At 38.4% G+C, this 247,535-nt stretch overlaps 12 protein-coding genes and 3 long non-coding RNA genes across 39 annotated transcripts; 12 read left to right on the top strand and 3 right to left on the bottom strand.

The window, feature by feature from the left end:
* The first annotated feature begins 7,908 nt into the window (after nt 1-7,908).
* On the top strand, nt 7,909-33,266 carry LOC101158626 (cohesin subunit SA-2). 3 transcript variants are annotated; one of them, XM_023962576.1, is made up of 34 exons: nt 7,909-8,114; nt 14,288-14,413; nt 14,547-14,625; nt 14,720-14,878; nt 14,988-15,084; nt 16,472-16,548; nt 16,664-16,868; nt 16,967-17,118; nt 17,908-17,981; nt 18,201-18,324; nt 18,577-18,675; nt 19,551-19,630; nt 19,945-20,052; nt 20,338-20,446; nt 20,556-20,673; nt 21,775-21,878; nt 21,973-22,065; nt 22,150-22,239; nt 22,310-22,513; nt 23,506-23,576; nt 23,727-23,814; nt 25,409-25,489; nt 25,638-25,730; nt 25,818-25,992; nt 26,076-26,215; nt 26,297-26,398; nt 26,496-26,644; nt 26,755-26,883; nt 26,982-27,190; nt 28,018-28,234; nt 28,310-28,420; nt 28,500-28,629; nt 28,822-28,899; nt 31,211-33,266. In XM_023962576.1, exons 2-34 carry the CDS (start codon nt 14,370-14,372, stop codon nt 31,232-31,234), a joined length of 3,813 nt encoding a protein of 1,270 aa, XP_023818344.1. In that variant the 5' UTR covers nt 7,909-8,114; nt 14,288-14,369; the 3' UTR covers nt 31,235-33,266. The 3 variants fall into 3 exon arrangements, with proteins under 3 accessions (XP_023818344.1, XP_023818345.1, XP_023818343.1); XM_023962577.1 differs by having other exon boundaries at nt 14,717-14,878; nt 28,515-28,629; XM_023962575.1 differs by having other exon boundaries at nt 14,717-14,878.
* A 495-nt stretch (nt 33,267-33,761) lies between these two features.
* Nucleotides 33,762-58,414, top strand: thoc2 (THO complex 2). 3 transcript variants are annotated; one of them, XM_020708953.2, is made up of 39 exons: nt 33,766-33,932; nt 36,455-36,510; nt 38,865-38,956; nt 39,109-39,160; nt 39,255-39,325; nt 41,267-41,388; nt 41,476-41,609; nt 42,170-42,330; nt 42,452-42,544; nt 42,711-42,866; nt 43,141-43,313; nt 43,459-43,654; nt 43,727-43,765; nt 43,860-43,990; nt 44,275-44,376; nt 45,207-45,291; nt 46,136-46,229; nt 46,349-46,429; nt 46,511-46,607; nt 47,578-47,695; nt 47,787-47,966; nt 48,110-48,274; nt 48,593-48,868; nt 49,027-49,168; nt 49,319-49,476; nt 49,610-49,738; nt 49,835-49,966; nt 50,360-50,544; nt 51,384-51,559; nt 51,758-51,860; nt 51,953-52,338; nt 52,450-52,508; nt 53,930-53,965; nt 56,331-56,462; nt 56,566-56,626; nt 56,703-56,848; nt 56,973-57,049; nt 57,498-57,544; nt 57,644-58,414. In XM_020708953.2, exons 1-38 carry the CDS (start codon nt 33,868-33,870, stop codon nt 57,523-57,525), a joined length of 4,689 nt encoding a protein of 1,562 aa, XP_020564612.1. In that variant the 5' UTR covers nt 33,766-33,867; the 3' UTR covers nt 57,526-57,544; nt 57,644-58,414. The 3 variants fall into 3 exon arrangements, 2 of the variants coding, with proteins under 2 accessions (XP_020564612.1, XP_004076580.1); XM_004076532.4 differs by having other exon boundaries at nt 57,498-58,414; XR_002874590.1 differs by lacking the exons at nt 56,566-56,626; nt 56,703-56,848; nt 56,973-57,049; nt 57,498-57,544; nt 57,644-58,414 and having other exon boundaries at nt 33,762-33,932; nt 52,450-53,458; nt 53,768-53,965; nt 56,331-56,423.
* A 112-nt stretch (nt 58,415-58,526) lies between these two features.
* LOC101158221 (glutamate receptor 3) lies at nt 58,527-136,094 on the bottom strand. 6 transcript variants are annotated; one of them, XM_020708955.2, is made up of 17 exons: nt 135,661-136,081; nt 135,442-135,566; nt 134,917-135,075; nt 116,138-116,377; nt 100,900-101,087; nt 88,941-88,994; nt 88,602-88,763; nt 87,754-87,921; nt 87,080-87,184; nt 84,978-85,085; nt 83,147-83,353; nt 80,507-80,880; nt 77,470-77,668; nt 69,566-69,813; nt 68,746-68,860; nt 61,563-61,811; nt 58,527-59,718 (listed from the first exon to the last, which is right to left on the bottom strand). In XM_020708955.2, the coding sequence occupies exons 2-16, from the start codon at nt 135,527-135,529 to the stop codon at nt 61,566-61,568; spliced, it is 2,661 nt and encodes an 886-aa protein (XP_020564614.1). In that variant the 5' UTR covers nt 135,530-135,566; nt 135,661-136,081; the 3' UTR covers nt 58,527-59,718; nt 61,563-61,565. The 6 variants fall into 6 exon arrangements, 4 of the variants coding, with proteins under 4 accessions (XP_020564614.1, XP_004076534.1, XP_011481920.1 ...); XM_004076486.4 differs by lacking the exon at nt 68,746-68,860 and adding an exon at nt 63,613-63,727 and having other exon boundaries at nt 135,442-136,079; XR_002291684.2 differs by lacking the exon at nt 58,527-59,718 and adding an exon at nt 63,613-63,727 and having other exon boundaries at nt 61,573-61,811; nt 135,442-136,093.
* LOC110016391 lies at nt 93,964-97,329 on the top strand. The gene is made up of 2 exons (XR_002291686.1): nt 93,964-94,051; nt 97,007-97,329. It is a non-coding gene; the product is annotated as an uncharacterized LOC110016391 (long non-coding RNA).
* LOC110016392 lies at nt 101,024-102,304 on the top strand. The gene is made up of 2 exons (XR_002291687.1): nt 101,024-101,110; nt 101,652-102,304. It is a non-coding gene; the product is annotated as an uncharacterized LOC110016392 (long non-coding RNA).
* LOC110016393 lies at nt 132,811-134,663 on the top strand. Its single transcript, XR_002291688.2, has 2 exons — nt 132,811-133,995; nt 134,223-134,663. It is a non-coding gene; the product is annotated as an uncharacterized LOC110016393 (long non-coding RNA).
* A 9,893-nt stretch (nt 136,095-145,987) lies between the features above and the next one.
* LOC101168977 (coiled-coil alpha-helical rod protein 1) lies at nt 145,988-154,815 on the bottom strand. The gene is made up of 20 exons (XM_011483612.3): nt 154,680-154,815; nt 154,504-154,582; nt 154,021-154,285; nt 153,771-153,938; nt 153,525-153,642; nt 153,113-153,307; nt 152,724-152,887; nt 152,507-152,621; nt 152,234-152,344; nt 151,110-151,256; nt 150,916-151,026; nt 150,721-150,827; nt 150,531-150,643; nt 150,369-150,441; nt 149,680-149,798; nt 149,422-149,610; nt 148,080-148,181; nt 147,768-147,913; nt 147,588-147,690; nt 145,988-147,504 (listed from the first exon to the last, which is right to left on the bottom strand). Exons 2-20 carry the CDS (start codon nt 154,571-154,573, stop codon nt 147,359-147,361), a joined length of 2,562 nt encoding a protein of 853 aa, XP_011481914.1. The 5' UTR covers nt 154,574-154,582; nt 154,680-154,815; the 3' UTR covers nt 145,988-147,358.
* A 6,319-nt stretch (nt 154,816-161,134) lies between these two features.
* On the top strand, nt 161,135-177,530 carry nlgn3b (neuroligin 3b). 3 transcript variants are annotated; one of them, XM_011483575.3, is made up of 7 exons: nt 161,139-161,414; nt 164,713-165,379; nt 166,975-167,034; nt 167,959-168,108; nt 169,365-169,550; nt 172,479-173,268; nt 175,533-177,530. In XM_011483575.3, exons 2-7 carry the CDS (start codon nt 164,899-164,901, stop codon nt 176,323-176,325), a joined length of 2,460 nt encoding a protein of 819 aa, XP_011481877.1. In that variant the 5' UTR covers nt 161,139-161,414; nt 164,713-164,898; the 3' UTR covers nt 176,326-177,530. The 3 variants fall into 3 exon arrangements, with proteins under 3 accessions (XP_011481878.1, XP_011481877.1, NP_001188437.1); XM_011483576.3 differs by lacking the exon at nt 166,975-167,034 and having other exon boundaries at nt 161,135-161,414; nt 175,533-176,325; NM_001201508.1 differs by lacking the exon at nt 161,139-161,414 and having other exon boundaries at nt 164,899-165,379; nt 175,533-176,325.
* Nucleotides 177,531-180,770: 3,240 nt separating this feature from the next.
* LOC101157800 (myelin proteolipid protein) lies at nt 180,771-186,116 on the top strand. Of its 3 annotated transcripts, none has more exons than XM_004076483.3 (7): nt 180,771-180,900; nt 183,140-183,326; nt 183,406-183,562; nt 184,013-184,190; nt 184,445-184,518; nt 184,683-184,748; nt 185,349-186,116. In XM_004076483.3, exons 1-7 carry the CDS (start codon nt 180,897-180,899, stop codon nt 185,418-185,420), a joined length of 738 nt encoding a protein of 245 aa, XP_004076531.1. In that variant the 5' UTR covers nt 180,771-180,896; the 3' UTR covers nt 185,421-186,116. The 3 variants fall into 3 exon arrangements, with proteins under 3 accessions (XP_004076531.1, XP_004076532.1, XP_011481913.1); XM_004076484.4 differs by lacking the exon at nt 180,771-180,900 and adding an exon at nt 182,566-182,765; XM_011483611.3 differs by lacking the exon at nt 180,771-180,900 and adding an exon at nt 182,568-182,734.
* LOC105355628 (nascent polypeptide-associated complex subunit alpha, muscle-specific form-like) lies at nt 185,938-203,638 on the bottom strand. 3 transcript variants are annotated; one of them, XM_020708952.2, is made up of 7 exons: nt 203,465-203,638; nt 202,684-202,718; nt 202,513-202,591; nt 202,299-202,382; nt 186,776-191,995; nt 186,547-186,649; nt 185,938-186,466 (listed from the first exon to the last, which is right to left on the bottom strand). In XM_020708952.2, the coding sequence occupies exons 2-7, from the start codon at nt 202,688-202,690 to the stop codon at nt 186,371-186,373; spliced, it is 5,589 nt and encodes a 1,862-aa protein (XP_020564611.2). In that variant the 5' UTR covers nt 202,691-202,718; nt 203,465-203,638; the 3' UTR covers nt 185,938-186,370. The 3 variants fall into 3 exon arrangements, with proteins under 3 accessions (XP_020564611.2, XP_020564609.2, XP_020564608.2); XM_020708950.2 differs by lacking the exon at nt 203,465-203,638 and having other exon boundaries at nt 186,547-186,646; nt 202,684-202,824; XM_020708949.2 differs by lacking the exon at nt 203,465-203,638 and having other exon boundaries at nt 202,684-202,813.
* On the top strand, nt 196,338-200,061 carry LOC101168728. Of its 2 annotated transcripts, XM_023962359.1 has the most exons (3): nt 196,338-196,635; nt 198,547-198,845; nt 199,214-200,061. In XM_023962359.1, the coding sequence occupies exons 2-3, from the start codon at nt 198,778-198,780 to the stop codon at nt 199,797-199,799; spliced, it is 654 nt and encodes a 217-aa protein (XP_023818127.1). In that variant the 5' UTR covers nt 196,338-196,635; nt 198,547-198,777; the 3' UTR covers nt 199,800-200,061. The 2 variants fall into 2 exon arrangements, with proteins under 2 accessions (XP_023818127.1, XP_023818126.1); XM_023962358.1 differs by having other exon boundaries at nt 198,545-200,061.
* Nucleotides 203,639-207,152: 3,514 nt separating the features above from the next.
* cwc15 (CWC15 spliceosome associated protein homolog) lies at nt 207,153-210,652 on the top strand. Of its 2 annotated transcripts, none has more exons than XM_004076482.4 (7): nt 207,153-207,252; nt 207,612-207,749; nt 208,553-208,665; nt 208,774-208,874; nt 209,736-209,846; nt 210,047-210,198; nt 210,298-210,652. In XM_004076482.4, exons 2-7 carry the CDS (start codon nt 207,619-207,621, stop codon nt 210,425-210,427), a joined length of 738 nt encoding a protein of 245 aa, XP_004076530.1. In that variant the 5' UTR covers nt 207,153-207,252; nt 207,612-207,618; the 3' UTR covers nt 210,428-210,652. The 2 variants fall into 2 exon arrangements, with proteins under 2 accessions (XP_004076530.1, XP_011481911.1); XM_011483609.3 differs by having other exon boundaries at nt 207,215-207,252; nt 207,609-207,749.
* Nucleotides 210,653-211,444: 792 nt separating this feature from the next.
* mtmr2 (myotubularin related protein 2) lies at nt 211,445-219,205 on the top strand. The gene is made up of 16 exons (XM_004076481.4): nt 211,445-211,677; nt 213,956-214,049; nt 214,154-214,177; nt 214,265-214,331; nt 214,445-214,539; nt 214,610-214,705; nt 214,898-214,999; nt 215,087-215,170; nt 215,250-215,399; nt 215,480-215,668; nt 216,471-216,656; nt 216,737-216,943; nt 217,028-217,120; nt 217,216-217,329; nt 217,471-217,647; nt 217,734-219,205. Exons 1-16 carry the CDS (start codon nt 211,598-211,600, stop codon nt 217,896-217,898), a joined length of 1,923 nt encoding a protein of 640 aa, XP_004076529.1. The 5' UTR covers nt 211,445-211,597; the 3' UTR covers nt 217,899-219,205.
* Nucleotides 219,206-222,455: 3,250 nt separating this feature from the next.
* fam76b (family with sequence similarity 76 member B) lies at nt 222,456-227,837 on the top strand. 2 transcript variants are annotated; one of them, XM_004076480.4, is made up of 11 exons: nt 222,458-222,767; nt 222,868-222,978; nt 223,722-223,786; nt 223,923-223,977; nt 224,150-224,305; nt 224,393-224,589; nt 225,522-225,572; nt 225,665-225,742; nt 225,896-226,031; nt 226,131-226,232; nt 226,686-227,837. In XM_004076480.4, the coding sequence occupies exons 2-11, from the start codon at nt 222,886-222,888 to the stop codon at nt 226,773-226,775; spliced, it is 1,023 nt and encodes a 340-aa protein (XP_004076528.1). In that variant the 5' UTR covers nt 222,458-222,767; nt 222,868-222,885; the 3' UTR covers nt 226,776-227,837. The 2 variants fall into 2 exon arrangements, with proteins under 2 accessions (XP_011481910.1, XP_004076528.1); XM_011483608.3 differs by having other exon boundaries at nt 222,456-222,978; nt 225,899-226,031.
* A 2,480-nt stretch (nt 227,838-230,317) lies between these two features.
* LOC101156841 (transcription initiation factor TFIID subunit 1) lies at nt 230,318-247,307 on the top strand. Of its 7 annotated transcripts, XM_020708943.2 has the most exons (42): nt 230,318-230,408; nt 230,551-230,607; nt 231,345-231,459; nt 231,672-231,792; nt 231,896-232,012; nt 232,326-232,463; nt 232,598-232,839; nt 232,911-233,126; nt 233,222-233,464; nt 233,543-233,783; nt 233,908-234,015; nt 234,104-234,271; nt 234,361-234,539; nt 234,699-234,806; nt 234,917-235,090; nt 235,206-235,379; nt 235,551-235,655; nt 235,736-235,936; nt 236,032-236,173; nt 236,895-237,025; nt 237,102-237,182; nt 237,284-237,433; nt 237,534-237,653; nt 237,747-237,922; nt 239,206-239,432; nt 239,527-239,734; nt 240,593-240,764; nt 240,925-241,136; nt 241,218-241,326; nt 241,403-241,501; nt 241,575-241,752; nt 241,833-241,900; nt 241,983-242,105; nt 242,234-242,326; nt 242,447-242,531; nt 242,627-242,694; nt 242,919-243,032; nt 244,211-244,318; nt 244,495-244,590; nt 244,753-244,969; nt 245,065-245,236; nt 246,439-247,307. In XM_020708943.2, the coding sequence occupies exons 3-42, from the start codon at nt 231,346-231,348 to the stop codon at nt 246,656-246,658; spliced, it is 6,018 nt and encodes a 2,005-aa protein (XP_020564602.1). In that variant the 5' UTR covers nt 230,318-230,408; nt 230,551-230,607; nt 231,345; the 3' UTR covers nt 246,659-247,307. The 7 variants fall into 7 exon arrangements, with proteins under 7 accessions (XP_020564602.1, XP_020564604.1, XP_020564605.1 ...); XM_020708945.2 differs by having other exon boundaries at nt 230,333-230,607; nt 232,326-232,445; XM_020708946.2 differs by having other exon boundaries at nt 230,333-230,607; nt 234,361-234,488.
* Nucleotides 247,308-247,535: the final 228 nt, after the last annotated feature.

The following is a 247,535-nucleotide window of genomic DNA, read 5'->3' as shown; positions in this document are numbered from 1 at the left end:
GTCACAGTTTCATCATACGCTGTTGATGCAACACACGCTTGACTAAGTCAACGTGTTTTTCACAGACTGAGAGGATGGCAGAGTTCTTCAGCTTTTTCATGCTGGCCCATCTGTTAGTGTCAATGATAACATAAACTACAGATCATAAACTGATCATAAATGCTGGTAGCATCAGAGAAATACTCACCAAGATGATTATTATTTTACTGTAAGTTTGATTAGGTTTTTCTGTTATGAAATCCATCTATCTGTCTTCAATACAGCTATAAACTGACACGATCTCTTTGTATTCTATAAATATTCAAACTTCTTATAAAATTTTAAAAATGTAAAAAGGGCTTACCTTGAGGTAGCTGTGAATACCACTCTAACTCTTGTGAAGCTCTCATTCACCAGCTGTATATATATATCATTCTCTTGCTTTCGGTTTCTGACAAATCTGGACTTTTTCTTTTCTTCCCCCTTACTCCTTCTGTGTTTCAGCATTGTGCGGTCAGCAACATGATTCAAAAGTTGTAAACCGTGAGGAACCCGATCTTTTTTTCTTTCTTGCCCATAAATCATCTGATTTCCACTTTTTGACATTTTTAAATCATTTGAGCTTCCAGTTAACGTTTACTTAGCTATGTTGGGTACAGTGGGACAGATGATATATCAGAACAGTTAAAAAAGATGAGATTACAACAACTGATCAGTTTTTTTTGCATTGGCAGAATTAGCACCACAGCTTTTGTTTTTAATTTCTGTACACTTTCCTGTGAGTTTTTTATCATAAGAGCAAAAGTGAAAAGTTAATGATACTGCAACATTGTGAAACTTTACTTTTTTTTTGTAAATGTTGGGTTTGTCCTTTTCATTCTCCAGAGGGTGTGAAGTTCAGACTTAAATGAACATCTTCGGGGAATATTTTAGGAGTCTCATGAACTGAAAAAAAATCTTCCAGAGTTTTAGTGAAGTGCAAGGAAGATGGGCCCCGTCATCGTGTTTGTTTTCACATCCAGAATAATTAGAAACTTTGTACAATTTAGAAGATTTTGGTGAACTTCCGGAAACCCAAAATAACTCCAAAACATGTTTTTTTTTTATCATTTGGAATTTAAATAAAAGTTTCTTTGAAAAGTTTGATCTATTTATGTTTTAAAACAGTAACAATGCAAATTAACCAGAAAACACAATTTTCACTGTATTGTCAAATACACTGTCAAAATCCTTCTTTTGCTTTCTGCTACAAAAGAGTGGCCAGAGCAGCGATACAGCAATTCTTCAAAGACCCACTCTAGTAAAAATTGTGTTTTTGGTTTTTTGAACATGTTCTTGTGGCATCTGATGATGGGGGACATTTATAAAGAAAATGAAGCTTTACATGACATTTCTGAGTATTGCTGAGTAGTAAATTGTAGTGAATCAGGAGCAGATGAAAGAAGGTAGTTTGAAAATTTCACGTAGAAAATACACTGGTCAGGCCACAAGCTCCCTGCTGCACTCCATTCTGATGAATCCACTTGTATATGACTAGATCAATGTACAGTGTTATGCCGCTTATTCGCATTTCAATATTTGCGGTTTCACTTTTTTTAATCACGTGACTCCTCCAGTTTTATAACGCATCAGAAAAGTTTCAGAAGGGTCTTTGATGAGTGACGGACATTATGGACATAATGGGTGCAAATTCGCTGGTATCTCTGGTCCCTAACTGCACGTCTTTGTTTGCCACTTCTAAGCTGGTATGTGGCTCAAACCTGTGCGGCTGGGTAGCTCCAATATTGCTCAGCTTTTTTGTTGCCCCATTAATATTAGGTTGGGGTTGTGAGGGGTAAGGGAGAATGCGTTAACAGAGAACAGGGAGGAGAAGGGGGGCGCGGTTGCTCCATGCAAATGATCCCGCCCACTACTCAGGTACCTTTTCAATGAACTCCTGCCGCTCTGCATAAACTATGTCCTGGAAAACAAAACCGTTTTTTGATTTTGACTAAAAACAGCATAATAATAATTAAAAGACCAATGGGAAAACTTTTATAATCGATCAAAAGGTGATTGGAGCGGGACTTTAAGTAAAATATTACATAAAATATTTTCTAAGAAAATTTTTGTGTGTGTATGACTTTGGAGCTCTGTCAGGATGTACCACACCTTCACCTGGTGGCTAGGATACGCTCCAGCAACCCTGTGACCCCAAAAGGGAAGCAGATTTTAAAAATTGATGGATGGAATTTATAGTACTTTTTGTGTTAAAATTAAAGAGAATGTCACCACTACAGCAAATAGAATTTATCACTAATTTTCTGTACATCATCCTGCGAGAGAACAGAAACTTGTTCTTTTTTGTTCAGAGAGGATCCTTTCCAGAACACGATGATGATAATGACACAGTCCGTCAGTTCTGTTTTGTTTTTTCTTATTCTTGTGTTTCTCTGTGCCGGTTGGCTGTGACTCTCCTGGAAGGCTCCGACCTCGCTCTGGTGGCTCTCCGTGGATTGCCACACAGCTGCCTGCACTTTAGGTTCATTTGTTTGAACTGTATTTAAATGGTTCTATATCTGCACTCTGTGTCAGAGTGTAGATAATGTTTAGTTCCTTGCTGTAGCACAACTTGCTATATATGGTATTGAGTTATGTTAAATTGTGTATTTTTCCCACCTCGAGTGGCGCTTTTTTGTTTCTCACTCTCGCTTGTCGTCTGCATCTGGGTCATCCTGATTCCCCCATGACAGATAAGGGGGATGAAAATGATTGCGAGGTGAATTCCCATAAAATAGGAAGTTGCAAAACCACCAAATATCAATTAAGGCCAAGTCTCGTTAAACTAACAAGTGATGAGTCATACTTAGTATCGTTCAGGGCTGGGAAAGATTATTAAAAGTTTTTTTATGGTAAATGCAAGAAGTCAGGCTTTTGAATCGATGAGCTCATTTAAACAGACGGGGCGGAGCACTGTGACAGCAATTTAAATCAGTTCTAGATCAATGTATAAAATTGATGTTGCTGTATTTATATAAGACACAAGGATCTGTTTCAGGTGTCATCACATTTTTTCTGATACCAACCACAAATGTTGCAATACACAGGCTACTGCAAATCAACCATATGTAAATATATGATCAGCTTAACACAGAAAGCGGACTCTCTCCATACTCGAACTTGGATTTGGTGTTCATGGTACAAGTGGTGCAAACTCTCAGACGTCTTTGTAAAACGGAGATAAACACGTCTTGCGCTCTGACTTTACAACAGCGATTCCAGGCAGTCCCTGTTAAATAAAGGTTATTGTGCAATACACTGGTGTTCTGAAAAAATTCCAAACAAAAGTCTTTATGAGTAGCAATAAAAATTAATTCAACCAGGAGGCAAACATGTTTATTTTTTTTATTTTATTTAAACAAATGCATTAAAATAAAAAACAACTCAGATTATAAAAAAGTGTAATTTAGTAATATGTTAAAAAAGAGCTCTGATCAGAAAGTGAACAAGGCAGAAAGTATGAAACTGGCGTGATGATTCTCAGAAATATCATGACTCTATGAACTATGTCATAATTTACATCTATTGTTGATAAAGTTCCTCAGAAAACAGCTCATTAACAGGCGGCTCTGTGATTTTCTGACTGAAACAAAGAAGCAAAATAGCAACTAATGAAAACTTTAACACAAGTTGAGTATTGTTATCTTATGTGTATAAATATCACACACATCATTTCTGTTTCAACAGTCATAGAGGTCTCCAAGGTCATTGTTCAAATAAAGAAATTATACATTTCTGATATGAACTTCACAGACTGCTCAAAAACTTAGATATACAACAGTGTCTGTACTCAAATACAAAGTTTAAAGCTTGAAAGATTGCATTGTCAATAAATTATTCAACTTGCAAAAGAAAAGAGTCTCTAATGACGTTTTGAACAATGATAAATGAGTTCAACTCGTCAGTAATTGAGCTAAAGGGCATTCATCCAAACAGTCACAATGAAGCCAAATAAAGTCCAAAATGACATTATTGAAAGATTAATCAAAATAAATTATTATTTTTATTTGACCTCTTCATGGCTTGGTTTGTTTCTTTTCAAAGTGGGGTTGCTCCTTTTGCACAAGACATTTTCAGTTCTTTAATTAGTCAAAAAAAAGTACTTTTAATTTGTTTCATTTTAATGTCTGAGAACCCCTCATTACTGGAATGGGAGGTGTTTCACCAAATATCTATGTGGGACTGTTTCACTCTGACAGCACTTCACAGCTGTCAAAAGACAAAGTCCAGGCAGTTTTTTTACACCAACTATCTTATCTTATGTCACGAGGTGCATGGTTGTTCACAGCTTAGTCTGGCAACAATTGAACTTTTTGTATAAAATGTGTCATTTCACAGGGTTTTTAAAATCATTGTATGCCTCATCATAAAAGCCACAACAAGATTAAAATAAAGACTATCCCAGCTTAGAAAAGACAAATCTTACTGAAATGACTGACAGTACACCAAAAAGGATTCAAAATTGTAAACATGACCACAAAAAAGAACAAAAAATGAAAGAAAAAACATGATCTAGAAAATTTCACAAAATCTTGCCAAAAAAAACTCTTGCACTCCAATCATTTCTAGACGCTGTCATATTTAGCAGAAAGATGTTGAAATTGTTCTAATTTCAACTTGGGCAACGCTTTCACAATCTGTATGGTGCAAACTTGCACACTTTCCGTGATCAACACATCACATGTGCAGCTTTCAGAACAGGGACTCCAGACTGGATTTTCCTGTTGAAAATTAGAAACTGCTGGTTTTACTGGTCACTGAAGTTCGAAGAAAAGTCCCACACTAAGCTGCATTGAGAAACTTCAAAATGTTGGACATAATTAGTGCACTCAGAGGAAGCTGCAATGTGGACAAAACACAACAATCTGCATGAATTATGATAAATTTATATACCCTCATTTTAAACACCAAACTAAGCAATAAAATGAACGGATAGAATACATATAATAACTCAAAAACATGACTGCTTTAAAGGCAACAAAAGCTCTCATACCTGGAAGATAACCTCATAAATGTCTGATAGATTGAGAGTATATGTTTTTTTTTTAATTAATTTACATTGTTTTAATGCAAAAATGCTGTAAAATAGGTAGTATCAGTTGATGTGGAACAGAAATGGAGAAAAATTTCATGTTGCAGCAAGACTCTTAACTGATTAGGGAAGTGATCCATCTCCGTACTCTCAGGAGGTCTCGTTTGAGGGCTGCAATGCGGTTAGACGGAAAAAAAAAATCATTTGAAAAAACAAGGGAAATAAAGAGGGCTTCCCTCATTTTTATTGCACAACTACCACAACCCCCCTCCTCCTCCTCCTGCAAGTGACGAATTTCCCAACAGTCACGTAGTATTTACTCTCTGTCCAAATTCTGTATTGCTACTTTGCAGTTTCAAGCATTTGTTTTACTTTTGTTATTCATTTCCTTCTTCCTACTTCCAGAACCGTGAAGATGTTTTGAAGACTACCAAACCTGTCAAAAAATGAATGCTTTATTCATTTACCGGTATTTATCAATAAAAAGGCCATGGGTCAGTGACCTTGTTCATTAAAGCTTTAGCTATAGGAAGAAAGTGTAAACAACTACTAAGAATGTGATCATCCTTATAGATTAGTGTCACTCACTATCAACTTTACTTATAGAGCTTCCAATACAAGATTGCCTTTATGTTCAGAGCAACAAGAAACTTGCAAGAGCCCATTTATATTATTCATGACCTGTTTGTAATAGAAGGAAAACATAATATTAAAAAGGAAATTTAAAAATCTGCTTGAAAGACTGTGATATGTGGAATGTGAATGAATTGTCTTTGGATTTTATTTTACACTTCTCTCTTGAGTCTGCTCAAACAAATAGTTGTTTTTTTCTTTTCAAAACTAAATACTTTGTAGAGATAATTTCCAATTGTTTTCTTTGTTAAGTTAAGAATTGTATTGAAATAAAAAAAAGGCTAAGAAAAATGAAATATGTTGATAATGGTAGCAAAGTATGTTGCTACTTTTATCATTATTATTATTATTATCATTATTCAAAGTCTCAAAGCAGATGTTCCTCTAAAAAGAATTGGGTAAATGAAGAATGGCTCAGTTGGCTGTGCTCAGCACTGAAACACGGGAGACCAGGGTTTGTTTCCCAGGGGGGATGTGATAGGCTGAATTTAGTGTTGGTCCCTGGGCAAGACCCTTCATGGTCATTTTTAGCTATTCAACCACAAGGGGGCCCAAGTCTGGGTCTCCCTGTGTGCCGGTCCCCAGCCCGGATAAAAGACAGGGTTATGTCTCTCTGCCAAACTAAACGTGCGTCTCAGGGAAAGCTGATTTGCCGTGTTGACCCCTGACGGGGTGTGCCCAAGGTGGAACAACAATGATTCTGTGTTAAAGAGTCTGGAACAGTTTATGTTCATGTTGCAATAAGCAGCAAAGTAGTTTTTGATCAAATGTATTTCTATCTAAAAGGCAATATATTATAGGGAATACAGTTCACCATCAGCCTCATAAACTGAAGAACCTTCTAACATTTGGCCCAGTTTGATTTGTGTTTGGGGCAAGTCTGGGCTGGTTCTGTCTGGCTCCTGTGCTTCTCTCAAAGCCCAGTGCAGACTACCAGCTGTCAGCAGCAGGTTCCCCTCCACAGGAATGAAGTGACTTTGTTCTCAGGTTTACTGTTAACTTTTGCTCATACATTAAAAAAAAACAGAAGGTTTGGTTTGTTTATGAAAATTAAACTCAGTTGGGCTTCTGTGGACATTTTCTCAACTCCTCAAATCTTTGATATCTTGATCCTGAGTGGTCTCCAACCCTGCTCCTCATGAGTTACTGCCAGATCCAGCTAATCAGTAATTACTGACGTGGGGTTAGCTGCAAAACAAGCAGGGCAGCAGCTCACGAGGAACAGGGTTGGAGTCACCTGCAAGACTCAATCATTACTTTTACCTGTAGTGTCCTTGCTCCAGGAGAACTCGAGTGTGCTAACAACCCTGCTGAAAAAATAGATATTTGTTTTTGTTGCATAAACTTGGTTATCTTTGTGTACAAATTTGAACTGGGACATTGGGCAAAAACAACTACTGTAAGCACAGCTGCATTATCAGAAAACAGACTGCAGGCATGTTAAGACGTGTTGAAGTCTAAGAGAAGAGATCTTTGCCCCGGGTTTTCTACACAAGAACAAATTTCTATATTCGCCTGCAGGTATGCAGGAAAGTTGATAGAATTTGTCACCAAACACATTGCTTAAAAAATGTTTTCAACATCTTAAAAACAAATTTAAAAAAATAATACTTCAGATAATAACATTTTCAGAGGGACTTTTGTCCGCTCTACAAAACAGACTAGCATTACAAAGAAAGCAGAGTGTCAAATTGAGGAGAATTATTAACGATGCGATTGGCAGCATTATCTTGGAATATCATGCTAAGTCAAGATATTAATTTGCAACCTTTTTCATCTTCACCAATGCTAAAAACATTCACTATTGCAAATTTTCAATCTTTTCCTGATTAAAAATAAAATGTCATCTGAAATCATTAGCTGCAATGGTTTGCAAGTCGCAATAAAACTTAAAGTTTACACTGCCAGTATAAGTCTAAAAGGATTTTTTTAAACCCAACGAAATTATGTTTTTTTTCCTCCCCAAATTGTGTGTAATTTACTTGTAGTTATTTCTTGCAATTGTTGGGTATTTTTCTAAATAAAGTAAAGTTAACTTAATATAGTTGTTAAACTGCTTTGGATAAAATGTAATCGTTGGTTCACACAGAACTTTAACACAAAGTCGGCTCACAGAAAAAATCTGTAAATTCAAGGTAGCAGTGTGTGGTAATTCTCAGTCATGTGGTGGCAACAAGGGAAAAGGCAGAATCTGGTGTTTCTGCTGTGCGCAACTTCACCGACAGGTGGCGCTTGATAACTAAAAATAAAGGACGGGTGAAATACACTGTGTACCTTGCTAAATTAGCCACAAAAGCGGCTATTCGTCGTCGTTTAAAATTTCAATACTTTACAGAGGGGGGAATAACACAGTGTGTAAGGAACTGACGAAAAAGCCTGTTGCGCAAAATCTGCAACGTTTGTTTTTACTCCGTCTTTCAATTAAAACGAGGTAAGTTGTAAAATGGCGGATAGCTAACATCCTGGGAGTTTTGTCATACATGCGACTGTATTTGGAGACCGGCGGGGCGCCTAAAAGCAGTGTCATCATCTGTAATTACTATGTCGATAGCCTCTTAAATTGACAGCTAGAAAATAAAAAAGTGTCACGCTGTTTTAGCTTGTTTTGTGTTCGCTAACTAACTGTCTTATTAGCGCCCACGAGCTAACGGTAATGCTAGCCGAGCTAGCAAATGAAATGCTTAAATATATCTAACATCTTTGAGAAAATCACCACAACATCAGGACACTGTCTTCACTGTCTTTAGCTTTAAAACATTCAAATTATATCAAATAAGGATTATCTTAACTTATCACTTGAATATCTACAACGTATATTAGGAATAAGGGTTAGCTAAAAAGCGACTCGGTTGTCAAAGCAGAAATGCCAAGAGAAGCTGCAGGGATCAGCAACAACACCACATGTGTTGAACTTCCGAAGTTTACCACTGCGCCTGTCACCAGCAATCAAGCTAGTTTGAACTGCAAAAAAAGCAACGTCCGTATTAAATAACATTTACGAACAAATAGGTGCCATACATTTTTCTTGTATACAGAAGTAGAGTTTTTATCTAGTTTGTTTTTCATGCATGGTGATGTTAACAGAGCTAGGCCTCTAAAATGCACAAACATAATCTGTTTATTTTTTTATTTATTTTTCAAATCCCCAGGATTTAACCCTAGTAATGCTTGTTGAAATCGACCTCTCTTGTTTGCAGTAATTGTTGTGGCAAAATGTGTCTTGACAACACTTTTAAAGGTAGCCTCTTATAAAGAATTTTTCTTTGTCCTTTTTTTTTTTTTGGTACCCTTTGATTCATCCCAATCCCCCAATAAAATTCTCTCCCTGTTCAATAAGACTTTTGTTAAACACGAAGACTATTTAAACCTTAAATGTAATGCTTATAGTTCAACTGAAAATTATTACCACGCCTGCTACATTTTGGACATGTCACTTTGTGTTTGAACATCATTAAAAGCCGAATATTTATTTATTTCAATGATTCATTTCCTTGCTCCGGGGTTGGAATAATTTTAGGTATGACCATGTTGCAGAAAATTGATGTATTGCCCCAGTGCAGCATTAAACTGCCATATATTTTAAACGTTTACCTGTTAAAGGGACCAGTCATTGCACGGCATATAGGAAATAGTTCCAATGAAATTAAATCTATGTATTCTGTACCTCTGTCACAGTTCACACAGAGTTGCTGCTTTGTCAACATGATTTAATAGTCAAAATAAAGAAAGGCGTCACATTTAAGAATGCACTCATGGACTTATGACAGCGGGGCCTCTTTTTGCTTCAGTTCCTTAGAAGTGGGCGTAAGCATGTGTAGTTGGTTGTTTATTTATGTGACCCCACAGATTTAGAGTGACCCCACTCTGTCTGTCTTTTCCTGAAGGTCACCATGATAGGCTATAGTAAACCCTGTGTGTGGGGGTGTGGGGGTGTGTGTGTCTGCTTCTGTTTGGACTGGTGAACATTAGATAATCACTTCTATTTAAGGCTAAGACTAGATTTCAACAAACTGTTGCCAATAGTCAGTTATTTTTGTTCCCTCTACACACTATTAATAAAGATGGCAACCAAAAACAATTATACATCTATTTCATTTATTATACACAGTAAACTAAGGTTACACTGTTTGCATTTCTTTAGGAAGGATGGTTGCCATCGGTTAAGCACCAAGATGCCCTAAAATATATTTTAATAATTACGGTATTGATTTAAATTTCTAAATTTTCACCTTTTTCACCAAAAAACTAATTCAGGAGTTTTTTATTCATTGTTTTATATTTACAGTGAGTTGTTACTATATTTCCTCTGATCTTGCTGGCAATGATCCAGCAGAAGTGCTAATGCTACTGGGATTCTGTAATGGCTTTAATATTGAAAGAAGGCAGCACTTTCCCACTGTCACCATGGTTTGGGATCAAGTTGGCATAACTTTGTTACTGCTAAATAGATTCTATCCTGAGTTTTAGGCTTCTGCTGTTTGAATACCATGAATAAAAACAAAATATTTCCAAACATCACGTTACTCCGAATTTGGGCAAATCTGTCTTCCACTTCCAATCTTTTATTGAATGCGTGTCTGCTTGGTTCATGTCAACAGTGTCTGAACCCAATGCTATGCAGAACACTTGTACACCACTTGGCTTTCCTCAACCGTCGTATTAATGCTTTTGCAGCCTGTGCACTCTTTACTATTAAGAATTATGATGTAGGTCCGTTCAGTTAGCGTTTGGGTTTTGTTAAGTCCACTCCATTGACTGTGTATGAGAACTGGACTGAAAGACTCCTCCCCCTTCGTGTTCCCGTGTTCCAAATAGGAAGTACCTGCTGGCTCCAAGAAGCCAACAGCCCATAAACTTCTTTTGAGAAATAAACACCTGTTACTCAACCATTATTTTGGTCAGTTTAAACATTCTTGCTCTGCTACCTTTCTTTTTTACATGTTTTTGCTAATCCTATTTTTTTTCTATTATATTTTTCTGTAATGCAAGTTCTTCTAGTTATAAAATAGCCAATAAGAAGCCTCAATGAAAGTATTTCATCCCTGCTGGCCCCACGTTGAACATTTCAAACATTTGATTGACAGATTCTCCTGAGCCCGCTTTCAAATGTAAAGGGGTTTGGACTTTTTACTAGCTCATGCCTGATTGGCAAGAGTGTTTTCCATAGGAATGTTCACTCAGACAGACCTGAACCAATCCCTGCTGCCATCGTCTGGCTCCAACATGGCAGCGTCCGCATCATGGAAAGAGATCGACTGAATTGGCTTCAAGTTGTTGGAGCCAGAATTAAGGCATTTTCTATGGATGACATTACGCTCACTTGGTCAATTGCTTATATACATTGTATGGTCCCCATGGGTTTACCCACCTGCCCATAAAAAAGAAAAAAAAAGACCATTCATGCACAAATTTGAGCTCCATCCCCATCACCGTTGATAATGATACAAAAACAAAGCAATAAATGTTGAATAACATTTGAATACCTGACTGTTTCCACATTTTTTTCTTTTGGGTTTAATCTGACATTTTAAATGAAGTATCAATGGGAAATTGTTCCTTTTTGCAACTTGCCTTTAATGATCACTTGAGGAACTTCAAATGTTGGCAATTCCTGGTTACCTTTGAATTCAGGAACGGTGTGTGGAGACTTGGTACTGACTGAGTATAATCATGACAAAACAGAGGTCTGAGGTTGCAGTTATCTGTAAATTTTGTATCCTCAATACTTGGTAGGAATACCTGTACAGCTGTTGCAGTGATATGCTGGAACTCTGAAGTAAATTTCAGGCATATTCATTGTCAGCCGTTTTCCAGAGACTGGACAGTTTTGTAAACAGTCTTCTTGTCTCTTTAAAAAGCTGTTCAAATGAAACAAAAATGTGTGTAAAAGGGATGAGCCGTGCAAACCGTGAACTTGTGCATCTTGGATTTCCGACTCAACAAAAGCAGAAAAGCATCCAGATTCTGCTGCTCTACAGATTTGTGTTCAGTATGCTGCTTCACAGCTGTCCTGATAGCTTTTAAATTGACAAATGGAGGCAATCATGGAGAAAAATATGAATGTGCTCAAAGCTCGCTGCTGTCTACACTTTACTTCAGAATGGGCAGTTGAGCTGCAGTCGAATGTTCTACCTCAAAGCATTGTAAAAGTAAAGAGTTTTTGGCAAAACTATTGTCAAATAAAAACCTTTATCCCAAATTCAGAAAGCATGTTAAGCCATTAAGTCTGAATTTGATAGTAAATGATTCCAATGCATCAATTATTGTTCTAGTCCTTGCCCTCAACTTGCAGTTTAGACGAGCCCCTGATATTTCCAGGATTTCTTTGGTGAGCTTATTAGGATTTTTGTGAGGTCTACAAAAGCAACTTCTTAGTTTTTGCTCCTTGGTATTGTGAAATGCACTGAATGACATTTTTACCAACAATATGGCATCCGTTTTTTTTTAGCTATGAGGCCTTTTACAATAGCTTGTATTGGTCAAAGGTGTACATGCAAGCAAAACACAGATTTATTTCATTTGTTTTTCAAGTGTTGGGCTAAAAAGCTTTGCTTGCTTCTAGTGCTAACACACAAAAAAGTGAGTTTTTGTATTGGGATCACTGAAGGACCCAAGGGTCATAAACTCTATGCTGTAGAGCATAAAATTGTTGGTCTAGTATGTGTAGATACTACTATCAAAGTTAAGTCTTGCTCAGTTTAAACCTTTTGTAGTGGAGGGAAGTACGTTTGTCTGAGGCTTATTTTGTATTTTTTTTGTCTCTGCTGCTTGTTGCTGGGCAGTTTACGAGTTTTTTAGAGCGGTTAGTGAAAGCCAATACTGATGGTGATGTAATAGGGTGCTTTCTGTTTATTTCCATCATGATATAAGATAATTCAATGCTAAAAGGGAGATTTTCCATAAAAAGCCTGAGTTAATTTTCGTAAGAATGGGGATTTTTGGGGAGAATAACACATTTTCTTCATGCTACAGTAAACTGAAGAGGCTTTTTACAGACTGCAGCTTTGCAGCTATTCTCAAGCATTTTATGTGAAGGTGTCTCCTGGCTCTTCTGGTTCAGTGGCCTGACAAATAATCAAAGTGCAGTCTGGGCTACATTTACATTTAACTGAAATAACTGAACGACAAAAGTGAAATATGCCTTGAAAAACGTTTTGCACCTTTATTTTTATATGATCAATGATTTAGGCTTTGTAGGATTCTTTCACCTCCATAAAGTCTGCACTGGACTACAGATCACAAACTAACAAAGCAGTGCAAAAAACCCCTAGAATTAGGAAGAGCTGTTGCACTTCATTATGTGTCCACTGTTTCCAACAATTTCACACAACAAAAAGGAATCTAATGCTAATTAGTTGATATATAATACCTTGTAATTTTTAGAGCAAACAATTACATACTCAACATGTTTGACCTTATCAGTTATTTATTTTTCTTTTAAGGGGTTTACTGTAGTTGACACAAATAGGCAACATTATGTTCACTCCATACATGTTTTTTCTTTTAACAGTGAGGGCATGTGAATTGGTGTTTTGCCACTGCAACTGTGTCTCCTCCCAGTATGTGTCCCACAGTTTTTTTACTGTTTCAATTAAGACAGCTTTTAAAGAATAATTAATTCCGTAACACACATGTTATTTCAAGAAGAAGAGAAAGGAATAAACTGGAATGGCCAAAGGCCACACTTCCTATCAAAAAGAGACAGCTGTGAGGCCAGATGTATTTACTGAAGACAACAACGCTCATTCTTCCTCATCTGCTAATCGCCCTTTTCTTAAGGGACATCAATGCGGCAAATCGTGCCAAGCTTTTATGTTTGACCAAGTTCAGTTCAGAGGAATCTTTGTGTTATTGTTCAGTTTTTCCTGTCTTGATCTGTGTAGCTGGTTTTTATTTTTTACATTTAAGAAACGCTTTTTTTAAGCTGATAAAACTTGTTACTGTAAAGTGATGCAGTATGTTTGTTTTTAAAGTCTTAGAAATATTCCTCCAGCTTATCTAATGGAAGCAATGTGACACAATTTAGATAAAGCAGATCATTTTTGCAATTTAATAATGTCTTTTGTAAATAATATTTAACACAAATATTAATTTTTCCCTGTTGTATCTGAATTGAATTTTGTATTATAGGTTTTTTAAGTGTTCCTATAGGTACTTTTGAGATAATCTGTTATAAACAATGAATGGTGAACTTGCTTGATGCTATAGAAACATTTAAAGTTTCATGGAAAAAAATCGTTTTTTTTCATATTGGATTGAATTTAGCAAGTAGAATTTTTATTTTATAAAGTAATATAAAACCCAAAAATGTTTGAACACATAAATGAACACTAGAACTCCACTAGTCGTAAAAGTCAGCCTCCTCTTTATCTCCACTGTTTTGCACACTTTCTATTAAAACCAATTTTTAGTCCTGATTTTTTTAAAATCTTTTTTGTATTTGAAACTTAGATAAGAGGTGATGGATTCAGATGAGTGGCTTCTGACTTCTTTCCCATTATCTTTAACGTGAAGTTTCTCATATGAACCTTGTATAAAATGTAATTGCTTTTGGTTCTAATGACAATAATTAACACATTTGTCTTGATGTGCTGTCATTTCCAGGCTTGCTGGCCACGTTCATTGTTGCTTGAGGCCCAGAGCAGATCAGGCACCTCCTCCATTAGTTCTGGAAAATGTTGAAGAAATGATTGCAGCAGAGGATTTGCACACGGAGTTTCAGTTTCCCCAGTAAGCTTCCGAACTGATTTGAGTCGTAAATAAAACATGCTTGCTATTTTGTGGGTGTTCTTTGACCAATCTTACAGCTTCATGTTGTGTATGAGTCCCTCTCAATTGTAATGATTGTTATTCTCAAATACAGGGAGGCAGATTCTCAGTTGTCCTCAGATGCTGACCTTGAGGATTTTGATGGCAGAAATGCAAAGACGGAAAAGGCCATGGTGTGTGTTTTTTTGTTTTGTTTGTTTTTTGAACTTTTCAAAAACCTACGCTTACTGCTGAAATGTAACAATGAAAACCTCTTGTTTCCAGCAGGCAGGCAGGAGAGGGAAGAAGATGGGGGGAGACAAATCTAAAGGTGGGGGAGCAGGGAGGGTCCCAGGTGTTGGTTGGGTGAATGGTCATCATAAGGAGAACGGGACAGAGACGATGACCCTCTTTGAGATGGTCAAAATGGGAAAGAGTGCCACACAGGTGGGCGACGGCCTTGTACTTCAAAATCTTTTTGATTCCGTTTAAAGTAACTTTGATTCAAATTGAGTTTGGCTTTGATGCATAAATGTGTGACGTTTTCCTCCTCTAGGCTGTTGTGGATGATTGGATTGAGGCCTATAAACAGGACAAAGACAGCGCCCTCTTGGGCTTAATCAACTTCTTCATCCAGTGCTCTGGCTGTAAAGGTATCTGTGGGCCATACAGACCCTTTCCAAAAAATAGAATATCACGAAAAAGTGTATCCTTTTCCATAATCCCATTAAAAAAATAAACTTTCATGGAATATCGATTCAGGGCCCACTGTTTAATTGATTTCAAATATATATATTTTTTTAATAAATTGAATTTCCAGCTCATCAAAACCATGAAAACAGAAAATTACAATATCATGGAGAAATCACAGTTTATGTCTCAGTTTTGGCAAAAAAAGACAAAGACAGAGATTATGATCACACCAATCATCAAAATAAAGTATTTTTTAAATGATATGTCCATCTTCAGTACTCCCGAAGTATGATGCAGAGAAAAAATTATGAAGTCCTCCAAAGCTCTGGTAGACTGTGGCAGTGATTTTTGATCGAAGAAAGCGGAGTTTACCCACACCAGCGCTGGACATCGTTGCCCAAATCCTGACTGTGGAGGTTTCACACTAGACCTCAAGCAGCTTGGGTTCAGCTCCTCACCAGGCTTCCTCAGAACCCTTTAACCGGGATTCCCAAATTAAAGGCGCACGATACTTTCAGCAGAAAACAAGATCTTGGTCCACTGGCCAACAGACCAGTCCTTCTTTTCTTTGACCCAGTTGAAACTTTTCCTTCGTTGGGGCAGCCTCAGATGTGGCTTAACCCGAGGAGCCTGACAGTTGTAGCTCATATCCCGAATGCGTCTGAATGTGACGATTCTTGAAGCTGTTCTCCACCTCCTTCCACTCTTTCTGAACGGTCTGCAGGGTCTTGAATCTTGTCTTTCTGATAATCTGCTGAAGCCCACGCCCGTCTCCTTTGCTGGTGCATCTTCTCCTGCCACATTTTGCCCTTCCATTAGACTTTCCGTTGATCTGCTGGACACAGCGCTCTGTGAACAGCTATCCTCTTTAGCTATGAACTTTAGTGGCTTACCCATAACTGTGGAGGGGGTCAATGATGGTCTTCTGGCTGGTTGTCTAGTCTAAATTCTTCCTCATATTGAACCAAACTGAGACAATTGAACTGAACTGAACCAGTGTAATGACATGTGGAGAACCTGTGCTTTGAGTTTAGTAGATGATTGTTTGTGTTGTTGTGTTTGTGTATTTTTTCACAGTATTCTAATTTTCTGAAATGCATTTTTTGTGGTTTTCATGAGCTGGAATCCCAATTTATGTAAAATAAATAAATATTTGAAATAAAGTAAACAGTAGGCCCTGAATCTATATTCTAGTTTAATTCTTTTTTAATTTAATAATTGAAATGAAGGCACTTTTCAATGAAATTCTAATTTTTTATAAACTGTCTGTATGTGTCCAGCAGTTTGAGTGTTTGAAAGGATGGAGCAGGATGTCTCTTGTTGCTGATTTTTTGATTCTATATTCAGGTGCTGTAAGCGGAGAGATGTTCAGACACATGCAGAACTCTGAGATTATCCGAAAAATGACCGAGGAATTTGATGAGGTGCTGTGTTCAGATAGAAACCTATCTGTCTTGTGTGAAAGCTGTGGACAAATTTAGCTTCTCTTGTCTGATAGACCCAGAAAAGCTCTTAACCTGGATCCTATCGTCTCCACAGGACAGTGGAGACTATCCATTAACGCTCTCAGGACCACAGTGGAAGAAATTCAGGATAAACTTTTGTGACTTCATCGCAGTACTTGTGCGACAATGTCAGTACAGCATCATTTATGACGAGTATATGATGGACACGGTCATTTCACTACTCACTGGCCTTTCTGACTCACAGGTCAGAGCATTCAGACATACAAGCACACTGGCTGGTCAGTATTAAATAATACCCATGTGCATTTCTCCTCCATGCTCTAGTCTTGGAAGAGGGTATTTCTTCTAACATCTCCTTTGAATTCATCTTTGACAGCCATGAAACTGATGACAGCTTTGGTAAACGTTGCTTTGAACTTGAGAATCAACATGGACAACACACAGAGACAGTATGAAGCTGAAAGGAACAAAGTTATTGCAAAAAGGGCCAACGACAGGTTGGAGCTGCTGTTACAAAAGCGAAAAGAGGTGAGGATAAGGTCACGTGCCAAGGCAGCTATATTGGAAGAGAAGACTGTTCCTCCTCATCTCTCTTCTTCTCAGAGCCATCCTTATCTGCCTCCTCTGCCTCACTGATGGCTCTCCTCAGTGTGTTTACTCACTCACCACAGGGCTGCCTTAGTTTAAAGCCCATCTTGCCGGTTGTTAGCTGTTATGATTAATCATTTAGAAAGTCTCACAAAATGTGATGTTTACTCTCCAAATGAAAAGATATCTAAAACTGCCTTTACTGTCTTTAAAGAGCTCCATATATGATTAATAAGCTCAGTAAAAGGTCAAGGTTATTAGAACTTAAAATGTAAGACTACATTTCAACACAGCCTCAGGCTATAAATCATTGCGAGTAAAGTCTGGCACAGATGTTCTCCTCTGAGGCAATAATCTCTCAACTCACAAGTCATTACATTACATGTCACGTTTAATGTCGGCACTGGTACACACAGAGCACATTGATGTAGATTATTGCTGTAGTGTTTGGACTTTATGGTTTCAAATGGAGTCTTTGTTCATTCACTTTTGATGCTTTGTCTGTTTCCTGCTCAGTGGCTCATTATTTGTGACTCGTCTAAATTGCAGTGATATATATTTATTTATGGTTGACATTTATATTGATGGTTATTTTACATTAGGCTTATGAATATTGAATGATAAAAGAATCACTTGCTTTTTTTAAAAATTAATTACAGTATTCCTAACTTGTAATGAATGAATTCCTAATTAAATAACACAAACACGTGTTTGATGTTTGTCTTTCAGCTTCAAGAGAATCAAGATGAAATTGAAAACATGATGAACGCAATTTTCAAGGCGGTGTTTGTTCACAGATATCGGTATGAACATTCTGACAGGGACTTGGAGTGGAGCCCCTGGAGGAAACAGCAGAGATGTTTTCTCTGTCTGTGTTTTAGAAAGGGGGTTTGGGGCCCTCTAGTGGGCAATTGTTGCCAGCACTAATCTAAGGCTACATGATTTAAATGTCAAGAAAAAAACATGTACAAACGTGTTTGTGTAGTAATGAAAATAAATGAAACATTATTTGTGATTTTTAGGGATGCTATTGCTGAAATCCGAGCGATATGTATTGAGGAGATTGGAGTGTGGATGAAGTTGTACAGTGATGCCTTCCTCAACGACAGTTACTTAAAGTATGTTGGCTGGACAATGCACGACAAAGTGAGTAAACAGACAAACGAAATTAAACTGACTACCTTAGTAAAAAAAAAAATAGGGAAAAAAGTGATTTACAAATTAGCAGGGATTCTTTTAACAGCAAAATGCAAGAAGAAGAACATCACAGCCAAAAGACATTTTTATTTATTTATTTACTCTCCTGCACAAATTTGTAAAATGTACACAAGGATTTTAGCTTTCTGTGGGGAAAAAATCAAAATATGAAAAGTTTTAAATGTTTTCACTGTATTTCAGCAAGGAGAGGTGCGGCTGAAGTGCCTGACTGCCCTGCAAGGCTTGTTCTACAGCAGAGAACTTGGCTCTCGACTGGAGCTCTTCACAAGTCGGTTCAAAGTGAGTCCGATGTTCTTCACTACCTCGTTCGAAGATACTTATTATTCATCGCAATTATTCACATATTTCTTGTTTCTATCGGGGCTGGCAAATTATTTTAGTCATCTTTTTTTTTAAGTAAAAAAAACACAAACAAATTTGATTTAAGATTTGAAACTTCTACTGAGCTCTGATTAAAAAATAATAATTAAAAGATATTTGAACTAATGCCCTTTTCTCTACAAACCAAGTAGAGTCTGACACAGTTCAAATAAATTCCTTTATGGTTTTGTAAAGCAGATATATTCACCTGTACAAATATGCAAACTAGTCTGTAGAGCATGCTAGAAGACGTCAGTTGCTTTGGAACAATTGATGGGCAATGTGGTCCAGTACCGAAAATAATTCCAAAGTTTGATTTATTCCTAAAATGGAAATGTAAAAAGGTAAAAAATAGAACAACAATCAAATCAGAAATATTGTTTTAGATAGAAGTTTAAAAAAATAGGAACTATACAAGTTAACTCAAATGATAAAAAAACAGAGTTACAGTGGGTTGAATAATTGAATAACAATATAAAAAGATATTACAAGTCAAATTAAGTATTTATAGTACAAACTGAGAAAAATAACAAAACTGAAACCAATCAATCAACTTCTGTAAAAATCCGATCATTTATGTATTTTTTTCCCAATGAAGTCAAAGCTGCAAACTATCAGAGCTGACAGCAAAAAGTTGCAGATGCAAATACAGACACACACAAAAAGATTTGTATTTAAATATTTTTCTTTTTTTTTTTTTACGAGTTGTCATATGCAGGATAAAAAGCCAGCATAGTGAATGTTCTAACTGCACTGTATCCCTAAAGATGTTTTTCTTTTTCTTTTTTTGATAGGATCGCATTGTGTCCATGACTCTGGACAAGGAATATGATGTTGCAGTGCAGGCTATTAAACTGTTGACTTTTGTTTTACAGTGAGTAATGTCTCAAATTGCATTAAAGCAATATGGATCCGTAGAGTAGGAGCTGTGCTGCAGCACACACTCAAACAAACAGACTGTGTGGAACTTAAACATAGGTTTCAAATCATAGTTATTTTAATGCTTTAAAAGTCATGATGGTTAATATTGTGTCTTAAATAGAAGAAACCACTGGCATACATGTCAGACTGCTATGTAGGTTGTAGTGTTTGATACTATTGCCTTAGTATTGCTTTTTCTATTATCTATTTATTCTGAAAATAAATAGGAATGGGCCTGTACCGAGCATTTGATGCTTTTTCTGACAGGAGCAGTGATGAGGTTCTGACTGCAGAGGACTGCGAGAGTGTCTATCATCTGGTTTACTCAGCACACAGACCCATCGCTGTTTCAGCTGGAGAGTTCCTCTTTAAGAAGTAAGTAATGTGTCGTCAAATGTGATTGTTGGGGAAAATCATCAAGATTCTTTGGGAGAAAAGTTTTTCTATTACAAGGGATCCATAAAGTGAGAGCGCGTTTCATGGAACCTCGTTTGAATTGCTCTAAAATGTAATCCTTGTTATCTTGTTTTTTGGTGACAACCTTTTTTGTTCATTGTGAACAGTAATCTTAACAGTCCTGCTTGGAAATCAGAAAATGTTCATAAATGTTTTCCACATTTGTGGCTTTTTTGATGGCACTTTTCTGTTGTTAATTTAAAGGCTTTTTAGCCATCGAGGTCCCAGCGAGGAAGGATTACCACGGAGGGGCAGACAGAGCCTTAATGGCAGCCTCATAAAGACAACCATCTTCTTCTTTTTGGAGAGTGAGGTGATTAAATGTTTGTATTTATCATCAATTTATCTTTAAAAGTGTCAGTTATTACCTAAATTGCATTGTTTGTGGAATAATTCGATTGTGAAATGTTGTTTTTTTACAGCTACATGAACATGGAGCATACTTGGTTGATAGTTTATGGGATTGTGCCTCCGAGCTGCTGAAAGACTGGGAGACCATGATTAGTTTTCTGCTGGACGAACCTATGCTAGGGGAGGAGGGTGAGGAGCCACTGCTTTGAGCATTTGGAAAAATGTCTTTGCAAAACTGTCGTCTGCTGTGTTTGCTTTACTGCATCACTCACTTACTGCATTACACACTTGGGCCTTCAGTAGTGCTACGTTTGAATCACTCAACCCCTCATTAACAATTTTTTATGCCTCTAAATAAACAAAACAATAAACAAATCTCATTATTCAACTACAGCCAGCACAAAACATTGAAAACAACCACAGAAATCTGGAAGATTATTTATTATGATATTTATCATTTCACTCAGAAATTCTGATTGTTTGAAGACAAAATCCATCCTCCTCTCTTTCCTCAAAAACAGTTCGATCACCCTGTCGTGTAGATTATCGCGCTTCAGCTCCGTCAAGAAGTCCTTTTTTATTCCATCAAGGCCAGTGCTGAGAGCCGAATCTGTCCAGTTGTGTTTCTGTGTAGGTTTTAATTCGCTTTAGAGCCGACATTGTCCGCTCGACAGAGGCAGTGGAAACGGGGAGGGATGGTCAGCGCCAAACACTCAAATCTGTACGGCTGCTTCACGATATAACACAGATTTTTCTGATGAAGGAAGTCAAGGAGATCAGTGGGAGATTTTCCTGCTAAATCATTCATGGGCTACATTGCAGTCAGCTCTGTTTTTAATTGAGACAGATCAAAAAGTGCTCTGTGTCAAACTGGGCAAGGCTGCATGTGACTTCCTGAAACTCCTGTCCAATCAGAAGGTCTGAATACTATGACGTTGTCGTAGCCTGCTAGAAGGCCCTGCAGACACCATTTCAAAAGCTGATTGGTTGAAAGAAATAAATGGCCGACATTGATTTTGCGTTAGGAGGCTTTCACAACTCATGGTGAAGGCCCTTACCCTGCCTGGCAACAAAGGACAGCTGGGTTGCGTTTGGTTAAATCCTCCAATGTGAAAATACGTCTGTCTGGAATCAGCATAACCATCATAAACACATTAAAAGAGATCGAACAGACCATTTGGAATGATTTATTGAGTATGCATGGACAAAATGTAATTAACAAATGATTCTGATATTTTTTAGGCCTTCAAAGAAGGCTTTAACAGTAATTGATTTATCTTTTCTTTAAAGCCCTGAATGATAGGCAAGAGACTGCCCTAGTGGAAATCATGCTATGCGCCATACGTCAAGCTTGTGAAGGTCACCCTCCTGTTGGCAGAGGCACAGGGAAAAGGGTGAGAGTCATAGTGTCAGGCTTGAATTTAAAAATAAGGTTTTCATTTCTTTCATATGCACATTCATAAAGTTGGGGTTTTGTTTGTATACTAGGTCCTGACTGCAAAAGAAAGGAAAATGCAGTTGGATGATAGGACAAGGATTACAGAGATCTTTGCCGTTGCATTGCCTCTGTTATTAGCAAAGGTGATTACTTTTGTTCTTTTGACTTGTATTATAACAGATTTGCATCCAAACCACCAAACTTAACTGTTTTTTGTCTTGTCATAGTACTGCGTTGATATTGATAAAGTAACCAATTTGTTGCAAATACCGAAATTCTTTGATCTGGACATCTACACAACTGGACGGTTAGAAAAGGTTTGTGAGCATTTTTTATCTCATGTCCAGTTTCTCATTCTATGCCGTAAAGCTCTGTTCTTACTTGTAGCACTTGGATGCCTTGCTGCGACAAATCTGGGAGGTTGTGTATAAGCACACAGAGAATGAAGTCTTGAAGGCCTGTTCTACCACATACCACTATCTCTGTAATGAGGAGTTCACCATCTTCAACCGGGTGGACATTGCCCGCTCGCAACTCCTCGACGAGCTGCTGGATAAGTTTAAAAGACTCCTGGAGGACTTTCTTCAAGAGGTAACTGTTGCTGAGTCACATACTTCTGAATTGCTCTTAAGTACATTTTCGTAGCAAAATGGATAAGCTGGGTTTACCTGTCTAGGAAGGTCAGCTACAGACAGTAGTTGTCCAGTCAGAGCATCAAAAACCATCTCACTCAAAGGACGTTGAAAGGTCAAAATCAAGCCTGAAGTAGTGCAGTCATTTTGACCTGTCTGTAAAATTGGCCATTTAGACAGGACAGAGTAAAGTTCGAACTCTGTTTAGCTCATCCATCAGAAATGATAAAAATCGCTTTGATCAAAAAAGGAACCATCCACCCACTCACAGTTATCACTAATGCAAACTAAAGCACTAATCACTGAAATCATTTTTGTAACTAGACTGCAGAAGTTTATTTTGGGGGTAATGGACGTTTAAACATTATTCAATGGGAAAATGCTCACTTCTGTAACCAGCTTCCAGTGGTCCTTTTAGGAACTGCAACAATCTGATTGTTTCAAATTGAAGATAAGAATGTGGAGTTTTGGTTAAAAACAAGCAGCTCTGAGATGCCCTCAATCACCCCAACTGAAAACTGAACTTGACTTGTTAGTTGTTACAATAGTCCTGCATGAAAACTGCCTAATTATGTCAACCAGCCTTTGCTTTCTGCTGGAATCATGAACCTATTGGCAATTATACAAACATTTCTGGTACCGCAGAATAATTTCTATGGTAGAAAATCAATCAGCCTAAATTTTTAATAATCCTGAAGTCTACTTGACAAGCTGGTCAGCATATGGTTTTACCTTCAACAAGTTAAAATAAAAAAAAATGATGCCTCATTTGCACACAACCCACGATGCTATCAATAATGTACTTTAAACACAAAGTGTTTCTGTATTTTTCCAAACCATTGTACATATTCTTTAAACGATTCAAACCCCAGTTTGACTGAATATGCTCAGTTTCACAGCCTCTTGGTTGTGATTGTTCAGCCCATCAGGAGTTTCAATCTTTCTTTACAGGGAGAAGAACTAGATGAAGATGACGCCTACCAGGTTCTTTCCACACTTAAGAAGATCAGTGCCTTTCACAAGTAATGCTGCTTAGGTTTTTATTTTTTTCCAATATTGACATAATAAACTTGATATTAAAATATTCAGTTGGAATCCTGCTGAAAGAGACATTTGCATCTGTTAATCTGATCAAATGTTTGTATATATATATTTTTTTCTTTTATTTCTAGTGCACATGATTTGTCAAAGTGGGATCTCTTCACCAGCATTTACAGGCTCCTCAACACTGGTCTGCAGAATGGAGACATGCCTGAACAGGTTTCCACCATTAATGCTACATTTATGCATTTTTGTTACTTGGACTTCTCTCCAAAAGTGTGTGAAGATGAAATCAGTTGCTTTTATTTTCCCAAATATTCTTCTTGTATGCATTCAATTGCTATTTAGTAAGCAAAATGGTAGTTTAGTTCTTCTCAAGCCTCAGATCAAATGCAATCATGCTAATCTAAGTGTTAGCATTCATGATAATGTCAGTGTTTGCATCTCCATAGCTACCATGTCAGTGCAAGACTGAGCCATAAATCCAGGGTTTCCAAAGCCCAGGGTTTGTTGTCATCAATTTCTGCTCTAATAGCTCATTTTAATTCAAAGTATGAACATTGACAAGTATGCAGAGTAAATATAAATGTTGGCACTTTGTCCCTCTCTGATGAAAATCAACTGTCACAAAGATGCTCGGTTTGTTTGAATTGTTGAGCGTTTGTAATGTAACAACGGCCCAGGAACACATGCGCATTGCACAAGCTCCCTGATCTGTTTTGTTGTTGTCCGCACATATTTATAATTAAACTTTGGACCTTTTTGAAATGGACCTTTTTTATGATTGCCTCGATGAAAATAAGAAAAATATCATAAAGTTCTGAAGGCCCGAGAAGGCTGACTCCCCATCCCACACCAGGTCTCTTTCTGGCCCCCAGCTCACCTCTCGGGGGCCGTCATAGTGATCGGGATTGGTCCAGCGACAGACTTGGTTCAGATGGTAAAGACGGGTACCAAATTGCGCCGCGCTGCAGAAATCGTGCTGCTGCCAGACCTTTATGATTACACCCGTTCCTCAAATCACGCCTGAGATCACCTTTACGGCACGAATCACGTTTGGTGTGAACGCAGTTTAACCGTAACCCGTAATCCTAAACTTAACCCTTCCTCTGGGTCCGTGCGGTCAGGCACCAATGGCCACGCCCATGTAGAGCAGACTTTGGAAACAGAGGCTCCAGATAAACATGAAATCTGGCTTTTTAAGGAAATTTTTTAGGAAATGGGATTTCGATTAAAAGCTTCATATTCACAATTAAAGCACCCCCGGGAACGCCTTTATTAAAAAAATTGTGATGGGGGACTTTAATATCATGATGTTAAGGATGAAGGATCAGCCAAGACCTTAGTAAAGATTTATTGGACATAATTCTGGTGATATTGTTTTTATTTAGGACTATTTAGTGGTCATTATTAGGTGCAACTGGAGCTCTGTCAGTGTTGTGTTGACACAGCTCATGCAACGCGACACTGACAGAAAATGTGGTTGTCCAGTATCAATAAAAAAAGTGCTGTTCTTTAAAGGACAAATTTGACCTCAAAATCTCATGGTTTGTCTTTACTTTAACATTGTACTTTTTGTCCTGTTTTTGTAAAACTATGTAATGTGCTTTTTTATATTTTTAATCATAGCAACATTAAAACGATGAGTTTGACCTTAAATATCTGCTGAAAATATGTGTGCAGGTTTGAAACAAATTCAATTTTTGCCACAGTTCATGAGAACTTGGGTGATTGTTGACCTTAGTACAAGTTTGTCCTTATGAAGTGAATTACTACTGGGTCTAATCTATCCCTCCTCCTTTTTTTTCTACAGATTGTGATTCATGCCATGCAGTGCACACACTATATCATCTTGTGGCATCTTGCCAAGGTCTCTGATGGTAGTTCAGTAAAGGTATTGGTCTCAAAGTGTTTCCGTCTTCTCTATCTTGAGGAAAACTATCCGATGTTGCGATCCTTTTTCAATTTCCAAAATGTGGCTCCTGCACTGAGGGGCTCTCTTTGGTTTCAACTGTGAATCCCTAATCATTTCCGCGTTTTAGGGAGATACGGTGACACTAAGAAAACAAATGAGTGCTTTCTGCTTGATGTGTCAGCACTTCATTAGTAGCATCAACACTGCAGTCAAAGAGCAGGTGGGTTCATGGGCAGTGATATTTCTCTTCTGTATTAGAGTTATTTGTGTTGTCTGTAATGAACAAGGGATGTGTTGTTTATTAAAGGCCTTCACCATTCTGTGTGATTTGCTGCTGATCTTCAGTCATCAGATCGTATCATCAGGGCGAGAGCAACTAGAGTGTCTGATTTATTCGCCAGACTCCTCTCTGCAGGCGGAGCTTCTCAACTTCATTCTAGATCATGTGTTCATTGATCAGGACGACGACGACAACAGCACAGGTTTGGGTATTCATCCCAGCATTATGTAAACCCACCTTATCTTTTCAGATGTTTTTTTTTAACCATTTTTTCACATTTTCTAGATGGACAGCAAGAGGATGAGGCCAGCAAAATTGAGGCGTTGCACAAAAGAAGGAACCTTCTTGCTGCTTATTGCAAATTAATCGTTTACAATGTTGTTGAAATAAACACTGGAGCAGATATATTTAAACAGTACACAAAAGTAAGTGAGTGCAAACTTTCAAACTGGATAATTACTGTTATGTTTCTCTCTTTTTCACTGTTGTCTTTTCTGCCTTTACAGTATTACAATGATTATGGTGATATTATCAAGGAAACTTTGAGTAAAACGCGACAAATTGACAAAATACAATATGCAAAGACGCTCATATTGAGCCTGCAAAAGGTAACCATGTTTGTCCAGGTTTCACAGATTACAATGTAAGATAATTATATATACATATCATTTCATACAATGATTGACTTGGGGATCCTTATTGCAGTTATTCAATGAAATGTTATCAGAATTTGGATTCACTTTGGACCGATCATCATCAGCTTTCTGTGGGATTAAAGAGCTCGCTCGTCGCTTCTCACTGACTTTTGGTTTGGACCAGTTGAAGACAAGAGAGGCTGTCGCCATGCTACACAAGTGAGTGATAGTCAGAATCAAACTTTGTATGGATAAGATCCTTAAGTTTCAACAACTTCCAAAAAGGCATAAATGAGACAATCAAATGATTGTTGTTTGTATTTATGTAGAGATGGAATTGAGTTTGCATTTAAAGTTCGTAGTCCTCAAGGAGACGGCAGTCCACCCCTTAACTTACCATTTTTAGACATCTTGTGTGAGTTTTCAAGCAAACTAATTCAACAGGACAAGAAGACAGTGTGAGTTTGAAGCATTGTTTTTTCAATAAAGCCCGATAGATCTAATGATGTACTTTAACAACACTCTGATGTAATGACTGTCATTCTGACTCCTACAGCCACATGTACTTGGAGAGATTCATGACATTTCAGATGGCTCTTCAGAGAGAGGACTGCTGGCTGCCCCTCATCTCATACAGGAACTCCCTCCAGGGAGGAGGGGACGATGACACAATGTCGGTCATCAGTGGGATCAGTAGTCGAGGGTCCTCTGCGTGGAGTAAGAAATCCAAGCCAACCTCTGCTAGCAAAAGAAGATTGCCTGAGGGTGAGTGTGAGCTCTTATCCACCAGACCACGTTTGGCTGGGAGAGGATTATCAGAAGCCTGAGAAGTTTTCTGACTCTTGGAACTGATTCAGACCACATGGATGCTGGGATTTGTTTGAACTTTGGAACTGCTGTTTGGGTGAACTATGTCTCCGCAGTAAGTGAAAGCAATGCTTCACAGGCAAGTTCAATCAAAATGAACTGTGATAAAATCAGGTTTGGAGACATTTCAATTAAAAAAATAAGTCAGAGGAAGCTGAGAAGATGATGGTACAATACTTACAGGACAAAAGAACATTTTGGTAGTATGGAGAATAGAGCTGCGAGCAACTCAGTGTAAAAAAGAAAATCAGGAGTCCCAGAACTCCTGTCACCTTATTACCCTAATGATAATTTTTTACTTGAAAAATCTAGAACTGGTGCAGTACTGCACTCATTCACAGTTTTCAAGAACATTGTTGTATTTCTCTTAAGATTTTTAATTGGAAAATTAGGATTTATTATCAACCAATCAGTTAATTTGGAGCGCCCCTTTCAACAACATGAATAAAGCACAAGCTGCCCGACATTAAATATATATCCATAAACATAGGTTAAAACATTAAAAAGATATGAAACACAAAAAGCTTTCCATAAAATGGAAGGAAATACTGTGGCTGATAGTTTGAGACTCTTTAGATTAAAAGATAGAAAGGTTAAAAATGTACAAATGCTAAACCATTGAAGCCATAAAATAGTGTCCTGCTAAAAACAGACTTTCACAAACTGCGCTCAAGTCTTCTGAATTCCTTTGTTCAGTTAATTTCAAGAAGCCTCTCTTCCTGCAGAGGAGAACAGCTGCAACAGCAGTGATGCCGTTTGGATGAACCGCGAGCAGAGCGTCTCGACGCCGCTGATGATGCACTCGCCCCACCTCACTTCCACAGTACTGAGAGATCCAAAGAAGATGAGGCAAGAGCAAAGCTGCACAACTGCCTTCATCATGCCAACAGAGCAACACCAGCAGCAGCCGCTCCATCTGCAGCAAGCTGCCATTGATTACAAGTACAAAAAAACCTCCTTTGTCCTGCTTTTGCTGCGTTATCTAAATGCTCATGTTTACTCAGTTTATTTCTACAGCACACAGGTTACGTGGATGCTGGCCCAAAGGCAACATGCTGAAGCTCGTCAGCACCAAGAACGGGTCAACTTGCACTACGCAAAGATCAGAAATCACATGCAGCAAGCCATGTAAGTCTGCACCTCAAAGATTGAGCGCTTTCATCACTGACTACATGTAAGAAGAGCTCAGTCTGCTGACAGCTCGCAGTTCTGAACCCCACAGCCGTCGAGGTCCTGGATTAACGGAGGAAGACGAGGAACCCATCGTGGAAGATGTGATGATGTCATCAGAAGCCGTCCATGAGGGCATTGATTTTGACACCATGGATATTGATTTGGTAATTGCTGAAACATTTATGTAAATTGACTGATTATAGTTTCTTTACTCTAAATTGAAACAGTTTATTTGATCAAAATCCCATAATGTAAATAAAGACTTGAGCCACATAGGATTACTTTGACTAAGTTTTACAGACCATCATGTCATCTATTTCTTCATATTGTTTTCTAACCAGTCTTTTACTTTACAGCCGGCGTCGAAGAATCGCAGAGAAAGGACTGAGCTAAAGCCGGACTATTTTGATCCTTCTTCAAACATGGATGATTCAGTAAGGATATTCAACTTCTCAAAGAGGCTGAAATTACAATAATCCCTTGTTTATCGCAGGGGTTAAATTCTAATTATAACTTGTGATAGAGGAAATTCGCAAAGTATGATTGCAGATGTTTTAAGGCTGTAAAACTCACTACAAACTTCATACGCTTTTCTCTGACAGGCATTAAGATTTTGACTCTTTTAGCTCTAGTTTATCCTCCCAAAGTTCAACCCTTTGTAGATTTACAGTTTAATAGAATGAAAACAAAGATCTGATTGCAATCAAAGATTTATACAGATCTGAAGAGCAGAATGCATTCTGCACAGGAGACACAACTGTCAAGCTCTCCAGCCAACCAGGACCCAGAACACAGAGCGCTGTTTAAAAAAAGGGAGAAAAAAGCATGCAAAATTGCACTGAAAGAAATTCCCCAAACAGCAAGGCTGCAAAGGATGAACTACGAAATAGCAAAGGAACACTGTAATTCAGGGGTGTCAAACTCAAATTCACAGTGGGCCAAAATTACGCAGTGAAGTACAGTGATGAAAGTCTTCCGGGAATTCCCGGAAATCCGGGTTTTTGAGCAAACCGAACGTACTTTCCGGGAAATAAAGACCTGATCTCTACGGACAAATCGCTTTCCGGATTAAAAAATGGTCTGAAATCAGCTAATTTTAGCTTTATTTTCTATATTTCTCCGCAGATCGCTTCCTCTATGGTCGTGGCCATCTCTCGTCTTCCCGGCCTAATTGACCAATGACGGGACGTTTTAGTTGCTTTCGGATGCGTCGACGGGTCTGATTGGCTCTGTCTGCACCACGTGGTCAGCGTGACTCGCTTCCCTAGAGACCAAAACTAGCGGACCCACGCTAAATTTTCACAAACAAATCTGAAGAGTTTGTGATCAAATTTGTGTTAAAATAATGGCAGGCATCGTCATTATTGAGCGTGGTCACGACCTCAGTTGTGAGAAGACGATAAAAAACAAATTGAAGTGGTCTTGGCTGGAAAAAAAAGATTTTTAAGGTAGTGTAGGTCAAATACTTTTTTGTGTAAAATAATCTCAAAACCACATTTTGAAATAATTTCAATTTTAGTTTTGAGTTTCAGTTTTTATTTTGAATACATTTCTTTATCTAATTTATTTGTATTTCCTAATTACCATGATTTAGTTCAGTATAGTTGACATTAATTATAAGTATTTGATGGTTTGGACCCGCACTCCCTTAAAAAATAATGTTTACAATGTTTAGTTTAGTTTGTATGTTTGTTTTGATATTTCCCAGATTACTTAGTATTGGTGTTAAAGAATTGATGTATTATGTTATAGAATTATAGTTTAAAGCAGATCCCATATTTTGATGTAATTATATTTTGAGAAAACAGTGCAAGTGGATGTTGTACATCAGTCATTTCTAAAGCAGAAATAATGTATAAATAACTGAGGTATTTTCATAGAATATCATAGTTACTGGTGTTCTTTTTGCCATTTGGGGCTTTGATGTTACTATATTTTAGCAATTGTATGTTTTGCAGCTTTAAGGAAAAGCGTAGATTGTAGGATTGTGTTACTTTGAGCAATTTTCCAAATTCTTTTTTAGTACCAGCAAGTCCTTAATGGAGAGTCAAACTAGGGGTTTGAATGACAAATCATGATGCTCCAATTAGTCTTAGTTTCTTGATAAAGAAGTGAATAACTAGTTGCCAGAATGCACCAGAATGCATCTAAGACCACGTATTTTTCCAAAATTTCGCTCTGTGCCCGCCATATCGCTCAAAGAAAAGTTCAGGGATTTTTTCCTTGCCTGACTTTCATCACTGGAAGTAAAGTCACCGGCCAAACTCGATATTTATTGAACAATTAACTGCAACAGATGCGTAATGTTTAACCTGTTCATATAGTGTCTTCTTATGATATATTATTTTGTTCCTGCCACATTAGCTCCACACACAAGACAAAGAGGTTTGTCCTTTGAATTCATGAACAGATAATCTGCCTCTTACCGGTCTTCAAAGCTCTTGTTGTCCATCTTTCTTTTGGCCGTTTTTGTGGAGGGTGAAATTAATTTGTCCGATGTGACTGGAGCATGGCTGTCAATGACTGTCAACAGAAAAAAGGAGCGCTTGCCGGTTTTGACTGCGCGCCAACATTCTAGCAAAGCATTGTGGGGTTTGTAGTATTAGCAGTACAGTATATACCGCAGGCCAGCTCTAATGAACATTTGATATGATCTCGCGGGCCAATTATAATGACATACTTATCAGCAATTATTGACTTTCCTCTTTTTGATCTTTCTTAGAACCTTTTTCCGTTTTTTTCCAGGTTCTCAATGTCTCAATGTTCTAATGTGAACTGGATGATGGACCCTACATCACTGAAATTCCTGAGAGACCATTCTCTGTGAAAGTCCGAATGGAGTCAAATGGACTGCCTCAAATGGCTTGTCAGACACCGTTTGCCTCTTTTTGTCAAAAGTGGATGTAAAGCTTATGCTTGATTTTTTTTTTTTTTATTGTATTTTTCTTCTTACAAGAAACTCTTATCAGGGTGCAGTCGGTCAGAATATGTTTCTGTTTATGTGCTCTAAGTGCAAAGCTTTGTGGGGGCGGGGCCTGTCTGTCAGCAAAATCTGTTAGCATTCATTGTGCTTTAGGCTCAAAGAGTACCGTTAGCAACAGACTAAAACAATATTTTATTGTAAAACCTTAAAATCATTTATTTTAATTATAACAAATTATCGTTATGTTCAAATCGAAAAACTAAATATGTGATGTAATTATCCAGGAACCATTTTAATGGAGGATAAACACAAAAAATAAAGATCTTGCTGTAGAGATCTAAAAATTCTGGAAAATAATTCTGCTTTTATGAACTTTTTAATATGTTGAGTTGTTGTTTAAGACTTAGTTATACTGCACTTGGTACAAGAGTGAAATGACTCAGTTTGGATCTTACAGCCATACATCTAGAAATAATGAGTCTGGAATGCCTTTAATCCAGTCTAAACAGGAAACTAAACATTTCAAAGAATGATCAAACTACAATCAAATGTAAAGGAGTCAGTGATGTTGCTGTCACTTGCTGTAGTTGTGAATTGCAGATTTCTGGGTCTGGCATGTGGCTGTGAATGGACTTGGTCTAGTAAAATGTGAGCTGGCAAATGAAACTATTCTAAGGCTATGTCAAAACTAGGATAATATGGCATTCTCAGATTTTAATTTGTGATACTTTTTTAGAAAAAGGCTTTTTCCTTTTGTACCCTATAATCATTTTTATTTATAGAGATTTTGTAATGACAATCATGTGTAAAATTGAATGTTTCTAGTCCTTTAATTTTACAGATATTGAGATAATCCTTTTTAATGTAAAGGGAAAGCTGTTACTATAATTAAGACCAGGTCTTTCTATTTTCCTCTTATCTCTATAAAGCAAATAACTGCTAATGTAATGCATTGTTCAGATGTATTTAAACAACAATTTTATGCATCCAGAAATATTTTGAATAGTTAATTGTCATAATGCCATGTATAAAATCTTGACTTCGAAACATGCATGTCCTTTATCACAATTACTTTTGTTTTTTTTATCGCTCGTCGATGTATTATCAAGTTGAAAATATCTCAGATGCATTTTTTAATTTTGAAAAAAATTACTTTTTGGAGCTCGGCAGAGGATTTTTTTGCTTAAAAGTTTTTAGTTTCTGTCGCTGCATACATATTACATATAAAAATATCTATAAATATTTATTGTAGACCCCAAAGTCTCCCATGTCTTTAGACTACTATATAGTGAAAACTGCAAAAGATAGGACTTCAAACCTGTAAAATATTGTAATCCGTGCGTTTTTGTTTTTTCTTTTAATTTGGAGGTTTTACTCTTTGTGTAAGTATTGTTTAAAAAAATGTTTTCATTGAAGATTGATTTACTCATTTACAAGTATGAATGTATTGACTTTTTTCTTTTTGATATATGAGAATTACTTTTATTTGTGTGTTGAATTGGTTAGCAGAAATCAACATAATGGGATGGTATTCTCATTTCTGTTATCAATTAAAGGCTAATTTCATTAAAAAGATCATTAAACTGGAGAGAAGATGTAGTCTTAAAAATTAGCACAATCGAGACAAGGATACTTAGGCAAATAACAATGATCCATGTAGAAATGCATGTCAACATGTCATTTTGGATTTGTTTGGTTTGGTTTGCTTTGTTTAAACTGCTAAATCTGTGCTTATTTGCCGTTTGTCCACTTATTCCATTTATATTTTGTATGTATATTGTAACACATGCCAAATAAACCCTCTATAAAAGTGTTATCATTTTGGCATGAGAGTCCAGCTATTTTTAAATAAAGCATAGCCATTTTTTCCATTGTAAATCAGTTTGATTTTTCCAGATTCATTTAGAAATGTCTGTCATAGTGTTTGTAATATTGTTGGTCTATTATTTATTTATTTTTTAAAGGAAGTTACTTTATTTAGTCTGGTTTATGCCATATTTCAGACACAATTTAGCCCACTTTTGGCATTTCATCAGGTTTAGTTTCTATAGAAAAGTTACTTAGGCCAAATATGACCATTGAGTTGAGGTTAACTTTAATTGTGAATCATTTTAGGGATCGGATGAGGACCAGATGAAATATATCAATGAAAAATCGTGTAATAAATTCTAGGTAATCCTTTAGAGAAATTAATATATGTTGATCCCGACAGTTAGGCTAGTCTTGGGTGGGTCTGCTATTTTCTCACACTATCCTAATTACCGGTAATCTTAAAATGCATTTGCGTTGGATTCTTTTTCCAACACAAAATACGTTGAAAATGTTTAACTGCGTTCCCAAGTATAACGCCTGTCCTCCGATACCCGCACCAAACCCTCAGAATCCCGCCATGCAACACTAACAACGGCGGCTCATCCCCACATTTGACCCTGTGTGTGCCATGATTATGAACTAGACATCCGGGCGGTGTGTATGGAAGATGGCGACACTTATTATCTCTGGTGAATGGATCAAAAACTGGGAGAAGTCTGGAAAACACGAGTTGTGAGTACATGTTTTAATTAAATGCGGTCCTCGGCATTGCGCCGTTTCTTTGTGTTTACAAAACAAAATTGAAGTAGCTAGCATTTCAACAAGCGAAGGACAGTCCTTCAGCCGTGTTAGCCATAGCTGTGTTAGCAACAACGTTAAAATGCTTGTGCGGCTAACTTTAAACTCTTGTAAATACACATCTGCAACGCTTGACGCTAAGCTGTAAAAGGTTAAAGAAAACACTACAAGCTCAAGTCTGTTAGTTTACGTTTCCTGTGAGAAAACCATGATGATGTTCAAACTGTTTTTGCGAACATTACGGCTATCAAAGCTAAGCTAGTTGGAATACATTCAGCTAACACGTCTCATCGTGTTAGCCAGCCAAATAATCAGTGACGGGGGAAAGAGCTTTATAACTGCTCATCTTTATAACAGACGTATATAAATCAATTTTCAGCATTACGTTTGGGGACTTGCTTGTTAGATATACTTGATCAAGTGGAGGGAAACGAGGGATTTTACAACAACGTTGCATCAAGTTTAGCTAGCTCCAGTGTTGGTTGTGTTATCGTATATCGGCCACCTTTTTTTGGTTTCTTATATATTTTATTCAGAAATCCATGACATTGGGAAGGGAAAGTGTGTTATTATGTTTTCTCTTTAAATACACGTGACAATTGTAAATGTATATGTTGATTATTAATCCTGAATAGATGCAGTCTCTGAATTTAGATGCTGCGGCTAACTTTACAACTTTGATGTTAGCTAATCTGAAATTAAGCTAGGTTTTGCGCTAGTTAACACAGCGGGCTATTATTTTCTTGTTAAATAAAAGCTTAAAAGTTAGGATCCGTTTTAAGGAATAGTACCAGCAGATTACATGCTTATAAGAGTCATCCATTTTACATATCACCGTTACCGTGGCCATCGTGTTTACCACAGCAACAACAAAGGCCCCTACACGTTAAGAATTGGACAATAGATAGGGTAATAAATCAAATGAAATCTTTAGCAAAACGGGAATGATGTGTTTATTTAATTAGTCCGCGCACACGAGACACAGACTTGCACTCTAGGCTCACACCCATAGTGTTAGCTGTTCTTCAGTCTGCATAGGCCCACAGGCTGGAAAAAGCCTGCACTTTACACTTAGGCACTAGCTTCTCTGCTTGGAGCTGATAAAGGGTATTAGAAGAAAGTTTCTGGGTTGTCACAAGATGCCGTTTAAAGTTTCACTAAATGTCATTTAGTGTTTTCACCAAATTCAACTTGCTTTAAACTAACTAATGTCCACTCTGTAGCAAATTATCTGACATCTGGTTTAAGCAAGTAAGATATTTGTTTCAAAGTATGTTTACTTTTTTATATATTAAAATTAAAAGCTTGCACTTTTTTTGAATCTAGAAAATTTCAGCCCCCTTTTCTTCTTTTTAATGCTTTTGGGCTCTGGAAATGGTAAAATATAATCTGAAGTAAAAGTAAACAGAATACGGCACAGTTTTGTAGAAAGTCGTTTAAAACATGCAGAATCAGTGATTGTGGTTTCAATCTACTCAACACAATGCGGTTTACAATTGGATTCAAATTGCATCTGTGGCCCAGAGGTAGAACAGTGGACCTCTGATCAAAAGGTTGCAGGTTTGATTCCCCCCATGCCTGCCCATGTGTCAAAATGTCCTTGGATAATACACCTTACCCCATATTGTTCCTGGTGGTCTGTTTGGCGGTTGGCAAGACGTCTCCACCGTCAGTGTGTGTGAATCGGACTATAAAGCACATTGGGGCCTTTACCATGCAAAATATTTTTTTTTTGTGTATTTTAATGTTCATTCCTCACGGAAAGAAACCCCAAAGCTGTATTTGTGATCCGTTAACACATATGAGTATTCCTTTAAAAACCTGCACTCTGAGCACCAGCCCCTGCCCACCCATGAAAATGAGTGGGTTCTCACATTGTGACGTAGAAAAGTGAAGAATAGCCCCTTCCAGGAAGAATCTGCGCTCCCAGCCCCAGACTAACGCACATACACACTTCTCCGTGGAGCTAAGGGTGATTGGCAAATCTTCATTTTATATGCATAATATGCACATCCATCTTTGCAAAAGTTTGGATGTTGGTTAATTTTGTGAGCTAGACGCAGACGTGCTGCGAGGCCGTCTCTAGGTTGACATCATGAAACGCCCACATGTGCCTCAGAGATCGAGTAGTCTTACTTCCCAGTTGTTAACGACCTCAGGAAAATAACTAATATTTCATTAAAAAATTGTTCTTTTTTATGACAAAGGTAAAATATTATCACATACATGGACGTTGTTTGCTATAAAAGGCTTAAGAATAGGTGGTATAGGCCCTTTAATAAACTGTATTCGCCTTTTACTATTATGTATCAAAACTCATTTCAAAGCTGGTTTTCAACTACGTTTCTGTCTATTCATCCCATCACTCAGAGTGAAGTTCTTTCGCTTTTTCCAGGATTTCTTTTCCATGTTCTAGATTACTAAAGATTTGTTGTTGTTTTTTTTTTTCTTGATAGCATACAACTCTGCAAAGACCTTACAGAGAAAAGTGATCATGGAAGTGAAATTAGAGGTAAGTTCAGCCTGGCTTGTTTCTTGTCTGCATGTCTGAATTTGGCCATTTGTATGCTGTCTCAAGTGAGCAACAACAACAAAAAAAGGTTAAGACGGTTGGAAAAGATAATGGCTGTTTGGTGTTGTTGCTTTACCATTTACCCAGAAAACTATGTAGAGGTAGACTATCTCTTATTAATAAATCTCCAGAAGAATCAGAGTGAGTAAAGGCCTGTTCACACCGGGACGAATTTCGCCGGCGATTTTCGCCGACGTTTAACGCCTCGTGACTAAACAAAGGGCCCCAATGAGAGTGTGCACACCGACGCGAAAAAACGCCAGGCGTTAAAGCGTCAAAAAAAAAAAACGCCTCGGGTTCGTTTTTTTTTTTCGACGCGTCGCGTCGAAATCTACTCGACCAATGAGAACGGCGCTTTTGCTCACGTGTCTGGAGCTTCTGAAGTTACAGTAAAACACAACTTGGGGGCGCTCAAACAAAACTGCCTTGCTGAGCACACATACCAGCGAAGAAGATAGACGCCAAGTAGCGTCTACACAGCCGCGAAGCAATAATGACGGACATTCTAAAACATCCCCGAACCAAGCACCAGTTGGAGCTACTGGTGCTTGAAATATTCATGTTTTCTTTGTTTGATTCTGACAAGCGTGTAAATACTTGCTCTCTTCTTCTGAGTGAAAAGCGACTTTAAGAAGCGTAAAGTTGCGCAGCGCCACCTTGTGTACAGGAGTATTTCGGTTTTACATTAAGCGCCATCTAATGTCAGGGAATGAAATTGCATGTTCACTCCACTCATCGTCAGCGAAAATCGCCTGGGTGTGAACACAAAAAACGTGGCGAAAAACGCTGGCGAATAACGCCTGGCGAATATTCGTCCCGGTGTGTACGGGCCTTTAGAGTGACCTTCTGCCTTGACTAACTGGAGTCAAACAGGACAGGCACAATAAAAAAGAAGTATCTGTGACCAATAAAAAAAAACACCACTTTTTTTCCCCAATTAAACTGGAGAGCAAAAAGGGAGACGCTAAATATGTGATTTGCTTTGAATGTACTATATTTTAGGATTTTTGAGTGACACTATTGGGATACATAATCTTTAAAGATGTCATGTATGTGTAAAGAACACTTCAGATGCTTCACTTCTTGCAGCTAAGTAAAGCAGAGTTTATTAGATATGTGGATTTAAAGAATTAGGCCTTCTTTGTTGCTCAGCACAGTATCTTTTCAAGAGAAAACTGGAAATAAACCAAGGAGAAAGTGTATTTGGTCTTATTATCTTACATGGACAACAATAGCAAGTGTTGAACACAATTAGGCTGTAATGCTATTCATGACAGTGTCTGACTTTTAAAGACTGATTGAAGTAATGGCAGATTATCACAACTGTTTATTTTTATATACGTATTTCCATAGTTGTAAAAAAAACAAGTTTAGTGGGCTTTTAGTCTGATACTGAAGTCATAGGTATTACTCGCTTTTTAAATTACTGGAGAGATCAAGGGTATGCTGAATAGAGTGAGTATGTTATAAACAGATATAGAAAAATTTGTTAGTAATAGTACAATCCAAAGTGGTGGCTAATGCTATGGTCGTATATACAACTGCCATTGCGCCATTGGGAGGCATTGGCAGAATCTTCAAGAATAGCTCCTGCTGTCCGATTTTTAAATTTCGTTTTTTGAAAATCGTTGGCATGGTCAAGAACGCAGACGGCGGCAGTCGAGCGGTGATGATGCCTTAGCGAAATTGAGCGACAGCCGGCAAAAGCTCTAAAGAATGAGGCATACAAAGTTGCTTCATTCTTGCCTGTGTTGATGTGTCTTGCTTAAAAGCTCAAGTTTTGTCTTATCCATCCAAAAGAACATTCTCTGGAAGATTTGCTCTTTGCCAGTTTTCTTTAGGATTTACAATGGCATCCTTGTTATCTTTAAAGTCCTCTTTTGCTCAAACAGGAGACTGGCTTCAGCTCTGTGGACATGAAAGCTCTGAACAACACATGCAGCTGTGGTCAGAAGGCACATCAAGTTGCTAGGGATCTTAAAGCTTTTGCTTTGAACGTGGCTGTGTTTTAATTTACCCCCCTCCCCCCAATCTATTAAGATAAACTGCTCAGGGACTTTTCATCCAACCAGCACACTGCCTGGTTACAGGTTTAAAGACACCTGTGATGCAAACCAGAAAAACACCCAAAAAGCACTTACAATTGTTTTTGACTGTACATTGATAATACTCTGTACTGACGGTTTAGTCCATGTGTGTTTACAAATCTAGATGTTAATATGTTTGTGTGTACATATGTGTTCTTGTCTGCATTTCGTTTTGCTCAGACTGTGTTGTCTTCTTTGTTTCTGCAGACTTACAGGCTGCCCTGTATGAGCTCTGCTGGAATGTCATACAGGGAAACTTAAAATTGGATCTTGTCACCAGCGTCCTCGGGGACATGATGGTAGATATACATCGTGACAAATAATTTTAGAGGAAAAAACAACAGTCCTGTAAAACCAGATTTACTTTTTTGTTACATTTTGAGGCAAAAAAGCATTGCAGTTGTGATAAACTCCATCTTGATGAGGTGTTTTGTTTTTGGGTTGTTTTTAGGACCTCAGAGAAGACATGCCATCCATTTTAGCAGATGTATTCAGTATATTAGGTAAGTGACTGATGTTCCCAAAAATCTGTTATGAAATCTGATCCTGTTACGATGAAACTGGACCTTTTATCTTTTATTTCCTCTCTTTGAACAGATTTAGAGACGGGTGCTCTAGAAGAAAAAAACAGGCGAGACCATTACACTCAGTTGGTGGGATCATGTTTGGTAAGAGAATCTTTTGATATATTTGTATGCATTATTATTATTTTGTTATTTATTTATTTAGCACATGAATAGCATCAGGACATAAGACAAGATAGACTAGAACATTTTCATGGTAGAACAGTAAAGCGTGCAGCAGAGGACTGTAATCATTAGTCTAACGGCTTGATTTTTGTAGGTTTAATGCTGAAGGTTAATTGTCCTCTGACTTTCGGGATGGCAGAATATCATCCTTTTGTTTTACAATTTCTTGATCATTTGTTTATTATCAAATAAGTTTTTCTTGTTAGGAAAAATCACTAGAGCATTGTTAGGTGGTACCCGAAGTTCTCTTGATACTCAAAAAGGTTCAATAAAACTCTGAGTCAAAAACGTAACTTTTAAAGTTTTACTTGCAGCAATGAGTGACAAACAGAGGAATGGTTACATTCCAATCATCCCACTGAGGGTGCATTTGTAAATCACTAGCAGCTAAACAATTCTGATCTCACACACATATAAAGGTTCAGCATCTTCCCACAGACTGCATGTTGGCGTCCTTGAGTTTCCAGGAGCTGGTGTGAGAGTTGGGTTTATTTAGAACAGGGGTGCTCATTACGTCAATCGAAGGATGTGACCGTGGATTGCAGGCCATCAAAGATTAACAAACAAAAAAATTCTTATTATGATTTTTTTTAAATCTGTCAGCGTTTCATTTTGGTGTGTAATACATAAGTTGATTGACAGGCGGATCAGCCAATCGAACGTCCTCTGAAACACACGTCACTGTGTTTAACTACGCCGAGCGCACTTTTTTGTTTCGTTCTTTCCTCTCCGGGTGCTCAGCGGGGCTGAAAGAAAGTAAAAGCAGGGAGGAAAAAAATTTGAAAATTGAATTTTTAATGACAAAATCTGAGATTTAAATTTTTGAGCATTTCACCCAGCTCTAGGCAGAAACAGAAAATCTCATGTCTAACTCTAGACTATGATTTGGTAAGGCGCTGCATAGTGGAACAGTGGTTAGCCCTCTTGCCTCACAGCAAGAAGGGTTGAAATCCTGGCGGGGACCTTTCTGGGTGGAGTTTGCATGTTCTCCCCGTGCATGTGTGGGTCTTCTCTGGACACGCCGGCTTCCTCCCACCGTCCATGCGTCATTGGTTAAAAGGTATCCCTAAATTGTCCCCATGTGAGCGTGTGGCACTACAACAGACTGGCGACATGCTTGGGGCGTACCCCACCTTCGCCCAACAGTTTCTGGGCTGGCTCCAGCATCTTGTGACCTGCATTTGTATGGAAAACTAAACAGTTGATTCTTGATGCGTTAAAAGATATATAAAGCAAATAAAATTAATATAGCAACATTGTTACAAAAATGATTTATTTGCAAAAGATGCTGAAATTGTTCTCAGCTGCAAAATTAAATAATAAATGTCCCTTTCTTCTTTCAAATGTAGGCCTAACTGTCACTGATAATGATGAACCCTCTTGATGCAGACAAACTTGAATTTGTTCCGTGTAAATCCTGCTTAAGTTGTAATTCAGTTAGTGGGGTTTTTGACAAAAACAACTGCTACTCGAGCTCAAGATGTTTGTTCCAATAATGAGGTAAAGTAGAAAGACAGGAAGCATGGATACCAAATCAAATTGCCATCCATTTATTTTCTGCTTGATTCTTTTTGGTTTCACTGGGTTGCTGGAGCCTATCCCAGCCACTGTTGCGTAGTACCCCCTGGATGGTTTGCCTGTCTATCACAGTGCTTTACAGAAACATACAACCACTCACATTCACACTCAAGCACAATTTAAAGTCCCCAATTTTTTAATGAATTTGAGTTTATTGGCAACTATTGATGAAAGGTCAGGGTTATTCAGGATTCTAATGATATTATGTTTGATTATATTTTTGGGGTTATTGACCTCTTTCTGTGAGTAATTCCCATAAATCTGCCGCTTTTACTTCATCAGAGTCTGATACCTGAGGCCATCTTGAAGGAGAGGCTGGATCCCGAGACACTGGAATCTCTGGGATTGATTAAACAAGCTCACCAGTTTAACCAGAAGATTGTAAAAATCAAGACTAAACTTTTGTAAGTGCAAACATGCTTCAACATAGTACTCTTGCTGTCTAATGCCTGTCTGACTTTTCTATAACTTTCTTTTTTTTTTTTTTTTAGTTACAAGCAACAGAAGTTCAACTTGCTACGAGAGGAGAACGAAGGTTACGCTAAATTAATAACCGAGCTTGGCCAAGACCTGTCAGGCAACATCACCAGCCACCTCGTCTTGGAGAACATAAAGTCTCTCATAGGTATATAAAGAGTCATTTTTCTGCATCACTACCTCAAACTTTCTTATCTCAAATATGATTATTGTGTTTATTGAAAATGTGTAATAGTGAATTTTCTTAGTATTAGGGATTTCTGTGCCACAATTTCTTAGTTTGGCTTTTTCACAGCAAGTTATTGGTGTCTTGTGTTTTAGTTATAAAAAGACATTTTAGAAGCAAATTATTATATATCGTTACATAATACTATTTATACATAAAAATACAATTCTAATTATTTATTAAAAGATATTGCTTCACATTAATAGCTCAGAAAAGTTCAGTTATTTCCTATTCGACTGTTTTCAAACTGAAATGGGGTCCATGTCAGTTCCAGATTAAGTCATTTTTGGTGCTAGAAATCATTGTGGCTGGATCCCAAACTTTACTGATTACAAACAAATTTACAGCTGTAAACACGCTGTAGAACAGCAGAGTATGAAATGGATCCAATAGAATTTCAATGAAAAACATGTCATAGGATGCTTTGTGTAAAAACTACAACCGTGACCTCAGGGATAATCTTTTTTTTCCCTCCCCTGTAGGCTGCTTCAACCTGGACCCTAACCGGGTTTTGGACATCATCCTTGAGATTTATGAAAGTCGCTCCGATCAAGACGAGTTTTTCTTGTCGCTCATTAAGTCCTACATGTGTGAGCCACTCACTCTCTGCCACATTTTGGGCTTCAAGTTTAAATTCTACCAGGTGAGAACACCCAAAGTTCATATTTAAATACAGGCATGTATTTGAGTGTTTTTTCTAATAATCATACTATCTTCATTGTTTTAGTCTAAGTTCTCATTGATTGACTTTTGTATTTGTTCAGGAGCCCAATGAGGAAACCCCCAAGTCACTTTACCACATTGCTGCTGCACTGCTCCACCACAATTTAATAGAGCTGGAAGACCTTTATGTACATGTAAGTGCAGATTTTCATATCATTTAATTCATTCCAAATTTCTGCTTTCCATATGTCCATCCCTTCAATGAAACCATTTTTAAATTGTTTTTTTTTTTTTGTGCGTAAATTTGCACCGAGAAAAAAATAAACCCTCCCTGACCTCAAGTTACTTCTGCAATTTCAGCTGATGCCACTAGATGTCACTATTATTGAAGAACACAAACGGGAAATCTCAGAGGCCAAGCAGATCGCACGCAAACTGGTGATGGTGGTGCTTCCCTCGGACAAAAGTGAAGACAGAGAGAAGGAGAAGGAGAAAGAGGAGGAGAAGTTTGAAAAGGTATTTGAGCTTTTTCTCTCATTTAGAATGAAGTCAAACAGAATTATACGTTTTGTTCTAATCTCAACCCAACTTTACATGTTGTTACTAACATTTTCACAAGATGAAAAATGAAAATATCATTTTCGAAACTTAAATAACAGACATTTCAATAAGAACTAATTGAGAAAGGCATCGCTGTCTACATCGGTGCATCTGTGTTTGGTTTTGCATCTGTTTTGTTTTAATCCCTCTTTTTACTTGATGTCTTTTGCTTTTGTATGTTGTCCCACAGCCACCTGATAATCAAAAGCTTGGTCTCTTGGAAGCACTACTTAAAATTGGAGACTGGCAACACGCCCAGAGTATTATGGACCAGATGCCCTCCTTTTATTCTGCTTCTCACAAAACCATCGCTTTGGCACTCTGCCAACTGGTCCACCTAACTGTGGAGCCTCTTTACCGAAGGTGCTGATTTTCATCTTCCACTTGTTGCCCATAACATGCATTATGTTCATCAATAAGACACACACTGTTTATGGAAAGACTAGAATCCAAGAGTGGATTCAGAGCTGCAAACCAAAGCTCTAAGACTAGCCTCTCCTCTTCACAGGGTTGGCGTTCCCAAAGGGGCGCGGGGGAGTGCCATGCTTGCACTGAGGAACGGCCGGGCTCCACGGCCTGCAGAGACTTTTGAAGATCTGCGCAAGGACACGTTCAGCATGCTGTCCTACTTGGGCCCCCATCTCTCCCATGACCCCATCCTGTTTGCTAAGATTGTGCGACTGGGAAAGGCTTTCATGAAGGAGGTTTGTAACTTGAAACCATTTAGCATCATCTGCGCTCCAGCATCAGAGGTTGACTCTGTTCTTGCTCCTCAGTACCAAAGTGACAGCAGACCTGAGGTCAAAGACAAGATGGTGAGAGCAGCAGTTGCATTCCTTTCATGGTCTTTCCAAGCGTCTACACCTGTTCGACTTGTTGTGACCTTAATGTTACGTATAATAATTGCAGGAAATACTGTTGAGTTGTTTCCTGAGCATTGCAGACCAGGTGCTGCTACCCTCCCTCTCTTTGATGGAGTGTAATGCTTGTATGTCAGAGGAACTCTGGGGTCTCTTCAAACTCTTTCCCTATCATCACAGGTGAACAAACACTCACACAGGACATTAACACACAGATGTTGCTCTCTGCATGATGTGACACGTAATTAAGTTATCATACTTGAGCTGATAATGATTATTTGATGGCTAGGTCACTTCTTGCAGACTAAACTGACATGTTGATTAAAACCTGCTTTATCAGTCTGTGACTGTTTTAAGGTGGAATCACTATTATTCTATAACTGCTGTTGGTTGTCCCTGTTACCAGCTTGTTATTTTAAAAAGCTCTGGAGCTGAAACCTCTGCTCTTTTCTGGTCTTCCAAAGGTACCGGTTGTACGGGCAGTGGAAGAATGAGACGTATTCAAGCCATCCGCTGCTGGTAAAGGTCAAAGCTCAGACTGTGGAAAGAGCAAAGTATATCATGAAGTAAGTCACTTGTTCCTAGATCCCTGAAGTGTTTCTGGAAATCTACACATTTGTTTTTTTTTAGTTATTTACATAAAATCACATTCCATATACTATTTCAGTCTAGTACTCAACTATTTCAACATGCTGTGTAAATGCATCGTGGAGCTTCGTTAATCATGGGAGTCATGTTCTAAAAATAACCTGCAGGCAAAAAAGCTGTGAAGTAGTCATCTTTATTTTTACTTTTATTTTAGATATTTTGAGGCTGTAAAGCCCCATATAACAAACTTTATACATGTTTTTCAACCAGACTTTTATATTTACACACTTTTGTTTAAAATTGTCAAGTTCAAACCTTTATAGAAAAATACACCCAGCACACCAAAGTCCCATTGCAGGCGATCAAAGATGAATGTAAGTTTGGCTAACCGAAACAGGAATAACCGGTACTTTGGTTGTTTTTACAAAAATTATTAGAGCTCAAAACACAGCTGAAAAAAGTTATGAAATATACCTTGAAAAACTCTTGAAATTGTCAAATCATTACAAGGGTGTCCAGTTTAACTGAAGTAAACTTGTTATTATGACTTTTTTCTTCCTTTTTTGGTTGAACTGTTTCATATTGAACCTTTTAACCTTTTTTCTTTTGTACTTGGTCTGTATGAACTTTGCAGACACACGATTGTTTTAGAAAAGTATTCTGATGCTTTTTGTTCTAATATGATAATGTGATCATCTCCCATCTGCTGTGAAGCCGGCAGAAGTGACAACTTTGCTGCCAGCGCCGCTCCTTTAGCTCTTAGTTTAGTTCTTAGTCTTAAAATCTGTTCTTTCTTTCTCCTCTGAAGGCGTTTGACCAAAGAGAATGTGAAACAGTCTGGAAGGCAGATTGGCAAACTGAGCCACAGCAATCCCACCATCCTCTTTGATTATGTAAGTCCCCATTATTTTATGTTAAAAGGTGAGACGGACTATCTGGGATTCTTTCTGGCAGTACAGCAACCTTGATTGGTTCAGATGTGTCTTGCATTAGTGATATACTGTCAAACATCAGTGAAGTAAACAGATAAATTGGTTGAGATGATTTGACCCATTTGTTGTAGATATGACAACTGTAAAGCTTTTACCATAAATAATCTCAAAACAGTCAGGAAAAATAAATGCTTATCGCATTTACTCCAGTTTACACAGCTGATAAAAATCAACTCTTATTTTGTGAATGCTGTAATATCAGTTGTTGCCTTAATACATTTAACTGCAAATGCAGTTTATTTTGCTGCAGCGTCTCAAATATTAGACTCAGCCGCCCTTGAGGTTAGCTTTCATCATATGAATTTTAGGTTGGCATAGTTTTGATAATTTTTGTCTTAAAAAGAAAGATGTTTAGAAAGTAATTTAGACGGTGATTGAGAACTTTCTCCCTCCTGGACTTCCCAAAGGTTTTCAGGAGAATGAAAGTGTTTTTTGTCTTTGCTGGTCTTTATGGGAGAAGGAAGCCGTTCCCTAAACCGCCTTCCTTTGGTCAGGTAGTTGTCTGTCCTGGTGTTTTTTGAGTCTAAAATCATGCTTAACCAGAACAGTCTGACCAAAAAGACTTGGCTGTAGATCTTAGTTCTAATGTTGCTTTAAAATTTGTTTTACTTGGAGTTTCAACACCAAAAGTATCACTTTTTGGTGAAGAAACCCTTCACACTTTTTCGGTTGTTGTTTTGCTAATAGACATGTCAGAAAGCCCTAACCTGAAGAAGTTTTGAGTTTTTCTCCTCTGTTTTGCCAGATGTTGTCTCAAATCCAGTGGTACGACAACCTCATTGTTCCTGTGGTGGATTCCTTGAAATTTCTCACGTCCCTCAACTATGATGTCCTGGCCTGTATCCTACATCACATGTTTTGAACTCAGAAGCTCTCAAAGGATGTGTTGCATTAGGCAGAGCTCTAAATATGGAGAGGTTCCACCTGTCTGTGTTGCTCCACTTAACGTTGTCTTCAGATTGCATCATTGAGGCTTTGGCCAATCCAGAGAAGGAGAAGATGAAGCATGACGACACTACCATCTCCTCGTGGCTCCAGAGTAAGCGGCGGTTACATCATCCATTTACACGCTGAAAGAGGTGAACTGCTTTAATGAAGGTGTGACCCTTTGTGAACCCAGGTCTGGCGAGTCTGTGTGGAGCCGTGTTCAGAAAATACCCCATTGAGTTGGCGGGCCTCCTGCAGTATGTCACCAACCAGCTGAAAGCAGGGAAAAGGTGAGGAGCTGAGATTAGTGAAACCAACATCTGCTGGCTGCTTTAGACATTTCAGCAATAAGTTAAACCCAAAGAATTCATCAGCATTGGTACATGCATAATGTAACTACACTGCAGCACATGTGAAGAAGGAGATTTACTTCATAAATAAGAAAAAGAAATGCGTAGAGAGCAGAAGATGAAGGTTTAATGCAGTTTAATGTGAAAAATAAATGAACTGAGATAAGAGGATATTAATTTTAATATCAAACATCAAGTTTTATAGCAGGCTGTGATTTTTTTATCATAAAGTTTGATAAAAAAGTTGCAGCCATCAGTTGGGTTTCTTGTGGGTAAAGGTAGCTTCCTGTGCTTTTATGTTAATCTGCCTCGGCTTTTAACCATCAAAGTGAGCTTTCCCAATGGAACGCCAGGAATGATGTCCTGCCTAATGTGGGACTTTAACCTCCGATTTAGCTTTTCTGTCCTTTTGACAGGAAGTTTTAGCATTACAGGAGTTACAAGCTGCTTTTTACTGGTTTATACAGGAGCTGCTTGACATTTTTCAAGTGAACAAAAGTCGTCATAGAGATTTTATGGTAAAATGAAAGACATTTGGGATTTGATTATGCTTCACAGAGGAATCAGAAGTGACATTTTAATGCAATGGCTGTCAAAGCAACACAAAGATGAGATTAATTCTCAGGGACAAGCTGTTGAACTGCAGGTCATGTCCCACATTAAATAATCTAAAGTGTCGAGATACTGGAAGTGGGGAGTAGAAGGAGTAAAATTAGAAAAGATTTCACTTGTAATTTAGAGAAGTCGTGCTGTCAGTCAGAGCAGCTAGTTTTCCTTTCAAATACTGCATCTGTCCCTTTAAAAATACATCAAACTACATTTCAAAATGAAGGAAAGCAAAAAATGAAACACAACCTCTCCTCTGAGTTTTAGTTCAATGTGTCTCTACATTTGTGCTCATTTTCTGCAGCTTTGACCTCCTGATTCTGAAGGAAGTTGTGCAGAAGATGGCTGGTATTGAGATCACAGATGAGATGACCTCAGAGCAGTTAGAGGCCATGACGGGAGGAGAGCAACTCAAAGCAGAGGTTAACATTTTGAAAACTTCAATAATGTGTCACTCAGTTTGTCTGAGTTTAGTTTGCGTGACTCATTTGATTGTTTATGTGTTTTTGGCAGGGGGGCTACTTTGGTCAGATCAGAAACACCAAAAAGTCTTCACAGCGTCTGAAGGACGCACTGCTGGACCATGAACTGGCTCTTCCACTTTGTTTGCTCATGGCTCAGCAACGAAATGGTGTTGTGTTCTTAGAGGGGGGAGAGAAACACCTTAAACTTGTAGGACATCTCTATGACCAGGTATGCACAACTACTACTTGATTAGATGAAAAGAGAATCTTACTGATTTTCTTGAAATCTTCCCACAACTTTTAATTGAAGCAAAATATATCACAGGCTCAAAAACTCAGTCTGTCTTTTCTTTTGTTTGCGTTTTCTTGTAGTGCCACGACACACTGGTGCAGTTTGGGGGATTTCTGGCGTCGAACCTCAGCACAGAGGATTACATCAAACGAGTTCCCTCCATTGATGTTCTCTGTAACCAGTTTCACACTCCTCATGACGCCGCCTTCTTTCTGTCTCGGCCAATGTACGCCCATCAGATTTTGGTGAGGGAATCCTTTTTACTGCCTAGAAATGTGCCAGTTCTTTTTTTTGTTGTTTTTACTTTTTGACTAATAAAGGATCATTATTGTTAAAGTCCCACTCTAATCATATTTTGATCTATTGTAAAAGTGTTGCATTTCTCCTCCTGTGATTTTCATCTTCTAAAGTAAAAATAAATAACTTCTGTAAGCTCTCTGGCACCTCAAGCATGCCTAATGAGGTTTGCTGTTCTGCTAAATCTTCAAATTTCAGAAGTGTTTCATGTTTGAAGATTTAAAAGCATCTGAAATAACTATTAATGGTAATTACTCTTCTTGCAGTCCAAGTATGACGAGTTAAAGAAAGCAGAAAAAGGCAACCGGCAGCAGCAGAAGGTGCACAAATACATGTCAGCTTGTGAGCAGGTCATGACGCCGGTGCATGAGGCGGTGGTTTCTCTCCACCCGGCCCGGGTCTGGGATGATCTCCGCCCTCAGTTCTACGCCACATTTTGGTCTCTCACCATGTACGACTTGGCCGTGCCGCATTCTGCCTACGACCGCGAGGTCAACAAGCTCAAAGCTCAGATTAAAGCCATCGAGGATAACCCTGAGATTGTGAGTAAAGCCTTAACATGTCATATCTAAGATATTAGGAATCCAGGAATGTCTGTTTGGATTATTAATAACTGATAACAAAAATATCAACAAACTATATGTGAAATAATAATTATGCCTATTTAACAGTGACCCTCCCTTGTTTTTTCTTAATCAAGCCCCTAAATAAGAAAAAGAAGGAGAAGGAGCGCTGCACTGCTCTGCAGGAAAAGCTACAGGAAGAAGAGAAGAAGCAGATGGATCACGTCCAAAGAGTTCTGCACCGCCTCAAACTGGAGAAGGACAACTGGTTGTTGGCAAGTAAGTTCACCCCGACTAGTTACTGCTGCTGTTTTCCAACTGAAAGGCAGTACGAGAAACTAAATTGATGTTTAGTTTCTCCGTTTAGAAGCCTAATGTTTATGTTGATGTTATTGTATTTCTCATTCCTCTCTAAAATCTTGCCGACAGAATCCACAAAGAACGAGACCATCACAAAGTTCCTGCAGCTTTGCCTGTTTCCTCGCTGCATCTTCTCTTCCATCGATGCCGTGTACTGCGCCCGTTTTGTGGAGCTGGTCCACCAGCAGAAGACGCCCAACTTTTGTACCCTTCTCTGTTACGACAGGGTAAGGAACACAAATTTCAACCAGCGCCCTCATGGCTATTGTTTTTTTCTGTTGTTTTCTTTAACAAACAACAATTCAAAGGCATTTACACGAAGGTGTTAGTTTGGATAGACTCATTTTTTCCTTTTGGCAGGTTTTCTCAGCCATCATTTACACTGTGGCCAGCTGTACAGAGAACGAGTCGCACCGTTACGGACGCTTCCTCTGCTGCATGTTGGAGACCGTGACACGGTGGCACAGCAATCGCACCACATATGAGAAGGTATCCAGTTCAGTCCGGTTCTTTAGTTTTTTTAAACGCAACTTAGACTAATGCCTTATAAGCAGGTTTTGCAGTAGCTTTCACTTTGTGTTGTAGGAGTGCGTCAACTACCCTGGCTTCCTGACCATCTTCAGAGCCACAGGCTTTGACGGAGGAAATAAAGCCGACCAGCTAGATTACGAGAACTTCAGGCATGTGGTGCACAAGTGGCACTACATGCTGACTAAGGTAAGCCTTTTTACATTTTTAGATCTCTTGTAGAGCTGTGACGGTGTGGGATTTTTGATCACCGCGGTGATGAACCAGCAGGGGGCACGGTGTCAAGGGAGTGAGAGGCGTGGCGCAGGGAGAACACTAATAAAAGGTTTCCCCCAGAAACCCTTGAAGTCTGAACACAGGACTAGCAGAAAAAGTAAATTATCAGCAAAGATGAACATGTTTAATGTGTTTATTATAGTTCCAGTGACGCAGCAAATGCAGAGCTTTCAAAGAAATAAACTTTTAAAAAAAAAGTGCAGTGATGAGGTCATCACCGCGGTGATGCGGTTATCATCACACCCCTAATCTCTAGTCAAAATCCCAAGGTGTACAATTTTCAATCCTCTGTTTTTGTCCCTACAGGCTTCCGTTCACTGCCTGGAGACCGGAGATTACACCCACATCCGGAACATTCTGATAGTTCTCACCAAGATCCTGCCCTGCTACCCAAAGGTTCTGAACCTCGGCCAAGCACTGGAGTGCCGTGTCCACAAGATCTGCCTCGAGGAGAAGGATAAGAGACCAGACCTCTATGCCTTAGCAATGGGGTAACACAGCATTGTCTGCTGCTCTCTGTGGAGCATTGCAGTAAACGTCTCAATATGCGCTAGAAAACCGTTTGTGCTTCAGAGGCACAAATAAGTGTTTTTTTTACCCTGAAAGAATTTTAAACTTTAAGAAAAATGATTATTTCTTATGTTTTAAATTCTGCACACCTGTACAATTTCAAGTTATAGTGAGGGTCCACTGTAAATGAATACAATTCTTAGACAAATAACTGTTTACTATCAAGTTTTAAATCCACACAAGCATTTCCTTTATATGTTCTTAGATTTTTGCATTGAAAAATTTGACCAAAATGATGAGGTGTGTCAAAATGTAGATGAAGGGAAAGCTAGAAAAAAAATTCTTACCATTTTATTTTAAGAAAAAAAAAGCAGGCCATACCATATGTCATATCGTCAGCTTTGTATGTTTTCTATAAATGTACATTTAGACAAAAAAAAGTGAACATTGAATTCTATTACTACCTCCTTTTTTTTCTTTTGGCAAAATTAAATTTCGATTTAAAATTGGAATCAGTTGTAGTGCCGGCAAAATCAAAAACCAGATAAATATAAGGTTTCCAGGAATCTGCCCTTTCCTCTTTAGTTACAATTGAAATAGCTGGAATAACAGAATGGATTTCTGTCATTATCTTCCCAGTAATTCTGATCTCCACTCAGTTTTATTTAAACATGCAGACGACTCATTTAAGAGGAATACAAATCCAAAAAATATATACATTTTTTTCTGTTCTGAGAAATTCTCTTTATTGTGTGGTTTGCAGAAGTCTTGTTTGGAGGTTTTGCCCTTTACTTTTTACAAACCCTTTATGCATCTTCAGTTATTCAGGTCGGTTGAAAAGCCAGAAGGTACACATGGTTCCTGAAAATGAGTTTCACCACAAGGATCAGCAAGCCCGCAGTGCCACGCCTGCAAGCCAGCAGAATGGTCCTGGCAGCGCCGGGAAACCTGCCGCCAGTTCGGTCAAGACCGAGGAGGGGCAGCTGGATGACGGCGGTGAGTCTACAAACATAAGGACTCTTATAATATGCAGAATTCAACTTTTTCACCACTTTCTACGAATAGAAAGAGTGAAAACGACCACAAAAACAGTTGTATTACTATGTATTATAAAACTGCTTTGTGTTTTTTTTTTCAATAAAAACAAATCTGTAAAGTGATGGTCCACTTAAACACTGCTGTGTTTTCATGCAGATCGGGGAAAAGATAAATCTCAGGGGACTGTAAAGCCAGTGAACAAAGCCAACAGTGCAGCAGCTAAAGTGGCCACCAGCAACGGGAACGGTGCTGTCATCAGGTAGGAGTCAAAACATGCACACAATGAAACCACGCAACACTTGTAGTTTTTTTTTAAAGTGTACTAAAGGGTTCAACATTTGCTCTTTGCAGCACCAAAGCCGTCAAAGAGCGGGACGAGAAAGAGAAGAGTGGGAAGGAGAAGAAAGAAAAGAAGGAAAAGGCATTAGGTAGCACTCCAGAAACCAAGGCAGAGAACCGCAGAGAGAAGCAGAGAGACGAAAGGTTAGGGAAGGAGGAGCGAGTGGCTCGCGAGGGTAAGGAGAAGACCCCCAAGACAGACCGGGAGAAAGTGAAGCCAGAAGAGAAGATCAACAAAGAAGACAAGGTCAAAGCTGGAAACGGGGATGCCACGGAGCTGTCCAGGGAGCGAGACGTCATCAAGGAGTCCAAGAGCAAGGAGAAAGGAGACAGGAGCGCTGCAGCTGCAACCCTCAAGTCACCAACTCCCAGATCTGACTCTGTTGAATCTGAGCGGGGTGAGAGGAACAGCCATCTCTTAGGAAAAGCTTCTGGAGACTCAACATGTCTCAATGTCTTAAAATAGGAATATTTCCATTTTTCCTAACACCTTTGCCTCTTCGTTTCAGATCATAAAAGGCGAAAGATCGACAGCCACTCTTCCCCATCCCACTCTTCATCTGTTAAGGTTAGTATGGCTTGAGGAAGACGGTGCCCGTTTCTTCTCTGTCAGCCGGAGCATTCCCTGCCGTTGCACATTCAGCAGCCCTGAAGATCATCTGCGGAGAGCGTTCCACACGCGCAGGCTTGACATCTGGAGATCCCAAACGTAACACGGGAGTTGGAAGTCATCCCATGGACATCTGCATAATGTTTTCCACAAATGAAAGGATTTCCCCCCCGAGGACTTAGTCAAGAATATATTGCGTATAGAAATATTTTCATATCGAAAGTTTGCCTATTTTTATACATTAAAAGCAGTCGTGCCTTGGGAAGAAATTTTTTAAGCATTTCTATATTCGTGTGGATTTTTATTCTTTTTTTTTTTTTTTTGGGTGAAAAAATGTTCACCTGAAGTTCAGTTTTTGGCAAAAAGGAGCCTTTGAAAGCATTTTTCCTTCTTCGGTGGCCAGAGATTTGCTACTTTTTATTTTTTATTTTTTTGCTTTTTTAATTTTTTGTTCTTGCCTGCATCTTGGAGCTGTGAAGACCTCCCACGTTTTCCTCACTCCAACCCCACCCCCCCTCACCGTCCCACAATGCAGCTGAAAACCAACAACAGTGCCTCCCGACAAGCCCCTTCGCCACCGCTGTACCCGCTTCAGGAAACGGCCTGCATGCAGATGCCCGTCCCATCAGTCCTCCAAGACCCCCGCTGCACCATTTCTACAGTCGCCGGCGTCTGTCCGCCTCCCGTCGGGTGTCGGGAAGGTGGGGAAATGCACCAGCAACAGAGAGGAAGAAAGCTGGAGTTTCTAACCAGCCAAAAATACAGAAGAGAAAAAGCCTGCCTCCACACATAGAAGGAGGGAGAAGAGTCACCTGGAGTGATTCCCAAACCTGGAAGCTTGTGATAGGTCTTTGTTTTACCCTTCCACCAGAGAAATATGCTCCGTGTGTCTTACCCAGTCCTGAACTGTAAGTGACAGCAACAGTTACCTTTGTAGGGATGCAGTCAAGCACATTTAACTGAGTGATTTGTCTCACACACATGCAGACACCCTCCTCTTCACTTTACCTGCACTTTAAAGGCATTAAACACCAGCTGTGCTGTAGGCTTTTACATGACTCTGCAGACATGTTTGCAGTCCTACATTTTGTAGTTATGGAAGAAATACTCAGGGTTTTTTTTTTTTCTATTGTAGTTTTTCACATTTACTTAACACTGACATTCCAGATGTTGAGCGTTTGAACTCTCCTCTATGTCGTAACCTTGTCGAAGCCTAGCTCTCGAAGGTCAGAGGTCAAGAGAGGAGTATGCTGTTGGTCCGGCCAGCCTCGACCCCCCCACACCCACCCCTTCTTCCAAATCTCTACTGCTGTCTGACAATCTCCTCCCAAATCCCCACCCCCTCCCAGCTCATCTGTCATCTCCATATATCCTTACAGGACAATAGCAACGAACCCAAGGAGTCCGCACCCAAGGTTTGAACTCAATCTACTACTTTCTGTGAGATTCACCTCTGTGCCTCAGAAAATCCGTTCACATCAGGAAACTACAGAGCTTTAGTCTTAATATTGTGTTCTGCAGGTTTTAAGAAGCTATTTCAAGTAAAGTAAGACGAACAAGATGAGCTGGAGCTGCCTAGCATTAACAGGCTCAGTACTTGTAGTATTCAGCTATAAAAGTGAATAACTTCAAGTTCTTTGTCCTGTTTCTCTCTGAAATGATTCATTCATTGAGCTGTTGATCACATTTTTAGATTTCCTTCATCATTTATATAAAGCAGACAAAAAAATCTGTTCGTCTTTGTTGACTTGATGAGAGAAAAAACAACCCAGCTAAAGGTTTTAGACTTTTACGATCTTTTAAATATTTAGTTTAAAATCCCACTCCGATTACCTTTGATGTATTTTAAAAGCGTGCCCAGTGGTCTTTTGATAGTAATTTTGTTGCTTTTTTACCAGGCAAAATCCAAAATCCAAAAGGTTTCCGCAGAGCTGCAGGAGTTCATTAGAAATTTGGAGTTGTGGACAGGACTGTTGGCACAGATCAGGGAGCTTGTGGCCCGCCAAGTGTGATTTCTGCGTCACAAATCGACATTTTTTTTGTCTGCTCCTCATTTACAACAGTTTGAATAAAGAAATACTCAGAAATTTTATTTTACGCTTAATTATCTTTAGATATGTCCTTCATCGTCACAAGAATATATTCAAAAACAAAAAACACAATTTCCACATGAGTGGGTCTTGTTAATAATGCTGACTTCTTTTACATTCTAAAAGTTTTTAACATAAAGCGATTCATTTAGTTGTTATTTTTTTAAACAAACTCATAACCAGAGAAATTATGCATACTAGAAATTGTAAACTCTTTGCTGGTTTTCTATCCTGATGTCTTGTCAAAATAGTTTTCCTGCTGTTGTCTTAAAGTGCTTTGAGGGGGACGTCCTGTTATTCTGATGCAGTTTGGCTGCAGCATCCATACCTGAACCACTTTCTTTCACAAATGATGGGATGAAACCTCCAGATAGCTAAAGGGCAGCTTTTTACGGCGAGCACTGATCCGTTTATCAAACCAAACAAAGTTTGGCTGGTGTCTTTTAAAGGAAAATGATCATCAAATGTTTGCAGAATGCATTTATTTTGATGTGAAACGCTGGTTGAGAGAGCGAACCCAAACTCTAAAGACCTCCTCGTTCTTCTGTTTCCTCAACAAATTGCTGCCGTCTCCAGATCTATTTTTGAACTGCATTTTTCATCGTCCTCAAGAAACTAGCAGATTGTTTTTCCTACTGATATTTTTGAGTTACTATGGTGACTTGTCTTTTGTTTCCTTCCTCTAAATGCCATAAAGGCTGTAACCGGGTCTTCCTGTAGTAGAGGTTTGGTCATCTGGCTGACTTAAGTTATCTCAGTTCATCATACAGATGTTTAAACAAGCCAACATTAAGCACAAATGTGCCGTTTCCTCTTTTTTGTTCACATGCACTGAAGTGAACAGACAGTGAACAGGTGACAGCTGGATCCAACTCATCCTTCACAACTTTCATCTCTTAGTATCATATTCATATTCTGTTCAGAAAAGAATTTATAGAGCAAATCTGAAATAAATGTTGAAAAGTGAGAGCTTTGTTTTCTTTTTTTCATTTAGGGGCAGACAGACTAAAATAAATGTCAGAATAAAAACACTTGCTTAAAGCAGAACAAAATAAGACACTTTGTGCTTTTCGTCCTTTGTTCATTACAAAATAAGCAAATTAAACCGAGCCGCTTCTTTTACGTTTCATTTGCTTAATCATCCAGTTATTATTTTAGGTTTGAACTCCTTAAATTGCCACAGAATCAACTTGAACTCAAAATGATTTTGAAAATGTTCCTATGAAAGGACATCACTAATCCAGCAGCTAAACCTGAGGTTACAACATGCTGTTTTTTAAGTAAACGTTTTGCTTGTGTTTAGACCTCAACAGGTTCTATTGCAGTTTCTGTTTTATGCAGACACTGTAAGAATCTCCTCTGTGAGAAACCAGCAGTTGAGGCTGCTTATTTCATTGAGTTTGTTTTTTCTTTTTTTCGTCATTCTGCACCATTTACTAGTGATCAGGAATTATGTCTGACGAATTAGCCACTTTTCCCCATCACCTTTAAGACAAGCTTCTTCTTTTTTTTCATTCAGGACATATATATCTTTCTACTTCTTGAACTGAAATATTTGGAAGTCTGGAGACAGAAGTTCATCTTGATGTCTGGAGAAAATATAAAAAGGATGCAGAAGCACGAAGACTAAATCTGTAGTTCTTGGCTTCTTGGTTTCTTAACGCTTCTGTCCTTCTGTTCATCCTTTCAGCACCACCCCAACTTTAATTCAGTTGCCCGGTCCAAGAGCAGAGAGAGGGAAATGGAGAAGAAAGATACAGAGAACGCTCAGGGCCGATCCAAAGAGAAGAAAGAAGAAAAAGAGCGGAAGGACAGGAAAAGAGTGGGTGTTTCCGCTTTCTAGATCTCTCCAACAAATTGGTACATTTCCATGGTTAAAGCTTTCATTTGATTGTGTTTTGGTGTGTGAATGAATGCTTTTTCAGGACCACATCATCAACGATCATGAGATGATTCTGGAATCCAAACGCAGGAAGGATGAGAATGGTACCACCAAATTCTAGTAACCTATTTTGAAAAAATAGACGTTTCAACTCAACAAAATGCACTATTTTTGCACCAGATTTCTCCAAAAACGGCAAGAGCACTAGTCCTACCTGCGACTCGCCGCTGTCAGCCGAAAAAGAGAAGAGCAAACGATCCAAATCATCCAGCAAAGAAAAAGCAGAGTCCATGAAACCCGAGCGAACGTCCTCTGGAGGCAAAAAGGTCGGCTGAGCTCACTACCTTCTACCATTTCAGCTTCCTGCAATTCATTTCGGGTGAAATCAAAGCCGTTTTTAGAGTGACAGGTCATTCTAACCGCCCCCCCCCGTCTCCATATTTGCCGCAGGAGTCCAGACACGACAAAGACAAGTCTGAAAAGAAAGAGAAGAGGGACAGCAGTGGAGGAAAGGAAGAGAAAAAGCAATATCCTTAAATGTTTTTTTTTTAAACTTCATTTGACATAACAGGAAGCCAAAACAGCGGCCATGATGTCCTGCTTTACACTTTTTTGACTTAAATATTAATAACATTTGTGTCGCGAAACGTCTCCAGTTCAGCTGCTCACAGCACCAAGCTTCTTTCAATACTTTGAGTGAACAGGAAGCACACTATTCGCCACCTTTCAGCTGCTTGCATTTAGGTAGTTTTAAAATAGTTTTTTGTCCAAAGTTACAGTATTCGTTTTTTAAACTTTTCCACTTGTCCTGGTCAAATTGTGTATTTTTGTTTTCTTGCATCCTCTCCTGCCTTTAGATGCTCAGTGGCATTTCTGTGCTGTGACAGTAGTTTTTGACAATCAACACTTCACCTCTCAGCAATTGGATCTTATTTTTTTTTTTTTCTAATTCAGCATTTCCCTTAACGACCACACTCATAAATCCTGTGACAAGCACAGATAATGTGCACTAGTCAGTTGAGGTAAGAACCATCGAGCTTCTCTCTGGGCTCTAAAATCGGCCCCACGAGTCGTACTTGATCTATTTTTCTGTCCTCTGGGATCCACGTGTGCTTCAGCAGAACTGGAGAAGCTGCGCTTTTATCCACAAAGACATCTGCGACTCCCTTCTTTTGCTTTTATTGTTTTGGCTGTTTTTGTAAGCTCCTCGCTGTAGCCCCTTTATTTTGACCATTTCAAACAGGAAGCCAACTGCAATACTGATCTATATTCTGTTCCTATTCCAAACGGGCGCATTGTGCTGCTGTGATCACAGTATTTTGCTTCTCTCTGTCATTGTGGTTACTGGATGAAATGGTTTTTGTAGGACCTGGTCATGGAATCAAAAATATTGTTTTTGTACCATTTATTTTTTGTTGCTTGTTTTATTGGATTTAACATGCTTTCCATACTCACTTACCTCATGTCCTTCTGAGACACGTTTTATTTATTTAGCTCCCTTTTAATCACACGGGAAGTGTAAGTGAGAGAAACAAAACAAAGGACCAGTTTGTATATTATGTACAATAATAAAGAGTAACATGAAATGAACGTCATGTTATTTCTTTTTTCATTTTTTTCTTTCAATGTCTCATACTGTCCTGTGATATTTTCCTTTTCTGTTAATCAGGTTTTTACATAATTTATCTGTCAGTTCAACCTTGATTCAAATGTAGAATTGTAAAGTAATACTGCTCAAAAGATTCTGATGCTCTGTATTCCAAATACACCTGTTTCAAAAATAAGACTTTGGAGATTTTATCTGCTGTACTCGAGTGTATGCTTTTCTTTTAAAAAAAAACAAAAAAAAAGTCAACTTAATAAATGATAGTTTTCATAGTGTGGAACTTTGACACCGTCTCCTCTTTTTATTTCTTTGAAACTCCAAAAACATCAAATATATCTACCGGTACACTGCAAACTTCATTAAAATGTGTTTTTTTACAGGAAAAAACAAAGCCTCAATAATATAAACTTGCTTTTTATTAAGGAAATGTAATAAAACTTTGTACATGACCTCTCCAGAGGTTTCTTGATTCCACACATGCAACCTGGTTAAGGAGTCGTTACAAAGACAAACCGGACCCAAAACTCGTCATTGTAAGTCAATTAAACCAGGATCCATTTGGAGTTGCAGCTCGTTTAATGGTCACCAAATTCACATGCACTTTATGCTGATGGCAGGAAGGATGGAACAGATGTAGGCTCGCGTGGTCGGCGGCGTTTAGCTTCGTCCTGTGTGTCATGGAAACAAAAGTTCGCTTTTTGTTGCGTTTGCTGCCGTCTTCCTCGCTGTACAGCTCCTCTTCGGTAGAATGCATAGGCAAAGAAAGCTTATCACAACCCAAGAAGCTATGAAGTGTCACCAAGAAAAGAATTGCAGCTGCAGAACAGCACTCAAATCAGAACACAGGAGAAACCATGAGCTCGGCTTAACATTGGAATAGTCTATTCTATGAAAAGGGGCCTTTTTTTCTGTCACTGAGATTTTACAAACATGGGACTAAATGATACAAAGTGGGCCTTTTTTCCCCCTAAACATTTGAAATGATGGCAGTTGGAATAAACTGGTATTAAAAAGCAGTGGATAATCAGAAGTTGTATTTTGGGAGTTTTTCTCAACAGTTTAACCTTACAGGCTGAGTGAGGCTTGTCCTAAATATCCAGAAGAAAAACCTTAGAATAAAACAAGAAAATTACTTGACTTAATATAACATTTATCCAGCTCCAAGTCTCACCACAAAAATATGTATTTAAACGACTCGCATGACTTTGTCAAGGTTTTGCTTGAAAACCATGGCTTTTTTTGTCTTCCTTTAGAAATATAAAACAACCGTTCCATCAGTTCATCTCAATTCTCTCAGTCTTTGATTTTTTTTTCTGTTGTTTTCAAGTTAATTTAGTCTTAATTGCATTGCCATGAAATGCTCCATAAGGCACTACAAGAGGCAAATCCTTTCAGGCGCACAAGTCCTGCTGTGTCTTTGCTCTCTGTTAGTGTGACAGGTCTGAAAAACCCACAATGAGCACTTGTTGACTTGTAGGCTTTTGTCCAAGCTGAGGACAGGGCGCCCTCGTCCCCGAGGGCGTCCACAGAGGGATTTTGGGATCACACTGAGTGCTGTTTCCATCCACCAGGGGGATTCATGTACCACCTCTGCAAAGGCAAAAACATGAAAAAACAAAACAAATATTTGTGTGTTTTCGTATTTTGCCTGAGTGGTAGCAGCTGGGAAACTCAAAACAAAGTCTCGAAAAGACATTTAATGAGCTTAAAGAAAGTATTTCCTGTTACTTCTCTTTGGAAGTGAACGCCCACCCCTCAGCCCAGCCTGAGGTCTCTTGGCTCTCTGATTACTCACAAGTGTGGGAGAAACATTTGGACATTGGAGGTTCCGACTGGATGCAGTTTTTTTTCACTTGATGCGCACAGAAGCCTCCAGAACCAATCTACTGAGGAGGGGTTGGAGCAGGGGTCTGCAGTCTTCAGCACTTAAAGAGGCATTCGGGTTGATTTCTCACTGACCACAACCCAGCAGGAGGCACAAAGTCTTATTTCACCCTTTCAAAAGTTCACATGACTTCCTTTCAAAATAAAAGACAACCTGTGTCACAGAGGATCATCTCAATGCAGCAAACGTAGCTGTAGACAGTATAATATAAGCAGTGATTTAAAAAAAACGTTATTTTACTGTTTGTGGTGCATTTCAGTGAGAAATGTATCAATCTAACCAACTAAAATGAAATCAGAGATGATTACATGAGCCTTACCATATTTTTCAAGCCATGCGGCACACTTAAAATCCTTAAATTTGTTCAAAAATAGAAAAGCTTATAACCCTTATGCACCTAAATTCTGGTTGTGCTTACTGACCTCCACTCAATTCTCTGCAGTTCATCTTGTAATACATACTGTCCTTTCAAATGTTTGTGAATTCATTAAATAAAGTTTGAATTTGGCAATTCTTTTGCTTTACTAATTACATACTTATTTTTCTTTAACCAAAGAGCCACATTTGGCTTCAGAGCTGCTGGTTGCAGACCCCTGGTTTAGAGGATTCCTATCTGGACCTGGCTTCATTGAAAAGGCAGTTCCTACTATAACCAAACCCGGGCTATAAGGACTTCTGAGTTCCTTGTCACAGATAGACGTTTCCATGAGCACAAGTAAACAGGTTTATGTGCTCTTTGTTTGATTATCACAACCATCACATGTACTTCATTATTCAGCTGCTCCTGTCTGATAATGACTGCTGAGCAAGGAAAAGCCTTTGACCTCCAGTTTGAAAATGTGACCACTACTTCCAGGTTACACGACCATGACAGTACTCATTACTTCAAAATAAAATGATCCAACAAAAAGAATAATTACAACACTGATTAGAGAACCATTGTTTTCTTACCACTTTAAGCCATGACAACTTAACTATTTATTTCAGATTTGTATTCATTGTTGTATATTTGAACATAAAATGATGTAGAAATAGCTGGAATTTTCTTTTTAATGACAGGTAATTGTCAATACCTTAACTTTAAGATGGCCTTGCTCGCAATATCAGCAACCAACTAAGCCCCGCCTCTTTGCCCAGTTTCAGAAAGTCAAATACTTTATTAGACGGCCATGTAAACTGGTTACAAAGTTTTTCTGTTCAGATATGCAGATATGGAGGTGGACTTTCTGGCCATCCTGCTCTCCAGTCTCTTTACAAGGTCACATTAACAGGAAGTGCAGGTCTACAAAAGAAATCCTGCATTCTGGAGCACATAGCTGTATTCCAATTTACATTGATGGTTATCCTATCATCAGGTCACTGATAGTTTTTCTACTTAAAAGTCAGAGGTGCATTTGTGCTCCTCATCAAATTGTCACATCAGGACAGAGGGGGGGGGGGGGGGGGTTGTCTACACAACATTTGAATCTATCTAACTTTGACTTACAATAAGTTCTGAGCATTAAACAAACACAAAGCACAACATAAATAGAAAGAATCTCAGGTGTACCTTTTAGATCTTAACACTCTCTGTCCCGTACACATTGTAGCCTTCACGGTACGTGGCAAAGTTCTGGGCGTTTGCAGGAGGGGCTGGCTTAAAGTTTTGGGCATTCTTTGCCAGCTTGAGTCTTTTAGTTTCTTGCCGTGACTTATAGCAGAATTCTATCAAAGCCACGGTCATAGCCAAGCCAAGGCCTCCAACTAGAATATAGAAGACTCCTGCCACGTTGCTCAGGCTTAGTGCACTTGTCTTGTCCTGGGGGAGGGGTAAAGACCATTGTTAAGAGTTTGGAATGACACCATAAGGCAAACACCACATTACAAAACACAAGCGCATAACCTACATTCACATCTTGCTTAGCTATCAGGAAACTGGAGGTAGCTGACTGTTTCTAGAACCTACAGCTGCTAAATTTAGGCTTTAAGTGAGAAAACAGATTTACACAGAATGAGAAGTGTCTGATTTCTCCTCACCAGTCCTTTGTAATCTAAGATCTGAGAAGGTGAATGTAGAGAGACTTACTGTCTATCCTGCTCTCTGGGCTCTTTACGAGGCCACACAAAGAGGAAGGTGGTCGTGGTCGTACAGGTCTACAGATTAAATCTCATTTGTCTAGCATAGCTGCTCAACTTCTCCCTCAACACATTTCCTCTAAACAATCAAAGCTGTGGACGGTGAACTGAACCATTTTGCTGCCATTCAAAGCCAAACAGTCGTATTGAAATTCATTTATGTGAGTTTTACCATTTGCACTTACTTCTTTTTTTTTTTTTACTTTCAATGTCATTTATATGTTCTTTGCAATAAATGTCTATTTTTACCAGAAAAAAAAAGCAATTTTGTCTGTTGAAGATGAAGAGATTTTTAGATTTTTTTTACAAATCCAAAGCACATTTTCCTTAAGAAAACAGCACATAAGAGCAAAGTTTGAGTCAGGCGACTTTTTTTTGTCACTCACAAATGTGAAATAATAGGACAAAAATACATAGTTTCTTCGCTAGCAACAATTCAAAGACAAATCTGCTTTCCTAGACAAAAAACTCATTTTTCACCTTTCGGCTTATTCCACCAGTAAATTAGCTTCTACTGAGTCGCACATTTGGTTTAGCAGAGATTTTAACGGCAGAAGCCCTTCCTGACACAACCCTGTATTTTCTTCGGACTGGGGACTGGCACAGGAGGACCCAGACTTACATATTTGATAATAGTTTATTAAATTTAAACTTATTGGTGAGGATTCTCATTCAGACTCAATAACAGACAAACTTTTTAATCACACTTCAGGGAAGTTTTAGTACTGCGTGTTATCATTAGGTTAAAGAAATTACATATTGCAATTCCACAGCTCCTCAAAAAGTAAATAAAAAATAGTTCACACGTCTGCAAGATTTTAATAAAGTCATGCTTTTGATGATGAATTCCAGCATGACTCCATCAAGATCTCAGCCATCAGTCAAGATCTGTTTGCAGTTTTATCAGTGCCTTTATTTATAATTGGCAAATAAAGATATGGAAATCTTCTCATTGAATCAAGACTAACATTTTCTAATGAAGGTTTACTGCTGGGATTTGATATTTATCATATTTCTTTATCCAGTTTTTTTTTTTCGACACATGCAGTGTTCACCGCTGGAAATATGGTTTGAACTTTTTAACTTCTTTTAACAGTAGTGTTTTGCTTTTTTTGGCACAACAGGCGCAAACACAAATGAATAAGACAGACGATAAACTAAATTTCAATAAAGGTTTGGATGAAAGATAGCAGTATAATGGTTTCAATTCAGTTCAAAACTGTATGGCATGAATGTAAAGTATGTGTCGTCATGCTGCAGTTGTCTGCATACAGTGGTGATGATTTTATGCAATGAGTCATGTTTGAAATAGTAAACTGTGTGGATGAACTACTGCAGTTGTCTATGTGTTGATCTGAAGACAAAAAAAAAGGATATCATGCTTATTATTTCTGAGAGAAATGTATGCTTAAGATGTTTGCATATGAACAGTTAAGTCAAAATGCAGTTTAGCCATCAGTATGAAAAGACCTGCAGCGACTGACCTTACTTCCAGAGTCCTTGGTTCCACATTCACCCTTATCGTACCACCATTTGTTTTTCAGCTTGTCTAAGATGCCTTGTTCACTGAGTTTCAATACTGCAAGGTTTACAGGAGTTCTTCACGTGGGAAATAACATAAATAACATTGTATTATGTTATTTTATGTTATTCAACTTTAAACTACTTTATACAGTACAAAGCGATAGAGTAGGGTCCAGGCCAACATTTCACAGAAAGCAGGCAGTAAAAACTTTCAACATCCAGAGCTGTCCTAACATGCCGGACCCCACCTTTATCGCTTTGAGTAATCGGCACACACTGATCACAAAAAGAATTTTTCAAAGGGCAAAATAAAGCAGCTTCTGTTAGCTGTCAAAGAATAATCATACTATTTTTTTTTTTTGGTACATTTTGTTGTTTGGATCTAATAGGAACCCTTTCCTGACTAACAGACAAACACAGCAGCGTCATACTTTCATCACAGGTTCCCCCCTCAAATACAGAGCAGACAAGAGCTGCTTGAAAAAAGCTCTGGCTATCATCGAGATCAGCAGTTTGGCTTTGGCTGCGATGAAGCAGCCAGAAAAGATGGAGGAAATTTAGCTCGTAGCTGCTGCATTTGAGGGGGGCTGTTCAGCAACACATTACGCTCACTTTAATTGACTGCTAGATTTCCAGGCTTGTTTCCTCTTAGAAATGATTAGTGGATGTAATCTAACATCGTCAAATATATTGTATTCACCACTGAGTTGTGTGTCCAAAAAGTTAAGTTTTAGATTAAATAAATGTAGATGATGAGGTGAACTTAGGGCACCTTGAAAGGTAAAGATTTGTTTCCATTTTAGCAAAAAGAGAACAGAAATAAAAGTTTTGCTTTTTGCAAAAAAAAGTGATACGCCTCCCTTTAGAGGCTTTTAATTCAGTTTTTACAGCTTGGAAAACTAAATGTACACTGCAACAATTTATTAAAAATTTTATTGCTGAGTTTCTCAAACTCTTGCTCATTGGCATCAGCCTTAACCCACTGAGAGCACTGGAAAGTGAGAATATGCAATTCTCAACAGAAATAGCAAAAAGATCTGTCAAAAGTTTTGTCTCTCTGAAATATGAAACAAAAATGAACAAAACATAAATTCTAATGCATACTGAAAACCCCCCAAAAAGGAATCACCAAGAAAGGCTAAAAAAAACAAAAGGTAGGCTCGGAAGATAAGTGTTAATGACACATACTGTAGCAATTTAGCATTTTTGAGCTATTTGTATAGAAACGTTTGAAGCTAAAAAAGGGTAAATGGTGTTTTTCTTATTGGCAATGTCCAATAGAATACAGTTTGCTTAGTGATTTTTCATCTTTGATTCCATCCTTTTTTCAAATTTATACATTTCTGGTTTAAATTTTCATTTGAACATAAGATAACTGTGTTACTATCCTACACTAAATTATATTTTAATTGTTTTTCCTAATATGACCCTATTTTGGACCGGAGTTATGTAAAATACTCAAATGTTACCAAATGTTCTCAGCTTTTCAAAAATGTGTATTGCCAAACGGTGGAAAAACACTTACAATCCAAGCATAACCCAATGGTTCCAACAAATGCTGTCAGGGTCCCTTTAAAAAGAATTACATATATTTGAAAAGACAAAGTAGAAGAATTTGAAAAAATATGGCAACCTTTCATACATTTTGAAAAGAATATGGATCCTTTAGAATAGAATGTTGATTGTTATTTTTAGATGGTACAACAGACCTCTGTTTTTACTTTTTACTTCCTTAATTTTAATTTTAAGTTTATATTCTTCATTTTGGCAATGTCTAAGAAGAAGCACTCTTGTTCTTTGGGGTGGGGGGTGTTAAAATAAGACTGTAAATAAGAGAAATCATTATCTAAATACTGTTGATAAAAGTTGCAATTTTTGTAATGGCTGAATCGAGTGAAATGTCAAATTGTAAAATTGTGTTTCTGATTTTTTATACTTTTTTGCAAATATAATAAAAAGAATGTGGCAAACAAATGTGTCCAAATTTCTTTACTACTTATTTCTTCTTGCACAATAGAGGACATTCGCCCTTTTGTAGTGCTGTCCGAATCTACAATTCCAAAATCCAGTGACCTAGAAATTTTCCACAAGTTTCTGCGAGTTCATTGATGGTCACTAGATTGGAGAATATGGACCACAATGCATTGCGTTTACATGAATTTGCATGTAAAATAAATGTGTTTCAATTAATTTTTTTTACTAGTCATCCAAGTTTTCATCTTCAAAACACAGTGGATTCATAAATAGTCTTCATAAATCTAAATTATCAAAATATATACAAACTTTATCAACAGGTATTGCCATAGCAACCCGAAGCGTGTAATTATGGTGGAGCTTTCTTGAAGCATTTTGTCTTTTACAATTAAATGTCAGTATTAAGAAGTATTAGCTAATACAATTTCCTTACTTAAATATTTCTTGGTATTATTATTGTGATGCTCATTTTAAGGAAATTGTCTCTGCTGAGATATTTTACCCCTTTTGACATCATCATGTTTTTAGAGATTTCGCAAAACCTTTTTTGTTCAACAAAATAAGCGGTGTTTGGGTGCGCAACATCCAAACACCACTGTTTCTGCAGAAGAGCCCTTCTTTCAAAAATCGGTGAAGTGATTTATCATCATCTATTCTGACCTACAGAGAAGTCAGAGGAGAAATGGCTGTCAGGTCAAGTGGAGATAACAGAAGGAAAAATGGCCAGAAAAGGGTTCCTCCTGAACTTGGCAAAGCCATTTTGATTCGTTATAAGTTTTCCAGAATACCTCCACCTGCACACAACTGTCAAAAAGAAAAACACTACAATCTGCTCCAAAGTCTGAAGGAGAAGCAATTTTACAGCAGCAAGTAACCTCTGAGAAATTGGATGATTTATCTGACCCGAGTTCACTTCTATTTCTATCGATCCAAAAACAAATCTGCCACAAACCCTGGAATTAAAGCCACGGTGCAAAGGTGGAAGGGGTCTGAGATTCTGTGAGGTGTTAAAAAAGACTTGTCAGAGAGAAAAAGCTCAGCTCTGAAACTGAACATCATGCTGCAACAAGAATACTACATAGGATTTCTGTAAATAGTTCTTTTTACCCCTTTTCTTATTTTAAAGAAATTATTAGTAGATCTTTAAACAATTTCATTTATTTTGGTTTATATGTTTTTCTCTCTAAGTCATATCTTCACGAGTTGATAAAAACCTGTTTAACTTTTAGTTAGAATGTTTTACAGCAAGTTAATAAGTTGCAAGTGTTCCGCACTGTCTGCACTATTTTAGCATTAAAATGACTTATATTGTTCAATTTAAGGTCATTTTTGTCCATGTTCAAGTTAATTCTTCTAACTTTTATTGAATACCTATAAGGACTGCTCCCGCAAACTGCATTGTGCATATAGAATCAGACAAAAAATCCACTATTTGGTAAGTTATCTTCCTCTTTTGAGAAATTAAGAAGTAAAACTACGATTGCAACTGTAGAATAAAGGATTTCTTAAACCTATTTTTCTTTTCAACCATAACTTTACCTTTCAGGATGCCTGCAAAGTTGTGTTAAAAAAACAGCATGAAATAAGAAATAAAAAATACACTTCAAGATTAAAAATGAGAATATTGCAAACCATGCAGCTTTGTTTAAAAAACAAATGTGAGGCTGCTTTTCTTAAATATTCCAGAGGAACATGAAAACCACTAAATTTGTGTTGTTTATGCGTCTGTATGTTTTTCTCTGAAAGCCAGATTTCCCCAGTGGTCGTTACATACAACATATTTGCATCTCATTGTTGGATTACCCGCACGCGTCTTTCTGACAGAGAAATAAGGACAGAGAAATGTGGCAGTCAGACATGAAGATGTTGCTTCAATGCGCTTGTTTCTCTCTAACCAGGCCTAAATGGATGAAAGCAAACCAGCAGCAAGAAGAAGAAGAAGAAGAATTTTTGTGCTACCCCTTTGGTAGCATCCGTGCCATGTTCACTAAAAAAATGACAGGCCAGAATCAGTAACAGCAGATCTGACCTCGGGTCTCCAACCTAAAAGAACACTATAATTCTTTGAACATGATGAGAGCTGGGGAGAAGAGTCTGACATGGATCCACAGTTGCTACACCCCGCTGTCTGGGGCTGGAGATCGGTAGTGACAAAAAGATGTCTTGATCAGACACGTGTCCCTGCTGCTTTGCAGGGTTGAGATTGTGCTGCAGCATAAATGCTGTTCATCAAGGACAGTTTTACTTTGAGCTTCTCCTGTAACCTAAAAAACAAAAGTGAATAATTTGTATTCAAAGCTGCTTACCTGGATAAGCTTTAACAGTTCTGCAGGTTTAAACACATTTGTGTTAATATAAAACACATTGGAATGTGCCCTTTTCCAGCAGCTGCTTCTGATCAAATTCAAAAGATACATCGTTTCTAAAAATGTTATCTTGTGGCCGAAAAGTCAAGATCCAAATCAGACCCTTTTGTGGAAATGGAGCCCCTGGTCGTTTCTTAGTCCCTGTGGGGTTTACCAGGTCAGGGTGGGAGAATCTTTGACTGGCTTCAAATCGAGACCAAGCAAAGGTTTTTAATCAGTTGCACGTTGGATTTCAGTGAGAGAAGGATTTTTTCAGACAAAAAAAATAAACAAATCAAAGGTTAAAAAATTGGCCCATAAAAAGGTCACTCTGTCATTAGAGTTCTCACGTTTGCCTGCGATGCTTAGTCCCCTCAAGACAACGCTGTTCCCTGTGCCTGCCCTGTCTGACACTAGAGAGTGCACACACTTTTTTGGGATTATTCGACTAAAATAATTCACTTTTGGTCTGTGGATACAAAAAACAACGTGGAAAAGTTCCTGTGTTTCATAGCCACAAGCCAAACATTTATTCCCACACAAATGCTGCATTTCCTACATCTAGATCAAAGACTTTGAGTTTGTCTAAATGATTTAATCTCCTCTATTAGCCTAGTAAAGGGTTCCCAGTTGATCACAGTGTTAATGTAATGGCTAAACATACGGGTGCATCAGTAGCTTGATGGGGGCCGTCAGCCTCAGGCTCCAAAGTGACAACAGCCTTGCCGATTACTCTGATCTAAGATACCCGACTTTGGTGACATCGAGGCTGACCTTAGAGTCACCTCCCCCGCTGCCGCACTCTCCCTTGTCGTACCACCATTTGTTTTTCAATTTGTCCAAGAGGCCTTGCTCATTCAGTTTTAACACTGCCAGGTTAACAGCATTTCTTGAAACGATAAAACATAACTTGTAAGAAAATGAACAGGTCCGTGAGAAATCTAATATGGAATATTAGTAAGAAATAGGTCATAAATATCAATGGTTCATTAGGGGAGCACGGGAGGGACAAATTGGTACAAAATTTCACTGGAGTGGAAAGGCAAGAAGTAAATTTACAGCAAAAGGAAAAAAAGATTAAGTATTTGAAAGGTGGCATGGAGGGTTGCTCATAACTGAAGTGTGCGGGATGGGGACATTCTGTCATCTTTAAATGGGAAATAAGTACAAACTGGCATGCAGCTTGACATTTATCACAACTGACAGAGCAGCATCTGAACTAGCAAATTAATTCAAGAATAAATGAAATAAGCAGTAATGCAGAGAGGCACAACAGAGACCAGGAGGAGAGGAGGGTGAAGGGGGGAGGACAAACGAAACAAACAAGGCTGGAGAGGGTGACAGTCCACATCCACATTCAAACGAACATCCTGAGTGTGAGAAAAATACCAGTGACCTTCAGAGAGAACAGCACAAACAGATCAGCACTCACAACACAAACAAAAATGTCTCAATTCAATTCAAACAGAACATTTCTCCCACTTGGAAAAACATGAATTAAGGAAAAGAAAAAAAAAAAGAGAATGACAAAAGGAAACATCAGGGAGGGTGGAATACTATAACAACATGGAGATTGTTATATTATCCCACCCACCCTAATGCAGAGCCTTTGGGCGTGGCCACGCCGTAGCCTTTTGAATCCAGGTTGCCGCCCACTTTCATGGTGTCGCACGGCTTCCGCTGCTCTATATACTCGTTCATGGTGGATTCCAGGAGAAAGGCAAACTTGCCCTTGGACTTTCGCACCCGGGAAACCCCGTCTGGTGTTGTCTTGACAAACACTGAGGGTTCGGCGGATTTCATGTATGACCACATTTTCTCATAAACAGCTATTTTGGAGCGCTGTGGAAAAGAGAGAGAAGACAGAAACACCTTAGTGATGACCAATTTAATAAACAACTTTTTCTCAAACATTTATTTTAAAGACCCACTCCGATGAAAACGTGGTTTTTGGTGTTTTTAACATGTTTTTGTGGCTTTTTTATGAATATTTTGATACATCCACTTGCAAACAAATGGATCCATGTACGTCTTTGTTTTCTTCGTCTGAGCTGGCATCTGGCTTAAAACTGTATGGCTGGATAGCTCCAATGTTGCTCACTGTTTTTGTTGCAGCAGTCATATTTGGCTGAGGGGCTGTAAGCTAGCAGGAGAGCACGTAAACAGATGGGTGAAGGGAAGGAGGAATGGCTCTCCACCAATAGTTCTGCCCACAACTCAGAGGCAAATTTCATATCAACTACTGTAGAAAAGGACAGGTTTTTAAAAAGTTTGGCTAAAAACAGAATAATCATAACTAAAATAGCTCAAAAGTGAATCAGAGTGGGTCTTTGAAGCTTCATCAATTTTTGATGGCAGCTCAAGGTTTAACTTGGAGGGCTTCTGTCAGAGCTCTGGTTATTCAAATTCTGGGGGTCTTTAGGAAAAAATCAGTCTTAAGAAAGGATGCATATTTTTTACTATAGTTGAAAGTTTTTATGTTGATAAAAAAGCTGCTAACAGAACTAAAGCTGCCACAGATTTAATGAACAGGATCAGAAGACAGGCCAGCTGGGACACAACAAAAACGTGAAGTTTGGTGATCACAGCTTCGTAAATTATTTTTAATCTGGTTCTGTGACAAACGACATCTAAAAAGTAAAAGAAAAGTCGGAAAAAACTAAGAAAAACCTGACCCTCCTCAGGTTTCACAGCACTTAAGACAGAACAAGCTCTTTGATTCTGCTGTTTCTTGCATAAACAAACTCAAAACTACCAGCTTTGATTATTCACAGAGCAGAGTTGTGGGCCCTCACGCATTTTGTTTTCCTCAAACCCTGAATTTCTGTTGCTGCTTGTCACTGACCCACTGCTGTCAGGGGAGGAGCATTGCAGAAGGTGTTTTGGATCATTAAACACCTCACCTCAAACATTCCTGTACAATTTAACAACACACTGACAGCTTTCCACCTCCTGTGATTCGCCACGGATCCCCCCTTTCATACACAAACAGCTCAGCTGAGGTAGAGTGGGCTTTTTGCCAGTCGCCTGAAGTCAGACAATCTGGCAGCTCAGCAGAAGTAAAGCGAGTATCAATATTGCTGGCCAGACATGACCTTTTCTTTCTCTGTGCTCCTACCAGCAGGTCACACCTGGTTCCAGTCATTATATGCTATAATAGTTCTGTTGAGTCCTTTGCCTCCCGCATGCTAATAAATATCTACATTTGTCACACAGCATGTTTGCTTTTATGTACTTTACCCATGAATCAATCACTTTGCTCAGAGAATAAGAGCGGAATCATTTTGCGCCACTAAATATAAAAATGTAAAAATTTTCTTAGTGTGAATTAAGTGCATTTAAGGCCTGTTGTACATTAGCGGATGTGAAACAATAATACATCTATTTGTTATACTCAAGGTCATATTTAGCCTCATATTTCATAATGTTTCCCTTTTTAATTTCTCAGGTTTCTGGTCCAATTCCCATGCAATGTGGTAAATGGTCAATAGTGTATACTTGTATAGTGCTGTTCTACCTTCCTTGTAGGCCCAAAGCGCTTTTACAGTAGTCCTATTTACACATTCACACACACGCATTCACACAGTGAAGGCAGCTCCTCTGCCGAACAATGGCGCAAACCCATAACCACTAGAGGCAATGTTCAGTGGGGTTCAGTGTCTTGCCCAAGGACACTTTAACACATGGGTGGGCAAGGCGGAAATAGTACCTGCAATTTCCGATCAGAAGTCCACCGCCCCACAGCTGCATCACAGTTCTCATGCAACACGATATATTAAAGCTTTAAATAAAAATGCGAATAAAAATCATATAGTTGTTTTATTTTTTTAAACATTGATTAAAATTGACAATAGTCCTCCACTTTTTGTGCTTGAGTCTAGAAAATCTGTGCAAAGCTTAACGTATAGGTAGAAATATCTGCCTGGAAATGTTCTGTGTAAGAGCATTCTGGGTTGGTCCTGTTGAACTCAAGTGTCTGATTCCTATATTTCTAAATATTCATGGAGTACAGCGGGATGCAGAGTAGAGAAAGCTCTGGAATGCACAAAAAGACAAAAAATTGGAGCAAAAAAGTATCTGATGGTTCTAAAGCGTTTAGAGTCAAAATCCTTGAAAGCAGAAACAGATTTTGAAGAAACTTCAAAAGCAAATGCAGGAATACCAGGACAGCTTTACCTGCTCAGGAAGAGTTACACTTTTTAGGGACTTCATTTGTCTAATTTGCCATGAATCGTAAAAGTTTTTCTGGGCTGAAACCATATTGTCCTGTCACGAAAAAGCCACAGTCAGTTTAAACACGGGATGTTGTCGCTTAAAATGCAGCTATTGTTGTGTGAGAGGGTACAGAAGGGCTTTCCGAGGCCACTGTCTTTAACATGTTTGACCTCCTTACTGACGGCTTTACCTCTGTGGCCGAGTCAGCTGCCAGATGGAGCACAGCCCCGCTCTGACACTGCTAAAAATGGCCAGCAGAGGCTCACTGCCGGTCACAGGGGAACACAAGTACACAGCTGTCTACAATAGAGGAGAAAATGACGAAGGCTGCATGAAACTGGGCTAATGTAACCTTCTGTTCTTGGATCTGAGCAAGAAAAAGGACTAGCAAAACAAAACAAAAAAAATCACCTTCTTCTGTGGCAGCAAAATGCACACAAATTTCTTCATTCTGAAATGTGCAATGAAATGTGCAAATATCACATTACAACAAGACCCTGAAATGGTTGTTTCAAAATGCAGGACTACAATGAGTTCTGCATAAATCACCGTAGAACCAGAGACTCCAAAATAGCTGCTCGGGACAATTTATGTGCCCCAACGAGGACATAATCCAAAATATGCACAGTGATAAATTGAGCTCAGCATTCGGATGTGGACGTCTTCCTGTTTCTTTTCTTTATGCTGTCCAGCATATCACGCTGTCAGCAAAAACAAATGAAAACAAACGAGCTGCAAGACCACGCAAGGCCCCGCAACATATACAGCAGCATAAATAATTCATCAGGGATGTAATGGATTGTGAGCTCAGGCTTGTAAGTGAATCATTCTTGACATATGCACGATTTCAGTTCAGTGGAGTGTTCATGTAAACACACCTCACATGACAATAATGGCTGATGACAGGGCCTGGTCATGGTGTGAAAAGAAGGCTTTCTTTTCTGGGTTACATAGAGACGCAGGCTTGTCAGAAGCAGGCTGGTCATTTCTGCTCCAATCTGTGAGACTCCTGATGCCAGACCAACACCACCACCCATCAGCCGTCACGACAAAAAGGTTTATCAAAAGAAAACCAGCTCAGACTGGTGGGTTTGTTTTGAAGACCAACCACTCTGAAAATAAATGTGTGCAGCCGTCATTTTTATCAGTCAGCTGCTTAAAGAAGTGAGACTGATTCCTATCTTAGTGGATGTCTGTCAGGCTGCTCCTCTGAGGCGCAGACTGCAAACCAAACAAGGCCTGCTTCTTCCCTTTGAAGTTTAATATTTATCTGCAAGCACTGTTGAGCAACATACATCGTTGATTAGAAATTATAGCTCTCTTACTGAATGTTGATGCAAACAAACTAAGAAATTAAGACTCAAAGTAGAGACCTAATTAAAACCCTTCCCATCTGTCTCCAGTTATGCCCTAAACTTTACTTTTGCCTTGAAACCAAGTTATGTAACAGACTCCTGTGTTACTGTATCGCTACCAATTAAAACCATGTCTTTGCTAACAGTTTATGTTATCTGTAGAGACAGTTTGGGAAAGAAAGCACTTAAAAGTCTTGTTCAAATTAGCAGCAAGTGTAACTAAATATTTTCAGAACATTACTCTCATGGCGCGAATTTTGTTCCACCGCCACTGATAGAATTATAGATTCCCGCATAGAAACAAGATATACTTTTTTCTTTTTTACATTGTTTTCAAAAAGAAGTTGAATTCTGGTTCAATTCCTAAAAAGCAGTGTTCCATCAAAACTTGTATTTCATGGGCATTACATTAAAAAAAAATAGTTTATGGCCACAAATTATTATTTTGCCCACAAAGTACTAATTTGTGGGTACAAATGAGCATTTTGTGCTCACGAATTATCAAATTGTGTACACAAAATAGAATTTTGTTTTCACAAAGTAGCATGTTTTGTACACAAATTAGCATATTTTGTACACAAATCAGAATTTTGTGCTTATGTAATAGCCTTTCGTGCGCATAAATTAGTCGTTTGTGGCAACAAATTAGCAGTAGGAATTGATGATACAAAAATACAATCTTTTGCGCGCTAAATACTTATCCGTGTGCACAAAATAAAAATTTGTGCTCACAAAATGCTATGTGCTCACAAAATGCAAATATAATGCCAATTTATTCCCACAAACTACTACCGGTAATCTGTACACAGAATAGTAATTAGTGCACACAAAATACTAACAAAATGCTAATTTGTGGCCACAAATTATCAAGGTTGTCACTTAAAGGTCATCTCCACAGCTCTGTTTTTTTTCGTATTTTGGTGTGTTGTTTTTTTGTTTATAACAACTTATTTTTCTAGTCCTTTTTGTGTATTAGTAAGAAAATCCTTTTTTCTAAATAAACATAGAGGGGCGGCACCAGGGGGTAGCTATGGGTTGCTATAGCAACTGCAAGATTTGGGAAAGCAACCCCATAGCAGCCCCAAATATATAAAAGCTTTAATTAAAAAAAATGTTCACTGTACAAAAAAATATTGCATGTCTACCTTCTCCATTTAAAATTTAATGTATTTCATGTTTGTGTCGTTTATTTTGTGTTAAAATGTGACATAAAACCGCACTGAAAAGACAGTGTGTGAGGTACGCAGTAGCACCGTCTCAACAAAGAGGGCGCTCGTGAGCTCGTTAGTTGGAAACTACATTTTTGTATTTTGTTTGTGGATAATTTGAAATATGATGGGTGGTACATAAAATGTTCTCCAATTCTAAAATGACCTGTATAGGGGTCTCATTTGTATGTCAATCTGGCTCTGAAAGAGTCAGTGCCTCACCAGCCACAACCTTCACAGCTCTAAACATCCTCCGTGTCTTCCATACATTGTAATGAGATACACACAGACACCGCTCTATGTAGCGATCAGGTTGAAAACTTTTGGTGGTAGCTCCTCCCACATGCGGCTTTGGTATCAGGCTTAAAAACACAGCTTTGGAAAGGCGTCGAATTATAGCAAGCGGCGTTTTGGTCATCAAAAATGCCGGTTTTTATGCACAAGCAGCAGATTTGCCGCGGTTGATGCCAGTAACATCATAGACTCTCAACAGCTCCTCTTAAATAAATTAGTGTTTGTTTTCCTACCACACTTCAACACGTCCTTCTCTTTAATCAGACTTTAACAGTTAACACATTTTTAAGTACAATCTATCAACAAGACAATAAATGTAAATCTGTATTAATTAGCATCGTATGAATATGTGTTCTTGTTACTTTCCTTTTTGGAAATGTAATTTTACTTAAAAATGAATCAGCAACTCCTCACGGTCACTTAGCAACCCATAAACTACTTATAGACATATAAGGAGCCCTAGATTAAATATTACCTAAATATCTAGGTAATATTTCAATAAAAGCCTATATAGCTTTAAAGTAACTTGTCACTGAGAGTTGTTCCCTTTAATGTTTTCTCACGAGTGAGTGAGGTTATTTGATTCAACACATTCTTTGAAAAAAAGCTCTTATTATTCCAACAAGAGTGTTGAGTCATTTTACTGACTTAAGGAAAAAAAACTGTAATTTACGGGAATAGAAAAAAAGGGTTTTTAAAACAATTTGTGAATTGCAACTCCAAAGGCATATGTATAAAATCTACAAAAAGCACAAAACCCCCCAAATAAACCCAAAAAGGAGATGTGATTTGACTTGTTTGAAAAATCTCCCATTACCAGAATTGAGGTTTGCATCATTTTATGTCACATTTTAGCTTTTAATTAGTAGATTTGCTGATACTTTTTTGTGTGACTAACAGTGTTTAGGTCTTTTCAATCCAGAAAAAGTTACACTGGCTATGGCACTCAAATGACAATTAAAATATTTCCAAAAAGATTTATGATGTTTGTTTGAAAATGACTTAACTTTCCAATGAAAACCAGTTGATCAAACAGTGCAAGCATTAGTTAGTCCAATGTATTTACTTGTTGCCCTTTAATACTGTGTGATTTAAACGTATTTGGGTTTTTCTCAGTTATGAAAACACAAAACCTATGTGTGACTTAATAACATTCGGTCTGGTTTTCTTGCATACTGTATTTCAAAAATGTTTAATGAAAATGTGAACATTATATTCCTATTTCATCTTAGTGTCAATAAATGTGGCTCAATATGCCAGGTCAGAAATTATCTGCTCTAACACAGCAGCTCGTTCTGCTTAAATACGTTGTTATAATATTAAAATCACAAAACACTCGGTCACATCTCTGCCTGTCATTTCTGTTGTAAGCATGTTAAACAAGATTAGGGGCATTTCTTTATGAAATGTGGTCGCCCTCGTCTCCTTCATGCATGCATGCTTTGATTTTGATATGCTTGAGCTGGCTGCGTCTTAACACGAAAGCCCTCTCCTGCCGGCAGCGCATCATAAAACCAAATGAGACCTGCACCACGTTTGCTGTTCCTAAAATTAAGATGAGATTGTACGATTTTCCTTCCACAGCTGCTGGTGGACAAATGCTGAGCCAGAAGAGAGATGGAAGGAGAGTAGGGTTTTGTATTTATCTGGTGTTTTCAGGTTCAGACCGAGCATTCACACCAAGAGAATGACTTGGTCTAAAAATAGGAGCAGCTCAAAGCAGGACACTGGATGTGAATTTCATTTCTATTTCATTTATGAGGCTGCAGATTTGAGAAAAGAGGACAGAAAATACTTCTAAAGTCATCAAACCTCAAATTCAGTCAAATCTTAATGAATTTCATCTCATTTCAGATTAAAAAGCAAAACATTTGATGAGCATAATTTGATAGTGTTAAAAAACTAGATGACTTTCATAATTGTCTTTATAAATATCCAGTGTGCTGATGTTCTAATCACTAAAAAGGCTTAATGTCTCACTTTAGTTCATTTTGCTTGATGATGGTTGCATAGTTTAGTTGCAAAAGTAGCTCGATTTCAGTAGCTCTAAGCGTTTCCTAAAAATTCATCCTATAATGGCATCTTCAAACCCTTGATCAAGACAAATACATGCAACATCTTCCAGGTGTTTAGCTTTTTAATTTTGACTTAATTCCATTGTCCCAAACAAAGTGCATCCTTAATTAGAAGGAAGTAAATTAAGCTATTAAAATCAGCTGCTCAACTATTTTGGTTTAGAAGTGCTGTATCAGAAAAAAAAAAGATCAAGAACCAGGCTTTGCTTATTGATCGCTCTGTCAGTTTGCAGTTAATACATTTAAAACGCAAGGAAAGCTCCAGAGATTTGCTGATGTCTGAGCTATTGGCTGACAGAGTCCGGACAGAACTCATTATGCAATGAGCCGACGGCTGGCTGAGACACTTACCCTAAAGAACTCCTTGGTGGAGCCTGAGTCTAACGTGCCATAAGCGATCTCTGTCTGCTTGGCCAGATCCTCAGCACCCTCTATGGGTGAGACCATCCTCTCCACGGTGAGGAAGGCAGCCAGGTTTGCCGTATAGGAGGAGATGATGATGAGGGTGAAGAACCACCACACGCCCCCAACAATACGACCAGACAGAGACCTAGGATGGATGAAGAAGAGCAGACAGCGACATGAGAGGATCCTGTCAGCTGAGACCTGGCTGTTTAGTTTGATTCTTTGGGAAATGTGTTCCACTCAGCAGATAAACCAATGAACAGGAAAACGATCAATGTTCCTGTTGATCCGTTCTATCATTAGAATTTAAAATAAGTTTCATTAGCCTCATTTATCTGTCTGTAAAGATGATCAGTTCGTTAAAATGAATACTTAAAGCCTCATTAACTTAATCTAGCTATTTAGAGTCTGAAGAAACTGAGCAGAACAGTAGGCCAAAACTCAACATATCTTTCCAAGTTTGTTTTGTTTAAGATGAGACATTTTTGCAAATTTTTATTGGATTTATCTAATCAGATTTTAAATCACACAATGCATTAATTGTTTTTTAAATGCAATTTATTGATTTTAGTCTGTGGAAAAAGACGCTTTATTGTTTTTGTTTTATTTTGTAAAGCAAGTTTAACAAAAAAAAAACATGAAAAAGAGGTTTTGGAATAAGAATTAAAATATGTTTAGAATTAAAATGAACTGTTGAATAAATGGAACCCAACAGTACATGGTTACAATCGCACAATTTTCTGGATCAAGACCAAACTTTGAAGTAACAGTAAAACTCTAACCTCCCCTATTCTAATGTGGTGCAAAAATAACAATATAAAGTTTGTATGTTTATAGATGACTTCATGAAACTTCCTGTTCTTCTCTGACATCACCTCTGGTCCGACTTACAGTGACCCTGAAGTACAACTCACACCAACAAATTACTCAATGCAAAAGAACTATGTAGATCACAACAACAATTAAAAAGCAGAAAAATATATAATAAAGCAACATTACATTTTAGAAATCAAAATAAAAACAAAATTCAAGAGACCAAATCCAATCAAAACACAGTTCCAAAAAATCAAACAAAATAAAAAGAAAAGGTTTTGGAAAATAAGGTCATTTTCTGAATTTAAAATGTCTGCTCACTTTTAAAATGTAATATTTTTCTATTTTTTGCTATCTTTTTTAATTGCTGTTGTGATCTTTAATATATTTTTAGGTTACGTGATTTGTTGATTTGCACTTCCGAGCCACCGTACTTACCTGAAGAAATGACATCTGCTTTGTGCTGAGTTGTTTAGCATTTTTAGTTTTTCTGCAATACAATTTATGAACAACATTCAATCTAAATGGCACAAAGCCAAGAGACTTGTGACTGAAGTCTATACCTCCAGACCCGCCGGAAAGTTTGGGTTAACCTCTTAACCCTTGTGCTATCTTAGGCACTTTAACATTGGGAGTTGGGTCATCTAGACCCCACAAGACAGTGCACTAAACTTTTTTCTTGAATGATTTGTGATCTTCACTGGTGTCCATGGATTACATGAAATCCTCTTCAACATTATCCACCTGTGTCATGGTAGGGAGAACACGTCAATGGTCATCTTGACCCCATAGGATAGCACAAGGGTTAAGACCTGGAATCCACGTCACATTTTTAGTTAAACTCCCGCAGTGAGACATTTTCCTTAACTGGGGACCTTTGACTATGTGTTTAGAGGGTTAGCTCAAATATCAGCACTGGTCTTAAGAGGTTAAGGTTTACAATTTGCAAACCCAGACATGTTCAAATGTTCAGAAATTTTTTGTTTTATACATAAAATTCTATCAGATAACATTATATGTGTTTCCATTTTGTGATATTTTGCACAGACAATACTACCATGTATACTGAACAGAATCAATCAACATCTATTGTCTAAAATTATGCCTCATTCTGAGATGACCTACAGTATATCTTTCAATGAAGAACGTGTCAAAAAAATAACGTTTAATTTAATACCAGCACTTTCCAAAATGTAGATTTTTTTTTCTTCACTATTTGAAGACAGGTGTGTGTTTTAGTCACCTTTCTGCTTTATTTGACCACTTGAATTGTGTTTTACCTATGATGACATCTGGAACAATATAGGGTTAAAGGTATCACATAGGGATACATGCAGACTGGCAGGAACATGGAATTGAACCACAGACCAACTTACTGGAGAACATTTAAAAACTGTTTTAAATGAATGAAGAAACAGTGAAAAATCTCAGCATACTGCATATTTTCAGTTAAACAAATGCTTTCATAAGGCTCATTTTGCTATGATGATTTGACATTAAATCCAGACAATTCCAAACATTCATCTCCATCTTTTAAATATACCTCGTCACTAAATGTGTTTCTCTTAAAAGACAGAACTATGAAAGTTTTGCATTGATTATATCATCTCAGGCAGTAAACAATATATTGCCAGACGGACTAAAGAATTGTGAGAGCTCAAGAAAACTTCCCTGCAGATCTAAGCAAAAAGAAGACATAACAAAGTAAGCAAGTAAAGCAAAAAAGATGAGTAGATGAATTGATAAATGAATGAAAGGTGGCATGATTCTGGTTTTTCAAATGTGCATAATGGTGTCACGTGATGTTAGTTTTCCACACAAAACGCATTCAGTGTGCCAGCAGATGACCATAAAATGGGACATGCAGCAAAAACACGGTAGCCCTCCAAGAGTCATGAGGAATTTAAGATGCTAGGAAATGTGCTGACCCCAGTGCATTTTACAGCTCTCAGCATGGTGGATATACGTTATTTTGTTTCAAAACAAACGAGGGAACAGAGAAAGGGAAGGACGTGCAGCACAGTGGAGCATGAAGCTGGGTGGGCAGGAGAAAAGCTCAAAATAACCTATATTCACCATTGCATGATGGAAATGTGTTTATGGGACTATAAAATGCAGAGAGATGACAAGGACGTCTGACAGGTGGTGGAGAATGAACACAACAACCAACCTTGGTGAAATATCGCATCCTTGCTGCATGAAGGCACCCAGGGAGAACCACAGGCTATTAAAAATCCCAAAGTCGTTTGGAGGGTCAGGGGGGCTCTGAGGGTCTTTGGCCTCATCGTTCTCGTCCAGATGCCACTCATAAGGGCTGAAACGGCTCACCAGGAAGAGTACCACGCTCACACCGATATAGGCGAAAACTATACACATCCAAATCTCATAGGCCAGTGGGTCCAGGAAAGAAAACACCCCTGGTTTGGACTTCTGAGGTTTCTTTATCATAATGGAGATGCCCAAGCTCATGAAGGGTTTTGAGAAGTCTATCACCTCTTCTCGTACCAGTGTTATGGTAAGTGGAGCCACAGCTATGTCAGCTCTCTGTGAAAATGGGAACAGGCACACGGGGGAGTTAGTTTTGAAAAAGAAACCAAGCAAAGTTTGAAAAAATAAATCCAATGATGGTGAATCCAAAATCAAACCAGGTCAGTTTTACAAACAGAAAAATAATCGGCAAAAACTACTATACCTTATTTATTTTTTTAAACACAATACAAATTAGATATTTAAAGACCCACTCCGCTTAAAATCCTTTTTTTGGTGATTTTAACATGTTTTTGTGACATTTTTCTGAGGATAAAGCACAAATATTTAAAAAATAAGCTTAAAATTGTATTTCTGAGTATATCTTTATTCAAATAGTTGTGTATCAGGAGCAGATGAAAAAAATGTCAGGAAAAGAGCTCATTTGTGGCATAGAAAATACGCAGGGTGGATCACAAGTTCCCTCCTCTGAGCTCTCAGCAACAGAGAGGGAAAGGGGGGCAGGTTCAATGGTCCTGTCTTTAACTCAGATGTGAATTTCTCATTTCTTTCAGCTGCTCTCCAGAAACTATGTCCTAGAAAATGACATATTTTGGCTAGAAACAGAATAATTAGAATAAAAAGAGTACTGGTGCTTTAAGAAAAGATCAAAAGATAATCGGAGTGGTACTTTAAACACATTAGAGCAGTCTTAGACAAAACAAAACATAGAAAACCTTCTTTGGTCAAAGTTAATAGCTTGGAGGCTACTGTCAGTCATCTCTGGGGATGACATTTGGCCACTCCTCTCAACAACATTGCTTTAGTTCATTGATGTTTCAGTCTTTTATTAATGCATAGCCGCACTGAGGTTCCATCAAAGCTTTTCAATTAGTTTGACAGCTCTGGACTTTGATGAAATCAATTCTGAATAAATACTGTTTGATTTTCTCTCAACTCTGTTGTTGATTTGCTGCTGAGGTTCAAATCCTTGTCCTGAAGCTATATACCCAGTTTTATTTAAGCCATGTCTGTTAACATCCAACTTCACATTTAAGTGAAGATACCTCTACACAGCGGAATTCATAGACAATGCATGCCTGCAAAGCGATCAGGTCTGGTGGTTATGAAACAAAACCCAATCATCACACTTCCACCACACTAGGGGTTCAGGAAAAAATATTATCATTCAGTTAAGTGTTGAGTGTCAGAATACAGCTGCCCAACTTTGGGCCTGGAGGAGCACGAATATGCAACCCTAAACTAGAACTTCTTTGAGAGGTTTATGTTACTTTTAATTTATATTTGCTCTAATCAACTTAAACATTTAAAACCCCCCTTTTTTTTACTTTAAGATAACTTTAAAAAAAACATAGTCTGGAAATAAAAACTAACAATTGTTTAAAGTACTTTACCTTTTCTTGATGATGATTCTCACTTTTTAACCTCAAACCCCTAATAAATAAACAATCTTGCTATTTACAGGAGCAACGTTTAAGGAACAGCATTTGCTCCTTTTGGGATTTTGCAGGTATCTTCTCACAGTGAGATAGCCTTAGCATGCCCTCACACTGTCGCTCTTTATTCCTTTTTCTTGAATAATAAGCTTAGCACCAATCAGCTATTCTTTTTGATGTTTTTACATTGAAACCTAAGTATTTAAATCTTTGTCTCCCTAATGAATCGAGCAGTGTTGCAAGATAAAAAGGGAGGGGATTATGCAAGCTGTTCATGAAATTTGAATCAGCCTTTTGAAATACACCTCAACCAGATCTTCTGCAGTGTCCAACAAAGAAGCCCTTGGCGTCACACTGCACTGACATGCGTCTGCAAATACTTGGGCTTCATTTTATTCATTTTCATTTACTCTTTAACTGAGCTTTAAAGCACAGAAGAAATGAGGAGGATCCTATCTGTGATCTGTTACAGTGGGTAACTACAGGTCTCTGATTCAAAATTCTGCAGTGATGCGCAGTTTGCATGCTGATTTATTTTCCTGCTACGAGTTTTTTTTTCCATTACTCATTCAGCAGCTGAGATCTCATAAAAAATGCATAACCTCTTGTTAGAGCCAGCCTTAGTTTCAGTTATCAAAATCAAGCATGATAAAACCTTCAAAGTGGATTAATCTGTTTTAAAAGGGTTTTAAATCAGATTAAGTTTAGACTTCAACAAACATTTCATGAAGAACTCCACAGTAATTGACATATAACAAAAATAATAATAATGATCAAGCATTGCAAGTGTTGGATTTGATTTTGAACAAACATGAATAAAGAGGTTTTATGTAGCCTCTCTTAATGCCTGAAACATCAATCGTTTAAAAGCTCCTGCTGGTACTTACCCCGTAAACCAGTTCACCCACCATCCCGTTCCAGGTTTTGGTTTCCGGATCTCTGGCTCCGTATTTCCCATCCGGCACTACGGACAGCTTATATCTTATCCCGACATGCTTTGCAATTTCAGAAGCTAAATCGACACAGTAGCCTTCATATCTGTCATTCCCCTCCAGCTGCATAAAGTTTTTCTTGTACATCACATATGGAGCTTCCTGTTAATTAGACAGAATTTTGAGTTTATAGCAAAAAAGAAAGAGCATATCCACAGAGGCCAGATATCACAGGTCACACCATGGATAATGTGGCATGCACACATGCAGGGATGCTCCCACCCAGCAAATCCGAAAGCAAAAAAACTAAAAAGCTAGATGTGGGACACATGAGAAGACAAACTAAAGCCATATTATTGGGGAATTTGACAGACAAAAGGGAAACTGAAGAAGCTGTAAAGCCTCTGACACGTAAAGTAGGCAAAGCAGGCTGTCGAGCTCCCTCATGCTATCTGCGAACACAATCTAAATCTTTTAAAACGGGAAGCAGGGGGGGGGGTTAAATGTACTTTGCATCGTTGTGGCGCAAGGGAGGGGGAAGGAAAAGTTAAATGGAGCACTTTTCCAGTTCATACAGTCAAATAAAGTTCATCAAGTAAACATCAGTGACAGGAGAGAGATTGAAGTCATTCAAAAGAGTTTTTTTTCCTTTTTTTTTGCAAAAATAACAAAATAATCTGCTTTTTCCTTTTGATTATGTGGGTAGATCAATACTCATCACCAGCCTGACTTCTGAGAAAACATCATCTCCATCCACAATGTAAAACATGTGTCATTAAACATGAATCAATGTCACCTTGAGATTTTGAAAAATGGGGTTTCACTTTGTCGTAGGGCGTACATGTTTTCCAGGTCTTGTTTTGCTTAAGTCTCAATGGTTTTCACATCTTCAGAGGAGAGTTGTATTCGCTTGTTGTGCGACACCAGTCGCATCCATCACCTTTAATGTCTCCTCCGCTCAGCAGTCATGTACAGTTGTTACTCAAGACAAAATGAAAGGGTTGTCTCTCAATCAATGAGACCCCTTTTAATGGTATAAATAAGTAAAAATGAAGTCAATGAAATGACCGAGGTGGCTAAAATAATTATTGTCTTCAGTGAAAAACTAAAAGTATGTCTGGTGAATAAAAAACAACAAAAAAGATGCTTTTACTTTTATTTTCTCCCTATTCTCTCCAGCCTGGTGGTGATGGCAGTGAGTTTCCAGACACTGAAATGAGAATGTATGATTTTTTTCATTCTGAATTTGCCTAAGATGAAGCCATAATAGGCAAAGCCAGAAGGAACACAGAGCCATGGTTTTAAATGTAAGATAAGGCGCACCTTATTTTACATTTAAGGGTGGCCGATGACCTCTATTCTCCAGCCTCATCTAGCTGTGTTGGCAAACTGGTGCTGGCTGAACCTTGACCTGGTGTTTGCAGATCATTTCATTTGAATGTCACTGACAGATTACTTCATGAAAGGGAAAGATTTTTACTTACGTACGCACTCAATGTGAAAACCATGTTTATGTCTACAGTTAACGTTACCAAAGCCGTTATTGTGATGTCACTACTACAACAGCCCTCTGGAATATAAAAAAACCAAAATGCTTTGACACCCACACGGATACAGTTGAAACACTCTTTGTGAATCGACTGTTTCAACATGTAGTGAGTGGATGGAAAGCAACTGAAAAATAAAATAATTCTACCCTCCCAGGACAGATTGCAACAATGGACACCTTGACCTTGAGTGGCAGAAATCTTAAGGTGAAACACTTAAAACTTGCTTGAGAGTGTACCATAATAGTAGTGACCACAATTGTTCGGTTTTCCACAGAAGAGGACTCGTTGGTGACCTGCTGATCCATTATATATACAAATTTTTCGTACTCATTCCAGTAGCCGATCTGAAAACAACACAAAGACTCAGAGTTATCACAAAAGCATTTGACAGAAGACTCTCCAGGTGTGTGTGAGTTGGCTTTATCGGTGCAACTGGAGGCACTTTAACTTTGCCTGATATACGATTTAATAAAAAAGTGTGTAGCGGTGCCTCTCGCTTCACCTGGACCATGCTGCCGCAGAGTAGGAGTAATCTATTCCTGGCTCAACAAATCCCCTGTTACATAACAACAGGTAGTACCCACGGAAGACTACTAAAATGAATAACAAGACGAAAAAAACTCTACATGTGCTTTATCTAGCCATGTTTTACTGATTCATTAATAAGGAGAAGAAAATAAACCCAAAACTGGCCTGTAACAGCTTACCCCGAGAGGATTCCAGTTGCTGCATTATGTTTATTCCTGGCTCTAATTTTTTCCGCCAAGAAGAAGTCTCCTATTTCTGGTTGCTCTAACTCATCCTTCTGTTGCCACCGCATATTGTCTTACACTGAGGTTGGGCATGTGGGCTGCTGATGTATGATGCCTCGTGAGATGAGCTGCACGGACGTTATGGGGCCGCCTGGGTGTCAGTTTTTGTGAGAACTTTAGGGTGGTGCAGTTTCTGCAGCCCAGCCGGGGTCACGTTTGAAGCATGCACATGTTTTAGACTTGAGTTTGCCTTTGGCACCCACCATTATAAAAATCTCACTGACAGCAGTGGAATTTTGAAACTGGAGATTCATCCACTTATCATGGTCCAATTAAAACTGAAAAGTGACTGTTAGCAGGCTGTGCCCTAAGTTTAGTTTACTAGCTAAACAAGCCATACTTATAAGTCAGAGTTTTTAAAAATAAAAGCAGCACCTTCTTTTATTTTTATGAAAGCAAGTGTGTCCATATAATATATTGAATGAATATCATAACTTCTGCTGGGTGTGTGGCTGTAACTAATTTATAGTGAATACCAAATGAGATTATGTTACATTCTGTCCATTTACCACGCGTTTTAACCACTCCTAAGAACTGTGGGCAGGATGGGGTAAAGTGTTCTACCAAAGTGGAGTGAGTTTTCCTCGTAAAACGCTCTTCGGGGCAACAAAAGCTCTATTAACTCTGTATGAGTTGCCCCATTAAAAAAAAAAACTGTGTTGTTTTTTTTTAGGTTAACCAGAAACGGGTAACCCACAAAAACCCGTCACAGGACCCGAATGAGCTGAACTACTTTAAATCCTTCCCAAAAGACAGAACTGTGGGGTTTCTGTGCTCAGTGTGTTAAAAACTATTATAAAGTTTAACTTGGGACCCAAGACAGTCTGATGCAGACATGGAATAGCCCTGCCTCATTCAAGTGGCCAAACCCTCATTTCCATACGGAAAATCTCATCAATCTATTTGTTTGCATGTGCTTGTGCCTGAAGGCAAAAGCCAGATGAATATGAATGTTAGCAACTCTTCTCTTTTTGTGTCCAAGCCTACACTACATGTGTATGCTTACATTAGTATGCTTGTATACTTTTACACAAAGAATAATAGATATTTTTCTAAAACGTGCAGTTCTCACCTTTAGGCTGACACGTTAAATTACCGTGTTATGCACTTTAGTTGCTCCTGTTTCTGCTGCAATCATAAAAACTAAAGTACAAATGTGATTGTAGTTCTTAAAATGCTAATTTCTGGGGGGAAAAAGCTCAGAAAATGATCTATTTTCTAGACAGATGAGCCATTCACAAGTATAAAATGCTATTTTTAACCTGTGATATGTAAACAGTAAATTTAGATTTAACTAATAGAGATAGAACACTTACAATGACAAAGGAAATGAGATCATTCTGGTAAATTTTGTAATATTCATATATGTGCACCCTCTAATTTGCTGAAATTTAAAGAAAAAAAGAAAACCTTTATGTCTTTTCTTAATTGAGCTAAAAAATATAAAGATATTATTATAACATGCAGGACCTGCTAAGGACAATAATTAAATTATGACAGATGTTCTCAAGGCTGAGCGCTCTTACCCTCCTGGGACCTGCAGGTTTCATTTCATACACATCAATGCTGTAATTAGCACGTCTCCCAAATGTGTCAAACTGGATGTTTCCTGTCATACCTTGTACTTGGACCTGCCGTGTGCAAAGAGAAGAATAGTGTGTGTCAGGCATCAGCACCTGAGCAAAATCTTTGCATGGCAATAAATGCTATTGGTTTATTCTAAACTAAATCTATACATTACAGGACTGAGTTTCTGAACATAATGCACACAGTGATCCAAAATTTATTTTAAAACTTTGGTTTTTGCTGTTAAACTGCAGTGTTCTCTCGCTGTGTTGTAAATCAGCTTTCGCAGTTTAGCTGTTTCTCATATGTTTTTCAGTGCCGTTTCGCTTTTTTTTTCTTGCGCTATGTTCTGCGCCCTCATTGGCTGTTGGCCTTGTTAGTCAATCTCCTCTGTGCCATGCATCCTGTACAGAATGTGTACATAGAATTTACATAAATCTTCAATCATGCTCAGATCTTTGTTTTCATAATTTAATTCAGGACTTATTTTTCAAAGAACTTTGAGAGTTTAAACAAGACACAGCCCTAAAACATCTGTGATTGTACTTTTTTTAAGTTATTTTTACAATGTAACTCCCACGATAAATGAGGGACTACTATAGTCCAAATTCCAAGGTAAGAGAGTTATTCCTACCATTTTGAGGGCTCTTTCTATATCAATGCCTTGGCTCCAGGGCACAGCTGGGTTCGCGAGACAGTCACCAGCGCTCCCCCTGCGAGAAACATCTACTCTCTGTCGTCGAAGATACCGGAAGGCCTCAGCAATCACGAGAATGGCATCGTGAGTCAAGGCTGATGTGTACTGAAACAAAAAGCCACAACAAATCCACAAAACACCTTAGCGCACATGTGTCAAACTCAAGGCCCGCGGGCCAAATGTGGCCCTCCATGTCATTTTATGTGGCCCGCAAGAGCATAAAAGTTTTTAATTTATCAAAATAAAAATAAAAATTGGTGTGTATTTATTCATATCTAGGGGGAATTGGACTTGAAATATCAGATTGGACAACTTTACATTAGGACTTAAACACTGTCCATATAACCTAACCTGACAGAATAAAATGTAAAAGGATTTATGCTAGAGTAACAAACAAAAGTATTTTTTCTATGCAACTGTAATTGTCACTTTAAAAAGTTATAATAAATAACTAAATAAATAATTTAACATTAAGGAGTAGTTACATTTATTTTTCATTACATTTAGTTACATGTATAAGTCATGTCTGGCCCCTTATGGTGATGTGGCCCTCGGTGAAAATGAGCTTGACACCCCTGCCTTAGCGGCTCCACACAACAATGTCATAGCAGCACATCCTTTTTTCTTTTACAGCTGTGATAGTGATGATAAAGACACTCTTCATAAACATGGAAGACTTAGATATTTTCTCTTGAAAGTTGGAGAGTTCCAACTTTAAAAGTTCAACAGTGCTGAGATAGTCTTTGCATCATCAAGTGCATCATCAGCAGCTATGCTTCACTGACCTTCAGCGGAGTGTTTTTGGCTTCTGGAAATTCTCTTTCATCCAAGCGTTCCCAGCGCTGGAGGAACTGCTGGACGACAGTGCTGTCTGGGTTGATGATCTGGAATCCTGTGATGTTGGCCCCACCAGAAAAAACCCTGTCCAGGCTCACGTTTGAAAAACCCTAAGAGCAAAGAGAACAGCAAACTGACAGTAAAAAAAAAAAAGATCTTTAACAACTCAAAAGGGCTTCAATTTGTCCACTGAGATCTTATTTGTTTGACTTGTGTGCTTTGAATGTTGCACCAAATTGCATCACTTGTTTTTTTTACTGTTGTGTTGAGTTGTTGCTTGCTCTCACCAGGTTGGCGAGGATGTAGTGGTATCCTCTGCTGTTCTTTCCTGAGGTCACCACCTACAAGTTAGAGCAGAAGACACGATGAGTCACATTCACAACAGTCAGAGTGCAAAGACGACTAAGCGTCAACAAAAAGCTGCAGAGTCAAAATATTTAGGGAAGGCACAGCATTTGCACAGACCACAAGGAGCATGTGAGCACATTAGTGTGTTTGTATGAGAGACACACACATCTAGTTGGGAAAAACTGCAATGACAGGCCTTGTTCCTTTTCATTAACTTCAAAATATAAAACAAGGTCATGGCTCTGGAAGACCTCCCTCTTCTTCCAAAGCAGCGGTGATCTGCAAGTTTCAGCACGCGAGTCATCGTTAAACCCAGAAATGTTGGACTTCACCTGTCGGAAGCAGCAGAAACTGACAGAGCTCCATTTGCTGTTTTCTTTCAACTTCTGTGCTGGTAAAAACTCATTTTCTCTCCATCACCGACCACGCAGCTTCAAAAAGAAACTGTGGGGGTGGAAAGTTTTTTTTATTTTTTTATTCTCTCCGCACTTTATTTTTTTACACTCCTCCACAGTCTTGATAAGAGCACTCGGCCACAGAAATCGTCCACTGAGATAGTGATATCTCTCACAATGCATTTTATTAAAACAAAAAAAACATCCATGTAGTCTTTATTTTCCTTCTCATTAAGTCTGACTTGAAAACAGTGGTTTCAGTCAAACAGGCACAAACCTCCCTGTGCACGGTTTTCACTCGTGGTCATTCAGTTTAAAGCCTTCTGCTTACTTCTGCCTTACGGGCTCATAACAACCTCCAAAGGGAGAAGGTTCTCAAAGCCTCAAGGCTGAGTCGGTGACAGGTTTAAACATCTGAGCAATAAATCCAGTCACATTCTCAAACTGATTCATTTCTGTTCAGATTTTCAGGGCTGCAATTTAATATTACATTCTCACATAAAGACTTTTACTTGAAAGTAAAACATTACTTCATACTTTTTAAAGTTGTTGCTTTCTTTTTTAACCCTGGGGAGAAGGTAGCAACACAGCACATGGATGCACAGTGGGTGTGGAACGATTCATTTCACTGATTTGATTGGAATCATTATTTGTGGTTGTTAATACAGTTCAATGTCTATTGGTTCATTTTGAACGATCTGATACACGGTTCCTAAAACTGAGCCAGGACATCTTCAGTCAAAACTTCCATCAGTGTGACTCAGAGAGAAATACCTGGGCACTTAACAGTGCAGGTGAAGTTTTTCAGATTCCTTGTATTTCATGCAAAATAATCAAGTGTAATATTAAATATGTTTTCAAACAAACAAGTAAAAAAGAATTTATGTAAAATCCTTTCATTCATTCATTTCCTATTCCGTTTAGTCCCTTTCGGAGTCACGGGGCTGCCGGAGCCTATCCCGGCCACTTGTGGGCGAAGGCAGGGAACGCCCTGGACAGGTCGATTTATGTAAAATCCAGTCAAATTTAAGTGTCAGAAGACAGAGCTCTGTCTCCTTGTCTGGTCACCAGCGGGAACCGTCTCCATAGTTCTGAGTGCACTACATCTCCCAACAACCCCTGCGCACAGGTCCTGTATGCCACACACCTGCCTTTTATTTGCAATCACTCACAGTATACTTAAGCACTATACTGACTCACTTAGTGTAAAGTATTGTTGTTGCCACTCTGCCTGCATTATAGAGTGTTATATCCTATTTCTTCTCTGATGCTCCCATGCTCGTTTTTGACTCCTGCCTGCCCGACCCCGATTCAGCTTTGTGGACTTTTAGCTGTGCTAATAAAACCTGCTGCAATTGGATTCATCTGTCTGCCCGTTCTTGTGACAGTTAGTTTCATAAAGTTCATCCCACACATAAAATTAATACAAACAAAACCTTTTGATAACAATCATATGGTCACATAAATTATTTGTAAAATTCAAAGTGTTTCTATACATTGGACTGGAATGATGGCTTGATAATTTTTTTCTGGCATCACGTGTGTTTGGTCCACTATGATGGCACTGGTCATTTTTACGTTAGAGCAAAATAAACCTATGGGGCCTCAATCTAACTTGTATTTTCCTATATTGATTATGTTCTATTTATTCAATTTTGAAACAATTTCCTAATGGTATAGGTTGTTACAATTAATAACTTTTCTCAGACAGATCAATCTGGTTTGATCATATGAATATAAATCAATTTGTTGATTTCTTGATCAATCGTTAAAGTTCTAAGGCACAGACAACAGCCTCAGGTGAATTAATGGAGATGTGCAGCTTGCTGGAGTCAGTCCAACAATGACTACAGTTATTAGATCACCTGTAAACCTTGGAAAATCTCAGCAGCCTTCTAAACTCACCACAAAAGGTAGCCAAGACGACGTTCTTTTCAGAATGCTGTTGTCATAACATCTTTCCAGGACAAGTAGTTGAACACTAATGAAGGCATATGCCTGGCAGCGGGACTCAGTGGTTTGGTTCACCCTAAGGCTCTTTATGAACTTGTGAATCTGAATTTATCACACACATGAGCAAAAAAGCAGCTCACACTTCTGTTTCAACATCTATTCTGTGAGATGGGAGAAAAAGTATGAATAAATAAAATCTGATGATTTATTCAGTGTGTACATCCAACAAAGACAATAATGCTCACTACAGATTAGAGCATCACTAAACCAAACCAAAGCAGTACATAACTGCAGCTCTGTGTTGATCCAAAAGGCTTCAATTGCTTTTTTTTTTGCACTTAATCCAAGTATTTATTTTCAAGTTGATTGATATTTGACTTCTATAAAAGACAGAATCTCTTGGCAGCTGAATCATAAATGCGTGAGTGGGCATTAAGCGTGGCAAGGGACAGCTGTTCTAAAATAAAAAGACCCATTTGAAAACTCAGTTTTCCCAAAGCAAGAAAAAAAATAGATGATAAAAGTCAGGGATTTGTCTTGAGTTAATCTGCAGGCTCTGACACAACTGAATTTAAAACAATGAGAGCCCAAACTTTATGCAATCAGCAAAAAGACAGACTTTAACTTTAGATTAAAAAGGTGAAAAGGTGTCCAGGTACCAAAATATGTGTGTTTTTTTTTAAATGAATGATTGCCATTATTCAGTATCAGCAATAACTGCCACTGATGGATTGTCTTCTGTTACTCTGGATAAGAATAACAAGACACTGATAAAAATCAAATAAGAATTTATTTTTAAATTTTTTGTCTTTTTTGCTCATTATTTTATAATTTTAACATCCATGTTACCCAAATTGAAAGAGGAAGTAAAATAATTAGGCGAGGATTCAAAATTCCAGTTTTAAAGAGGCAATAGACCTGTAAACTGGCATTTAGAGCAGATTTTGAAGTTAGGATACATTTTTTGGCTGGTTTTGCTCTTCAGTCTGCTTTTAAAAGTGACTTTGATAGCATAAAAAATGTCTTTGAAAAGTCTTTAGTTTGGTAATCTCATGCCCTCATACTATTGTTTAATCTACTCCCATCCTCATTTCCATGTGAAATTTGCAACACTCAATTTGCCGGTGGATGTACTGCTTCCTCTGTCGGCAGCTCTGATATGAAGAAGAAAAAAAGCATGTGGCATAACAAATATTTTTAGGATCTCGGTGCTCCAGTTTCAGCTTCTCCTGGGATAACAGCTTTCTGTTGCTGCTCACATTCTCAGGGAACCTGGGATAGGTCAGGCACTAGTGTAGATAAAAGTATAAAACTTATTAGGACAAGATTTTCCACAGAATCTGTGTCTCACATGTTGCTTATTCAGTAATTGAAGGAAAAGTCAAACTTAATACTTGAGAGTAAAGCAGCGAGACAGGCAAACTGACTGTTTTAATAATTAATGCTTATTGAATGGAAACTTAAGTCAAGGTGCAATAAAGTCTTTTCTTCAGCTACTGTCAGAGGAAGACAGAAACGCAAAGGCATTCGGAGTTTCCACAAAGCAAAACTAGAAAAAAAACAACCTTAAAATCAACATCTATGAGGAAGATCCTCCCAAACAGACAATTGAACAATCTACATGCAGTCAAGCTGTGGGCTGATGGAAACCTACCAGGAGAGTGGGAGTCAATCTGGCAATGATAAAGTGTGGCAGTAGGGTTTCCATCAGTCCCAGATGTTTCTGATGGTTGTTTGTGAAGCCACCAGGTGAAAATTGAGACAGGTATTTGCTGTAATCCTCAACAGCATGTGTCTGTGTTATGAGAACGGAGGCTTAGGATTTAAGAAAAAAAAACAAAAGGAAAGCATATCTGGAAATTTACTTTTAGCAAAGTGAAACTAAGAAAATTGCTCTTTTTTAAATAAAAAAAGCACAATTTTACATTTTATATGGCTTAAATCAGCTCTAATGAAAAGGGTCATTTTTAAGTGTAAAAAACTGCTGTTAATTACATTAAGTACTTCCTCTTTCGGCTTCTCCCATCAGGGGTCGCCACAGCGAACAAGTCGCATGGTAAATTTGGCAATGTTTTACGGCGGATGCCCTTCCTGACGCAACCTTCTCAAACCGGGCTTGGAACCGGCACAGGGGTAGAGAAGGGAACAGGGAGCAGCCCGGAGTCGAACCCTGGTTTCATGGACGGAAGGCGCTGCAAACCAGCACGAGCTAAATCCAAAATTACTTTTGTGTTGAGCTCTAGCAACAAAGCTTTATAGACCCACTCTAATCATCTTTTGATCTTTTTTAAAGCATTCCCAGTGGTCTTTTAATTGTGATTTTAAAAAAAACTGTCATTTTCTAAGACATATCTTCTGCAGAGAAGCAGCAGTTATTTAGAAATTCGTCCCTAAGTTGTGGGCGGGACTGTTGGCATGGAGCAACCCCGCCTCCCTTCCCCTCCCCATAGCCGAGACCTCTGAGCAGGGAGCTAGTAGCCCGCCCAGCGCGTTTTCTACATCACAAATCATTTTTTAAACAGCATTTTTTCATCTGCTCCTGATTCATGACTATTTGAACAAAAACATCCCTAGAAATGCACTTTTGAGCTTAATTAATTAAAAACAAAAACAAAAAACATTTTCTTTATGTGGGTTTTTAACTTCTTGACTGAAGCACATTTGAGATAGAAAAGTATTTGGAGCCAGCTTCACTTCAGCAGGTATCCATTTATGAGTTGTTGAGCAAACAAGTCAGTCTTTGTTTGTAATATTTAATATCATATTGTCTAACTGGAGGCTGGTTTGAACATGTCTTTTGTATAATCAGAAAAACTGTTATGGGGTTATCATTTAGTGTTTGGACTGACAGGCAGCTGCCAAATGTTTAGCTCTTCAACGGGCGTGTTGAGTGGGTTCCAATAACTGTGGGGTTTCTTTATCTCATCTATTTCCTATTTTCAGAAAGGTCATGGTTTTATGATCTCATATTCAGATGAAGCCACAGAAAGAGCCAAAAAAAAACTTCATATATTTAAAAGAAACATTTAGATATGTGGATTAATCCTTTTCAGCTTCTATTTTCATTTCTGGTTCTTTGAATGTAAGTTTTAAACACCAAAAACCGAAACATAAAACAGTGGTCATGTCTTTGCTGCGGGCAGAATCAGAGCTGAAGGTGTCTTTGGAGAAAAAGAGCCAACTGTGAACGGGTATTTGTCTGTCCTCCTGCCACTGTGGAGGAGGAGGAGCAGGTTTGCTGGCCGGCCTGAGCCAAGCTGAGCAGCATGAGCATCAGCCTAAAAATTCCCAGGGGAACAGTTTCTAATTAAGCAGGCTGAAGCCACAATCCTGTGCAGAGCTGGATGTCTGCCCAAGTGCCTTCAAGAGGATTTGACTCACTCCTCACTGATGAAGGCTTCTTTTCCTCACAGTGACTGGTCACGTGCCTTCCTCAGATGTAGGACACAAAATCCTGAAGCTCATAACTGTCCTCTTATACAGCTAATTATTACTTTAGTACTCAAAACTGGACAAAGTATAGAGGAAAAGAATCTGGTTAATGATGAGGAAGAATAAGGCGGAATATCAGAGAAATGTTCCAGCAAAACTTTGCCTCAAAAATCAATAATCCAACAAAGAGCATTTGTCTGAATGCACAACTACTAGCCAAATACTGTTGGAATTCAGTCCTTTTATTTTATTGACTGGCAGCTTTAGTTAGTAAAACAGGTTGATAAAATTGCAATATTCTGGGTTGCAGTTATATGTGTGTCTTCCTTTAACTTGTTTTCTTAAGTGTTTCCTTAGGACAAACAAGCTGACATAAAGAAAACCGTACTATTTATGAGACCAAAGATTTTCCTTTTCCAATGCAGATTTCTAGTTAAATAGCTAAAGTGAAAACACAAAAATGAAATAAATTTAATTAGCGGTATAGAATGCTCTTTGTTGGATGTGACATAGCTCAAGGTGCAGCATCATAATCCCACTTTTCAAGCCACTCTTTCATATATAATTGATCAAATACAGTATAGAGTAGATATTGAGTGGTAAATGAAGCGGATGAAAGAATCATGCTTTCAGTGTCAACATACATAAATGTAGATATTAATGTTCCAACAGGGATCAGTAGTTTTCGTAAATCGTAATTTGAAATAAACTGAACAAATCTGACACTTATTCTGAAAATGACATCTCACACTTTTAATGATGGTTAAATTAAGTCTAAAAAATAAAAAACAATTATTTATGACTTTTTTGTGCTAAATAATAACCAAGGTATGTGCTAACACTTGGTTAAACCCAGAGGAAGAAACGTTTTTTCTTTTCTTTTTGACATGTTTGCTGATGGACGGCATGAAAGTGCAGAAGATCGCTAAACATGTCAACAGTCTTCATCAGTCCGCTGGCTCTTTCTTTCTTTGGAGAGCTGTCTTCATGTGACAATAAACACGATGACGTCATTTTGTGGAGCTCTCTGCCTCTAGGCAGGTGGAAAACTATCTAAGCTTCTGCTGAACCTAAAGCACTGAATTGCGTTTTGATGATGGTTAATGCTACGTATGCTTTTAAGTGACAGAAAGCCATGATAGTAGGGGAGCACGTTAAGGTAGTTTCAACCTGACTTCGAGTCCTGTCATCTGCACAAAGACACGGTGGATGTCGTCACCTTCAATGTCAACAAGATATAAGAAGGACTGCAGATTGTAAGGATGTGATGAACAAGAGAAAACAAATAGCTGGATGTTGAAATGAAACATTCTGGGTTGGAAATTAAATTTACAGAAAGGAAACTTTGTGAAAAATGCGTAAAAATAAATTTTGAATAAGAATATTTGTTTAAAAAAAACGTTTTTTTTAATCAAAATGAGCAGGCAAATGTTCATTAAAAGTGATTTGAATTCCAATCTTTCATGTGACAAAGTCAAATTCATCCGAGACTCGTCAACTGCTCCTCTAATTATGTTTGAGATTGTCCAAACAATAAAGAGTTTTTCCACTTTATGATGGGTGACATGATTTTAAAGCAAAACGACAACTAAGATCTCTCCTCCACACTGTCCTGAGTCTACACAACTCACACTCCAAAGGTTTCTTAAATATTATGCCTTGGAAAGGAAAACTGCAAACAGAACACACACATGCACACATAAGGTTTTTTTTTAAAAAGAGAATCGGGATTATTTGGTGTTTTCAGTCCTCCAAATCAAAGGACTTTGTAGTTTCAGGTTGTAAAGCTGCTCAAATTGACCGTTTATCCAAGAGGAGACTCATCGGCTTCTCTGCTCTCATGAGGGCTGTCAGGAAGGGAAGTAGGTTTGAAGTTGTCTCAGCAAATCTGAATCTCTTATCTGAGATGATGGCATTGATTTAGGCAGCGCAGTGGTGTGGTGCTTAGCACTGTCAGTAAAGCAGCAAATGCGTGTTAGGTTGGCTGTGGTCCTCTGGTTGTGTATTTTTGCTTAAATGTTTCTGTAAAGGGTTGAGAAAAAGCTCTACCAGCAGCATTTTCCAAAGCTGTAAAGGCCTCAGACATGAACAAATGCCAGAAAATCTTTGACTCCAAGGATCATCATGTGATCTCACATGAAGTTTCAGATGTTACTTTCATGCTTACTGAATGTGGAATCAGTGTGCCACTGGGGTTTCAGCAGAGCTCTCATTTCTTTCTGCAGAACCAGACTCTGAGGACCCCACAAGCTATCACAGCTCTGCCTTTCCACCGTGCAGCAGGAGGCTGGAGGTGACGGATCCTCTTAGGGGGCAACAACAAATCTACCGAGATTCAATTATTGATGAGAAGCCTCAAAGGTGCTGTCGCTCCATCTTTACTTTACTTGATGCAGCTGAAGAAATGCTCACAACATAGTCATCAACAAGCAAAAGCAGATGAGTAATCATCCAAACCTGAATGATGACTGTCTCCATATCAAGTGAGATGGAGAGATAATCTCGTGCACTTGAAAGCAACATCAAGTGAATACGTGTTACCTTCTGATGCCTGAGTGATGTCGGTTATGTTTGCTCACTTCCGCCTTCATGAGAGATCTTCCCTCTGGCTAGGAGGGTAGGCTATTTATAGTAGACTCATTGTTGTTGCTGTTATGGGACAGTGTGTCCTACTTACATTGGAGCTGATATTACACTAAAGCAAGTGTTGATGCCCCAGCTTGAATGAGAGAATAACTCTCAAGAGACGTGAGGTGTGGCTTTTCACTCTGGAGCATCTGGAGAGACTCTTGGCAGGCAGATGCTGTCTGTGATGCCACGTTCATTTGTGGCAGATAAAGGGATTATGATTTAAACAACCCGACGTGTCACAGACTGACCATCCATCCATTTTCTATACCCACTGTTTCCCTTTTGGGGGTCACGGGGTTTGCCGGAGCCTGTCCTGGCTACTATTGGACAAAGGCAGGGTTCACCCTGGACAGGTCGCTAGTCTGTCGCAGGGTCCTTTAAGAAGATTTTAAGCAAAAAACTGTGTTAAAGTAATACTAAATACCAGATAAGGCAAACATTTAGACCTCAAAAATATTCTGGGTAGAAGGAGACAGAGCAACACCTCTGTAGAGTAAAGCTCAAAGCCTTCATACTTCTTTCCAAAGAGCCACAGTTAGGATCTACTTATACCTAAGGGTTTCAAGTACAAATGAATCATGCAAATATTTTTCTATGGAAATCCTTTTCTCTTTAGTTGTGTACATCACAAAACCCCACCTCATGCATTTTTATTTGGTCACTTTTATATAGCATATTGCACGTATCCTTTGAGATCTCTCAACAGCATAGATCTAATGAATCAAATTTCCTTTTTGTACTTTATGTCATGATTTTTCCCTTTAACAGGAGTTCATCTGTGGAAAAACTATGCTTAACTGGATGCAAGTTTTAAGAAAGATTTTCATATGAATTATAATAGTTGAATCTTAGTAAAAAATATGTACCATCACAGGTTATGGGAAGACAAGATCATGTCAAGACCTAAGGTCCCACTCTGATAGCATTTTGATCTATTTTAAAAGCTTCCCAGTGGTCTTTTAATTATGATTTTGCTGATTGTATCCCATATAAAACCTGTGTCGTTTTCTTGGACATCGTTTCTGCAGAGTGGCAAGCGTTTATTAAGAATTTGCCTCCAAGTTGTGGGCAGAACTCTTGACACAGAGCAACCTTGCTCCGCCTTCATCTCCCATTTGCTGAGAGCTCTCCGTTTACACGCTCTCTCTAGTGTACTGCCCCTTACACCTCCAACCTAACATTACTGGTGCAACAAAAATGGCAAGCAATATCAAAGCTATCCAGCCGTACAGTTTTTTTTTTTTTTTTTTTTTAAACTTGTTCTGTCCAACAGCTGAGCAAACAGATTAGAGCCGTACAGTTTTGAGTCAGGTGCAAGCTCAGATGAGGAAAATAAAGACGTACATGGATCTATTGTACATGGATCTATTTGTCTGCAAGTGGATGCATCAGAATGGAGCAGAGCAGGGCGCTTATGGCCCAACAATTGTCGTTTTAAAGTAACATTTACATTTATTTTTAAACTGTATTTTTGTCTGCTCCTGATTCACAACAATTTGAATAAATACATTTTTTTTGTCATATTGGGTCTTAAAATTTGACAAGAATGTAAAAATTTCTATACTATTTGATGGAATAAAGAAAAGACAGTCATTAATGTACTGAAAGTTGCACAACCTTAAACACGGAGTGTAGAGGTTGTCCCTTATTAATGGAATGCAGAATGAAAACAAACAAAGGTTTTCCTTTAAACAGATGACTTTTATACTTGTAGTGAACTAGATCAAGGAGTGGTTTTAGGAAATAGTCTAGAAGAACAAGCCTTAGGGCAGCACTTTACCAATCAGACTCTTTTTACAGTAAGTAAACTGCACTCAGCACTAAAATATGCTTGACAGCAGCTGGGCATTTGCCAGTATTCACCTAAACAGTCTGAGCTGTTCAGCAACTGTTCTCAGGAGGCAGTGTCCTATGAAATTAGGCATCACTTATACTGATGCCTCTCCTACACTTTCAAATAGGACTGACAGAATTCTTCTGCTGGGATTTGTTTTTATTTTTATTTTTTTGGAAGAGTGTGGGACAAAATAATCAGAAAAAAATAGATGCATTTTAAATATGTGGGTAGGTTTACATGGCAGTAGGTTTTCAGGCAAAAATTAAGTTTTGTTTAAATCGGAAAGAGCCTGATGATTTATTTATTTGCGTCGTTTTCTGTACTGGAGTGAAAAACATCTAAAAAGACTAGTTAATAAAATAGTTAAAGGTTTTCTGAAAACAACAAATTTAGAGATTTAAATTTTTTTCCATCAAAGCCTAAAAAAACATTTTTGAAATACCTGTACATGTCTACTGGGAAATCACAACATTTCTTTTGCCTCTTATTTATGGCAGAAACAGTTCCTTTTTGTTAAAAATTGTTATTTGAAAAAAAAGCAAAGGCAAAGAAAAATAATAGGTGTGAAATTATCATCACCCTGACTTGATTATTTGAAGCTATGAACTTTTTCACACTGTGATAAATTGCTTCAAGAGTTTGCACGTTTTTTTAACAAAACAGTTTTTCCACATAAGAATCTTTGCAAAGACAAACAATGACATCAGTTCACAAATAATTAATTTAAACTTTGGAGCCTAAACCGGGATTTCTGAACTCCAGTTCTTAGGGCCCACCAACCTGCATGTTTTCTATGTTACCCCGCTAAAACACACCTGGGATAACTTAATGACTGTCATTAGAGGAAGGTGCGTTTAAGCAAAGAAACTAAACAAAAAGTCCTCAGGGTCCAGAATGGGTTTAGAACCATGAGTTTAGAACCATGGTCTAAACCTGGTCTAAAGCTAGTCTGAGCCAGTTCAAATCTGTTGTAATAATGTTAAAATAAAAGTGAAAAAAATATTCAATGTATTTCTCAAAGTACTCCTGCAGGGTCAAATCAATCTTCCTTTTTGAGGTTAATTCAAAAGCTTAAAACTACAGATAATGATTTAATTTTTAAATGAGAGCATTTTTGTTAATCTTTTCTGCAAACCTTTGTCAAATTTTATAAAATAATAAAAACCTAAATAGTCTTTTGCTCTCTGCAGCTTCAGAGCTGCACACTTAACAATCAACAAACAGAACTGATAATTATCCAACAAACTAAATGAGCAGGCTGTCTAATTTCAGCATGTGAATCAGCCTCATGTGACTTCACACAACATGCAGGAACACAAAAAACAGCAGACATCACAAGTCTTTGTCTATTGAAGCCTTCCTGATTGTTTCACCATGAATTAAAAATGAGAATGTTGATAACACCTTGGGAAAATGTGATCATCTCTCAGAGAGTTTTGGGTGGTAATGGAGGGAAATGAAAAGCATGGATCAGAAAAATCCAGCAGTCTGACTTTAGAGAATGTGAAAATGAATATGCTGCTTCAAAATAACACGAGAAAAGAACAGGCTTTTTTTTTTTTTTTTTAAGGATCTGCTAAAGTTTGTTCCCAAACTGTAACTTCTTTCAATCCAGACAGGCTAAACAATCATACTGAGCCGGCTCAGTACCTCCTGGAGGATCAAGTTGATCCTCTCCACCTCACAGTCGATGAGAAAGCGCTTCTCCTGCCGGCGGTCCATCTCCTCGATGATGCGCCTGTACTCTGTGGGGTCCACAATACTTCCCACAGAGCGAGCCGTCACCTGCCAGTTATTGGCCACAGCTGACTCCATTATGGCTTGGAGGATGGCGAAACCTGAGGGATTAGAGGAGGAACACGTAAGTCACACCACTATTGATCTGAATCTTAAAGAAAACCAACAAAAAATGGTCAAAAGCTGCAACCAAACAGAAATTCAAAAAGTAAACAGCAGTTTCCTGATTCTGTGTTTGGGCATTTTTAAATGATCAAGCTGACAAAAACTAAGGAAAAATGTCCAATAGAATAAAAATATGTATGTGAATACACTTTAATTTAACTGCACTGGAGCAGCACTTTCTGTCTCATTTCAGATGTTAAACAACCTATTTTGCAGATCTTTTTTGCTCATGGTAAAACTGTTTTAAACTGGAATATCTATCAATTCTATGATAAAAAAACATATTTATCTTCTTTTTTTTCGGTAAATTTTGACCCAACAGATTTTTTTATGTGTTATTTTATGTGTCATTACTTTTGGTGCTTTGTCAGTCAGTCACAACTGTCAGCGGCCTGACAGATGAATTTAAACGTGCAAATTTACCGCTAGCATATCTCATAACAGCATGACATGCACTACAGTAAATCCAGACTCCTGAGGGTTGTTGTGTGTATTTGCAGAGCTCACTGCCCAATGTGATGAATCAGTGCATGAGACATATGAAAGGAAGAAGCTGAGCAGACGGTAACCTGGCTGAGCGGTGACACTGAAAGAAAGCACCGCTGAGGGACTTCCAAAAGTCCTGTTTACTCATGAGGTTCAGGATTTACTGTCAGCTACTGACAGACAGCATCCAAATCAGCTTTGAACAGGCACCTATGTCTGTATATTAGGCAAGAATGGGCTTCTAATATGACTATAGGGCACAAATCTATTATTCTCACTGCTCTATCATGATATGCTTCTGTTAAAATGTCTTTTCTCAGCAAGAGTTCCATGTTTTGAGCAGCTCCTCTGCTGTAGTCACAGGAACATGTATGGGTTTCAGCGAGTTCTTTTAAAAAGCAGTTAGTGCTATTGAACAGTGTTCATTAATAAAACTGTTAAAACAAGCACATCGCTTTAACATAAAAAAACAGTTCAAAATGAAAAGATGATTTACAGCTTGCAAGCTTTAAATTCAGGAATAATCCTAAATTCTGTCAATTCCACTGCTAATAATAAGACCAGTATACTGCAATATTTGAATAAAAAAAGTATCCTTTTGTGATCTCATTCCTTTTAAATACCAGTTTACTTCTATTAAAAATATATGAAAAATGGCTTTTCTCAGCGTTTAAGATAAATTTCATATGTAGAATGCATTTTGTCACATCGTTAAATTCATATATCGTAACACAAATAAGTTTGCTTCATACTTTTATTTATTTATTTTTATCTGAGTATAAATTAGAAAGAGCTGTTCACAGGAAAACTCTGAGTACAGAAGACGGGTGACCACAGAATGATATCAATCAGATGTTTGCACAGCTTCATTATCTAAAAAACAGTGAGCTAAATATTTCAGGCTGTGGAAAACGGATTGTGACAGAAACACATCATGGACTGTATTGAATTGTATCTTGGCAGAATAAATATTGTTTAGAGCAGAGCCAGCACTCTTAACTCTGACAGCACTAACTTTAAGGTATCACATGCTGCATCACTCTTGGTGATATATGAGGAAGTGTAAAACCCATGTACACTGTTTTTTTGTCAGTAACAGATCCTTGCTCTTGGAGGAGAGCGTACAGCAAGAACAGCATCTTTTTTGATATGTTATTATATTTTGGTTTATACTAGAATGGTTTTTGTATTATATAGTTGAGGGAAAATCCTTTACTTGGGCTGCACGGTGGCGCAGTGGTTAGCGCTCTTGCCTCACAGCAAGAAGGCCCCCGGTTCAAGTCCCGGCTGGGGGACATGAAAAACACAACATCAATGGGGGACCTTTCTGTGTGGAGTTTGCATGTTCTCCACGTGCATGCGTGGGTTTTCTCCGGGATCTCCGGCTTCCTCCCACTGTCCAAAAATATGCTTCATAGGTTGATTGGCAACTCTAAATTGTCCAAAGGTGTGAGTGTGAGAGTGAATGGATGTGTGATTGAGGATATTCCACCCTGCGACAGACTGGCGACCAGTCCAGGGTATCCCTTGCCTACGCCCAAGTGGCCGGGATAGGCTCCGGCAACCCCGTGACCCCGAAAGGGAATAAACGGTTAAGAAAATGAATGAATGAAAAATCCTTTACTTTTATTAGTTAAGACAACAACCAAGCAGTTTCTGACAGGATTAGCAGTTGTTGCTGCTGCACTCAAAATCGGAAACTTTAGAGAAGTTTGTTGTGGACAATTTGCTGATTCACTTTATGTCATTATTCTTTAACATTCAAATAGAAACATGTGTATTTATCAGAATCTTTAGCAACAAAAACCCATCTGTCCAATCGGCATCTTCAACGTGTGGGAAACTGTTGTTTTACATAATTAAAAAGGAAACAACAAATTTTGCCCTGTTGTTGCTCACCCTCTGCTTTACTTGTTTTTTTCTTTTTCATGAATTCTTTTCTATAGTGCAGGTTATTCAAGTTATAAACTGACCAATCAGATGCCCCTAATAAAAGTGTGTGTTCTTACATCAAATGTTTGAAAACGTTTGATTGACAGATTCTTTTAAGCCCACTTTTAAGTGGTAGGGGTGTGACCTTGCAGCTCCTGATTGGCTGGAGTAGTTGCCATTGAAATCTTCACCTGGACCGACGTGGACCAATCTGATGACGCCTGGTTCTAACATGATAAATAGCGTTTAATGATATAGCTTTTTGACCTTCTCTGAAGGCCCAAAGTGTCTTACGCTCACAGTATCAATTGCACATACAAACTCATTCACACAATGATGGTGGTGTCAATATTGTGAAAAAATGGCGACTGCATTGACTTCATTTTACTGGAGCCGGAAGAAAACCAATTTTTATGGGTAACCTCAAACTAACTTGGTTCATCATACAATAAATGGTAGTTTTGCAATATAATTCTGTATGATCTCTATAATTCTCTGAGATATTATGGTCTTGTTGCCATGGAACAGTTTAAAAGTGCAGATTTTCAACGACTGCACTGGTAATTTGACTGACTTTAGAACACAGCTACACCTCAAGTCCAGCTTCACTTTGCCAAACCTCTTCAATACTTGTTTGAACAGCTCCCAGCACCTTTTTACTTTGCTGTTTTCTTCAATGAAACTGAGCATTGCATGAAACTGATGCAATCAAACAGCACTCCATTGGCTTTAGAAGTATGTCTGCTCTTTTTATCGCTGTGCAGAAACAAAACAAAAAAAAACATGTGCAGAGGGCCTGTCTGCAGAGATCTTATTGACTCGGCATAGAATCTATAAACTTCTGAGAACAAACTCCAGAAGAACCACAGCTGATTTTAAATTCATTGAAGAAAGACGACTGTGGAAATCATGCAACCTTTTGAAATTGTAATCATAAACTCTTTAAAACTGCAGTGGAAAAGCACGGACTGTTCAGGACTTATTGCACACACTTCCACGCTGCTTTTCTTCACAAGTCTGATGTGACTCAACAGAGGGTTTCATTCTCATCATCCTTTATTAGCACATAATCTGTTCGACAAAATCCACCTTCATTTAAGGAAGCTTTCAAAAGCTACAAGAAAACTTTTATCACTGTGGGTCATTTATCATGATTATATTTAAAAAAAAAAAAAGCTATGCATTAAAGCGACATTTTCTGCCCAAAATCTTATCATTTGTTTTAGTTATACTGGAAAAATAATTTCCAAAGGAGAACTCAGCTGCTCATGAGCTTTTATATCTTTAACACTCATGGTTGAGGATAATCTTATGGCACTGCAGTGAGAATGTGCAGCTGCACGTGTATTTTTTTATACGACCAATGAATCATTTAACCAGCCATACTTTTCAAAAAGTGCTCCGACAGCAGAAAGACCTGGTCGCTGTCAAATGGCTCAGCCACTTGCTGATAAGTGTTACAGACATGGGAGCTGACATGTCCCCAGCAGAGCTACTAAGTATTCAGAGCACAGTGACTTAGCCGACACCCCCCGTCCTCCTCCTCCTCCTCCTCCTCCTCCTTCCTGCTGGTGACCTTCACAGTGAAGTGCTCAGCAGAGAGCATTCAGATCAGGTATGGCCTTTAAAGACAAGTGGTCCTCACTGTGCGCCACCACTTTACTCGCTCAGGGATCCACAGAGAGCGGAGCACGTCTGTGACTTGCACTCGGAGGGTTTGAGTATTTCAAAAGGGCTGGCGTGGAACGGAGTCAGACGGTTGATAAGAAGACGGTAAGATGACCGATGTCTGGGTGCATCAGTGTCCAGACTTTAAATAAACACTTCTTTATCAGCTCAAAAAGATAAATCCAGAGAAGAGGACCTCATTTCTCGAGGGGAAGAAAGAGAAACTGAGAATCTGCTCTAACAGGTGACACTGAACATCATAAGCTGGAGTGTGCATGATATTTGGAAATGTATTAGTAGCTGCTCAAAGAAAAGGATTAAAGGGGATGTTAGATAATGCCTTAAGAGGGTTATTTTCCAGTCTTTTTGTCATTCTAAGCTAAGCTGGATATTCGGGGTTTAAACATTTTTAACGCTTGTTAATGCTAAGCTCTTAAGTTAACTTACAGTTAAAGCTAGACAGGTTCAAAAGCCCCAAACTGAGATAATCATGTGAAAGTGACATTCACTGTACTCTCATTTGAAATACTGGGGTCAAAGTGCACCTCAGTCTCTTATCAGTAGGTGCACAAACAACTGACAGTCAGTCTTGGTTGACTTTGTAAACAGATGGTACCTTTAGCTCCAACCAGAAGGCAGGAACACCATCAAGGGCATTTTACCATCAATTATTCAAATTTTGACCGAAAGAATGATGCATATTCAAACAAGAAGAATACTGGTGCAGAAATATAAAGCCAGAAAAATCAAACATCACACACATGACAATGTAATACTTCACTAAGAAACCACAGTGCTGGCCTGGGACGTACCTGAGTTTTCAGCAATGTCAGCGATGAGGCAAAAATATTTGGCACCTTTAGTTTAGCCTTTAGTTCCTGTTAGTGGTTTCATTTTACAGCCTGGACATTTGTGGTGCAATGCACATTTCTAAACACACAACAGCTTTTTATAAACATGATCCTGAAGTACACAATAAAAGCCGCACTGCCACACTCCATGCATTGGCTTTTAGTCATTTTAAATGACTTTACAGCAGAAACAGATCCCCTGGGTCGAAGTGAAAAATTCTTACCCCATTGGTAGATTTGCTTTAAATAAGAAAAACAATTTCCTGAAACAAGGTCTTTTTACTTTCTGAAGGTTGGGTTTTTCTTCAGTGTTTAAATGTTGTTTCAGGTAGAAGCCCTTTTATGAAGTTAAGGGAATAGGTATCATATCTAAAGCGTACTATTTCTTAAATACCAATGTGTTTTTTATGTGACATGGAACATGTGGTTCAGTGTTGAACACATTGTTCAGCAAATAGCTAAGCCCTTTTGTTTTTTTGCACATTTACACATGTGGATTTATGTTAAATAAACTATGGTATGCTATGCTAACAAAGACTGAACTTCTGCTCTTAATGTTCTGAAATAAAACTAAAAGCATGCTGCTAGTTTTTTGCCTCATACTTTTTTTCACAATTTTCTGCCTGAGCTTTTCAACAAAATATTCAATATATGGTTAATGTAAAATGTCAATAAAATTACATTAACATGATTTGAGTGGGCAGTATTATTTATCATATTTTATTTTAAAACCCTTTCCATATTGGGTCAGTATTTGTAGATTTTAACTAAAGGAGACCTCTACAAACTCACCAGTAAAAAAGTACTTTTGACCAGGTTTTGTGCATTTTTGGCATTTAGAGATTCCGATATGAATCATACAAATACATGCATTTCATCTGCTCTCTAGGTGTTATATTTATGCAAAGAAATATAAACAAAAATTATGGGGACTTAGCATTTTCTTTATCAACTATAGTCCACCTTAACTCAAATCCTAAATTAGTTGGCTGAAAAAAACATTTCTGGACATATGTTCAGATATTAATGCTGATTTTTTTTTGTTTACACCATATGTGCTGTAATCAAGTGAGGCTGTGAGAGTCTATCTTTTACTATCTATCTTTTTGCCTATCTTTTACTGAGCCTTCCATGTTGTGAAAAATACAAAGTAACCTAAATAAAAGATGGATTGTTTTAAAGTAATGAAAATAACATATGTGACTCAAACAAAATAACTGCCTCATCACCCAAAACATTCTGTAGAAACAGAAAAAAAACTTGAAGCCAGCGATGCATAAATCAAAAGTACAGCATCAGCTTGCAAAAAAAAAATAAACTTTAATGTTAGCTGTGTGTGTTCAGAAGAACTTTCTGCAGTATCAGGTAAATCAGCAATTTACCTTTTAATCAAGTAACAAATGCAATTACTTTTCAAAGGCTCCTACTTGCGGTGAAAGAAAAATGGACTCTGAAAAGATGGCTGTTGACATGAATTGGGCCAATTCCTCAGCAACATTGCCAGAAATATTTCATTGTCACATAAATGAGGGTATTCTTGCTGGGTAAGAATGCGCCATGGCCAGACTGAGCAGCATATAACAGTTCCCTGTGTTGCAGGAGGTGGCCTCAACCCTCAAGGAGCCTTTTAAACAAATGACTCAACACTACTTTGCTTTTAGATCTTTAAGGCTCTCAAGGGCAGACCACATCTCGTTATTTCTTTGCATTATGTCTGTAAGCCTGCAAACATAGACTAAACATATCTGTACATTTTCCCACCTATAGAAAAGTTTACAGATTGCTTGTGAGCAGAAGTGACCTGGATGTGGGATTCCTTTAAATATACAAACTCAGTAACCCACACAGACAATCAATAGGCTGTTGCTTGTTACTGAGAGGGTTTGAATTCTGACACGAGTGGGAAGTAGAACTTTGTCTTTGTGGCAAGACAATGCATTATATCTTTCTGATTTATATCTGATATTATATCTTAAATTACTTAACACGAGTCCTAGATTTTTAAATCTGGAAGGAAAACTATTTGATCAAATTTAGAAATACCAGGAGAGTTACATCCTCTGTGACTGACTGGGAGAAAGAGAGGCAGTCTGCCGGCAGCTGGGCTTGTGTTTCTTCTCCAAAGTCTTAGGCTGGGGCTCACATGACGGCTTAGCTTGGTGTGCAGTCTCAACTGTGACTCAGTCACCCCCCCCCCTCCCTTGAGAAGGTGACCTCTTTAAATTTCTCTCACAGGCATCTGAACTGCGACGTTGTCACGATGTGCTCAAAGCTGGGCAAGATTCAAGAAAAAAAAATAGTAAAAGTCACTAAATCCGCTTCAGAGAAATTTCAAATTCTGAATGTGACTTTCCAAAGACGACTGCTTGCTGAGGTGCAAAAGACAAAGAGGCTCGTAGGTGAATATATAGGATTTAATTTGCAAAATTATTGTAAAGAAATTCTTTTGCAGACAATCCTTTTTTAAGAGACCCTTTCTGAATGCAGTTCAATGTAGCTGAGAGCTCTCTGATCCATGAACTGTGAGGAGCCCTGCGGCTCCACACCATCCACTGCTGCCAAAGGTTTTATAAGTCCTAATCAAACTGATTATTTCTCATCCACTGACAACTAAGTAGCTAACAGAATTCTGGGAAATTTCTCCTGCTTTTTTTTCTTAAATTCCTTTAGCCGGTTCTAAAAAGTATTAGACAAAACTTTAATTGCTCCTAAAGATAAATGCAAACATTTTTTAAGACTCACTGGAAATAAAAAGAAGGTTTGTCAGTGAGAGCTGCACTAACTGCCGGACCTTCATCTCTTCAGCAAATACAAGCGGATTCGTGAATTATCATTTCCTATGTTTGGAGGTAGAAAGGACACATCACAACCCTGAAAGCAAGTGTTCCAAAACAGATTATTAGAATTTGAGCAGAAACAGGTGCAGAGGCACAGAGTAAATAATCAAAATAATCAAGCAGACACACTTTCTATTAGTGGCCTGCTCTTATGTCATGGTAACGGAAAGAGGGAGCATTGGAAATGACGATAAAGACTGGCAGAAAAAAAAAATGCTGCTGAATTTAAAAGTTTCTGTGCATCTTGCAGTTATTTGACGAAAGGCCCATCTTCAGTTTCCCTCCATTCTTTAGTCTGTGAACAGCTTAGGCTACCCTTTAGGTTTGCAGAGGAAAAGAACAATTCTTAAGCCGCACAGAAAAGCCAGTCAATCATACCTGGGTTTAAATGCATTCATTTCTTTTCTTGTCTTCGGTGGAATAACAATCATTTAGGGGAATTAATTTAAAAAAAGATTTATTTATGGATGGAAACTAACAGGGCAATGTCCTATTTGTGTAAATGCTTAGTCCAGAACGCCCAGAAAATTAAAAAATAATTTTGTCTTTCCTTGGTGCTTTCAGGTTACCTACAATTTGATCATATTTTTAGGTTTGTTATAAAAAACATGTCACTTAGAAGAATCAGCAATGCTGATCAGGTATGTTAAGGGCACAAACAGAATCAATTTAAAGATATCTTTTTTATATTTGAGCTCTCATTTTTTTTCCTTTGTTTCAGACTTGTTTATTTTTTATGTTTCTAAAATAGATTTTTGTGGTTAATTTCAATATTTTTCAGAAGTTTTTTGAGATTTGGATCAAAAATTAATTGACATAATGTCCTTTCTTATAAACAAAATACATTAATGAGTTTATACAAAATTTACGTGTACCTCAGTTATGCTGTTTATACACTGATTGACACCCACAAGTTTGTAAAAATGCAATGTGTACAAGGTCTTGATGTACCATCAAAAGCAACTATTCCAGTACAGTTATTCCAGTTCACAGTAAATCTAAGTCCAAAACGTGCAACCAAAGCTCAAACCATATAAACATATATATTTTTTCTTCAAATGTACCATGTTAGCCAATGAGAGAAAATGTATGCAAAAGAAAAACACAAGGAGAACAAACTCAGGAAGCAAATAAAAGAGGCAAGTACAGCACAGTACTGTCCATGGTGCTGAAATAGAGAGTAGTTTTTGTGCTATCACTCACAATAGCCTTGTTAAGCCTGAAAAAACTTTGATTTTTCACACAGATTACATTTGCTAATACATTTGAAATAATTCAAAGCATTTTTATTATTCATTTATAATACACTCCTTTAACCAAGACTGTATTGTATTTTTGAAAAATACTTCATGCTTAAGTAAACCTGTCATTCTTTTTGGCAGAAATGTGCCTTTATTTGAAATTTAGAATACCCAAAACCCAGGCTGCAGTACAGCTTGTTTGTGCTGAAAAGCAAAAGCATCAGTTTAAATTAATCTTCTTTAGAAACAGGTGAAAAATGTGTTCTCTACACACAAACACGATTTGGGAGCTGAAAAGAGCTCAGTGCTGCAGTAAAGAGCAGAGGATCTGCGGCTTACATGTTTCATTGCTTTTAGGCTGGCACTGCCTCTGCATGCGTGGATGTTCATGGATCAATTGGTGCCATTTTGGGCGTCTGGCAGAGTGGATGGAGTGAATTGAAACAGAGGAGGTTTGGTTTGTGCAGGAACGCTTGGAGACAGCCAACACCTCAGCTGCACGCTCTCTGTGAATGCACAACACCAATAAGGTCACCATACACACACCCACAGACTCACATGCCCACAAACTTTTGCAGCATTCAAACTGCTTTTACAAACACACTTCACTTGCAGTGACTTTTAAAAATAGTCTGATGCAAACATGATTTTTTTTTGTCAGAAAGCACACTAATAATGGATTAGATTTATCTGTGTTTTCCAGATGCTCAAAGCGCTTACAATGTGTCCATTATTCATTCACTCCTCATGTATGATTGGTGATGGTAGAGGCGTGGCTGCCAGTTCGCGCCTACGGTCCCTCTGACCGTCACCGGGACATTCATACGCATTCACACACCAGTGGAGCCACACTGGAAGCAGAGAGGGTGAAGCGTTTTGCCTAAGGACACAACGACAGTTGACTGGGGGGAGCGGGGATCGAACCGCCTACCCTTTGATCTTTGGACGACCTGCTCAACCTCCTGAGCCACTTCCGCCCAATTAATGTATTAACATATATATATTTGCAGTATGCTGTGTTCCTTGACTAACACAAGTCGTTGACCTATTTGAAACCGTTTGTGTATTTTTTAGCCTTTCCCTTTTCTTCCCGAATCTTTCTGACTGCTAGATTGGAAGAAAAGCAATTCTCACTTCTAGACTTATCAGCTAAGCGTACATCGCAGCTCTCAATTTCTCTTTGTATGTTCACTGCTGGGCCTAAAAGAGTCCTTGAACATGGCAGGATAACAGCTCTCAGGAAATAGAGGAGCTTGACAGATGAATCACTCCCTCAGTCCCTATATCATGGCCTGGGAGGAAAATGTTGTGCACACAAAAGAGTGGGAGTAGGGGAGAGTTCAAGACCTGCTAATAGTTGTCTATCTTGAAGTGAAGTTGCAGGAAGGTGTTCACAGAGCATTGCAGCTGCTTAGTGCCATTCTCCTTTCTTTGTTAACGAGCCAGCGCACACGACTGCTGAGTGCAGCTCTTTAGCCGTGCGCAATTAATCTGATGTTTCCTTGCAGAGACAAAACCAAAGAGACATTGAGCAGCAGGGCAGCATGATTACACATCAAATGCAAATCCTCCACCAACCCCACTGTCTCCATTCGTCACGACTGCAGGAGGCTGCAGGGAAGGCTGCCATTAATGCTGGTAAATGGCTCTCCTTCATTTTGAGAGCAGTAAAGGATCTATTTTTCATTATGTGGAGTTGCTGTAACAAAAACGGCTGAAGTGCTTGAACATTAGGTTACACAAGAAGATCTCTCACAGGGTGCAGTTACTCAAGCACTGTTTTTAGATTTAGTTTCAAGATACTTGTTCTTTTACTGCAAGTATCAATCTTGAACTGCTCTTCTGAATTTTACATAAAACTGTTGGACTCATTCTTAACCACATTTACTTTTAAAGACCCACTCCAATGAAAATAGTGTTTTTTTGTGTTTTAACATGTTATCGTGGCATTTTTCTCATAATGGAGGATGTATTTAAAGAAAATTAAGCTTAGAATTGCATTTCTGAGTATTTCTTTATTTCAAATTGTTTTGAATCAGGGGCACAATAAAAAATGGCGTTTAAAAAAGGGTGTAGCTGTGACGTGAACAGCGGGCCACAAGCTCCCTGCTCCACTCCATTCTGATGCTGCATCCACTTGCAGACGACTAGATCCATGTACATCTTTGTTTACGTCAGCCGAACTAGTATCTGAACTGTACGGCTGGATAGCTTCAATATTGCTCGCCATTTTTTTGCACCACAAACGTTGCTACATGCACATCCATATACAGCAAAATAAATCATACACAATTTCAATTAAGAAATATAGTCTGCATATTGACCTTTCATAACCCTTTTTATACTTCTAAAGTATATCCTTCTAAAGGTTAGGGATTTTTTAAAAGAAAACTTCCCGAACCAACATATAAATTCTATCAGTGGAATTGCTTCCCCATTAAGACAGCAGGAACTGAATAATTATAACAGTTTTAAATAAACTGCCAAACATCTTTATAGAAAGAAACCTTTTAGATTCAATTCAATGCGACGACTGCGGTTCATGTAGAATGTTGAAACTCCATGCATTTTGCAATCGATTAAATGGATGTGAAAAAATGCAGTAAGCGACCTCTCCCTACAGTCAGCTGCTTCTACCCAGATGTTCTTCAGTTCAAGGGGTCTTTTTATGCCAGCAGTCATTAATCTAATTAACAAGGTCATTAAAAACCAAAGCGTTTAGGAAAACTGAGTGAAGTTGCTTTGCAGCGGGATGTCAATTTAATCAATTAATGTCCCACACTGTAAAGGACATTTTTTTTTCATCAAGGTTTTAGCTTTACCTCTCGCTATGTGGTTTCTTGGGCAATCAACGGTCTGACAGATGTAGGAATACACCTCTGCCCATGTTTCACAAATTGCTGTGAATATGTTTGTTGTGAAGTGTTTAGCTCATTAGAAAACTGCTGTCAAAGGACACTATTTCCACCTTCAGAGAGAAGCTGCAACAGTTTGATGTCTATGTTGTTTAAAATTATGACCATTCAAAAAGAAGTTCATGCATGCATTTCTGTGGGCTTTTCATTTTCCATTACTTGTGGCAGGCACAGAGATGGCCGTCGTTCACTTCCTCAACCACTAGAGGTGCCATTTTTGAGATTGACCATTTTTTCAGTTCTCTTCAATTTCGGCAGGATTTCATGATCCCTCTGCTTTCCCTGAGTAGAACCTCTTTGTCTTGTTTAGAGGCAGAATTCACTTATTGTAAAAGGCCTCTGCAGCACATTACTGTCATTTTGTTTGGCCAAAGAACAGCAGTCACATAAGCATTTCTTGAGGACTCCCTGCCAGTCCCCTTCAGTCCCTAAATAGAGCCATCTTTCCATAATGAAAATTAAAGTGACATATGGATGAGTGGTGGCCACACCACTCATTACCCTCAACTGGGGAAGCAAGTTGGGCCAAAATAACAAACAAGTCTCCAACAAGCACAAGCTGTGCGACGTGGAAGAGTTCATCCTGAACCAGCGTTTCCACTGTGCCACACAACACAGAAGGGTAAAACTTTACAGATGGTGGCCTGATGGAAATCTATCAACCCAATAAGACTGAACTTTAGGACAGCCTCCCTATAGATTAGATAAGGGGAAGCTTATTTTGTCTCAAACTGGCTTAATCTTAGCAAAGATGCTCACATTGTCGTATTTGGTCGCTGTACTTTATTTTGTTTTTATTGGATTAATTTCTTCTTGCTGTTTATTGCTGCTACACAAAATAAACAAACAAAATAAAAGTGTCAAATTAACTCTAGCATTCAACTAAAATCATTGGAGAAAAGGGTTATTTGTTGATAGAAATTAGAAGCCTTTAAATGCTTTTTTTTGCCCAAAACAGTTTGTCTGTGTTTGATGCTACCATTCTACCAGAGCATCAGATATATTAGCATAGATTTGCATTTTCATCACTGAGATGCAGAAGATCCCTTATAGCTCAGAGAAGTAAATGATGCAAATCCTTATTCAGCAGGATAACAGTTATTCTGAGGAATAATATAACTAAAATCACACGTGTCTTCCTGCTTTTACCAAAAAAAAAACTGGATTTGAACAGGAAACAAGAGTTTGTTGTGAAAATCTCTCCCTCAGTGTGACATAAACAGTAAGTACTCACTTCTGTCTGGTTGAAAACTCAAAAGAAAGATGATAACACCCGAAAATAATTACAAGAGGCTAAATCAAATACTAATACACACCCTGTCAAAAACAACCAAAAAAGTCTGTACTCATACAGGACGCTGCTCATAAGCCTGCAAAAGTTCAACTTACAAGAACTGTGAAGCTGGTTGTCATAAATGAAACAAGGAGGTGTAAAAACTGAAACACAGGACTTCAAGTAATTTGGCTTTTGTTTGTACAACATCCTCAAATAGCTTATGTGTGCAAATGCATAGCAACATCATATTAAACAAAACAGAAGTATCTGGTTTTCAGACACATTGCCTGCAGCAAATGACCGAAAGCCCCTTTTTTATATGTTCACTCCTCAGAACTCCAACAAAAAGCAGTATCTTAGTCTCTTAGCAGCTGCAGATGATCTGTGACCATATAGATCGTTAAGTTGTTTTTAAACCTACATATTCTGACCTTGGGATCCTCCAGTTACATTAACAGTTTTACGGCATAAAATAAGGCCTGGGCTATAAAAACATGGAGGAGTTAGAGAAATTGCATTCACTGTATTTATATAATCCAATTAGAGCTAAATAATAATCAAAGTGATTGGGATTAAAGACAAGAAGCAGCTGTAGTCACAGCATGAAAGCAGAAGAGCAGCACCTGTGAATGACTCACTTCTAAGCAGAGGAAGTACTGAGTGCTTCTGTGAGCAAGGTTCACCCACATAGAGAAGCTATTAAGGATCATTACTGACAAAGATTAATATGTATCAGGCTACTTAGAATAAAGATTAAAGATTTACATATGAAAGAGCATCTTTGAGTATACTTCTGCACCTCTACTTTTCTCAACTTTAAGTGTAGATCAGTGTTTTTCAACCAGTGTGCCGCGGCACACTAGTGTGCCGTGGGAGATGGTAAAGTGTGCCGTGGGAAATTGCCCTCATTAATCATTAACTGATCTAAAAACATTTCCCATCTCCAGGAAATCAGCTCTTTGTTCATCCAAACTGGCCCTGATAAAACACTGAGGAGTTAGGAATATAAAAGATCTTAAAATTACTTTTTTCTTTGTGTTTATTTAATTCTATTAAAGACATTTTGATAAGAATGATGTTACCGCGATTTACCTGCAGCTATGACAGTTTGCGGAAAAGTCCCGCCCCTTTAACTGTCTCCACCAATCATTCTTGAAGTCTTAATCACATGTCATCAGTCTGACCAATCAGAAGTGGTTAAAGTCTTCACTTCCTTGTTCTTAATTCTGCTGATAAAGTCACTCAGTTCTAACAAAAATACCAGCTAAAGCTCTTCTTTAGCGGTGTAGCTTTCCACCGAATCCGTTGTCAGACCGTGGAACAAGTGAACAATACAATGAAGCTCAGAGACGCGAGTCTTTCTGCAAGTTTTCGGCAGTTTTCACACTACATCTCCCATGATGCATTGGCTTAAAGGGCCAGTGTCCCAGCGCACAATGAGTTGTCCTTGAGAAACGCCTTGAAACCACAACAAACAAACAGTTTCTAAATTTTCTAATTTAATTTTCATTTCATCTCTTAGAAAAAACAGCCGCAACTTCTTGCTTTTCCGGCCACAATTATCACAAAAATGCACGTGAGATTGCGGGCGGGGGGGGGGCTGTCGATCAATACAGACCATGAATTTCTGGTTGTTTTTTTTTGGATGCTGGTGTGCCGCGGGATTTTTGTCAAGGTTAAAGTGTGCCGTGGCTCAAAAAAGGTTGAAAAACACTGGTGTAGATGATGCTACTTTGTTTTAGTGAACTCAGCGTACACCCGGAGGGGGAGGGACTCTCACCTCTATCAGTGTCATACAGATAGACAAACTTTTCCCACTTGTAATGGTCCAGCAGGCTGAGAACTGCTCCTCTCAAACTGGGTCTCATCTGGATGACAAACTGCACGTCTGTGTCGATGGGGAAGCTGGGCGTGATGAAGGAGGTGTGCAGAGCCCCGCAGAAGGAGGTCAACGTGTTCATGGACTTCCGGTCATAGAATCCGAAGATGGCGTAAACTCCTCGGGAGAACTGGGAGCAGACTGGTGACACAAAGAAATGGTAGACTCAGGTCAACTTAGGATGCTCTTTTATGGAACATTTTAACTCTTAAGAAATAAAATAATTAGTTTGACTTTTATGTTAGTTTGGAACCCAAAGGAATAAATCATGTGAGAAATGCATTGATAATCGGAATAAATGTGGGTTATGTAGGATGTGCGTTCCCCATTGACATGCCCTGCTGCCCACTGCCCTTCACTTATCCTTGCTGTAAATGCAACTGCTAGGGTAATCAACTAGAAGTAATTGGGAAGTCAGTGCACTGGCCACATCAGTTAAAACAAATAACCCGGAACAGAAATGTTCCAGCACTGTCCTGTGCTGCACAATGAAAGATTTATAATAAGAACTGTCTGCAGGCACCTGTGGGACTCTGAAAATGAGTTTAGCTCATAAACCCAAACAAGACATTTTCAATTTCCCTTTTTTGTGGGGGTGATTTATACGTCTCATGATATAAAATGACAAAGAAAGCAAATGCACTTCTAAAGGGAGGCCTGATTGTGACACTGCATCTGTAAATGCGAGCCTCCCGGTGCTCCAATTTAACATGAACTGATAAATACAGAGCTTAAGAGGCAGTGACATCGCCGCTAAAAACCATTTAAAATTCATTGCAATTAACAATAACAGCAACATCTTTAACTAAAAGTTAGATCCAACACATTCCAGACTTCTAAAAATTTGGACGGAAACTCTATCTGCAGCCACACAGCTGGTGGCCTGTTCTGTTGAAAATAATTCACAATACCGCATTTATTGATGCATGAAATCCTCACAACTCATGCATTACTTATAGGCAACATGTGGGGCTTTTGACCTCTGAGAGTGCTGTGGAGCAGCTATTTATGAACGGCCTCTTGTGGACGCACATACAAGACACGTGCATGACATTATTGCATTTCTGTTTTCAGACTAAAATACTTGATTAGTTTGTATTTTAATTATAAGTATTTTCTTCTAGTTTTAGTACAAGTGTCAGCAACTGTCTGATGTGTCTTTTTAAAGGCCAGGACTGTTTTCAATGTAAAACATGCAGTCATAGATAAGACACAAATGCATCTGTTTGACATCATGCTAGAATGAAGGGCAGAAACCTCGATGGGTTGCAGCACAACCATTTCTCAGCTGAAGGGCACCTTTCAAGGTGGATTTTAACCACAAGTGAGTACCTGCCAGCTCCTCCAGCATCACCTGATTCTTTTCACAGAAACATTTTCTTCTATCTGTCAAGGCTCAAATGTGCAGCTTGTTCTCCTGGAGGAGCAGTGAAATCAGATATATCCTGAAGTCACCATGGTCAGGAATGAAAGGATCATTTACTCAGATAGGCAGTGGTGGCTTTTTTTCTGCTCATATTTTTGACAAGTGTGAACTCTTCCCCTTGGCATCAGTGTGGATGTCTGACTTTCACCTGACTCCTCATCTTCCATCTGGCTCCCGCCTTCAACTTCATGCAAAAAAATGGTAATAAGTGAAGGACGACTGACTTCAATGAAAGCATCAGCTTGCAGAGACAGAATGCTAAATTGGCAACAATTTGAGTGCAGGTGGGTCAGTTGAGAACATGTGTGCACTTGGTGGAACCAAAAACTGGAATCTTCCATGTGAAACATCTCAGGTAAAGACTGGTTTAGCAGAAGTATGCCTCCAAACATCTGTAACGTTTTTCTTAAGACGTCTGTGCCAGAGTACTTTTCCTCAACATTGTTTAACACTTTCATGCCTTCCAAGTTAGTGACCAAACCAGGAGTCCTGGGCATTAACACATTACTGTAACATACAACTGTCTCCTGGATTCTTTGACAAACAGGCCTTAGAATGTTTTGATTAATCACTGGTGCTCTTCCGGCATCATCTTTAGCACTGGAATGCCACAAGGCTGTGTGCAGAGTCGCTTCCTCTTCTCTCCCTTTCCCTGTCACTGCAAACCAGTTCAGAGTTCCAACACAATTAACACAGTTGAAGATGATAACACTGTGACTAAACTCATCAATAACAACAATGAATTAGCTTTTAGAGAAGAGGGGGACCATTGAGGTGAGTGGTGTGCTGGTAGCAGCTTGCTGCTCAACACTACAAAGACACTCTTGGTGGACTTCAGAGACAGTGGATCATGATGGAGATGCCAGGTAATAGAAGCTCATAATAATACAACTGCAGTCTAGATAAGGAGGCTCACCATCTATCTTCTGTCTGAGGGCTTTGAAAAAGAATCATGTCTGCTCTGACCTTATGGTGAACCTTTACCTATACACCATAGAGAGCATCCTGATTGGCTGGATCACTGTCTGCTATGGGAACTAGACTTTGTCTGTGCAGAAAGCCCTGCAAAGGGTGGTGAAAACTGCCCAACACTTCACAGGAGTTCAAGTTCCAAAAATGGAGGACATTACATGAAGCATCATCTTAGCAGATCACAAACTCAAAGTTATAAAGGACCCTCTCACCCTGCCCATAGGCTCTTTACTCTCCTGCCATCTGGGAGGTGCTACAGGAGCCTCCAGCTCTGGACAAACAGGTTTAGGAACAGCTTTTTCCCCACAGCTGTTTCTTTGCTGAGCTCAGTCTTCTCCCAGTCACGCACACTTTGACTTAACACTTTATCACACACACATTGGCTGTACACATTATTGTCAGGTAAAACTTTAGCTGTAAATTATTCTTTCTAGTGAAAACTTTACGTTTGTATCAACATGTACAGGGACAATAAAGTTGAATCTAATCTAATCTAATCTAATCTAATCTAATCTAATCTAATCTAATCTAATCTAATCTAATCTAATCTAATCTAATCTAATCTAATCTAATCTAATCTTAATAGTTAAAGCTTCAAATATACTTGCTCAGTACCATCTTGCTAACATTTGCACCTCTCGCTGAAGCTGCTTCAACAATCAGTTTTCTATCTGTGTCTGTGTTTTCCAAAAACAAAAAGACAGTGACTTCTTCACACACTGAAATATTCTTTCTTTCAATTCAGAGAAGAGCTGATGTCCAGCTGATGTCCAGGGAGCCTCGGGTCCTTTCTGCACACACAGGGTATTTTAGTTTTTATCATGGACTAAGAGTTTTGTTAAGTTCACTTGATGCCATGTATCTCAGCTATGGAGGTTGAAGTATTTCTTATGCAAAACAGAATGTAACAAAACAAATAGGATCTGGAAAGTGTGGCAAAATGATCATATTTTCCTAGATTTGTTATACTATGTAACCATAATGATATAGTTACTTATTATCACCTAACTTCATGCTGACAGTTTAAACCTGTGATAAAACCAGATTTAAATGAACTGCCTATTAACCCCTAATTTTTCTTAATCTTACAAAATACAGATTTCTTCTCTCATATGTGGCTGAGACAAAACTAAGGGTGATAGTATTTCTTGGTTGAATATAAGATGCCATGAAAAACTGAAAACATGTATTCTTAATGAAAGTGTTGGGTGACAAACTAAACAACAAAGATCAGCGGTTCTTGAATTTAAGTGAATAGCTCATGCAGCACAATTTTTTGGTCAAAAATGCCACTGCATTTTATGGAGGGATCAAAATTTTTAACCTTATCACTGTCAACAATCACCCGGTCATTGTGAGCCTCACAAAAATGACAAAAAGTTATGTATTTTTTCATAATTCTGCTTCTCTAGGCTGCAATGATCAGGAAATTATTGTGTGAAGAGATTTATAAAAAGGAATTGCATTATTGTGCATTGATTCTTCACTGGTATGTTTTTTATCAGTGCAGGGACTTGAACAGAAACAACCCTCCTGATAAGAAATCATCCATAGAAAAGGATGAAAATGGTGTGCAATGGTGTTTTTCCTGCCACACTGATAAGTGTGGGAGAATGTGTTCTAGATAAGAAGCTAAATGTGACAAATACACATATTCAGGGTAAAGAAAGGTACAACCTGTGGGTCTTTGATGTAACTAAAGCAATCCATGGTTACTTCTGCAAACCAAAATTTAAAGCTATGACAGTTGAAATAAAAAAATTTTTAGATTAGTTCACACTTTTACAAGGATTAATGTATTTTTTAAACATAGTGTTATGAATTAGTTTCTTTTATTTATTTATTTTTGTTTGTGAACACTAGTGTTTTATGAATTAAAACCCCACCAAGAGTGAAAAGAGTGAGATTAAAGTTCCCAAAAGGATTTTTCTTCAAATAACTGAGATGAAGACTATAGATCTTTTTAAACCTTTGTGTAAACTTGAACAACAACAGCTTTATTTCTGTACCATGCATTAAATGTGGCAAAGGCGTATTATGAAGGTGGCAAACAGTGGGCACCACCATTGTGGGAAGAAGATTTGACCTGATTTCTTTCCTAAATTTAAAGGACCTATAATTTAAGGAAACGTTTTTATCGGGACACCTATATTCTAAAAGATTTTTACTAAAATAACCGGAATTCTTTTGACGAATGAGATGACGTCACGCTTTGCTTTTAAAGCCAGTGAGCTTTCAACATTAACACCTCTTCAAAAGGAAAACGTTTTCTAAAAGCTTTTTTAAGAAAATGAATGTATCTTAAATACAGACAAATTGTGATTGTGTTAAACTTTTTTTTTTAAATCTTCCACATATGACTGCACATTCTCCAAGTGCACGTTTGAATGTTGTCTAAATATTCTAACTTCCTCTCATGGTCAAAAGCATATTTGTTGGGCTACCTGGAGAAGTTAAATGTCCCGTAAATATAATATTATATTTATTAGAGTATATGGATGAAAGGCTACACAGATGGCTTTGTGATGGTTAAGTGACCTCATCAGGGAGACCCTGTTCTAGCCTGAATACAGCAGAGGCAGCCTATTGACAAGAGTAAAGGATACACTTAGAAAATGGACAATTCTCTCCCATAAATTCTAACGTCAAAAGCTTAAATTTTTACCTTTAAAATGAAAAAGTAATGTTTTCATACCAATCTATTGTTAATACGATAGTGGTTAGTGTTGTCACATGTACAGGAGGTTTGGTTATTTAAAATAAAAGCGAAGGACAAAAAACTGTTAATAAGTAAATTCTAATAACTAAAAGAAAAAACTAAAACAATGAGAATCCCGTAAAGCCTGAATTCCTGGGAGAGCAGTTGTGTGGGATAAAATCTGTGGTATAAACATCTGTACTTGTTAAGATGGTAATTCAGTGCATACCTGCCTTACTTAAAAAAATGTTGAAAGTGTAAAACACCTTCTAAAGCTCAGCTTGTCTGCACTTTCAGCACTGCTCAAGCTTCAAAATAATCTTGTCCTTTTTTAACCGATTATTTTCAATCATGCTAAAAGATTTAGATTTGTTTGATCCATTTGGGTATAAAATGTTTGGAGGTAAAGTCTGACCTAAAGTGAAAAGGCGTGCGGCTGAAATGATTCCTGTGTAATGACATTTAAACATTTTGTTTTTATCCACATTAAACCATGCTTTGTTGCACAATTTGCTTGGCTTGACCAAGCACAGGGCATATATGAAGTGAAGGCTGAGTAGGTGTTTCTCCTCAGGCTGTGTTGTTGCATATTGGCTGGAGTTCCCGATTACAGCTTTGTGAAAGCGCATGTTTTCTTCCAGTGGGTTATTCCCTCTAGATACTCATTATGCACTGGGAGAGGGGCAGCACTCATTGGATTAGTGTTAATGTGAAAAATACAACCAGACGCAACACTATGGAGAGAAATCTACAACAGCCATACATACTGTAGACATGGCCTGTGGTTGCAGGAGTTTTCTTAAGTAGATCAGACTTGAACATGTCTCTGTTAGACGCTTAAAGTGCTGCAAACATTCCACCTACGCATCTTTTGCATTTACAAAAAAATATGATCAAAAGACTACAGTCAGAGGCAGAGAGACACAACACACTCTGGGCTGTGAGGGAAACATGATAGGAATAATGAGGTATTTTATATGAATCCAGGAAATCAACTTATTTTGTGAATGAAAACTTCCCAAAAAGAATTTTGTTCTGACAAATGAACCAAGTAGCAACTCTTAAACCTTCATCCTAACTCCGTCTGGATGAAGCTCGTCTGCTGGACTTTACATACGTAGTTTTCGAGTTAGATAAGTTAATTCTTCTCTATGAGTTCTGGTATTCGCTTGTCCGTCCTGGGGGAGGATCCCTCCTTCATGTGGACACCCCTGAGGTTTCTTCGTTTTTTCCGAAATCCGTTGTTTTATGAGTTTTTCTTTACCGCGAAGGAGGGTCTAAGTTGTGACCCTTCTGGGCCTCCGTATCTAAGGGCAGGGAAGCCATTTTTCATTTCATTTCATTTCATTTATCTATTTGTTCCTTTCATGAAAATTATTTATACCCAAAGGTTTACATGTTTGTTTTACCTATTAAACATTTACCTATTAAAAATGTAAATATTTGCGCATAAATGTTAATGTTAGGCATAACTAAAGTCCAGTTTAGTTTAGTCAGTTTGTTAGTTCAATTTAGTATTTTCCTATTGAATTCTATGTATTCATGATCCTTATGATTTTATGTTTTACTTTTTCAATTACCTATACAAAGCCCATCGAGACGACTGTTGTTGAAGGCACATCACGGCTGAATCTAATTTTGAGAAGTCATGAAATCTATGTGTACCTTAAAAGAGAAAAAGGAACAAGCAGAAACTTGCCCAAAAACAACATGTTTAGTTACTGATCTTTTTAATAATTTACAACGGGGTACCAAACCCATTCTTAAATTGTTTCTTTGTTTAAGTTTGATTTGAATATTTCATTTAAAAGGATATTTCACAATCTTTAAGACATTTTCTTTAGATTAGAACATTGTAATATTCATCTAATGTAAAATAAAAATGAGTAATTTGTGCGTGGGCTCATATAGTCAGACTAAAACTAAAATTTTCAGCTGTGACTCACCAAATTGTGGAACCACAGTGGATCGGAAGAGCCAGATGGAGGATCTCTAAGGATGCTCCATGTTGGAGTTAGACTGCACTGAATACTTAGAAAGACTTCAGTTTGAAACATTATAGAACTCCAGTATCACTGCTTTTAAGCTCTAAGCCCTTGGTTGGGACTTATAAAACTTATTGTCCAATATAGAAATGATGGAAGTCATTAAAAAAAGTTAAACCATATGTAAAGTAATAATAAGTAAAAATAATATTTTTAGATGTTAATTTATTATTTTGAAATACATATGGAACATTTTAAAATAATTTGAACTATAATATTCATTCTTTGTTGTTATTGCATGAAACATTCTAAAAGCACATCAAACATATTTTATGAACCTTTTTTTTAGGATCAATTGTCCTTGTTATGCAGATTTTAACTATTTGTATTGACCTGTCATGCTGACAGAACAATTCAACCTTTCAAATCAGATGTTTTATTGGTTAAAACATCTGATTTGGTCAATTAATCAAAAAATTATAATCCAGAAATTCTAGTGTCAGTTCTAAATGAGGTTGACTTTTCATTCTTACCATCCAGTTTGACCCCCAAAAAACTCTTGTCAGTTATCTGTGTTAGATCTCTCTTAACTCTAACAAGTTCAGAACGCAGCAGCAAGGCTCTTTTGAGGCTTAAATCATGACATCACATGACCTCAATCCTGGCCTCCCCACCTAAGACCCCCTGTTTCAGAGCTGATTATACATTTTTGAAGAACATCTGGTACTTTAGGTCTTGTAAGTCCAACCTTAGGTGGCGTCAAAGCATTTTATGTGCATATTATGGTATCTAAACAGTAGTTACCCAGACAAATGAATGGTATAAATTTATTTCTTATACAAAAAAAAGTACTTTTTACTTCAAGAATGAACAATTTTTCAAAATTCAAGAAAGATACACACTGCAAAACCTGAATGTTATGAAAGTTTAAAAAAAAACTTATCTCAAGAAGAAATGTCTTGTTTTCTGTTTTGTAAGAAAAATAATCTTATCAAGTTTTTTAATAGCAGAACAATCATAATTTACGAAAACATGTTTTAGTGACTAGAATATTTTTCTTAAAATAAGAATTGTAAGACCATTTTCTTACCCTATTTGCAGATTTATTTTGCTTTTTTAAAGAAAATCTGCCAATGGGGTAGGAATTTTTGACTAATTTCTAAGGGGCCTTTTTTGCCGTGCAGCTTCTGTAAATCCTCTCAAGATCTATCAGCAATTTTGTATTTGTTGCATTAACCTGTGCTTATTGAGAGCTTTTGTGTTTAACCTTGTGCTATCCTAGGCACTTTGACATTGGGAATGAGGTCATCTAGACCCCACAAGACAGTGCGCTGAACTTTTTTCTTCAATGATTTGTGATCTTCACTGGTTGGATTACATGAAATCCTCGCCACCTTTATCCACCTTTGTCATGGTAGGGAGAACACGTCAATGGTCATCTTGATTCCATAGGTTAGCACAAAGGTTAAAAGAAGTTGTTGCTGCAGAGTTATTGTAATGTCTGTAGCAAACGCTACCACTTCAACGTAATACAAACAATTTATCATCCAGGTTAATCAACTCAAAGAGCTATTTTTGATAAAGAACCTTTGAGGTTGTTTACCAAACATGCTACTTTGTGAACTTGACTGACATTTATTTCATCCTTGGATTAGAAAGCACTTCTTAAAGTTAAGGGCAATTATTTAGCATGACTCATCTGTTTATGGAAACACGGACTTATGGCACATGAGTCATGTCCTTTAGAGTTAGGGCTCAAACCATCTGGCTTGTAGGCATTGTGTGTTCCCTAAAAACATGAAAAACGTGACCATGTAGGTCAAAATTCTGATGATTATTTGACCACAGCAGCATGTTAGACATCTTTATGGGAGCATCTTGATAAATAGGAAAATGCCTTTGCAAATGCCTTTGTACCTTTGTGTTTCAAGACGGAGAGACCAAAATCTTCACATCAACTTAGGGTTTTATGCTCAAAACACTTTGATAACTCAAATCAGCTGTTGGCAGCTCTTTCCTCTGATTTCTAATGGCAGCACTATATCTCTTTTGGGGTCACGGTGCTGCCAGAGCCAGTCTTTTTCTTCTTTGAATAGCTTCCGGCAGGCTGTATGCTATTTGTGTGTAAAGCTTCAATCAAATCTTACGATATAGACCAGTTCCAAAAAGGAAATGAATGACTGCTCGTCTAAGTATAAATCAGAAACACATACTCAGATGGACTTAAATAGAAGACTTAATGTTTTTTTGAGGAATGTATATACATTATGCTGATCAGAACGGGTACTGAAGTTATTCGGAGGAAGGATTAATCAGGTTTCCTTCTGTTGTGAAGAAGCTGAGGTTTTTTCCTGGTAACCCTGTCAAATTCCTGCTTTTTTTGTTTCAGTTGTTCCATTGAAAATATTATGCAAATCACTGCCAAGTAACATTTGTACTTAGTACCACGATATGTTAACAGGCACTAACACTCTAATGATTTAACTAAAGAAAAAGACCCTCAAATGAGTCATTTTCTTGCCCGTTACAGTAACTACAAAAGTAAAGACTTTTTCAGGGTATACCAAGGGAAATTTTAGGACCTGTGCTTATCTGGTATGTAGCACTGAGAAATATATGTTCTTTTTCAAGGATTAAACTGCAATTTTAACAATTTATGTCATTTTTCCAACTGCTGCTTTGTCTTTTTGAATCTCGCTGACATTGAAAAGAAAAGGATTTTCTCTGTTTCATGTTTTTACTTCTGACAACCTTGTGGAGAAAACTTTTTACATTTTTACAAAGGAAAGAATAAAACTGTCTTAACAAATATACCAGAGCGGGGCATCCACTAAAATATGCCAGTGTTGCAGCTTCAATTTACTGTATTTACAAAAACAGTAGAATGAACCCATAACCCAAAACAGGTCTCCTCATTTTGTTTAGTTTTATGCTCTAAATAAAAACAACCTGTAATTATAAGGCTGCTTTGTTACACATTTGCTTTTTTTTTGCAACCTAGTAGAGAAGAAAACTCATATAAATACAAACTAAAATCTTGTATCTTTTGCTGAGAGAATGTCTATGTTCGTAACATCTTCCTTTGGTGTTATGTGGGTCCCATAACAGAACCTTGTATGCGACTCTCCTGCTAATCATCACTGCTCCTCAGTCTTTTACAGCCCAGACAGCAGACTCCTGCTGGAGTTGACTCAAAGATAGTGAGAAGCAGGCTCACAGAAACTGGGGTTTGTAGACTGTAGCATTTCCCAAAGAATATTCCGCACTTTACTAAAATGTTTCTACTGGAAATTCCTGTGAATTTGTGGACTAAGCCAATGGCTTAAAAAATGCATTGGCTTCTTGCATTGGTTAGCACTGCGCTCTTGCCTCACAGCAAGAAGGCCCCCAGGGTCCAAAAACATGCTGCATAGGCTCATTGGTTACTTTTTGTCCCTAGGTGTGAACGTGAGAGTGCATGGGTGTGTGATTTGTGGCCCTGTGACAGAGTGGCGAGGGTGTCCAAGATGTCCCCTGCCTTTGCCCATGAGCTGCCGCCCCCCGGGAACCCCGTGACGCCAAAAGGGCCAAAAGGGTTTAAAAGAAGAAATAATAAACATCGGCTTCTTACAATGTTTACTATAAAAGTATAAGATGAACTAAATAGTTTGAAATATTTAAGGAAAGTTTTGTTGGTGCCAGGCATCAGCATTTCATCGTGTAAACAATGCACCAGCCGATAGTATCAGACCCAGAAGTGGTAAAAAACAGCCTAGACATGCCACTCTACTCACTAAATAGATACAAAAAAAGGTGCATGTCTGTTAAATTGTCAAAATTGGTTGATAAAAATAGGAGACTGAAACGATTCAATTCAATTCAGTTCAATTTTATTTATACAGCCCAAATTCACAACAACAGTCATCTCAAGGGGCTTCGTACCGCTAATTGTAAAGTAAACATAAAATCATAAGGATGATGAATACATAGAATTCAAAAGGAAAATTCTAAACTGAACTAACTAAACTAAACTGGACATCCCTGCCCTTAGACCCTCCTTTGCGGTAAGGAAAAACTCCTTTAAAAACCGGATTCCAGGAAAAACCGGAAAAACCTCAGCTGTGCCCACATGAAGGAGGGATCCTCCCCCAGGACGGACAGGCAAATTACCAGAACTCTTAGAGAAGAATTGACTTACTTAACTCTACAACTACTTATTTAAATAGTCCAGCAAATCCATTCGGGGTCACAGTGCCAGAGCCAGTCTTCTTCTTCTTTTTTGAACAGTTTCCAGCAGGCTGTGCACTATTTGTGTCTAAAGCTCCCCACAGGTGTTCATCAGATTTCAATCAAATCTTACAATATAGACCAGTTTGATGAAGGAAATGAATGACTGCTTGTCTAACTAATAATCTGAAACACATACTGACATAATGGACTGAAATGAAAAGGTGGAAATATTCAAATCACTGAACCGTTCATAAAAATGTCTCTTTTCTTCCCTATACTCATTGCAGGAAAATGACATGAATAATGGACTCCCCACAATCACAAAGACCACTGTCATGCTTGTTGATTTTAAACAAGCAGTCAGCCAGACTACAGTGTCTTAGCCTAACTCTGCTGATAACCACCTCATCTTTATCAAATCAAATCAAATCAACCTTTATTTATATAGCACTTTTATAACAACACATGTCACTCAAAGTGCTGTGCATAAAATTCAATAAAATGTAAAAACAAGATGACAAAACAAAAAGTACCGACAACTACCCCCCCCCCCCCTTATGACAGGGGAAAGGTGCTTGTCGGCATGCATGTTTACCTAAAGGTATTAGCACATCAACACTATTTTTAGAAAGGGACTGCTTAGCCTGAACATCTACATTCTCATTCCCCTCAATCCCAACATGTGCGGGAAACCCAGACAAACAAAGCAGTGCACCCCAAACTCTCCACCTCATAAAGACACTGCAAATTTCTTAAACTCTGGTCGGGACAGATCTCCGATTCCCTATGACAAATAGCCAACAGTGCAGAAAATGACTCCGAGCGTATGGTTACACATGCAGGGGTATTGTCTTTCACCTAGTACAGAGCCCATAATAAAGCCAAAAGTTCAACAAAGAACACAGATAGACAGTTTGTTACTCTGACACATATACTGTCCTGGATCCCATCAATTTACACCCCAAACCCAGTGTTTTGTGACCCATTCTTATTTCACTGCCTCCCCTTGTTCACTAAGATATAAGCCCAACTGCTGACATGCAATCCCTTTATCCATTCCAAGCAGATTCATATTCACATCCCGTTCTGGTTGGCACCACGGGAGCATTGGAGGCCACACCAACTCAATCAGAGAGTCTCTCTTTACTCCCATACTCGCATAGCGTATGTCATAAAATTAACTTTCTTATGGACGTCCCCAAACACACAGCAGTCAAAAAGAAGACATTTCACAGCCAAAAACACCAGCTTTATGCAGTTTCAGTAATAAACCTCCTCTCCACATACGATCATAGGCTCTCTCAATATCCAGAAACACAGCCAACACAGCTTCCTTGTTTTTCAGAGCCTGATAACTTTATTCAAGACTGCTACTGTACTCCTCCCTTTTCTGAATCATTTTGAAAGTTCACAAAAAAACCACTACTGTCCCAAAAAAAAAAAACTCCCACAGATTTGAAACAATTTTTCAGTAAAGTTCGTCTTGATTCAAGATGGTCTTCTTCCACCTATACAGAATCACGGACATCTTAGAAAACTTGGACTAACATGTCAGCTTTATCACTATTAATAAATGCATCACGTTGCCCATCACTCAACACTGGTATTTTAGTCAATACCACTTTTCCAGCCATCCGGTAACTCTTCCTCCATAGCTTCAACGCCGGACAATCCGGACCCAAAGAACTGCAAAACTGTCTCCAATAAAAGCCTTCCTTTCTGTCTTAATGATCTTCTACGCCAAAGCTCTATATTTCTTAAATTCAAACAAATTTTCTAGAGTAGAAAATTTATGAATCTTCCTAAAAACAACTTGTCTTCTCTCGATCGCAGCATCGCACCTGTCATTCCACCATGCCAAAACGGCTGAGAAGCCGGAAGTGATCGCTTCCTAGCGGATTTCCACGCAGCAGTTCCCACTCTTCAAGCCTTGCTATCCTGGTGAAAAGAAAGTCAGATCCAGACAAGATTCATTGTTCAAATTTATGTCAACCCTAGTCGGGTAGTGTTGTTAAGTAATATTAATTAGATTGGAAAGATCCATAAACTCCTCAAGCACTAAACCATTAAAATCATTTTTCCAAATACCCCACAATGGGCTGTGTGCATTAAAGTCCCCCATCCACACCACAGATTTTCCAGTTTTACTGAGAATATTCTTAAATTCTGCTAGGAGTAAAGGTTTATTCGGATTATAACAATTGACCAAGTGAATCCTTTCTTCACTACTCAACATCTCTAAAATCACACATTCAATGGTACCCCCCCGCTTGCAGATCTTGAATTGTACACTTTTCCTTATTAACGTAGCACACCCACCTCCAACCCTATGATATCATATACTTTTGCACACAATCATATCCTGGAATGAAAAAATCCAGATTAGGATGTAACCATGTCTTTTATATACATAGGAAATCCGTTTTTTCTCTAATAAACCTTTTGAATTATTGATCATTGGCAATAAGGCTTCTGGCCTGTTAAACTGTTAAACTGTAAAACAGAGAACAGAAGCAATAACTCAAACATCATCCACATCTTCAATAAGCGCCCCTTCATCTGAATGAAAACTTTCTTCCATGTCAACTGATGTTTCAGATTGGCTTACCTGGCTTGCCCTCATGAACTCACTCATAAGTTTGTTAACAGGGGAATTTTGTGTTCAAGACAAGCAAGAATCGTATTCAGAACAGACATGTGTAAAATTAAACTAAATTTTGTGTTCATATATTTTATTTTAAATTGTGCACAAAGTATTGATCTGTGCTCAATTTTGTATTTATGCTTACAAAATTGTTGACAGGTATCTTACCCCATAAGCTTGTAATTAATTTTCCTCTTTCCTTTGGCTGCTTTCTTCAGGGGTCACCACAACAAGTCACCAACCACCCTCATGGCGTCCACATACATATCTCTCTTTTGTCTTCCTCTTTCCTGACTGCTTTAACTTCAGCCTCTTTTTCCCAACATAATCACTGTCCCTCCTCTTAATGTGTCAAAGCCATCTGAACCTTCCTCGCTGCATTTATCTCCAAATCATCGGATGTTCCTCTGATGCATTCATTCTGGATCCTATCCATCCTCATCACTCCCAAATAGAACCTTAACACCATCATCTCTGCTACCTCCAGTTCTGCCTCCTGCGTCTGTCTCAGAGATACTGTCTTCAAACCAACAACATGGCTGCTTTCACCACATAACACTTGAAAGCTTCCTTCACCTGTTCCCACATGCTTGCCCATGCCATCTCAACTCCTACAGTCTCTTGCTCTTGTCTGCTTATCTGAACTTCTAAACATCCTCCACCTTCTACATCTCCGCTCCCTGTAACCTTACCGTTCTACTGAAGTCCCTCTTCTTTACACACTGTCTTGCTGCTGCAGTTCTCTCCTATCCAAAGCAGACATCCACCTCTGTAGATGCTCCCCCACCTCTTCTCACTACAGACCACAATATCATCTGCAAACATTATGATCCACAAAGATTCCTTTCTAACCTCATCTGTCTGTCTGGTTATCACCACAGCAAACAAGAGAGAGCTCAAAGCTGATCCTCAGTGCCACTTCCGCCTTCAACTCAAATTAAGGTGAACAATAAGAAATGTTGTTTATTTTGTCTGCATTTTATAGGTATATTATGTGTTTAAACTAAGGAAGAGGCACAACTAAAAAAGGTTTTTTCCTTCTGTTCCACTGTCATTGTCACACAAAAAACATTTGAGTGTTGTATTGTTTTGTTGCTGTAACTGTTTGTGGTAAATAAATAAAATAAAAAAATTAATAAATAAATAAACACTGTCTTACAGCTCTCATGCATGTCCTGAGCAACTCGTGTTGTTTTAAAGTACCTTGTCTGCAAATAAAAAATAAAACAGTCATAGGTTAAAGTCTTGTTTGCACAAAAGCATTGTAAAACTTAATTGTCTGCTGCATGTTTGTTAGTTAGGGTTTGAAATGCAGATAAGGAAAAGAAGCCACACGAACTGGTCTGTGCTGCATTTGGGGGACTGTCCATTGCCTACACAGGCAAGAACCCTATTAGCCTCCGTCTGAAAATCATAACACTGGCTGAGTCACAGCAGGAGGAGGATAAATATCAAAAATAAACAGTGATAACAAACGCAGAGACATATGGTCTTCTTTGAAATGTGAAGGTCTGCACTGAACAGTGCAGAAGAGCAGTGAAAAAAAGATCAGGAAATTCAATTTTAAACTCTACAATAATAGATAAATCTTTGCCTGTCACCGCTAAAGTCCCATCATGTAGTTGAGTTCATCTTTTCTATTGAGCTCTGCCTCTACTGTGTCCTGCTGCCCTGACCTCAGCTTTAATGGATGTGACCTTCCCATGTCTGCATTAGTGCACACGATCGGTCCTGTCCTGCAGCGCTGTGCCACATCAACACACCCCGCAGCTCTTCTCCACACACACATGCCAATTGGTGAGATAATAAAAACAACAATGTAGCCAAGTTCTCTTTATCAAGATCAATTGAATCATAAGTGAAAATATCTGGCTGCTGTGAAATTGCTGTTTAAAGACCTACGAGTTTGTTTATTGACTTTCATTTTCATTGTCAAGACAGAAAATTCAGAGAATCTGTTTAGGAAAATTGGAAAAACAGCCACGTAATAGGAGAAGGAGACTGAGACAGTGAGAATGAAAGTTTAGAGGGGATTGATTTTTCCATGCTGGAGAACAAACTGGAGCCATACACAAACACACCACTGCTGGACATCGGCTTTCCACCTATTGATTGTCACTGCTGATAACACAGTCATTTGCCATGAGGGATTTGTAAAGACCATTACTGACCCAGCTGGAAGACAGCTGTGCTGTCCTGCTTTATTCCGGCTGGAATCCAAGCAGCAGATGAGGACTTTGCAAAGGTAATTATTCTGGTCCTTTTTTTCTCCTCCTTAGCTTGTTGATTTCATGAAGGGACACAAGAGGAGCACCATCCCAAATATAACCTCGTCTACTGGAATTGAATATCTCAGTCATTTTAACATTTGAGTTCTTTTTCTAAACGGGAACTGTGTGCTTTGGGAGTGCAAAGAGCTGACTAATCTGCAATTAATGCCAGGATAGGGAGTGTCATATTCCGATTTGCACATTCACATGCTGCATTATTTGCAGCCAAAAAAGACATTATGCAATCCAGACAACAATCAGGCAGTTTGGCCTTTTTTGAGCAAGTTCTTTGGAACAAGCTGACCTGGTTAGTCCGCATAATGAGCCCTTTACTGCTTTTTGTCAGTGATTGAGCTCGGCTTGCATCATTTTATTGCTCTGAAATTAATTCCTCAGATTATCACAGCATTCTTCTGATCCCTTTAGAAACCCCAAGAGCTTGTTTCAAAGACAATTCTTTTTCCGATTTACAGCTCTGGACAGCTTCACTAATTTGTGCTCCAGCCCTGATCTGGACAATCCAAGCATGTAATATGCATGTCATCCTAAGCACCAACTGCTGAAGTGCCTTTGAGCTGACCACTGACCCCCTAGGCTGCCATAGTGCAATTACTCAACTGCCAACAAACCAAGGTTACAGTTGCACAGCGAAGCTTTGGGTGTGAGTGCACAGTGAGTGTAAACCTTCCCCCGCATGTAACTTTTCCCCAAGGGTGTTGCACCAACAATACTTGAGCACAACACTTCCAAGACCGCTGGAGGGCCAAAGGCATGAGTTGTAATTCTGTTGGAAAAGACTGTTTATGAAACTCTGGGTTTTTTTTTTTTGTTTTTGTTTTTTGCAGTTGCAAAATACTTTGAAAGGAATTCAACTCCATGCTTTCTCTCAGTAGACTTGTTCTCACCTCGGGTCACACTGCTATCGTTTTGGCAGCTGACAGGTTTCAAGGAGCGGCGGCTTATATCCAAGCATGAAGTGTGGTTCATAGGAAGAAAAAGAAACTGCCAACTAATTCTTCAGAGAGAACGTCTTGTCATCTCCTATGTGACAGCAAAAGTCACTGCAGACCAATCATGGAGTCATCTCACACTTCATGTCACTACACTTCACATTCATCAAGTATGTAGAGATGGCTACTTGGATTTTCACAATAAAGTAACTGCAAGCCTTAGATAATGGAATAAACTGTCATCAAAGCAGATACAGAAGAAGCAAATAAGGTCAACAATTACTCTCTTTTTAGATATAGGTGACAACAAAATACAAAATCAACCTGGTTGGCATAAAAAATCAATTATTGACATACTCAACACCTTGGAGAAGAAGTTGATGATCTGATCATCAGGAGATGCACCTCTGTTTGTCAGGTTGTAGGAGCATATTTTCATTACATCAGAAAAGGGATGTAAAATAATTTCCAAACAATTCAAGTTGATTATTTTTGTTTGAAAGACTAACAGCACATGGGAAGCAGACCGCTGACAATCTTTCCAGTTTTACATCATTCCAGAGTCAGACTGTATGATGCTGAGAGAACAAGACAAAGCCCAAGAGGTACGTTATAAGCTCCATGGGTTTCACTGAACATGATGTAAATAAAGACATTTATGGGGAAAACTGACCAAAAAGGGTTTGTTTGGAAAGGTTTATGCCTCACAAAAGCATAAAAACAGAGCATAAGTCTGCCAAAAATCTCATTTGACTAAACCACTCAGTATCTCATAGATTTTTGATCATATTTACACGGTTTGGTAACAATATCCATCTATTTCTGTCCACAGGGATTTTAGCAAATCACCACCTAAAAAGAATCAGGCATGGCAGAAAAAGTGTAATAATTTGGGATTCTCCTAAAGTACCAAGTTTGAATTCCTCCTGAGCAGAGCAGAGTGTTGTAAAGAGAAAATTGAGGCCATCTGTTTCACATCTGAAGCGTGGTCAAAACTGGGACATGCAACAGGACGATGATCCGGTGCAGAGCAGCAGATCATCAGAAAACGGTATAGGAAAAAATGAACCATTTACATGTACCAAAGTGACCGAAAGTTAGGGTAGATAATGTTTTTCTACATAAAAATAATCTAAATTTGATGGATCTAAGTTGAGGCAAATCTTCCAGACAGGTATGTGTCATGATACCCTCACTCATCAGAGAGCTGAAAAGCCACAGCTCTAACTTAAAAGTGTCAAACAAAACATGTAAAAAAGAAAAAAAAAGAAAAGCACCTTTAGATATAACAGCAGCCACAGTACAGAGTCAGTCATGGAGAGGCACATCTAGCATTTGAGAAAAAGTTTCACTCATTTTATGGCCTTTTTAGAGTCACATATTTAAAACTAACAACATATATGTCAAATCTTTGGTCTGATGGCTGACATGAAGAACATATGTGTAACAATATGCATTTTGGGGGAATGTTTTATAATAAAAACTTGATTTTGTTGTTTTGAAAAGCAGAGGGAGCAGATACTCACAGGCATGAGTGACAGAGAAACTGTTGGAGGACTCCAGGTTGTCCACATTGTAGTTGAGATGAAAGGGTTTCTCCGTCACATTTTGGTTGGTGTTGTAGAGCTGAACAGCAAACCTGAAGGCGCTGTGCTCCTGCACTGTGGAGCGCATGAACAGTCCACCTGCAGCACAGAAAACACACAAGAGAAGATGCTCTGATTACTCCATGTTCACTATAATTTGCTCATAACAAAATACATGTTTTTTTTCTCGTTTTTGATAGATATACAGATCTAATTTTTGCAGTGAGACTGCAGTAATGTTTATTGAATTTGCGCATTATTAGGCATTTCCTGGAAAGTGTTCCTCTTGACAAAGCAGCTCCTGAAACTGGCAATTAGGATCAACTGTGTTTTTAAGCAGACTGCCCACAAACACCCACACATGGTTGATCAGAAGTAAGTTGGCAACAATCTCAGCAAAAGCCATCTTAACTAGGGGCAAGAACAAAGAAATGTGATGCATCCAAAGCCTCACTTTGAACTTACCAATGTTGATTTGGTTGGGAAAGCCTGCCTGCGAGTCCCCGGAGAGGTTCCAGACTGCGAAGATTGTCGCAACTATACGAATCCACATTTTGTCAGCGAGAAATCAACTCCTTCTGTGGATCCGGCTGAGGAAGAGCGAGGAGAAGCATGAACACGGGGCAAGAAATCCACAAGATGCGGCGTCTCTCCCTCTCTCTCCCCCTCACTGCGCGCACCCACGTTGAATCTGTGCCAGCGCAACTGCAGCGCATCAGCGCAGCGCCAGCCTCTGCCTCTGCTGCTGCCGGAGCCCCAGCGCCAGCGTTTTATCTCAAAGATGGTGGTGAAGGAGGATGGGGAGTTGGGAGGGAGGGGGAGATCTTCTTACTCTTGATGAAATGGACCAAAGAGGGAAGAGCGAATTGAAAGAGAGCAGAATGTGGGGGGGAAAGGAAAGGAGGCGTTCGTCTAACTGCAGCCTCCTTTCTTCCTCTGCGCGTCACTGCAGAGTTGAGGAGGTGCAGTCTGTGCTGGTGGGGGGCGGGTGTTGATGTGTGTGTGTGTGACTGAGCATCACAAGGATGAAGTCAGTTGTTCTGACTGGAGTTCACATGGAAGGCTTGGGAGGATGTGTCCATCCGTCCATCCGTCCAGCCAGCCAGCCAGCCAGCCAGCATCGGTTCCTGCTGTCCTAGAGTGTGTGGGTGAGTTGGTTTTGCACTCCTGTAGAGCCAGTTCTGTCCTACGCTGTCCCCTGCAGGTTTGGGAGAGCACAAACTCCAATGCACTAAGTACAGTTTCATCTAATCCAAGGATCCCACTGAATGATTTGCATTTGTCCCACGGATTTGTTCTGCAGAAGAAAAACAAGTATATACCTTTAATCATTCATGAAGAATGTGAAGCCTTTTAACAATCTATAACCTGTCTCACGTGTTTTGAAGTAGTGTAATAAAAAAGGATGTGATCCCTCGCTGATTTTATAGGTTTACCCTCCTAAAAAGAAATTGACAATCTGTCATCTTAATGGTTTCTTTGAAAAGTGAGAGATAAAATATTACAAAGGAAAATCAACAAATCTACTTTAAAGAATTTACACAAATTTTCATTGAGGGAAATAACTATTTGATTCCATATGTACTTGACATCTGGTTTACACTCTCCTAATCAACCTGTCACCTGAATTGAAGACGCCTGTTTGAACTAATCACTGTAGAAAAGACTTCTGTCCACAGAATCAGTCAGTTAGACTCCAAGCTCTCCAACATGAAAAAGACAAAAGAGCTTTCATTGGATTAAAGGGAGAAGATTGTGGATCTGCACTATGGAAGCGATTCTGTAGCATAAATAAAAGTAAAAGGCAAACAGAATCGCTTCCATACTGCACAAGATTGGAATGGACTATAAACCTTCTTCCCTCCACTAGGAGGCTTAAATCTGTTCTTCTAACAGGATAATGGCCCAAAATGTTCAGGCAAGGCAACCAAAGAACAACTGAAGAAGAAGCAGAAAGGACATGAAGTGGCTAAATCTTAAGTCATTTGTAAATAAGAGTGGACCAAAATTCCTCCTGTTATTTACATAATCAACTATAAGAAACGTCTGACCTCTGTGCTGCTATAAGGGTTTTACCACAAAGTACTAAGTCTTTCTGGCAAGAGGGATCAAATACTTATTTCCCCTAATGAAATGCTAATAAATTTATATAAATTCATTTGAGATGATTTCTTGATTTTGTTTGTGATTTTCTATCTCTGACCTCAAGTGAAGCTACCATTAAGACGACAGACTTGTTTTTAAGTGAGGAAACTTACAAAATCAGCAAGGGATCAAATACAAATTTCCTCCACAGTATATGTTACGCATATTTAAATATGTTAAAAGACTGAAATCTAATCTTGAGGTCTGTTTGTGTGGTTCAAAGTCGACCCTGACCCAAATACCGTCAAGGCTTCCTTTAGCTGCTTTAGCATAAATTTGACTTCACAAAGTTTCCAAGATTTTAGATTTATTTTACTTTTATTTTATGTTCAGTAAATATAATTGATTTCTTGTTACTTGCTTATAATACACATCACAATTGGTCAAAGTGATGCTTTTTTCTTTTTAAAGAGAAAAAGTGAAAAAATATGCATACATGTAAGCTTAGTGGTACTGAAAATGAAAAAAGAAACTGCACAGAAAACTCACGTAATCCAATTAAACAGAATTGCTTTTATTTTGAAAACTGCTCTTAGCACACGTCTGAATAACCCTGCAGCATGACTTTTTAATTATGGGAGTAAAACATATTTCACCCTATGTTTGGGTATTTGGGGTCCCTTACCTAATTGTAAAATTGATCACCCCTAACCCCCCAACCAGATATTGGTTTGTTGCTTCAAGGCAACACTGTGCAACGAGGGTAGTAAAACACCAGATAATCATCAATTGTATTGTAAATGAATTTTACAATACAACAAACGTGAAGTAACAAACAAACAAACAGCAAATAAACTATGTAAACATTTCATGAAACATCAAAACAACAAAATATATCCAAAAACTTGTATTTGCAATTTCTCAAGAGTTCCTCATCTAAGTCGGTGTGGAATTTCAGGAAGCAGTTGCAATCAGGTGTTAAACAGAGGGGTAAATTGCATTTTCTGCTCAAAAAAGGAAATATATACTAAGAGACAAATAACTGCTATAAGACCAGCACATATGCACACACACAATTACTGTTCCGACTGATCCCTTTGTTGAACCCTGAGCTCAAAACTGTCCCTCAAACCTGATTCATGAATCTGTTTCTCCACTTCCTCACTGTCATTTTCTGAAGCTTTGCTGTCCTCACTTTCTGAGGGAGTCTCTCTGACTGTAATTTCCCGAGGTCTCCTTCCATAAAATGTTTTTTATGTCCATTTCCTGTGATGGTTGTATAGTTAAAACATCGACTGTGATCATATACATGCTTACAAACGCATGTCTACACAGGCATGCTAATGCATCGTGTTACCTGAAAACCCACTGACTAGTGTTGCCTTGAGAAACGAATGAAAATGAACAATTTTACTGAATAAATGATTCTTTAGAAGTAGAAAAACAACGATCAAAAGAACTTCTTAACATCCCAATGCACATTTGCATATTTTTGATATTGCATTTACATAAATATAAAATAAACATAATATATAATGAATAAACATGTTAAAAAAAAGTCATCTTTATCTTAACTTTAAATGATAATTTCTCTTTTGTAGCACAGCTTACAGAAAAGGACCCCCTCCACCTATAATTAAAGTCACAGCACTTTCTCATTTCATTGGACAATAATTTGACTTATTGCATTTTTGGAAGAAAAAAAAAGTTATTTTTATTAAAATGACCAATGGAGAGACATGAAAATGTAGTTTGTTTGCTTTGAAGCAACTCTATGCAGCAAAGGGATACTGGGAAAACATCCGCTTTTTTTGAGTGTGTGGCTCAAATCCAGCAATTATGTTAGGATGGGAGTCAATTAGTGTATACTTGATAACTTCAGTGGACGTTTTGCTGAACAATGCTGGTTTGAAGCAACACCTGCTACCATCTAGATTGTCCTTTTTAAATCCAGATGTAAAAAAAGGAAGTAATGCAAGATTGAAAAAACCTTGTATCAAACTAAAAGGCAGCTGCCCTACATTTGAAGCTTTCAGGTCCAACTAGGAGGCTAAACTGTTGCGAAACAGTTTCTTGACACAAACCTGAGGTGCTTAGAAAAAACTGCAATACAAGAGTAAAAATATAGCTGTAACAACTCAAAAAACAGACCAACAGAGAGGAAATAAAAAGTGTATTTTTTTGTTTGTTAATAAAGATGAGATTTCATTCAAGCTTTATAATATTGTGATCTTCTTAATTTCATGCAGAATTGGAACTGCTAGAATGATCGAGGGGGATCAAAGATCCTAGACGAACAAAATACACGAGTTAACTTTAAAGTTCCTGTGATTGTGACAAAGCACTGTAGTGTTTTGGTTTATTTAAACAGCAGACAAGATCAAGGTGTGTTTGACTAAACCGTCTTTTAGGTCATCGCACCCCAAAATGGGAGTTTTATTTCTTTATTTGGGCTCAATCTGCATAAAATAAAAAAGAGACAAAGATTGTTTCCTGAATATCACGAGAACATAAAGACAGCTGTCATCTCACCCACTTTAGGTGCCTACAACCAAAACCTCAGCTTTTTTATGCTCAAACATTTCTTTCCCACATTTTGTGCTTTGTGCTTCAGAGACTTTCTAAACACAATTTCTGCTGAAGAACAGATTGAACTCCTTAAACTGAAGTTTAGTCTGAGTAGTCACTCATCTATTCAATGACACAAGAATGAAATTACTTTATTCGCTCTAGAATTGCTTACTCACCGAGGGAGATGGTTGTGATGCAATATTTAAGCTGCAGAGTACAATTCATAACGTCTGTGTCGAGATTTTCCTATTTAGACCACTGCACAAGCTGCAGAGCAAAGAAGTGAACACAGCATGTGTTTATTGATCTGGTTGTGATTTGATGCTCTGAGCACAGCTATTATCTTTCACAGGAAGCACATTGAGCGACTGCACCATAATTGAGCTCAATTTCATTAGCAAAAATAGTATCAGGGCAGCATGACCTTTTCACAGATAAAATATGAATTTGTCTTACTCTAGTTTACTTAAAAAAAACATGAAAGACAGTTAAAATTAAAATTCTTGCAAAAAGAAATTTAATTTTAATTGTGCAAAATAATGTCTTGGGAAGCTAAATTAGCTTCAGACAGAAAGAATGTTTTTCCCTATGACACCAGAAAAAGAGTCGCGTGTGGCTGTATAAAAAATGTGTGGAAGATTTTGCACAAAGCTTGTTTTTCTGCAGATTGAACACCAATCATTTATCCACTGTGAGGGCTCTTGTCCTTTATCTATGATGCTTTAGGACATTGTAAACATTGTTTGTGCTGGTTTGGTTCTGCATGAAATGAAAATACGTTCCCTCGTTTGCTTGACCTCTAATTGAGATTTAAATTCTGAGATTTTGCAAAGAAAAAGGAAAACGAGTGCCCTCAAGCGACAATTGAAATCCTGGAGCTCATGTGAACACACTTCATGCAACTGAGCTTGATAATGGTGAAGTATTGTTAGAATGATAGATTTAAGGAGAGGCTAAATTCTATTGGCTGGTGCAGTATTATCAATGTTTTTTGCTTCCTACCTCTCAGCAGTAACAAAAAAAAAAAAAAAATTAACATGCCCAAAAGGAAGGGTCTCCAAGCAGAAGGGTTTTGTTCTTGTTCAGGCATTAATGTTGATTTCCAGCAAAAATACAATAATGACAATGAATTTTCATCAGATTTTGTGTATTTAGCTGGAGCTAAAGAGAGATGAAGATTTTAGGGCAAAAACTGTGATTCTTTGGATAAAAAGCAAAAACATGCATCTCCTATACATTCTTCACAAGCCTCAGGTTTTACATTATTCCTGAATATCGTGAAAATCTTCAGTTTCGATTTGCTGAACTACAAACCCAGACAAAGGTTTTATAATTTCTACATTTACAAAGTCAGTGTTGTGCTGAGTTTGAGCCCATGCATGATCTGCTTGTTTTTGTTTTCTCTTTTAAACTGTGATGCATGATTGTTGAGAAAAAAAAAGAAATGATCAAAACAAGGTCAAAGACATTCATAGATCTGTAAAGTACAAAAAATGAGCACGATTAGTAGAAAAGGACAAATTAAAAACACACCAATCTCGCCTAATCTTGTTTTAAAATGAGTGAGACTATTATAAATAAATTCAAAGAGAATTTAAAAATGATAACTGATTTATAAATGATTTAAAAAAATGATTTATAAAAACGATTTTGAAATGATTTATAAATGATAAATTATTAAATTGTACATTTCTGTTGGTCCTTTCATTGGCTCTGCTGATGCTCTAATTAGAGCATCTGTGACTTTGAGCCTCTGTTGCTGTGTCCTCATTCTGCACTTATCTGGACAAAAGCAGTCAGTAGTTGGTTCAGCAGGAGTTCTTAGGCAATCATCTAAAAGTGTTTCAATAATGGTGAGCACTGAGGTGAGCTTTCAGGTTCTTCCTGCTCCACGGAGCACCATGGACATGCTCCCCACTTCGACAGCAAAGGAGCTCCAGCAGGAAGCTTCTCCCCCTGCCAGTCCACATCCTCAATGAAAGCTCACATGAGTGGCTGCTCCAGCGTTTCCTGCAGAGATTAGGAAACAATTCAGTGTGTTAAACACTGATTGTAAGGTGCTTGAGAAAAAATAGTAGGTTTTTGCTATGATAAAGGAGTTCATTGAGACCAATGTAAGGATCAATCTTGAAGCTGTGATAGGTCACAGCATGTTGCTGAGTCACTGTGGGTTCTACCCACTGCAGAAACAGCCAGCACAGAACCCACTGTCTGCTGCAAAGATGCCTTTCAATATAGATCTGTCCGTTTCTGAAAGTGCTAACCTTGTTTCAGAAATGGCGTGCTTGTAATAACCCACAGAATTATGTAACTGTGGGCCTGAGGCAGTCAAGTGGCCTAAATAAAGGCACATCCAGTGTTAGGATTAGCACTGTTATCACATATCACGCAGCTGCAATCAGACACATCTTAGCAACGATTAAGTCATTAAAATAGACAAAATAATACATAAGTTGTCTTTAAAATAAATCTCAAATGTGCAGATTGAGTCTGAGAGCAGAATTTAAAGTGAGCGAGGACTTGAAGATGATGTACCGTATTTTTTTACCTATAGGTGTCTCCACAGTATAGGTCGCAGCAGCCAAGAATAATAATAATAATAACAATAATAATAAAAGAAAAATCCACAATAAAGAGGAAAAAAAACACATTTAGGTTGAATTGGAGTACAAGTCACACTTTTGGAAGACTTGTTTTTTTTTTTAAAATACCAAGAACAGACATTTTATTTTGAAAGGCAAATGATAACAACAGAATAGAAAACGGGCACGCTTCACCATGGTTACACATTGAATATTAATTTAGTATTTTATTTTGAATTTAGTATATTAGCGCAACATGTGAACAGTGATTCAGATAACCAAAGCATAAAGAGCATGCTAACAAGTCAACTAAACTTGATTTTTTTTAATCATCTGTGTCGTATTTGAACAATTCAGCTAAGATCGCAAAGACTGAGCAGCACTTCTTCTTCTGTGTTGCTGTTAGTAGCAAATGCTGATACACACACCTATAAAACCCTCTAGTGGTTGTTACTATTTTATTTTCAGAAATCAAATACAAGTCAAGCCTGAGTATAAGTTACACCCCGGTTTTATATTCCAAAAAACGCAAGTTATACTGCGAAAAATGAATTATTTGAGTTTATTATCACTGCTGATCATTTCACGTATTCATTTAATTTTCCAACTAGCTGAAAAGTTCACAATCAGCTTTAATTTCTAAAACAAATAATTTGTTAAAGTCTGCATCCTATTTGAATTTCTCTTTATGGAAAAGCTAACTTTTGTCTAGGTTGTTGTCTGTACTTGATAGAATAAATTTATGTTTGTTTGTCATGAAACATTATTTTAAAAAATAACTAAAGACAGACCTATTTTGGGCATGTTGACAGTCATTTTGTTGTCACGGGAGATGGAAAGAAAAAAACATTAATAAGACTGAGAACAGACATCTTTTTTTATTGTTTGAATTTTTTTGAAGATAATATTTTCACTCTGAATCTTCCTCCTTGTAAATATCTTTGTGCTGCATAACTTGGATATTTATCATTTGGTATATTTTACATGCAAAGGAATCAAATTGTTGAGAGACGTGGAACAATCTTGACCAGTGCTTTAGTTAAAACAGGATGCTTTCTGTCAGAGCGACATCCACACGTTTCTTGCCTGTCTTTTTAGATACGCTTCCAAGTCGTGCTCACTTTTTTCAGCATTATAACACAATTCATGCTCTAACAAAGATGCAGAGATTGACTGGTAAACATAATTATCCAAAGAAACCTTTACTTTGCAGGTCAGTGCTGATATGAAATAAAAGACTGATCATTTGGTAATTTGAAGAGGAAAGGCATCTAAGATGAACCTTAATACATAAAATAAATAATTTAAAAGAGAAGATTGCATTTCTGCAATCTGTTTATAGCCCTCCTGTCTATAACACTTTGAATGTGCTTCTGCGTTATGTTATATCAATAAATGAAATGAAATAAATGAAATCAATAAACCTGCTCTGTATTGTATTTATTTTCCTTTTGGATACAGATTCTGCAGGAATCTGTAAATGTGGGTGTCAAAAACCATGATAAACGACAGAAATACCTAATAAACCTCACAACAAGATGTTTAGACACACCCCTGCTGCCTGGTAATCACCATAGCAACAAGCAACATCCAAGACATGGCTTGGTGACAACAATGGGTTTTGCTTCAGAAATAGTTAAATTAAAAAAAGGTGTAAAATTAAACACTGGGGAAAATTTAGGAAATCTTAGTGAAGATTCCAACCTCTGGTTGTCATTCTAAACTGAATCAAGTCTAAAAAGGGATGAAGATTTTTACATGAGAAGACTTTTTACGTTAATCCCTGACATGTAATTTAAAGGAAAATGATGACGGTAATGGTCAGATTGCATTATATGCTTGCAGATAATTTATTCAAAGCACTTTTGAGATTTTCGTTCTGTCGTTTCATGTTGAATATTCATATTTCAGAAAATCTTTTTTTTAAGTTGGTCTTTTTACCATTGTTAGTCATAGGCCAAGTCTTACAAGTCTTACTGATGTTTTTCTACGTATTATTAATATTTAAATACCTGAATCACTGTCCTGTGATGTGACAGCTCAGTTGATGTAAGCAGATGAATAAGAGACGACTGCAATGACTTCACAAAGAAAAAGTTGACTTTTATTGAAAAAACTGGTCACTTCTTAATAAAGATTAGATTTTTAATTCATGTGGACCTAGGTTACTTATAGGGCTGCACGATATGTGGAAAACTCGCGATATGCTATATTGGTGATTAATATTGCGATAACGATATAATTTGCGGTATATAAAAAAATATCAAACCAACCAAAAACATCATTTCCATTTCAATGCAACAGTTTAAAAATTATACTCCAAATGACCCTTGTCGACATAGGAGGCAAACATCAAACATAAAAGGGCTCATCTGATTGATCAACAAGGTAAACGGGTCCTTCCGATCGGTTAAATGCATAAAGGGATTTATTTCATTTATTCAATATTTCAAGCTGCCATGAGTTTGTTTTAGCACATTTAACCCTTGTCCTATCTTAGATGACCCCCCCCCCTTACATTGACGTGTTTTCCCTACCATGACAAAGGTGGATAAAGGTGGAAAGATTTCATGTAATCCATGGACACCAGTGAAGATCACAAATCATTGAAGAAAAAAGTTCAGTGCACTGTCTAGTGGGTCTAGATGACCCAACTCCCAATGTTAAAGTGCCTAGGATAGCACAAGGGTCAAGGTAACCATTTATTGCGATTTTCGCCGTCTTTTGCTGTATGTATATTGCACAGCTTGATGTTGCGATAACGATAAATTTGCGGTATATTGTGCAGGCCTAGTTACTTACAAGGTCACCCAAAAGGCTTTTTGAAATGAACCGAAAGAAAATCTGAACAAAAAATTTAGAAACCTAATTAAAAGAAACTATTATCCTTACAGTACACTTAAAAAAGCCAGTCAATGTATTTTTTAAATGTGTTGAGCATCTCCATACCAAGTATCATGCAGTTTTTATTTTCAGTGTTTACTCAAACAATTCTTGCAATTGAAAAGAAGAGTAAATTACTTCTCTCTTCAAATCTCCAGGCTTGTCAGCTTGTGTGTCAGCTAAAATATGTTATCTATTCTTGTTTATTCATTTGTTCTTCCAGCAAAATGTGATTAATGTGATATCGCTGATGACTAAATTACACTCATCCCCCAAGTCTGAAGTGAAAACCAACAAGGTGACTGATTGACACAGGAGGAGACTCATCCTGCAAGGATGATGCTTTGTTTCATTTCAGTGAAAGGAAGTCACAGCAAGCCTTTGATTTTTTTTTTTTTTAATTCTAAAACAAAAACTCTTCTGTTTTATTCAAATTCAAATTAATTGTATTTATAAAGCACATTTCATGTAAAAAAATATAAAACAGCTCAAGGTGCTGCACATAAAAACAAACAAGAATACAGAAACCCCCAATCCCTATTCTTGCAAAAAAAAAGAAAAAGACGCCCCACACAATAAAATACACATCTAATATATTCACACTCCACGTTAAGGTAAGGCATTTAATAATCACAAATCTGCTTGTAAAAATGTCATCTGGTTTTGGTCAAAACTCTGAGTTTCAAAATTATTTTTTGTGCATTGACTCACATATATTTGATATCACTGGATCACTCACAATTAGGAAAAGTTGAGGAGACAGGGGGAAAAAAAAACACCTGATGATAACCAGAGACTGCAGCAAAAGACTTTTGGGCTTGTCCCGGTACTCTGTGATAAGACCCAATGAACTTGACAAGCAGGAGGGGAAACTGGGTCTCACAACAATGCTGCACAGTCAATCGCAGTAAACAGGCCAGTGAAGCCAGAAAGGTAGAGCTGACTGAAGATCACTCCCAGGTGTGTGATTAATTTTTGCAATATTTAGTTTTCATAACTTTTCAGAACTACTTAGCTCTAAATAGTAAAACACAACCAGTTTTTTTCTTTCTTTTTTTTTTACTTTATTCATTAGATTTTTCTCCTGATTTAGTCAATTTTTCACCATGTCTTAAATCAATAATATTAGAATATAGTCTACACCTTTTTATCCTCTTATTCATACAAAACCTTTTCAACCTAGATGATTAACGTTATTAGTTAATTTTTGTTTCCTCCTTTCAAGAGGGCTGTTCGCTTTGAGCTCAGCTTTGACAACACTGCCCTCTGTTGGTCATTCTGTGCACTTGCAAGGTGCTGCAGAGAAAAATGCAAGACAAGCTACCATCAGCCTTCAATATTCAAAAGAAATTCACCAACATCACAACCAAAAGATGCAAATAAACTTAAATAATAATTAAAAAGAACCAAAAAAATATAAAAATGGGTTTCAGGTGTGTCAACAGGACGTGACCTAAATTTAGGCTTCGAACTTCTGTAATTTTTTATTGAATTTCACTAGGGTCTCTTAGACCATATGCAGTAAAAGTAAGATTTTTAGAACAGTAAAGCTGAATCAGTTACTGACCAGTTTAAAATGATGAATCACTTCTCCGGCGGTCAGAGAGCTTAGAGTAAAGACGATTTTATTAGTGGGTATATTTACACTTCATCAAGACTATTAAATTGTTACCTAAAGGGCCTAAAACTTTGAACTTTTTCTGAATTTATCAGCACTGGTGACAGCATGACAAATAGCACAATTACCTGCTTCGTCATGGTGTTTATCCTCATTGCTCTTATGACTGCTCTATAAAGGAGTGTCAAATAGAAAATATAGATTTTTTACAGTAGAAAATCTTTACCAATGTGCCTAAATGTAATTTGAAAAAAAAAGGCTTTGTGTGTGACGAGAAAACACTTGGAGGCAACTCCCAAAAGCATTTTGCAGGAAATCCTTACTTTAGCTGAACGGCAAAATTAAAGTAGGAAACGAGACTGTCCTTTAAATAACCCAAATACATTTTAAAAAGTAGTAAAATAATAAAGAAATAGTACATTATTGAAGATTATCTGTTTGTGCCCCACTATTCACGAGTGTTTGTATACTTTCCTGAGTTCTTATTGATTTTAATTTAAAAAGTCACAATAACTAATAGATTATGTAAAATATTATAATTTTTATTTAGTCAACATGAAAGTGATTCCAGCCTTTATGGCTCAACTTAATGGAGTAAAAATAGGGTTATTTTTTTATATTTCTAATCAGTAGTTAAACTTCTTCAGTTCTTCATGTCTTGACTGTCCAGAAGGTCAGCAGAAGTCTTCCTGTCGTCACTTCTGAGTTCTTCCTCTGAAGAGTCTTCAGAGCTGTTTACTACAGCAGCGCTAAGCGTGTGGAGCTCCTCCAAAACACTCAGGAGTCTCTCTTGGAGAAAACAGAGTTAGCCCTGTGTGAATGTTAGGGTCTAAAATATTGGTTACGATTAGATTAAGGATATTTCTCAGCACCTGCAGGAAGGTGGACCTCTGCTTCAACAGAAGTCCTCTTCTCTGAAGGAGTTTCTCGACTCTGTGCGTGTTCTGCCATCGGGGCCTCTTTAGAGGCCATGACCTAAAGCACAGTCACGTTAAAAGACACACACACACACATTTCTTGTATAGCGTTTTTGTTTTAAAGTCTGTTCTTACATGTAGAAACTTTTTGCTCCCCTCCATCTCCTTTACATGTTTATTCAGGACATTTTGTTTTGTGTTTTCACCCCCCCAGTTTGGAGTTTCTGTTATCTCATCGTGTTGTCTTGCTGCCTGTCTCTGAAACTGCAGCAAAGTCATAACTGCAACAGACAAAACAGACACATCAGAAGCCACAGGGACATGATCTTCCATCACACGGCTAATATACTGTGCAAACAGATTCGACCATATTAAATTACAGTCTGCATCAGTAATAAACCTCGGCGCTCTGACGTGGAGCTGCGACAGGCAGCGACGAGGATCTACCTGCTCTGGTGTGCTCTCTGCGGGCTGCATGCAGCTGGAGCTCAAGCTCTTTCGTTTTCTCAGCGTGCGCAGCCTCAATCGCAGACACTCGTTCCTGCAGGGCTGGAGGAGAAGAACAAATGCACCTCAGGGGATGAACTCAACTTCAGTGCATCAATGGATCAATTCTCCTTTCCAGGGCAACATAATGAAACAGCACAAAGGAACGAGTAAAAGACACTTCTGATCACTTTTTTTTTTTTAAAGGAAAAAAAGTTGTGTTTTTGCAGCCTCTTTTCCCCGTTGAGGTTTTTTCTGTCTGTTTACCAAAGTGTTGGGTGTAATTCTTTCTTCCTCTCTCCTTTGCTGCCTGGCAGGTTCTCAGGCTGTACACCTGCCTGCAATCATTCATCTCATCAACTCAGCAGTGTGTCATGCCAAAATCATAATCCACTCATCAATTGTTTGTTGCTCCAACTAATGTGGATGCCTGCATGCCGACCTGCCAGTCAGACATCCTCTTCAGCCCTCTGCCTTCAACCAACACAATCCTAAATGATTCAGAGAATCAGCACTTCAGCTTTCCTTCCCTCTATATCTGGGTTTTAGTCTCCACAGTTGGATGGTTTTGTGGTATTTTTCTTCACTTTTTTTCCTTTTTAGGTACTATTTTTTGTAAAAAAAAAAAAATAATAATAATAATAATAAAAATAAATAAAAATTCCTCTAAAGGAAAGTAAACACTTATGGTAAACGGTAAATGTGATGCCTGCATCATCACTTAATATGGAAATCAAAAAGAACTGAAGCTAAGGAATCCAGTAGTGTTACGTTTTTACAAGGTTTGACACAAAATAATAAAAAATTGGATAAATTATTAATTAAAAAGCAAAATAAAAACATTATATGAAGACATATCCTAAACATTTTACACAAAATTTTGTTCTGATTTCCAGATATTTAAAAAAGTGTTATTCTTCCAACTACCAGAGAAAAAAAATAAGCCCCATCCTTTTCCACTTAGTAACATTGAAAAGCCTTAAATGTCCTCTTAGATACCAGATGAGTAAATTTAGTAGTAGAGAGGTTGGGAAATATTGGGGTTTAAAATACCCTCTATAATGGACAACTTTACATTTCTGGTAGTCAGGAGGACATGAACAATAAGAATGTGAACAATGTTCTTTATATCTTTTTTTCTCAAAGCTGATCAGTTTTTAACAAAAGTTTCAGTTTGACATGGTTGACTCCACTTGATCAGCTGGAGACATAGTGTCCGGGTCCCCGTAAGGCTGCTGAAGCATCAAAACAAGAACCTTTCCAGAAAAGGCCAGTTCCGTTCAAAGTCAAGTCGCTGCCTCACCCTGCTGGTTTCGCTCTTGCTGGTGGAGCAGCTCACAGGGAAGTGTCTCCAAGCTGATGCTGGTCTCATCCAGCTGTGCCTGGATCTGCTGCAGCCTCTGTTCCGCCTTCTCTTTACCGGCTAGAGCCTGTTTCACCTCCATGCAGCTCAGCTCCAGCTCCTGCTCCAGCTGCCTGACTTTACTCCCATCTGCAGACAGAAGAAGTCTAATCCCAATCATGGATTCCAGAAAAGTCATAAATCAAAACATGATCTCACATTGTTCCTTCAGATCAGCGAGAGCTTTCTCAATGAGCTCTGGGGTTCTTTTGAGCTCTAGACTCAGCCTGTCTCGCTCCTCGCAAATCAGACCGTATTCCGTCTGCAAGTTTGTCAAGCTGCAAGACAAAAAATACTATAAGAAGACGAACTGTAAGAAAATGCAAAGTTAAAAATATCAATAAAACAGACAATCAAGTCCATATAAACTTGTTATTAATACAGTTTTTACCCTTCTCAAAGAATTCTTAAATTTTCATAATTCAAATAATTCAAATCTTTGACAGGGTTGAAGGGAAATGTTGCTTTTGATGCAAAATGATGTCACGTCTTAAATTATGCAGTGATATTTAGAAGATCTATTTTGTTCAAAATCTCGGATCACTGTTTCCATAGAACAAAACAAAAATACTCGTGAACCTAATTTTGAGTAGAAAATCTAGACAAATAGAAAATATGATTGCATATACTCTTTACACTTTAAATGAAACATAAAAAAATAAACAAAAAAATAAAAGTGCTTGATGTCATTGTGCCCAAAACTACAAGTGTCCCAGTTCAACAAATATTTATTTGAACTGGGTTTATTTAGTTAAATAAGATCTGATGGGAAAAACTCATGTGAACCATTTTTAATTATCCAATCAGGTCTGTTTGTGCACGACAATCATCTGATTGTGAACCTATACCTGTTCTTTTCTTGCTTTGGTGGTTGACACGCCTGCTCAATTTTCTGCAGAGCCGCTCGCCTCATGACCAAACCTGCAGAACCAAAACAGTATTCACTGAAATGTTGTATGCACGTCTATGAGGAAGAATTTCTGTCAACAAGCTAACCCCAGAAGCCTTACACTGGATGGTCTCCACTCTTCTAGAAGCAAAAGAGAGCCTCTGGGTAAAAGTGTTTAGCTTTGTTTTAGCAGAGTCTACTTCTGCGGTCTTGCGGTCAAATTCCTTCTGGAACCTGTTGAGAAAAAACTGCAATAAATACCATTGAGGAAATACAGAAATGAAAATCAATTTGTATCAAATAAAAGTTACCTCTGCACAGCTTCTATCAGGATCTTGATTTCAGCCTCTGCTCTCTGGTTCTGTGACTTCAGCTCAGCATTTTCTCTCTCAACTTTTGTTAAATCTTCCCTCAGTGTCTAGTTTGATAACAACATATTTTTAGAAAAGCGACATGCAGACACATCTTTATAGTGTCTTTATGAGCTCAGACGTTCTGATGCTAACCTCCTTTTCTACCTTCTCCAGGTCCAGCTCTGCCATCCTGTCTTGCAGACTGTGTTGGAGCAGACGGTTCTGGTGCTGCTCCTGCTGGAGCTGCTGCTCCGTGGATCTCACCTGAGACAGAACAAGTGTTTTTTGGTTAAAAATAACACTGATGAAATGTACAGAGTTTGAAGAACAAATGACTTTTTTCATACATCAAAAAGAACTTTGTCTTTTTCTCTTCTCGTCTCAATGTCTTTAGAGCGAAGCTGGACGCACAACTTGAACACTTTCTCTCTCCACAGCTGAAGCACTTGAAGGATGTCAGGCTCCTTCCATTGGAGAGGATCTGCAGAGGTTTGCTATAAAACACACATACTTTCTTCAGATAAGGTTTAAATTTAAAAACACATTTCCAAAGCATCCTAAATGTTCATCTCCAAATCTCCAAAATAGACCAAAACTCTCAACATTACAACCAGTAATATTTAGCTGTTAATATACACACAGTATTCAAAATATTTTGAGGAGAACTCCCCCCTCCCCTGCAAAAAATTCGGTTTTATATACATTTTCACTAAAATAACTAATAAATATTTATTAATATGAAAGTGTGAGTGTTATTAATGATTGTTTAACAATTTTATATATTCACAGGTACCTAAAGCATCTGAACAAAAGAGAAATCTGTTACTGTTGGTAACATTTTGTTTATGATTTTAACTTTATTTGCTTATTTTCAACTTCAGGTGTAAGTCATAAAATCTGTTTGTTTTTTTCAGGATAGGGCTGATTAAGATATTGTTTGATAAATAGAGATAAAATATTTTATACCAGCCCAATTAAAGTACATGGATAAGGACCCAGAAGTTTAGTGGGACCAAAAAAATATTGTGTAAAAAAAAAAAATACTTTATCTATATGATCTTGTAGTTTTTTGGATCATTTTTTGGATCTTGTTTCTTCAACATGATTTAGCTAAAATGTGACCACAGTGAAAGGCATGACCAACTAAGCACTGATCTTTTCCTTTAAGCAAATTAGGGATGAGACGTGAGTAAAACCAAGAGACATTAGTAGAACCCTGGGAGTTCACACAGTAAGCTGTGATTGTGACCCATTTCCTTAGATGATGGTTTTCTGAATGAACTAAAAGTAAAGTTGGGAAATGTGTTTGGGTCAGTGATTATGATGTAGATTAGTCTTTAGACAATTTTCTATAAATTGTATACATTAATGTATAAAAGCAGCCTAATGTTTAAACGGGAAATCAGTAGCTTAGCCAGAAAGACGAGGTCTTGGCTGTAATAAACAAAGACTTCTATCTTGAAACACTCACCTTCTTAACCAGCTTCTCCTCTTGGAGGGTGAGAATCTCATTTACAGAATTAAGTCTGACAGTCAGAAGCTCAGTGGTCGTCTGAAGAGCCGCCTTCTCTTTGTTTAGCTTCTGTAAAATGCACAAGATTAGAAGCAGAAACACTGCACGGTTTTGAATTTAAAAATGAGTTTCTCTTTTGCTTAATGTTTTCTTTTTCTATGGTGTGGTGAACAGAAGCGCTTGCAATTTACTGCCGATGTCTTTGATCAGTACAGTTTATTTTGTCTGAACCTCAATAGTTTCCTTTAATTGTTCCTTCTCTCCTCTCTCTGGGGTGAGCTGGCCGATGTAATTTCTGAGGCTCTGCAGTGTCGCAGATTGGGTCTCGAAGGCTCGTCCCACGTGACTGAAAGTAACAATACACACTAATAAAGAAGCAGTGAAAGAAAAAGAAACTAAGGAACATTAGCGAATGTGAACACATAGTGCTTGAAATGCAAAGCTGCACCTTAAATGTTCTTTCAGTTCGTCCCTTTCAGCTGACGCCTCCATCAGAGCGCTCTGTAACTGCAGCACTTTTGTGGACATCGACTGGAGCCTGTCCTGTAATTCAGAGTTTGCTTGTCTTGCTGTGTCCAACTCTGTATAGTGCGATGCGTTTAAATGTTGCAACTGGAAGTAAGGAAAGAAAAAAGAAGAAAAATGAATCCAAACTGATCCCACTCAAGCAAAGGGTCTCACTACACTTGCTTTACTGCAGGAAACATCAAGAGTTCAGCAGAACTGATGCCAGCTGACATGAGTTCTTGGAAGTGAACCCTTTGTTTGACAGAAGGTCAATAAAATCAGTAAATAAAAGGTTTATAAAATCTTGCTGCGACAGGCTGCGCCACAAACCTGTGCCTCCTGCATCTCCTTCATTTTCTCCAGTTGTTTGGAGAGTCTGAGAGCCTGCTCTTTCGCCTCCTCTTCAGCCTGCAGCCTACTCATTTCAACCTTAAGAGCAAGCTCTCTGGATTCCTGTTTGCTTTTTACCAAAGATCTCCTCAGCTGGGCTATCTCCTCTCCACACTCTGCTTTCACTTTTTCCAGCTGCAAAACACAAAAACATGAAAAGACTGAAGACTCAGCGTTTGTGAGAATATAACACTCCAGGATGTTCCTAAAAGCTAAAAGGGACACTGCAATCTGTGGAGAAAATGCCAGATCACAAACTGACAAAAGGAGTTAGACAATGTCAGTTACTCCAGGGGCGACTCTTGTGTAAGTCAGTGTGGACATAAAATGTTCTGTGAGTAAATATCATTACCCGCAACCTCATCATCTCCTCCTGTCCTCTGCTGAGGCTAAGCTCCTCCCTGACTTGGCTGAGTTCTGCTTTCGCCTTTGATGCATTTTCTCGAGCTACTTCCAGCTCATGGGTGCACCTGTTGCACAAAGATCATGTCAAGTTCATCCTGACATGTTTTTAATATACTCTTCAGAGGTAAGCTGTGCAGAAAAATATGAAAATCAAATAATCAGACACCAAAACAGAGTGAAAAAAGTGTGATACCTGCACAGGGTGATCTCTCTATCTTTCATTTCTTCTCTGTATTTCTCTGCAGCTTCTTTCAGGGCCTCCACCTGACCCTTTAACCTCTCAGCTTCAGCCTTGTGTTTTTCCATCCCAAGCTGGTGCTGTGACTCCCATGTGTACTGTTGCTCTCCTTTTTCTCCAAATCTGTTTTCAAGGAAATAATCTTAATGACACAGAGAAGATTAAAATTTCCTTTCAGACCAACAACTCAGAAATAAACCTCAACCTGTGTGCTGCAGGCTGACCCCCAGCTTCGTTTGCTCTTAAGAAGTCTCCTTGTAGCAGGATCATCTCCCGATTGTCCTCACGTTGAGGAAAGGTGAAGCATGGACCGGCAAGACTTGGATCCCTGGGTCCTGATATCGGAACTGGGTTCCTCCAGGTAGTCTGAGGTGAAGTTTTAGGACCTACTAGAACCCCTCTGTGGGCTCCAGATGATTGAACACCCGATTCAAAGTGTGACGGAGGCATTAGGTCCCCCTGGACATTGGCTAAATAACAAAAGCAGTACGTGTATTTTACTGTGTGTTTGGTTCCATTAGCTTTTTTAGCGTATAAAATTACAAAGACATGCTTACATTACAGGTATATGATAGTAAGAAGGGCCCTTTAACTTAGTTTACCACCGAACTTAATTAGACATTTTTAGCTACACTGTCTAAAAGCTAACGTTACTTCGACTTGTTCAAGCTGTCAAACTTTAACTTACTTAAATGCGCCGGTGAAATAAAGTCCGTAGGAACTATTAGCTTTTCTTTGACGATATTTTTCCTCTCCATGTTTAACGGCTGGTAGAAAAAGACAGGAGACGGTCAAAATTGTGCCTTCAAAAACAAGGAGAACACTGTTTACGTTCCCATGAGTCTTTTCGTCACTTTTCGTTACCTTAATTACTGTTACAAATGTTTTGCAGTAACTATAAACGTGCACAGTTTGCTAATTTCTAACACTTTTAATTAATTAAAAAAAAAGTAAAATAAGATACATGAAATGTATTGATTTTTTTTTTAAAACATTTAGAAAAATACGAAAATTGCGCACTGCATCATGGGAAAATGGAAGGGGGGGTTGAGGCGATTGCGTGATTTTGCCCTAAATATTGACTTAAAGGTTTTTCGTCCGTGTTTACATACTTTTTGCTCCTCCACAGACTTTTAAAAAAAAATAACATTGCAGGCTAAAAAATAGTTAGAAAAAGAAAATAAAACTAAATTGTGTTCTAGATAATTGGATACAGAATTACTTAGATGGTTGTGTTCCTTCATTTAACAGCAAAGCTGCAGAATTGTAACTGTACTACTAACATACATTTATATTTTAAAAATGTTGTATCAGTCTTATTCTTCCTGCCATTTGAACAGTTCTGCTCTAAAAATGTGATGATGAAAATCCATAAATTGTGTTTATCATATGTTTCTGTCTGCTTGACACAGTAAATGCCAAGCATGTGTGGGTTATGTCTGCTGTATTTTATATTGTTTTTATACTATTTATTGTGATTTTATTTTTTACCATTTGACTATTTTTGCACCTTAATCTCGTTGTACAATGTTGCAATGACAATAAAGACTATCTATCTAAAGAATTTTGTGCTGCATTTTTCTCAAGCATCTGCGGCATCTATTCATGTTTGTTCAAACCAGCTCTTACCTGTAGTATATTAAATCCTCTACTCTGTTGCTGCAGCTCTGACCCACTTTCCCCAGGGGTTCATTAAATTTTAATCTGATGTAATCTGTTTATGGTGTCAAAAGAAATGTTGATGTTGGTGCTTTACATAAAGGATCAAATGTTGATTCAAGGTGACAATGATAGGATGTCAATTATTGTGAAAATGGATACACAGTTGTCTCAACAAAGCAGAGAACTCATGCCAAGAAAGATTATGCAACAATAAGAATGGTCGGGTGTGAATCTGATAAATATTGAAAAAGCAATAGATTAGAGGGAGTACTGCACAATATTTTACCATGCAGACTGTGTATGTTTATTGATGTAATACCCATTTAAAGCATTATACTTCACAGAAAGATCTTAACAATAAAGTATGGGGGAAGTGGGATTGAAAGTAACTACCAACAAGGAAAAAAAAACATCAGAAAACAGAAATTTGACCTCAAAAGACTTGTCACAGATGATAAAAGATTAGGTTCTGGTTATTGCAACATTAAGGCAAAAGCTTGTGCTCATGGCCTGCTTCTGGACACAAAGGAAAGTTAAGGGTAAGTGTTTGAAAAAGACAGTGATAGGCTCAATTTTCAACTAATATTTCTGCTTTACATGGTCAACTGGCAAAAACGAAGTATAGGAAACATTTCATACTTCATTATTTATATTAGTTGCTTTTGTCTATTAGTAAAACGTCATGACTCAGATCCTCCTTTGTTATTAAATTCCCTTTCAAAAAATATTCACTATGATTCTGCAAACATTACACAGAATTATTAAAAACGTGTTTGTATTTATTTATATATAAGGCTTTTCATATTCACATTATGAGTCTTTGTATGCATAAACCTTTAAAGAAAATTAACAAGTTTGGTAAAAACCAGAGTGAATTTCACTCTAATTAATAAAAAAATATTTCAACAAAATGACATAAAGGACTTTTTTAAATCAATAGTGATTCAAACTGTTCCAACATTCTGACATTGATGTTCTTTTTTAGACATGAAAAATGTGTGATTGATGGTTTAAAAAAGGCTAACTTTCTGGCACTACTGTATTTTTTATAACATTTGTTTAGTATCACAAATGAAACAGGAAACCAAGAAAACAAAGGCTAGCATGAAAATTGTTTTTTTTTTTATTGACTTTAACACCCTTAGAGTGCTCTTACTTTACCCTGCTCTCTACCACAAACTGGATAATTCTGTGGGAAACCAATAATTGTTTTTAGAATATTTTCAGCATGTTCAAATTTTCTTCAAATTTGTTGACATTTTTGCTATGAGTTGTTGGTGGTAATCCTGCAAGCCTGCAGAAAACCATGATGAAAAAATAATTTTGCCTTTCATGCTTATAACAAATTAGAAGAAATACTCTGGAAGTTTTCAACTCAATTTAATTCATTTCCTGTTATGTCGCCCAATATCACAACAATAGTCGTCTTAATGGGCTTCATACCAGTAATTTTATAATGAACATGAAATCATAAAGAACATGACGATATAGAGTTCAGTAGGTAACGGCTAAACTAAACAGACTAGGCTATGGTATCCCTGCCCTTAGACCGTCCTTCTTGTTAAGGTAAAACTCCTACAAAAAAGATAGATTCCAGAAAAAAAAGAATAAACCTCAGGGATGTCCACATGAAGAAGTGATCGTCTCCCAGGATGTACGTACGGCGATGTACCAGAACTCTGACTGGAGAATTAGCTTATCGAACTCTACAACTACATGTTTAAATAGTCCAGCAGATGACCTTCATCCAGATGGAGTTGGGGGACGGCTGGGGGCCCAAGACGAGCCAGAGGCGAGGTCCAACGCCAAAGTCAAGAACAGGAGCACAGACGAGCAAACTAGAATCTGGAATCACTCCTGCTCCCCCAAAGGGGAGTGGGAAAGAGAGTCAGTAAATGAATCGTACTGCAACAAACAGAGGCATGGAGAACTAAATGATAAATAAAAGATCAATAATGGAGGACAGGAGAAGTAGATGAGAATAGAGGACAGAACCCCAGTGCACCATACTTTTCCCAGCTTCAAACTTCTCGCAGCCTACTGACAACTAATTGTTATTGTCATTAAATGTATTGCAAAAATGTTAATAGTAAGTTCAATAGTCTCTTATCACTAGCTATCTTGGCAATAAGCCTGTCCAAAGGGTTTGAAACTTTGATTGTGGAAACTGTGTCAGCCTCTCTTACATGAGCTGGGAGCTTATTCCATAAGACAGGTTGGTGGCTGAAGGCTCTACTTCCAGGTGTGCTTTTACATATTCTACTAACTACAAGCAGACCTGCATTTGTCAGGAAATTGTTCTGTTTGGTTGGTAGGCACAATGAGATCTTTAATGTAGGCTGGGGCCATACCATTAAAGGCCTTATAGGTTAGCAGGAGGATTTTGAACTTGATTCTAGATTCAACTGGGAGTCAGTGAAGTTAAGCTAAAACAGGATGTGTTCTCTTCTGCTAGTTTCTGCTAAAAATCTAGCTGCTGCATTTTGAACAAGCTAAATACTTTTTTAAGAACTTTAATATCAGGTGTAGTGTACCCCAGAAAAATAAGTATAAAAACTTGTGTGCATTTAAACATGTCTTCCTAAAGAAAACAGGAAAGGTGTGAAATGCCCCAGTGAAGTGGAGTGTCAGGAGGTAAACCTGCTTTGTCTCATTTTCACCAAAGGATACCCTTGGGCACAGAAGGCTACTTTAACTTTATGCTCAACAAGGCTGATTCAGCCTATGTTTAAGGTATGTGTGGTGAAACCATCCCTGCAAATATCTGGTCTGTAAAGTCCATTTTTAATTAATACATCTCCAAAATGCAAGTTTAATTGCTCTTTTTAAACGTGACAAAGATACCAGAGCGCAGATTACATACCCGTGAAAAAGAGAGGGGAACAATCCTCTGTTATCATCTGGAGTATGTCTATAATCACAGGGGGATACATGGCTAAACTTGCTTCAGTGATCTTCACGCATAACCACAGTACACTTTATGTACCAGAGACCTCATAAACCTATTCCATTTCTCAAACAGAATTAGCCTTTATGAGCATCAACAGAACATATCCACTTTGGTCTCTGTAAAAAGCTTTACTTGGTAACTCCACTTAAAAGAGACATCATTGTGCAGCATTTTTCACAATAACCATAAAAAAGCAGCTCTCACCTAAATGGCTGAAATGGCCACTGAGCATTATTAAGAACAAACATGCTCGGTCAGCAAATGTGTCTCACCCAATATCTCACAGACTGTTCTGTAAGTTACTTTGTACAGTTTTCTCCTCTTGGTTCATGTTTTAGGTTTATATTTATCCTGACAATACACTGTGAGCCAGAGTGGAACGACTGCAGCCAACACCATTACTGCAATGACGTTTTTTAAAATAAATAAATTACTTTAATTTTGTCACTCTTAAGGTGGGACAACTCACTTCTCTGTTTCAGATTTATGTAGTTATTTTTTGTCAATAATTAGAATAAAAATACTTTTAGTAGTCTTTTCTCACAAAATTAGCTGAAAAATCTCAGAAGTAAAGCAGATAAGGTACTTTACCAGCTTTATCAATTATAATAGGTGGAATTCATGAGATCCTCTCCTTGTTATGTAGGATCTAATTCATTTACAGAACGAGGTTTTAAATATCCCATTAGAATCTTAATCTTAAAATCTTAACTCTCATTGGATTACACAATCTAGGTTAGAGATGTAAAAATATATATATATATATACATACATATATATATATATATATATATATATATATATATACAGTATTCTCTTAAAAATTTTGCTTGTAAACAATTCTGATTTTCAATTTTGGTCATAACATAAATAACACAATTTATTTGACCTTCAATCTAAGATACATAAAATTTGAAGTTTAGATATACTTAATATCCTAATCAACTCTCGCCTTGCAATGTGTTTTCAAACGTTTTCTAGACAGTATTTATTTATTTTTATCGTCTGTCCTGATGTTAATTAAGTGCAACTTCTGGCAAACAATAATATACCTTTATTCATAGAGCAATTATTCATGTGGCTGAAATGAAGCCAAAATGAAAAAAGGAAAAAACAAGCAAGTAATCTCTTTTCTTTGGGGACCTACTTTATATAAAACTGTTAGATATATATATATATATATATATATATATATATATATATATATATATATATATATATATATATATATATGTAGAACATGAATGAATGAATGAATGAAAGAAATGAACGAATGAATGAACGACTTTTAAATTTAGACTCCAAAATAAAATAAAAAGAAAAGAAATTAAATAGCTGCTGTGATTTTGAAATGTCAAAAATTATTAGTATGTGTAAAAAAACATGACAGTGAATTTCCACAAATGGCGCAGAGATTAGTAAAAGAAAATTACAAATGTCTGCAATGAGAACCAAAACTGGTCAGAAAGGTCATTTGTCAGGTGCACAGGGTTTAGCTAAAATTTAAAATAGGTGAAGTACTATAATAATGTGAAAACATATAAGTGAAAATAAATGAGACTTGTCAACAAAGACAAACATGTGATAGTAAATAGAAAGGGAGAATAGAATAATTTAACCATTTCATAGAAAAAGTAGAAAAACAAATCTGTAACCTAAAAACAAATACAATGTACAGACATAACCACTATCTACCACCACAAAACAAACAAAAAGTTTAAAGTAAGGCAGATTTTCCTGAAAGAATACATTAAAACAAACGGACAAAAAAAATTAAAGCACCTAATCACAGTTTTATAATCATAAAAGCATAACAAACCTCAGAACCGCTAAGGCAATTGTACAGTTCCCTTCCCAATTTACACCCTTGTGGAGATTGGTCAACCACATAATCAAGAAGAAACAGGGCAGACCTCTGCAGCAACAGCAGCACACAAAAGCACCCAAAGGCCCATTACCACAGTGCAACTGAAACCACATGAACTGGTAATCAGAGGGGGCTTTGTGGCACCCAAGCCAGGTCTCTACAGTAACTTTTTATGCATTTTTACACAGATTAAGACTAAAGGCTTGACTTAGAATTGAAACCAAACACTGAATTGGAATCCACCCAACTTGCACATAAGCAGTATAAGGAATGTCGGAAGCAGAAAGACTGTTTTTTCCTATAATAACTAATCATTAATACTTACATAACATTTTGGAAAAACCAAAAAGATACAACTGAATTAAGAGACGGTGAAAATGCTCAGGGATCATTGCAGGATTTTCTTATTAAAATATATAAAAAAATATTTCATGTTAACCCCATAACTTAAAATAAATCTGCTTTTAAACTATATGAAAGTTCATTTATAAGAAAAGTTTTGGATTTTGCTAAAATTTTCTATTTTTATGTGATTTTTTAATGTGCTAAAATGTTTTTAATATAAAGAATCTTAAATTATTTGTTTGTTTTTTTAATCTGTACATTCAGTCTATTCCACGAAGCGATTATTTCAATTGCAACATATTTGAAATCCATATTGTTAGGATTTTTGCAGCGCAATGAATGTCTTCATCCCGCATATCCTCTCTGCAGGCCTGCATGCCTATAAGCCTCACTTTAACCTGTGGTCAAAGCAGGACGGGTTTGTGCGCGCACGAGGTTAATGTAGTTAGTTAATGGCTTCTAAATGGGGAATCTGTCGGGATTTTTGGGGGGATGGAGGATTTATTGCACTGGCGTATCCCAGTGGTTGCCTAGTAACGCGCTGGCAGTGGGCGCCGTAGAAGGATCTATGGTGGGCGCTCCATTAAAACCGTTGGCGCTCCTGACCTTGGCGTCGTGAATGCGCAAAGCACACAGACGGTGCAGAGGAGCAGATAAGAGCGAAGATCTGCGCGTTTGATACCGACGCCGGGAGGAATATTTCTCACACACCGCTTTGTTTTGCAGCCACACGGGCATGATGGAGGAAATGTCGGGATGAAGCGCGGTCCAGCAGGTGAGTTAACCTAATGGCTGAATAGATATTTATTTACATACATTTATTTTCCCCTCTTCTCATTCTCTCCATCCCATCAGCTCACTGCTAGAATGCCCACTTTCCTTCTCTGATAATATTCATCCCCCCACCAGCTATCATCCCATTTCAGACCTAAATTAAACAAGCTTCCCATTCAGGCGCACACACCACAGCGGTCCTGTCGACGCTTCGTGGGCTGTGGCTTGGTATCTCTGTGAATCCTTGCAATAATTAATGAAACCGTGATCATCGCGTTGAGTGCTCCCTACATGTTGAGGGTATTCCTCTCTATTTTACTGCTTTAATGGGGATGCGTGGATTATTCTCCAAAGATGCTGTCGATTCACAAGGACACTGGAAGCCCAGTCCGGAATACAAGACTTTTTTTTTTCTCCAGATGCTCTTGTGTGAAGGGCCCCCCAGGCTACCAGACCCCAATCGATAAGATGTTGTGCCAGAGATTTTTATTAGAGCTGAATTGTTGCTGAATTGTTTCCTGTCAATGCTGTGTGTGGAGATATTGGTTGGAGTGAAATTGTAGCAATCATTTTAATAGGTCTTTTACTAGGATCGGATCATTGTCAGGTGATCGTCTTTGCCCAAATCATCCTAAAGATCTGACTGCTGCAGAACAGAACACTTCTGGTTGTAAAACACTAAGAGTTTGCACATATCAGTTACTGAATTCTAGGCATGCTGCCAGTCTAAATTGCCCAATAACTTGCCCTGTATCAAACATGACTGAATGATGGTTCACTTTTATGACATGGCCCATTTGGTATAAGCTATAAAGCTTTTATCCACATCTCCACTGTCCTAGACTTGAAGAGGTTGAAAAAAGGGGAGTCTATAACTGCCCTGATCGTGTAGAAAAAAAAGGAGTTATATTTTTTTATCAGGTACACCTCTAAAGGAAGCTTTACTTTTTACTCAGCCAATGAAATCAGAGGTCAGATCTCACCCAGGCAAAAAAGAAATGTGCTCACTGTGGCACCACACATGTTTATTTTATAAGGAAAGGCCTCTCATTTTAAGAATATATATTATTCCTCTGATGTACGGCAGCGCTGTGGGCTTTTTTCCTCCTTCCCTTTTTTCTTTATCAAATGTCAGGGCTGCTTATACAACTAATCAGAAGGATGTCTCTTTTACTGACATTTTAGAGCTGACAATGATTTAACTGAAGTTTTTTTAATGTTTTTATTCTTCCACTTCAAAATTAACTCAAAACGCAAACTGTTTTGGAACACTTTTGGAACAGATATTCCCCAATATCAAGCAGGAATCAGGTTCATTTCAATACTAATGCCTCTGGAGCTCTACATCGTTGCCTTTGGTGACAGAACATGTCTTGTACATTTTTTGGCTTAGGGGAACATGCATAATTGTTAATTAAATCAGACAAAGCAGGCCTGGGGCAGACAAGTCTCATATTTCTCAGATGACCCCTTGTAATAGTGGTAGAATGAAATTTTTGCATCGTTTCTCAGGAATAAGCAAAGTGCACTGCTACTGCTGTAATGGATGTACGGAGCTGCGTTTACTCGTGTTTGAATTCCTGCCACTGCCAACGAAATGTTGCAGCAACAGAGAAAAGCTAATGGGACGACACGTGTGTTGAATCAGTAAGGCATTGTCCACTGTCCTAATAGATAAAAATGGAGCTGCAACCTTGGAAAAGCGAGATCTGTGCACATCAATAAATCTACTCAGGTTAACAAGCCTGTTTTTTAATTTGTTCAATGACAAGCAAATGAGAGGGCCTGATGTATTACAAATAACAAAGTGGTATAATAGAAGGAGATATATTTTTTATTAGAGCTTACATTAGAAGGCGTCAGGCAGAAGGTACTTGATACTTCGATCTGCTCGATTATGTGCATGCATGACAGCAATTCTTTGCAACAAACCCTACAGTTACTGGATTGTTTCCGTAATCTGCAAAAATCTAACTCAGTGTGGAATCAACAGGAAAGAAATTGTTGGCCTGGCCCTGATTTGCAGATGAGCACTCATGCAGTAATTTAAGTAAACAGCTTAAAAGGGGCTTACATTTCTCCTTGATTTTTCTCACTTTTTGTATTAGAGACAGCTTGTGGAAATATTGGATTTTATTAATCTTTTTAGAGGTAAACTGCAAATAAAACAGAGTTCTGCTTGGATTGTCTCTTCCTCCTCATCTTTCAGTTTGACTGTAATTACTTTCCTATATGTGGAGGGTCTGTGGTCCCATCAGACATGTTTATTTTGGGAGCAAGCAACGCTTACACTATGCATTTTCATCTCAGTAACTGACAGTTAAACTGAGCTGTACTGGCAGGAATAATTCGGTTTGTGATGCTGTGCTTTTGAAATAAAACAATGAAACTTAACCAGGTCACACTTTTGATTCAACAGGAGTTTGTCCTCTTTTATCCTGAACTTTGAAGATTTGTCTTAGATGTTTTTGTAGGTTTTACTGAAAAAGAAGAAATGCTGTGTGCATTTTGTAATGAGCTTGAATTGATGGGGAGCAAGAAATGTGCTTTTCAGATTAAACTTCAAGTGAAACATAAGAATCTGCATTCAAAGACAGATGCAGTTAGGATTTTTTTACAGATAGGGCAACACACTTAAAAATACTCCTTAATTACTGCTATTTATAACCACTTTCATACATCATGCAAAACATGTAAGCAAAATCAAATCAACATCACACAGATGAAGCAACAAAAGATTAAGTGATGCTTGGATTATTCTTTTATTTGCATTAAAAAAAGTTTATTTTTGTATTTTTATACATTTTTAAATGATGTCTGCTGAAAGAAGCCCTTCAGCGTCCATGCAGAGAGTTTCACTTCATCTCTGCTTTTATCCCAGTGTGGTCTGAGGGTTAGGGGATCATCCGGTGTTGCTTTTCCTCCTTCCCTGTTGGATACAGAGATTTCTCAGGATTTCTCTGCTTCCTTTTATGTTGTGATGTACTGCACCAGACAAAATCCCCAAATTCTTTTCATTCTGACACGGACAGGCTTTGTTCTTACACTGCTTCTCATACAGTGAGCTTCCCCCTGAAAAGCTGTTGTAATAAATTAAAGCAGGCCATGTCTTTTCAGAGATTTCTTATATATGTCACTTCTCATATTCCACTGTTTTAGTCATGCAAATTCAACTATTTCTTTGTTTTTTTATACATAAGGTTCACCACATCCAATCTTTCTGTGTCGTACCTTTCTTTATGTTTGTTTTTTTAATAAAATTGATGTTTTTTGTGCTAATTGTACTGTTTTTCTTTTAGATCTCCGTACAATGCAATGAAAAAAGGAAGCAGAGGCTTTCCATACCTGGCTGAGGTGAACTCGGATTTGGAAACTGATCTAAAGGCACACTGAGAGATGCCCGTTTGACAGAGTCGGTGCAAAGAGGCTGAACAGACACTAGAGTGTGCATTTGTGTTGTGTGAGGGCGCCGTCTCGCTCAGACCATGTGGCTGGCTACGTTTAGAGGCCATCTGTTGCCTACACACCTGCTACATCAGCAAGGAACCACAACCCTCGCCCACTGTGCCCTTCTTTGGTGGATATCATGTTCCTGCTGGTCACTGACCAAAGCAACAAGCCAGAAATTCTACCCAACGGTGACAACCCAGTTTGGGAAGCTGCGGGGCCTTAGGGTTCCTGTGCCCAGTGAAGTTCTCAGGCCAGTTGATCAATACCTCGGGGTTCCTTATGCGGCGCCACCTGTAGGCGAGAAGCGTTTCATGCCGCCTGAGCAGCCGTCATCTTGGTCAGGTGTAAAGAATGCTACCCACTTCATGCCTGTGTGCCCTCAGAACATCCACAGCACAGTGCCAGAGATCATGATGCCCATATGGTTCACATACAACCTGGACACTGTAGCAACTTACATTCAGGATCAGAGCGAGGACTGTTTGTATCTGAACATCTACGCTCCAACAGATGATGGTGAGTTTGGTAGCAGTGACCTTTCATAACCATCATTGTTGCTGTTGCCCTCATTGTCTTGTGATCAGTGCTTGTACTGTTGCCACCAACCCAAGGCTGATATTCCATTCAAAGCAATGCCATCTTTGTTTTGTTTTTTGCTGCCATTATGCAGGTGTGCAGGAATTCATCGGACAGCTGCTGTTTGATGTTGTTGCTTCTGAATTGATGTTTTGTGTAGATTCACATTGAGCAACGCAAGCAAAAAAAAGAAAAAATCAATGAGGTTTGTGCTTGTTGTCCAACCAAGAGGCATCCAATGAATTATTACTGAGTTTGGGCAGTGTTGACACACAGGTCTATTTAAACAAGGCAGCAATGTTTAAAATGGCGATCACACCATGTTGTCCTCTCACAGCATCGGCTTAACATAAAAAAGGCCAGAAGAAACCTGGCGTTGCAGGATTTCTTTTAAAAATTCACTATTAATGAGTCACTGTTCAGACAGTGTGTCTGATTGGGGGCCAATTAGTGAAGAGTCAACTGTCTATCGTGAGCTGAATTCCTTTCTGTTTCTGATCTGTAAGATTAATCAACGAAGGAACCTTTTTATGTGTGGATCTGTAGATTAGCCGAACAATGTGACACCAATCCACTGACAACTAACACGTTTCTCCTAATTCAGCCTCCTTTAACTAATTAGGTTTGCTTTCTGAGAGTGTATGGCCTCCCTTTCTGCCATTCAGTGCAACACAAAATATTCAGCATTCAAAGTCGACCTGTGTTCTGCTTGTGTATGTAACACGGCACCCTTTGAGGATGTTTTTTTTTTACTGTGGTAGCATAGCAACAACAGACAAACAGCCTGCCTGAGAGGTGGATGTCCAAAATGGTGCAGCCCACATCTTTTAAAGCCTGATGGCCGCCAATGCAGAAGACCGCCGCACCTGGCACCTATACAAGTTAATTAAATGTCACTGCTACACATCGGTTTCAATAGCATTCGCTAAACCCGTTTTGTTCTTCACATTTTTCTCTTTTTGCACTACTTGTTTATTAAAAAAAGAAAAAATAGAAACCATGTGAGACATTTTTGACTGATTAATTCTTCGGGTATCACCATGTCTTCTTATCTCCAGCTATCTTTTTAACAAATTATGAAGAATGTTTTGGAAATTTGAGCTACTCTAACTTATCTTTTCAAACAAAATGAGATTTTATTAACTGTTAATTATGAACCACTATATATCATGCTGGCATTTACCAAAGGAATTGACAGGTGAAGACAAAGATGTAATTAATCATCAAGTAAAAATCCCTTTATTCAAAGTAATTAGAGGATGTGTGTGTAAGTGTGTGGGTGCGTGGGTGCAAATTCATATGTCAAATAGGGAACATTTGTACACTTGAGTGAATCAACACTGTAAATATTTGCTGTAGTTAAACAAAAGTTTCATGTATATTAATTGGGGGGCAAATCTATAACCTTTTGATTTGATTTTTTATGAGAAGAAGGATCTTTTTCCTTCTTAACCATTTGTGTTTGCGCAAGAAAAGTCAGATTTACCCTGCCTTTTTGAACTCTCTACTTCTTTTTCCCTCCATGTGAATCCCAGGAAGCCAACACAGGAAAAAGGGGGCGTCTTTCTCACATGCCGAGATTCATATATCCGAAGGTATTTTTTAAAGAGCTCAGTCTTGATGCATGGAGTCTTTTTGAATTTTTCAAGATTTTGTATTTCTTGAGATATTTTCTTTCAACGGAGTTAACGGATCTTTTTTTTCTTCTTTTGAGTGAAAAAAAAAATCAGGTGATATCTTATGTACTGTATGTCAAATACTGAAGTTCAACACTCATCCAAAGATTACACTCTGGAGATTATTTGAATTTTGTGAATATAGTTCATTTTTACTACCGGTAGTTATTTATTTATATTTTGGTGTGTTGTAATAGCTTCAATTAATTTAGTTAAAAGTACAATGTTTCAGTTCAAAACTTTAAATTCCGCTCCAATCTTCTTTTGATGTGTTGTAAAAGCGTTCCCAGTGGTCTTTTAATCATGATTATGCTATTTTTTACCCTAAATCAAAAAGTTTCTGCAGAGCGGCAGTAGTTCATTAGAAATCGGAGTTATGTGTGGGGCTTTTGGTACAGAGTAACTCCGCCCCCTCTCCCCTCCCTGTTGCTGACAGCGCGAAGGGGTGCTTGTGGCCCATCTATTGCACCAAAAACACAATTTTCACTGGAGTGGTTCTTTAAAGTTTTGCAATGAAAAATCTTCAAAATCGAGATTGGATCTATAAAAAAATTAATCTCTCTGTGTGTAGCCAAGAGGATTCTATAGTTTTGGTGCAGAAATCAGGTAACAACACCTCCATGCACCCCGACAACTTCTGGTTATGTTCACAAGCCATGACAGAGTGTATTTTCTGTTCTTATTTTGACTGTTGTTACAGCATTCAAATCACAAGGCTGCCTCCATAATTTTGCTTTTAAGCACATTTTCAGCTTTCTATTAAGGCTCCATTTCATAACTGTTGTCCCTGCAGTTGTGTGTTCATCCAGAGTGTTTGTCTGTGTGTCTGTGTCAACATTGCAGATATAAGGGACTCCGAAGCCCGACCTGTGATGGTTTATATCCACGGAGGCTCCTATATGGAGGGCACCGGCAACATGATGGACGGCAGCATTCTGGCCAGTTATGGGAACGTTATTGTCGTCACACTCAACTACAGAATTGGAATATTAGGTGAAAAGAGCTTTTAATGCTGTCTCTGAATCCAATATGTATCTCTGATTAATCATGTCAGATGTCAATCCCAGCTTGTTTGTTTTTTTGACAGAAAGAAAAAAGGTTTGACATTGTAAAACTAAGGCTGTTTTATGTTTGTGCTCATTCTATAAGTACTTTAGGAACATTTGAAAATATTAGTTATGTGTTTGTATGATCAGAGACAAAATTGCAAGTTTAAGCAGGAACTTTGTGTCAAATGAAGAAAAAAAACATGTATTATCTTCAATTATACTTATACTTTTGCTAAAACTGGTAAAGGTTTGGGTTTTTTTGAGCATCCTGAAAAACTTTTCTGACAGTTGAGCTTAAAATCTACCTGACTGCAGTTCAGCACCTCTAAATTCTCTACTTCTATTTTTTAAATCAGATTTAGAGCACAATTGATCTTTAGGTTTCTTTTTGTTACACCATGCTGCTTTACATAACTCATCAGCCTTTACTCTTTTAGAAATCTCTTTTGCTCTCCTCTCGACTCAGTAACATCAAAGTGAGTGAATCCTGACTGACATGTGAAGAGGTCTCGGCAGAGCTGAGAATCCCACTGTCTGTTGATAAAGACTGATTTAAATCAGTGTATAACAGATGAGACATTTGACTCCTATAACAAATTAATCCCCAAAGTGTCAAACAGGATGGTGTTAGTTTTGCAGTGTGTTGTTTGGGTAATTTCAAATTTTTCTTTTAAAGTCAAACTTCATAGGTATAATTTATAGTTTTGCATATGCAATTGTGTTATGGTTAAGAGAATAAACAATATTTTTTGTCAGTGAATGCAAACTTATGAGCACAACTAATGCTTCACTGCCTGTCACGAGCATTAACAGAGTTAGAGCTATTTTTTATTTCAGTTTAACATTCAAAATATTACTCGAGCAAAGCTGAACACATGTTTTAGAAACTTGAACTCACTCATGAGCTCTGCATTTATCATGGGAGAAAATACTTTGCTTTCATGAAACTTATCAAAGAAGAGAAGTTGTTCAGATTTGATGAACAGAATCTGTTTTTTTTATTTTTTTCCTTTGGGGGAAGCGCAAAGTGCTGTAAGACTAAAACTCTGCAGGAGAGAGCGAAGGCATATTTACACCTGAGGGAGAATAGTGTCAGTTCTTTCAGACGCCCTGCTGGGCCACAGCTTTAGATCAAAGCTGTTATGTGTACTGTGGAGCTCAAATTTAGATCTGCTTCTGCTGTCTGTCTGAACACATCAGGCTTTCTCAGCACCGGTGACCAGGCAGCAAAAGGCAACTATGGACTCCTGGATCAGATTCAAGCTCTCCGCTGGATAAGTAAAAACATTGGATACTTTGGAGGAGACCCAGGTCGCATCACAGTCTTTGGATCTGGAATTGGTGCTTCTTGTGTCAGTCTGCTCACTCTCTCTCACCACTCAGAGGGTAAGAACTAGTCACTAGGTTCAAGTTTGTCCAATTATTTTTTATGGTGGAATTATATTCATTGTTTAAAGTGTAGCTACACACGGTCAGTCTAAGACATGAAGTGTTATGATATGGGTATAGTGTAAAGGGAGGGGGGGGGTATTTGTTGAGTAAGTGATTGCTTTTGTTCCTTTACTCAGTCTAATCAGGCTAAAAGCTCAGCCTTTGAAAACGTGAAGCCCTTAAAAGTAGCCCACTGGCATTATAAAGTTCCCAACATGCTGTGAGCTGGACCTGTGACTATAACAAATTTTATAACAGTTGATTTAACTTTATTTTTATTTCATATCTACAAAGGTTTCTTTGTTTAAAAAATAAAAAATACATTGAACTGAGCTGATGTTTTTGGTCCTGAAACTTGGGAAAGAAAGTGAACAATTAGAAATGCTCAAATGTGAGGAAACAAGACTGAAAAAAGCGCAAAGGTTCTGACATGCTTTAATAAAATATGAAGAGTGGAATCATTTTGTCAAGGCTGCAAATAAAAATTACATATTTGGTGCAAAATAACGTCAAACTGTGTATGTGTATTTTAATCCTAGGATAGCAAGGAAATCGATTTATGTTTTTTCTTTAAAATACATTAGTAGCAATTACCAAAAAAAAGACAGATACACTGTATTTCAATCAATGACAGTAATGGTGCAGCAGTTGTTTTTTGTGAATTTTTTATAGGATGCTACAGCAATCAGACAAAGGTCTCCTGCTGTTTTTGCCAACATCTTTAGGTTAAACACAGGGTGGTACTATTTTTCAAAGAGCTGTTGTCTCTTAAATTTGGATGGAATTGATGTATAAAATGTATTACTTTATTTGCAGAAGATGAAAAATCTGCAGAGGCAGGAGTGATGCTCCGCATGCCAACACTTTAAAAAGCTTTTGTTTTTTTAGCTCTATTAACATTCAAGGATGCATTTGAATGCATCCTCTGCTCTCTGCGCAGCTGCACAGCTTGTTAGACACACCATATTAACAATTCTACATTTGCATTCTTCAAATACTAGGGGGGGAAATTAGCCTCTTCTTCCTAAAACAGTGTTGCAAATTGACCATTAGTTAAATATGCCCCCACTGTCATCTGCATGGGGAAAGCATCACATGAAACAAACAAGAGGATTCAGAAATTTTTCAGCTTTTTTAACAACAGAAAAAGCCAAAGTTTCATCCTCTATTCACTGCTGTGTTTGAGCAGCTCCTTATGGACTTTGGTTTCATGGTTCTTTGTACTGATTTATTGTCCAAAGCAGCATTTATAGTGCACTTTGGAAAAAAAAAGTACTGTGGCACACCTATAAATCATTGAACTCAGGCTCACACGTTTTAGAGTGCACTCCCTTTCTTTTGTGAAACTGAGAGAAAATGGAAGGGAATCTGAGCGCAAAATTTCAGAGCAGACATTCTGCCATGAAGAGGAGCATAACATGTTGACAAGCAAGCTGTGACTTTTTGTGATTGAGAGCAGAGGTTTGAAAGTGAGCAGTTTAAGATCAGTGATTGAAAGCAAAAATAAAAGTTTTCAAAGCAAATAAAATATGCTATATAATATTAGACTCCTTCATGTGTGATATAGACTTACAACAGTGCACACACAAACAGTAAGATGATCGAAAGTTTGTGTTATGTCAATGATTTCTAAGGAAAACGTAACACTTTTTTCTTGATTCTGTTTTAGGAAAATGACTAACTTCCACCAACCTTAATGTAAACATAAAAGCTTTGCAGCAGCTGCAAAAAAGGATGGAGACTTAATTTGGCAAATGCCAGGAGAACTTTATCTGCCTGACCTCATTTTACCACGTGTGGAATTTCATGGTGGATGAGTTACAGTATAGGTCTTTTCTTCATGGTTTGGGGTTTTGCCCCCTACTTTCAGTAAAAAGTAATCCTAATCCTTTAGGATACCAAGACCTTTTAGGCAAAGCTATGCTATCAGCTGTGTGAAAGCAGTTTGGTTCGGGCTCTTTTCGGTTCCACTAGACTGTGCCCCAGTGCACAAAGGAAAGATATGGTTGGATGAGTTTGTTGTGGGAGAGCTTTGATGCCACACTCAGAACCCTTCCCTTTTTAATGTAATCAAATATCTTTAAGAGAACTGTTGGAATAATGTATATAGGTTATCTCATATTTGTTTATTTTATGCATCACCTAGCTATATATATAGGTGATTTAATCATGTTCGCATAAGTGTGTGTGTGTGTCCGAATCTGTTTCACAGGAAGGTGGAGGTGACACCCTTGGGAGAAAATGTTTCTCTTTGCGTCTTTTCAGCAGGACGCTCTGTGTTAGTTTATCTGTGAGAAACGGCTTTGCAGGTCCAGAGATGATTTGAAGACTGTGGAAGGATGGACATGTTGTAATAAATGCTTTCTGATAGCGCTGCAGATGTGTTTTTATCTGTTTCCCCTCCTTAGAGCTCAGCGCATGTGTAACTTAGGGACAACCCAAAACAATTTATTAAAAGAGGAGGCAGCAGAATATGCACCAGAGTGGAGAGAGATTGTTTACTGGGTAGATCTCTGTCTGCTCTCCTCGTAAAGGTACCTTTGTCTGTTGGACTTTCTTTCCTTTTTGAATTGTTATGATGTTGCAGGTTGTTTTAACCCAACAAGAAATTGAAAGAGGGATTGTGAGCCATTGCTTCTTGACCAGCAACAAAATCTAACCTCAGACATGCTGTATAAAACAACAAAACGGCAGGAAAAAAACAAAATTTCTACACTTTTATCTTTTAACAGTTTAATGCATGTACCTTTTTGCTTTTAAATACCTCGTTTTGAACTGCTAAGAGCTTCAAAGTAACATTTAGACAAACTGTTCTGAATATTAGGTTGATTAACTGATTGATTAACTTAGGGGTTTTTTTGTCCAAAATTTTTGTCTCCCAAGGTCTTTTCCACAGAGCCATCATCCAAAGTGGTTCAGCACTGTCCAGCTGGGCGGTCAACTACCAGCCAGTCAAGTACACCCGCATGCTGGCTGAGAGGGTGGGCTGCAATGTGTTGGACACGGTGGACATGGTATCCTGCCTGCAGAAGAAAAGCGCCAAGGAACTTGTTGAACAAGACATCCAGGCTGCCCGCTATCGTGTCGCGTTTGGACCCGTCATTGACGGTGACGTCATCCCTGATGACCCAGAGATTCTGATGGAGCAGGGCGAGTTCCTCAACTACGATATAATGCTGGGTGTCAACCAGGGTGAAGGGCTGCGCTTTGTGGAGAATGCGATGGACCTGGAGGATGGCGTGTCTGGCAGTGACTTTGACTTTGCTGTGTCAGACTTTGTTGACAGCTTGTACGGGTATCCAGAGGGAAAAGACACACTGAGGGAGACAATTAAATTTATGTACACAGACTGGGCCGACAAAGATAACCCAGAGACCAGAAGGAAGACTCTTGTTGCTCTCTTCACTGACCACCAGTGGGTGGAACCATCAGTTGTTACAGCAGACCTACATGCCCGCTATGGCTCGCCCACTTACTTCTACGCCTTCTACCACCACTGCCAGAGCCTTATGAAACCGGTGTGGTCGGACTCAGCCCATGGAGATGAGGTGCCTTATGTGTTTGGCATTCCTATGGTGGGCCCAACAGATCTGTTCCCCTGTAACTTCTCCAGGAATGACATCATGCTCAGTGCTGTAGTTATGACGTACTGGACCAACTTTGCAAAGAGCGGGTGAGTGGCAGCACAAAACCAGTCACCATTTTATGAACATGAAAGTAATAGCGAAATTCATTATTGACGCACACTTTTTTTTTCATTTGTGTCTTTCCACTAACTGCCTAAAATCACACACAGAGTGAAAGCATATTAGTAAATAAAAGCAGTTTAGTTTAATAAGGGAATTAAAAAAGCTCTTTTGCTATTTTCATCTGTTGCATGATCCATTGTATTATTAAAACAGGAAATGAACATAGATATGCCTAGATACTCTTTATTCTGATATAAGACAGTGATGTCCAAAGTCTCTCCCTACCACCTAACTACTATCTCTTTTACAATCTAAGTGCCCTAGATTGTAGTAGAGTTTTGAAGATCATGTGTTCTCTACTTTTTATTTTTAAAAAGCAAATACAACGTTCCCTATTTTCTGAAGTAAAAATCTAATAAATATGAGTATTTTACACCGATTGTTTATGAATCCTCTGTATTTTGAAGATGAAAACTCAGATGGTTTATATAACAATACAAATAAAAAACACTTTTTTTCACATGAAAAATCGTTCAAACGCAATGCATTGTTGTCTATATTTGCCAATCTAGTGAGCATTGATGTACACTGCTTTTTTGCAGAAACTTCTGGGACATTTTTTTAGGATTTTGAAATTGTAAATTCAGACAGCACTACATAATGGCACTAGTCAGCAGTGAAGGAATTCAGACACAACAGACAATTTAATAATTTTAGTCTGCTTCTTATATTATTTTAGTGAATCACCATAAAAGGCAACCAAAACATGTATTTTAAAGATATGTATATACTTGTTTCTGCAAATGCTTCCTGTTTAATTGAATGATTGAATTCTTGACAAAGCATAGCTCCCTTTTTATGTCAAATCCTCTTTACTAAGTATTTTATTATTATTATATAATACTTCATCATTAGGTCAGGTGTAAAAAAAAACTCTGTTAAAGATCAAACTGTATCCATACTTAAATAAATTTGTGAGATAAAACAAAAGTTATGTACAATAAATAAGGACATTTAAAATTCCTTTTTTGGAAACTTTAAAGATTGAGCACCATCAATGAAATGAAAGATGTAGATTAGAAACTACATTAGGTGTCTTACGTTTTTGTAGGTTGGCCTACCTTTTACTGGTCTTATGCATCACTAGGACATTCATTTTACATATTATTCAAATAGCTTTATTCTTTACTTCTCCGAATTTGTGTTGAAGGTTTCTGGTTGCTTGTGTTGTTGTTGTAGTACAGCCCTGTTTTTGCCAGGCATAAACTTTGTATGTTTTCCACTTAAATTTTATCTTCCTTATTGTAAAGTGATGAACAGATTGGCATAAACAACTGCTCTCTTCGTGTTTTTGCTGAAGCTTTCTTGTCATTTGCATTATTGAAATGCACACTTGATCAATGCTCCACACCTCCAATCTGACAAACCCATTACTCATAAATGTCACGTTTGTGATTATAAAGAGAAAAGTAACAGCAAATTTTTGTTTTTATTCACATTAAAGGAGTAAGGTTGCAAAAAGCCATTACGTACCATGTTTTGTTTTTAATCCCAGAACTATGTTAACCTTATTTAAAAACGTGAATATTTTTAGTTTTTTATTGATTTCTTTTTGGTGTTTTGGGTTTACAAGTCTATATTCAATGATTTGGTTTAAAGGGAAATGGGGTTAACAGGGAAAATATGTGCCTGTCTATTGGACTCACCTGAGTGAGGAATGTGCTGCTGCTGCACTGCAGAGGTAACCCACAGTGAATTTAATGTAGGATGACTTCAGCAGCAGGCAAAAGCAAAGCAAAGGTCATGTATACTGTTACGGCTTGTGGATATGTGGGGATGCTGAGCCCATGAGGAAAGATGGGGACATACCAATGTGTTCTAACTTATTTTGTTCACCATCTGTGAATGTTTGCTTTTCTTTTTTTGCCATTTTTTTAAGAAAACAAACTCTTAATCTTCCAGTAGATCTGATACAGAAATATGTTTTAACTACCTACATTTGATTATAGACAAAGACATTATTCTAGTGAGCAGGAAAGGCAAAGAAACAAGGTAATTCAAAAATAACAGTTAAAGTTTAGAGGACACAGTTTTGTTATAACAATAGGTTGGTCAATGAAATTTAAAAAGAAATCATGTAATCTCAATATCTCTGTTGAAAGTTTACAAGTTTTGATGAAATGTGTGAGTTTCCTTGGTTCGTAAAGTTTACTTTAAATGACTCAAGTTCTCTGTTATGTGTTCACAGGGATCCCAACAAGCCGGTGCCACAGGACACCAAGTTCATCCACACTAAAGCCAACCGCTTTGAAGAGGTGGCCTGGTCTAAATACAACCCATATGATCAAATGTATTTGCATATTGGTCTGAAGCCTCGCATTCGTGACCACTACCGTGCCACCAAAGTGGCCTTCTGGAAACATCTGGTGCCCCATCTGTACAACCTCCACGACATGTTCCATTACTCCTCCACTACCACCAAAGTCACCCCTCTGGATGCTACCCAGTCCAATGGCAAGAGGTCGAGCAGCACCGGACGTACTCCCATATCTACCGCCAACAGTCACGGCGAAGGGGGCGGTGAGATGGGTCCTCTAATCATGCCGAACCCAAGAGATTACTCCACAGAGCTGAGTGTCACCATCGCTGTAGGGGCGTCATTACTCTTCCTCAATGTTCTGGCCTTTGCGGCACTGTACTACCGCAAGGACAAGCGCAGTCGCCAGGAAACATCCCAGCAGCCCAGTCCTCAGCGTGAGAGCAAAGGCAACAGTGCAGGTCACACCAACACAGTGGATGAGACCCTGTCATCCCAGCAAAGGAACCCGTGTGAGGCCCTTCACAATCCTCTCCACGTCTCACCCAGCTACTCCATCAGTCAGCGTCGCTCCCCTGATGACATCCCTCTGATGACCCCCAACAACATCACCATGATCCCCAATTCCCTAATGGGCCTCTCCAACATGAGCCCATATAGCACCTTTCCTGCTGGTTACAGCTCGGCTGGTTTGCCCAGCACTCACTCAACCACACGGGTATAGCTTCATAGCCAACGGAGATGAGAAATATTGTATACACGAAACATGAAATGTAAAACTGTATTTAGGATGTGTAGATAAAAAAGAAGGATTGAAGATGTTTATTCATTCTTTTCCAAAGGTGTTACACCTCCAACATCTTGCCTTTGCTCTCTCGTGATAGGAAATCAAACTGCTTAGTCATTTTATAATAACCAGTTTCAATGGTGGTAAAAAAAATAAAGTGCATTTCATTTTTCACGTTGGCTTTTTTGGAACTTTACCCTGCAAGAACTTAGTATAATGTTTATACAGTTGGATTTGTATGAGAAGCTTTTTCTTACTCTGTGATATCTATTTTGCTCTTGTGGGACAAAGTGACATTACAATTTGTGGTGGACAGAGATGAGTTCTGGAAAAAAAAGTGTAAGAAGTAGTATTATGATTGCAATATTCAAGCTATTTTATACATATCTCTCATTTGACATTGCTTATTATAGAAATGTATTTTTACTGTAATTGCTTTAAAAATGCGTTGTACATTGCTTACAACAGGAGTTACTGTGGAATCATAGCAGAAACCATGGACGTCTCACTTAGATAATGGTCAAACACTGTAAAAATCATTTCAAATGTTTCCTTCTGGTCATATTGAAACTGGTGGGGGTCTGTGGATGGGGGAGTTGGTCGAGGCATCAAAAAATTACATTATAAAATGTAAATTATGCATTTTTTAAATGAATTATTCACTTTTGCATCATGTAATGTCGTGTGACTTATTGTAGTCTAATTGAGTATCCTTGCCATATTTTAGCTTTATGTGCTCATGATTTTTGCTAGGTACACTGTAGTAATATAACTTTTGCCTCACTATAGACAAAAATAATTACTTAAGATGTGTTTCACTGACTAACTCATATTTTTTTTTGCCTTTCCTTCTTTGTACAGCATAATCCTAGCCCAATATTTAATTTCTTGTTTGTTTACCAATACTGTAAGGAGAGATTACTCTAAATGTATATATACCAATTCAGTTATTCACTCTTAAGATGGAGTCTTAAGGGACTGAAAAGACTTCTGCTTCAAAGGATTGGGACCCTGGAAACCATAAATCTAAAGGACGTCCTTTACTGACTGGACATAATGGGAGATCTGATATGTTTCTTTTGAACTTATCATAACATTGTTTTATCTAAATGAAAAATTATTAAAAGATTTTTCAAACTAAAGCTGGGTTTTCTCTGACATCGGAATTTGATCAACTCTAAGTCACACAAAAAAGCCTGCTGGAAATGATCGATGAAGGTCAGGAAGGGACATTTGAGAAGCTGGGTGATGAAGCGGCCATGATGCGCTCACTTCCTGTCTCATGTGAAATCACATGCTTTGCATACAACCCCAATGGTACCAACGGGAATTTGCACGCCAAACTGTTGCAACATCAGCATGGTTTTGCGCCATAAATGTTGATTATGTGAATTTCCAATGGCATGTCCTGCAACATTATAGAACGGAAATGTCTCCCAAGTGGTGTGCAGTAAAGCTCTGCGAAGCTTGGCAGCAGATAGTTTTTGGAGTTAAAATTGGACTGAACATGATGCTTCTGAATTAAAAATTGAGTAAAAAACAACAGACAGAGGTTTTCATCTTGTTTCATTTTAATGGTGTTAGTTGCTTGGTTGAGCTAAATGATTGATGAAACCTGTCTGCAGTTTCTCAATAATTCATTTCATTCAAATGGTTTTTATTATGCACACTCATAGGGAGCACACCAAAGATTGTCCAAATGTTTTTCTAATGGACTCTAGGAAAGGTGCTGATTTCTACAGTTGATCAAATACATAAATAGTAAAAATAAAATCTCACATTTTCATAGTGGCTTTAAATAATGTAGTAAAATGGCTCAAATCTGCCAAATGTCACCAAAGCTGAGGTGTTTTTGAATTGTTTAATTTTTAAAAAAGTACCAAAAAAGGAATGTGAGACTAATAGAACAAGAGTTGAATGAACAAGCATTTAATTTTTCTCAAATTTATGGCATAAAATGTGTTTTAGTGACATTTTTGGGGTCACATAAACTCCCTTTACTGGAAAAATCCTTTTCATCCATTCATCTTCCAAATCTGTATTGTCCCTTTCAGGGTCGCGGGGCTGCTGGAGCCTGTCCTGCCCACTCATGGGGGAAGGCAGGGAACATCCTGGACTGGTCATCAGTCTGTTGCAGGGCCACAAATCACGCACCCATACACACAAAGGGACAATTTAGAGTAACCAATGAACCTATGAAGCATTTTTTTGGACGATGGGAGGTATAGCCATATCGTTAAACGTATTCCAGTGGCGCAGTGATTAGCGCTCTTGCCTCACAGCAAGAAGGCCCCCAGTTCAAGTCCAAGTCCTGGGGGACCTGGAAGAGAACACCAATGGTGGACCTTTATATATGTTCTCCCCCGTGCATGTGTTGGTTTTCTCCAGGGACTCTGGCCTCATGAAAAAGAAGATTTAGTAAGGCTGGGTTTTTAAAGGTAATTGTGTTTGAGTCACTGAAGTCCCCTATATAGAAGCTGGGAAGCCCAGCAGAGTATGGTTTGAGTTTCAGATCTCTAACCAAATGACTGACACTAGCAGAGCTGTGGGAAAACAGCAGTTGTAAATGTAGGCTTCTCAACGACCACATGATGAAAAACACCCAAAAGGATTTTAAAACATAGAGGAAAAAGTGGATTACTTAACTGACACCATGAAAGAAATAGCAGAGCTGCCCATCTGACTTTCACCAAACTAATGAGAGAGCCTGGCAGCAGCTGCAGTGACTCCTGAAGCTGAGGGTTAATGAGCTGATCACATCAGATGTGGTCACTCAGAGGCTCCGAGAATAGAGGAACCACATTACAAAAAGTATCCTGCGTTAGTTATACTTTTAACTTTTGTCATGTAATATAAGGTTTTGTTAAAAAATAGTGTTGAAATAAATTGCAAAACAGGAGTATCCTTGTTCATTTATCCCTCTATAACAGCAAGACAGCTAATCTAACACACAACAAGCTCAGCACAATCTTAAAGAGGTTTTTATATTTCCTAATCATCATGTCAAATCTAATCAAAAAAATGTCAAATATCATTTTCTGCTTTGACAAATGTTAAAGGAAATTCAACAGATAAGATGAATAAAGTACAGTTTGTGCGGACGCACTTTAAATTTGTCAATCTGCGCTTGTCCATTTGCATTAAATATCTGTACCACTTACCACCTGGGATGTCTGTCAGATACGACATGCAATTATAAGTCATGAGAACTTTAAAAGCACAAAGGCACTGCACTGAGCATTTTTTTTATTTTGTTTTGCAGAGAAAACATATATTTTTGCCTCTTTCGGGAAGATGATCACTGCTGGGGAAAAAACTAGAAAACCTTTTTTTTCCCAAGTGTTTGATAAATTTCTGTATTTAGAACATAAATAACGAGGAATGAATAACAGAAACCAACAAACACGGTGAATATACTCAGTGTGTACAAGTAATTGAAATACTTTGTTTAAACCCATGTATTTCAGAGGAGTCATTCATTCTGTTCTTCTTAAAACACATTATTGATTAGGATGAGTTAGTTTATGCTCTAAAACCCATCCAATTTTAACACATAGGATATGGCATTGCCATACAAACTGCAGTTTGTACAATATTATAGCACTATTATCATGTTTTCATCAATCAAATCCATCTTTTTTTATTGTCATCTTAAAACGTAAACAAAAAAAGGAGGATGGTTGCTTTCTTCTGTCCTCAACAGCAGGGAGTTCTCTCTTGCTTCACACTGGCTCTTTTGTGCTGAACCCAGCTTTGACATCAACTGGGTCAAACACTAGGGAGGGGGGGGTAGAGGACGGCAGCTGGACCCAACCATCAATGTCACCGTTGTTGGTTAACTTAATCACTGTCAGCCCCTGCTTTTTCATTTTATTTCTCATCTTTGTCTGCGCCTACTTTTTATATCTGACAGCGTCTGTATGGTGATAAAGTCCACCACGTGGAGCATGCAAACATAAGACACGTGCATAATGGCAGTCAACACATCCTTTATTATGAATGCATTAAATGTAAATTAGTGCCAATAAAAGCAGTGCAAGGTGAAAATCCTAATACCTGGACATTGAAGACATTTTTTGTGATGAATTTTGGGCTGTTTGCACCAAAATACAAAAAACGTTTAGTTTAGTCAGGTAATAATGTAGAGCAGGTGTGACATTTATTTCTAATATCTTGTGTCAACACTTCATATAGAAACTTGCACTTTACAAAAACCACCTGCTTCCTAAAAGCTTAAAAAATCTGATAAAAGTTCAGATGAGGATTTTGGGCCTCTGCTGGCCCCCTGTCCAAAATCCAGTGGCTACACAAATAATGACTGGCAGCTGAAATGGGGCTTTGTGACTTTAAGATGTGACTCGGGGAGATGTGGTCTATCTATTGTTGATGGGACAAAAGCTCAAGTCAGATTCATATAGGAGTGGCGGGGAATAACTTCTCATATCCTCATATCGCAGTCACAAAGCCATCCAGCCAAACTTCATTTTCACCCACACTTCTTTGTGGACATGGGTGAGTGCAGACAATTTGTAATTACTCTTATCATTTCTTAATAGTGTCATTTGAATAACTGGATTTTAATAACTTGCTGCATTTGAATGTGTTGCTTCCATGCTTTAATATCATTCTTGAGCAACGTGGGGGTAATCTTCTCACTAATAAATCACCCATTTTATTTCATCAAATAGATGACTAGACAACATTGAAATTCTACTGCTTTGCCCTTTGTTTTTGTTACTAACATGCAGCTCTCTTCAATGTGCAAAAAAAAAGAATTTCAGGATATTTATCATAAAAGTTAGTTTTTGAATAGAAAAAAAAACCAAGAAGAAGTCCTCATTTGTTATCCTTTTTCAGCAACAGATTTATAAAGTCAAAGTGGCTGAGAGATGGGCATAAACTCTCATCATGCCGGGGCCATGCCAGGTCACTCATGTGAAAGGGGTCAGACACTCCCACATGTGGCACAGCAGAAATTTGCAAATTCTCATCAGAACTTTGGAGCCACTAAATTTCTGTCCGTCTTTTGTCACTCGCAAAGAGCTTGAAGACTTTTTGGTTTTCAAAATTTTTCAGCCACTGAAATATTGATCACTCGTCCAGCAACAAGTGACATGCATTCATTTATTTTGCAAAAGTACAAAATGGAGGCATGACATTTTTCTCACTATCACTATAACCACCACCGTTGCAGCTCCTGCTGATGTGTGGGTGTCTGCAAGCACTTGGGGTTTTTGGGACTATTAGGCTTCCTGCTGTTACTATTTTTACTCTCCAGGCAGATTGTTTACAACACTGCTGTCTCCTTCCTCTAACTGAACCATTTAAGAAAATGTGTCATTTTCTTTTTTAATTCTCCTGTCCAATAGCTGAGCAAACAGAAGAGAGCTGAAGGTCTCTTGTGTTGGACATATTTTACTGTTACAACATGGGGTAATGAATCTTCTGACATACAATGTGTATACTTGAATAAACCCTTTTGTTATTTAGACTAAACTTTATTCATAATTATATTTGTAGCCGTTTTCTGTTGGACCGGATGGAAAAGAAAGGAGGAAAAGGAGGGAAGAAGAGAAAGGGTGGAAAGAAGATGTGGGGGGGGGGGTAGGAGAGTGATTACAAGGGGGGAGGTAAAATCATAAATCATCATAAAGCAACAAGTTGCTGGAAGTTACATTACTGTCCACATGCACACTCAAATTGTCATAAACATATCTGCAAATTAATTTTAAGATTTTATCAAGATAAAAACATTTTAGGCTTCTTAATATTATCCATTAGAAAAAATGTTATTGTTAAGTGGGCTTGGTGTTGTTGTGAAAATATTCAAATTGCCCCCCACCCACTCTTTAAATACTTGAACTGAGCCCCCACTACTGTTGCTCAGTGCCATGGTACCAGCCTCATCCAGCTGTGGGTGGCTTCACTACACTTCTATTGGTATTGAGATGTCCCGGTGACCCCCTCTATTGCCACACACTACACTGTGTGTGTTGTGACTTGATTGTCTTTGTTTGACATCACTGCCCTTTGTTGCTCCCTGATAGATGCAGATACAATGGATATTGTATCTGCAATCACAAAGAGAAGCTCTTTCTTCAAGCCCCATCGCCAAAGTGGCTTGGTGACGCCTGTAACCACTGAAGAAAAAGGGTTGGACTGGAATTAGTAAGGGCTACGCTGTGAGGTGTTGGCACAAGCAGACAAGCTTTCACATGCGGATGAAATCAGCGCAGAGAGGCTCATTGAACAGTAGCAAACCTTGTAGGCAGCTCAGATCATCACAGTCTGGCGCCGGGATCTCTCTCGTTGTGGAATACAAGATCAGAGGAAGCAAATGTTTCCGGTCAGGCAGCCTTGGCTTTGCAAAGCCTTAGGTGCTTTCCTCTATCCCATTTCTGGCAATGCATTTATTAACAAATTGGATATTTGCTCCCAGCTTCAGCATCCCCACTTATATGGAAGAAGTGCATGAGGTTGTTGTGAAATCAGTGGTGGCTGCTTCTGTTTGGACGCTTCATTGGGTATTGCTGCTTGAACTCTTTTTTGCCACTGCTGTCTAATTTGTTTCTGTTGCTTTCTTGCCTGTTGGTGGGGTTTTATTGTACGCTCATGGATTTGCAGGCTGAGCGAGCCCTTTTTCTTAGCCCCCCGAATGAGATGAAAGACTCCTGCATCGTGGCATAGATGTGCTGTGTGGTTATTTGTGCGGTTTGTGCCGCCTGTGTGCTGATATATTATGCCCCTTCAGGTTGTTATGATTGCTGTATCCGGTGCATTGGGGCAGTGCCCTACCCGTCACTGGTGGCCACCCTGCTGTGCTATATTGGCATGGCATTATTTTGTGGCTGTGGACATGAAGCGCTGACCCAAACCGAAGTCCTTGTTGAGACTTACTTTGCCCGGAATGTCCAGGACTACGTGGTCATGGCCTCTTTGTGAGTAATCCTCAGCTACCAACTTTCACAATGAGTTTGATTTCACAGTTGTACTGACTTCTCTCTCTGATTATCCCAGCATCAAGTACTTCCAGTATGTTATCTACGGCCTGGCATCCTTTTTCTTTCTCTATGGTATCTTGTTGCTGGCTGAGGGTTTCTACGCCACAAGTGCAGTGAAGCAGACCTTTGGCGAGTTCAGGAGCACCCAGTGTGGCCGCTGCCTCAGCCTGACGGTGAGGACATGTCTGGGGGAGGAGATCATGAGGGGGGGTGAAGATGATTCTTAAGATACTTAATGCTGGTTTGTCTTTAATATTTCAGGATAATGAAAGATTCTTTGATTACTCCAGAAACATTACATGCCTCCAGTGTGGTTTTCACTGGTGTGTGAATGCGCATGAATGATCCTGGTGATGGTCAGAGGGGCCGTAGGCGCGAACTGGCAGCCACGCCTCTGTCAGTCTGCCCCAGGGCAGCTGTGGCTACAACCGTAGCTTACCATCACCAAGTATGAATGAGGAGTGAATGAATTATGGACACAATGTAAGCGCTTTGGGTGTCTTGAAAAGCGCAGATAAATCCAATCCATTATTATTATTATTATTACTAATGGTGGAAAAATTCTGTGACAATAACACCTGAGCATCAAGACTAACAAAACTGCAACCTTTTTCTTTCAACAGTTTATCATAGTGACATACATCTTGGCCTTCATCTGGCTCGCAGTGTTTGCCTTCAGTGCCATCCCAGTCTTCTTCCTGTTCAACATGGAGCAAACCTGCCACAACATCAACCTCCTGGCTGAGACGACAGCCAGCATTAATCAGCACAGCTGGATCTGTATGGACGCGAGGCAGTATGGTGGGTTACTCTCATAATAACTGACCGCATGCCCCCCTGATGAGAATGTTAATGTGTCCTTGAGAGCATTGAATTAATCAGAGGGGAGTGGCTGCAGGACTGATGGCTAAATTAGCTATGAAATAATAAAGATGACTGCAGCTTAATTTCTTTATTGCTCTTCCCCTCATATGCAAGCTGGAGCCCACATATGTCATCCGCTCTTGATTCATCACCAGTAAGATGTTGCTCACTTGCGTCATGTTTTCATTAAGGTCTGCTTCCCTGGAATGCGGTGCCAGGCAAGAGCTGTGGAATGACCCTGGCATCTATCTGCAAAACCAGTGAAGTGAGTAGATGCATACAGGAAGAATATTTGCCAATCTGCTTTAAGATGTTAGTATATGTGCAGTAAGTACATATGACTATGCATTGTAAAACAAGAGAATGGTAATAACCTGCGAGGGATTGATTCACTTGGCATCTGTTGACCTGATTATGTTCTATCCTCAGTTTCACCTGACCTATGACTTGTACATAGCTGCGTTTGCTGGAGCTGGGGTCACTCTGTTGGCACTGGTGAGCAAATACTTTCTGCACTTACCGATCATGCAAACTGCCTTCTAAAAATGTAAATAATGGATTAAATGAATTTAAAATAAAGAATAATCATTGTATCAGTATTTAGACAAATGATTGTTGCATATTATTCAGTCATTTGTATACTTGTTTGGATTTCTTTTGCCTTTTTTTGACAATGGACGAACAGACCTTTGCTTTGTTTAGTTTCCCACATTTAGAATTTCATCATGCTCCTTCGTAAACAACAGTAAAGCGTTCTATTCTATTCTATTCTATTCTATTCTATTCTATTCTATTCTATTCTATTCTATTCTATTCTATTCTTCTCTAACTAAACAACAGTCATGCAGTTTGACTGTATTAGCAGGAAAATGATTGATAATTATATAGCTTTGTTTCTGTTGATTAAAACGCCTATTAAAATGGTTTCCATGTGGTAAATCTGATAAATAGATTTTTCAACATCCAATCATTCAACGTGCATCATTCCAAACCAAACCTACATGTCTTTCTCTTGCCTAACTATGAATAACTTTTAAGAAATGATTCCCTTTATTCTCTTCACCTCCCCTCCCCTCTTTTCCCATTTTCTTACAGTTTCTGTATCTAATTGCCACCACCTACAACTACGCAGTCTTGCGTTTCCTTGGCAGGAAAGGAATTCGTTAATCTGCCCCATTCTCCTTCATCTTCTGGCAGTAAGGTGGACATCCAGCTCACGCAACGCTAGATCTGAACTCTTCATCCTACCTTAGAAAAAAAGCACCTTTCAAACCTGGATCATCTACTGTTCTTGTGAATGTTTAATAACAGACAAATGTTTCTCATCCCTGTCATGAATGAACAACAGGCAGAGATGAAGATAATTCTGACCCAGTAATGATCCCCCTGGATGAATCTCTTGCATTGTTCATTTTCCTTTTGTGACTTTTCATTTTATCCTTTTTGTAAGCCTTCCCTATTTCTGGCTGCAATGTACGATACTCCATGAATAATTAAAAGCTTTGCCAGCTTGCTTTGCAAGTCATAACTGTATGCACACTATTCAGTCTCTGATGTGCATATTGGTTCTGAGCATGATTTCCTCATTATCAGCAACTTACATGTCGTCGTTGTGGATCTAAAGCGGGGGAAATTGAATGTGCCAGATTTTTTCTTTGAGCTTTTCATCCAACATGAAGTTTACTGTGCATTTATCACAGGCTCTAACTGATTTGTTTGAATGCCACAGTCTACGGATGGGTTTTAGATACTAGCTAAAAAAAAAAAAGTCACAGAGGCACTTTTTGTTTCTTTAACTAGTCTCCAGCTCACGTGTTTGTGTGCACATTTGTATTTACTTCAAATTAAACCTTTGAAATCTCAGTTTATTTGTAATTTCATTTGAATGACTACAACGTGTTTTAGGATTGCCAAATATTTATTTCAATCATTTGTGGTAATTACTGCTGACAAGTATTTTAATTACTAAATTTTTAATCATGACAACATGGTTAAACTTTTAATGATGGGAAACTGGTACATGAAAAAAAAGAAAAGAAACAAAAGGCAAGAGGAAAGTAATAAAAATATTTGTTGGATTCTTTGCTCAAATTAATTCCATTCACTGCCATCAAAACTCAAGCTTTCCTGTAGCAGTCAACACACATGATCGTTTCATCACGCAAGAACATGGTGATCTCGAGACTCCCCAGGTCCTTCACACAAACTCCACACTGTAAAAACATATAGATCATTAATATATCTACTATCAAAAATTAAGATTATGCTTTCTAAGAAGAAAGATAAGGCAAACCTTGAGGCACTCCGGGTGGCAGATCACTGAAGGTTCACTAAAAACAATCTTGGCTTTTCCATCAATGATTTGATTGCAGTAAGTGCAGATATCATTTTTACTGCTGAAGCACAGAGTGAAAGAGATTGTTACTACAGCTTTTCATAGTCAATCAAAAAAAAGTTTTAAATTGCAAATTTTTGAAAGTACAAATTATTTGGATTGATAGAAAAAGACAATAGAAACTCACAATAATCTCAAGTTGTTCTTTGTAGAACTTAGGTCCTCTGCAATCTTCCTCAAATCCTCAGAACTGCCCAAAATTAGAACTTTCTTCAGAGCAGGCATCTGTTTTGGTGCATGCTCAGATGTTGCCTCATCACTTTGATTAAAAGCAGCAGCATCATCGAGAGGATGGACATCGCTCTCAGTACAGATTGCTGGAACTTGCTCTGGAGGTACTGCAGAATCCTCTTCGCGCTCTGCAGCCTTTACCAAAGTTTCAGCAGGAGGTGATTTACGCCAACTATCAGTAGCTGGGATTTCAATTTTAGATGTAGTTGTCTCATTTACAGGCGTTGCTTTATGAAGTGTGAGGATGTCAGGGATTGGCTCAAATTCACCCTCTTCAACAATTTTACAAGTTACCTTTTCTATTTGTTGTTTAAAGGTAGATGTACTAGTATTTTGTGATGGCACTGGCTTAACCATGTTGTTTGTATTCAAGTCTGCTGTGCTTTCTAGTGTTTTGACAGGATCTTCTTGACTCTCTGTAGGTTTGACATCAGTTTTGACTCCTGGAGCCTCAGACAGACGACCAGGAACTGGGTCTCCCTTAAGTGGAATTGCTTCATCTGTTACTGTTTCTTTGTCAACAGAAGAGACTTCAATCTCTCCAGCAGCTTTAGCTATTTTATTAACATCTTTTTCTGAAGATGTCTGAGTATCAGTATTTGGAGATGAATCAACTTTCACAGGCTTCTTCAGTAGGTTCTCTGAAACCTGTTCAGGTGTTGACACAACACTTGGTTCTGGCAACGCTACAGGCTTCTCTTCACTCTTCCCAGATGTAATGGCAGCTTTGTCAGTTGGTGTTTGGGAAAGATCTTGAAAAAGTGCTTGTTCACTGTTAGGTGGAGTTTTTTTATCTTCTGGTACACACCCAGTTGGTATTTCAGCTCTGATCATTGTTGATGCCCCTGGCAGGGGTGCAGGAGTCTCTGGACTTTCTGCAGGTTTGACATCAACTTTGACAGCTGGAGCCTCAGACAGACCGCTCGGAACTGATGGCATACTCTTAGATGGAGATGTTTCATTTGTTACTGTTTCTTTTTTAGTAGAAGGGACCTCCGGTGAGGACTTAACTTCAATCTCTCCAGCAGCTTTAGGTACTTTTTTTGCATCTTGTTCTGAAGATTTCTGAGTATCAGTATTTGGAGATGAATCAATCTTCACAGGCTTCTTCAGTAGGTTCTCTGAAACCTGTTCAGGTGTTGACACAACACTTGGTTCAACAGGAGCATCATCAGCCAATTCCTCATCACTCTTAGCTTTGAGTGCTGGAAGCAGCTCTGGCAACGCTACAGGCTTCTCTTCACTCTTCCTAGATGTAATGGCAGCTTTGTCAGTTGGAGTTTTGGAAAGATCTTGAGAAAGTGCTTTTTCACTGTTAGGTGGAGTTGTTTTATTTTCTGGTACACACCCAGTTGGTATTTCAGCTCTGATCATTGTTGATGCCCCTGGAAGCGGTGCAGGAGTCTCTGGACTTTCTGCAGATTTTACATTAACTTTGGCAGCTGGAGCCTCAGACAGACCACTCGGAACTGATGGCACACTCTTAGATGGAGATGTTTCATTTGTTACTGTTTCTTTTTTAGTAAAAAGGGCCTCCGGTGATGACTTAACTTCAATCTCTCCAGCAGCTTTAGCTATTTTATTTGCATCTTGTTCTGAAGATGTCTGAGTATCAGCATTTGGAGATGAATAAACTTTCACAGGCTTCTTCAGTAGGTTCTCTGAAACCTGTTCAGGTGTTGACACAACACTTGGTTCAACAGGAGCATCATCAGCCAATTCCTCATCACTCTTAGCTTTGAGTGCTGGAAGCGGCTCTGGCAACGCTACAGGCTTCTCTTCACTCTTCCCAGATGTAATGGCAGCTTTGTCAGTTGGAGTTTTGGAAAGATCTTGAGAAAGTGCTTGTTCACTGTTAGGTGGAGCTGTTTTATGTTCTAGTACAAACCCAGTTGTTCTTTCAACTCTGATCATTGTTGATGCCCCTGGAAGCGGTGCAGGAGTCTCTGGACTTTCTGCAGGTTTGACATCAACTTTGACAGCTGGAGCCTCAGACAGACCACTCGGAACTGATGGCATACTCTTAGATGGAGATGTTTCATTTGTTACTGTTTCTTTTTTAGTAGAAGGGACCTCCGGTGATGACTTAACTTCAATGTCTCCAGCAACTTTAGGTAATTTTTTTGCATCTTGTTCTGAAGATTTCTGAGTATCAGTATTTGGAGATGAATCAATCTTCACAGGCTTCTTCAGTAGGTTCTCTGAAACCTGTTCAGGTGTTGACACAACACTTGGTTCAACAGGAGCATCATCAGCCAATTCCTCATCACTCTTAGCTTTGAGTGCTGGAAGCAGCTCTGGCAACGCTACAGGCTTTTCTTCACTCTTCCTAGATGTAATGGCAGCTTTGTCAGTTGGAGTTTTGGAAAGATCTTGAGAAAGTGCTTTTTCACTGTTAGGTGGAGTTGTTTTATTTTCTGGTACACACCCAGTTGGTATTTCAGCTCTGATCATTGTTGATGCCCCTGGAAGCGGTGCAGGAGTCTCTGGACTTTCTGCAGATTTTACATTAACTTTGGCAGCTGGAGCCTCAGACAGACCGCTCGGAACTGATGGCACACTCTTAGATGGAGATGTTTCATTTGTTACTGTTTCTTTTTTAGTAAAAAGGGCCTCCGGTGATGACTTAACTTCAATCTCTCCAGCAGCTTTAGCTATTTTATTTGCATCTTGTTCTGAAGATGTCTGAGTATCAGCATTTGGAGATGAATAAACTTTCACAGGCTTCTTCAGTAGGTTCTCTGAAACCTGTTCAGGTGTTGACACAACACTTGGTTCAACAGGAGCATCATCAGCCAATTCCTCATCACTCTTAGCTTTGAGTGCTGGAAGCGGCTCTGGCAACGCTACAGGCTTCTCTTCACTCTTCCTAGATGTAATGGCAGCTTTGTCAGTTGGAGTTTTGGAAAGATCTTGAGAAAGTGCTTGTTCACTGTTAGGTGGAGCTGTTTTATGTTCTAGTACAAACCCAGTTGTTCTTTCAACTCTGATCATTGTTGATGCCCCTGGAAGCGGTGCAGGAGTCTCTGGACTTTCTGCAGGTTTGACATCAACTTTGACAGCTGGAGCCTCAGACAGACCGCTCGGAACTGATGGCATACTCTTAGATGGAGATGTTTCATTTGTTACTGTTTCTTTTTTAGTAGAAGGGACCTCCGGTGATGACTTCACTTCAATGTCTCCAGCAGCTTTAGGTACTTTTTTTGCATCTTGTTCTGAAGATTTCTGAGTATCAGTATTTGGAGATGAATCAATCTTCACAGGCTTCTTCAGTAGGTTCTCTGAAACCTGTTCAGGTGTTGACACAACACTTGGTCCAACAGGAGCATCATCAGCCAATTCCTCATCACTCTTAGCTTTGAGTGCTGGAAGCAGCTCTGGCAACGCTACAGGCTTCTCTTCACTCTTCCTAGATGTAATAGCAGCTTTGTCAGTTGGAGTTTTGGAAAGATCTTGAGAAAGTGGTTGTTCACTTTTAGGTGGAGTTGTTTTATCTTCTGGTACACACCCAGTTGCTATTTCAGCTCTGATCATTGTTGTTGGCTCTGAAAGGGGTGCAGGAGTCTCAGGATTTGCAGGTTTGACATCAACTTTGACAGGTGGAGCCTCAGACAGACCACTCGGAACTGATGGCATACTCTTAGATGGAGATGTTTCATTTGTTACTGTTTCTTTCTTAGCAGAAAGGATCTCTGGTGATGACTCCACTTCAATCCCTCCAATAGATTTAGCTACTTTATTTGCATCTTGATCTGAAGGAATCGTCTGATTATTATTGTCAGCAGATAATAAAGGTTCGACATTTTCCTTTCTAGTCAGTTCTCGGTTACCATATCCAGTACACTGATGTGCAGGCTCATTCATTTGTTCAACAACACCACCTTTGATAGATTGGACTTCACTTTCAGATGGCTCTTGTGTTGCTGCAGAGTCCTCTTTAGTTTTTGTCAATTTGAGAAGAGCTTCAGGAGCAGGTGACTGAGAGGAGTTGTTACTGACTAGTTTGCCATTGTCAAGGAAAGTGTTTTCATCTTTCACAGGAGACACATCTACCTTTTCTGCTCTAACCACTATAAAGGGCTCTGGAAATGGTGAAGGGTCTTCTTGACTGTCTGCAGATTTGAAATCAGCTATAGCAGATGGAACCACAGGCAGACCACTCAGAACTGATGGCATATTATTTGGTAGAGATGTCTCATCTGTTTCTGTTGCTATGTTAGCAGAAGGGACTTCGGGTGATGAACCTTCTTTAACCTCTGCAGTAGCTTTAGCTATTTTATTTAACTCTTGTTCTGAAGATGTCTGAGTATCAGTATTTGGAGATGGTTCAAGATGTACTACAGTCTTTGTGTGTTCTGAAGCCTGCTCAGGGGTTGACTCAACACCTTGGCCAACAGGAGCATCATCAGCCAGTTGGACTTCACTCTTAGCTTTGACTACCGAAACTGGCTCTGGCAATGCTACAGGTTTCTCTTCACTCTCTCCAGATGTAATGGCAGCTTTGCCAGTGGGTGTTTTGGAAAGACCTTGAGAACATGATTCTTCACTGTTTGGGGCAGTTGTTTTATCTCCTGGTGTACACACAGCTACTCTTTCAGCTCTGATCACTGTTGATGGCTCTGGAAGGGGTGCAAGATCCTCTGAACTCTCTGTAATTTTAATATCAGCTTTGACGGCTGGAACCTCAGAAAGACCACCAACGACTGGTTGTTGGGTGTTGGGTAGAGATGTCTCATTTGTTACTGTTTCCACATTAACAGCCTTAGGCAATGACTTTGTTTTAACATCAGCAGTATCTTTAATTATTCCCTTTTGATCTTGTTTTGAAAGAGCAATCTGATTATCAGTGTCTCCAGGTGGCACAGGTTTAGTATTATCTGTGTTTTGCGTCAACCTTAAATCAGTGGCTTTCTCAGGTGTTGACATGATTCCTTTTTCAACACCAGTATCATTAAGAGGTTGGACTTCATTTGCTGCAAGCTCCTTCTGTTTGATCTTGGCATTTGAAACTCGCTTCGGAAGTGATGCAGAATCTACTAAAGGAGATGTCTTCACATTGCCTGTTTTGTTTTTTTCACCCGGAAGAGTAACAAGATGCTTCGTAGGTTCTTTAGGCCTGTGAGAGCAGAAACATTTTTTTAATGTGGAGAAAAAACAGTAATAATTTTCATGTGTTTACATGTTTCAATTATCTTATTTGCTAACTTTGGGTTGCTTTGGGTCTCAATAGATGACCCATTAGGCTGAACACCCTCATGGAGAAATTTCACTTTCTCCACTTTCTGATTGGTTGAACCTCTATTAACAAAACACACATGCCACAAAAGCTAATTTAGTTAAACAATTGAGTTTTAAAGGTAAAGAAATATTAATTAAGAGACACTGAAAATTTACAATAAAGAGGTGGAGAAACTTTGCCTCCAAGTGAACCAAGTGAAAGGCCAAAATCATGTATGTTGATGATGGCCCAAACCCCCGGCCTTCGGTAATAATACAGTTCAGCCAGGTTTACAAATCGTCAGTGCTCTTTATCCTGCTGTATGGCTCAGAGACATGGCTTCTAAATGAGATGTTGGGAGCAAAAATAGGTGGCTTTGATAGCAGAGTTCTCCAACAAAGTGCTAAGAGCCTGCGTATACCAGCCCAGAGCATCCTACCTGGCTGGGCAGCACTGCACCCATTGGCTTGGCAATGCCCCTTAACTACCACTTGACCACCCTTCAAGAGCTATCCTCTCAAGCAACACAGATTTGCTGCAAAGGATATAGAGCTGCTGGCTCAAGACCGATAGCAGTGGAAAGAAGTTGGTCCACCTGGTCAGCTCTACACATGGGGACATGTCCCCCACAGGAGATGATGAAAAATTGTGAGGACTTGAGTTTGCCATAAATGAACAAAACAGAGCCTCTTCTTCTTTCTCTTTCGGCTTTTCCCATCAGGGGTCGCCACAGCGAATCATCCTTTTCCACCTCACTCTATCATGAACATCTTCTACCCTAACATTAGCCAACTTCATGTCCTCTGTTAAGACATCCATGTATCTCCTCTTTGGCCGTCCTCTTGCCCTCCTGCCAGGCAGCTCCATCTCCAACATCCTTCTACCAATATATCCACTATCCCTCCTCTGAACATGTCCAAACCATCTCAGTCTGGCTTCTCTGACTTTGTCGCTAACACAGGCAACATGAGCCGTCCCTCTGATGTACTCGTTCCTTATCCTGTCTAACCTGGTCACTCCTAAGGAGAACCTCAACATCTTCATCTCCGCTACCTCCATCTCAGCCTCTTGTCTCTGTCTCACTGCTACCGTCTCTAACCCATAGAGCAGAGCTGGTCTCACCACTGTCTTGTACACCTTTCCTTTGAGTCTTGCTGACACTCTTCTGTCACACAACACTCCTGACACTTTCCTCCACCCGCTCCAACCTGCCTGCACTCGCCTCTTCACCTCTTTTCCACACTCCCCATCACACTGAACTGTTGACCCCAAGTACTTAAACTCCTGCACCTTCTCCACCTCAGCCCCCTGTAACCTAACGCTTCTACCTTGATCCCTCTCGTTCAGACACATGTATTCTGTCTTACTACGACTGACCTTCATGCCTCTTCTTTCCAGAGCAAACCTCCACCTCTCTAGCTGTTCCTCCACCTGCTCTCTACTCTCACTGCAAATTACAATGTCATCCGCAAACATCATTGTCCAGGGAGATTCCTGTCTTACCTCGTCTGTCAGCCTGTCCATCAGCATAGCAAACAAAAAAGGACTCAAAGCTGATCCTTGGTGTAGTCCCACCTCCACCTTGAACTCCTCTGTCTGACCTACAGCACATCTCACCACCGTCATACTTCTCTCATACATGTCCTGAACTACTCTGACATACTTCTCTGCCACTCCAGACGACCTCATACAGTACCACAGCTCCTCCCTCGGCACCCTGTCATACGCCTTCTCTAAATCTACGAACACACAATGCAGCTCCTTCTGACCTTCTCTGTACTTTTCCAACAACATTCTCAAAGCAAAAATGGCATCAGTGGTGCTCTTACGGGGCATGAAACCATACTGCTGCTCACAAATCTCCACCTTCTTCCTAAGCCTGGCTTCCACTACTCTTTCCCACAGCTTCATTGTGTGGCTCATCAACTTTATTCCTCTATAGTTGCTGCAGTTCTGCGTGTCACCCTTGTTCTTAAAGATCGGAACCAGAACGCTTCTCCTCCATTCCTCAGGCATCTTCTCACTCTCTAAAATCCTATTGAACAACCTTGTTAGAAATTCCACTGCTGTCTCTCCTAGGCACTTCCATACCTCCACAGGTACGTCATCAGGACCAACGGCCTTTCCGCTCTTCATCCTTTTCAGAGCCTTCCTAACCTCATCCTTTCCAATCTCTGCTACTTCCTGCTCCACAACAACCACATCTTCCTCCCTTCTTTCCCTGTCATTTTCCTCGTTCATCAGCTCCTCAAAATACTCCTTCCATCTTTTCTGTACACTCTCTTGGGTTGTTAGCACCTTTCCATCTCTGTCCTTAATCACCCTTATCTGTTGCACGTCCTTCCCATCTCTGTCTCTCTGTCTGGCTAGTCTGTACAAGTCCTTCTCTCCTTCCTTTGTGTCTAACCTGTCATATAGCTCATCGTAAGCTTTCTGTTTGGCCTTTGCCACCTCTCTCTTCACTCTACGCTGCGCTTCCTTGTACTCCTGTCTACCTTCCTCAGTCCTTTCTACATCCCACTTCTTTTTAGCCAACCTCTTCCTCTGGACGCATTCCTGTACTTCCTCATTCCACCACCAAGTCTCTTTACCGTCTTTCCTCTTTCCAGATGACACACCTAGCACCTTCCTACCTGTTTCCCTGATAATTTCTGCTGTAGTTTCCCAGTCATCTGGAAGCTCATCCTGACCACCCAGGACCTGTCTCAACTTCTGCCTAAATTCCTCACAAGTTTCTTCATTCTGTAGCTTCCACCACTTGGTCTTCTTTTCTGTTTTCCCTCTCTTCTTCTTCCTGACCTCCAGAGTCATCTTACACACCACCATGCGGTGCTGTCTGGCTACACTCTCTCCTACCACCACTTTGCAGTCATTAACCTCTCTCAAATGACCTCGTCTACATAGGATGTAGTCCACCTGAGTACTCCTACCTCCACTTCTGTATGTCACTCTATGTTCCTCTCTCTTCTGGAAGTAAGTGTTGACTACAGCCATTTCCATCCTCTTCGCAAAGTCCACCACCATCTGTCCCTCCAGATTCCTTTCCTTCACACCAAACCTGCCCATCACCTCCTCATCACCTCTGTTGCCCTCACCAACATGCCCATTAAAGTCTGCTCCAATAACAACTCTCTCTCCTCTGGGAAAACTCTCTATGACCTCATCCAACTCACTCCAGAATCTCTCCTTCACTTCTAACTCACAGCCAACCTGTGGCGCATACCCACTGACTACATTCACCATCACCCCTTCGATTTCTAACTTTAGGCTCATCATCCTGTCTGAGACTCTTTTCACCTCTAGAACACTGTTTACAAACTCCCCCTTCAGAATCACACCTACCCCGTTTCTCTTCCTATCAACACCACGATAGAACAGTTTGTATCCTCCTCCAATACTACGTGCCTTGCTGCCCTTCCACCTTGTCTCCTGCACACACAGTACATCTACCTTCCTTCTCTCCATCATGTCTGCCAGCTCTCTGCCTTTCCCTGTCATTGTGCCAACGTTAAGAGTCCCTATTCTCAAACCTATGTTCCTGCCTTTTCCCTTCTCTCTCTGGCCACGGGCCCTTCTGCCTCCCCTCTTTCTTCGACCAACAGTAGTCAAATTTCCACCGACACCCTGTAGGTTAACAGCATCGGTGGCGGTCGTTGTTAACCCGGGCCTCGACCGATCCGGTATGTCTAAAGTGTTGTGGATGATTCGCATGGTTATTTTGGCAATTTTTACGCCGGATGCCCTTCCTGACGCAACCCTCTCTATTTATCCGGGCTTGGGACCGGCACAGAGGCAACTGGCTTGCAACCCCTGTGGCTAGATTCTAGAACAAAACAGAGCCTAAAATACTAAAAATTTATTTATTTATTTTGTTTTTATTTAAAACACATTGTAAAGAAAACAATAATTTAGTTGTTTCTCATAAAAAAACTGAAGGTCGAAATTCTTTTCATGAATTACTTCTTTAGCTTAAGATAGACTTTAAAACCATTTTACATTAGACACAATTTTAACACAGCCCTTGGAAAACATTATTTATTTACGGCTTTATTTTTAAAGCCTACCTAAAACTTTTGCACAGTGCAATGGTTTTTGTCCAATTAATTTATTTGTAGAAACTATTTCAAATTGTTTTGCGTTACTTTCAGTTTTCACTTTCAGATCCAGTTGCTTCTCATTACTACAGATGTTGACCACGACTTTGTGTCTTGATCAAATGTGTCTTTATTTTGAAAAGCCAGCTGGTGGGGGCGGCTTCCGGTTTTGTTCCGTGTAGCTCAGAATGTAGCAGCCACATGCTAGACTTTAGTTTGGAAAAGTGGTGGTGTAATTTGATATTTCTGCTGCTAATAGAAATGCATATACTTCTGTATGGTTAGGAACATGTAGACTGAACTGTTATCCTGTGCTTTAATGTGTCAAAAACGTCCTTTCTTTATTAAATCGTAGTTAGTAAATGGCACGGTGAGGTCGCAGGAGCTACGGAACAACAACAAGCGGCCCTGGACAAGTCATCTCCTTTCCTCTACTACAAAATAGTACGAGAAACTCTTTACTGCTTAACTCCTGTTTGACTTACTTTTAATATTCTAAGTCTAATATGGAGACATGTTCAAATGCACCAGGAAGTATCAATGTTGGGCAGTCACTTAAGATGAACTCCAGTAAAACTTTGATCTATCGAAATCTTTGACTATTTTGGGGTTGTTAAACTATGTTCGTTAACCATTTGGTTTTGTGTTTGCAAAAAATGAAAGTTATTTTGTGTGGATGCTGCCCACAATGGTCACGACGAGACAACTATGAGTCATGAGGAATGTAAAGTGTTGATATAGAGAAGCACGTGGTTTTATGTTGTTTTCGTTTTGTTAGCAAACATTATTAACCAAAATATGTTAATATGAGAGTCAATTCTTTTCCAAACACGCTTTTTTGCTTTACATTGAATACATTTGCCATTTTAATTACAAGTTCAAGAAATGTGCAGAATTGCTTATTTGTTTCAAGCTGCATCAATGGATAATTCTATCCAAGAACAAATAGAGGAGTACTGACTTCTTTACTTTACACACTTTGCATAAAGAAGGCATACATAAAAATACCCAAAAGTGCTACATGGCGTAGGATTCTTAAAGAATAAACATCTGTACATAACAAACCAGGAAATGCACCAGCAGATCAGGACAAAAGCTCACAGTACTGACATTGCTTTGAAATACTAATATAATTAAAATATGGGTGTGTACATAAACAAGAATTTTTAAAGTGGTATTTAGACAAGGGACCTGCAACCTGAGGATCTGGAGCTTTGTGCTGCCCTTTTATCCCTACATTTTAGCTCTTGGCTTTGAAGGAAACGGCTAATGATTTGAATACATATTAAGTATTTTCCGGAGTATAAGTCGCACCCCTGGCCAGACTATGAAAAAAAAAAAGACTTATACTCTGGAAAATAAGGTAATAGATTAGTAGTTTATTTAAATCTTTATTAGTTGATTGTTTTATCATTTATGTTATTAGCACATCACTTAACAGAGAAAAATGATGTTAAAGAGTTTGATTTATTTTCAGTGATTAGTTATTTTTAGCCTCTGCTGCTCAAGTGTCTAGGTGCTGTTCAGAGCCAATATTCTTAAATTATTGAATTGCATTTCTATTTATATTGTAGTAGGTTTAGGGGCTGTCATCTGGACTTGGTTTTTAAAGTTAGAAGACGTTTCACCTCTTATCCAAGAGGCTTTGTCAATTCTCATCTTGGATAAGAGGTGAAACGTCTTCTAACTTTAAAAACCAAGTCCAGATAACATCCCCTAAACCTACTACAATGGAACCAACCTGGATGAATGAGAGTCTTCAAAGACATTTCTATATATAGATTTTAAAAAAAATCAGATTCCACACCATTGTTGGCGTGTTGATGGTTTAAAAAACAAAAAGAATGATGGCGCGACAAGGGCATGATGATAGAAAATGTCATGTTTAACTTTGTTACACCTTAAAATTGAGATTTTTATTGTATTTTGAAAGGAACTTGTGTGTTTTGTGGTCAAACATAAAGAATTTAATTTGTTTTACTCTTTAGAAAAATATATAAAATTGTTACAATGTAAATCTTGTAAATATTTAAGCAAGATTTTGTAAATTATTGGTTTAATGGCCACAAAATCATAAATAATGGAATAATGTACATTTTCTTGGGACTTTGTGGCTTTTGGTCAGTAAAAAAACTGTCCAAAATGGCTCTTTTAGCGCTAAAGATTCCAGATCCCTGATTTAGTCTAAGGTTATTAAATGTAATGAGGTTAAAAGCATGTTTTCTCCGTTTTTTTCTTCTTATTGGCGCACCATATTAATTTTTCCAAATCCCATTTTTAAATGCATCTCAAATCTTTCTTATGTTAAATACTTTCTGAAGATTATTCAAGCCCTTGCTTTTGTTTCTCTCTCAGAAAAAAGTATGCCATCAAGAAACCACCTGGACAAAATTGGCCAAAAGAAAAAGAAAAAATGGACGGAGAAGGCCATGGAGAAGGCTTTGATAGAGGTAAAGTCGGGAAGGTGCACAGTGAGACAAGCTGCCAAGGAGTTTGGAGTCCCGAAGTCTTCACTCGGAGACCGAGTGAGTGGGAGAGTAACACCGGGGAGCCGCAGCGGACCAGCTCAGCTCATAACATCTGCGGATGAGCAGTTGCTGGTTGAATTCTCCTTATACATGTCCAAGCATGGATTCCCACTCACAAAGCAGCAGGTAGTTTCCTTCGCATCCTCAATTTATAAGCGGCAGCACAGACGGGTGGCATTTTCCAAACTGGGTCAGACTTGGTGGCTTAATTTTCGGAAACGACAAGAAAAGAATATTAGCATTCAGCCAGCTGACAGCATTGTCCGTGGGAGGACAGTGTGTGTCAGGAAGGAGGCGGTGGATCAGTTTTTTTGCCTGTTGAGTAGTGTCATAGAAGCTCACAGGCTCAGAGACAAGCCCTACCAAATTTACAACTGCCATGAGCTGGGCTTTCAGCTGGGTAGGAAGAGGGTTAATCTGCCCAAATCCACCAGTCTGGGCTGCAAGCCAGTGGCAGGTTCAAGAGACCACGTGTCTGTCCTTGTTTGCTTTAGTGCAGCGGGAGAAGACATTCCTCCATTCATCGTCTACTCCAAGGCCTACCCAGGAGGGGTGTGTTACAAAACGGAAGGCCCACTGAACGCCCTCTACGGGTGGTCCGACTCAGGATGCATTAATTCAGACCTATTTAAGAAATGGTTTCTTAAACATTTCCTCGTTTGGGCTCCCAAGGAGCGGCCACTGGTGTTGATTTTCGACGGTCACAAGTCGCCTGTGAACCTGGAGGTTGTGGAATCCGCTCGCAAGGAGGACATCGTTCTTCTTTGTCTCCCGCCTTACTGCTCCCACATCCTGCAGCCGCTCGACGCCGGTTTGTTTGCGGAGCTAAAGCAACGCTTTGCGTCACTCACCGATGACACAAGTGCTCCCAACACGCACTTTGCGGTGAGCAAGAAAGAGTTTTCGAGCGTCTTTAAAAAAACATACCAGCTGTCGAAAGAAGAAGAAGGCATCAGAACTGTGAAGGAAGGCTTTAGTAAGTGTGGCATCTACCCACTGAACCGTTTTGCAATCAACGGGAGCAACTTGATGCCATCGCACAGCATCAGCTCCATCACTGAAGCCAAGCCGTCTGTGTGAACTCACTGCAGCTCGACCTCCAGCTTTGATTGGTACTGATCCATCACTTTGTCAAAATGAGTGAATCAGGAGGATTTGACCAATGCTGAGTCATCTGTGACCAATTCTGTCGTTTAATGATGCACCTTTCTTTCAGCCTCTTTACAAGGACTTTTCTGAGCAAATAAGGATTTGTTCCAGTTTTATGTTCCGCTGAACTTGATGATTCCAGCGCAGTCTAAACTGTTTTGCATGGGACACATTAAACACTTTCAACAGATGACTGGATAGTGTTGTCAATGAGAGAAACCACAAGCAAAAGACGTAAAACAAGTTTGACAGTAGGTGGGTCTATAATGCCAAAAAAAAGACACGCAAACCTCCCAGTCTAATAAATGAAGTAATAAAATATATTCAGAATATATATTCTTATGGAAAATGGTGCCTGAGTCTTTGTTTTGCTCTTCACTGTTGAGATACCTGCTACCTCTCACTAACAAAGTGGGAGGAAGACAGGATTTACACGGATGTGAAGCAAAGAGCGGCACCCAGAGGACGTTTTAGTGACGTGCAGCAGCTCAGAGGATGAAACCAAACATTTAATGTTGGTCACTTTAAACCTTGTGCTGTCTTGTGGGGTGCAGATGACCCCACTCCCAACGTTGGAAGTGGGTCATCCCTGACCCCACAAGACAGTGTGCTGAACCTTTTTTCTTCAATGATTTTTTTTTATCTTCACTGGTGTCCATGGATTACATGAAATCCTCTTCACCTTTATCCACCGTTGTCATGGTAGAGAGAACATGTCAATGTAAGGGTGGGGGCATCTGGACCCCACAAGATAGCACAAGGGTTAAGGAAATCAGACCAAATAGCAGTACTCAGACTTAGAATTATCAGCCAAGCTTTAAATCTCTACTCTTCACTAGGCATTTGATTTGTACTCCCATGACTAGCATAAAAAATGAAGTTGGGTGAAAACAGTATTTCTCTCCGTGTTCATTTAGCAATGTTTTGTTTTAAAGACCCACTCTGATGAAAATCCTGTTTTGAATGTTTTTAACATGATCTTGTGGAATTATTCTCATGATGGAGGTCATGTATAAAGAAAATTAAGTTTTCTTTATCCAAGTTATTGTGGATCAGGAGCAAACAAAAAACGCAGCTTGAAACAGCTTGTAGTTGATGTGAAGAAATTACAGTTGGTGGGCCACAAGCTCCCTGCTCCGCTCCATTCTGATGCATCCACTCATGGGTGACTACAGAAGATCCATGTACATCTTTGTTTTCCTCATACCAACTGGCAGCTGGATAGTTCTGATGTCGCTCACCATTTTTGTAGCACCGTTAATGTTATGTTGGGGTTGTGAGGGGCTCTAAGCTAGCAGGAGAGAGTATAAACAGAGGAGAAGGGGAGGCGGGATTTCTCTGCGGCCCCGGCCCGCCCACAACTCAGAGATACATTTTTAATGAACTCCTGCCACTCTGCGGAATCTATCTTTTAGAAAGTTTTTTTGAGTTTGCTTGTAAACAACTTCATCAGAACTAAAAGATCACTGGGAAGGCTTTTACAACATCCCACTTATCCCATCCCCCTTATCGAAAGATGGTTGGAGTGGGACTTTAAACAGATAAGTCATGCAGTTAAAAGGATTTTATTGGAAAAATCTGTAATGTTCAATTTAATTTCTTGCAATTTTACGAATAAAATAAAAACCTTTTTAACTGAAGCTGTTACATTTCTGTGCTGAATTTGTTTTTTGATAGATGATGGATAGAAAAAAGTATGATAGAAAAGATTATTCCATTCTTTGACCTTTCTATCAGTGTTTAGTCTTTACCTGCTGATTTGATTGAATCTAATGTAAAGGTAAGACGCCTGACTTTATTGTTTGGCACTTTACAGAAGTTCAGCAATGAAGTAACATTAATGTCCAACCAGACCAAAACCATCTCCAAAGTAATCAAAATGTCACAGCCAGGATCCTAACGAGCAAAGCACAGCAACAGTGACTCTGACAGATGTGACACCCTCAGTCTTTACTCATAATTACAGATGCGGTCTGTCGCTCCAGCTGTCAGCGACATGATGAAAAGCAGCTGTTGTAGTTTTCTAAATGCAACACTGCAGCAAAAAGCCACTGCATAACAGTTGATACTGAATTATGAACAGCTCAGCTTTTCACACAAGGAAAAGTTGTCCCCAAACTTTTTATGCAGAAATTCTTAGTACTGATTTGAAATGAAATCTTTTTTGTCTAATTTTTCCAAATGATTATATTTTACTTCACTCACTCTTAGCATGTGAAATTGGGAAACTGGGGATTAAATCAACAGCCTCCTTTTTATATAAATATTCAGTCGCACCTTTTATGGGAATAATTATCTGTTGCAGATAATCCTACATCTAATCTCAGACAACATTTGACAAAGCTAGTTTCATCAGTTAAGGCCTTCGGCACTTCCAAAGAACTGTTTGTGTTGATGTTCAGGTGTCAATAAAATGTTTTTTGCACTTACTCATATCTTTTAACTGCCGTCAGAACAAAGGAATTTTGTTTCACCAGAGGGTTGCTTTCCGGTGCTACTGGTTTGCTGGTGGTGCTGAAAGAAAAGGGTTTTTATTTTTTCTTCAAAGTGGCAAGTTTCTTTATTTGTCTAAAATGGTATTAAAAAGCTTAATGGATTTTTATTATGGCTTTCTGATTTTAAAAAGAAAAGTCAGCAGCTCAACCTGTCATCTTCTTTGCGGATCCAGCTTCCATCTTTCTTCAGCTTCCGCACCCTTGTCTCTGGAATCGGGTCCTTTTTGTCTAAATTTCAGACATGAGTTTTAGTTAAGCTTCAGCAAAAATAAATCATTATAGAATAAAAACATTATAGATCATTTAATTAAATAATTTACCTGACATAATGGAGATGTTTGTTCTGATATTTAATCTGAAAAATAGTTTATACATGAGGGTTTTTAATGTGTTATAGAAGCTGAAAAAGAAGTATCTGCATACTGAACAGTACCAGCAGGAGACAACTCAAGCATAACAATGTTCTTTTCTAACTTATTATTTGCATTCATTTATAATATCAGGTACAAGATTATAAAAAAAAATATAAACAAGACAAAACATAGTTTAAAAATCCTGTTGTAAAATAAATAACACAGATTTAGTCTTGTAATGTGCATTGAAGTCACACTGCAAAAACTGTCATCATTTATAAAGTGAAAGCCTACTGAATAAATAAAAAAAGACCATTAAATAACCAAAAATTCATATATTATTCTTAGATGGTTGAAGAACTGGAGCATTTCTCTTTAAAACTGTATCATTCTGCTTTCCAGTTGAAAAAATCTCTTCTGAACAGATCACATATTTGACTAATATTTAAATCCAACTTAAAATTCCTCTTACATTTTGTTTATAGAATAAAACCCTGTCATAACAGTCCATATTTACACATTCATTCGATCTTTGGTGAATGCCTGGCGTGTTTTTTCTATCCTCCTCCCTCTTTATAACATTTGACCTGCAAGCAGGTTTTAAATCTCTTTTGATGAATCTGAAGATGTGCCATCGCCAATAAACCAGGTCAAATTCATGATGCATACATAATGAGGAGGATTCTGTTAGATAATAGGACTTTAATGAGCCATGAATAAGTCCATTCAGGTCCTTTTGCATACTCACCAGCTCAGTCTGGTTGTGTCTTCTTTGTGTCCTCGAGGCTTCTGTCCTTCAGAACAGAGGTAGAGATACTTTAATGTCAACTCCAGTCATTACAAAGCCATGCTGCTACACAGGTTGATCAAGCATGTGTTGTTGTTTTTTTGAGGGGGGCATTTTTTTATTTTCACTTTATTTCGCAGACCCCCCCCCAAGATTTCTATGGAGTCACGTCTACTAATATACTAAAATTGGATTTTGTCTAAACTAGAAACCCAGCTTTTCTTTTGGGGGGGGGGCCTTAAAGCAGTTGCCTTTGCTTCACTTTGAAACAAAAAATTCCTTCACAATTATGCTGTTTCCGTTTTTTAGGAATGTTATACATCAAGAAAAACTTGACGTCCCAACAGTTTTATTTGCTTTCTTATCAGACTCTGCTTTTATAACGTGGAAGTATTTCCAGAGAAATTACGACGTACTCTGTCAAACGCCAAGTTTTTTATTTACCTGAATTTAGCCTTCCAGTTTCTCTTAAGGTTTGATTGTTTACATTTCTCTCATGTATTATGTCAGACGATGATGGATGAGTTGAAGTGAAGAAAATTCCATAAAAAAGTGTAATCAGAAGTTTGATATGGTCAAGGGGTGAAGGTATCACAAAAGGAGGGGATCCTCAAAGTGGAAACTTCTACATTGACTTGTAATCTAGTTGTTAAACCACAAATGGAAGCATCCGGAGTGAGTTTGTGTGGGTTGGTATGAGACCACATTCCAGAGAGAAGTGCAACTGGGAGCATAAACTCATCAAACCCTGCATGCTTCTGCTCTTACCTGTTGAGGTGAGATACATTTTTATTTTTGTAAATAAATACAACTAATTTGATTGCTGACTTTCTTTTAGCCTGCAACAAGAGATAAATTAAACTTGTAAGAAGTAAATAAAATGCTCGCAAGTAGGTACTTTAAAGGGTTATAAATTAATTTTAAAACACAATAATGAAGTTATCTGCATGTTCTATTATGTTCTAGCAGCTGTAGATCACTGGTTAAAAAAAAGCCATAAAAAAGTAATTAAGGGAGATACTATTTATGATTTTAAAAATTTAAATGAAAGTAATTTATCTGAGAGACAGTTGCAGCACAGTGGGACAATAAAACTAGCCACAGAGCAAAAGTAGAGATGGCTGATAGAGAGATGAAAGTTGATTAACTGAGCTTATCAGTAGTCAGATGGAGACTCAGAAAGATGAGGGAGGTATGAATCCGCATCATCTTGACATTGGTAAAAGTTCTAAGGATAAGTAATTCGGCCTTGGGAGGCAGCCAAAAATGCAAAGAGAAGGGTCCCCATTATTGAGCCTTGGTGCATCTCCGAGGAATTAGTCAGACACTTGCTAATCTTTTCTGTCAGTCTCTGTCAGTCTGCCCCAGGGCAGCTGTGGCCACAACTGTAGCTTACCATCACCAAGTATGAATGAGGAGTGAGAGAATAATGGACACACTGTGAGCGCTTTGAGCGTCTGGAAAAGGCAGATAAATCTAATCCATTATTATTTTCATGAAAAAAAATACCTTATAAGTATAATTCAAATCAAGATGTCCTACAAGTTAGTCTTGATGGTACCGAAAATAAGATAATGTGTTACTGATCTGTATTAGAACTTTCTTCGACCCACATTACTCAGCCGTGGGCGGCTTTCTTTGTAGTCGGTTTGGTGACATCAAACATTTAGAAAACGTTCCAATTTCAAACATGTAATAGAGACGACAGGAAGTCTTCCATGAAACGGCAAACAAAATCTGCTTGATATTCACTGTCAGATACCCAGGGGCTTCTCCTCACATTTGCATAGAGAAACCCATGATTTCCAGTGCCTTGTTTAATGGACAATGCTCAGACACCCCACTCTTCAGAAACATCCAGCGGGCTTCAGTTAAGCTTTAAACCCATCAAACGTGTGTCAAAAAGTCATTGAATTACTAATTTAAGAAGTGGGGCTGTATTTTACTTGGTTTCATATTTATCAGCATTTCATTTTCAATACCCACTTTATCCACTCAGGGTTGGTGGGTAAAAAGAGGGTTCACGTTGGACAGGTCACATGGCCTTTACAGTTACAGCCGTAGACTGTCACAGTCTACGACTGTAACTGTCTTATAGACCTGTTTTTACAGTCTATGTTTCCAGCAAAGAAAACAAAAAGAAACCATGTAATGCAAGGGAAAAAAATCTATTGTTAAACGTTTTGTGGAACCCAGTCAGTCTTACTTTCTGGGGCAAAAGAAACAAAGGTCACCTTTAGTAACAAAGTACGTCCCCATGGGTAAAGATCCCCCCGCTTAAACGAACACGGGTCCAGGCCGTCTTAAGTTTGCCAGAGATCATCTGATTGATCCAGAAGAGTATTGGGAGAATGTCATTAGATCCAAATGGAACTCTGGTATGAACACCTCTTGCATTTGTTAGAGTAAGCATGCTGAGGTCAGAACATAGCTGGCTCTTCCAGCATAGCAATCATTCCAAACACACTAAAAATGAAGCTTTTTTTTTTTAACAAAAAGTTGGTAAAATGTCTGCAAACAGGTGCAGAATTCTAATTGAAAGGCACAGAAAACAAAATATGAAGTTTAAGTTACCAATACTTTGTCCAGTCATTTCACTAGTTAATTATTGTACAAAAATTCCAGAGTTATGCCTGATTTTCATTAAATTATTTATAAATTGATTAATACTTTTGTCATTTCTCAGACATTTCTTAAAACATTGGAGGGGAGGGACAAGTTTGGTGCAATCCAAATATTGTTCAGTATTAAGGGGAAAAGGGGCAAATCATGTTCTCTCTTCTCCCTTTCATTTAAGAGTGTATTTTTGAGCCTAAGAGGTGTTTTAGATTTGTATTTTCACAATTATGTATTGATATATCTTTGGAAAAGAATAAAATAAACTCATCAAACTTAAACAGCAAACACTGAACAAATATAAACCAGTGTTTCTGTAGTTGAAGTTAAAGCCAAAGGCAGCAAAGAGTCCAACGGCACAAATCCAGAGAAACATCCTTTTAAAGAGGAAGGCATATTATCTGAGAAGAACATCTCAAAACCTAAGGATGAAGACTCATCAGGTCTAAAATGGAAAAAGACAGGAATTTTACATCTGTTACAAGTGTTTCAATTATGTTTAATAGAATCTACGTATCAAGACTGTTAAATAAAGTTAAAAATAATGTGTTCAATTTGGAATAAACTATATTTAAAAATCATGTTGTGATGTTAATGTTCACTTTGAGTGGAGAAATTAAGCTACAGGAAGACACTGAACCTGATGCACATTGCCCCATGGTGGCCACGTAAAATGTTTTGCAAACCCTAATCGCACATTTCTACAGTAATTCTACCGGTTACTTCAAAAGAAGAGACAAGATGACTCCTCGTAAACACTTCCTTGTTTACACCAGTGCTCAAAGGTTTTATATGTTTTTCATTTTAAATGTGAGTGTTGGTTTGCTGAAATCAGTAATAGACATTTTTGGCTGTAATGCTTTAGAATTCAACCATGTACCCTGGAATATCACCACAGCATTTTGAAAAAGAAAGGTGTAACAAAGCATTTTTGTGCTAATTCTTTCTCCTTTGGTACAATATAGTAATTTCTTTACGATAAATATCAGATTACATTTGAAATGAGTAATGCATTTTCCAATTCTTTTTAAACGCACCAACAGAATCGTATTCTTGACGCATGCGCAACAGCAATTTCAATCCGGAAGTGACGTTCTATGGTATCCTCTTTCCGCTAGCCGTGTAGTGGAATCGTGAGTATTTTTTCCAAGTCAAAGACGTTTTTTTACAGATGTTTTTTTGTTAAAACGGTATAAATATGATAAATGTAGCCATACATCTCGTTTGATTAGTGTGCAGTGAATCTTAAAACAAATAAGTTTTCTAAAGAGCCCAAAATGAGTTTTTTGTCTTGTCTGAGTGTTAGCATAATCAAATTTGGTGGCTAGTAATACCCTTTATAAGTATTAAAGTCTGTTTAATCGATAAATGTATGTATATGTTTTGTTATATACAACTGATGTTACCTTGTTTGTTCTGCGTTTAAAGTACAGTAGCTAACTGAAAATAACTGTACTCATGTTTGACAAATACCGTGTTGTTGTTGAAGCAGGTTAGGGATGACTACCGCAGCAAGACCAACGTTTGAGCCGGCGAGAGGAGGGAGAGGAAAAGGAGAAGGCGATCTGAGTGCCTTGTCCAAGCAATATTCCAGCCGAGATCTTCCAGGTCACACCAAGATCAAATACAGGTGGTTTTTAGTTCCTATTAAACTCTGCTGCGACAGCTCAGTTGAAAAAGAAAGCGATTGTTTGAAAGAAACATATTTAATCATGTTAAGATTCTCGAAGATTCAATCTGAATTATTTGGGAAATGGTCAAACCGGATTGATTAAATTAGTCTTTTTGTGCTATAATTATTAAAAAGTGGAACATAAATCTACACTTGATTAAATGTCTACATGTATAATGTGTTGGGTACAATTAAGCTAACCTCACGTTGGAGCATCACATGAATCAGTTTATGACATGGGGGGGGGGGGGGGCATGTGTGCATTTTCTTGTCTATTTAGTGTCTCTCCATGACCCTTAAGAAAATGTTAAATAATTTGCTCACAAATATCTTGCATCTAATAAGTCATTGCTCAGTATTAAAATGGTTATCAACTAAATTGTATAACCATAAAGCTTTTGTACATTTGGAGTACATCATTTAGTATTGATAATTCTTGATGGTTTGTTTGCTGCAGGTTATGTTTAAATTGTAGCTACAGTGTGTAGGAGGGGTGGTTTGCATTTACCAATTGTGCAAGTTCTACAAAAAATATTTTTACAATTTTCGCTATATATTTTTTTTTAATATGCATTCAATCTCTCACAGTTGTAGTGTATATGATGGAATCATAGACCTCTCATCTTTTTAAATTAGACAATTTGCTAAATATGTTACTGAGAAATACTTTTTCCCCCAACTGTACATGTTACTATTTATCTCATGAGTGGTTTTTGGAGTTTGTAGTGGGACTTAGTCTTGAAAATGCTATGATCCCTTAGACAGCCCACTCAGGATGCCCCCGAGGAGGTGCGTGCCCGTGATTTCCGTAGGGAACTGGAGGAGAAGGAGCGTGTAGCAGCACGTGAGAAGACCAGAGAGAGGGGACCAAGAGGTTAGTCTCTATCAAAATTTTAGACTTACTGTTTTTGACACACAAGTATAAACCAAGCAAAGTATGTATTTTTCTGTAAATGCAGTCTTTACATTTTTTTCTCTCCAGAACACACTACATCCTCTTCATCATCTTCATCATCATCAAAGAGGCCCAGGTTGGATCAGATTCCAGCTGCTAACCTTGATGCTGATGACCCTCTCACTGATGTAAGTGTCTGCACTGATATAATAAAGAAAACATTTCATCAGTACACCTACGGCTGGGAGATGAGACCTTTTCTCGCTGTTGCACTTGACATGATCTGAATAGATATTGATATTTTAGTGCTATAAAACTTTCTCTTTAAAGACTGTAAATATTAAAATTAGCAATAAAATGCCTGGATTGACTTAATTGGGGAAAAATCACTGTAAAGTTGACTTTTAACAAACAATTTCTTTTGTACAACTTCTCTGCTTTGGACACATTAAACTTGAAACATCCCAGATGGTTCATTTGTGGTTAATTTTAGCTGATCAGACCACCTAAAAGAACAATTGTGGGTAAACTTAAAACTTAGTTTTTTCATTCAAGAAAAAAAATGTACACAAAATTTAAAAAGTGTGGCAAACAAACTTGATTTAAATATGACCGTTGTTCCTCCTCTGGAAAAATTGAGCAGACTGGGGCTCTCCAAATGCCAGGCTGGTGTATTTAAAGGCTAAACTCCCTGCATTGCCTCTTATGGTCGGTCCCACAGTACAGCTCCTGAAGCTGAACCTCATCCACATCTACAGCTACCAGCAACACATCCAGCACTGGTACCTCCAACAAGGTGGCATTAGTTAAACTGATAACTGTAGCTGACTTAAAAGTGTCCAAGTGTGCACACTACAAATAAAGACTGATGTACTCTCTTGTAAATGTCTTTTATTGAGAATACGTCTGAAAATGTCAACTTATTTAAAAGTCATTAAACAGTGGAAAAGAACGTCAGCAGTGCATGGGGGCTGTCACCATTCTGCCATAGTTGTGCTGCATGAGGCCATTGCAGCCTTAATCCTCTCTAAAATCCTTCCTCTTCACAGGATGACGAGGATGAGAACTCTGATGAAGATAGTGATGATGACGACACTGCAGCTCTGTTGGCTGAGCTTGAGAAGATAAAGAAGGAGCGAGCCGAAGAGCAAGAACGCAAAGTAAAACATTTGATCCATTTTGTTTTGGTACCTCTGTGTTTACAGTCAGCAGCATGACTTTGTTCAAACACAATGTTTTAATAATCAAGGAAAAATATGATTCTTGATGTACAAAGCCTTGAAATAGAATCTGTTTCCATTTTACGTAACTCATATTTTCTTGGTTCTTTCTAATTGTTTTTGTTCTCTTTCCATTAAAGGAACGAGAGCAAAAAGCAGAAGAGGAGAGGATTCGAATGGAAAATATCTTAAGCGGAAATCCACTCATAAACTTGGCTGGACAACAACAACAGCAGCAGCAGCAGCAACAACAGCAGCAGCTGGTCCAGAGTACATTCAGGGTGAAGAGAAGGTATATCACACAAAGACTTCTAACTGTACACCTAAGAGGCGACATAACTGCATGACATGATTGTTGAAATTGTAAAATAAACTGCTGATGTTTTTCCAGGTGGGATGATGATGTTGTGTTCAAGAACTGTGCCAAAGGAGTGGACGAGTCCCGGAAGGAGAAACGCTTCGTTAATGACACGCTGCGCTCCGAGTTCCACAAGAAATTTATGGAAAAATATGTCAAATAAAGTTTGGGTTGTTTGTTGTGTTTAAAACCATTAGCTCCATTAGATCATACATTTTATTCCTTTACATTCAAAGAGAAAGAATTTGTAGTCGATAGTTAAAGCCATGTACATATTTGAATGTGGGGTTTGATCATCTGAACTTTGAAGTTGTTAAACGCAAATTCCAAATGTGACTCAGCTTTCCCTTTTCTGATTTTTTTTTAATAAACATTGGCTTATCACAAAGTCTGTGTGAAGATGTTTTTGAACATTTTTATTTATTTCTGGTCATGAAAATAAGCAACTGAGTCTTAGTTAAGTCTTCATCTTTGTTTTTAGCCAATTGAATGTTTAAAAACATACATTTCTTTATCCAGACATCAAATGAAATGGCCGGTGAGGCGACAGATTCAGATGTTTGGAGCCCCGAGGTACCAGAAGTTACAGACCAGTTCTATTGACACTTTATGTGAAGCCCCAGAAATACTGTTACCCACAGTTAATTGAATGTCAGGATATTCAATTGTTACATGATTTACTTAGAAAAAAAGATAAATACGAACTTTCCTCCCAAATTCAACATTTAAAATCACATGACATTGATCAAAGCCCACTAAGGAAGTTTAATTGAATATATTTTAATAGTAAAAATAAAATAATTCCACTTATTAAGATAAATGTTGGATTATTTGCTAAGTTTTACACTCTAAAAGTCTCAAAGTGGTCAGTTTTTCTATTGGAAATTTTAGAGTCAATTGTTCTTAACCCTTGTGCTATCCTAGGCACTTTAACATTGGGAGTGGGGTCATCTAGACCCACTAGACAGAGCTCTGAACCTTTTTTCTTCAATGATTTGTGATCTTCACTGGTGTCCATGGATTACATGAAATCTTTCCACCTTTATCCACCTTTGTCATGGTAGGGAGAACACCTCAATGGAAGGGGGGGTCATCTAAGATAGCACAAGGGTTAACGCCGCCACCAAGTCTGTGTTTTTGTGGATCCGCCAGGGGGCGCCACCTCCAACAGGCGCATTTGACGTTGATTTAGGAGGATTGGATTGGGAGACTTCTGGGAAAAGATGGCAGATTCTTGTTTGTAGGAATTTGCGAGATTCTGGGTCAAGATTTAAGTGCAGATTTAGTTGAAAGCACCGACCCGAGTCGCTTCCTCTGGGCTCCAAAGGAGAACATGGAGAAGAGCGGCAGCTTCGAGAGTCTGGGCTCGAAGCCGTCCTCCTCCCGACAACCAAGTGTTGATTCATTGTCCAGGTAAGCTAAGCCTCCACTGAGGCGACAGAAGTGATTTTAGACTTGCGTTTAGCAGCCTAAAGTTTCAGACAACACCAACAGGAATTGAGGAACAACCTGGTCTTTTACTTTAGAATAAGTCTTGTAACTTTGAATTAATTATTTTTATACCAACATGAACGTGCGACGTTTCAGCTGTTGACACTAAAGTCTAAGCAGCTCATTAGTTTCCATTATCACCTAGCTAGATAGCAATGCTAATAATATGAATCAGTGCCAATCACCAGCTCTGCTCTATGGGTTAGAGACGGTAGCAGTGAGACAGAGACAAGAAGATGATTTGGAGGTAGCGGAGATGAAGATGTTGAGGTTCTCCTTAGGAGTGACCAGGTTAGACAGGATAAGGAACGAGTACATCAGAGGGACGGCTCATGTTGCCTGTGTTAGCGACAAAGTCAGAGAAGCCAGACTGAGATGGTTTGGACATGTTCAGAGGAGGGATAGTGGATATATTGGTAGAAGGATGTTGGAGATGGAGCTGCCTGGCCGGAGGGCAAGAGGACGGCCAAAGAGAGATACATGGATGTCTTAACAGAGGACATGAAGTTGGCTAATGTTAGGGTAGAAGATGTCCATGATAGAGTGAGGTGGAAAAGGATGATTCGCTGTGGCGACCCCTGATGGGAAAAGCCGAAAGAGAAAGAAGAGTGCCAATCACCTTTAAATAGGCAAAATATTCAAGGAAAAAACTATTTTAATAAACTAAAGATCACAATTATTGTAGTTTAGTCTCTAATCAGATATAGATAGCTGTCAATCTACAGTCTGCTTAGGTATCTAACTTTATGTCAACATTCAAATATAATTAAACCGTTTGGAAAATTAGCCCATTTAAAGGCCAATTTTCTTTCTGTACTGTAGCTTAGTTTCACCACCAGATCTAGACAATATGATCATTACTTGTGCACTAACCAGTTAAACAGAACTATGACTAAACCAAGAACGCTGAACATTTTAGCCAACCTTTCAAAATAAAACTAAAAACATAACATTTTGTCAAAATAAAAGAAACAAGAAAAACCCTGCAACAAAATTTCAGTTTACTAATCAAAAACCATATAAGAAACCAGATGTTTACTTTTAATCAAGCCATAGCTACCATAGCTAGTGACCATAGCTTTATTAAAAACAGCAGATAGTACATGACTGTTTATTCTTAATAAAGCAATAACAGCAATAAATAATGTTAATGCAGCATTTGAGACTAATATCTAGCAGGCAGAAAGATCTGGGAAAGCGCTCCTTCCTGCTGTGAGGTGTTAGTCTCTGACTGAAGGAGCTCCTCATCCACGGTCTCACGCAGCGGATGAGGAGGATTGTCCATGATGGATTCCAGTTTTTGTTGGGTCCTCCTCTCACCCAATACAGTCTCAGAATCTCAGGGACATCCCAGAATGAAGCCGTTTCTCCGCTCTAGTTTGTTGATCCTCTTCCGGTTCCTGTCAACATCCAGCAGCTTACTTCATAGAAGAGAGCAGATGCAACTGCAGCATAATAAAAAAACAAACTCTTTAGCGTCCTGAAAACTCTGAAGAACCTCAGCCACTCCTGCAATCTCCGGTCACTTCTCTAGGTGCATGTATGTTGTAAATGATTCACCACAGACCACTTAAGACCCGGGAATGGTGGGAAAAAGTCCGGAAAGGAGTAGCAGGCATGTCACCAGAGTCATCCAAAAAAAAAAGCTAATTATTTAATTATAAAATGTTAAAGTAAGAACACTCCAAGATAATATCTGAGCAACTAAAGTTTGAATTTCTTTACCCTAAACTGAGGTTCTAACATTAACCTCCCAACGATCAGCTGAAACCCTTTGATGTTAACGAAACCTGTTATTTGTTTATTTATTTATTAGGCAGGTGCAACCAAATTAAAGCAATTTTTTTCAAGTATTTTTTTAACCTGGTCACAGCTTTGCCACTTCTTTTAATTGATATATCGTATCCACATGCCGACATGAATATTTATAGATTTAAGCAAGTGTGTATAAAATGATGAGAGACTGGCCTTTAAGAAATGATTTTTAAAAAGTAATGTGGCTTAAGTTGAACTAAAATGTGACCCTTAAGTTTGTTGATTGAGCAGGTTCCAGTTGGTAAATAGAGTTTCGACTGACGTCACTTTTCCCATTAAACTGCTACAGTTAAATAGTGTTTAATCAAGGATTAGGTATTTTTTAAAAAGTATTGGTTGTTTTGTTTCATTGAATCCATAATTCCAGTGATTCTGTCTTTTCCAGCACTTCCACATCTGACCGGTCTTCCCAGGCCAAACCTCTTGCTTTGTCTTCTGACTCTGTGTCCACCTCCACAGAGTTTTCTCCAGAGCTCAGGGTTAGTAGACTGCACTGCACTACTATTTGCCCTCTAGAATAATAATTTAAAAAAAAAGACCGTAGAACTGAAATATAACTTTCTGCTTTTTTTACATCCTTAAGGTCAGACCTAAATCAACTGCCAAGGTAAGTCCAATTTGAAATTCTACGTACATTTATGATTGAGTTGCTCTTGAGTCTGCGTAAGTGTCAAACTTGTTCCTTTCTTTATAGGCTATTCTTAGAAACCCAGACAAAGAGGAACCACAAGTGCTTCCGAACGAAACTGAGCAAGAAAAAGGTAAGCTTTAATCACTGTTTTAATATGTGGGCTTTTTTTAAACTACTGTAAGAAAATTTGAGTTTATTTGCAAAAATAAAGGATCTATTTCCGATTGATGATCATTTCTACAGCTCAAGATGCGACCTACCTCTGCCCTTTCGCTGGTCCACTGCGGGGAACAGTGATGCTCACCAACTACAGACTCTTCTTCAAATCCACAGAGAGAGTATGTGCTGTAAAACTGAGAGAAAATGCTTCCAGTTTTGTGGTCTTACCTTTGTCACGCTCCTTCCCAGGAGCCAACCTTTATGTTGGATATGCCCCTCGGAGTGGTGAGGCGTGTGGAAATTTATCGAACTCACCGTGATGTGTCCTATGACATCATCTGCAAGGTTAGTGAACTGTAGAAATGAGCTGCAGGAACTGTATATGTTTTTTATTCAATATTAGTTGGGAAAAGATCACTTTCAGTAGTAAATTTGCTTATTAACTTTTTTTTTTACTGTGTTTTCAACTTGCCTGAGATTTCAGAAAAATATTTTAACCCAAATTTGTCCATGAACCTGGGCACTATTTTTCTGCAGGATACGCGTAATCTCCGATTTTTACAAAAATACCCAGAGGAAACCAAGAAGTCCATTTTTGAAGTGATGACAAAATTTGCTTTTCCTGTTTCCAACGGCCTGGTGAGAGCTCTTTGTTACTACGCTGCATGCTTCATGAGGCACTGAGATCTGCCTTTAACTAATTCAGCTTCCTTCCACTGTCGACAGCAACTCTTTGCTTTTCACTACCAACAAGTGTTTCCGGAAAACGGATGGAAAGTGTATGACGCCCTCGCAGAGTACAAAAGACAGGTAATTCCTGGTGACCAGATCATTTGATAAAGGTTTAGTGAGATGTGTGTCATCACATTCTGGTCTTTGCTGCATCAAGGGCATACCAAACGAAAGCTGGAGGATAACAAAAATCAACGACCACTACGAGCTCTGTGATACCTACCCTGCATCTCTGGTGGTGCCAGTCAACATACCTGATGATGAGCTGAAGAAAGTGGCTGCCTTCAGAGGAAAAGGGAGAATACCTGTGAGGAAGTGCTTCACACCCTCAGCTCTTCTGGATTGTTTTGCTCGTTTTAGTGTGAAGCTGTCTTTCACTGTGTGCAGGTGTTGTCGTGGATTCATCCTGAGAGTCAAGCTACGGTGACCCGCTGCAGTCAGCCAATGGCCGGGGTGAATGGGAAACGCTGCAAAGAAGATGAGAAGTACCTCCAGGCCATCATGGATGCCAATGCTCAGTCCCATAAACTCTTCATTTTTGATGCTCGGCCAAACGTCAGCGCATTGGCCAACAAGGTTAGTTTGTTAATTTATTAGGTTTTTATAAATGACCGATGTCTAAGCAGACATAACTAAGGGAGCAATGGAAACATACCATGTACCTAACAAGTCCTGTTTTTTGTTATCAAGATTAACTGTAAAAAAAAAAAGTCAAAACATTTTGGTGACAAATTCCATAAATGTTCTAAAATTCCTAACCATGTTCATTGTGCTCTTATTAATTATAATTTGTTGAGGGTTTAATTATAATTTGTTGAGGGTTGTCCTCTTCCTTCGCGCATAAGTGGCCAATTTAGGCTCCAGCAGCCCCGTGACCCCATAAGGGACAAAACGGTAGAAGATGAATGAAAAAAAAATATGAATGTCAAAATTTCCACAGATTTCATTCAGGTAGCTTAGCTAGAAACCACAGTTTTTAGTGCAAATACACATTTTTATTTGTCATTGTGACAAAACGTTCAGTCCTATGTCTCCTAATTCAATGTATTTTTGTCCCAATACTAAATAAACAGCATTATTGATTGGCTTGTATAAACTCTAAAAACGTTATTAAGAATATCAGTTCAGTTTTGTTTAAATACATGAACTAGTTGGTTATTAATATTTTCAAAAACCTCCATGTGGTCAGTGCAGCAGCAACTACAGAAGCAGATTAACTCTTTTGGGAAACTAGACGAGAGAAAGAAAATTCTTCTTCCGTTGATGGTGATAATGGGAAGTGCACAACAGAGAGGATGCATGGTTTCATGGTTCAAACCCTGTTATATCAGGAAATGTTCACAGCTGTGCTCAACTGTCCTCCTCTCGTTTGTTGCAGATGAAAGGGGGTGGAGTTGAAAGTGAGGATGCGTATCAGAATGCTGAGCTGGTGTTCTTGGACATTCATAACATCCATGTGATGAGGGAGTCTCTCCGGAAGGTGAAGGAAGCGATCTACCCCAACATCGATGACGCCCATTGGCTTTCAAATTTGGAGTCCACTCACTGGCTGGAGCACATCAAGGTGAGAATGAGGTCAAAGTAGTGATGAGTCAGTTCCCACTCCCAGCTGTGTGATCTGCATCCATTGCTGTGTGTCCATAGTTGATCCTGGCGGGAGCTTTGAGGATCGCAGACAAGGTGGAGTCTGGGAAAACGTCCGTAGTGGTGCACTGTAGCGACGGCTGGGACCGCACGACTCAGCTCACCTCTTTAGCCATGCTCATGCTAGATGGGTACTACCGCACCATTCGGGGCTTTGAAATTCTGATTGAGAAAGAGTGGCTGAGTTTCGGTCATCGCTTCCAGCAAGTAAATGGTCTTTTTGTTTTGTGAAGGCCTGTCTAGCATGAAGTGAACATTTAGATGTACTGATTGTCCTCCTGACTCCTCCAGCGTATCGGTCATGGAGATAAAAACTACACAGATGCAGAACGGTCTCCTGTTTTTGTTCAGTTCGTTGACTGTGTCTGGCAATTGACTCGCCAGGTAAGTCACAATTAGTTCATATTTAGAACAAGAAAAAGACTAATATTGTATAGTCATTTAACAGTTTGTTTGTTTTTTGGTTTGTTTTGTTGAAGTTTCCTTCAGCTTTTGAGTTTAACGAATACTTCCTGATAACCATCCTGGAACACTTGTTCTCCTGCCTTTTTGGGACATTCCTGTGCAACTGTGAGCAGCAAAGGTTGAAGGAAGTAAGGCTTTTTTGCATCTTTCAGCTTTTTATGGTTTTTAGAATTAGTATTCTGAGATTTTGGTTGGTCAGGTCTTAAAAGAATTAACCATAAATGTTGCATAAAATTGTTTAAAAACACATCTTCCCCTCTACTCTGCAGGAAGTTCCCAAAAAAACAGTCTCACTGTGGTCCTACATCAACAGCCAACTGGAGGAATTTACCAATCCTTTTTATGTGAACTACTCCAACCATGTACTGTTTCCTGTTGTCAGCTTACACCATCTGGAGCTTTGGGTCAGTTATTACATCCGCTGGAACCCCCGCATGAGACCCCAGGTATGTAGTCAAATTTAACCTGACTTTTTATTTATTAAGAATCCATCTGTGGCGCAGAGCACTTCCATGTTTCCCTTCTCTTTAAGGAACCGCTTCACCAGCGTTACAAGGAGCTGCTGGCGAAGCGTGCCGAACTCCAGAAAAGAGTCGACGAGTTGAAACGCGAGGCAGCAAACCGCTCCGCTTCTTCCTCCTCCGAGCGCCCGAGCTCTCCAACACGCTCTGTCACTCCAGTGCAAACCTTTGTTTGATGCACCTTGATCACGTGATCGTCACAGAGTCTGAGTTTACTCCGTGTTGGAAGGGCCAAACAAGAGTAATCATCAAGGCTACACTGGGAGCCATTAAAGGCCTGTGAGCCAAACTGCCTCTTTAAGTGACAACCAGAACTGAAACATGACACAAAAAGTCCAAATGAGCAGAGATTTATGTTGGCATTTCCAATGTGTGTCAGAGCACACTGGACAAAGGCCACACTACACTACATCCAAAGCAAAAGGATATTTAACCAGAATATATAAGGGCTGTGTAGCATAAAAGAGCTAATTCACTATCAGTGGTTTTTAAATATATATAATCCAGATTTAATGCGACATAGAATCACTCATTCCACTCTCTTATTTGTCTGAAAAACATCAGCTAAAATACTACTAGTAAACATAATTATGCAAATCTGAGAAACACTTGTGCTTTTTCCAAGCAAATTATTCTTTTTGTCATATATTAATGTTTACCATAAATGTCTCTGTCTTTTTTCCTCTATTAAAAATAGCAATAGATGAGGCCATGTCTTCACAACTTTATCCTATATTGTGACCTGCCTCTACATAATGGGTTCTGTGTGACATTCCTTTCATTTTAAATGATTTCCCTTTTCTAACTTTTTTTTTTTAAATAGCTAACCTTATTTATTACTGTTTTCTGTGTTTCTATCTCTAAACCATTCTGATTTTCATCTCATCAGAATTGTAGAAGTCTTCATGCAAGCCTAAAAAGCTATTAGGAATATGCAATGTGCGCCAAGTTATTCACTTGACATGTTTATATGCAGAACAGCTACTATTGCAATGTTTATCAATTCCAATAATTGTGTGCCTTTGCTGAATGACTGGAGGCAACAGAAACGTCAAGTTTGGTTGACTCTTAAATAAGAGCACTGTTAGCCTTTAGCTTCTCCACTTTATTAAAATGTTGTTTAATATTTAAGCCAATAGAAGTGATTGTTTGGTTTGTTTATGATTGAACACTATTCCTTCCTTCTGGGATTGAACTGTTACTGTTTTTATGTTGTTGTTTTTTGTTGTTTTGTTTTTTTTCAAACCAACCCAGATCACTGATTGTCTAAGTATGTTAATAATTTTGCTGTAATAGAGTGCCTTTTCGGAAAAACAATAACAAAGATGAAGTTTAAAATATGCTGTTTGTAGCACTGCCTCAATACACTACTAATTTTCTCAATAAAGCTGGTCATATTTATACACTTTGACTTTTAATTGGTATGTGGCCAGTAATGGTCTGTTTCTTCCTCTGCTTTTGTAATAAATGTATACTTTGCAAATGGGTGTCATTGAATCTCCCTTTAAGCTGTTTGGTATTGTAATCACCAATTGCCACATCTGGGGGGTATTCCAGGAAGCACGATTAAACTACCCTGACTTTAACCCTGAACTCTTGCTAATATCCGCCTGAACTTGCTTACTCTGGGTATGTCGTTTCCAAAAGACCGGATATGAGTTGGCGTAATTACGCTCGACTTGGTAACCCTGGGTTAATGCACGTGCACGGCAAGCACATAAAGGCATTATCAATGGATCACCGACATGTCGAGTCACCATGGAAACGCGTGAAGAAAAAAAATAGAGCGCTATACTTCAGTGAGACGGAGTCTGAGATTTTAATGATGGCGTATGAAGATTATACGCCCATCAAAAAGTAACACTGCTGCATCAGCAAAGGAAAGAGTTTCTGCTTGGAGAAAAATAACGAACAGAGTAAACGCACAAGTTTCTGATCTTATTTCCAATTACATTGTGATGTATTTACAACTTATAAAACTTAAATGAATTGATTCAGTTGGTAACAAGTAATTGAGTTAAATTTATTCAACCTAATTTCTTATGTCTATCCAACTCGATAATTGTTTATACAACTCAAATTTACATATTTAACTAAATGTCATATTAGTCCAATTAAATTAAATGTGTTGCCATCTTAATTAATTGTACTTCTTGAAATCTCGTATGTCTAAGTTAGAGGCTGCAGAGTTCCTCATTTTTGTAAAGTTAAAATAAATGATGCTGTACAGATTTGTAACATATACCATTCACTTAATTGTCATGATTCTTTCTGTAACTTCAGTTCTTATTCCATGTAACTGTACCATGAGTGGTATATAAACTCATTATCCTCTCCCTCCCCATCACTCATGGTGCAGAAAGAATTAAACATAAGACAAAATAACTCGGTACAACTAAACTTATTTAGACAAAAACCTACACTTGTACCAAAATCCGTCCAGACAGGCAAATGGAATGGTATCCCACAATTCCTTGCGCTGCCGATCTAACAGCAGCACCAAAGTTAGACCCGATTGGTTACACCTACTTAATTGAATTAATTTGAATGAAAGTAAAATAATGTCTGAAAACTATGTGTTATTTTTAAGTTGACTGAACTCCAAAAAAATGACCATATCAACTGAAGCAAAAAATTAAGTTAAAGCAATGTAAAAGTTTTTTTTTCCAACATCCTTATGTGGTCTTATCTCTCACGGTGGAAAAAGTATTATCTGAGCTTCTTCATCCACTAAATTATCTTCAAATGGACACGTCCTGCTCCTTCCCCTCTGAAAACAGACTAACCTTCAACTAAACCTGCTCCAGACCAGGTTATGTTCAGTGCATGAGTTGCAATGGGAACTAGGCATACCCTGAAACATACCTCTGTTTTTGGAACCGAAAGCTGAGGTTATCCGCTTCCTTAGCCTCAAACTAACCGTGATAACTAACTAAACCTGCTTTCTGGAATACCCCCCAGGGATATGAGGCAGTTCTCCCTATAGGGTACATCTAATGTGAATTTGGAAATTAAATTACAGGCAAGAAAAGCTCAATTTAAATTTCACACATTATTGCATTCAAGTATTTAATAAAACCAACACTACCACGTATATCTTTTGATGTTTAGAATGTTGTTAGAAAAAGTTGCTTGCCTAAAAGTATACGGTACTTCTTGTTGTCACAAGGCACAACTCAAAAAATTAGACATTAACACTTACAATGCAAGATTTCTTTTGTCAAGTTGTTTAAAAATGTAATTAAATTTAACAATGAGGTTCAGCTTTAATTGATGCGTTGATAAGTTATTTATACATTGATTCAAATAATTCTTCATGTTTTTTGTTTATCCATCCATGGATGGATGGATGGATGGATGGATGGATGGATGGATGGATGGATGGATGGATGGATGGATGGATGGATGGATGGATGGATGGATGGATGGATGGATGGATGGATGGATGGATGGATCACACAAACTAATACTAGACATGGGCTATAAATGTCGCATTACTCATCAAGTCACACCAAAGCAAGAAAATCTTTTCTGGATTATGTAGAAAAAGAGGACTGTTCTTTGATGATCAAAAGTCCATTTAGATTAAACTAAATTTAGACATTTTGGTTGGGAAATTCAGTGCCAGAGTCTGGAAAGAGAGAGAAGAGGCACAGAATCAATGTTCCTTGACCATTGTGCCACCGTGATTGCCCATACGACTCACATGACTAGAACCTGATCAAAAATCCATAGGCTGTTGTCAAGTGGAAGAGGAGAAACACCAGATGCAACAATGTTGTAGATGACTAAAAGACAACCATCGAGGAAACCAGCTTTCATTACACCTGCATAGTGTCACAGGTTAATCACCTTCGTGTCATGACACATAATTGCAGTAATTCTTACAAAAGGAGGCCCAACCAACTGTTGAGTGCAAAAAGTTTAACATATTTCAGAATTGACATATGTGCTGAAAAACATCCTGTTTTGGTTGGTCTGATGTGTCATGAATGTGTAATAATTCTATATCTACACATTTCACGTTTTGAGCTGAGTAACTGAAAAAATGTGATTTTTCAAGTGCACTATCTTTTTAGATTGTCATGTACTTTTTTATTATTTTATGGTGTCAACATTTGGACCTCAAGTCTTTAACAAAATGTAGCAATCATCATCTTCATCCATCCATCCACCTCCTGAACCCCCTTAACCCCTGGATCAGGGCTGCTGAAAACAAACACACATTGACATGCACACCCAGGGCCAATTCACAGATAGCAATTAACCTATGAAGCATTATTTTAGACTCTAGGAGAAAGCCAGAGCACCCAAGGAAAACCCGAGCATGTACAGGGAGAACATGTTGAGTGTTACGTTCATTTTTAAGATTACTCTAAACACAATTAAATGCAAAGTTGGATTGTCTCAAAACTTTTATTTATTAAACTTATTATAGTTTTTATGTTATTTCAGACTGGTTGTGGGTGTTTCTTTGCTTAACAGGTTCCAACAGTTTTGTCCATGTCTGTTTGGCTGTCATTAGTAATGACATATTAAAAACTTACTAACTCATAACAACAGAAATATATTCTGTACATAATGACATTCTGTACTTTTTTTAGATAACGCGTTAAAGATGTTTAAAAATAGTAAAACAGATTTCTTGTAGGCACGTGATTGGCCCAGATAATTTCAAAATGCGAATTCAGCGGACGGAAGTTGCGTCATGACAGGTTTCCATTCTTCTTCGGGAGCTGGCGGCCACTTCCGGTTACATGACGACTGCGCCGTTGATACAAAAAGAGAGAAGGAAAACACAAGGAAAATCTCTTTCTTAGCGAAACAACAGAGATCGCACTGAAAAGGACAGTTTGACCGTGTTGTCTTTGGGACAATATTACTAACATCCCATCTGATACCATTGCTAGGGAAAAACCTTTAGAAGATTACCAATATTTTGGAGTTTATTGTTTTTCGCCTGTTCCGTCCTGCTAAGCTATTTCTCTGTTGCATCGCATACCCAAGCTAGCCACGGCTGGCTAACGCTTACTGCCAGTTTCTCTGTACGTCCTCAGCTCTTAGTTTTAAAAGGATTTTTGGACGAAAACAGAAAGCTGCTGTTGATCCGCTGACTTGCTGCTGGACTTTGCTTATCTTCTTTAGTTCAGTAGCCTCGGTTGGATGAGAATGGCAACGTCGGCTTTGTACGCCTGTACGAAGTGTAACCAGCGGTACCCTTTCGAGGAGCTGTCGCAGGGCCAGCAGCTGTGCAAGGTTAGGACTTATGTATTATTAAGGATAACTATTATTACCAATCATAACGAATAAACGATTAAAGGCTGTATTGCATGAGTATCTGTAGGAGTTTATCACTGTGGCCTTGGAGATGTGGACAATCTGAGGCTTATATTATGTAACAAGTTGGAAAACTGCCCTAATACCGTAAACACCGTAACCATGTTTACGTTGTTTGCCACGACTTTGCTTTTATTTTTAGATGTAAAATGTAATTACTTTGATCTGATCTTTATTTGCTGTTTACTTATTTACATTAGCGTAATTATTGTGTTAGAAACTAACACGGTGGATATTGACATATTTTGCATTATTCAGTTGATGATTGGATCTGTTGGTTTGTCAGACAGAAAATCTTAAAAGTTACGTTGTTTTATATAGTTGAATTTTAAACCGCTTATGAGCAAATACTTTATACCCTATGTAATTCATGGACATACCATGTATAACCTAGAAGGTAAAATACTTCGATTGTCCCAATTATTGGAATAAAAAGTTTACAGAGCATAATGCTCCTTTGTCATAATGTGCAGGATTGTTGAAGGAAAGAGATTAAACTTGTTTGTTCATGCATTGCTTAAGTTAATATATTTCTACAGGTGTGGCCAAATCTGCTTTAATGCATTTGTGCAATCCTATCATATTTGCATTTTAGTTGTAATTTTGACAGTTGACACAGAGAAACTTGAATGCATTGAAATTTCTTTGTTTTGGTCCCACAGGAGTGTCGCATCGCACACCCAATAGTTAAGTGTACATACTGCAGATCCGAGTTTCAGCAAGAGAGGTAAAACTTTTTTCTTTTTGACTATTTTCTTCCTCTCTTTTTCAATTTATTCACAGACCTGTATAATACAATGTTTGTTATTATTGTTATCTGTAATGAATTGTTAGATTTGACTTTGCCTTTTCTTCTGTTACAGTAAAACAAATACAATCTGCAAGAAATGTGCCCAGAACGTCAAACAATTCGGAACGGTAAGTTGGTGATTATATTTGGGTGCTCCTTTTTACTCCAGCTACATCCACTGACTCTGACCTCTTATTCATGAAATTTGTAAAAGCAGTAAACTGGCTCCTATCCATAGTTATAGTGGCATATATTTAGTTTGAACTACCTGACATGTATATTTTTGTTTTGTTTTTTCAGCCAAAACCTTGTCAGTACTGTAACATCATTGCAGCTTTCATTGGAACCAAGTGCCAGCGTTGTACAAACTCAGAAAAGAAGTATGGACCTCCACAGACCTGTGAGCAGTGCAAACAGCAGTGTGCTTTTGACCGTAAAGAGGAAGGCAGGAGAAAGGTACGAGTATTGTGGAGTAACACGCTGGATGGGGGCAGCACGGTTTCCACAGGTGTTTTACTCCACAACTTCCTGTGTGTCTTCCAGGTTGATGGGAAACTGCTTTGTTGGCTCTGCACGCTGTCATACCGCCGTGTCCTGCAGAAAACCAAGGAGCAGAGGAAGGGCTTCGTTTCATCCAACTCCTCGTCCCTGAACGAGAAAGATCATCACTCCAGAACACATCACCACCACCACCACCACCAACCTCATCACCACCACAGACACAGCAGTTCTCACCACAAGTATGTCCTCTTCTCCCTTTTGGAAGTAACGTCATGCTTTTGAGACAGATTTTTGTTTTAATCACTGCAGAAAGAAAACACGTGTACATCAGATCTACATCTGTTTAAGTGTAGTTGTCCAGTTAAAATATATGTGGTTTGTTCTTACTTAAGCACTAAGGAGAGTCTTACAAATGTAACAGTTTAATGTAAAGTCACTGTCTATAGTTCAATACTTTTGCTTAAACAACCTAAACAGATGAAAGAGGCTTTTATGGTCTGCTATTTCAAAGGAAACAGTGTATTAGAGATTAAATCCTGATAATTGAGGTTGGTAAATGTCTAATATTTAAAATCTGATTAAAGAGTTCCCCTCATAGGAGTGACAGTAGGGTTTAATGATAAAGTTAAAATTTATAGAACAGATCGTGTTCAAACTGACTGGACTATCATTGCCTGATACTAGCACATGTACTCACCGCAGGAAGAGGCTCGGTTTAAAATGTAGAAGAGGTGCAAATCTCATGAATCTGGCCCCAGCCTTTTTTTTTCCCCACAGCTCTATTCTGACAAATGAAAGACTTGGTGACATAGAATTCTTGCTGGGCATAAACTGCAATTATTATTTTCAAAGGAGTCTCCTTTGAAGAGCACACTACCCATACTTCTCTACCAAATTTGAGTACTTGATTGGTCAAAGTTCAACTGGTTTAACTTTAACATGCGTTCAATGGCTGCAGGTTTTGTTTCTAGACCCCAAGATCTTGCGTAGTAATGCGTGAACACGAGAGTTTTGAACGCAAGAACCTGAAACATACATATACTTAAGTTTACATAGACTTTTCATTGTATTCAGTCACTTGAACACATGTTTTCGAGCCCGGTTTGAATGTAGCATAATAAGTGTGTCGCCTCAAGCATCACATTCATTTCCCTTTTTCTTCCCTCCACAGGTTAAGTGGGAGCTTGAGTCCTGAGCAGGAGCCGGGACTGTGGAAGCAAAGGTAGCATCTGAATTGCACACAGGAACTGACAGGTTTTGTGTTAACTTTTCAGTGTCGTAACTGTTCACTTCCCATCTTTATTTGCTTGGCAGCCATAAATCGTCTTCAATCCAGAAGGAGACTCCAAAGAAGAAACCAAAATTGGAGATGAAGCCATCTAATGGGGACAGGTACAGCATGAGCTGAATTTGTTGAGTATATTAAGTTTAGCTTTGTTTACATTTGTGGTTAAAAATGACAAATTTTTTCAAAAAACCTACATAAAAAAATGAAAATAAACAATTTAACTCCACGCTTTGTTGTTTTTTTTTTCTCCTCATCAGTAGTTCCATTACCCAGTCAATGGATTCTGGAGGAACAGACAACTTTATTCTCATCAGCCAGCTGAAAGAGGAAGTGATGTCTCTGAAGAGGCTTCTGCAGCAAAGGGATCAAACTATTCTGGAGAAAGACAGAAAGGTGGATTCTCCGTCTCTTCCTGGGCCAAAGCTGTTACACCACAAATTCATTTAAGGTTATGGTCTGACATGTTGACTAAACGATCAAACTCTCCTCCAGCTCACAGAGCTAAAAGCAGACTTTCAATATCAAGAGTCAAACATGAGAGTCAAGATGAACCAAATGGAGAAGGCACACAAAGAGGCCATGGAGCAACAACAGGTAAATGTGTTTGTCACAAAAGAGGGGCTCAATATCACCTACTTCTACTGACTCCGTTCAAATTTGACACACAAGTGCAATACAATTTGATTAAACATTCATTTATGATGTAAGACAAAGAATACATGTATTTTAGTTGGATTGTAGTTAAGAATTTAGTCCAATAATCATTCATCATTAAGTTTTTCCAGTGTAGATGTGTTTCCGGTCTTTTACAGGAAATAAAAACCCTGTAATGTCAGATAAAGACCATTGTGAGAAACTTTCTTTACGATAAACATTTCCATGTCTCCATCTAGACTGTTCAGGTTTTGCCTTTTATGATGCGCTTATAATGGGCACCTAAGAAAGCGGTAAAAGTTGAGCTTTTGCCAAGATTTGGAATGTTCCACTGTCATGAAAGGAGGGTGAGAAGGATTCTTCGAACTTCATTGTTTGTCTTTGCTTCAACAGGGCAAGAACAGGGAGCTGATGAAACAAGTGGCCGCCCTTTCAAAGGGCAAAAAGTTTGACCGGGCAGGAAGTTCGCTGCTGGTGCCCTAACAATAGGCTGGCCAGAGAGCAACAAGGCAGAGCGGCTTCATTTTTGTGACACTGTGAAAGTCTCCCTCCTGTGTTTCCTCATTTCCATTACTATTGGTTACTTACTGATTGGTCAAACCAAAAGTACCAGGTTTTAACATGACCAGAGGTCTGTTTTTAAATTGAACAAACCCTTTTTTGTTCTTTTAAATGTTGAAATATTTTAGATATATTTTTTTGGACGACTTTCCCTCAGGAAAAAAACGATGGGACTTTGATATCATGGATTATGGACACGTCATTTCTAACACTGCCAGGCCATAAACGGAAAAAGCATGGGTTGCTTGTGTGGATGGCATTCCGGTTTCACAATGTATCCACTTAATTTTTTATCGATATCACATTTATTTATTCAGCTGCATTTCTTAGCTTTTTTTCCCCCCTTCACAAAATACAGAGAATATCTCATATTTTTGGGTTTTCTTCAATATCAAGTTCTATTTTTCTAAGGTAATGCAGAACTCAAGGTCTCTTGATTAGAGACAATGTGCAACTTTACAATGTATGCAAATGCAGGACGGGTTACCACTGAGCTGATTTGTGGACAACTCAGTGTCTTTCAGAAAACAACCAATAAGCACTCCGAACAGCTGTTTGTATGGATGCCTCTTGGCTGCTGTCTCTCTCTCTCTGTGAGACAGCTGTTGTGCTTTTCCGTTTCTCTTCAGTGGAACGATTGTAACTGCATGATTTTACTGCCAGATAAAGATGGCGTTGTGGCCAGACTTCTGCTTTCCTCCCCGTTATAAATTGTTTTATTTTCTTTGTTTTTTAAGAATCACTTGTAAATGTACTGCAGGGGTCAGCCATTGTATTTAAACTATTGCTTGTATCCATTTTTAGTGAGTACAGTATGTGTATGGTGAGGCCAGTTGAAATAAACATGTCTGTAGAAGATGCTTTTTAAAGGAATACACCTCTCACCCTACATTACTGAGCTGGTTTCATACTGTTGTCAGAATCACTTTTGTACTTTTTTCCAATTTCAAGTGTTTAAAACCTTATTAAATTGAACTGGCTGAACGTCTCAGTGTTGCTTCTTTTATTTATTTCAAACATAACTGTTTCTAGGGGTGGCTAGTAACAAATGACATTTACTCAGTTAACATATACTTTTTGAGTAGAAATTGTTGACTACTTCTCAGAGTAGCTTTTCTGCTCTATAGTTATTTTGCTCAAGTAGATTTAAAGTGATAATTCAGCAATTTTGCAAAGTTATATCGGATTTTAGCTGTAAATAAAGTCATTGTGACTGGTATTGGTAGACAATAACATTAAAAAGTAAACATTGCTATGGATCGGTGTAAAATACTTCAACTTTGACTGTAAACTTGTTGAAGTCATTGATACACCTGCAACAAACCTTTAACATTGCAGGGATGTAGAGGTGTGCTAAAATCTCAGAAAGATGACATTTTTGTCATGTTAGTTAAGAAAAGGGTTATATGTGGTCATGAGGTTTTCCACCAATAAAGAAAAAAAACTGTATTGTTGCATTTTAAACAAGAGGAAGTGTTTAGTTTAAAAAAATCTGAAAGTAGACAATCTATGAATCCTGTAAAGTTATAATTAACTCATAACTTGAGTTATTTTTTCTCCATTTTTTTGTATGTAGGTGCAATTCTGAAAGACAGCATTATCCAACTAAATTAAAGATTAGAATCATTTAAAACAGGATGAAATTTCATTTTACTATTGAACCGAGTTGGCCAATAAAAGGTACTAAACAGCAAAATTTTTAATTTTTTTCAATTTTTTTGCACCTTGTTAAAGTTTGAGTCAATGAGTTATTTCGCTAAAGGAGACACGCCTGCTTGGGAAGCCTGGCCTCCTGTGGCGACGCCATCTTGGTGAGGTTGTCAGCGCCCACAATGCTTTCCATAGCCTTTGGTGGCATCCAAGTATATAGATATATCATTTGTTGTTGTTAAATAAGAGAAACAGTCAGCCTTTAACGCTCAAACCGAATTGAAAAATACATAGTTGCAGAACTTCTTACAAATATAAAAATTATTACAATTTTTAAAAAATAATTTCTAACCGTTTAGAAGTTTTAGACCTCTTTGAGATGTAATTTCAATTATTTAGAAAAGCCCAACAATAAGTCAATAATAAGTCAATAATAATAATAAATCAATAGTACGTCAATAATAATATTAAATAATAAGAAAAACATAAGCCAATAATAACATTTAATAATAACAATTAATACATAATAAGCAAATAATAATAATAAATAACAATAAATCAACAAAAAGTCCAAAAGTTAACAATAGATTTACCCTAAAAACAAAACAAAAAAACAAAGAAAAACAATAGATTTACCCCACAGATTGATGTGAGTGATCAATTTGGTGTAACTCAGATGGTATGGTGCCGGGTTTCAAGCGAACAGTCTGGCCCGACTTGTCAAAATCTGTTTCCACAAAATGTTTTGAACAAAGCCCGACTGTATTGCTAATTGGTATAGTTGGTAACCACAGTGATCCATCTGGGTTAGCTCCTGTGACAGCTAAGGCCCACTTTTCCCTTAAGTCTGAATCCATTGGAAACCTGCAAGAAAAGTCCAGTCACTGAGTCAGAAATGTATAAATCTATATTACTGTTATAGCCTAGTCCTAGTATACTGTATATATGTTTAACACAATAAAGTTTAGATTTATGTCGACAGCAAATTATACGTACATCATGCAATTGATAATAATAGCCCTGCAGCATGATCATGCTTGTCAACATGTGTACTATTAATGATGCCCCTGCAGCATTAAAAGAAAAAAATTATAGTACTTACCTGTCAAATGTTATGCCTTCCTCCTTCGTGTGCTCATTTCTCCGATTTTGGCAGTTGAAACCCGCACAACGAACTGGCATTTGAAAAAAAAAAAATGTGTTCACATGCATGAATGCACTGCAGCAGTGTTTTGACCTCACCAAGATAGCGGTTCTCAATACTATTTAATTAACCTTTGTATAACACTAGCCAAATTCCACATGCATAAATGCAAATTTTCTGAAAGAAAGCACATTTTGTTACTCTTTTTTCATCTGTGTACTTAAAATTGACTTGAATTTGTATCCTGTATTACTTCAATAAAGTTTACTAAAAAAAAAAAAAAAGATAGCGGTTCTTTCCTCCCATGAGGAATCACGTGATGTCTCCTGGAGCGATATAACTCATTGGTTTGAGTGCCCAAACATGCAAAAATAATAATAATGATAATAACAATAATAATAATAATAATAATAATAATAATAATAATAATAATAATAATAATAATAATAATAATAATAATAATAATAATAATAATAATAATAATAATAATAATAATAATAATAATAATGCATATAAGGCAACTATGAGAGCATCCACATTATTCTAATGAAATTAAAAGTAATTTTATATGTGTTAAATACTTACATTTTAAATGGCATTCTTAAATTTTACCTCTCTCGGTCTAAAATCCAACGATTTTACCAGCAGTACCTGAACGCATCAGGCAGTTCATCCGGGTCACTTTGGAGCTTCCGCTAATGAAGCTGCGGGTCGCTGTTTGGACTAAGAAGGAAAAAAAAACATTTAATCTAAAATTATAGGTCGGTGCTCTGTGAAGCGTTTATTATTTCTTCTTTAAAATAAAATAAAAAATCTGGTCGAAAATTAAGACAACAGCGCGGAACAGAAACATTTCTAGTTACTGTACAATGATAATAACATTTGGCTAACTTGTTTTGTTAGCTTTCAGCAAAACATCAAGTTTATCCCGGGTTTACAAAGTCTGAAGAGCTAAACAAGGTATGTTTAATTTAGCATAATATTATTATGCACTGCACCGCTGAAAACAATTTTATGTATTTGTCAATGATCGTAGTCTACAAAAATATTACTTTGTTGTTGCAAAGTAATAATTTGCTACTATGAGTCATGAGATGATCGTTACGATGAAAACAGCATGTTTACGGTGACGTCTGTCTGTGGTATATAATTCCAAATACAGCATAGACATTTAAGTCTGGAGAAATAGATATCGCTTTTGTCAAAATGTGACAACAACAAAGAGAAAAAGAGAGAGAACAGAAAGGTGATATTTATATTTATTAATATTGAGCCTTTTATTTTTTAGACTAAAAAAATATTGGTTACAAAATTTTAGTTGTCCATAAATAAAAGTTTAATAATTTGAGTTTACAAGTCAGATATGAAATGTCATAACAGTGCGTGTCTATTCAAATTGGTAAATATTTTGATTTGTATAAGATCTATGCAACCAATATTTCAAACGCAGCATTTGTGTTTTAGAAAATGTACAATATAAGTTTGTTTTTTGTAACCCAAAATAAGTGCACTGTTATTTAATTTTTTCTACGACAGTTTGTAAATGTCCGATAAGAGGTGTTGATGCAAGCTGCCTTAAGGTCAAGGTTCCGCCTGCTCAGTTAATTTTTAGGAAAAAGACTGTCTTTTAGAGCTGTTGATGTTATTATTATTTTTCCAGGCATAGTTTGTTTGTTTACATTGTTTTCTTTTGACAGGATGTCTGACTCTGACAGTGACGAAGATCAAGGTCGCCCGTTTTCCCTCACTGGCTTCCTCTTTGGAAACATCAATGAAGACGGACAGTTGGAGGATGATAGCGTTTTGGACAATGTTTGTGTTTAAAAGACATTTTTCTTCAACATTATATTAGATTATTTTTTAGGTATTTTTGTATTGTTTGTAGATAAACTAAACATTTGTACTTTTCGATAGAGATTGTTAACATCAAAGTTTTTAATCCCCCTTTTGTGATAAATCTGTGTTCTTTTGTGATTTTAATTTTTTCTGGAAATGATTTTCTCTATATTGTCTTCTTATCCCAGGAGTCCAAAAAGCATCTCGCTGGTTTAGGAACTCTGGGTCTGGGTTCTTTAATTACAGAGATTACTGCAAATGAGGGCGAGGAAAAAGAAAATAAAGATTCAGAAAATGTCGATGGGGAAGGTAAGAGCGCATAGACAAGGAAGCTTACTTACCTGAAATGTGGCCAAAAAGGAGCAATTTAGTTTGTTTTTTCCTTTTTTTTCCAACTATTGCCATTTTCTAGGTTGGGTGAAAAGCACTGACGACGCTGTCGATTATTCTGACATCAGCGAGGTGGCAGAAGATGAGACCAAAAAGTACCGCCAGGCTATGGGGTCTTTGCAGCTAAGCCGGAAAACTGGTAACGATTAGACTCATTGCTTGTGTGATATTGTGTATTCAATATTGTAATATTGCTACGTTCTATTGAAAAATGACACTTTTTGAAGTGATTGTTGTCTACATTAATTTTCTATTCAAACACTGACTTTTGTGTGAAGAAAAAAATCTTGTGATGACATTTTAAAAAGGTGTGATCTAAACAATCTGCCCTATGCTTTTTTTCTCTATTTTCTTTTTTTTTTTTTTTTTGCTTAGCTACCACAATTTCATTTAATTTACAAATGTCTTTTAAAATTTTGGTTTAATATATATTTTCAACTCCTGAACTGTAGATGACGACGACGACTATGATGCTGACTGTGAGGATATTGACTCTAAGCTCATGCCTCCACCGCCGCCGCCTAGTCTTTCATTGCCAGAGAAGGAGGAATCCTCAAGCCAGAGCACAAACGGTAAAGATTCATGTACTGGTAAGCTGCAATTTTTATGGCAAAGTGTACAATGTGTTTTTTTTTATTTGTTGGAATATTTTGGATCAAAGAATTATGTTAAGAGGTCATGATCTGTATCTGCTGCTGTGATTTATCTCGGTCTGTCCTGACAGCGGGGGAAGACGGTGATGGCATCATCCTGCCCTCCATCATTGCACCATCCTCTGCTGCTGATAAGGTGGACTTCAGCAGCTCTTCAGACTCTGAGTCAGAAACTGACAGACCTTGTCAGATCTCTGGATCTGGAGGCCCCCCCGACAGACTTACCCTCCCTCTTGCTGGCATAATGCAGAAAGATGCAGCCAAAGCTCTGCCTGGCGTCACAGAGCTCTTTCCAGAGTTTAGGCCTGGCAAGGTAAATATTCCTTTCAATCTCCATTACTCTTAAATCAAATAAATGTTCTTATTATGTCCTTATATTTACAGGTTCTCAGGTTCTTAAGGCTGTTTGGTCCTGGAAAGAACATGCCGTCAGTTTGGAGGAGTGCCCGCAGGAAGAAGAAGCGGAAACACAGGGACCCTCAGCCTGGAACACCTCCACCTGAAGGTGAGGTGTCAGAACCAGGCCTGGAGAAAAAATCGGGATGGATTTATGAGTACGCCCTCCCTCCACCCCCAGAGCAGTGCCTCTCCGATGATGAGGTACACCTCGGTAGTTTCCTGGCTGATCTCAACTCTCAGCACCTTGTCACATGTGAGTTTTTGTTTTTCACTTCTCTTCTGGTTGCTTGTTTTAGATAACTATGATGGCTCCAGTGGAGTCAAAGTTTTCGCAGACCAGTGGGGATGGGGACAAGGAGACAGAGTCTCGACCTAAAGTGGCAGAATGGAGATATGGTCCAGCTCAGCTCTGGTATGACATGCTGGGTGTACCTGAGGATGGAAGTGGTTTCAACTATGGGTTCAAGCTGAAAAGGCTGGAGTCCAGTGAGCCTCAGAAGCAGGAGATCCCCAAGGAAATCACAGAGATTCCTCAAGAAGTAAGACCACCATGTCTTTTAATATTTAAATGACTTATTGTTTATGTTCACTCACCGTTATTGTTTGTTTTCTGACAGACGGTTCAGAGACAAAAGGAAATGAATGACAGCGATGGAGAGGAAGTTGATGGAAATGAAGAAAAACAGGCTTTAGAGAATGAGGTCTTCTTGATGGTCACTCAGCTTAAGTGGGAGGATGATATCATTTGGAATGGAGAAGATGTAAAGCACAAGGGAACCAAGACACAGAGAGCCAGTCTGGCAGGATGGCTTCCCTCCAGCATGACGCGCAACGCCAATGCTTATAATGCACAGCAAGGTCAAATGTTACAAAGATCCTCATAAACAAATCTGATTCTAAGCTTCAAGAAGAAAATTTAGTTGTTGCGTGAATATTGATTTTTTTTTTTTTTTTTTTTTTTTTTTTTTTTTTACTTTTAAAGGTCTCACTAGAAGTAATTCTCAGCTGGTACCACCAACGCCTCCACCCATACCCAAAACTCCTACGATCACAGGTGCTAAACGGGACAAAAGCAGCCTCGATCATCAAGGTGATCCGAAAATATATAGAAAACACTTCCACTCAAACCGTTCCTTTGGAAATTCTTATCCTAACAGTTTGCCTTTGCTCATCTGCAGCTTCTCAAGAAGAATCCTGTTCCTGGTATTCTATTTTCCCCATTGACAATGAGGAGCTGGTGTATGGCCGATGGGAAGACAACATCATCTGGGATGATCAGGAGATGGATCACATGCTTGCACCACCTGTTCTTACACTGGATCCCAATGATGAGAATATTATTCTAGGTATACAACCACATTATTTGTAGCTTTTCAGTCTTAGCATTTAGCCAGCTATCCTGTTCAAAATGGGCTCAGCAACTATATTATTGTAGAAATTCCAGATGAGAAAGAAGAAGCGACCTCACATTCACCATCAAAAGAGAATAAGAAGGAAACTGCAATTAAGAAGAGCCGCATTTTATTGGGAAAGACCGGAGTGATCAAAGACGAGCCGCAGCAAGTATGTTCTCACATGAAAAAACTCAGTTTTAATAAAACGACAGACTCAAAGGTAAATATCACACAAAATATGCAATCCTGACTTAAATGTAATTTAAAAAAATGCAACTGGGCCATACTTTTCATTATATAGTTCTGCAAGTTTCATTTTGAATGTTCTGTTTGGTACATTTAAGTTAAAATATGGACTTATTTTCTCCTTTTAATAAAGAACATGTCCCAGCCTGAAGTTAAGGATCCCTGGAATCTCTCCAATGATGAGTTTTACTACCCCAAACAGCAAGGTCTGAGAGGAACCTTTGGTGGCAATATCATTCAGGTGAGAAGTGGCCAACACACAAAAAAATGAGGCGGAACATTTGTGATATTTTCATGATTTATTTGATTTGTTTTGTTTGCTATTTTAAATCTATTTAATTTTTTCTTAAGCATTCAATCCCAGCTCTAGAGCTACGGCAGCCATTCTTCCCCACTCACATGGGACCCATGAAGCTTCGCCAGTTCCATCGTCCAACACTGAAGAAGTATTCATTTGGAGCTTTAGCTCAGCCGGGCCCCCACGCTGTTCAGCCCCTACTCAAACACATCAAGAAGAAGGCCAAGGTGAAGGAAGCTCTGCTCAAATTTGTTGTTTACATTATTATTATTAACATTGCTATTAGTTCTAAACATTTACCTTTTGCTTAATCCTTTTTTTGTTTGTTTTCTATTCATACAGATGAGAGAGCAGGAGCGGCAAGCTTCAGGAGGTGGAGACATGTTTTTTATGCGAACGCCACAAGACCTGACAGGCAAAGATGGCGATCTGATTCTAGCAGAATACAGTGAGGAATACCCGCCTCTTATCATGCAAGTGGGCATGGCTACAAAGATCAAGAACTACTACAAAAGGGTGAGCAAAAGAGTCTTTCTGCCAATACTTTGGAAGTGTTGTTTTGGTTCCAAAAAACAACTTAACTCTTTGTGATCTGATGTAAAACTAAAAGGATAATGGACTGCTTTGTTTCTCTACAAAATGCCCCATATTAAAACGTGTGCATGCCGCTGGTTATTTATGTTGCAGAAACCTGGAAAAGATCCTGGAGCGCCAGACTGTAAGTACGGAGAGACTGTGTACTGCCACACGTCCCCCTTTCTGGGCTCTTTGCACCCTGGACAATTACTCCAGGTTCGTACTGCCTATGTGATGTAAAGATTTTCAACATTTCAGGCCATGAGATTACTTATCGTCACCTTTTTTTCCTGCAGGCATTTGAGAACAACCTTTTTCGGTCCCCGATCTATCTGCACAAAATGCCAGAAACGGATTTCTTGGTCCTACGAACCCGGCATGGCTACTTCATTAGAGAGCTTGTTGACATTATTGTAGTTGGACAGGAGTGTCCCTTGTTTGAAGTCCCAGGGCCAAACTCCAAGCGAGCCAATACTCACATCAGGGACTTCTTGCAGGTATGTTTAGTTGACTCTTTTTTTAAATATTTATTTATCCCAAAACTACAGTTCCTGCTGCCACAAGTGCACATCTGTCCTCCTGCTTTCTTTAGGTGTTTATTTACCGCTTGTTCTGGAAGAGCAAGGATCGGCCCAGAAGAATCCGCATGGAGGACATAAAGAAAGCTTTTCCGTCACACTCAGAAAGCAGCATCAGGAAACGGCTCAAGTTATGTGCAGACTTCAAACGTACAGGTAAAGTTTGCTCGTTTTGTTGTGAAGCACCAATATGCGCTGATTGAATCAGAGACTGTGTAAAGTTCAGTTTTTGGGTGAGATAATGATGTGCAAACACAGATGATTAGAATGCAGGCCATCATAGCTCTAATGGTTTTTAAAAACCAAAAGAAGTACTATTGCACTACTGACAATTTCTTGATAAAGACGTTTCACTTTCTGTCCCAGATTAAAATTTTTAAACAAAAGACACACTGGCACAAATGCTTTAATTTCCAGTAAGGGACAAAAGGCCAGATAAATACACAAAATTACGATTTAAACCTGAATTTAGTTGATGCTTCTTAATAAGTTGAAACCTTTGGTTTTTGTTCATTGTTTTCCTCACTGCTACAGAGGTAATCCCAAAATGACACCAAACCACCAGCAGCCGCGGCATCATGCCAGACGTGGTAACATACAAGCGTCTTATGAACAACTAACTACGACACAACACTTAAACTAGTTTGGAGTGTTCATTTTTCTTACAATTCTGTGTCTACTGGCTGGGCTCCAGTGAGGAAAACATAGGAAGCAGGTTCCAACTGTCAAAATAAAGTACTGCTGCACTTTCAAGATGAACATTTTGATAATTAAATCTCTAATTTGTTTGCTTGATTATTATTTTTTTGCTCAATACATTAAATATATTATTGTTAAAATAATAAAACCTTCATAAATTCCTTTGTTGTCATATCAGGTATGGACTCCAACTGGTGGGTGTTGAAACCGGACTTCAGATTGCCCACAGAAGAAGAAATCCGAGCCATGGTGTCTCCAGAGCAGTGCTGTGCTTATTACAGCATGCTTGTGGCAGAGCAGAGGCTAAAGGTAATAGTTTCAACCCACAGTGCAAACTGATAAAAAAAACAGATCGGTTCATTTACAAGTTCTTTATCTATCACAGGATGCTGGATATGGTGAGAAATCTTTCTTTGCCCCAGAAGAAGAGAATGAGGAGGACTTTCAGATGAAGATTGACGATGAGGTATCAACCCAAAAACCTTCCTGAATGCATTTACAGATCCAGACTTTAGAGGACTTGAAGCAGTCTGCAGGATTCACACCAACTCTTTTCATTTGCCATAGGTGCGGACAGCTCCTTGGAACACAACACGAGCGTTCATTTCTGCCATGAAGGGAAAGTGTCTGCTGGAGGTGACTGGTGTGGCAGATCCCACAGGCTGTGGGGAGGGTTTCTCCTATGTGAAAGTGCCCAACAAGCCCACCCAACAGAAGGTTTGATTTCTCAAGAGGAATCTTGTTCCCCGAGATCTGCACACTGCTGATATACATTAGTGCTACAGGTTTGTTTTTTTTCACTGTTTTGTTTCCTCAGGATGACAAAGAGCCTCAACCTGTCAAGAAGACGGTGACGGGGACAGATGCAGATCTCAGGAGGCTTTCACTTAAGAACGCCAAGCAGCTGCTTCGCAAGTTTGGAGTTCCGGAGGAAGAAGTGAGTTCATCATGCTGAATTATCAGATTTCCTCCTTTGTTGTTGACTGCTTGCTTCCATAACAAAATATGTGTTTTCATTCCAATGGTGTAGATCAAGAAGCTCTCTCGCTGGGAGGTAATCGATGTGGTGAGAACCATGTCCACAGAGCAGGCGCGATCAGGCGAAGGTCCCATGAGCAAATTTGCCAGAGGCTCTCGTTTCTCTGTGGCTGAACACCAGGAGCGCTACAAGGAAGAGTGCCAGAGGATCTTTGATCTGCAGAACAAGTGAGACTCATTTATCATCACATGCAGTCTGTGGGAAACTTTCCGGAACTCTGATCAAGGCCCTTTAGGTATAGTTCTCCAGAAAGATTTATGGACATTAGTTGTTAGTGATTTTTATCTGGACGTCTTCAGAGGAACGTTTGTCTTTATTCTCCTCCCTGCTGCATTAGAAGTTTGTGTTCTATCGTTTTGTAGAATCAGATAGAAACGATGGTTTTAATCAGCTCTGATTTACTGCAGGAACATGCTTTGGTTGAGAAATTTGGGGGGAAACATTAAATTACTATCTGACATGGAAATACTTGTGTGTAAATATTTCCTGTCTAATTTCCCCTTAAAGTCAAACTCCGACCATCTTTTGGTTAAATTTTTTTCACGCGTTCCCAGTGATCTTTTAATTATGATGATGCCGGTTTGAGTCAAAATCAAAAAACCTGTGTCTTTTTTTAGGACATAGTTTCTGCAGAGCGGCAGCAGTTCATTAGAAATTCCCCTCTGAGTTATTTAAGTGTGTAACTATGGGCCCAGAGTAAGCCTGCCCCCTCATCCCGTCATCAGTCTATTACACGGTCTCCCGCTATCTTTAAGACCCTTAAACCCTCAACTTAATATTTGCAGTGCAACAAAATGGTAAGAAATATTGGAGCTATCCAGCCGTACAGTTTGAGCCAGATCCCAACTCAGATGAAGAAAAGAAAGACGTTCATCGTTTTAGTCGTCTACAAGTGGATGCATCCAAATGGAACGGGGCAGGGAGCTCGTGGCCTGCCGATTGTAGCTTCTACGTCACAGCTGCAAACTTTTTTCAAACGGCATTTCTTCTTCTCCTCTTTATTCTCAACGATTTAAATAAAGAATTGCTCAGAAATGCTTATTTTTAAGTTTAATTTTCTTTATTTATGTCCTCATCATCAGAAAAATGCCACAAGAACGTGTTAAAAACACCAAAAACACCATTTTCGTCAGAGGGGGTCTTTAAACTGCTGTGACAATTTTGAGTTTTTTGCTCATACTAGTTCAGAGGTTCACAAGCGTCTCTAATAACTATTTGGACAAAAAGGGAAGTTCAACCCTTAAAACCTATTAAGGTTTTGCTTGAATTATTCATTATTTTAGAATCGGGGAATTCCTTAAAAAATAACACATTCCCTTTCAAATATATTATAAAAAGGTAAATAAAATATTGAGTGCTCAATTAGAAGATCTAGACAGCTCTGTGTGCTATTCATGCTTCTTCCTTATCACATCTGTACTGTTTTTATTTTTATTTTTTCCCACTGCAGAGTTCTGGAGTCAACAGAGGTGCTGTCCACAGACACAGACAGCAGTTCAGCAGAAGATAGTGACTTTGAGGAGATGGGTAAAAACATTGAGAACATGCTGCAGAACAAAAAGACCAGCTCCCAGCTTTCTCGGGAGAGAGAAGAGCAGGAAAGGAAGGAGCTGCAGAGGATGCTGATGGGAGAAGAGAGCGACAACAAAGGACGCAAGGATAGGCGTAAAGGGTTATGTAAGTCTGGGTTTCTGCTGGAAATCAGCTCTAATGGGATTCACTCACTTTTATTCAAAATAAAAGGTTTTCTTACCGAGCCTTTCCCCTGCAGCCAGTTCCTTGTCCACCAGCTCTCACAAAGATGACGACACATCTTCTGTCACCAGCCTAAACTCCTCAGCTACGGGACGCAGACTCAAGATCTACCGCACATTTAGAGACGAGGATGGTAAAGAGTATGTGCGCTGTGAGACTGTGAGGAAGGCTGCAGTGATTGATGCATATACCAGAATCAGAACCACCAAAGATGATGAATTCATGTAAGTTTCACACCTGGTTTACCTGGAATTTTAAGGAAATGAACAGTAGAACTGAGTACAGCAACAAAAGTAAACCAACCAAGGCTGCATATGACAGATATATGTTTTATTGGAGGAAATTAGGCAGTAGACGTAACACAAGCGAGTGTGATGAATGTAAACATGATTGTTTGCATTTTAAGTTCAAACCACCATTGCAAGTGTTAACATATTTGAAAATAAGCTACAAATAAGTTTATTAAGCGCTGCTCTGAAATAACAAAGTCCATGGTGAAAGTTTTATTTATTTATTTATTTATTTATTTATTTATTATAATGATTCACGATTAATAGAAAAATGCAATAAACCGCAACCAAATTTTAAGCGAGATTGAAAAGCTTAAGGTTTATGTTTAGTGTAACTTTCTTATTTTACACTTTGGCTGCCCCTGAGTTTCTATGCAGGACATTAAATAAGACAAGTGTGGGGAAAAATATAGGAAACAAATAAAAAAACATGAATGTTTTACTCAATAAGCCCACTCCCTCCAAAAGATCATCTTTGAATAAGATTTTGTTTCTTTTTATCCTAAATAATCAATTTCCTCTTTACTCAAATGAACTTTGACTTCAAGCATCCACTCGATCGTCTGCAGCATCAAATCTTAATATATAAATTGCATCACTATTGCATTTTTTTTTAGATCTCTTAATGTTTGTAGAACAGATGAGTTAATGCATAATGATCAATTCCACTGATGATGGTCTGTTTTTTTTTTTGTAATATGAAGCAAGATTTATTTTTGTTCTACAAGTCTACAAGCTTCCACAAAGAACGCAATGTATAGTAAAACAAGAGAGCCGTGTTTGTGCTTGCAGACGAAAGTTTGCCCTGTTTGATGAGCAGCACAGAGAGGAGATGAGGAAAGAGCGTCGGCGAATTCAGGAGCAGCTCAGGAGGCTGAAGAGAAACCAAGAGAAGGACAAGATCAAAGGTCCTCCAGAGAAAAAGGCCAAGAAAGCCAAAGAGAGACCAGACCTCAAGGTAAAAGTAAGCTTGCAGTTCTACTGGAATTAATCTTGTATTTTTCCTCAAAATCTATCTGCAGCACAAAGTAACACAACTTAGAGCTAGTATTGTGTTTATAATTGGTGTTCCTTTTCCAGGCTGATCATCCTCTCGTTCCTTAATGTTTGTCTTTTATCCCCAGTTGAAGTGTGGAGCTTGTGGAGCCATCGGCCACATGAGGACCAACAAATTCTGTCCGCTTTACTATCAAACCAACGCTCCACCCTCAAATCCTGTTGCCATGACAGAAGAGCAGGAAGAAGAGCTGGAGAAGACGGTCATCCATAATGACAATGAGGAACTGATCAAAGTGGAAGGAACCAAGATTGTACTGGGAAAGCAACTCATTGAGAGGTATTTTAGTTGCTTTTTCCCCTTTATAATGAATCAGGTTATAAATACATGTACGTAAATGCTCTCTGATGTGCTTCACAGTGCTGATGAGGTGCGCAGGAAGTCTTTGGTGCTGAAGTTTCCTAAGCAGCAGCTGCCGCAAAAGAAAAAGAGACGTGTGGGAAGTGCGGTCCACTGCGATTACCTCAATGTAAGCGCTGGGTTTGTGTGATGCATTCAGGAGACTTGGCTGATATTTAAATACTTTTTTCTGTTACCATTGACAGAAACCGCATAAGGCGATCCACCGCAGACGCACCGACCCCATGGTTACTTTGTCCTCTGTGCTAGAAAGCCTCATCAACGATATGCGGGATCATCCAAATGTAAGATCTGCCCAGAGAGTGAAGTCCTGCTCTGCAGCCTCATTTTTTAAATATCTTCTTGTCCTTGTTATAGACATACCCCTTCCACACACCCGTCAATGCCAAGGTGGTGAAGGACTACTATAAAATCATTACTCGGCCCATGGATCTGCAGACGCTCAGGGAGAACGTGCGCAAGCGGATGTACCCGTCCAGGGAGGAGTTTCGTGAAGCTGTGGAGCTCATTGTGAAAAACAGTGCCACGTACAACGGTAATGATGAAAGATAAGGACTTAAAGCATCAAATCATTTTGCTCTATTCATCCAAATTGATGTGTCTTTGCTTCAACAGGCGCCAAACATCCGATCACTCAAGTGGCGCAGTCCATGCTGGACCTGTGCGACGCTAAACTGAAGGAGGTGAGTCTGAACAGGTTTTTACATCTTCACAGATTAAGAGGCGCCGTAGTTTTAAACTTTCAATCTCTACCTGTGAGTGCAGAAAGAGGACAGGCTGGTGAGGCTGGAGAAAGCCATCAACCCTCTGCTGGATGACGATGATCAAGTGGCCTTCTCCTTCATCTTGGACAACATTGTAACTCAGAAAATGATGATTGTTCCCGATGTGAGGCGCCTTCCTTTAAACCTTTTGCTCCTATTTTCCAACTTGGTTTAACAAGAGCAATGATCAAAGCCTAGACTTTGTTTTATTTTTATTTCTTAACAATTCCCCCTCCTTTTTCTTTTTTTTAGTCCTGGCCATTTCACCATCCTGTCAACAAAAAGTTTGTGCCTGACTACTATAAGGTTATACCAAATCCCATGGATCTGGAGACCATCAGAAAGGTGAAAGACTTTCTGGTTTTGACCTTTTACATCTCAAAACAATAGCACATCATTTAGAAGACATGTCAAAGTGTCTCCTCCCTTCTTTCTTAAATTAAAATGAGTCTATTTTGTTTTTAGAACATCTCCAAACACAAATACCAGAACCGAGACGCGTTTCTTTCTGATGTTAGTCTCATCCACGCCAACAGCATCAAGTATAATGGTAAATTACCTTCTATAAATGTTTAATGAAAGTGCAGTGGTTATTGAACACAGGAAAAAAAAAGTTGTAGTATTGATAATTGTGTTTTTTGACAGGCCCAGACAGCCCATACACCAAGACAGCTCTGGATATAATCAGCATCTGTAAACAGACTCTGGCAGAGGTATGTTGGGGGGCTTTGAAGCATACACGCTGCAGGGAAAGGGTAACGCTGGGGTTGATTCTTTGTTTGCACAAAACATGATTAATATTTGGTTATGTGAAACTAATCAGTATGTTTTTTTTTCATTAAGCCAAGGTTTAATGATTCCCTTCCAGCTGCACCGCTACTTGCTGCTAACCCACTGACCTAAATCTCTGTTGTCATGGATTTTCTTGCATCTCCAGTATGATGAGCACTTGACACAGCTGGAGAAAGACATCTGCACTGCTAAGGAGGCAGCTCTAGACGCAGCAGATCTCGACGGTTTCGAATCCATGCCTGGGCCTTACACCCCGCAGGTAGGAGCGCCCTCTGATAGATATTTATTTGTGTTGGTATCCCGCTGTAATCGCACCATGATGCTGAGCGACTTCAGGTCCCCCACCTGTTTATAAGAGCATAATTTGCTGATCTTGCAGCTTCTCTGCTACACCAGTGTTTTTCAACCAGTGTGCCGCGGCACACTAGTGTGCCGTGAGAGATGGTCAAGTGTGCCGTGGGAAATTGCCCTCATTAACTGATCTAAAAACATTTTCCATCTCCATGATTTCAGCTCTCTGTTCAAACAAACAGGCCCTGATAAAACACCGAGGAGTTAGGAATATAAAAGATCATAAAACACTTTTTCTTTGCGTTTATTTTATTTTATTAAAGACATTTTGATAAGGTACCGCGATTCAGCTGCACCTTCGGCTGTATTTTGGAAACGTCCCGTCCCTTTAACTGTCTCCACCAATCATTCTTGAAGGCTTAATCACATGTCATCAGTCTGACCAATCAGAAGTGGTTAAAGTCTTCACTTCCTTGTCCCGATTTAGCTCGTAAAGTCGCTCAGTTCTAAAAAAAAATAGCAGCTAAAGCTCGGTCTTTATCGGTGTAGCTTCCCACAGAATCCGGTATCAGACCGTGGAACAAGTGAACAAAACAATGAAGCTCCGAAAACCGATATCCGGCCGTTTTATGCACTACATCTCCCATGATGCATTGGGTTGTGAGAGTGACAGCGCATACGGAGATCTGTTGTTAAACGTCTTGAAACCAACGAACACACATCAAACTGTTTTTAAATCTTCTAACTTAACTTTTATTGCATCTTTTAGAAAAAAACATCTGCAGTTTCCAGCTTTTTCTGTAACAATTATCTCAAAAATGCATGTGAGATTGCGGAGGGGCTGTAGATCAATACAGACTATGAGTTTCTCCTTTTTTTTTAATTTTTGGATGCTGGTGTGCCGCGGGATTTTTTTTAAGGTTAAAGTGTGCCGTGGCTCAGAAAAGGTTGAAAAACACTGTGCTACACCTTCCAGTGCTCTTCTTATCCCCCTCTTCCCTTTTTCTCTGTACTAACTCCAGATATTCACGTTGTGTTTTCTCCCAGTAGTTCCTTTACTAGTGTCTTCTTTCTTCCCACTCGTTTGTCTTCTGCCCTCGTGTCCCGTCTCTCTGTCTGTGTGCCACTCCGTGTGGCTTTGGCCAGCCTGCTGATCTGTTTGACAGTGGGGCTTCAGGGAGTCTGCCCAGAGAGCCCAGCAGCCTTTTCTCTGAGGGACCTCTAGTGGTTGCTCCAGAGAAGAGAGGGGGGCAGGTATGGAGAGAGAAATGAGGCTTGCAAGCACATGCCACCCCTCCTTAAACGATCCTCACAGCATCCAGCTCAATATGGCGTTTTTTATTTGACCTACTTGTGAAAGTTTCAGAGCTCAAAACGTTGGAGTTGACCTTTGTTACTTCTTTGTTTTGACGTTTGGTTTCTCTTCTCAGGGACGGCACGGCAGGAGACCTGGAGAAGAGGAGTCAGATGTAGATATCGAAGGGTTTGAAGAGGAAGATGATGGGAAACCCAAAACTCCAGCTCCAGTAAGAAAGAGGCTTTTAATGTGAAACCGATCATTCCACTTTATAAAACAAGTAAAACTCACATTTTTGAAAAAATACTGAATTTGTTTTTCTTCCACTTTAAATTGTTGTCAATCTTTCTTCACTTGTATTGGATCAACTTTTACCTTGATGTCTTTCCAGGCAGAGGATGCTGAAGGGGATTTGGAAGATGAAGATGATGATGACGAGATGCTGCTGCCTCCTCGCCGGCGAGCACACGACCAAGATGAGGACGAAGAGGAGCGAGAGCATAGGAGATCAAGCCACCCGGCTCAGTCCAGCGTGCTGTATCAAGATCTGCTGATGTCAGATGGAGAGGATGATGCCAGCGAAGAGGAGGGCGACAATCCTTTCTCCTGTGAGTCCAGCTTCAGTGCAGAGACGGGACCCATGTCACCTCCGATTTTATTGTGGTTCGAGTTCAAAAATTGTCGGCACTTTGCGTCTGTGCAGCCATTCAGCTGTCAGAGAGTGGCAGCGACTCCGACAGAGAGGTCAACGTGCGACCGCCGCCTCCACGGAGAACTCAGGAGACGGCCCGCATGGGCATGGAGCAGGACGAGAGCATGATGTCGTACGAAGGAGACGGGCCTGATGGGCCAACTTTAGAGGACAGCAACATCAGGTACAGCAGACCGCGCACCGGTACCAGTCCATTGTCCAGTTGGTACCCCTCCACTGAGAAACTTCTATTTATTTATAATCTGATTTGGAAGGGACTATTATTTTGGAAAACTACTGGATTGTTCCGACCACATCCGACTCATTCTTGATGTACGTCACGTCGCTCGGTCACATTCGCTTCTTGCTTAAAGCGACTTCACCAACTGCTTAATTGAAAAACAAGCTAGAAAGGTGAACAAAAAACAAACTTAAGAAAGTTTAGTTTCACAGAAGATTCAGTGATGAAACTGAAGAGCTTTCAACTATAAATAAGGTTTTAATGCGGCAGTTGTTCCCCCATACTTTAATAATAATGCATAATAGTAAGCAACCAGCTGTCTACTGATCAAATGATGAATTCGTGTTCGTGATTATATTTAGAAAATACCAGTTTTAGTGACCCTTTCTTTTTTTTTTACATGTATCCGTCACACCTTTTAAGTCTAATGACGCTGAAGTTCACATGATTTTGAAGCTTCCATTTTGATAGTTATGGGTTATGAAAAAACCCATATTTGAATGGTTCCTACATGAAATCTACTTTACAAATAAGGTTTAAAGCAGCTGCATATTTTACAGAGGATGATGATAGTCTTTACCCTCAAAAATGAAGGGAAACTGGAGGTAAAAAGAAATTAGGCGCCCACTTTAGCCTCCAGTGGGCGCCTAAAAGTAAGCAAAGAGATTGAATTAAAGAGGAACAGGACTTATTTTTTTCTTCATTTAAATGAGTACAAGTGTCCCACAGGCCTAAACAGTGGAGCAGAAGCTAGAGGAACAATGTAAAAGTACAGATGAATCAACTTTGTAGTGAAGAGTGGGTGAAAGTAATCCCACAACAGATCTTTACATTATGGCACAGGATACACAAGTTCTGCAGTTACGCTTTAACAACCATGAGTGTCATGTCAGACAATAAAATAATGTCTGACATGACACTGATCCGTGGCCTGAAAAAGATGGGGGACCCAGTGCAGCGACCCCACAACTGTTCCCTCTCCTGAAAAATACAGAGCACTTCTGTCTGACAAGGCTAAAATGTTGTGGCCATTTTTCCAAAAAAAAAAAGAAAAAACAGTTCAAATAAATAACCAGCATTCCAGATTTGTGACTAAAAATATTTTTGAAAGTGCTGGTTGATTGTGTTTCTCTGTTGTGTCACAGCTACGGCAGCTATGAGGAGACTGAGAGTCGTAGTCAGACGCAGACATCTACCATGATAAACGGTGAAGAATACGGGATCAGTGAAGAGGAGGAGGATGAAGAAGATGAAGCACGGAGAAGAGGTCCAGCTGTGCTCTCCCAGGTCCAGCTGAGTGAAGACGAGGAGAGTGAAGAGTTTAGATCCATCGGAGGAGACAGCGACATGGACTCTGACAATTAATGTCATGTTGTTGCTTTTTTAACTATCCTGAAAATTATACCACTTTTGAAATGAAACATGTAAATATGTACAGTTGTAGTTATTTTGTAAATGATGCTTTATACATACTTTCTATTGCTTCCTGTTACCTTTGCAGTTCAAGCTAGTACTTTGTACTTTTCAGTTGATACTCTATGTATGGATTGAGGTGGAATTGTTTCATTGATTTTCATGAAATAGTTATTGTTTATCGGCCAATCACCTGATATTAGCTCACTGATCACAAAAATAGAGAGACAACAGTGTTCTAGAAATATAGTTTCATTTTTTAAGGTTTTCTTTCTGTGGAAGTTTCTTAAATATGTTAAATACAAGACTGCTCTCTTTTTGTGGAAATCAAGTTTGGAGATTCTCTGCTTCAGTTTTCATTTTTACTACAAAATAATTCTTCAGGGTTCAATATTTTCAGCAGGCAAGATAATTAGACGTAGAAACCAGATGTTTGTGTTTGAAAGAGTTAATGTCTGCCTGTCTTCTCTGGCACATGTGTTTTTGGGCTGCTGTTAGGGGCATGCAGCATCTGCGCAGGTCCGTTACCTTCAAAGTCCAGTGGAAAAACACCTATAATCAGCAATTCATAAAGCAAATAAAGTTCACCAACAAAAAGTGACTGTGCTGCCCATTTTTATTAAATACGCCCCAGGTAACATCTTTATTGTTTACTTTGTATTTCAGCAAAAAACCTAATACATTTCCAACTGTGTCATTTCCCTTTAAAAACAATACACAGCTGGGTACATGTTGAAAAAAATCCATAGATTGAGAAATGTTTAATAAAACTTAAATTCTTACAATTAATATAAAGGCATTTTTCTGCTCTAAATAAGAATGAAATGAT

The sequence above is a fragment of the Oryzias latipes genome, chromosome 14, assembly GCF_002234675.1.
Source record: "Oryzias latipes chromosome 14, ASM223467v1".
NCBI lineage: Eukaryota > Metazoa > Chordata > Actinopteri > Beloniformes > Adrianichthyidae > Oryzias > Oryzias latipes.
The sequence above is the reverse complement of the archived record's forward strand: the minus strand, read 5'-3'. Positions and strand labels throughout refer to the sequence as shown.

What these genes read in the sequence shown, in the direction of transcription:
- LOC101168728 (XM_023962358.1), top strand. Translation starts at nt 198,555, where the DNA reads ATGCCATCAAGAAACCACCTGGACAAAATTGGCCAAAAGAAAAAGAAA.
- LOC101158626 (XM_023962575.1), top strand. Translation starts at nt 14,370, where the DNA reads ATGATTGCAGCAGAGGATTTGCACACGGAGTTTCAGTTTCCCCA. An exon ending in ACATACAAGCACACTGGCTG is followed by an intron (nt 16,869 to 16,966) that starts GTCAGTATTAAA and finishes CATCTTTGACAG; the next exon opens with CCATGAAACTGATGACAGCT. An exon ending in CAACTGGACGGTTAGAAAAG is followed by an intron (nt 22,240 to 22,309) that starts GTTTGTGAGCAT and finishes TCTTACTTGTAG; the next exon opens with CACTTGGATGCCTTGCTGCG.
- fam76b (XM_004076480.4), top strand. Translation starts at nt 222,886, where the DNA reads ATGAGAATGGCAACGTCGGCTTTGTACGCCTGTACGAAGTGTAACCAG. An exon ending in AAGAGGAAGGCAGGAGAAAG is followed by an intron (nt 224,306 to 224,392) that starts GTACGAGTATTG and finishes TGTGTCTTCCAG; the next exon opens with GTTGATGGGAAACTGCTTTG. An exon ending in CACAGCAGTTCTCACCACAA is followed by an intron (nt 224,590 to 225,521) that starts GTATGTCCTCTT and finishes TTCCCTCCACAG; the next exon opens with GTTAAGTGGGAGCTTGAGTC.
- LOC101156841 (XM_020708943.2), top strand. Translation starts at nt 231,346, where the DNA reads ATGTCTGACTCTGACAGTGACGAAGATCAAGGTCGCCCGTTTTCCCTC. An exon ending in TGGCAGAGCAGAGGCTAAAG is followed by an intron (nt 237,026 to 237,101) that starts GTAATAGTTTCA and finishes TATCTATCACAG; the next exon opens with GATGCTGGATATGGTGAGAA. An exon ending in GTAAACAGACTCTGGCAGAG is followed by an intron (nt 242,695 to 242,918) that starts GTATGTTGGGGG and finishes TTGCATCTCCAG; the next exon opens with TATGATGAGCACTTGACACA.
- LOC101168977 (XM_011483612.3), bottom strand. Translation starts at nt 154,573, where the DNA reads ATGGAGAGGAAAAATATCGTCAAAGAAAAGCTAATAGTTCCTACGGAC. An exon ending in TATTTCACCGGCGCATTTAA is followed by an intron (nt 154,286 to 154,503) that starts GTAAGTTAAAGT and finishes TTTGTTATTTAG; the next exon opens with CCAATGTCCAGGGGGACCTA. An exon ending in AGGAGATGCAGGAGGCACAG is followed by an intron (nt 152,888 to 153,112) that starts GTTTGTGGCGCA and finishes CCTTACTTCCAG; the next exon opens with TTGCAACATTTAAACGCATC.
- nlgn3b (XM_011483575.3), top strand. Translation starts at nt 164,899, where the DNA reads ATGTGGCTGGCTACGTTTAGAGGCCATCTGTTGCCTACACACCTGCTA. An exon ending in CTACGCTCCAACAGATGATG is followed by an intron (nt 165,380 to 166,974) that starts GTGAGTTTGGTA and finishes TGTGAATCCCAG; the next exon opens with GAAGCCAACACAGGAAAAAG. An exon ending in TCTCTCTCACCACTCAGAGG is followed by an intron (nt 169,551 to 172,478) that starts GTAAGAACTAGT and finishes TTGTCTCCCAAG; the next exon opens with GTCTTTTCCACAGAGCCATC.
- cwc15 (XM_004076482.4), top strand. Translation starts at nt 207,619, where the DNA reads ATGACTACCGCAGCAAGACCAACGTTTGAGCCGGCGAGAGGAGGGAGA. An exon ending in CTGATGACCCTCTCACTGAT is followed by an intron (nt 208,875 to 209,735) that starts GTAAGTGTCTGC and finishes TCCTCTTCACAG; the next exon opens with GATGACGAGGATGAGAACTC. An exon ending in ACATTCAGGGTGAAGAGAAG is followed by an intron (nt 210,199 to 210,297) that starts GTATATCACACA and finishes ATGTTTTTCCAG; the next exon opens with GTGGGATGATGATGTTGTGT.
- thoc2 (XM_020708953.2), top strand. Translation starts at nt 33,868, where the DNA reads ATGGCGACACTTATTATCTCTGGTGAATGGATCAAAAACTGGGAGAAG. An exon ending in CCCACTCTTCATCTGTTAAG is followed by an intron (nt 52,509 to 53,929) that starts GTTAGTATGGCT and finishes ATATCCTTACAG; the next exon opens with GACAATAGCAACGAACCCAA. An exon ending in GGAAAGGAAGAGAAAAAGCA is followed by an intron (nt 57,050 to 57,497) that starts ATATCCTTAAAT and finishes TAACGACCACAC; the next exon opens with TCATAAATCCTGTGACAAGC.
- LOC101158221 (XM_020708955.2), bottom strand. Translation starts at nt 135,529, where the DNA reads ATGTGGATTCGTATAGTTGCGACAATCTTCGCAGTCTGGAACCTCTCC. An exon ending in TAGAAAGAGCCCTCAAAATG is followed by an intron (nt 87,185 to 87,753) that starts GTAGGAATAACT and finishes TGCACACGGCAG; the next exon opens with GTCCAAGTACAAGGTATGAC. An exon ending in GGATGCGATATTTCACCAAG is followed by an intron (nt 77,669 to 80,506) that starts GTTGGTTGTTGT and finishes CATCCATCCTAG; the next exon opens with GTCTCTGTCTGGTCGTATTG.
- LOC101157800 (XM_004076484.4), top strand. Translation starts at nt 182,726, where the DNA reads ATGTTTCCGGTCAGGCAGCCTTGGCTTTGCAAAGCCTTAG. An exon ending in GCCGCTGCCTCAGCCTGACG is followed by an intron (nt 183,563 to 184,012) that starts GTGAGGACATGT and finishes TTCTTTCAACAG; the next exon opens with TTTATCATAGTGACATACAT. An exon ending in TATGGACGCGAGGCAGTATG is followed by an intron (nt 184,191 to 184,444) that starts GTGGGTTACTCT and finishes GTTTTCATTAAG; the next exon opens with GTCTGCTTCCCTGGAATGCG.
- mtmr2 (XM_004076481.4), top strand. Translation starts at nt 211,598, where the DNA reads ATGGAGAAGAGCGGCAGCTTCGAGAGTCTGGGCTCGAAGCCGTCCTCC. An exon ending in GACCTAAATCAACTGCCAAG is followed by an intron (nt 214,178 to 214,264) that starts GTAAGTCCAATT and finishes CTTTCTTTATAG; the next exon opens with GCTATTCTTAGAAACCCAGA. An exon ending in AGCAGCAAAGGTTGAAGGAA is followed by an intron (nt 217,330 to 217,470) that starts GTAAGGCTTTTT and finishes TCTACTCTGCAG; the next exon opens with GAAGTTCCCAAAAAAACAGT.
- LOC105355628 (XM_020708949.2), bottom strand. Translation starts at nt 202,738, where the DNA reads ATGTATAAACTATTTTTCAGATTAAATATCAGAACAAACATCTCCATT. An exon ending in ACGGCAGTTAAAAGATATGA is followed by an intron (nt 191,996 to 202,298) that starts GTAAGTGCAAAA and finishes CTGCTCTCACAG; the next exon opens with GCCTAAAGAACCTACGAAGC. An exon ending in AAGAACAACTTGAGATTATT is followed by an intron (nt 186,650 to 186,775) that starts GTGAGTTTCTAT and finishes TCTGTGCTTCAG; the next exon opens with CAGTAAAAATGATATCTGCA.